The 284,748-nt window shown below is 46.8% G+C and overlaps 7 protein-coding genes, 3 long non-coding RNA genes and 1 other non-coding gene across 23 annotated transcripts; 4 read left to right on the top strand and 7 right to left on the bottom strand.

The window, feature by feature from the left end:
- Window positions 1–6,694: 6,694 nt before the first annotated feature.
- Window positions 6,695–20,023, bottom strand: RGS14 (regulator of G protein signaling 14). The gene is made up of 15 exons (XM_037126432.2): window positions 19,821–20,023; window positions 13,332–13,353; window positions 12,991–13,163; window positions 12,555–12,647; window positions 12,326–12,469; window positions 11,818–11,961; window positions 11,591–11,702; window positions 11,161–11,273; window positions 10,564–10,767; window positions 8,573–8,649; window positions 8,203–8,329; window positions 8,038–8,119; window positions 7,886–7,932; window positions 7,692–7,806; window positions 6,695–7,430 (listed from the first exon to the last, which is right to left on the bottom strand). The coding sequence occupies exons 1-15, from the start codon at window positions 19,863–19,865 to the stop codon at window positions 7,228–7,230; spliced, it is 1,701 nt and encodes a 566-aa protein (XP_036982327.2). The 5' UTR covers window positions 19,866–20,023; the 3' UTR covers window positions 6,695–7,227.
- A 4,071-nt stretch (window positions 20,024–24,094) lies between these two features.
- Window positions 24,095–40,918, top strand: LMAN2 (lectin, mannose binding 2). Of its 2 annotated transcripts, none has more exons than XM_037126418.2 (8): window positions 24,095–24,481; window positions 24,652–24,770; window positions 32,958–33,075; window positions 33,614–33,693; window positions 33,811–33,972; window positions 34,083–34,197; window positions 35,659–35,778; window positions 40,425–40,918. In XM_037126418.2, exons 1-8 carry the CDS (start codon window positions 24,286–24,288, stop codon window positions 40,499–40,501), a joined length of 987 nt encoding a protein of 328 aa, XP_036982313.2. In that variant the 5' UTR covers window positions 24,095–24,285; the 3' UTR covers window positions 40,502–40,918. The 2 variants fall into 2 exon arrangements, with proteins under 2 accessions (XP_036982313.2, XP_036982312.1); XM_037126417.2 differs by lacking the exon at window positions 40,425–40,918 and adding an exon at window positions 37,148–37,454 and having other exon boundaries at window positions 24,099–24,481.
- A 2,117-nt stretch (window positions 40,919–43,035) lies between these two features.
- LOC128627128 (uncharacterized) lies at window positions 43,036–45,882 on the bottom strand. The gene is made up of 2 exons (XR_008391240.1): window positions 45,554–45,882; window positions 43,036–44,472 (listed from the first exon to the last, which is right to left on the bottom strand). It is a non-coding gene; the product is annotated as an uncharacterized LOC128627128 (long non-coding RNA).
- Window positions 45,883–60,908: 15,026 nt separating this feature from the next.
- On the top strand, window positions 60,909–66,046 carry MXD3 (MAX dimerization protein 3). Of its 2 annotated transcripts, none has more exons than XM_037126414.2 (7): window positions 60,909–61,095; window positions 61,298–61,412; window positions 61,683–61,788; window positions 62,437–62,466; window positions 62,593–62,707; window positions 65,269–65,452; window positions 65,527–66,046. In XM_037126414.2, the coding sequence occupies exons 2-7, from the start codon at window positions 61,343–61,345 to the stop codon at window positions 65,637–65,639; spliced, it is 618 nt and encodes a 205-aa protein (XP_036982309.2). In that variant the 5' UTR covers window positions 60,909–61,095; window positions 61,298–61,342; the 3' UTR covers window positions 65,640–66,046. The 2 variants fall into 2 exon arrangements, with proteins under 2 accessions (XP_036982309.2, XP_036982310.2); XM_037126415.2 differs by having other exon boundaries at window positions 60,909–61,099.
- Window positions 66,047–66,312: 266 nt separating this feature from the next.
- On the bottom strand, window positions 66,313–70,221 carry PRELID1 (PRELI domain containing 1). The gene is made up of 5 exons (XM_037126413.2): window positions 69,938–70,221; window positions 69,110–69,335; window positions 67,247–67,360; window positions 67,057–67,135; window positions 66,313–66,854 (listed from the first exon to the last, which is right to left on the bottom strand). The coding sequence occupies exons 1-5, from the start codon at window positions 70,027–70,029 to the stop codon at window positions 66,703–66,705; spliced, it is 663 nt and encodes a 220-aa protein (XP_036982308.1). The 5' UTR covers window positions 70,030–70,221; the 3' UTR covers window positions 66,313–66,702.
- Window positions 70,222–70,272: 51 nt separating this feature from the next.
- Window positions 70,273–72,474, top strand: RAB24 (RAB24, member RAS oncogene family). The gene is made up of 8 exons (XM_037126416.2): window positions 70,273–70,768; window positions 70,848–70,916; window positions 71,128–71,206; window positions 71,310–71,377; window positions 71,463–71,562; window positions 71,753–71,803; window positions 71,943–72,005; window positions 72,126–72,474. The coding sequence occupies exons 1-8, from the start codon at window positions 70,652–70,654 to the stop codon at window positions 72,188–72,190; spliced, it is 612 nt and encodes a 203-aa protein (XP_036982311.1). The 5' UTR covers window positions 70,273–70,651; the 3' UTR covers window positions 72,191–72,474.
- A 1,130-nt stretch (window positions 72,475–73,604) lies between these two features.
- On the bottom strand, window positions 73,605–232,125 carry NSD1 (nuclear receptor binding SET domain protein 1). 6 transcript variants are annotated; one of them, XM_037126410.2, is made up of 23 exons: window positions 232,024–232,125; window positions 229,166–230,103; window positions 156,997–157,132; window positions 142,104–142,276; window positions 137,504–140,066; window positions 132,308–132,432; window positions 128,713–128,983; window positions 127,385–127,494; window positions 122,962–123,037; window positions 120,632–120,750; window positions 119,527–119,670; window positions 115,846–115,969; window positions 110,709–110,909; window positions 108,591–108,770; window positions 99,848–100,004; window positions 98,417–98,622; window positions 95,276–95,388; window positions 89,989–90,258; window positions 88,625–88,741; window positions 87,286–87,427; window positions 83,628–83,734; window positions 81,920–82,124; window positions 73,605–79,898 (listed from the first exon to the last, which is right to left on the bottom strand). In XM_037126410.2, the coding sequence occupies exons 2-23, from the start codon at window positions 230,084–230,086 to the stop codon at window positions 78,271–78,273; spliced, it is 8,088 nt and encodes a 2,695-aa protein (XP_036982305.2). In that variant the 5' UTR covers window positions 230,087–230,103; window positions 232,024–232,125; the 3' UTR covers window positions 73,605–78,270. The 6 variants fall into 6 exon arrangements, with proteins under 6 accessions (XP_036982305.2, XP_036982303.2, XP_036982302.2 ...); XM_037126408.2 differs by lacking the exon at window positions 232,024–232,125 and adding an exon at window positions 231,201–231,417; XM_037126407.2 differs by lacking the exon at window positions 232,024–232,125 and adding an exon at window positions 231,218–231,417.
- Window positions 232,126–237,048: 4,923 nt separating this feature from the next.
- LOC119035162 (uncharacterized) lies at window positions 237,049–242,809 on the top strand. The gene is made up of 3 exons (XR_005079728.2): window positions 237,049–237,411; window positions 238,601–238,672; window positions 242,402–242,809. It is a non-coding gene; the product is annotated as an uncharacterized LOC119035162 (long non-coding RNA).
- LOC119035164 (U6 spliceosomal RNA) lies at window positions 240,014–240,117 on the bottom strand. The gene has a single exon (XR_005079730.2). It is a non-coding gene; the product is annotated as a U6 spliceosomal RNA (small nuclear RNA).
- Window positions 242,810–246,507: 3,698 nt separating the features above from the next.
- LOC119035150 (uncharacterized) lies at window positions 246,508–248,930 on the bottom strand. Its single transcript, XR_008391194.1, has 3 exons — window positions 248,695–248,930; window positions 247,978–248,153; window positions 246,508–246,689 (listed from the first exon to the last, which is right to left on the bottom strand). It is a non-coding gene; the product is annotated as an uncharacterized LOC119035150 (long non-coding RNA).
- Window positions 248,931–261,328: 12,398 nt separating this feature from the next.
- On the bottom strand, window positions 261,329–271,511 carry FGFR4 (fibroblast growth factor receptor 4). Of its 6 annotated transcripts, none has more exons than XM_037126424.2 (18): window positions 271,328–271,510; window positions 268,521–268,663; window positions 267,716–267,979; window positions 267,548–267,628; window positions 267,266–267,432; window positions 266,626–266,749; window positions 265,922–266,112; window positions 265,695–265,833; window positions 265,158–265,351; window positions 264,910–265,055; window positions 264,701–264,822; window positions 263,472–263,582; window positions 263,187–263,377; window positions 262,779–262,937; window positions 262,623–262,693; window positions 262,268–262,405; window positions 262,031–262,136; window positions 261,329–261,936 (listed from the first exon to the last, which is right to left on the bottom strand). In XM_037126424.2, the coding sequence occupies exons 2-18, from the start codon at window positions 268,609–268,611 to the stop codon at window positions 261,790–261,792; spliced, it is 2,442 nt and encodes an 813-aa protein (XP_036982319.1). In that variant the 5' UTR covers window positions 268,612–268,663; window positions 271,328–271,510; the 3' UTR covers window positions 261,329–261,789. The 6 variants fall into 6 exon arrangements, with proteins under 6 accessions (XP_036982319.1, XP_036982322.1, XP_036982320.1 ...); XM_037126427.2 differs by having other exon boundaries at window positions 262,779–262,901; XM_037126425.2 differs by having other exon boundaries at window positions 271,401–271,498.
- Window positions 271,512–284,748: the final 13,237 nt, after the last annotated feature.

Raw genomic sequence — 284,748 nt, 5'->3', positions numbered from 1 at the left:
CCCGGCCTCCACCCGCTAGAAGCCAATAGGGCGGCATAGCTGACATACGGAAAATACCCAAATCAATAAAGTTATTGGTGAAAATGAAAAAAATGTGTCTTATTTGACAGAAAGAACTGAACAGAATTTTGGCCAACCTAATATTCCAAAGCACATTCTTTGAGTTCCTACTCTGTGCTGAGCCAGGATGGGCAGGGTCGGCTTCCCTCCTGGTCCAAAGGACGGCCCAGTCCCTGCATCAGCCTGGGATTCCTCCCTGATAAAACGGCACTGAGCCCCGCCTTTTCCAGGGAGCCGCAGAGGAGGTGAGATAAGACCCGAGTCTGCACTCAGCACGGAGTCCCTCAGCGTGCTGGCTCTCTTCCTGCTCTTCTTCATGCTCTGTGTCCTTCTGCTGACTTCAGGGTGGCTGAGGAATAATGGCCAAGGGCAGGGCCCCGCCCGCCTTCTCTGGAATCTCAGTCCTGCGTCCGCCGGCCCAGGGTCCCCTGAGCCGCACCCTTGTTCGACCCCGAACGTGGCTGAGAGTGACAGAGGCCCAGCCTGTTCCATCATGGAAGACAGAAATCTGCACAGTTCCCCCTGAGTGTGACACAGATTACCCAGCTAGAGGTTAATTCACAGAGCATTGCGGGGACTGGGCAGAGTAAACTCTCCGTCAGGGTGGCTATGAGCAGAGCACACAGCTCCACCTCCCTGTGGCTGTGTCCGTTTAGGCCACAGAACCCACGAGGGACAGAAGCGGTGGGGTGGGCGTGCAGCTGGGGTCTGTTCGGTAGAGTGACTGCAGGTTCTGGTCTGCCTGGCCAGGGCCCGGTTTGGCTGCTGGCCCAGCGGCCCCTTTCACTTTGAAAGTCCCCCTGTTTAGGACAACGGGCTATAGGGCCCCAGGCCTTGTTCTGGGGGTGGGGGTGGGGGGCGCTGCTGGGAGACTGAGAGGCAGGAAATCAGCTGGAAAGTCTCCATTCATAGCAAAAAGAAATTAAAAATAACCCTGCTTCTCAGAAACATCGCTGTAATGTTCAGAACACTGCCTCTCATCCTTTCCCCTCTGTCTTCTCTTTTAAACTTCCTGTGAGTTTATTTCAGCCGAACTCACTACACGCTGGGAAGCAGGATCTCAGATGCTCTGGTGAGCGACCGTGTTGCAGCTTCTTTTACGCTCTTAGGTTTGGAAGGAAGAAGGGAACCTCTGCCTTTGCACCCACTGAGGGTTTCCTCGTGTACGAAAGACGTGTCTTGCCCTTTTTCATCCACCGTTAGTTATATCAGAAGCCTTTTCCTGTGTCTTTACGCTCAGCACAGATGTGGTTTTTCTTTTAAAGATTTTATTTATTTATTTTTAGACAAAGGGGAAGGAAGGGAGAGAGGGAGAGAAACCTCAGCGTGTGGTTGCCTCTCACACACCGCCCACTGGGGACCTGGCCCGTAACTCAGGCATGTGCCCTGAATGGGAATGGAACCAGCAACCTTCTGGCTCACAGGCTGGCACTCAATCCACTGAGCCACACCAGCCAGGGTGCTTCTCCTTTTTCAATAACGCTATGATCTTTGGTGCTTTTGACATCTCCCTTCCTTGCTCTCATGGGGTTAGTGGGGGAAGCAGTGATTGATCACATCCAAATTACTCCCCCAAATTTGGGGTGGGGGATGGGCTGCTACAGCCCCAGCAAAAGTTCTGACATGTGCAGCTGACCAGAGCCGCTCTCGGACCCCGGAGAGCAGCGGGGAAGGTGGCTGCATTCCAGCCCTAACCTCTCGGCCCCTCTGCTCATTTCAACCCCCCACCCTGCCCACGGCCCAGCTTTTCCCTGTCTGTGACAGACTCTGTGTGTCCCCCTGAATGGTGACCCTGTCTGTTCACATGCACTATGGCCACAGCCTCCCCCGACCTCTGGACCTGTGGCCTGGGCGGTTGGTGGTATCTCACACGGAGAAAAGGCTTCCAGGAGGAGGAGTGGTCGTGGAGGGGACACCCAGATCGGCCTGTGCCGACTGTGTCTGGGGGGCGCTGCACCAGCAGCTGGGTCCTCACGGGGGTCTGCGGCGGAGGCAGTACTCGGGAACCTAGCAGGGGCCTCAGGGGGCAGCGTGGGTCGGCCCTTTGGCAGGAAGTGGGGCAGGCCTCTTCGAGAGGTCCTTCTCCTCCTCCTCCTCGTCTCCAATCCATCCCCCAGTTCTCCTGGTTCTGCCTTCCCACCCGGCCACCACCCCTCGCCTGCATCAGTGCAATGCCTCTGCCCCCCCCCAATCCAGTCTCCAAACACATGGTCAGCCAGCCCTTCCAAGTGCACTCATCACCCGGCCCCTCTCCCTTTCCACACCTGCCCAAGCTAGCCTCTCAGCATCTCCACGGGGGGGGGGGGGGCTCAACATGACTTGGTCTTCCCCAGGAAGGCACCCAGGGAGAGTGTGGTGAGGAGAGCTGTGGTGGGCTGAGCCCAGAGGAGCCCCCACAGTCCTGGGAGGGCCGAGGAAGATGGGGCTCCAGCCTGCAGCTGGGCTGGGGTTCCGGAGCAACAGCGGAGAAGCAAGAGCCCGAGAAACCAAAGTGTCCACGTTTTGAGAGACATCCTTCTGGTCTCTGGGCCTGCTGAGATGGCAGGTGCCGAGAGAACAGAGCGATTCAGTGACGCAGGAGAGCTGTCCTGGGCCAGCACTGAGGACAGGGGCAGCCTGCAAGGAGTGGGAAGTGCGAAAGCACGGCCAGTGTGAACGTGACAAGCTGACAGATAATGAATTCTGTCACACCGACGGAAATGATTCCCCAGCAGCGGCATGGCTGCTGAACAGAGAGCAGGATGCCAAGAACAAGTGTGTGCGTCTGGAACAAAGGGAGCTGTGGGGGTGGGCGGGCGCGCCGGCTGTCTGCACGATTCTCCATTAAGATCCACTGCTCCTTAAATATGTGATCCCTGGCCGGGTGGTTCAGTGGGTTGGAGCGTCATCCTGTACAACAAAAGGTTGTGGGTTCCATCCCCAGTCAAGGCAGCCATTCTTCCCCATGAAGTGGGTGACAGAGGCCACCTGCCACTGCCCTTTGGGGAGCAGAGCAATCCCTCTTGACTTTGTCCCCTCTTGAAGAGCCTGCACTTCAATCCCAGCTCGGAGCAGGCAGGGCCCTGGGACGTGTCCCATCCAGGCCCCATTTTCTGAAGCGTGGGCAGCTGACCTGACAATGCCCTGTCCCTGTTTGGAGGATAAGAGCCCTGGGCAATGATTAATCCTAGTGGCTCATGTGCCGGTCACTCATTGACTGACGGGGCCAAAGTCTGTGGCTGAAAGAGCTGAGGCTGCTACAGGCTTCCTCAGAAATCAGCTCCTGGTCTCTCCATGTCTCTCCAGGCCTGTGTCCCAGGGCTTCATGGTGGCCCCGGGGACCAGGCCTGAGCATGAGGCTGGGACACCACACTCCCAGGTGGCAGTGTGTGCTCTGTCTTCTCGGCTTCACATTGAAACTCGGAGGACTGGCTTTAGGCTTTGGGTCCTGCACGCACGTGTCTGGGGTCCTCACTCCGGTCGTGGCCTGCACCCTAACTTCTCAGGTCCAAGCTCTGCATTCTGGGCCTGGGTTCTGTCTTCCTTCAGCCTCTCAACACGGGGGCAGGAAGACAGTGGCCATCCCTCCCCACCCGTCTCAGCTGGCCAGCACTTCACCCGGGAAGCCAGCACCCTGGGCTGCTCTGGAGGTGGGACCTGGGCTCTACGGCACTTCTTCTTGGCTCCGCCCCCCAGCCAGTGCTGGGGGAGAGGCGTTGACAGTGCCACAGGGCACCCTGGCTGAGACCTTGCAGGAGTCACAGGACACATACAAGTGTCACATCGCCAGCACTTTTGGACCCCCAGGGCCAACATGGATGGGAGTGGCACCCCCGGCAGCTGTGCAGTGACATGGGCCTGTGCCCGGCCAGCCCAGGCCGCCTCTGACTGAATGTAATCAACCACGAGTGTTCCTCCCTGTGTGGGCCTTTGCTTCCTTGTGGGAGCTGAATTCCAGCCTCTAACCCCCAGAAGTCAGAGTCACTTGACCACCAGGCCAGGCCCCCTGCGGGCTGCACCTTGTGCTCACCCTTGGAGCAGGGGGTTGGGGGGTGCAGCATGAGGCTGCAGCTGCATCAGCACTTTGGGCCGGGCTCCAGATGAGCAGCCCTCTCCTCCCCCCGCCCCCCAGCCTGGCCCAGAGCCTAGGTCCCGAGTGCCCTGTGCACGCCCTGCACCCCTCTCGTACCCTCGCCTTCCCCAGGGTTAGGTGGGATCAGGGGATAAGAGACAGGGAACAAAATTCTCTCCTGGAGGCTTGGAGCCCTATGGGCCTAGGTCCCTTGGGGTCCTTGAGGAAGTCACACCTGCTGGCTCAGCCTGTGTCCTCTACAAGATGGGGTGTTGGAGGCCTGCTGGGTGCTAGGTGGACAGGCCCCCTCCTCTCTGGGCTGCCCACATGGTGGGGTGAAGGGAAGCAGCTCTGTGACCTCCCCCAACCACCCAGGGGTCTAGCTCCACACAGCGGCTTTGGAACATGGCCTGTGGGTTGACCAGCTGAAGCCCCGCCCCTGGGCCTGGCTCAGGGCCTGGAGGGGTTCTGGGGAGGCAGGATCTAGGAGGAGGGAACTGGGTTTCCCTGGCCCAGGGCTGCTGCAGAGCATGGGTTGGCGCTGCAGATCACAGAGAGGACTGCGGCGGAGAAACACGCCCAGCCAGCCAGCGCGTGCCTGCGGAGGTGCCTTTGGCCTGCGGGGCCGAAGCCCCCGAAAGGAAGAGCTGGGTTCTGCTTCTCTGTCCTGGGGCATGGAAGGTGTCTCCTGCCACGGGGAGAAGCCCTGGGCCCAGGAAGTGAGAGGGGCTCTGCTGCTGACCAGGGAAGGGACATGGGCTGTCTCCCTGGCCCCCATCTCCAGCCACAGACTGTGACCCTGGTGCTATGCAGTCCCCTGCCCAGGATCCCCACTGCCCTGTGGTCCCTGTGTCCTTTGTGGGGACTATCTGAGGCTGTGGCATCCTTTGTCAGCCCACTAGGCCAAGGGGATACAGAGGTGACCAAGATGAGTGCGGTCCCTGCCGTCGAGGCCCCTGCATGGGACTGTCAGCAAACAGTGAAGAAGCAGATGAGACTGTTGCAGTGGGCTGAGAGCCATTGGGGTGGGGGCTGAGTGGGATGGCAGAGCTCAAAGTGGGGAGCACTGGTACTCAATGCCTCACCTCATTCCGTTTGGGCTGTTAGAGCAGAGACACCAGAGACTGGCTGGCTCGTGAGCAGCAGAAACAGATTTCTCCCAGTCCCCAGGCTGGAAGTCCGAGGGCAGAGTGCCAGCCTGCCTGGGGCCTGGCGAGGGCTCTGCTCCAGGCTGCAGACGCCGTCTTCTCCCTGTGTCCTCACGGTGGCAGGGGTGAAGGAGCCCCCTGGGGTCTCCTCTAAGGGCCTGGTCCCAATCATAAGGGCTCCACCCTCACGTCCAATTCATCTCCCAAAGACCCCGCCTGCAAGCACCCTCACACGGGCTGGGGTCTGAACACAGGAGTGTGGGGGATGCACCTGTTTAGACCACAGCACAAGGTGACCAGGGAAGGCTCCTCTGAGGTGTCTGAGACGAGGTGTGCAGTGAAGCAGGGCTTCGTGTCGCAGACCTTAGCAACCCTACACAAATGGCGAGCACACACGTGGAGAGAAAACGTGCGCCTGCCCCCCCAGCAGGTCTGGAAGAAGCAGCCTTTAGGCGCCTCCGCCGTCCCCCAGTTCTGCTCTCCTGTGTCGCCCTCACCCGAATGCAGGTCCCCTCCCTGCAGTTCCTTCTACAAAGCCCCAGGAGATGGTAGAAAATGACCGGGACTGGGATTCTGACTGGGGGAGAGGACTGTCCCTGGACTAAACTGACTGGGTCATGAGCTCGTGCCAGCGGCTGGGCGTCACCGCAGCCAAATGAATGAGGTGGCAGAGTGTTGACACCCCTCTCCCAGGAAGGCCCAGCTGTGAGTTCTGGAGAAAGGCACAGCGGGCCAGCAACATGCCGGCATCTGCTCCAGTTACAGGACGGGCTGGTGGTGGAGTTCCGGGCAGAGCAAAGGGTCAGTGCAAAGAGCTGGGATGAGGATGAAAGTTCAACCTGTCGAGGTGGTCGGGAGGACCCCTCACCCCCTGGATACCTCCTGGAGGCTCCTGTGTCTGTCCCCTTTGCTGCCCCTGTCACAGGATAGGGACTGAGTCTGGTTTCTCTGCCTGCAGGCTGGGGCCCTCCTCCGGGGAGGTCATCCCTGCTCCCCCTTCCCTGTGTGGGGTTTTCCTGCTGCCTGGGGGCAGGGAGGACCACCTGGCCAAGGCAGCAAGGGGCAGAACTCTCTTTTACAACAACGCCTGGTGTCCCCACACAGCCTTCAGTGCACCCAAAGAAACGGCAGCCCTGTCTGCAGGGACACACTCGGTCCCCTAGAGAAGAGAAAACCGCCGCCAGACACTGAACAGGGTCACAAGGGGCAGAGGCGCCGCTCTGCAGGGGGTCTTCCCCTTCCCCCCTCCCTCCAGTGTCCCCCACCCCACCCCCACACTCTGTGCAGCCAGGAAGAGGAGCTCTGGTAACAGGAAGTCAGGGGGCACGTCCTGAGGTCCCCAAGAGCTTCCGGGCACCGTGCCCTTGGTGACAGATGCAGTGTGGTTTTCGGGGGTGGGGGTGGGGGGTACATGGTACACAAGGAACACACCTCATGACAGAACAATAATAATAATTATAATAACAATATTATACATTCAGGACAAACCCAGCTACCCCAAGCCAACTGGAAAATCCGTCTGTCCAGTAGAGTCCAGTGGGTAGAGGGAGGGGCTGCCTGGCCGCACCCCCAGGCCTTGCTCATACCAACTCCCTGAGGAGGGGCCTGCCCCTCCTCCTGCTCGCTGATGAGGCTTGGCACAGGGTGGGGAGGCTGGCACTGCCAACACCACCCCTCTGTGCTGGGCAAGCCCGACGGGGGTGTGGGAAGGGAGGAGAGGGGCCGCACCCACCCCCAGTGGCCTGCTTCAAGGGGTGGGTGGGTGAGCCTCTGAGGGACCGAGTGGTGGCATCTGTGGGGATGGATACTCTGAGCCCCTCTCCACCGCCTTCTGGCTCTTCCTTCGGGCCAGCCCGTGGCAGGAAGGGGCCAGGGACACTGATGGCACAGACAGGGCATGCGGGGCAGGGCCATGGCGTGCTCGGCCTGCCCGGGGCCATGCAGCCAGCCTGGACTGTCGGGCAGCTGTCAGAGGGCTGAGCGGGCCGCGCAGTCTGAGAAGTCCCCCTCGGGTGGGGCTGACGATTCAGTCTGTGGTGGGGCCTCCTGGGAGCTGGGCCCTTGGGCAGGCAGCTGCAGAAATTCTGGGAGCACCAGGTCCTCTTTGCGCAGAAGGCCCCTTTGGTCATGGGCCCCGCTGCTTTGTACCCGGTTCAGCAGCTCCACTAGGCCTGTGGGTGGCCACAGAATCGGGGGACCCACCTGCAGAGAGCTGCCCACCCTCTCCCACCGCAGTCCACTGCCCATACCATGGCCACGGCCTTTCCCACCCCAGCACCGGCGCTCCCTCCCACCCGACCACAGCCTGGCCGGTCCCCCAACTCCAGTGGCCCTCAGCTCTCTTGTCCCAGCTCCAACGGCATCCAGTCCCTTGATGCCACCTCAGTGCTGCCAAGCCCCCTGGTCTCTAGCCCCCACCACCCCCAAAGTACCTTCGATGTCACAGGTCTGCCGCCTTCCAGTGACACTGCTGGGCTCCCGGGCGGGGGAGCTGAGTGGCAGCGGAGAAGGGTGGGCAGCCTTGTCTTGGGTTCTAGGCAGGGCGCGCTGTGAGAACGTGGGGTCAGAGCCACAACCAGGCGGTGAGGCGTGGCCAGCAAAAGAGGGTTTCCCACCTCTCACTCACCTGGCTGTGGCAGGGGGGTGCATCTCCAGCTTCGTAAATCGTCACACCTGCGCAGAGAGTGCCACTTTTTATGTTTGCGTCCCACCTGGACCCCCTGACTCCCTGATCCGCGCGGGCCCTGGGGGACCACGCCCTGGGCTAACATCCCCTACCTGGGAGTGTGTCCAAAACCAGTCTCCGGGCCGCCACGGAGCTCACTAGCTTCCCCAGATCCAGAGGCTGCTTCTCGCCTGGCTGTGGGGACAGGTCAGCAGCCTGCAGGACAGGGAGCCCAATCCCCGCCGCCCTGCCCCAGCCCCACGGCCACGCCCACTCACCAGGTGCAGCTCCACCTGTTGCGGGCTCAGGCCGTGCTTCGCCAGGGTGGGCTGCAGCGCCTCCTGCAGCCGCTTGGTGGGCTTGGCCGATATCAGCACCACGCGCTGTAGCGCCGCCAACTCGAGGCTGCATACGACCCTCGGGCTGCGAAAGGGCCGAGGGCGGACCCGCTTCTCCTCCCAACCCACCCGCTCCAGCCCCGGGAGGGGGCGGCACCTGAACTGGGGGGAGGGCCCGCCGGGTGGTGGTGGGTGGAGTGGGTAAAGGCCTAGCCCAAGGGGAGGGGTTAGCCCAAGAGGCGGGACCTGCAGGGAAGACCAGTAGCTGGAACGGCGACCCCGACCCGAGCCTGGAGGAAGGGGCACTCACTGGAAGGTTACCCAGTTCTCCAGTCTCACTTCCTGGTCCGCCAGCACCGTGCAGTCCTGATCCAGAACCAGGGGCTTCTGCAGACGCCAGGCAGGGTCTGAGTCCCTCCCCCACCCCGAGTTAATCCCGCGGTCCCAGGGGACCTCCTCCACCTCTTCAGTGGCTGCCCTAACGTTTGGAGGGAAAAGTGGATGGGCAGGTGAGACATAGAGATGTGCATGCGGTAGAGACCAGGCTGGAGGCAGAGCCTGGCACAGCCAAGGCCAGGGAGAAGGCTGGCAGGAATGCTGGGTACACTCGCAAAAGAAAGGGACTTAAGGGGAATGCGGGGGTGGGGCGGGCACGGGCCAGTGAAGGGGCTGCTTGGGTCAGGGGCAGCCTTAAGTCCTGGACCTGGCCTGGGCTCCGAGAAGGTTTTAACTCCTGGGAAGCTGTGCCTCATCCCTCAGGCATGCGAAGCCCACCCGGACCAGCAGGACATATTTCCTCCCTCTTTGGTCAGCCACCCGGGGCTTGCGGCTTTTGGACATTTGTCCACTTCCCTCCATCCCCACCTATTAAGGACACTTCTTGTCTCCTCACTGCAAAAAGGGCGCCCCCGCCCGGAGTCTGCCGTGAGGACTAGAGGATTCAGAGCTTCTGGCACAGCAGGCCCAGAAACAGAGGTACCCAGAGGCTCTGTGATCTGTGCCGGCTTGGAGCAGGGAGGCAGCCTCTACCCTGCCCTGGGCCTGTGCCCCGCTGCAGGGACAGGGGGCGTGCTGGTGGTGAAGTTGTATTTAGCATCGAGAAAAACCATTTGGGCTGCAGAGGCTTCTCTGGAGGCACAAGAGAGTGGGCAGAGCTCTCCCCACACTTGCCCTCACACTCCCAAGCTCCCGGCCCCTGAGTGGGCCCTGAACCTCCCCTCCTGCCACCTCCAGGTCATCAATTAAGCTCTTCCTTCTGCCTGGAATGTCCTCCCCCCACAGGTCTGAGAGGCAAACTCCTCTTCCTCATCAACTGTTGCCTCTTCCAGGAAGCCTTCCTGGGACCAGCCAGAAATGCCCACCTCACCCCAGAAACCCTCTGGAGGTTTGACTCCTCCTCCCTGATCATACCCTGCCTGGCTCCCCTCCAGCCAGTAGACCTGGAAGGCAGAGCTTAGTCCCAGGCCCCTCTGTACACCACCCCCCCCACCCCCCGCCGCCTGGGGCAGGGTGTTAGGGCTTGTCTTCTGGGATACAGCACTCTTCCTTTAGGCCCCACACTGGACGGCTTGGTTTAAAGTGAGTTTCTCCCTAGACTTCCCTTTAAAGCTAGGCTACTCTATACCTAGAGGAAAGTTTTCACAGGTTGGGTATGCTTGGGTGCTCTTGATGGCAGAGGAGGGGAGGGCTCCCCCAAATTGTGATTTCAGGGGTGGGTAGACTGAGGTAGGGGTGCTGGAGAAAAACCCACCTCCAGCAGAGGTCCCTCCTACTCTCCCACCCAAAACCGTCAGAGTGAGATGCTGGGTGAAGCTGGATATCAGGATGGGTGGGGTGGGGTAGGATTTGTGGAAGTTGCAAGTGGATGTCTGAGTTTGAGTGAGGAGTTGGCGCTGGGTTGATTTGGACTTGGGCATGGGGGGACGGGTATGGTGGGAAGAGGCTGGAGTTGAGAAAAAGGGGTGAGCTGGCCTGCAAACCAGAGGGTCACTGGTTCAATTCCCATTCAGGTCACATGCCTGGGTTACGGGCCAGGTCCCCAGTATGGGGTGAGTGAGAGGAAACCACACATTAGTGTCTTTCTCCCTCTTTTTCTCCCTTCCTTCCCCTCTCTCTAAAAATAAATTAATTAAATCTTAAAAAACAAAAAAGGAAGGGGGTGAGAATAGAGGATAGGAATTAGGGTTGGTCGGGGGGTCAGGACTGGAATTGGGGTTGGCGTCACAGCTGAGCAGAGGCAGGAATGGGGTTGGGGTGTGGACCAGAGGGGGAGTCAGACTGGCCAGTAGGCCAGGTTCGCACCTGCTCGTTGCCCACCAGGTAGACCTTGATGTCGGGTAGAGAGAGGCCTCGTTTCTCACAGATGCCGGACAGCATGGCACGGATGGTGAGGCCGGGCCGGGCCAGAGCCAAGGAGGCTGTGCCATCGGGCAGGTACACGCAGCAGTACTTCCCTTGCCGGCTTTCACTCTCGCCTTCTGAGCTCCCGAGGCTCTTCCGATGGCTCTAATTCAGAGCAGGAGCGGTGGGGAGGTCATGGGTGCACATTTAAGGACATGCAGACGGGTGACTGGTGGGGTGCACACGTGCACTCGGGCACACACGCAGCGGAGTACCCCTGTGGTCCTACAGGCACGAGGATGCTCACCTGGGCATAGGGTAACCAGAGGGGTGTCCGCCCACTGACACCCTCCCCACAGTGTACACCTGGGCACCCACACGTGCACACACTTTGCCTGCATGGGACCCCTGTGGTGAGGGCAGGTAGGAAGCAAAGAGGCGAAGGAACTGGCTGCGAGAAGCGAGCGAGGGAAGGGAAGTGGGGATGGTCACTGGGAAGGGTACCGGCCACACAAAGGGACCCTAGCCCGCACTTCATCTCCCCCAGCAGTCGCTCACCTCAGATTTGCTGCTGGTGAAGGCAAGGAAGCCGAGGTCCAGACTGGCCGAGGAGTTAAGGGAGCCCTGGGACTCTCGTCTCAAGGCCGAGTTTGCCCCAGTGCCCGCCAGTTCTAGGAGAGAGGGAGCGGTGAGCAGGGCGGCCCCGTGATCCCCGTCCCCTGCGGAGGCCTCTCCTCAGCAGGGGCCCGGGTGGACCTCTCCTGCACGGGTCTAAGGTGGTTTGGGGTCCTGCCAGCCTCGCTGTCGAGGGAGCTTCCCAGACTTCTGGGGTGTAGCCTGGGAACCAGGCCATTGGGGGAACGCGGCGGCCGCAGGGCCCTGCGCTCCTGTCGGTTGTCACAAACTGTGGGACAAGTAGGAGGAAGGGGTTACCAAGGTTTGCCCGCACTCCCGCCCCCCTCTTCTCGGGGCCTGCTCCAGCCCTCACCCCTGCGGAAGGACTTGCGGAGCGGGCGGCCCCCGGGGCCCTCGGCCGTCGGCAGCTGCCCCAGCTCCTCCACACCGAGCGGCAGCGACTTCCCGGGCTTCAGCTTCGGCTTCTGCTGGCACACAGACGGCGCTGGTACCGGGCCGGGCCCCAACCCGCACGCAGACCCCGGGCAAGCCCGCGGATCCGCACCGGGCAGCCCGCGCCCCACAGCCCTTCGTCCACACCTTCCTGGCGGCGTCCGGGCTGCCGAGGCGCGAGGAGCCGGGGTCCGGGAGGGGGCGCCCCTCCGCCTCCGCCAGGAGGCATTCGCGGTACAGCGGGGACTTGACGAAGCGCGCGTAGCTGTCGAATTTCATCAAGTTGAAGATCTACGGGGCAGGCGCCGCGGCGGTGAGCCGGGGTTCCAGGCCCGGCCGCGGAGTTGGCTTGGTCTCTCACCTAGGAAGCAAGCCCCACCCCCCGCCCCTCCCGCCCACCTCCCGGGCCCAGGCCCAGGCCCCGCCCCTACGTTTGGCCCCACCCACTGCGCGATTAGGTCACGCTCCTGGCCCACTGCCTCACAGCAGCCTCGGAACAGCGCGCTGCCCCGCATTTACTTGTTTCTAAACTCTCAACTAAATTTGCTCCTTCCCCACCCCACCCTTCGTTCCCGGCCACACGCGGCTCAGGCTCCGCCCCTGGATCTGGCCCCGCCTCTGCGCCTGTGCTCCCTCCCAAAGCCACGCCCCTCACCTGAAGTTGCTGCGCCCGGAACATATCTGGTCGGGGATCGGCCAGCACCTCTTCGCCGAGCCAGGCCTGCCGGTCGATGTTCACGGGGCTCAGTGCCTGGCTGGACAGGAACTCCTGGTAGATGCTGCGGGCCTCCTGAGCCAGCTGGGGAAGGACGGACAGGTGAAGGTCAGGGGCACAGCCCGGACCCAGGTCCCACCACTCTACCTCACTTCCCTCTTCCCCCCACCTTCTGGGTGTCGCTGGCGGGGATCTGCTGGAAGCGCTCGCAGGCCTTCCAGAAAGTCAGGTTCTCGGCACTGTACTCCTTATTCAGGAACTCCTGGGGGAGAGGAGTTGGGGGGGGGTGGATGGCGGTGGCGGGTCGGGTGGGCGTGTAAGAAGGGGAAGGCGGTCAGGAGTGAGAGACCCAGTCAGGGGATGTGGGCAAAGGGGTTGGGATAGAGAATCGAGGCCAAGAGGCCAAGCCAGACAGATGGATGGGGCCAATGCAGACGCACAGAGAGAAGGATACAAAGTTCCCAGCCGGCAGCAGAGGAACAGAGTGCTGAAAAAAAGCTGTGGGAAGGCAGCTGATAGAGAAGTCCCACTGCTGCCTGAAGTGCCATGCGTGCCCCGCCACCCCCTGCCATCCGTCATGCCCCCCATCCCGCCCCAGGGCTCACAGTGAAGTAGGCCTGGCCCAGTGGGTCCTGCAGCAGCCGTTCGAAGGACAGGCCCCAGCTGGCCGCAGGCTGGTCCTCGGTGGGGAAGGAGCTGCTGGGGAGGCTGCGGATGCTGAGAGAGCTGCCTCTGTCATTGCTGCCCTGGCCCTGGGGCCCCGCCGTGCTGCTCAGCTCTGCAGGGGGACAGACAAGTGGCCATGGCCTCCCCAGCCCTGGGCCCAACCCCACCTGCAGATACTGTCCCTGAAAAGATAGCCAGTGGCAGGGGTATCTCCTCCCCATTTTCACAGACACTGCACCGCAGCCCCAAGCAGGCTCCCTCCACATGCCTGGTCACTCACCTCCATCTGAGACAGCCAAAACCTACGAGAGACCAGAGGTGGAAAGTGAGGGCACAGGGCAGGATGGGTTCTCAAAGGACAGTTCTGGGCCAGCCCCCGGGACTGGAGCTGTGTCCTCTGCCTGGAGGGCCATGCTGGGCATTTCCGGCCCGATCACTGCTTGTTCAAGGTTTTGTTGAGGTTGTCCCCAGCTCCTTTTCCATTACAGCTCAAGTCCTGTGTGATGCAACTTCTGCCTGTATCCCCACCCCCGCCATTGCCCCTGCCTCCCTCCTCCAGCACCTGTGCCATAAGCCCAGGGATGTAGCTTGGGGTGGGTCAGCACACAGGCAGGCTCCGAGTGCCATCTCTGCCCCTAGCTGCATGACTTTGGGCAAGTTACTCGCTTGTCTTCATTCGAAGCAGAGGATGATGGTAATCATAGTAACCTACTGCCTGGGGCTGTTGTGAGGACCAAATCAAATTAAACTGATGGCAGCGTTGGGAACGGCGGCTGCAGTGTGTGCTGTTGTCTTTGGGAAGGAAGGAAGGAAGCCTCCGTGGCTGACAATCTCCTTATTGCAACTGCTTCCCCTCGGGGACCAGGGTCTCCCTTGGGTCCCAACCCCCTTGGGCAAAGGATGCTGTTTTACAGTACAGAGCAGTGGTTCTCCAACTTCAGTGTGCATTAGAAACACTGGGAGGGCCCCCAAAAAACGATTCAGGTTTGCTAGGTCCAGGATGGGGCCTGAGACTCTCCATTGCTAACCGGCTCCTAGGTGATGCCGGCGTTGCTGGCCCCACGGACCACACTGTGAGTGATGTTGCTGCAGCAGCCAACTCCCTCCTCCCTCCTCCCCTCTATGGAGAATTCCTCCAACTTCTCTGGGAATCCCAAGCATTAGTGAAACCAAAACACCTTCCTTTCAGAATGACTCTTGCTTGGTCTTCCTACCTTCCCAGTAGCTCCTCCAGCTTCCTCATCATCTCCTACCTACTGCAAGGTGGCTCCTGCCCCTCCCCGACTCTGCCCTGGGCCCTTCCACCCACACCTCCTCTGCTCCAAAAACACAGCCAACTTCCTGCTAACATCTCTGCCCCAATGTCCCACTAGCCCTTCAAGTTCATCCAGTCCCAAATGGAAGCTACCTCCGCCACCACCATCGCAGAGCTCCCAATCCGCTTCCCTCCATCTCGTCTTTCTTCCCATCACCTGAGCTCCCAACACGAGGGCCTGAGTCATCCCAGTGCCGCCCTCCCTCTCCCCTCCTACATTTTCACCAGGCCCTGTCATGGGAGCTTCCACCAGCTGCCCCGCTGGAGGCAGGTCTGCAAACACCCCAGAAAGTCTCTTCCTGCCCCCCCATGCTGCAGCCTCCTTCTCTGCTCCCCACTTGTACCTAGGGCCACGTGCAGGTGGGCTGCAGCTGGCCTGCAGATATGTGAGACGTCACTAATATCTTGGCCCTCCGAATGTTTTTTTTTTTCTTTTTAAATTTAAAGAGGTTTCCCACATTTAAAAATTAGGAGTTTTACAGAAAACTCCAGCTTCATGCTCCAGCCAGCCGCCCTGAGCTTCTTCCAGCATGGTGACCTTGGTGGCACTGAGCAGTGAGCAGTGCCAGAAGGGGCTCAGCTCTCCTTGGAGGCCCCTGGGACCAGTCCGATGCATTTGTGGTACTCATGGCAGCAGGTGCCACCCAGACTGTGTGGGTTTAAATCTGCGCTGTGTGACCTCGGACAGAGTACGTCACCTCTCTGGGCCTCAGTTTCTTCTTCTCTACAAATGGAGCAAACACTGCAATCGTCCTGACTTTAAAGCGTTGCTGTGAGTAAACAAATTAGCTATACATGTAAAGAACTCGGGACCCTCCCTGCGATGTGTAAGTGTTCAGGGAACATTATGATTACAGTTGGTGTGTTAGTACTGGTGGCAGCCCCTGCTCCCACTTTCTTGTTGGGGGGCCTGCCACGGAGGAAAAGCACAGGTGTGAGAGCCTGTCAGACCCATATTCAGTCCCAGCCCTGCCCTTTTCTAGTTTCAGGACCGTGGTCTCCTCCCTGAGCCTCCTCTCCCGCCAGGAGCACTGCCACGATGAGATTTGCTGAGGAGCAGGGACGTTTCTGAAGGGCAAAGGCAGCGCCCCTGGCCCCGCCCACCCAGCCCTCCCCTCCCCACCTTTGCTCTCCCCCATTGGACGGCCCCGTCCGTCACAGCTCCAGGAAAAAGCCCCAACTGTGGGGGGGGGGGGCCTACGGCCGCCCCTTCCATCTTGCTCTTTCCCTTCTGGCCACCTGCCTGCCCGGGCTGCTCTCTCTGCTGCTCTCGCCCCCGTGGCTGCTGGGGCAGGCTGGGACCCCAGAGAAGGCAAGGCTGCCACCGAAGCCAGCCCTACTCCTATTTTGTTTTATCCTCTGCATGAGGTCAAATCGACTTTCTGTGCCTTTAGGTGGGGCCAGCTTCCAGGTCCTCCCCAGGCCCCGCTCCCAGCCCTGGGAGGCCAGCAGATGCTGGGTCATAGCCGCAGCTCTGCCTGACCTGACTGACCAACCCCTTCGGCCTCCCTCTTTCCCCCTCCTCCTCCCACCCTACGCCTTATTAAACTTTTCTGGTTTCCCCTCACCCCTGCACACTCCTGCTCCCTGCTTCACTGTCTCCTCTGCCTGGTGTCTGCTTCTGCTCCCCTGCCCAGTGGCTCTCCAATCTCTGTCCATTGGCATCCTTCTTCCCTAAATACCAGCCACCTGAATCCCCCTGCCTTTATCTGGGCCTCTCTCCCCTATTTGTCTGGCAGCTCCTGGAGGGAAGGCTTGGGTCGTAGGAGGGAACCAACCTGCACTCCCTCCCACGAAGCACCCTCCTTGCCCAGGGCTTCTGAGCAGCCATCAGGGCCCTGAGCAGCTCTGCTCTGCCCCCCAGACTGCCCCAGCAACCCCCCACTCCCACCAGGGAGGCTCCTCCTCTGAACACCCCCACCTCTGAGCCTGCAGTGCACCTCCCTGAGCCCCTCCTGCCCCACTGGTTGTTGATCTGTGCAGCCGAGGCCGGGATAGGAGAGGCACCGACATCCCCAGGTGGGAAGGTTGGAGTGGAGGCCAGTTCCAGCTCCACTATGCCAGCGGAAGTGAACTACCTTCTTTGGGCCTCAGTTTCCCCCTTGACAGCAGGGGGCTCAGCTCTCCTAGCCTGCTGAGGCTGCTGGGAGGCCTGCACATGAAAGCAGCAGGCGTGAGGTGGTCAGGGGCTCCGCCGACCTCATGCTGAGCTGCTGCTGGCCAGGTTCCCACCTGCCCAGGCTCCCAGACCAGGGGAAGTTGTGCTGAACAGGGCTGGCCTTGCCCCACCCCGGCCTGCCCGAGGAGAAGTGGTGTGAGAAGGGTGAGAAAAGGGGAAGAGAGGATGAGGAAGGGAGTGGTGTCCAGTGGCATCCCTAATCCATGGCCGGGCGTCATCGGTTTGCCATACTTTTTCTTAGGAACTGGGGCCTGTGGGAACCACTGGGGTCTAGATAATAAGGTGAGGGCGGCCCAGCGTTTCCTGAGCTCTGATAGGGTGACAGGCACTCTCTGACAGCACACGGCTCGTTCTCACTCGGTCCTCACACCGTGATCCTGTGTGGCAGCTGTTATTCCCCCTGTCTCTCGGGTGAGGACACCTGGGCCTGAAGTCACGCAGCTGTGAAGTGGCCCCAATGACACTGGAGCCCAAGAGTGCTGACTCCATAGTCTGAGGTCTTCCCTCCACTGACCTGCCTCCGGGGGTAGACACGAGGCCTCCCAGGGCAGCTGGGAGGCCCAGGGCCTCAGCCATTGGGCCATAGGTGGGCAAAGCCAATCGGGGGCGGGGGGTAAAGGGCCCAGGGGCTCCTCATGAACCCTGACCCCTGGAGGGGTCAGACCTCAAAGGGGGGGCTGATTTACTGTGTAGCTTCTGTACCGTCATCATGGTCATCCCATCCCAGCCTGGGGAAGCCACGGCCCGGAGACAGCCGCAGAGAACATGGCGAGCCGGCCCCTCCAGTCTGCGCCGGCCCTGAGGAGCTGACCCCAGACTCGGTCCCTCTGTGAGGCCGCCTGTCTCTCAGATGGCCCAGAGGTGCGAGGGCTCTGCCTTGAACATCTCCTTGTCCGGTGGGGAAGATTAATCTGGCCTCCCGAGAGTGAGAGCATGTGAGCGCCCCTCTCAGTGTCCCCACGTCTGGACCTCTCCCCACGTCACACCTGCCTCCAGCGGGCGCGTCCTTCCAGCACTTCTTCCAGGCCCCAGTGCGCCAAGCGTGAGGAGGGGCTGCCTACCCCGCCCAGGCCCCTGAATTTTCTGGATCCCTGAGCAGCAGCTCTTTCCCAAACCAGAATTTTACTCTGATATTTGTGCCTGTGTCTTTCCTGCCTTGCCGAACTGGCAGCTGCCTGAGGGCAGGGGACAGGATGACAGGTCTAGGTTTTGAGGGCAGGCCCTGCTGAGGGGTCCTCGGGTGAACGAGTGAGCGAATGAGGTGGCGGCTGGGGCTGTGCGGAGGCATCTCTGGGAGGGGGGCTGGGAGTCATCTCTAAGTGACAGGTTTCACTGCAACTGCCTGACACGCTGAGTGGCAGAAAGACAAGGCTGACAAATGAAACCGCCTCTGCAGGGAATGACGAGGGTGGGGTGGCAGCCAGGGGAGGTGGGGGAGGACAGAGCCAGGCAGTTTGGGGGGCGCAGAGGAGCCCTCGCATTGAGTCAGACGAGCTGGGTTCGCATGCGGGCCCCTCCATCCCGCCGGCTGCCCTCTGCGAGGCATTCACTCCTCTGAGCCTCCATCGGGAGGTGACTCATGGAAGGAGCCGGATGCCTGGCCCACCGGGGCCTGTCCCTGCTCATCCCTGCCACAGCCGCCCATGTCCACCCGTCTTTCCCTGTCTTAGCTGAGCTCGGCCTCGGAAAGCTGCCAAAGACCAGCAAGAGGCCAATCTGTGGCCCTTGAGATTCCCAGAGGTGGCACAGAACATCCAGAAGAGGCCCAGGAAGGGACAGGAAGGGCAAAGATAAACCCGTGTGAGCAGGTTGCCAAGAGGAAAGCCCGAGCGGGCTTGCGGAGGCCAGGGCCAGAGCTCAGGGGCCCTCCTTGCTCTGTGTGACTTTGAGCAGAGAAGACACAGCTGACAGGGGAAGGGCAGAGGCAGAGTGTGCCTCTGGGCCCTGCAGCTGCCACCTGGGGTGGGTGCGGGAGTGGGCATGGTGCCCCAAGTGTCATGCCTGTAGGCTAGGTGTGTGAGGCACACAGGTTCCTGAACTTTCAGTTAGGCTGATGGTAGAGAGTGAGGTGGGTGCCTGGGCCAGCTCAGAGGGGTCTGCCTCTCTCCCACCCTGCTGGCCTGGGGCTGGGCAATAAAGCGATGCTGGGAGGAGAGAGGCAAACAGATCTTGAGACCGAGGAGGCGGGAGTGGGGTTGGGGATGGCTCAGCTTCTTGGTGGGGCAGGGGATCCTTGAAGGGGGGCTGATGATGAAGGGGCACTGGGCTGACATTGATGGAGCCCTCATACTCATCATTCGTCTTCCTCATTCCACTTAAGCATCTCAACAAGACTTGGAGATCAGTTTTATTCTCCTCATTTTCAGATGAAGAAACCGAGTATCAGAGAGGACCCCCTAGTAAGGAAGAGCAGAGCCAGGACTGGGGCCCAGGCCTCCCTAGATCCATGGGCTTTGTTCCACAATAGGCTGGGGCCTGGTGGGAGGCTAGGACAGCCTGGCCTTTCCGGGCTTGTTAGGAGGGACTAGGGACCTGCGAAATGGGCCGGTATTCTAGGGAGAGAAGGGAGGGCCGGCACAGCCTGCCCCATCTGTTGAATGAATAAAGAAGCTGGTCCTTCCTTACAAGGGCAGCTTGACCCGGGGTCCAAGCAGCCAAGGAGAGTGTTTAGGGGGTGGGGCAACAGCCTCCAGGACATCCTAGAGGCCAGCTACCCCTCTGCACCCCGGTAGCTCAAGAATAGAATGGACGAGCTTCACCAACCTGGCCTGACACTTCTGAACCGCCCCAGGCTGCCCAACGCCTGCTGGTTCTGGCAGGGAGCCTCCGGAGCAGGTCCAGCTGCAGGGCTGCAACCTAGTAAGGGCTGTCCCTTACCTGACCTTGGGCATCAGAACTTGGGGTGAGGAGGGGAGGGCTGAAGCTAAATGAGGTGTGAGGGCTTGGGCCCACGGGGGTGTGCAGGGGGCATGGGGCATGTCAAGCAGCCTCGGATGGTGCTCAAGGAGCAGGAGAGGCAGCAGCAGGGCCTGGACCAGAAGCCTGTGCCTGCTGTGCTCTGGTCTGACCCCCAGGGTTGCCCTAGGTCTCCAGCAGGCCAATCTGGATGGTCCAGGGGTGAGGGCACCAGGTCCCACGGCCTGCTGTCTGAACCCAGGTTCTTCCGCCCGCTAGCAGCATGCAGGCTCTTGCCCAACCCTGCTGGGTGTGCTCCTGGGCTCCACCCTGGGTGTGCCCATCCCTCCCCAGGGGCCTGGCCTGCAGCCTACACTCACCATGCGCCCGTTGGGGACGGCCAGGTGCTTGGGCTTCCCTGGCATGCCTCCGCTGTTCACTGGTCCCGGCCACGGGGGGCGCCCACCATGGAGACTGTGGGCAGAGTGCCGAGGCCAGAGCTTGCAGGGCGGCAGGCAAGCGCGGATAGAGCCCAGCTCTGCTCCTGTGGGCCCTCACATCCTGAAACACCAGCTCACTACCTCTTTTCTCTGCCACAGGAAGTGTCTCTATAGAAACGGAACCACAGAAAAAAGCAAGGTCTAAGAAAGTGAACGCCTCTTCCTACACACACGTTCACACACACAGGCTGCCAGTGCAGCCTTGCAGTGCCCCACGCAGGCGCCGACACCCAGCAGGGGCCCCTGAGTACTCGGAGAGGAGCCCAGCCTGGTCTGGCCCAGCCGGGAGCTCTAGGGTCGCAGCCGGGCACACAGAAAGGCACGCCCACACACCTAGAAAACTTTGGGCAAAGCAGGGTCTCCGTGGACACGTGTGTATGTATGAATAAAGGTGCACCAAGCATCCACATGTGGACTTTACTCAGCACACGCTTATCTCACACCTGCTGCGTGTTGGGCATGCACACACTCGGCACCCCTCCCCCAGGCAGTCATGCCCGTGTGCAGTCACTCCCTCCGTCCTCAGACACTTCCCAGGCACGTGCTCAGGTGTGTACACAGGTGGGCACGCATGGTTATGCGCTTACGGGCCGTTCAGGTGAGTCTGTCATAAACACACGGGCTCTCCTTCATAACGACCATCTATCTGATCTTTGGTCATCTTTCTGCACAATCCTGGGGACAGGCACATGTGACAGGCACACCTGCGCACAGCAGAGGTGTGCGCCTTGCTTGCCCATGTGGGCAGAGGCGTCTGTGCCTACACAGTCCCCTCACTCACATACACACCCATCTCAGTAGAGCCCTGTCAGCTGAAGAGTGGCACCCTGGGCTCAGCGCGGCCAGTCCCAGGGGAACCCGGGCCCCTCAGCCAGAGCCCTCAGTTCTCCTCTTCCTTACACATGCGTGTTCCCTCTACTGTGTGTATGGACTCAGGGCCCTCAACTCCAGTTTGGGCCCCTCTCTCCACAGGGGAAAGGTGACACCCCCTTTTCCACATTCTACCCTCTATACCCTGCCCCCTTTTAGGGCTGTGATCTAAAAATTTTGGTGGCAGAGACTTATTCTTCATCACAAATTCATGTTCTTTTCTTCCTGGGCACATGGCTAAACTTTAATGTCCCAGGGTCCCTGCAGTCATGTGTGGCCACGTGGCTAGCTCCCACCAATCGAACGTGAATGGAATGGTGCTGTTTCTGGACCAACACCTGGAAGTAGTACATGCTCTGGGCGTTCTCTTTCCCCTTCAGCTGGCTGGCTGCAGAAGATAATGAGGCTGTAGGGAGACTGTGGAGCCACGACAGGGAAGACACCTGGGTCTCTGCATTTAGTGCTTGAAGACAAGCCACCCATCAACCAGAAACAGCAGCCTTGGGCTGTTGTATATGAGCAAGAAAGAAACTTGAAGCCATTACACACATTAGGGTTTATTTGTTATAGCAACTAGCATTGCCCTAGTTAAATCACCTCTTCCTCCAGCCCTGACTCACTTCCGTCCAGACACCTTGCTCCGGGCCACCCAGACAGAGAGATTCATTCAGACTTGAATGTGTATGAGGGGTTGCTTTGGGGCCTGGAGCATTGCCCATGGTGGTTTTAATACCTGACAGTGTGACTGCACCTGTGAGGGGCTGGAGCGTATGTGACACGAGTGGAGACTGCCTGCCTGTCTCCTATGCCATGGCTCTGGGCCTGGGCTTCGGAGGGGGCTTTCAGTTTACAGGGTTTTCTCCTGAACTGACCTCATTTGATCCTTACAATCTCCTTGTGATTGGTTCTCATTATTCCCATTTTACAACTTAGGAGACTGAGACTCAGAGAGATGTGAGTTGCCCAAGGTTACACAGCAAGTTAGAAATCTGCTAAGCTGTGAACACGTGTGCTTGGGGTGCCAGGAGTTGGGCCTGGGCCGCCACCAGCCCAGGTGCTAGCAGTTCACCTTCATTCCTGAAAAGACCCAATCACATGCTCTGCCTGGGACCCCCTCCCAAGGTCATCCTCTGGCTACTAAGGAGATGCCTCTCCCTATCTGTCTGCGTGGATGCTAGTTTCACCTCTGACCACATCTTCACCCCAGGGGCCCCAGGAGACCCTGGAACTTCCCACCTCTTAGCCCTTATCTACTTTTCTCCACTCCATGGGCATGGTGGGGCACCCCCACTCTGCAGAACACTGTTCTCAACTTCTTTGTCTCTGGCTTTCCACAGGGGATCACTTACTGATGTCTAGTCTTCCTGTGGGACTTCCAATTCCCATTCCCCGTGGAGACCACACTGGCCCGGGCCTTGCCCTCTCTCATCTGGTCCTAATGCCCTCCCATTCAGGCAACCCACCTGTCACCTGGCTCCAGGCTCTTCTCTCCATAGCAAGAGAAATCCACATTGGCCAGTCCCACACTTAAAACCATTCCATTGCCTTCTGGAAAAAAGTCATGTTCCTCAGCTGGGAATTGAAGGCCCTCTGAGGCCTGGCCTCAGCCACACTCTTGCCCATCACCGTTTAGCCATTCCAAGCTGCCTGGCCTCCTTATACTTTCAGGCACCCCGCCTTCGCATTTCCTGTTCTCCTTTTTGGTAAATTACTCATTCTTTATGACTTGATTCCAGGTTCTAGAACAAATAGTCATTCTTTCACCAATTACTTATTAATCACCTCCTATGTGTCAAGTACTGTTCTAGATGCTTGGGATTCAGTAGTGAGCACAGCTGACAATAAATCCCAGCCCTCATGGAGATCTATCTAGTCCAATGTTCATGTCCTCGCTTGTTCAGCTATAAATAAAAAAGCTCATTAAAAATATACCACCCAGCCCTGGCTGGTGTGACTCAGTGGTTGAGTGCCAGCCTGCATATCAAAGGGTTGCCGGTTCCATTTCCAGTCAGGACACATGCCTGGGTTGCAGGCCAGATAGATTCCCAGTAGGGGGCCCAGAGAGGCAACCACACAGTGATGTTTCCCTCCCTCTCTCCTTCCCTGCCCCTTTCTAAAAAAGAAATAAAATCTTAAAAAAAAAAATGACCCAGAAAAGACCTCTCATCACTTAATCCTGAATAAGTTGATTAATTAAAAAGGGAAGCTTCTTAAAATTTAATAAAGGAGCAACCAATGAAGATCCTGCCCTGTGATCTATAACAGGGGTCATTAATTCAAATGTCTAGAGGGGCCAGACAGGAGGGTTAAATTAGTGGTCAGCATGTAGAGTGTTTACTAGCTTAGAAGAGGAAGGCGTTTGTAGGGGGCGGCCAGTGGGTTTAGTTTGGTTGGATCTTCCAATTTTTTCCAGAGAAACTAAAAATTTTCTTTCTAATATGAACTTAAAGAGTCCTGATTTAAATATATCGCTAGTTAAATCACTTATTAAAAGAGCATTAAAAATCACTTATTAAAAAGAGCAGGTAAAAACAAAGCTGGATTTGGCTGTATTAGTCAGTCATATGGACTGGTGGGCAGATTTAGTTGCTGCGACCTCTGCTCCAGAGGTCAGGGAGCCTCTGGTGTCACTTGGAGCTGTATTTGGCTGCGAATAACACCAATTTTCTACTTTTGGTTCACGGCCAGTAAACCAAAATGTACTCTGCACCTTTAATGTACTCTTCTCGCTGAGCCAGGCAGGCACTACGACTAGTTTGGTTCTGCATGGGTTCCAAACATCACTGGGGTCTCGAGTCGGGGTCCAGGCCTGCTGTCCGCTTAACCGAGACTGGGCCTAAGGAGCTGGGAGAAGTGGACACCCTAAAGTCACTGGTAAATTCTAAGTCTACAAGGGCGTGAAGCTGCAGGGAGTTAAGCCAGAACCAGCTAAAGCACACTAGAGGCCACCCAGGGAGTCCGAGGTGGCGCGGCAGTTGGAATTCAGGTCTTCGCCTTCGAATTAAAGATCATTTGCTCTCGGACTGGGAAAATTACTTCAAGGAAGTGATCAGTAGTCAGAGGCCCAGGGCAGTGTAATCTTCGCCCGTCCGGCCTGCGCGGGCACCCCACCAAAACTACAAGTTCCAGCACGCCTCGCTTCGCTGACTGCATTCATTCAACCACCGACTAAAACCATCCCTCTGTTCCCTATTGGCTTGCAGTCCTAACGTGCTGTTCCGTGATTGGTTGTGGCTCATAAGAACCCGTTGCTTAGGCAGGCTGACAGGTGCGTCGGGGGAGCCAAGAAAGTGTGGAACTACATTTGATCAGGATGGGGGCCGCTCAGCAAATAAAACCGCCGTCTCCTGCTGTGAAGCTTTGCTTTAACACCAAGTGATCTAGGTTGGGGCGGGGGTGTTTCCGGCCGGAGGCCATTATATGGGACACCGGAAGGCGGAAGTGCTAGAACGGAAGTGGCGGAGAGGAACGGGGAATGGCGGCTGAAGACTGGATTTGGCGTTGGGGCTGGGGCCGGCGGTGCCCGGGGAGTCCTGGGCTTCCCGGCCCCGGCCCTGGCCCCACGACACCTCTACTTCTTATCCTGTTGCTGGGGTCGGTGGCTGCGGATATAACTGACGGCAATAGTGAACACCTCAAGCGAGAGCATTCGCTTATTAAGCCCTACCAAGGTGAGGCCTGGGGCGGGATCAGTGCGGGGCGCAGGAGAGGTTGCACCGGGTTAGGAAAGGCAGTGCCTTTTCTCCCGAGCGGGGCAGCTCTCTGGGTTTCCTGCCTCTGGCAAGGCCAGTCCTGTCAAGGCCTGTTACCCACCTGTCTGTGCCCGTCACTCTGCCCACAGGGGTCGGTTCCAGCTCCATGCCCCTCTGGGACTTCCAAGGCAGCACTATACTCACAAGCCAGTACGTGCGTCTGACCCCTGATGAGCGCAGCAAAGAAGGCTCTATCTGGAATCACCAGGTGAGTGGTTCCCCGGACGCCAGGCGTACCCTTAAGAAAGCCACTACTCCCGGCTGCAGCCCAGACCGGAGTTTGGTTTGAAGGCTTGCCCCTCCCTCCCCTGCCCCTTCCCCGTCTTGGTCCCATCCAGTGGTAATAACAGGCAATGGCTGTTGAAGTTATTTTGTGTCGGGAGTTGTGCTTGACACTTTACCCCCTTTTCAAAACCCATGTGAAGGAAGGGATGTTATTTCCATTTTGCTGACTAAGGAGCTAAGGCTCAGAGTTTAGTGGGGCTGTCAGGCTGTCTGGATTGAACCCTCTCAAATGTGCGATAAATGGAAACAGGGCCTTTATCGGGTGTTTTGCCGTGTGTTATGCCCTGACTTGAACACGCCTTACTGCGTTATGTTCTCGAAGGGGTTGTTCCAGATGGGTGGCAGCTGTGGCTTTGTGTAGAGTTAATACAGACAGGGAATAATTCAGCATAAACAGAATCTGAACTCTCAGCTCTCTGGTCTCCAAGCCCAGCAGTTCACTTGCTACGCTTGACCTCCCCCTGGACGGTGAAGGTGCCCCTTAGAAGTACTTGCAGACTCAGTTCCCTCCCCTAGTGCCTGAGGGTCTTGTCGTTAGTTGTATAGACTTGTGGACAGATTTAGTTTCTGTGACCTCTGCTCCAGAGGTCTGGGAGCCCCAGATATCACTGGAATGTCACACATGAGCAGTGGCCAAAGTCACTTGCTACATATACTTCACACTAGGGAAATCTAGGCCAGGACAAGGTGTAAGGGGGGTAATTTGGGGCTGGGTCGCCACTTGGGGTGGGGCCCGCTCCTGCTTCATCCAGCCTGGCCCCAGCTTTTCCCGTGCCTGCGGTGTCGGTCGTTGTCCTGGTTTTCTCCTTCACCCTCCTCTTGGTCCCTTCTGGTTGACATCCCCATTCACTTCTGGGGGCCCACACGTCTCATGTTGCCTCATGTGCTTGTCCCCTTGGCTTCTCCTCTCGTTATTGCTAGGGGTGCCCCGGGTTCCTCTGCTAAGCTTTCACTATGCTTCTTCGAGTCTGGGGTCTCCTGTGAAGAGATAAATGTGACTTGCACACACATTCTGTCCCCTGGTGCTGGGGACTGCCAGGCATCTGCCCTGTTGACTTTGTTCAGGATACTTTGTCTCAGGATCTTTGCCCATGCGGTTGCCCCACTCTGGGACTCTGCCTCTTGGCCCGTCCTGCCTGCTTGGTTCCTTCTCATCTGTTAAGTCTCAGCTCAGTGCCACCCACTGAGAGGCCTTCAATAAAAGAACTCCCTTGAGTCACATTCTGTCACATTATTCTGCCTTAGCACTTTCAGATAATTTTAAAAAATGAACCCTGGTCAGCGTGACTCGGTTGGTTGGGTGTCATCCCACAAAGCAAAAGGTCACTGGTTTGATTCCCAGTCAGGGCACGTGCCTGGGTTGTGGGTTCAATCCTGGTCGGAGTGTGTGCGAGAGGCAAGTGTTTCTCACAATGATGCTTCTCTTCCTTTCTTTCTCCCTCTCTTCCTCTTCTCTAAAAATAAATAGTCTTTTACAAAATGACAGTGTAGCCTTACATTTCCTATGGAAATGAGTTTAGTTTAGCATTAAGGCTTTTTTTTAAAGTACGGTACCAATAGTGCTGGGACTGTTGGAAATTGGGTCCAGTCACAAGTAATGATTGTGGTTGTAGGTCGTGGGTGGTTGGTGTTGTCAGTGGTGTGACACTGTCACAGGGCTGGCAGGGTTCTGCACTTGATTTATTGAATTGCTTCCTCCCACCTACCCATTCAGCTCCAGGGACCTTTGCTGTTTGGCTCTACAGATGTTCCCAAAGGGTTGGAGTGTTTCCTGCAGTTTCCGAAAGACATTGCTTAGAACTCTTAGAATTTTCTGCCCAGTGTTTCCCAAGAGCCACCTCTTCCTGCACTGGGCTTGAGAGATGTTTTCTGGACTTTTTCTTGTCGCCACTACACACTCTCTCTGGGAGAGGCAGCCAATGAGCAAACACTACTGAGGATCTGCCGTGTTGAGCAGAGATGGGGCTCAGGCCTGCTGCGGCGCAGGGCGGGCAGTCTGGCGAAGGGCTGGAGCTCCAAGTGTCCGGCGGCCGGGGCACGGGGCGGCCCACGGGACTGGTGTGGTGGCTGCAGCCGGTCTCCGGGCCGTCTGCACTGGTGTTGGTCTGCGCGTAGCTGCCCTTCCCTTCGTGAACAGGTGGCCTAAGTTTAAATATTTGTAAGAGACCTGGTTTCTGACATATTTTAAATATTGCCATTTTAAAGTAACACTTTAAAGTGTAGTCATTGTAGTCGGTGGAATCCAAATATTTGAGATTTGATGTCCACTCTTTCTTTTAAACACTGTGAGTCAACCCAGATCGTATGACAGTTCTTTACTGAACTCGTTTCATTTCCCAATGCGAAGTGCTGCCCTGATGTGGTGTGTTTGCCGACGGAGGACCTCTGCCTTGTGGCTAACGTGTGCGCACTGATTTACACGGTGTAACCTTGTGGGGTTCCTTGGGATTAGTGTCAGTGTACTACAGGTCAAAGTGAGCGCGCTACACGTTACGCAGTGCTCGAATAATTATTATAGAAAAGTGAAAGTTTATTGAAATGCATCTCAGGAAGCTGCCCCCCCCCATCTGGATGGATATTACTGTTAGAATGAAACAGTCTTCAGCTCTCTCCTGCATCTTGTTTTTCTCAATGTCAGTGCTGAGTCACGGGGTCGCACTCTCGCGGGGTCACTCAATACTTTCACAAAAGAAGGAAGGTAGTCTTTTTTCTTCTGGTCGCTTTCTTTGTTTTCTTCCTCCTTTTTTGTCCTTCCTAAAGTATAGGTTTTTTTTTTCCTTGTTTTCTTTTTGTTTCTTTTGCTTTGTAAAACTTAAGATTTGTGTAATACTGTCTTTGAATCCATTTTAGTAAGTGTTAGACATCCCTTCGCTTTTTTCTTTGCCCTATTCTTTTGCTCTTCATTCTGAAACTCCAATTACACACGTCTCCAGGGGTGTCCATCCGCGGCCCAGGATGGCTGTGAATGCCGCCCAACGCAAAACCGTACATTTACTTAAAACTTTTTTTTGTTCGTCAGTTTTTGTTAGTGTTTGTGTGTTTAATGTGTGGCCCAAGATGACAGCTCTTCCTGTGCTGCCCGGAGACCGGGAAGGCTGGGCACCTGTCAGACTGTCTCGCTCCTTCCTCTGCCTCTTAACTCAGTGTTTTGCATCGGCCAGACTTCTGCTCTTTCTGCTAAATCTGGGTATTTTTACTGGACTGGACTGGAGTTTACTAATTCTCTCCTCATCTGTTTTTAAATCTAATGTAAAACCTACCCGTTACATTGTCAATTTCAGTTATTATATTTTTGTTCTGGAATTTTTATAGTTCTAAAAAACTTTAGTTATTTGCCAAAATTCTCAGTCTTGTCTCTTACATCCTCGAGCATGGCAAACCAGTTGTGTGCACGGCTGATATCTCGGGTTCCCATGAGCCTCCTCCCTCCCTCCCTCCCTCCCTCTGATTTTTGTTCATGTCTTGTCTTTTCACGTGCCTGGTATTTTCATTGTGTGCCGGACATTGTCTTTGTAATATGAGGCCTGGAGGAGTCTCTAGTCAGATTTCAGGGATCGAGAGGACTCAGCTGGGATGCAGTCCTTGGGAGGGCCCTTCTCCTTCACCCTTATTTTTGGCTTTACTGTCTTCACGGTCCCAACATGAAGCAGGGTGCTACACCCGCTAAGCAGGCTCTGGACTCGGATTTCTTGTCTGTCTGTCCTTGAGAGCTGGTGCTCATCCCTGTCACTCACCCCCTGGAATCGGCACATTTCCCAGGGCCAGTGAACTGTCGAGAACCGGGAAGGCCGATTTCACAAGAATGGCGAGCTGCCTCGCAGGTGCCTGCTGGCGCTGTGTGCTCTGGGCCAGGCTGGGTCCCATCTGCTGGGCGTGCTGAACTCACAAGTGCACAAGGCCATTTTTCTATGACGGGATGGAAAGGTCTTTGTTTTTGAGTATTTTTTGGTTATAGAGGCAGCACACTCACTACACAAAAGTCAAAATAGAAAGTAGACATTCCGTGGCCAAGATGGAGGTGTAGATAGAAACACTGTGCCTCCTTGCACAACCAAGTTTAAAGACAACAAAGTTTTAGTAACAAAAATGCAAACAAAGCACAGAAAATTTTACCGTACGGAAGTCCGACAACAATGAACCCTTCGGCCAGACCGGAAAGAGGGGCGGGGCCAGTGGCTGGCAGAGCGGGGTCGGGCAGGAAAAATCGGCCAGATGGACCCAGTTGTACAGGCAGCAGTGGGCAGATCCCAGGCAAGGGGTGGCAATGGGCAGACCCAGTGAGGGCGTAAGACGGCTGGCTGACTGCAGTCACACATTCGCCTGCAGATAAACCAGGTGAAGGAGCGAGCAGTGAGACAGACTGCACAGGCCCCAGTGGCAGGAAGCAGCAGAGGAAACCGCTATTGCCCCTCTCTGACCCCTCCCCCACATACAGCATCACAACCCAGCAACTGGGTTGCCCCGCCTTGGTGAACACCTAGGGCTCTGCCCCTCATATGAAACAGGTGTGAACAGACCAAAACATTATGGCTCAAGGACAGCTCAAAGCCCCAGAACCAATAATTCTAAGCGACCAACAAATAGCCAACCTATCAGATGCACAGTTCAAAACACTGGTGATCAGGATGCTCACAGAACTGGTTGGTTTTAGTCACAAATTAGAGGAGCAAATGAAGGCTAAACTAATCGAAATGAAGGGAAATGCACAGGAAACCAATAGTGATGGAAAGGAAACTGGGACTCAAATCAAGGGAATGGACCAGGAGGAAGAAAAAAATGACCAAACAGAAAAGTATGAAGCAACTAAAATTCAAAAAAATGAGGAGAGGCTTAGGAACCTCCAGGACATCTTTAAAGTTCCAACATCCAAAATATAGGGGTACCAGAAGGGGAAGAGGAACAGCCACCAGTGGAAAACTTATTTGAACAAATAATAAAGGAGAACTTTCCCAATCTGGCAAAGGCAATAGACTTCCAGGAAATCCAGGAAGCTCAGAGAGTCCCAAAGAAGTTGGACCCAAGAAGGAACACACCAAGGCACACCATCATTACATTAGCCAAGATGAAAATGAGGGAGAGAATCCTAGAAGCAGCAAGAGATAAGGGGACAGTCACCTACAAAGGAGTTCCCATCAGACTGTCAGCTGATTTCTCAAAAGAGACCTTACAGGCAAGAAGGGGCTGGAAAGAGGTATTCCAAGTCATGAAATCCAAAGATCTACAACCAAGATTGCTCTACCCAGCAAAACTTTCATTTAGAATGGAAGGGCAGATAAAGTGCTTCTCGGATAAGGTCAAATTCAAGGAGTTCATCATCACCAAGCCCATATTATATGAAATGTTAAAGGGACTTATCTAAGAAAAAGAAGATAAAAAAGATGAACAGTGAAAGGACAGCAAACTCACAGTTACTAACCACCACACCTAAAACAAAAGCAATCTAGAGGACAGCTAGATCAGGAGTGGAACCATAGAAATGAAGATCACATGGAGGGTTAGCAACAGGGGAGTAGGGGGAGAAGGGGGGAGAAGGTACAGAGAATAAGCATAGACGGTAGGTAGAAAATAGACAGGGGGGAGGGCAAGAATAGTATGGGAAATATGGAATCTAAAGAACTTGTGACACGTGGACATAAACTAAAGGGGGGATGGTGGGGGAGGGTGTGCAGGGTGGAGGGGAATGAAGGGAAATAGGACAACTGAAATGGCATAATCAATAAAATATATATTTAAAAAACAAACAGCCCTGGCTGGTGTAGCTCAGTGGTTTGAGCGTGGGCTTGCGAACCACACGATCGCAGTTCGATTCCCAGTCAGGGCACATGCCTGGGTTGCAGGCCGGTTCCCTGCAGGTCAGTTCCCAGCAGGGGACGCACAAAAGGCAACCATACATTGATGTTTCTCTCCCTCTCTCCTTCCCCCCTTCCCCTCTAAAGATAAATAAATAAAATCTTAAAAAAAAAAAAAAACAAAACAGAATTCAGCAATATATCAATAAAAAGGATTATACACTCTGAAAAAAAAAAGAAAGTAAGTAGACATTCCCGCCCAGAGGCACGTGTGCTCAGGCTGGCTCCTTGTAGTCCTCTCGTTTTTCCTTTCCCTGCGTGTGTCAGTCCTATTCTTTTTCAAATGGGAGCATGGCTCGGGTGCTGTTTTGCAGTAAGTGTAAGTGTGTGTGGCTCTGCCGCTCCTATTAAAAGGCTGCAACAGCCAAACTGCCCCAGGGAGGAGGGAGGGAGCGCTCACAGTCCCGCTGGCTGAGAGCGTTGCTTCCATCCTTCTCCATGGGGTGTTAGTGATCTCTTTAATAGTTGCCAGTCAGACAGGTCAACAGTATCTGTTTTCCTTCGCCTGTCTGATGGGCCTGTGTTTAATCGCTGGCCCACATACCCATCTGCAGACTTCTGCTCCTGGGTTCTTTTCAAAGGATGTGTCAGCTGTAGTTTTCTTGAGCAGCTTCCTGGTGGGTGAGGCCAGGCCCCCTCCCTGGCCGCAGTAGTGCTCAGCCCCGCCCCTGGTGTTCCTGATGCCAGGGAGCATCTGCCTTCCCTCAGGTCACTGTAGCCCGGAGGCTCCGGGGGTGTGGCCCTCCTGCCCCTGCCCTGCTGCTGTCACCCTGCTGGGGCAGGTTGGGGCTGCAGGAGTCAGGGTGTACACTGCTTGCCGAGAGGGTTTGCAGTCAGCCAGACCCAGGTTTGAGTCCCTCAGTTTGGGACATCGGTTAGAAGGGAAGATAGTGGAGGTGGGAGGCTGGAGAGGAGCTGACGCAGTTCGCAGGCTGTGGGAGGGATGGAAGACAGCACAGGTTTCTGCCTCAGACAGGCCTGGGTGTGATACAAGGCTGCCCCGCCTGCTGTGGGCTCTAGTTGTGTCTCTGAATGTGTTTTTTCTTCTGTAAATATGTGGCTCAAGAGGGGATAGCGATCCTTCCACAAGAACCCAGGGCAGGGGCACTGGGATGGATAGAAAACCCCACCCTGGGTGGGGTTGGCTGGTTTTGAGGAACGTGAATCAAAGTCAGGAAGGCGGGTGCCGGGCCAGATGGGTTCTGGGCTTCAGGCAGCCTTGGGATCCTGTGCGGCCTTCCCTCCTTCCCCGGGAGGCCCAGCAGCCCCTGCTCTCTCCTGCTGAGGAAGCTGGAGGGTCTGCTGGCCCGTGGTGCTCGTGCCCGGATGCCTGGCCCCCTCTGGGGAGGGCCTGGTCTCTGTGCAGCAGTGTGGGAGCGACTTCTTCGCGAGTCCCTCTGAGGACACGAGAATGAATAATGACCGAGACATGCTGGATCTGTTTGGGGAGGAGGAGTGGGCTGTGGCCAGTTTCTCAGGGGAGGCAAAGGCCAGCAGCGGCCATTTTCTCCAAGGAGAAAAAGGCCTTGAGAGCCCTCATCCATAGCCTTTTATTGGGTCGTAATACACAGGAATACAGGGCGGCGGCAAGGATCAAACAGTAGATAACACTTCAAAGCAATCTGAGGGCTTAGTGTCTGACAGTGTGTCAGGAAGAGAGTTGCAGAAACTTTGGGAGACATACTCATTTCCTCTTGGACCCTTATCACATGAATGAAAGCACTCCGAGCAGAGCAGATTTCACAGGTTTATCAGCATTTTGTAATGCCAGATTTTTCCCCAGGACATGCTCTAGCAAGGCAAGGAGCTGCACCTCTCCCCAACAGGTATTCAGGCTTAAGGGGATTAGAGCCAGGAAGTGCTTCTCCCAGAGAACATGGGGACTTGGGCTTTGGCAAAGCCAGGGGACGAGAGTCCATTGCTCTTTGTTGCAGCCCCCGGAGTCCTTCCATGAAGGCCTTCCAAGTGATCGAGTCTGGCTTAGGTTGCCCCCCGCTGTGAGGGGTCTTACCTGTCATTGACGTCCGACCAAATTTTGGGGGCAGGGAGAGGAACTGAGGCAGCATTTGCTGCTAGAGACATGCTTTGTTTCCTGCTGCTGGCTTTCCAAAGGTCGTCTCTTGCCCTTAGCCACAAGGGGTCGAGGTACAATTCCTAAAACTAGGCAGAGTGGTCTACAACAGCAGGGTCTGGGCCGGCTCGCCCCTAGCTGGCAGGAAGGCCCAGAGCTCAGAGCAGCCCTCTGCCCCCCACCTCTGCAGCCTTGCTTCCTCAAGGACTGGGAGATGCACGTCCACTTCAAAGTGCACGGCACCGGGAAGAAGAACCTCCACGGAGACGGCATCGCCCTGTGGTACACACGGGACCGCCTTGTGCATGGTAGGGCCACGCCCCGCGTGCGCTCCGCTCTCCACGCCCCCGTTAGGCTGCTGCTGCTCTTCTTTGGGGGGCCCTGGGGCCTCGGGTTGGCTGGGGGTGGTGGTCCCCTGGAGAAGAGGAGGGGCCCCATGGTGGTCTGCTGTTGTGCACCAGTGAAGAATGGCCTTCCCCACTTCAGAGTGTTATTTTTAAAAAGTAGAAGCAAGGAGGATTGTACGTGGCCCTTACAGTTGAAAGTGCCTCCTCTCTGGACCTCCCTCAGGTAGGAGGACAGGGCTTCCCAGTCTTTACAGGCTGGGCTCCCTCTCATCTGCACACTCAGAGCACAGGGCCGGCTCTGTCCCTGGCGTCCCAGAGCTTCAGGCTCTGTCCTCACCCGAGCCCACCTGTAGGCTTTTCCTTTAGAGACCGGGTGCTCAACAGCAGGCTGCCGTATCTCGTCCCCCACTCCCACCCCCACTGGCACTACTTTGGCCTTCGGGTTAGCCAGGGCACGCCCCCAATTCCCCATGACTGCAGTGGCTCTTTCTCAACCCAGGGCCTGTTTTTGGAAGCAAAGACAACTTCCACGGCTTAGCCATTTTCCTGGACACATACCCCAATGATGAGACCACGGAGGTAGGGCCCTGCTCCCTCCTGTGCCTCAGGGCAGGAGGGCCTGGGAGGCTGGTTGGGGTGGGGCCTGCCACTCCGCAGGCTGGGACGGCTTCGGAGTAACTGGTGTCTCGGTCTCAGCGCGTGTTCCCGTACATCTCGGTGATGGTGAACAATGGCTCCCTGTCCTACGACCACAGCAAGGATGGCCGATGGACTGAGCTGGCAGGCTGCACAGCCGACTTCCGCAACCGTGACCATGACACCTTTCTAGCCGTGCGCTACTCCCGGGGCCGCCTGACGGTGAGTGGGCGGCAGTGGGGAGGGTGGGGCGGGGTGTCCCTGGCCGGACAGGCTCTGTGGGAAGATGGGCAGGCTGGGCCTGTGGCGCATCACCTGCTGGTCGGCTGCAGGTGATGACTGACCTGGAGGACAAGAACGAGTGGAAGAACTGCATCGACATCACGGGAGTGCGCCTTCCTACCGGCTACTACTTTGGGGCCTCAGCTGGCACCGGTGACCTGTCTGGTGAGTGGCCTGCACAGGGTATTGAGTCTTAGCCATGACCTTCCCTGGTCTGCCAGGCTTGTGGCACAGCTGGTCACTTTCCTTCTCAGACTTCCTACATCGGCTCCACGCTCGCCTGCTCGCTTTCTCTTCATGTCAGCTCTGCTGTGGCTCGCCCAGGGCTCAGCCCATGAGCAGCTCGGCCGTCTGGCCCTCACTGTAGGCGGCTTTGAACTGGACCCTCAGACCCCAGATCTCTGCCTGCAGTCCCATGTCATCACCGACCCACTCAGCATCTCCACTTGGCCGCCCTGCAGGTGTCTCAGCCTTTGCATGCCCACAGCTGACGACCACATCTTGCTAAGACATAAATGAAACCTCTGTTTTTCAAGTTGCTCATTCTAAAAACCTTACTATCATTCTGGACTTCCCTTCTGTCTCACATGCCCCTCCAGCTTCATCTCCACAGTGGAGCAGACCCCTCTCTCACTCTCGCCCCTCCCTCAATCCCTGGGGGGTCCGGCCACCACCTTCCCTCACTTGGACAGCTGCAGGAGCCCCCACGTGACCCCCTCTCTGGGGCTCTCCAGCCCCTGGCAGTCTCTCTCTGCTCAGAGCACTGCAGTGGCTCCCTGCTTGTTCAGAGTCAAGGCCACCACCAACCTAGCCATGGCCTGTGGGGCCCTTGTGCTGGCCCCTTGCCACCCCGCTGCCTCTGGAGCTCTGCTCCCTGCCCCTTGGTTGTGCTGGCTCAAGCTGCTCGGGCACCGAGGCCTCTTGCTTGGGCCTCTGTGCCCATGTCTCACTCTCATCCTCATGTCTTGCCCAGATGTCAGTTCCTCAGTGGGGTCTTCCCCGATTCCCTTGTTTAAAATTGTACACACCACCCCAGGTGCCTGCATGCTGTCTGGGAAGTCACGTGATGTGTGCTTGGGTGGCTAGTGGCCTGTCTCCCTTCCCACCTAATGGGGACCATTGGGAGTGTGAGCGGTGAAGGGGTTTCTCCATGTTCATGCCCAGCAGCGGCAGAGCGCAGATGGGCGCCGCAGTTTGACTGCGGGCTGGGTGCGTCCTGGGCCTCTGGGGGCTGTGCGCACCGGCTGTCAGGTGCCGCTGGGCTCTTGCTCTTTGGCTCCCCCTTTCCAGGCCATTCCCAGAGTCCGGTCAGTCAGCAGGGCTGATGGTCGGGACCTGCCTCTTGGCCGGGAGCCTCGGCTTATCGGTTGGGAGCCTTGGCCTCCCGGTCTCAGAAATGCGTGGTTGGTGGCTGTTGAGCAGAGGGTCTTTCCTGTTTGATCTGTTCACACTGGGCCTTCCCCGCGCCTCAGGGGCAGTTGCTGACTGTGCATCAGGGCTGAGCCCGCAGCTGGGTGGGAGTGGGCTGTCCCTGGGGACCTGGCCACTGTACATGGCAGAGCGAGGCATGGGCCATGTGCCCGAGGCAGGCTCAGGGCCCTCACCTGCTGGCGCTCGGTCCTGCAGACAATCACGACATCATCTCCATGAAGCTGTTCCAGCTGATGGTAGAGCACACCCCTGACGAGGACAACATCGACTGGACCAAGATCGAGCCCAGTGTCAATTTCCTCAAGTCACCCAAAGGTTTGTGTTTGGGGGTCCCCCACTTGGCCTACATGGGGCTGGGGCCGGGCCAAGGCTGGTGTGGTGTGTGCCTGCGGCGCCCCTGCCATTGCGGGTCCGGCTGTGCTTGCGGCCTGGGCTCTGGGACCAGCAGGCCATGCCGACGAGCAGTGTGGCAGCACCGCATCCTGCTCCCTCCCACGGTCGGTGCCGGGCCGAGGGCAGGGGCTGGTTTGTCGGTGGGGGTGTTGTGCAGGGCACTGGCAGTGCACGTGTGTGACCTCAGCGAATGGCTGGGAGGTAGGTCCTACCACTGACCAAAGGAACCGATCCTCTAGTTTTCTCAGCTACAAGGGGATAGAGCAGGATTTGCAGTTGAGTTTTTTGCAAAACTCCAACGTCTGGGCTCTTCTCAGAGCACTCAGTAGCCACGGCTTTGCCCTCACAGAGGGCGGCCCCTGTGCTTGGAGCAGCCCTCGGCCCAGCCTGTGGTCAGCTGTGAGCCGAATGGTGTGACCTGAAACAGACCCCGTGTTTTCTGTGACAGCTCACTTTAAGGTTCCAGTTACTTTTAAATGTTTCGTGAGTCAAACATTTGCCTTAGGCCACGAGCTTACCACTTTGGACTAGGGGTTTCTAGCTGCTGAGGGCTCAGAGCCCTTGTCGCTCAGACCAACCCAGCAACCCCACCTGCTCGGCCAAGCAGGGACTGACCCATTTTCAGACCGACTGCCCCATTCGCCCCTCCAGCAGTGAGGGCCAGAGTCCCCGTTCGGTGTTAGCTGTGTGCTGGGCGCTGCCCCAGGGCTCACTGTAGTGACTGAAGTGGGGAAGGGGACGCAGGGGCCTTGGGAACCCTGGGCGCCTCTGGCTCTGTCAGCGGCCACAACCGTCACTGTACAGGGTGGCACCGCAGGCCTGCGGGGAGGGAGGGTGTTGGTGGGCTCGTGGCTGGCGTTCTAGGCCTGGCATTCGTCAGGGCCACTGACAGGGCTAGCAGGCAGCTGCGTGGTGAGGCCAGAGTAGGACAGGGTAGGGACCTGGGACCTGTTGGAGCCGCCAGGTGCTTCCAGGTGTGAGTCAGGGCAGTGTTCGCTGGGGCTGCCTTTCTGCAGATGCAGCGCTCAGCCCTCTGCACCGGTGTAGGGCGGGCCTGTGAAAGCAGGTCCTGGGCTTCTCAGGCAGAGTGTGCTCTCATGGAGCCCAGGAATCCAGTGTCCACTGGCTCCCTGCCGCAGCGAGGCACCCAGGCCTCAATCTCTGGGATCGCTGGGGTCACCCCCTGCCCACCCCTCGCTGGTGCAGTGTGGGCAGCCACAGCTCCCATAGGGGGTGGGGCTTTGCCAGGACCACCGCCTCAGGGCCCCCCCCCCCCCATCTTCTCCCACAGACAACGTGGACGACCCGACGGGGAACTTCCGCAGCGGGCCCCTAACGGGGTGGCGGGTGTTCCTGCTGCTGCTGTGTGCGCTCCTGGGCATCGTCGTGTGCGCCGTGGTGGGGGCCGTGGTGTTCCAGAGGCGGCAGGAGCGCAACAAGCGTTTCTACTGAGTGGCCGGTGCCTGGCTCGGGGCCCGGCTTTGGCCTCCAGCACTAATGTGAACTTTTTTTTTTTTTTTTACTGAGATTGTAAAAGAAAAACAAGATGATCTTATTTCTTAACGGTTTCAAAGAAATAATTAAAGTATTTTCGTACATTTTGCTTCTTGCCCAGCAGGGACAGGCTGCAGGGCCGGGGAGCAGGGTTTGGCGCCCCCCTCTGGAGACAGAGGCCCCTGCTGTGCCTAGCGCCTTGGGAGCTGCCTGGGTCTGCCCTGGAGCTGGGCTGAGGCCCTGGTGGGGGGGGTTGCAGCTGAACACCAGAGGCTCCCCAGCCGCATGGGTGGGTGCTAAGGACACACGCGGTGCTTCCGTTTTGTGCTGAGTGTGGCAGAAGAGGTCAAGTGGGGGGCCGGGGCCGAGTCTGCCTCTGATCTCCCCAAGGCAGACCCTGGAGTGAGGCTGGGGGAGCAGTTTGCTGAGGCCCAGGGGAGGTTGTTTCTTCACACACCTGCCCCAGAGCTGGGCTTCCCACGTCCAGCCTCATGCCCTGGGGCAGGTGCCATGCCCCCAGTTCCTGGGGGGACACAGCTCTCCTGTCAGCAAAGCTTGCCCAGTGTCTTGTAGCACGGGGTCATGGGGATAGGTGCTCTGTTCCCATGCCCGCCACCACACCATGTGCTCTGGGTCTCTAGGTGAAAGGGTCTGGTGGGGGGAGGGATTAGGGGTAGGGGGCAGGCTAGGGTCAGTAGTGGTATTCCCTTTGGGGTGCGTTGAAGGGTTGGAGGTATCACAAGAGGTGGAAGAAAGCCAGCAGCTGACAGGAAGTGCCACCATGTGGCATCTTCGTGACTCTCGGCACCCAGACCACAGCCTGCCCCTGCCGCCAGTCCTCCCGTCCTGACCAGCAGGCCCACCTTGGAATGCCGCCTGGTCCAGAGCCGCCTTCGGTGTCTTCACACCCGCAGCTCCAGAACATCTGAGTCTCCAAGTTAAAAGCAAAAGCAACCCTGTCTTCCTGTCGCCGCAGCCAGGCCTTCTGTGGTGTGTGCTGCCAGTCGGGCTCCCGTCGTCGACAGTGGGCAGTGGAGGAGGAGAGGGTGGGCGTCAGCCTCACTCTGCCTCAGCCTCGCTCTGGAGCCCTTTGCTGGCCTGCTGGGAACCATGCCATCCACTGTGTGTCACGGGTCCCATGTTGCAGATTGCCCACAGGCTCACGGTGACTGGGAAGCCGGACTGGCATCTTGGTCACGGGCCTGGGAGCCTGCTCACGGAGCCGTGAGAGTGAACAGGGTCCTTGTGACTGAGACACTTGGGGCCCTGTCCCCGAAAAGTTTCTTTACCTGAAAAGCAGCGAACCCTGAGTGCTTTCGTGCACTGGCCGTGGCTCTGAGCGGCTGACACGTGGTAGCTCATTTCGCTCCACGGCACTACTCGGCCACACAGGCGCCGGAGACCCACTAGGGCAGGCCGCCCCACCCTCTACCTCCTATTGGGGGTGCCGTGTCCAAACCGACTCGCAGCAGCTCCGCACAGCTGCCACGGCGCGTCATCGTCAGCACCACGCTGGCTGTGCTTCAGCTTTCATTTTTGTCTCTGATTTGGCTGTCCCAAATCCCCAAATCATGAGGCAGTTGGGCATCTTTGCAGCTCTCACCTTCACCATGCAGTGGAGTCATCTGGAGAACCAAGGCGAGCTGCCTGCTTCTGTTCTGGTGTGAGAAGCCGGTGGGACCTGGGCACAGTGGCTTTGAAAGGACCCCCAGGTGGTGCTGACCAGGGTACCAGCTCGAGAGCTGGAAGCTGTCAGACCTGCGGCCAGGCAGGGGGTCAGTGCCCACGGGTGCTCGGCTGCCAGGGTCTCTCTCATGGCGCGTGGCTCGAGGACCAGTGTTCCGGCCCGCCTGCCTGTCCTCACAGGGATTGCGATGCTGTCACCAAAGGTAGGAGTTCTTTCTGCTGCGCAGTATTCCATTGTGTAAATGCACCCCAGTTTTTTGATCCACTCGTCTACTGGTGGGCATGTGGTATGTTTCTTAAAAATGTTAGCATGGCCCTGGCTGTTGTGGCTCAGTGGATTGAGCGCGGGCCTGCGAACCAGACAATCACGGTTCGATTCCCAGTCAGGGCACATGCCTGGGTTGCAGGCCAGTTCCCTGCAGGCCAGTTCCCAGCAGGGGACAAACAAAAGGCAACCATACATTGATGTTTCTCTCCCTCTCTCCTTCCCTTCCCCTCTAAAGATAAATAAATCTTATTTTAAAATGTTAGCATGGAGGTGTGTGTCCCTTAGTACATGGAATTTTGTTGCATCCTAAAAAATTACAAATAACGGTATGTACACAGAGTATTCCTCAGCTTTTAAAACAGCACTGAGGCCTGTGTGACATGCTCAAGTTGTAATGTGAGCAGACTCCCGTGGCCAGTCTGCACGGCTGACATCCAGATGGTTTCCAGGCTCTGTCCTCAGACCCAGCGCTGCTCTGCACACCAGGGCCCATCCTCGCGCGCAGAGTGCAGGGATGGCGCTGTTGCAGCCATGTGCCTTTGGCTTAATTGGGTGTCTGAAGGTTCTCAAGGTGGGTGTTACCCAGTCTGCCTGCGCCTTGGCTACTGAGACCCGCTCCGCCCACTGCTTAGCACATACTGTCAGAGTGCTTGTTTTTGACAGTCTGATGAGTGCCAAAGTTGTGTGTTTTTTTTTTTTTTTTAATTTAGAGAGGCAGAGGGAGAAAGAGAGAGAGAAACATCAATACGTGGTTGCCTCACACGTCCCCTACTGAGGACCTGGCATGCAACACAGGCAGGCACCTTGACTGGGAATTGAACCCGCAACCCTTTGGTTCGCAGGCCTGCACTCAGTCCACTGAGCTACACCAGCCAGGGCCTAAGTTTTAATTTGCATTTCTCTACTAGTCAGGTTGAGGACCCGGGTATCCCCAAAGATGGCATTTGTCTTTCCTGTGAGGGACGCTGGTTCTGCCCCTCGTTCCTGTGTCAGGTGCTTTGCAGACGTCTCCCAGCGTGCTTGTCTCTGCTGTTCTAACAATGTGCGGTACGTTTTAGTGCCACTCACTCATCTTTTCCAAAGATTTCGCCCCCCCAAGTGCTTACATTTTGCTTTTCAGATTCAGCATTTAGCGTATTGGGAGTTCATTTCCGTGTGGGGAGTGATGTCGAGGTCTGGTTGTCCCCTCCATGCTGATGTCCAGCCCATTGTGCCAGCAGCACCTTCAGTGACGCATTTTTTCTCTGCGTGAGCCACAGCGCCACTAAGGCAGAGCTTGGCCAGTGGTGGCCCGTCTTGACACTGCTCCCTCGCCTTCCTCCTCTTCCATGGCCTTGGCTTTAAGGCTGAAAACTCAGCTGAACCTCCCCGCTCCTTCTGGGTGGGGGAGGAGATGCCTGCGGCATCAGCTGCGGAGGTTTTCGGTAACCACATCAGGCGGTGGCAGATGCTTAGCCACCGCCCCCTCCTCTGTGGGAGGGTGGTGTCTCTGAAACTGGGGAGGCCCCCTGGGACCTCAGAGGCCAGCTGGGTACAGCCCTTCTCACAGGGCTGGGGTGCTGCTCCAGCCTGAACTGCCAACCGCAGGGCTTCCATGTGAAAAAGTAAATCTGCATTTGTTCACAGCTGCTGTGAGTCATGTTTTCTGTTGGTGGCCAACACCAGCCAGCTCTGCGCCTGGCCCCAGGCTCGCTAACATGGGCGTGTCTGCTCTGCACTGCAGAGCAGTGCACATCCACTCGGTTCGGGCCACTAGGACAGTACAGACCAAAGGGACAGAAGGCTGGGGGATCAGGTCGGACAAGTAAGTAAAATGCATGCCCTGCAGCGCTTGTATACATTTCGTGGGGCTGCCATGGCAAACGCCCACGGACTGGGCGGCTCTAAACAGACGGATTGTCCCCGGCTGTGAACTGCAGTCTGAAGCACAGTGGGAGGGCCACTCTCCCTCCGACCACTCTGGAGTCCTTCCTCCCCTCTTCCTAAGTGCTTGCCATTCTTGGCTTGTAGACACACCACTCCAATCTCCGGCTCCATCATCGCACAGCTGTGTTTACCGGGCCTTCCGTCTGTCTCCAGGTCTCCCCTCGGTAACAGCACCAGTCTGACTGGACTAGCCACCCCCACTGCCTCGCTGTATCTTGGTTACAGACACACATATCTGTTTCCAAACAGTCATATCCTGAGGGGCTGAGGGCTAGGACTTCAACAAAGCCTTTTTCTGGGGACACAGTTGCATCCCCGTGACAGTAGCTGAGGATATTAGGGTTAAAGGGGTAAGAAGAGTGGGACAGAGCTGAAGGAAATGGGTGGAAATTCATGGCGCCAGTCACCCAAGCTTTATGCATTTCCCATGTATATTTCAGTATATGTTCATATGCATTTCAAAACAGCAGCTTTCTTGAAAGAATCTCATGATCAATAATTGGCATTTCTTGATTTCTAGCAACAATACTGACAGTGCGTTTGTGTACTGAAATAATCTTTTCCATCGAAGATTCATTAAATCTTCAATTTTAACTCTGTCATGGACTCGAGGCTAGTTAATTAATTGAGCAAATCTTTAGCAATGAACTAGTATGAACTAGGTAGGGGGCAAGGCCTGCAGAGGTACAGCACAGTCCTGCCTTCATGGCTGAGAAGACGGACTGTGTGATGCAGCATCCAGTCTGGGAACCACAGCCCACCAAGTATTCCAAGCAGAACATAGGGCATTGATTGCGATGGACAGCGGCTGGGTGGGGGTTGGAGAGTTTGGGGGGGGCCGAGTGAGCAAGAAGGGGCCCCCAAGGTGTCCCTGAAGTTCAGTGTGGGAAGCAGAGGCTTCCCAGGGGGAATGATAGGAGCAGGTGATATTACCAGAACCCGAGAGCTCTGAGTGCCCTGTGGTGGGTGCTCAGATCTCAGAAAAGGTACAACCTGGAGGGAACTCGGACTTCCAAGGGAGGCGCAGCCCAATGGGGAAGGAGCCAGGCACAGCTGGTGCTTATGCGGACACAGCACAGGGCCTGTGCCTCAGCCAGTGCCGCTGCTGCTGGCCTTGGACTTTTCCCAAGTCAGTATCTTCTGCCTTCCCCTTCCAGTCTCCCCCTCGTCCCCTCCATCGGCCAGACCTGGCTGAGGCTGGAGGGCAAGGAGCCTGGGGAGCAATTTCCTAACAGCAGCATAGAAAGGTGGGCTTGCAGCTCATTGGTGGGAAATGGGCATTTCCCACTTCAGATGGGAGCCTGTCACCAGCATCTTGTTGACTATGCAGTCCCCATTGGGGACATTAGGACTAGGGGCACCCTCCCCCCATTAACTACCCTTGGGAACGTGCACCCACTCGCCTCCTCCCACTCTTTACAGCGGAAGGGCACTTCCTGCACGCACAAGGCTCACAAGGTCAGACACGTGGTGGCTGGCCTAGTTCACTTACTTGAACAGCCCACGCTTGGCCACTTCTTTTCAGTTTTTCCCTCCTCGGGAAATACCGGTACTATTTCCATTCACAGATGGGAGTTCCGTGGATGTGGTGGGCCAAATGTATGCATTGTTTTACACCATTTTATACAGGGGACTTGGGCATCCACAGATTTTGGTATCCACAGGGGGGCCTCAAACAAATCCCCAGCAGATACTGACAGAGTTAAGTTTGGGGGCTTAAAAGTTACCGTGTTTTTTCAGACCTAAGACACACCTAAGTTTTAGAGGAGGAAAATGGGGGGAAAAATTTGAAGCAAAAAATGTGGTAAAATATTTAACAACATATTATTTCACCAATGTAAATGTAAACAGAACTCAATAGCAGCATTAACAACCATTACACTGACTTTAAGCTTTAAGTACCGAAGCTCCTCTAATCATCAGGGAACCCCGAGAAACCCTCGTCACCACTGTCTACATTTATGAAGCTCAGTTCCTCAGAATCACTAGTCTCACTGTCTTCACTCTGTTCATAGAGGATGCCACCTTCAGAGCCATGTAAGGCATTGCTGATGCCACATTTTTGAAGGACCTCACACCAGTTTCATCCTTAACTGACTGCATGAGGTTTTCACCCACTCACAAACTCGGGTAATCGTGGGCCTCTTCATTCGTCCAGTTGGTGTCAGGTCACGGTCTCCACCAGCCATCCATTCATTCCACTCTTCTCCCATGAAAACTTTAAATGGCTTGTTGATGGAAATGCCCAAAGGTACAGACTGGCTGGTAAGCCCCCCAGGAATTACGGCCAGATGGGTTTTCTCTTGTTTAAATCTCTTTTGTGACTTCAGTGATATGTGCTCTAAACTGGTCAAGCACTGAGAGAGCAGGTATTTTCAGAAGCCCTCCAGGACGTTTGGACCACACCTTTTCTATCCATATCTTCATGCCATTTTTGTCCATCCATCCTTCGTTGTCAACATGAAGAATAACTCCTCTTGGGATGGCCTCTTTTGGCAGGTTTTTTCTCTTGGAAACCAGCATCAGTGGCAGTTTGGTGCCATCTACACGGCAGGACAACACAACTGTGTAATGGGTTTTATCATGCCCTGAGGTTTTCACAGTTATGGTTTTGGCACCTTTCCCATCAACAGTCTTGTTTGATAGAACATCAGAGGTTAATGGGGCTTCATCCACGTTCCCAATCTGGCTTATTTAAAATCCATTTTTCTTTCTTGCATCCAGTACAAATTTGTGAAAAGACACAATCTTGGATTCATATTCCATAGGCATCGTCTGTGCAATCCTAGTTTTGGTGTGCACAGGGAGGCCACATCTCTTCATAAACCTGTGGCACCATGATGGTGACCCAGTGAAGTCCTCAATGCCTTTCTCTGCAGCAAGACGTTTGGCTTCACATATGATCATTTTCGTAGATACTGAAAAGCCATTGTTCCTGTGACGTGTGATCCACTCTTTCACATCCGCTTCCAACTGTGGCCATTTCGCAGCATGCCCACGAAAACACTGTTTCGTTTTGTCTGTTTTTTGCAGTTGATCCTCCTGTTTCCTCCATTCCCGAATCATTTTTTCGGTTGGAGGTGGCCCAAAGTGCCTCTCTGCTGCTCTGTTCCCATGTTCTTTGGCGTACTTCACTACCTCCAGTTTAAAAGGGATTTTATAGGAAATCCTTTTCTGCTTTGACATCTTTCCACAATTACGGTAGATTCAACAGGAGACTACGGGAACGCTATGTTATCTTTCTAAAACAAAATACAGTAATGGCAGAACTGTCAGCCCTGTGTCCTTCATAGTTCCTGGGGCACTGCAGCTGAGACCATCAGCGGATGGCGCACTGTGATGGGGGATCTGCTGCTGGAGGGCCACAGGTTGCGCAACACTCCTGTGTGGGGACAGCGGTGTTGCACAACCTGTGTGGCTCTGCAGCTGTTGCCAGATCATCCCGTCACAGCTCCCATCATCCCAACCTGTCCCAGCATGCTGGGAGTTGTGGTTTAGCAACAGCTGCAGGGCCACGTTGACAGGGGACCCTGCGGTGGAATTTGCCGGTGTTGATGTTAATGGAGGACCCGCCAGTCACGTGATGGAGGCACGTACAAGCGCTGCGGGCTTTCTTCTCCTAACGTGCCCGCACGGCCTGTACTCTCCTCCCTAGCACTCTAGTATGCCACAGCGGGGACTCCGCACCTGCCTCCCTTGCTTCACGCACGGCCCGGACACCCCCACCTCCCAGCCCAGGGCCCGCAGCATCATCCCAGTCCTGCCATCGCCGCCGGCTTCCTGCAGTGGCGACCCCGCCGGCACACAGCAAGCCAGGAACGCTACATTCGGACTATGAGACGCACCCCCCATTTCCTCCCAAATTTGGGGGGGGTGCATCTTATAGTCCAAAAAACACAGTATATGCGATGTTTGACTGGGGGGACGGGCCGGCATCCCCCAACCCGTGTTCAAGAGTCGACAAACATGTCGTGCAGCTGAGGAGCCCAAGTCTGAGAAATCTGAGTGCGCCTTCCCAGCCTCGGAAAAGTCGGCCGCAGACGTCCAGGGGGCGGGTGGAGGTTGGCCCTGGCGCTCAGGCCTGGTGCCCACATGCCGGGGGCGGGGCCCAGGAGTCCGCACTGCCCAGTGAGCGCCGGAGGGCTGGGCCGTGCGCACCGTGGTCGGGCCGCTGGCTCTGGGCCTCGCCTTCCCTCCACATTCTCCCGCGGCTCAGCCAAACCACCACCGAGAACGGTGGGACGGCATGACAGTAATAGAAAGTCCGATAAAAGCGTTTTATATGTGCTGGCATGAAAGTGGGGAGATTTCAGTATTCCTCACCTTGGACACAAAATCCAGCGGGTACCCGGACTCCCGACTCTCTCCCAGAAAGCGGCGCTGAAACTCCACAGCTCTGAGCGCTCACCTCGGCTTCCGCTGTCGCTTCCGCTTCCGGGCGGCGGGTGGAGACCGGGGGAAGCACCGCCCCGAAGCTCGGTTCTGAGTCCTTTCGTAAGGAAGTTCCCACACTGGGGACGCAGCCTGGTTCCACTTTCGCTCCCGCTCTCCATCTCGGGCGCACAGCCTCCGCGTCTCCTGTTTTCTAGGAACCAGCCACTCACGGGCGCATCGCCTGAGGGGCGACGGCTGGTTCTTCCTTGGCTGTGTTTGAAACCCCTAAGTTGGGGGTTGGAGCTAAATTTTAAACCCAGGCTTAGGTTATTCCCCCTCCATACTACCCCCGACCCCCGCAGCCCTGAGCTATCTGATTCAGGGTTTTGATAAGGAGCCTCTCCCTTAAATCTGCTTGTAGAAATTTAAATCTGGAATGCAAATTGAATGTGTTTAGGGTGCAGTCTAATTCTTACGTCGACACTTGAATTGGTTTGGCGTCTGGGCATCCCTGCACAGCGCGGCAACACGCGGCAACACACGTTCCCTTCAACAAGCCAGCTCGCCAAGGTGTTAACTCCAGCGGACACAGGCGACGTGTACCCTGGAAGGGATCAGATTTTCAAAGGGGAAACCAGTCACCATGTAGGAACGGAGTTTTCCACCAAGAAAAGAAAAGGCCTTGCTAAAAACAAATAATTGTATGGGTTAATTGAAATAATTTAGAGGTAGTATCAATTTTGTTTTTCTTTTAAGAACACATCAAATAAGATGTGAACTAATTTAAAAGTAAAATACACCAAAAATCCATAGCAATAAAAAAAATGACCATTCTTCCTTGGTCAAGGATCAATAATTTTCAACTTAAAAAAATCATTTACTTTTCGAGAGGGGAAGAATAGGGAGAAAGACAGGGAAACATCAAGAGTGGCTGCCTCACACACAGCCCAACACTGGGGACCTGGCCCCCAACCCAGGCATGTGCCCTGACTGGGAATTGAACTGGCCGGCGCTTTGGTTCACAGCCTGAGCTCAATCCACTGAGCTACACCGGCCAGGGCTCATTTTTTTTAAGAGATACTTTTTAATTTTTTTATCTTCATCCAATAACATGCTTATTGATTTTAGAGAGGGGAAGGGAGGGAGAGAGAGAAGGAGAGAAACATCCCTCCAACCCTCCAACCAACCAAGCCATGCCAGCCAGGGCCTTGTTCCTTCTAACCCTCCAAAGCCATGGAGTCTCCACCTCCTTCCTTGGCCACGTCCCCTCCCCTCCGGTATGGCCATTTGCCCTTTGTCTTCCTTTCTTTGTTGTACGTTGGAGCCACTTCTTCTGGGCCTCACATCTGTTGGTCCAGGCAGGCCCTGCTGTCTTGCTTTGCTAGAATCTACACTGAACCCTGGCATGGCCTTGACTTCTCTTTTTCCTCCCAGCTCTGAAATAACCACAGACAACTTTCATCCAGCATCTGCTGGAACCTGTTGCACCCAGTTGAGTAACTTCCCGAACTTATTCCCAAACTTCTAAAGGAAAACAGCTTCATCTGCACAATTTCATACATCAATCATATGTCAGTAAAGCTGGGGTAGGGACATTCCACTGTCATCTGAAATCGGGGACCACGATCCTGTTTACCTCTGGACTGAGAAGGAGACATGCAGAAACCTATTAGGTGAAGTTTGATTTCTGCCCCAGACAGAGGACTCACTGTTAGCTGTTAGTGTCACTACAATTATTGTTGTGATAATTTTTTCCAAGGAGTAACTTAGACTTTCCATATGTGCAAATTGTTTTCAGTCCCTCAGTAAAATTTTGCAGTTTTCTATCTAAAAATTTCTGAGCACTTCTTATGACTTAATTCTAGTTTTATTGTATGGTTAACTAATCTAGTTTATTAAAAATAAAAATAAAGAAAGAAAAAGAAAATACAAGTCTCGTATGTTCCCAACAGGGGAGCCACCATTTATCTTCCTCATATGTAATTATTACCTCCACCCTGCTACCAAAACACAGATTTCATCTGGGGTAGCTTTCTCCAGCTCTCAGTGGTTAGGGAGAAGTTAGTGGGAGGCATCAGTGGCAGTTCCGGAATATCCTTGAAGGGGATAGCTCAGCCAAATCACCCTTCTGCCCAGCCTTCCTCTTTCCTAGGCTGTCCACCTGATGCATGGTGATGCAGTGGCCACCTCTGACCAAGCAGTGAACTTGGGGACGAACACCCCATGCTAAGGATGGCCTAGCAGAAAGGCAGACGGAGCTGCCAGCCCGTGCCACTCCACCAGCCCCAAAAACCTGATGCTGAGCATTTCCTCTCCGGGGAGAAAAAGAACCCCCTGCTTGGTGCAGGCACTGGGCGTCTTATCTAACTGACTCATGAGAGACTTAATTATTTAATGAAAAGACCTCCTTCCCTGAAGGCTGATTCTAGAGTCCAAATTAATTATCAGGTGTGGACCCTGAGCAAAAAGATACCTAAGGAGGGCTCCTGGTGGTCAACTGGGCTCAAAATTAAAAAAAAAACAAAACAAAACAAAAACAGAGCCAGCAACCATGTCTGCGCACAGGTCTCTCACTCACGCAAACTGCATTTCTGGGAGAAGCCTGAGCCGAACCGCCTGCCTGTGCTCTGTTCACCCGCCCCCACTCCCCAGCCAGCTTTTCCAGAGCAGTTCCTGCAGTCCTGCTCCAGCCACAGGGCTGGTCCTGCCCCATCCCATGGCAGCTGTGAAGCTATATATCATCAGCCCCTTCACAGCTCAGTCAGGACCATTGGTGCCTTTTGCACCAATCGAACTGCAAAGATCTGGAGTCCTCATTTGCATTAGGATGGGCCAGCCAAGAGCCAGGGGTGGGAACTGTCTTATATATGTAAGTCAGCTTTGCGATGGCTCTAGGGGCACATTTTCCTTCACACCAAAGACTGAAGGTTGCCTATCCTGGGCTGAGGCTGAAACACTGAAGATGTCTCACGGGAGCCCCATGGAGCAGACCAGTACAGGGCAGGGCAGAGCTGCCTCGCTGGAGAGAGCCTGGCCCAGGGACCCCTCACAGCTGTGTGGTTTTCCCAACTGAGCTGTTTTGCACTGAATACAGTTTACTTCTTCGCTGTACTGTTGGCATTGAATTAGCACCAAGGACCAGCAACTGACAGAAGTAATTGACACTCACCCAAGAATGTGCGTGGAACAGAATTCCTCACTCAGAAAGGCTCGAGTCCTCTTTGAAAGTAGAAGAGGAATGCTGGTTTTCATGGAAAGTAGAATTCTGCTGTTCTCTCTAAGGACCCTTGATTCACCCCTAAACCCCAGAGCAGGTTACTTGGCTGCCTGCACGCATCCTGGCTTCAAGGCCCCCAGGGAGGCAGGACCCATCCTGCTGGTCAAGCTGGCATTTCCCTGAAGGGTTTCGATGTTCTGCCCTTGACTCCCTGCCGCTGCCCTGACCCTAAGTATTTGGGACTCAGCTGACTCTGGTCTGTCCCAGGATCCACTCGCTATTGTAGAGAACACTCCATGATCCCTCCCCAGACCACAGAGATGAAAAATGGTGTCTGGCCATAGCTGGTGTGGCTCAGTGGACTGAGCGCCGGCCAGTGAACAGAAGGGTCATGGGTTCCATTCCTGGTCAGGGCACATGCTGGGGTTGTGGGCCAGGTCCCTGGTTGGGGTCGTGCAGGACACGATCAGTCAATCTCTCCCTCTTGTCCTATCCCTCTCTCTAAAAGTAAATAAAATGTAAAAAAAAAAAAAGAGAAACAATGTCTTGTTTTAGTTCTCCTTTTCTTGAGTGCTATCCAGTGGAGTCACTTCCCATTTATTCTCCTGGGCTTTGTGCTTAACCTCTGAACAGGCTCATCCTGTGGGTTTTGGGGTTTTGTTTGGTTTCTTTTTTTTTTTCTGCTTTTTAAAAAAAATATGTGCACAAGTTTTAGAAATTTCTCTCATAATTGTGAGGGCCGGCCACTGATTTCTAGGACCCTCTGTCCATGTTGTGGGGCGGACACCTCGCTGTGTGGGGTGTGTAATGCGCCCCCTTGGGAGTCTGCAGAGAGCAGAGCCTCCACCGCCTCTGGTCCCTGCTGCTCTCCGGCCGTCGGAGAAGCTTTCCTTCTCGGCCTCGGATTTCCATAGCTCGGCTCGGGCACTGGGATTGTACCCGGCTGGTTACACACAGTTTGTTCTTGTACTATTATTTGTTAATTACTGTGTTATTTAGTAATCACAAACAACTGTAAACCCACTCTTGCCCCACCCTATAATTAGTCTTCAGAGGTGGAGCTTGACATGTCTGCATTAGATCAGCCTTATGTTTTAAATATATATATTTTATGGATCGTGCTATTACACTGTTTCCATTTTTTTCTCCCCTTTATTCCACTCCTTCCTGTACTGCGCCCCCCGCCCCCCAGCACAGACGTCAGGGCCTCACCCGCTCAGGCATCTCTGTTTGTATGAGATGAAGCTGCAGGTGCACAAGAGCCACGCAGGATGCAGAGCCGCGTGCTGGGGTGGCTCTGGGCTGGGAGCTCCTGGGGGAGGCTAGCGGGGGCTGGGAGGCGGCTGCGTAATCTGGGCTAAAGGATCAAAAGGCGTCTACTGAGCAGCAAGCCCTAAACATCACTGTCCTCCACAGAGGTGACAATGGTCAGCACGTGGACACCAGGAGGGGCTGCATCCAGATGATATCCCCTGTGGAGGATGGACCCGGCAATCTCAGCCTAGAAGAAAGGAGCCAGAGAGCCTTTCTCCTGGTGGCTTTGGGGACTGGCTTAGGGTTCCAACACTGGTGTCTGACATTCTAGCTGCTGCCACCATGGGGGTGTGAGGCCACCCAAGGGCTTCCGGGGCTTGGTGCTCCCCGTGCGGCCCAGAAGAAGAAGAGAGAGGGCAGCCCCTCTGATGCCTCCCTCAGCAGAATGAATGCTCTCTCACAGGAAGCATGGACTACTGGGGGAGGCATGGATTCGGGAGCAGACGTGGGGTCTGGTTGCCAAGAGGGAAGGGGAGAAGCGTGCATGGCTCTGAGTGGCCGGATCCACTCAGTGCAGCTATCCCTGCCCCCCGCTGGAGGTCCTTACTGTCTCCCCTAAACAAATTCACCCGAAGGGCAACTCAAAGACTCACCCAGATACTGCAGTAGCCATAGGTGTAAGGGTTAGGGGGCATCTGGGGAACACACAGCCCTCCCCACTGGCTCCAAGTGTCCTTGATCCTGGCCAGATACCTGTCACACCCATTCCCAGCGGTGGAGTAACTGTGGGAACAAACTGGGAATGAAGGGAGCGGCCTCCCCTGATAAAGGGCACCACTCCAAACCCCGGAACTTCAAATCGTGCTTAACAGTGAAAGGCTGAATGCCTTCCCTAAGGTCAGGGACAGGCCAGGTCGTCTGCTCGCACCACTCCCGTCCATAATGCACCTGAAGCCTTTCCAGTGGAACAAGGAAGAGAAGGAAAGGAAAAAGTGAAAGACACACACATCGGAAAGGAAGAAGTACATCAAACGTATGCCTCTGTGTGACCCAGTATCTGCAACCCTATATATTTACCCAGAGAAATGAAAACCAGAGTCAACAGCCTGGGCGAGAAGCCTGCCCATCAACAGGTGATCGCATAAACACATCATGGTAAATCCACACGCGAGATCACAGCAATAGGAAGGAACGAAGCGCTAATACACACAACCGCATAGATGAATCTCAAAAATGGTATTCTGAATGACAATGGCCTTACACAAGAAAGTTAGGCTGCATTATTTCATTTATAGAACATTCTAAAGCAGGCAAGACTAGTCCGTGGTGGAAAAACCCCAACAGCGGTGAGGAGTGGGCGGTGGGGATTCAGAGGGAATCCCATGTTAACTGCAATGGTTTCTATAGGGTGAGGGTTTGGCTGACACAGGGTCCGCATTTGTCAGAGCTCGTTGAATGCATAGCTGGGTAAATGCATTTAGTTGCATGTAAATTTTAACTTAAAAGGATGAAAAGAACTATTGACATATGTTGAACCTTTGTTCTAAATGCGAAAGAATTTAGAAGTATAGTTTCTGCTACAGTTTATTTTGAAATGCATTTAAAAATCAAGAACGTGACGATGTCAGTGCACACTGACGCGCTAGAGGGAAGGAATGTGGCAGGCGGAAAACTGGGAAAGAAAAGAGCTGTGGTCCCTTCCACTGAGAACGTGCTTTCTTTTAAGGTACCATAGTTGTGTGGATGGGGATAGACTGTTACACTGGGATGAGTCATTCCAGATTTTTACCGCATGTTCAGAGTCAGTTGGGTGCATCAGTCCCTTCAGCAGGACCTACCTTAGGAACTTAACCTTTCATGGCTCAGGTGCAACAAGACAAAAAAAAAAAATGGCCCAAATGAAAGAACAGATCAAAGCTCCAGAAAAAAATACAACTAAGCATCGAAGAGATAGCCAACCTATCAGATGCACAGTTCAAAACACTGGTGATCAGGATGCTCACAGAACTGGTTGAATATGGTCGCAAATTAGGTGAAAAAATAAAGGCTATGCTGAGTGAAATAAAGAAAAACATATTTAAAAATATTTTTAAAATTTATTTTTAGAGAGCGGGGAAGTGAAGCAGAAAGAGAGGGAGAGAAGCATCAATGTGTGGTTGCCTCTCCCGCACCTCCCCACCAGGGGCCTGACCCAGGCATGTGCCCTGACTGGGAATTGAATCGGTGACCCTGTGGTTTGCAGTCCACTCAGTCCACTGAGCCACAGCAGCCAGTGCCAATTGTGTTTCTATACATCAGTAACAAATAATTGGAAGATGAAAATTAACAAATATCATTTTTAATAATACCCATCAAACATGATATGTTTAAATATAAATCTAACAAAATATGTGCAGGATCTCTACGCTAAAAATTGGACACACTAATGAAAGAAATATAAGAAGACCTAAATAAATGGAGACACACTGTGTTCAGGAACTGAAAAATTAATATTGTTAAGATTTCAAGGACTTCCGGCCAAGATGGAGGCATAGGTAGACACACTGTGCCTCCTTGCACAACGAAAACAAGGACAACAACAGATTTAAAAACAGAAGACAATCAGAACTGAGAGAAAATTGAACTGTATGGAAGTCTGACAACCACGGAGTTAAAGAAGACACACTCATCCAGACCGGTAGGAAGGGCAGAGACGGCAGAGAGGACTGGAGGCAAGGCGGTAGCTGGAAGACTGGATGGTCCCACATTCATGTGCAGATAAACCAGGTGAAAGTGGGGAGCGAGACAGACCATGCAACCCAGGGCCCAGCATGGGGAAATAAAGCCTCAAAACACTGATTGAAAACACCTGTGGGGGTTGAGGTGCCAGGAGAGACTCCCAGCCTCAAAGGAGAGTTCGTGGGCGATACCCACAGGGTCCTAGAACATACATAAACCTTTCCACCTGGGAATCAGCAGCAGAAGGGCCCACTTTGCTTGTGGGAAGTAGGGGAAGTGACTGAAATCCGGCAGAGAGCTGAGCAAACGCCATTGTTCCCTCTTGTACCCTGCCCCCCACATACAGTGTCACAACCCAGTGACTGGGTTGCCCCACCCTGGTGAACAACTAAGGCTCTGCCCCTCATTACATAACAGGTGTGTCAAGACAAAAAAATTTACCTAAATGAAAGAGAAAATCAAAGCTCCCAAAAAATACAACTAAGCGATGAAGAAATAGCCAACCTATCAGATGCACAGTTCAAAGCACTGGTGATCAGGATGTTCACAGAAGTGGTTGAATTTGGTCACAAATTAGATAAACAAATGAAGGCTACGCTAAGTGAAATGAAGGGAAATGCACAGGGAACCAATAGTGGTGGGAAGGGAACTGGGACTCAGATCAGTGGTTTGGAGCAGGACTAAAAAAAACATTTAACCAGAACAGAATGAAGAAACAAGAATTCAAAAAAATGAGGAGAGGCTTAGGACCGTCCAGGACATCTTTAAAGTTCCAACATCCGAATTATAGGGGTACCAGAAGGGGAAGAGGAACAGCCACCAGTGGAAAACTTATTTGAACTAATAATAAAGGAGAACTTCCCCAATCTGGCAAAGGCAATAAACTTCCAGAAAATCCAGGAAGCTCAGAGAGTCCCAAAGAAGTTGGACCCAAGAAGGAACACACCAAGGCACATCATAATTACATTAGCCAAGATTAAAATGAAGGAGAGAATCCTAGAAGCAGCAAGAGCTAAGGGGACAGTCACCTACAAAGGAGTCCCCATCAGACTGTCAGCTGATTTCTCAAAAGAGACCTTACAGGCAAGAAGGAGCTGGAAAGAAGTATTCCAAGTCATGAAATCCAAAGACCTACATCCAAGATTGCTCTATCCACCAAAGCTTTAGTTTAGAATGGAAGGGCAGATATAAAGTGCTTCTCGGATAAGGTCAAATTCAAGGAGTTCATCATCACCAAGCCCTTATTATATGAAATGTTAAAGGGACTTATCTAAGAAAAAGAAGATAAAAATATGAACAGTGAAAGAACAGCAAACTCACAGTTATTAACAACCACACCTAAAACAAAAGCAATCTAGAGGACAGCTAGATCGGGAGCGGAACCATAGAAATGAAGATCACATGGAGGGTTAGCAACAGGGGAGTGGGAGGAGGAGAAGGGGGGAGAAGGTACAGAAAATAAGTAGCCTAGACTGTAGGTAGAAAATAGATAGGGGGAGGGCAAGAATAGCAGGGGAAATATAGAATATAAAGAACTTGAGACACATGGTCATAAACTAAAGGGGGAATGGTGGGGGAGGGGTGTGCAGGGTGGAGGGAAATGAAGGGGGGAATAGAAGAACTGTAATGGCATAATCAATAAAATATATTTTAAAAATATGAACCACAAATGACAGCAAACTCACAGTTATTAATAACCACACCTAAAACAAACTAAGCAAACAAGAAGAACAGGAACAGAATCACAGAAATGGAGATTATGTGAGGGTTGTCATGGGGGAGTGGGAGGTGGAAGGAGGGTGAAAAGGTACAGAGAATAAGAATAAATGGTAGGTAGAAAATAGACAGAGGGAGGTTAAGAATAGTACAGGAAATGGAGAAGCCAAAGAACTTATATGGCCCTGGCTGGTGTAGCTCAGGTGCCGGCCTGTGAACCAAACAATTGCGGTTTGACTCCCAGTCAGGGCACATGCCTGGGATGCAGGCCAGTTCCCAGCAGGGGACGCACGAGAGGCAACCATACACTGATGTTTCTCTCCCTCTCTCCTTCCCTTCCCCTCTAAAGATAAATAAAATCTTAAAAAAGAAAAGAACTTATATGTATAACCCATGGACATGAACTAAAGGAGGGGAATATGGGTGGGAGGGGGTGTGCAGGGCAGAGGGGAATAAAGAGGGGGGAACGACAACTGTAATAGCATATTCAATAAAATACATTAAAAAAGATTTCATTCATTCCTAATTTATCTATAGATTCAAAGCAATCCTAATCGTTATCCCATCAGGCTTTCTGCTTGTTTCTACATCCTAAAATTTACATGAAAAGCCAAAATAATTTTGAAGAGAGGGATCAAATTTGGGGACATACAGGGCCTGATTTGAAGACTTACTAAAAAAATACAGTATTCAAGCCCTGGCTGGTGTGGCTCAGTGGACTGAGCCCTGGCCTACAAATTAAAGGGTTGCTGGTTCAATTCCCAATCAAGGCACATGCCGGGGTTATGGGCAGGTCCCCAGTAGAGGCTATGCGAGAGGCAACCGCACATTGATGTTTCTCTCCCCTTTTTCTTCCTCCCTTCCCCTCTCTCTAAAAATAAATAAATAAAATCTAAAAAGAAACAACACTACAGTATTCAAGAAAATATAGTCCTGAGCAGTGTGACTCAGTTGTTTGGGCATCATCCCACAAAGCAAAAGGTGGAGGGTTCGATTCCCTCATCTCCTCCGGAGAGGCGAGTGCGGTGATACAACCCCATGGGCGGGGCGGGGTTGGAACTTCTGGCAACTGCCTGCGAGTGTCACCTAGTGGCAACTGCCGGAATTCAGGGCCAGAGAATTTCCCCAGGAGAGACAATTACCAACTAGCTTGCATTGGACTTCCACTGAGATTTCCCCTACGACTTAATGACAGAAAAAAACCACGAAACCAGGGGAGGGCTGGAGTGGTGGGAATGGGTGGGTGGTGGGGAGGCAGAAAACTGTACTTGAAGAACAATAAAAAAATTTTAAAACAAAACAAACCCTTGAAGCCTGAAATACCCACAATGCCTTGGGTGATAGAGAAATGCTGTCTGGGAGGACTGTGTCCAGAGTGTCCATCACAAAGTGGAAATGGTTTCTGCAGGAACGGGCCACCGGTACAACACCAGGAGGACCTGAGGGGCAGGGGGCTTCCTTCCCCGCTGAGGGCTGAGCCCGTCTCCACCGGGGGCGCTGCTGGGCCTCTCCGGCAGCAGGCCACGCGAGTAGTCCCGGTGAACAGCCCCCAGTGATCTCCACAAAGCCACTGGGTGTGCGGCAAGTGGTCCCACGGCGTCCATGGAGCTCCTGGTTGGAAGGCCACCGCTTCGATGGAAGAGGTCAAAACCAATCAACTCTTGGGAGGCGGCCGCTGGCCTGGCCACACGGTCCGGCAGGGCGCTGCGGAAAACCTGCTGAGATGCCCGGTGGGGACCAGCGTGGGAACTCCAGGGGTGCTTCAAGCAGCCTCATGGCCAAATGCTGGGCCTCTCTGACATCATGATGTCATGTCCTTCTCCCGGCTCTGTCCAGGTGCACCACCCCCCCACCCCTTCCCGCTGCCGCAGCCCCTGCTTTGTCTTGCATAAGTGTTACTGAACAAGAGGTCTGAGGTGGGGGCAATATTTGGCCCACCAAGGGACGCCAAAAACTGCTACCGAACAACAGGGGCCACTCCCAGCGACGGAATACTAATATCTACTGGGCTCTTCTGTCCACCGCCAATTGGAAAGACATTTCTCAATGCCAGAGATTTGTGAAAAGGAAATAAAATGTTTATTTAATGCTATTTAGGCCTAACGCCTCCACTAAAATATCACAGTCCTTTAGGGTATACACCTACACCCACACAGCGCTCCCTTCTCCCACTGTCTCAACTCCGGGTACTGTAAATCAGGAAAAGAGCACATGTCTGTGCTGCAGGCTGCTGGTATCGTCAGCTCTGTCACTGTGCAGGCTCTCGAGTTGACCCAAAGTACTGTGGTACCCTCTCACGGTCCACTGGCAAGAGTTCTTTGTACCCAGTTCCAGTCAAAGTCTCTCCTGCTTTCCAGGTCACGCAAAGGGGGCACCCCAAAGCTGCATGGGCCTCTTTTACCAAAGCTGCAGGGGTCAGCACTCCATCAAAAGCATGTGGCTTTGTTCTTCACCTGGCTGCAGGGATCTCCATTCTGGCATAGCTGTGTGGTTTTCCCTTTCACCTGGGAAAGAGGGGGTCTGCACCTTGCCAAAACCACGTGGCTCTCCCCTCCACCTGGCCAAGAGGGGACTCTTACTTTGCTGAAACCGCTGGCTCTCTCTCATTGGCTGCTGCGTCTTGGTTTAAATGTCTGCATCCATCCTCCTTTGCAGCCCCATTTCCAACTCCTCGTACAATGAGTTACACCTGCCAGGATTCTCATACCCTTCCAGCTTTACTGGGCTGCCATCATTAGTCTGGGCAGGTATCACCCCATGGCGTGGAGCCAGTCTTCTCCAAGCTCCCACGCAGGCGCTGTAACTTGGGGGACCTGCCCCCAGTTACATCTTGGGGGAAGTGACTTCATCCCCCTAGCTCCAAGCCTGACCACAGCTATTTAACATAGCTATGAAACCAGTTAAAGGCCACAGATATGTTAAATGACGATGCCATGGATTAGCTGCAAGGCTGTTGCTGTACAAAACAGCCCTGCATGTTCCTGCTCCATGTGTCCCTTCCCCCAACTCACACCTGTGGGGGAAGGGGTGAGGACATCTTATATGTCTTTCCAATATTCCTATACACTTTGAGTTTTTGGACACCATTCCAAATCTTTTTCTTTTTTGGGGGGGGGGGCCTCCTTGCCTGCACCCTGCATCATAAGGACACACTAATCGCTACAGGAACTCCTCCTCTTGTGGCTTGAGTTTTCCAAAAACAGCCCCTTACCAGAAAGCGCCTCTCCTGAGGAGATAAGGGACGTGTGTATGAAAACGATGGTTGTCTGCCCTGGCTGGTGTGGCTCAGTGGGTGGAGTGCGGGCCTGCAAACCGTGGGGGGTCACTGGTTCCATTCCCGGTCAGGGCACATGCCTGGGTTGTGGGCCAGGTCCCCAGTAGGGGGCGTATGAGAGGCAAGCACACGCTGATGTTCCTCTCCCTTTCTTTCTCCCTTCCCGTATTTAAAATCTTTTTTTTTTTGAAGAAATTGATTGTTTATCAAAGATTGCAGGCCCTGGGTGACTGGACTCATAACGACTAGAGTAGACAGGTTAAGAACAAGGAAGCTGAACAATCTCGTCCCTCCGTCACCTGTGCTCCCCTAGTTCTCCTTCCCCTGACGTGAAACAGGACTGATACAGGCTTCTTGTCTGGTTTTGTTTGTTTAAAGATTTATTTACTTATTTTTATTTAAAAGAGAGGGGGAGGGAGAAACATTTATTTATTTATTTTTAAAGATTTTAACTTTCTTATTTTTTTTTAAGATTTTATTTATTTCTTTAGAGGGGAAGGGAAGGAGAGAGGGAGAGAAACATCAATGTATGGTTGCCTTTTGTGCATCCCCTGCTGGGAACCGGCCTGCAGGGAACCAGCCTGCAACCCAGACATGTGCCCTGTCTAGGAATCAAGCTGCGATCGTGTGGTTCGCAGGCCCGAATATTTATTTATTTTTAAAGAGAGGGGGAGGGAGAAAGATTGTTTTTCAAAGATTTTTTAATAAAGATTTTAGTCATTTGTTTTTAGAGAAAGGGGAAGGGAAAGAGAGGGAGAGAAACATCAGTGTGTGGTTGCCTCTCACATATCCCCCACTGGGGACCTGACCCACAGGAATATGCTGGACTGGGAATTGAACTGGCAACTCCTTTGTCCACAGGTTGGCGTCCAAGCCACTGAGCCACATCAGCCAGGGCAGGTGACGCTGATTCCAATGAATGCCTTTTACTTTCAGTCTGGTAGTTGTAATGGCTGTTTCCCCTTATCTTTGTAAACAGTTTGGAATGCAGCGCTGCTTTGGGCCCTGTGCAAAGGTTGTTTTGCCCAGTTTTAACATTCCAAAGGATGGAGAAGTCAGACCTGCAAGACAGTCCCTTTGGGATGGCACTCCCTTTTGACATGACTCTTTATTTTTTATAAGGGGTAGAATAGTGAGTTGAATAGTATCCATCCTCAAAATTTCACATGCATCCAGCACCTCAGAATGTGACCACACTGGGAAACAGGGTCTTTACAAGTGTAATTAGTTTGCTTAAAATGAGCTCAGACTGGTTAGGGTGGCGAATGGCTCGTTTCTTGGCTGAGCCTGTCTACGGTTTCTCCGGGAATGACTCTTCAAGAAACTGAGGACTGACTTCCATGTGTCCTGTGCTCACTCAGCACTATGTCTTTATAAAGAATCTGGTCCCTCCTCATTCACTGCCCCCACTGCTGGGTCTCACAGTCAGCCCCCCACTCTTGTAACACCTGCTTTCATCTTCCTGCTTCCGCCCTTAGACAGTCACTCTGAGGCAGGAGAGTAAGAGGCTAAGAAAATTTCTTGGCAAGTGGAATAAGGAAACTGAGCCAGGCAGCTGAACAAACTGGCCAAGCAATTAAGAGACAGAGGCAGGTCACCAGGGTGGAAAGCCCCGGGCGCCTAGCAATGGGCAAACTGGCTTGGGACCTCGCCCCCAGTGGGGTTTTTCTTCCCTCCTGGCATGTGGTTTAGACCCCCTGACCTTTCTTCCCCAGAGATAACACCTCAGTTGTGTTTCAGCTCCAGGCCCAGAAAAGCAGCAACACTAGGTGGGCGATGCCAGGACCAGATCAATGAACAGAGACCCCTGCCCTGGTGCCAACCAGTAGGTGGAGACCACCACTCCAAAAGGACACACCTGAAAGAACTGATGGCTATTCTATTGAGATCCTTCCCTGAGACCTTCCCGAACTCCCTGCCATTGAAACCCTCAGGATGAAGAACCCAGCGTGAGAGCATTCTTGGGCTCTCCCTTTCCCCTACTTCCCCAACAGGTGCGCATCTCCTAAATTCTAAGGAACTCCACGAGACTTGCAACCAGGGGAGCAATGGGCAGCGACAGCTTGTTTTGGGCTGACCCCCTGAACATGTCTCCAGGGCCCCTTTCCTCTGACGTCCCAGTGAGCTGACAGCAGCCCCACCAGGCTCACTTCTTTCCTATGTAACGTTTCTGGAGAGCCAGGCAGCCCCGCCTAAGCTCTTCCCTGTTGCTGCTTCTGTCTCGGGTTCTTCCTTGTTCCACCGTCCCGTGCTTTAATAAACATATTCTCAAAATCACCTAGACCAAGCTGTGAAGTCTTTCCTATACAAAGTGAAGAACCCACACACAGTCAGCTGCCCTAGGCAGACCCACTCACGAGACAGGTCTTCTTTCCAGTAAAATTGTGCCCACAGGTGTGGCCACACCTGCTGCTGCTGCCCCTCAACGTCATTGTAGCTACTCCTTGGGGGAAGCTAGGATGTAACCAGGGGCTCTGGGGGAGAAAGACGCCGGCCTCTGGTGGCTCCTGAGGGCAAGGAAATCAGCAGCTCCTACCTCCTGGGCACGGCACAGGCGTGGGCTCTGGTCCTGCAACAACGCTGTTGTTGCGGGGCTTCCCGAGCTTACAGGAGGGAGGTCAGTTCCACAGTCACAGAGCTGAGAAGCACTGGTGACAGGACAGGAACCCAACTCCAAAGGCTTCAGGACCCAGGGCTCTCCAGCAGGCCAGTTTGCCTACTTTCCACTGTACCCTGCTGACGTTTCCTAGCGACAGTAGCTTCCGGGAAGGTGAAGAAGAGAAGCCTTCGCCACAGTAGGGAAGCTCAGCCCGGCCCACCAGGCCTTACGGCCGGTAGGCCAGGGGACAGACTCCGGGGCGCAGAAAAGGACCCCGGGCGCCTGCGCACTACGGCCCCGTTCCCCGCTTAACCCCGCCCCCACCTCCCGGGTTTTCAAATTTGAAACCTGCTTCTTTTCCCGCCCGAAAGTGTAGACCAGCAGCGAGAGAGGGCGGAGCCGCGCGCAGCCAATAGCGCCTCAGAGGCTTTCAAGCCCCGCCCCTAAGATGACGACAGTGAGCCGCAGGAGGCGACCCGCCAATGGGCGACGGCGCTCACCCTCCCAGCCCCCGCGGCGCCCACGTGCAGCTGCGAGTACACGGGCCTCCGGAGACTACACGTCCCTAGAACTCGCGTCCCCTCGCCGTCTGCACGGGCTGGAAACGGAGTCCCAGAGACTCCTCGCTGCCAGCACGGGGTCGCTGACCAAAGCGAACAGGATTCACCAACCCCCAGCCTGGGGTTTGCCCGAGGGCCGGACTTAGAGCTGATGTAGGTACGGGCACCGCAGGGTCCGAAGGGGCGGGCGGCTTGGGGGACCCGGCTGAGTTTTGGGAAGGGTTTCAGGGGGCGGGGCCAAGAGCCGGGCCACCCTGCGGGCGGGGCGTCCAGGGGGCGGGGCCGGGCGCCTGTGTGTGGCACCATGTCAGTTACATTGTAACAAAAGTGGTGCTGCTGCTTCTCCGGCCCTCAGCTCCGGCTCTCAACTCCGGCTCTCCCGCCGTCAGCTGTCGCCGACATGGAACCAGTGGCTAGCAACATCCAGGTCTTGCTGCAGGCAGCCGAGTTCCTGGAACGCCGCGAGAGAGGTGAGGCAAAACTTTTGGCCGGACTCCAGGCAACGACCTTGCTGACACCGGCCTCGGTTGGACTTGGCTCCCAACCTGCAGGATACATACTTGGCTTTAAGGCGGTAGCCCCGGGGCACTCCCGTCTTCGACTGGAGAGGAGTCTGTAGTCGGGCTGGGAGGTGGTGGGAAAATGGCCCTGGCGCCAAAAGCCCCTCCCTGACCGTGCCTGCCAGGAGCGCCCGCGGGGACCATCTCCATCCTGACGCGGATGGGGGCTCTCTCTGGCAGAGGCTGAGCACGGGTACGCGTCCCTGTGCCCGCACAGAAGTCCGGGCCCGATCCACAGGAAGAGGAAGCCGTCCCCCCAAGCTCTTGGCGCGCTGGACGGTGGGCGGTGAGGAGGGCCAAGGGCAACGGGGAGTGGGGGATGGGCGCTGTCCCTTTCAGACCCCTCCCCAGCCCACTTCCTCCTTGTTGCTTGCATCTTCTGGGCCAGGTACCCTACTGTGGAGACATTCAGACCCCACTTGCCGTCTTGCCCCATCCCCAAACACAACCTCTATTCCATCAAGCACTAGTTCTTGAGCACCCGTCATAGTGCCTGTTCTGTGTCCCACTTCTGCTCCACATATCACACCACTCCCTTTCCTCTTCTCACCTCATCTCCACCCTTTCTTTACACATGCTGTTCCCTCCAACTGGAGCATCTCTCCCTCCACCACCCACTTTGGGTAACTTGCGTTTCTGGCTCAGCTCAGCTGGCACCTCTGTTTAGGAAGCCTTTCCTGACTGCTGGTAGGGGGCTTCAGACTCCAGGGCTCCCTGAGCAGGCCTCTCACAGCATTTGCACCTCCCCCCAACCCCCAACCTGCCCACGGGTCTCTGCCTCCCCCTGGCAATGCAGGGGCCTGAGGCACACTGCTGTCATACTGAGCTGGTTTGGAACAAATATCTGTAGTGCCCTTTGAGCCCCCGGAAGCCTGGGACTGAGGGTGTGGGCAGCAGCTGACGCCCACTCACCCCATCCTCCTGGCATTGGCAGGTCTGTGCACAACGAGCTGGAGAAGCGCAGGTGAGTCCCAGACACGCCGGGACAGCACGGGTCCTGTAACTGCCTCCCTCTGGCCTTTCCTACCCTGTCAGCCCTCTGGCTAGCAAGGCTGGGCTGGCACTGCCCTCCTGACCCCTTCCCCTGTAGGAGGGCCCAGCTGAAGCGGTGCCTGGAGCAGCTGAAGCAGCAGATGCCCCTGGGGGCTGACTGTGCCCGCTACACCACGCTGAGCCTTCTGCGCAGGGCCAGGATGCACATCCAGGTGAGGGGCTACCCCTGCACCCTGGAGCCAGCTCACCAGACACGTGAGAGGTGTAGGAGGGAGTTGCTGGGGGAAACTGGAGAGAGGCCCACTGTGCTTTTAGTTTCCAAATTTATTAAATGGGAAGAGAAGCAAAAAATAACTCAGAATTGTTCTGACGCTTAAGCTTCAGCATTTGCCCAGTAAGTATTCACTGTTGTTATTACAGCTATTACGTCTATTCCAGCTGTGAGGCCCTGGGCCAGGCAGTTAGCTTCTCTGGACTTCCTTTCCTTCTCTGTATGGGGGGCATGCCTGTTGAAATAATGTATGGATCATGTGTAAGGGCCCCTAAGACTGTGGAGGGCTGGTCCTCGATCTTCCTCTCTCCCATTCTTTAAGACCTCCTGTTCTGAGCAGTCTGTCCTGAAGCCGATTTGGGAGGCAGCTCCAGAGGCCAGGCCAGGGAAAGGACCGAGAGGATGGCCATCACCTTATTCTCAGAGCCCTTGTTGCTGCCCCCTGGTGGACATGAGTGGGGGGTGCTAACTCAAAGCCCCAAGCATCCCCAAAGAGACTTTTCCTGCCCTCCTGGTTCTTTTGACGAAGAAATGGAGGCACAGCAGTGCTTCTGAGAGGCAGATTCAGAATCCAGGCCCAGGTGCCCTGAGTTGCATGCTTTCCTTTAACAAGTATATTGGGTTGGCCAAAAAGTCTGTTTAGTTTTTTTTTTTTCCTGTAAAAGACACACTTTTCATCTTCACCAATAACTTGATTGATTTGGATCTTTTGAGTTAGTTGGCTGTCTCCTGTGTCATATAATGTTGATTGTTCTCAGTTAGTGTCTCAATTTGACCACTGTCACCTTCAACTGCAGTACCCTCCCTGACTGTGGAGCATCATCCAGCGTGAAATCTGCAGCGTGAAACTTCACAAACCATTTCTGACATGTTTGATCAGATACAGCACCTTCTCCATACACTGCACAAATATTTTTTTGCATTTCAGTTGCATTTTTACCTTTCTAGAAATAGTAAAACATAATATGCCAAAAACATGGCATATTTTCTTTCATCTTCAATATTAAAATGGCTACACAAAAAGCCACCAATTTGGTAAGTTTTTTTTGTAATGCATGCTGATATGACAGCTGTCACAATACAATCTAACAAAATTGTTTCGAATGGAGCTAAGGAAAACTAAGTGCTACTAGGGCCACCGTATGGATAAAAAGCAAACAGACCATTAGGCCAACCCGGTGTTTGGTTTGTTGAGCCCCCGCTGTGCCAGGCTGCTGTAGAAACAGGGGTTGTGTCAGAGACACATGGACGTGCGTGTGGCAAATGAATCACAGTGTGGGCACTGTCCACGCTGTGCCACAGGTGCCTGCATTTCCCTCGTGGTGGCTCAGTAATACCCTAGCTAGACAGCAGGCCCTGGTTTCTTGCCCGGATCCTACCTACCCTGGTTCTTAGAGGGACAGAGGGCAGGCCCCAGGATCGCTCCTTCCTTAAAGCCCCACCAACCCCCTCCTGGACTCCCTGCTTCCTGTTTTGCATCGGCCAGACTGTCCTCACCTTGCCTGAGGAGGATGTTCTTTGTAGCAGGTGGTTGATCTCTTTAGGTCTCTCTCTTCGGCTGAAAACCTCCCATGGGTCCTGAGAAGAGCCTTCTCAGCCCTTCTGTGAAGTCAAGGCCTTCCACATCCCAGGCCTTGCCACTGGCCTGCTTTTTTAGTCTTATCTCTTCCCTGTTCATCACCCAAAAGCCAAATCTGAATTCTCAGTGCTCTTCCTGATCTCCCTCTGCTTGGGTGCTTCTCCCCATCTTTGCCTAGGCAGCTGTCACTCATCCCTCTATACCCCGTCCCATGCCCCCCCCCCCCTTGCTTGTGGACTGCAGGCTCCTGCCCACCCAGGGCTCTGATGGGAGAGCCCTGGGCCTTCCAGTCCACTGCACGCTGGGCTGGCAGAGCTCTGGTGGAGATGGGGGGAGCAGATTAATGCTGAAGAAGCCCTGGGGTTCCTAGGAGGGTCTTGAACAAGAGTTCCAAACTGGTAGCCTTGGTTTCGTCTGTAGTTTTCTAAAATTTAAGTTAGTTGGCAGCACTTAAGAGGCCACTTAACACGAAGAATGTGACTTGCCAGCTCTCTTAAAGACACTGAGCGGTCTGGCCACACTTGGTTGGGCCTCTTCCCACATGGTAGCCATCGGCTGGGCCCCCGAGGTGGCTGCCTCTGTCACCTAGAGTCCACACTCCCCCCCCCCCCGCCCCTCTCTATTGCTTGGTACCACCCTGGGCACTCTTTCTCATCACCTGACTAAACGCTGAAGATCTTTGACGTTGTGCTGCCCGCCCTGCCCACCCAGCTAAACAGAATGCTCAGGCCATTTACATGGCATCGCAGGGCCTGTGTTCCCCGGAGGATGTGGAGGAAGCCTGTGGAGCCCAGGCTTTCTGAGCCCTGTCAGGAGCAGGCAGCAGTCACCGAGGGGTCGCGGCTGCCGCGGAGCTGTGCCCGGTGGTGCGCGGGGGGGACCCCGGGCAGCTGACCCCATCCTTTGCTTCCTCGGGCCCGCAGAAGCTGGAGGAGCAGGAGCAGCGGGCCCGGCGGCTCAAGGAGAAGCTGCGCAGCGAGCAGCAGAGCCTGCAGCGGCAGCTGGCATGGCTCCGGGGGCCGGCGGGGGCGGGCGAGCGGGAGCGGCTGCGCGCGGACAGCCTGGACTCCTCGGGCCTCGCCTCTGAGCGCTCAGACTCGGACCAAGGTGAGTGTCCCGAAGCAGAAGCGGGCTGGGCGGGCCGGTGGGCCAGGTCTCCTGACGGACCCGTCCCTGTGCAGAGGAGCTGGAGGTGGACGTGGAGAGCCTGGTGTTCGGGGGTGAGGCCGAGCTGCTTCGGGGCTTCAGTGCTGGCCGGGAGCACAGCTACTCACACAGTGGCGCCTGGCTATGACCCTCGCCGCTCCAAAGCACGTCCTCCCCTCAGACCCCCTGCCACTCAGCTCTGCGGGGCAGGAGCCCTTCTCGAGCCTCCCGGGCTGTCCAGACTCACCTCCTGTTGCAATGAACTGAAAGGACCTTGGTGTGGGAAGAGGTGCTTCCCCTGCCTGGCCCCTGGTTGCGGGAGCCCCTTCTAGGGGCGTGGCCCGGCCCCCCAGGGGCCGCAGTGCGGGCAGCTTACGCCTGGACTACCCTTCCAGGCATTTTTTTTGTTTGTTTTGGTAGCATTTGGCTCTGCTGTCCCCATGGGGACAGGAAGCCTCTTGGGTCCCCCCCCCATTCCTTCCTAGACAAGGCCGCCTGGGCTTTATCCCACAGATACTGTACAGTATTTTCATTAAAAGGTTCTTTCTTAATTTCCTGCCCATGGTCTTGTCTGATGAAATTGGGGAAACTCCCAGCCATAAGATGGGAAAGAGGAAATGAGATCAGCAGCCACCACCCACATTGCTGGCGACACTATTGGTGGGTCTGCACTGCCCCTTCAACCGGAAGCCCAGAGGCTGGCCAGCCCAATTTTGCAGGTTTGGTCGAGGCTGTGACAGGACTCGCCTTGGGCCCAAAGTCAGGGTGCACTGGAGTCAAAATTCAAACCGAAGCTTTCTGACTCCACAGCTGGGGCTGGCTGAATTCAACAAATATTTATTGAGTGCCTATTATGTACTAGATATTGTTCCAGGTACTTGGGACACAGCAGAGAAAAAACCGAAGGTTCCTGCCCCCAAGGAGCTTACAGTCTAGCATTTATGACCCCTTCACCTGCACGCTCGCTGTGACCCTGGGCAAGTCACAGCCCCTCTCTCCATGGCCAGCCGATGCGTGAAGCAGCAGGCCTGGCCCAGATGTGGATAATGTGTCTGGTGCCCTGCAGATGCCAGACAGACACCACCACCAACCCACCACCCAGACAGGAGATCAGGCCGGAAGTTGAGTTTTAATAATAAGCACAAGGGGGGAGGGCAGAGGGGGAGTGTAGTGGGTGGCCTGGCCTGCTGCAGCTCAAGGGCCCGGGCTGGCTACACAAACTGCTGCTGCTGCTGCTGCTGCTTCTTTGTGGCTGCCTTGCTGGCAAGGTCCTTGGCCTTCTCTGTAGCTGCCAGTGCCGTCTCCTTTGCCTTCTCCTTGGCTTCCTTGGCTGTCTCAACCAGGGTTTTGGAAGGGGCCTCACCTGCAGCAAAGGGCAGGAGGCCGGCTTTAGAGGATGCGGAGAAGACCCACCCAATTGCTCCCCACAACCGTCACCACCTGCAAGTCAGGCCCCATTGGAAAGGCGGCGTTTGCCCAGCGTACAGACGAGGAGTCCCAGGCTCCGCTCATACCAGTCAGGGCTGCTAGGATTTGAACCCAGCCTGTGCCCGGGAGGTTCTCACCTTGCAGCTTGGCCAAGATGTACTCAAAACCCTTCATTGTCTTGGTCACGTTGCTTTTGAACCGGGCGAGACCAAATTCCTGGCAAAAGATGAGAAGGGGAAGGGTTCTGAGCTTCCCACTGACCTCTAACCCAGTCTATGCCCAGTGGCCTGCGCCTCAGAACACCAGCACCCCCAAGCCACTGCTCACCTGGACAGCTCTGGAGACACCAAACAAGCTAGAGGAGACCCAAGCTTCCCGGTGGATTTCGGTCCAGCCGCTATTGTCGGGGTTCACACAGTAAACACATCGCTCCTCCACCACCTGTGTAGGGAGTCCGGCCAAACAACTCTGTGGGAGTCTTTCAATTTGCCAGCTTCACATAAACATGATTCACTGCCTCGTTTTATGAGGGAAAGCAATAAAATGAAAATCCATTCCTTATCACATCCCACGCTGTGTTTACAAAGAGCAAGAACATAAAGGTCATTTTGGTCTCTACGGTCTCTTCTGACCCTTTAAACTAGACAGCAAATGGCCTCTTGAGATCAGTAGGGAGGCCTTCCAGCTCTGCCCTGGCCCCTCCTAGATTTGGTTTGGCACCTTTATGTCTACACAGGGGCAATGTTCTTACCAGCCTACTACCTGTCACAGCTCTCATTATCAGAGGAAAAAGTGCGCTAGCACTCCCCACAGAGCACTTCAAAGGCCTGTCCTGCAGCTGGCCACTGGCTGGGAGGCCACCTCATGATAGGGTCACTACCTGGGTGACTAAAAAACAGGCAGTGCCCTCCAGGCAGGGTGCAGTGAAGGCTCCAGTGGCTGCAGCAGTGGACTGAGCTGCCAGCTTACTCCGTGAGCTTGTAGGATGCTTCCCCTCTTCGTACCTCACTTTTCCCTTTGCACAAGGGGGTAACTCCCACCTCCGAGGGTCACTGTGAAGACCGAGTGAGAAAAAGCCAGTTCTCTGAAAGCTTCAGGGTATTCATACATGAAAGAACATGACAGAATGTTTTTTAATTTAAAAAAAATTACTTGCTGATTCTAAAATCAGTAGAGAGACAAAGGGAGAGAACCTTAGACTACGGCCTCAGGGAGACCACCACCCAGGCCCAGCCTCCTTCCAGCACTCTGTGCAGGCAGAGACACATCCATTTTTTATTCCACTTACTTATGCATTCACTGGTGTTTTTTGTTGTTTTTTTTTTAAATCCTGGCCCTGGCTGGTGTAGCTCAGTGGATTGAGCGCGGGCCTGCGAACCAGACAATCGCAGTTTGATTCCCGGTTCAGGGCACACACCGGGGTTGCAGGCTGGTTCCCAGCAGGCCGGTTCCCAGCAGGCCGGTTCCCAGCAGGCCGGTTCCCAGCAGGCCGGTTCCCAGCAGGGGACGCACGAAAGGCAACCATACATTGATGTTTCGCTCCCTCTCTCCTTCCCTTCCCCTCTAAAGATAAATAAATAAAATCTTAAAAAAAAAAAAATCCTCACCAGAGGATATTTTTTCACTGCTTTCAGAAAAAGAGAAGGGGAGAGAAACATCAATGTGAGAGAGACGCATCAACTGGTTGCCCCTGTACATGCCCGGACCAGGGATCATGGATGCCCAGACTGGGGTTCAAACCCATAACCTAGGCATGTACCCTGATGGGGAATTGAACCCACAACCTTTTGGTTATGGGATAATGCTCCAACCGAGCCACACTGGCCAGGGCTCACTGATTGATTCTTGTATGTACTCTGACTGGGAACTGAACCCTCAACCTTTGTGTATTGGGACGATGCTCATTATAACCATCTGAGCTACCTGGCCAGGTCAGGGTTCTCAAGATTTACAGACAAAAGGAACACCTCCCCCCCTGCCCAAACCTTAGGCTGAACTCTATTGTGTAAGACACTGAGGGGTGTAACTCCTCTGGTCCGTGGGGGCCCAGATCCTCTCCCTTACGAGGCACACCCTAGGCACCCTTATGGCCAGATGGATTCTGGTTTGAAAACCACTCAGCATTACTCGCTCCTGAGTCACACGTATCAGGAGCTCTATCCACTTTGCCGGGGACCAAGAGAGTCTCACCATCAGCCGGGCATGGTTGATGTTCCAGGTGAAGGTGGTCATGGTCTGGTTCCGCGGGTCCACAATAGAATCCTCCAGGATGTACACCGAGTGAGCGACATTGGCAGGAAACAGTCGCTCGGCCCAGCGGGGCATCCTGTTGGTCTTGGTCAGGAGTCTCCGGGACAGGAGCTTCTGGTCAGGGGTCACCTCCCGGTGCACTATGTCTTCGGTCAAGACATGTTTGCTGCAGGTGTCAGAGTGACGGTGACCGTGGGGAGCCTAACCCCGAGAGACTGCCCGTTGGGGTTCCCATCTGGAGCCTCCCGGACCAGAATGGCCAGGCCTTCCGCTAAACTTGCAGTGATCTGTGCTGTAGCTCAGACCTGAAGATGGAGTCCATTGAATCTATCCCAGGGCAAATTCCAACTCCTGCCCCCTCGCTGACCTGGATTCCTGGGCCTTCCAGCATGGCAGGCCTTGTTGGTTTACTGCACCACTGGAGAGCACCACAGGCAGAGGAGTAGCTCAGAGAACAAGCTCAGAGAACATCTGGGAATTCCAACCCCAGGAACCCTCCCAATTCCTATGCCGCCGTCTCTTCCTGTCTCGCCAGCCACCTGGAGTTGACAGAGCCTTAGAATACGGCCTCAAGTAAACCACTGCCCAGGCCCGGCCTCCTTCCAGCACTCTGCAGGCCTGGCCACTTCCCCAATAGGGTCCTCTAACCCTAAAGACGGCCACGGCTCCGGCGATCCCCTACCTCGGACTCGATGTGGAGTCCTTCCCGGCCCCATACTTCGATTCCAAACAGCGAGGGGAAAGGCTGCTATATCCCGGGTTACGTACCTATAGGGATTCGGGTACCGCTGCCAGAAGGCAGCAAACACTTGGTCCCAGGAACTCCGGAGCACGCTCTGGCCCAGGAAATACTTCACCATCGTCCCGGCCGGAGCGGGATCAACACCCGCGCAGCATCAGGGGTGCAGAGCCCGCGGGGCACGTGCAGACCAGGCCGAGCCTCGGCGCACGCCCGCCAGGCACGTAGCTCAGTCGCCACCGCCCTGCGCTCCACCAGCAGCCACCGCCATGAGGAGTTGCCCAGCCGCCCGCCACTTCCGGCGCAGAAGCACAGTACCGAACACTTCCGGCGCCTGTGCACGTGACTCCTGGTCCCGCCCCCTCGCCCTCCACCCCCTCCCGCTGCGGGAGTCGCGGAGCTGGTGGCCTGAGCCGGGTTAGCTGGGACCCTAAGCTCCGTGGGGAGCCCGAGCTGTGGCGGCGCCTGAGCCCCGCGGCGAGCGAGCTGGGCGGCGGCGTGCGGCGCCGTTGAGGGCGCTGCCCCGCGCGCTCCCGGGCTGCCCCAGGCCCTGGGCTCTCGGGAGGAGGATCAGCGCCCGGGGCCAAGAAGTGGGGGCAGCGGGGCGCTGCTGTAGCTGGAGCCCACCGTGGTGTCTCGAGTCGTAGGGACAGAGGCCTGGGCGCTCCCTGCCCGACTGGAGATCCGCGTTAACCCGGCGCGGGGGCGCAGGGCCCTGACGCGGATAAGGCAGCCGCGAGAGCATGAGCGGGCAGCGGGTGGACGTCAAGGTGGTGATGCTTGGCAAGGAATACGTGGGCAAGACGAGCCTGGTGGAGCGCTACGTGCACGACCGCTTCTTGGTGGGGCCCTACCAGAACGTGAGTGTGCCTCGCGGGGCCGGCGCGGGTGGGAGGCCAGCACTCGTCCGCCGTTCTGATCGCTTTCCCCTGGTTGCAGACCATCGGGGCCGCCTTCGTGGCCAAGGTGATGTCTGTCGGAGACCGGACGGTGACTTTGGGTATTTGGGTAAGTGCCCTGGGCAGGTACCAGTTCTGGGAAAACCCATTCCTGAGGAGGCTTGATCCCCTCTATTCTTGACTGATCTATGGCCTTACAGAGGCCATTTCTCTTCCCTAGTCTCAGTTTAGAAGTGGGGGTCTGGAGGATGTGTGTATTTGCAGTCTTGGGGAGTAGCTCAGTAACTCAGGCCACGGCTGAGCTTCCCCCTGCCCTTCAGGACACAGCAGGCTCTGAGCGCTACGAGGCTATGAGTCGAATCTACTATCGGGGCGCCAAGGCTGCCATCGTCTGTTACGGTAAAGGAGAGGTTCTGGCCTGTATCTCAAGCAAGAAGGGGTGGGTGCTAGGCTGGCCGTAGAGAACAGCCCCTGACCCTGTTTCCTGCTGCCCCCTACCAAGACCTCACGGACAGCAGCAGCTTTGAGCGCGCGAAATTCTGGGTGAAGGAACTGCGCAACATGGAGGAGGTAGGTGGTCAGACTTCACCAGAGGACTCAGGGCTGGGGCAATGGTGGTCTCTGTGGGTGACTCTGATCTCGTCTTCTGCCCCAGGGCTGTCAGATCTACCTGTGTGGCACCAAGAGTGACCTGCTGGAGGAGGACAGGCGGCGTCGACGCGTGGACTTCCACGATGTCCAGGACTATGCAGACAGTAGCTTCTCAGCTCCCCTGGGGAAGGGGAGGGAAATGCTGCTGGGGCGGGTCACGCAAAATAGGGAAAGCTTCCTGGCCTCCCTGAACTGGGGGGGGGGGGTCCAATAGCGCCCCCGCACTGCTCGACTTCCCCTTTGTCTGTGCCACCTTGTTCTCAGATATGAGGCTTTAGTCATTTTTCTTTACAGATATCAAAGCTCAGCTCTTTGAAACATCCAGCAAGACAGGCCAGAGTGTGGGTGAGTGCTCTCCCGGGCCTCGCAGCAGGAACCGGCAGGGGCACCAGAGGAAGCAGAGCAGAGCCAAGAGGGCTGTGTCACTGGGTGATCCCAGGGCTCCTGGCATTGGGCCCTCACTGATGGTCCTTTTTCCTGCCAGACGAGCTCTTCCAGAAAGTGGCAGAGGATTACGTCAGTGTGGCGGCCTTCCAGGTGATGACAGGTGTGTACTTCCCTGGCCTCTCCGGAGACTTCCTCTAGGCCCTTGGCATCTAGCCCCCTTCACGGAAGTTACTGGAGCCCCAACAGAATGATGCTTACCTGCCACCTCTCTCTCTGACAGAGGACAAGGGTGTGGATCTGAGCCAGAAGGCAAACCCCTACTTCTACAGCTGTTGCCATCACTGAATCACCACTCACTTAGCCTGGGGGAATTAAAGGAATTCCCTGAGGGGCTGGACCTAGTTCTTGTCTGGGCTTGGGTGGGCACATGTGACTACCCCAAGTCCCACGGCAGCAGGGTGGCACCTGCCTGTGCTGGCCCATGGAACAGATGCAGCGTTGGGTGGACTCATGGGCATCAGGAGGGGAAGGGCTGATTTGGACTCCAGGCCTCTGTCCTCAACAGCACTTGTGTCTGCAGATTAAGTAGTGTCTGACTTGTAAATAAAATCAATGCACTGTGAACCACAGCCCCTTTCCCTGCTGTGTAGTTGGGTATCAAGGCTCCAAGTTCTTTCTTAGGCTGGCTGGCCAGCCTCACTTCCTGTATGAGGGCTCCTCCCAGCCTTAAAAGTTACTTTACCCCAGGGTTGCAGCTGAGGTAATGGAGAAAGGAGAGCCCTTTCCTGTACTTTGTTAGGGCCAAAGGCTGGGTTAGGGCAGTGCAGACCTCACAGTTCCTTCCTGACGCTGAGAAGAGCTAGGCAGGCACTTAAGTCGTGTCCAGAGATCAAAGATCAAGCACTCCTACCGCAGACCGGCTAGTCCGACCACGTCCGTCACACCTAGGCCCAAGTCACACCTGTGGCTCAGATCCTAAGCTTCCCATCAGTATCTGGCAATGTGGTGTAATGAGAAAACCCATAGGTTATGTAAGACAGAAAGGTCTTTGGACTCAGATTTGAAAAAGGGACCTAAACTTGGCCCCAGTTTCTTATCTCTAAAAGTAACCACCGCCCAGTTGAGGACTGGGAAGACCATCAGTAAAAGTAAAGTCTAGGACTAAACGTGTATCTTCCCCAGAGGACTGCTGAAAAAGCAGGAAGTTCAGGACTAGGTCTTAAGGGGAGGCAGGCTCTCAAGGTTGCATAAAGTAGTATAGTTTTTAGGCCTTGGAAGTCTAAATATTTCCAAAGGATCAAGTGTTAACTGTAAACCAGGCTGACTTGATGTTTCCTGTCCAAAAAGGACGTTTATGGAGGCTTGGCTTTCCCACCTTAGGCTGGGTCCTCTGCAGGGCTTAGCACCTGCTCTGAAGAACCAGAAAGTTGGCCAAGACGGTCAGACTCACTCAGGAAGTCCTTTGGTTCTACTTCCTCCTTAAAAACCAATTCCTCAAAATATCCTTACTTCATGGGTGATGAAGGCTTCCTGTGTAGGGACTGAAACTAACCAGCCACTCCTGAAATACATTCTGGCACCTGATGACTACTGGGAGGAAACCCACACCACTCCCATGAGGTTTGGAGGAGGGGCTCCGCTCCGTGTCCACTGGGAACTCGAGTGGAACTCGCTCGGGGGCTGGCTCCTGTTCTCACCACAAACCCGTCCGCCCTCCTGCCGGGCTACATCTCCCCAGACAACAAAACACAACACAGGGTAAGGGCCATAAGAGTAAAGTTAAACTTTACTTTACAGTAATTTTTTTTCTATATACAAAGAATTACAGTACATGTTTATGGGGATTCCTAGCACAGGGCTCCCCTCTTTTCCACTAAGAGTTTCACTTATAGCTGACAATCTATGGGGGTGAGGAGGAGCAAAAAAAAAAAAAAAGTGATGGACCTCAGCTGATTCCCCCCACGTCCCTTTCTTAAAAATATAAAGAGATCTCTACTGTCAGCTTGTTTCTTCACCAAGACTTAGAAGTCTGCTCTTCCACGAGCTCCGGTGTGCTGCACTCACCCATCTACACACACCTACATGCGCACAGGCAGCACCCACCTCAGGCCTGGAGCCCACCTGTTCTCTGCCCCTACCCGGGAAGTCTAAAGCACCAGAACTATTTCTGCTCCTACTCCCGGGGCTCACACCTCCTGTCCACAAAGCTCTGCTCAGCTTCCAGAATGTTACATGTGAAACCCCTCCACAGCCTGACTTTTGCAAAGTCATGGGAAAGCAGCTCTAGAAAAGGGACCACTGAAGAATTTCATGTGTGCTGTTTTTTGCTTATGTTCGGTAGGAAACACTTCCCAGGCTGTGGACTTCTAAATAGGATAAACCTACCACTTCCTTAAGAAACATTACCCTTAATTTTCATAAGCAACAGAGGTGTTGCCACGAGAGCGGAAGTAGAGAGGCAGAATGTAACCAAGGGAGAGCCTGCACCTGGAGCTCTCTGCCAACCTGTTCCAGGCAGTGTGGCCGTAGGCTGTAGACAGGGTAACGCCAGCCCTGAGACACTCAATGGCCACACTCATCTGGACAGTGTCTCTGCCCCTCTCCTCTTGAATGGAGCCTCGAAGAAACTGTTCTATGTAAAATTTCTTCCTCCCAAACAGGAAGCTGGGTTTCTCAAGTTGCCAGTCCCTCAACCCTTGGCAGTGCTTATTTATACCGGGAAATTAGCACCATCATTACTTTTTTTTTTGAGTGTACAAAGCAATTATCTGTTCTTAGTTCAATTTATACTATAGCAAACTCTGGCCCTAGAAAGCTCAGCTGAGAGCTAACTGGCCACAGCTGACCTCGTGCACCGGCTACCTAACTCTGAATGATCTGGAATGTCTTAACCAGTGGGGCAGCCCGAATGGGGCTCGTGGTAGTGCCTTTCCTGCCTCCACCTCAGAGAGGTCGCAACACTGGGCCATTCTGACTTCCTGGTTGACAAATCCCAAGAAGATGGCAATATCCCCCCCAAAAGCCTTAGAAGACCCGCTTCACAGAAACCGCTGCCAAAACTCGCCCATGTTCCCCTCTGCAGGGGAAGCTGCCAGGACCAGACTTCTGCCTTCCACTGTGTTCTCACAAGGCGACCTGGGAGTCCAGCTCCAGCGGGTAGACACTGCCGAACCTACAAAAGAGCTGCTGTGCGCTTCATGCCCTGACCGTGGGGTGGGGTAGAGGATATGAATACACTTAATTTTCATCAATGCTGAAGATGTAGATTTGGTAGTTGTTCATAAGAGGATCGACAGTGATTTAAATCACCTTAACCTCAGTAACTGCAGGGAAAGCAGACATTTAAAAACTTGTATGCTTTTGTAGCAGTGACAGCTATCTTGTTATTAGAATGAGTTAGCTTCAGTATGAGAAGTAGATGAGGCTTTGAATTTAACAGTTTCCATAAGTTTTTTTCCCTGACTTAACAGGGCTTGGAGAGGTATTTGTTCTCCGTCTATGGAAGAAGCTATGGCATCCCCCTGGGAAAGGCTTCTGGGGAACTGGCTTAGAGGGAAACTCTCTTGAGGTTCGGATTTCCAAGCTCTTGGCTAAATACCCAAAATACTATCCTGCACAAAGATCAGGAACTTCTAAGAAATGACTTCCTTTTAACTGCCAATTCACACTCCTAGATAAATGGCCTCAGTGCAGGCTCCAGGGGACCCTGGAGGGCTGGCTAGGTCACTCCCTCCTACCATTGGGCAAGAGTCTCGTTTCTCAACAGTCCTGAATCTATTCTTAATTGTACACTGACTGCTTTCATGGTGTTAAGATGTTAATGACCTAGAATCAGATGCTGCTGTGATCAGGAGGCCTGGCCGCTGTCAACCCCAGAGAATCTTTCTGGCCCTCAGGAAAGCCTGGCACTCCATCCATCTAAATAACTGCCTCCTACCCCTAAACCAAACATAGCTCCTAAGTTGTTTTCCCAGGCAGGTCTGGATGGAAGTTACCAGTGAATGGTGGGAAACAGAAAGGACCAAAACAAAACCACAAAGTGGCCAATCATGGCTCACCTTTCCCTAACTCCTTCCTGAACTGTGAGAGTTCTCTTGAGCAGCTGTTAAGTCAATTACCTACCAAAGCCTACTTCAGAGAAGCTACTTCAGAATCAAACTTCTCCACTTACAAATTTTTACATAGCCTGCACAACCCCCACCACACACACAAAAAAATTCACAGTTTATTTCATGAAACAAAGAACTACGGTAATTTAACACACAACATAGTGAAGGAGATTCTAACAGTGCAGTGAGGATACTTTTTCTGATCACGACTACAGATGACAGGAAAGAAAGGGCACAGGACTGGCACCAAGCAAACCCTATCATACAACCTAAGAGATTAGGGAAAAGATCTACTAGCTGCAGTTATATACTTATTATTCTCACACATGATAAATACTTAATATAATGAACTTTAATGTTCTGGGTGGATTTCTTTAAAAATATCTTTTCCATGGTTTAAAATTTTTTTAAAAGAAAATAAGATGCTTTGTTTTCTCTTCCTTTCGAACAAAGAGCTTTTCCTCTCTGATGATGTGGGAAGAGATTTTAGGATGAAAGGGGAGAACTAGGCAGGTGGAATTTACAGAGGAGGTTCCGAGGTCTAAGTGAGATGCAAGGACAGGCCCCTGAACTTGGGGCAGCCCTGCCCAGCCTTGTGCCTCTGCCTGAGTTCAAGTGTCTCAACCCCAGAGACCGACTTTGGGAAATAAAAGCGAAGTCTCTTTTTAATCTTTATATAAAGCGCAAATGCTTCTATAATAACTATTGTTCCCTCCTTAAGAGTAATCGGAGCAACCTCATTAGGGAACTTAGAAGGAAACTGGGATGAAATACAGAATCCTGTTGAGGGGTTAGAAGCCGTAACTGAGACTGAATGGTCAGGAGACGTCTGGGCCAGGTGGCCTGGTTGGCTAAAGCTGCTGGCTAAGTTGGCAAAGCAGAGAGGTAAACACATTTGGTCTAAGGACAAAGGAGGCATGAGTGAATGGGAAGGAACTGGCCAAACAGCACTTCCTGTTGGCAGTCAATGAGCTGGGTGAACGGTAGGGCAGGGTAGCACCAACAGATTTCCCAGCCCTTGAGCCCCAGCTCAGGGCAGCAGTAACAGATAATCAGCAGTTATGAGGAGTCAACTCTTAGACTGGACATTTCTCTAAATGCCACATCCTGCCAGTCATAAAGGAAGGGTTATGGCTGCCTTTGAACGGAGTCAGCAGGCAGGCAAGTGCTCTCAACATAGAGCATAATTCTCAGGAAGAAGGTGGCAGAATCCACTAGTAAAGAAGAGGACTCACTCCTTCCATTTAGGTAGAAGAGCAAATAATCAGAAGATAAGTAATTTTCCATCAGGGTCTGGCAACTTCCCTGAGCTGATGCTGGATCTAGCCCAGAGCTTGCCAGAGATTCCTTAGGTCCACTGCCCGAGACTCTGAAATCTGAAAGCACCTGAGTGTCTGGGGAACAGGCATGGGGTGCATTGACGTTAAAGGAGGAAAACTGGTAAAAAAGGTACACTTGCCAGTTGCCTTCGTATTACACAGTGGGAAAGCTATGCCTCTGCAGAGCCCAGCCCCCCCAACCAGCTGTTCTGCCAAGTACAGATCTTCAGACTCTGCAAACCCAGACGGAAGCAGCAATGGCTGCCCAGCCAACAGCCCCCCTGGCCTCTGTGCAGCCCCTCCTGCCTACAGACATCTGCACGTGCACACATGCACACCTGGCCAGAAGAACCACATTCAACACCACCATTTCTGGGGCCACTATGAACATTACAAAATGAGCCTGGAGCCTCAGATCCCCTCAACTCTTCATACTGTTTCCTGGCCAAAGGTTCTTGAAAACAGCCTGGAAGCCCAGGCAGGCATGTTAGGCTCACAGGGATCAGGTCTGGTTTATTTCTGTATCTCCTATCAGTGACTAGCACCTGGCCTAGCACACGAGAATGCTCAAGAAATGACCACTGATTTGAACGGATTATCAGTTCCTCCCAGGGGTTCATTAGGTGCCCTCGGTGGAGGTCTGCAGGGCTAGAGAAATAGAGAGCCCCTGTACCTTCCAACCTGACCAGTGGAATTGAATCCCATGCTTGACTCCAGAGTGGACTTTTTATTTCAAGTTGACCATGTGTAAAGGTTGAGGGAAAGAGACCCCAGTCTGTCTGTCTCCTTGGCCGAGGCCCACTTGGATTTCCGTATGTGGTTCACATAGCCATAAGCCCACTGGCTAAAATCACCAGAAATCTGAATGCTGGGATATAAAGAAAGAATTAACAGCGGAAAAGTGTTGGGGGTCTGTTTTTTGAGGGGGGGAAATATTTCCCTCCTCCAAGAACCCTGGGGGTATATAGCTGGTCTGGTCACGTGACATTCACTGGCATTATTTCTGTTCTGACTCTGCATACTTGTGACTGGAAGGAGCCTGGTTAAGAGCTGGAAAGGGGCTTTGCTCTGGCTTAGGATCTTGCCCTCTTCCAAGAGACCAGCAAGCCTGCGCCATCGTCTGTGTGTTCCCAGAGGACCAGCAGGACTGGGCCAGTGTCTGTCCGGCCACCATGGGCCAGAGCCCTGGCCCAGGTGAGACCTTTCCCAGGGACCAGGAACCCTGCTCTGTGGTTGCCAACTTCTTCTCTTCAGCGGATAGGGAGGATGGGGCCTTCCCAAGAGGCCTGAAGGACGGTCCACTCTTGGCAGCAAGTCCAGGTAGTTGGTGGCCTCCGGCCATCTGCTTTACCTGCTTCACCAGGCCCAGTGCTTGGCTGGGAGGCCCCAGGATCTGCTCAGCCCCTGCAGGTACTCTTCCTGAGGCCTGAGTTGCTGGCTCATACAAAAAAGCCTTGGCAGGGGACTGAGAAAGAAGTCTGGCTTGGGTGAATGACTTAACAGCTTGCCAGGGGTGCTCCAAGGGGGCCACGGCTTTTCCAGGAGGCTGAAGGACAGGATCTGACACACTGCCTCTCTCAATAGCTCGGGGCACCTGCCCCAGACCCTTGCTGGCAGGCCACGAGCTGGACTCCAACGCTGGCATCTTCTCATCGGCCTGTGGTGAGACTTCATGAGGAGAAGCTGCCCGTTCCTTCTGGCGAGACGTGAGGTCTATGAGGTCCATCACCAAAGCAGCTCTATTTTTTGACTGAGTGTTCTGGTCCACAGGCCTCAGTGCTTTTTCTTTAGCCACCAAGGTCTGGACCACAGCTGACAGCACTTTGTCAGCAGGTGGGAATCTCTGGGACACAGGAGCATGGGGTTTATCTGGAGACCTGTCTGAAGTCTGGGGTTTGGGGCTGTTGGTGACTCGCAGTCTGTCTGTTGGTGGAAGTCGCAAGCCAGTAGGAACTGGGGTTTTCTCCAGGGACTGGGGCCTCGGGCTGGCAGCACCTATGGATTTTTCTAGCCTTGGGTCAGCTGTCCCAAGTGGTCTTTCCAGTGGTTGGGACCTGATGGAGGGCGGGGAGCTTGGGCTGGTCACTGGAGAGGGTTTGTCAGATAGTTGGGGTCTTGGTCCTGCTACTGCAGGTGGCCTGTCCAGTGGCTTCTGGCTGCACACCAAGGACTGAGGTTTGGTCCCTGACCCCGTAAGGGCCCGGACCCTATCTACAGGCTGGGGCCTGGAGTCGGTTCTGTCAGGTCTTTCAGGCAGCGACTGCCTCTGACAAGTCCCTACCGGAGCTTTTTTGGACAACGACAATGTCTGGTTGGCTTCAGCAGGTGGCTTGTCTGACATCTTGGGCCCCGGAGCAGTTCCTCCTGATGACTGCTCTGCCAGGCGAGTGCCTGGGCCTGGAGGCAGTGGCACTGGGGGAGGCACATACTCACGGATCTCCCCAGGTTCCAGAGGGTTGGGCCCACAGGGGTCGTGCTCTGTACAAGACAGACGCCCATCCAGTTTGGAGATGAAGAGCATCCCTTCCCGGTGCTGCTTGCAAAAGGAGCTGGGACACATCTCACAAAAGGAGGCTGCTTCCTTCCCACAGATGTCGCACTGATGCCAAGGGCACTCCCATTTCCCTGAAAACACAGATGTGCAACAAAAGCTTAGGAAAACAAGAGATACATACGAGGTGGGTCAGGGCTCTGGAACCAGGTCCAGGAAGTGATTTCAAGCTGGCGTGTCCCACAGAGAGCTCATGCTCCCCTGGCCCCAGGACCTCAGCCTCCTCTTCTGTACAACCACTCGTAAAAATAACAGCCAAGGCTCTGGCTGGGTAGATTAGTTGGTTAGAGGTTGTCCCAATATGCCAAGGTTGCAGGGTTGATCCCCGGTCAGGGTGCATACAGGAATCAACAAATGAATATCTAAATAAGTAGAACAACAACTCCACATTTCTCTCTGCCCTTCCACCCACAAAATCATTAAAAAAAAATAACAGCCAAGTATCAAGTAGCAACTAAATATACAGGCAACAGTAAGTCCTTTTTTCTATTTCTAGAAAGGAAAAACCACCCAAAGCTTCCTTTAGATAGGATGTGAGATTACTTGCATATTTTTGCAAACTCTTTTTGTCCTATACAGCCTCTAAATATTAATTCCAAGAGGAAAAATCTCAGCTATTTAAACTCCTACTTATTTGCTTATAAGTAGGAAGAGGAAGCAGATAAAATGAAGTCTTGAAACTAGCAGACTGGGGGAAGGTGGGTATAAGGGGACTACATGGTAATGGAAAAAAAAAAATTACAATAAATTGAGTCCTGGCTGGTGTGGCTCCGAGGATAGAGTGCTGGCCTGCAAAATGAAAGGTTGCAGGTTCAATTCTTGGTCAGGGTACCTGCCTGGGTTGCAGGACCAGGTCCCCAATTGAGGACATGCTAGAGGCAACAGATTGATGTTTCTCTCTTTCTCTTTGCCCCTCTCTCCCCTTCAAAAGTGAAAAACAAACAAACAAAAAACCTAGCACAAAAATTACTTGTGGTGCCCACACAGAATCAATGAAAAAAAAAGACCCAAAGCCAACTTCACGTGCTATCTCTTTGCCTCTATTTCATGATAGCTGAGAGTCTCTGCCATGGACAGTGTTTTCACCTCTGCTTTCTCCAAAAAACAAACAAACAAACAAACAAACAAACAAACAAACAAACAAACAAACCTATGCTACACCTCATTCCTGGCTCACAGGCAAGCTCAATTCTGTCACAGCCTATGCCAATGATGGTCCTGAGTAACCGATTCTGAAACAATCACCCATCTCCACTTCCTGGCACAGTCAGGTCAATGTTATGGCCTTGCCCTTGCACTACTCAGTTTCCATCATTTCATGAGCCTGGTCACCACACACTGCAGGAAGGCCAATTCAGAGACAAATTCCCCTCACTCCTACCCCAAAGTTGTTTTTTTCTGCAATTCCAGGAAGCAGGCCACTAGTGATCAATAGTCTCCTCACCCAGAATGGCTTCCTACTGGTTTCTTACTGTAAAACAGATGGCAGGTCTGAATCCCTGAAACCCTCTCCCTCCAAATCACCACCCAAAAGTAAGTGACTTCTCCAAACGCAAATTCCTGGGTACCACATCTGCCTAAGCAGCTTTCTCACGTGTTACCTGCCACAAAGCTGCACCTCCTTCACACAGGTGTGCACTGAAGGGGGTCTAACTGATGTCAGTCCACACCTCACTGACTAGAATGATCCAAAGCTCCACTGTCTCAACCTCTCTTCCTCCAGAAAGGAAACCTGGCCTAGTGCCCTTGAGGTCAGAAAACCTGGCTTTCAGTCCAGCTCCTCCAACTATATGCTCTAATGAGACAAGTCATCTCACCAAACTTGATTCTGTTTCCTTATCTGCGTCATGGAAAGGTGAAAAGGTCTCCTATTTATAGGTTGCTAGAAGGATAAAGTAACATAACAGAAATGTAATAAAGTACCTGACACTTAGCAAGTGAGTTTCCGTTCCCCTCTCTATAACCTAAGTTTCTAAGCCCTTGTTATTTATTTCCAGAATGAGAACATGGACCCACCTCCCGTCGACACTATGCAAAGGGCTCTGAGAATTCTGGCAGAGAACCAAGAGCACTCAGAACTGATGTTGGCACCAACCTGCTGGTCGCTTGGTTAAATTGAGACAGTCTGCGTGGTAAACTTTTGGGCAGCCTGGCTTCTTACAGGAGACGAGCTGGCCAGCATCCCCACAGCTGAAACACTCATCCTCTCGCTCCTTTGTGATTTCGCCCTGGCTCCTGCGCTTCCCTTGTTGCTTCTTCTTGAATTTCTTTGACTTTTCTTCCGTGGCAATGGGTTGATTCTAGAGGTCAGATATTGAGCAGTCAGCATTCTGTTGACACATTAGTTGTATGATCTTGACCAGGTTAACTATCCTCTCTGAGCCTCAGTCTCTCCTCTGGGAAAAGACAGTCCTCAGAGACTGTTGTAAAGATGAGAGAAAAATGCAGAAAAGGCACCTAGCACATTACAGTTACCCAATAAATGTTGTATTAATTGTTAACTTTTGTATCAACTACTCCTGCCACCTAAATAAAAATAAATTGCTCTTCTTTTTGTTGACACACAAGGCAGGTATTAAAAGGTCATCCTTAAAGTTTTATTTTTGCCTTAATTTCATAACTAAGGAAGACTTCTCCATGTGTTTGTGTGTGCACACACATTTCTTAGCTTATTCAACTAACCTCCACTGAGCACGCAGTCCAAGTCACGTATGTGCCAGGAAGACACAAAACACCAGGCATGGTCCTTGTCCTCAACCAGCTGTGCACCTCTACCCAAGACAGACCCTGGTGCAGCAAGCAGGTCTCCCTGCATGCCAAGGCCCAGTGGTTTTCAGAGCTTCTGCTCTTGAATTTCTGTAACACTGATTCATGTGTTGAAATGCTACACAGACCTCAAGGATGCAGGAGCTGATATCCCCAGTGTACAGAACACCATTAAACACCATTAAGCTCAGGTTAGCCTCAATTACTATTTTATAATTTAAGATAAAGTAATTAGTTGGAACTCTTCATGTGTTACTGCTCAAAATGATTACCCTCTTTACTTACAGATTTCTGTACTAATTTGCATTTTTCAGTTCTTAATGTTGACTTCATAGTAAAAAAACCATAATGGAAATACCCAACCAAAGTCACTGCATCATCTACTATCCATCAAAATTAAACTTTAATTTTCAGTGTGCTGTTACTTATGACAGAAAAATCTGGAAGTTCATCTATTATACTCCATCCATTATATAACAAACTTAATAGTCACTAAAAATGATGATTAAGAAGACTATGTAACAGCAAGGGAAGTTTTTAATAGTATTTAAAAAGGGAGGGATATAGATTTGGAAACAATTCTTAACAGTTACAGAATTATAATTCAGTTAAAGAGCACATAAAATACCAGGAAGACACAACAATGTTTATACTTTATTACAATGGTAAGACTAAAGGTTTTGTGTTTATTGACAGTGTTACACTATGCGGCATATTAGGAAATATGAGCAAGATCAGCTGAAACAAATAAAAATGTGGGAAGTAACCCACTTTACAGATTCCTATTTTACAGGGTTTTTATTTTTAGCTAGAACAGTACCAATTAGAAGTCAGAACGCTCAACACATTCCAACAATACTCATACTCCCTTATGTCACCAAACTGATCATTAGAATGCTTAGTTAGAAAATTACCAGTGGCCCTGACAATTCTTCGTTATTTCAAAGAGACATCCTCTTAAAATAAAGACTCAGCCCTGCATAGGTTAGGGTGGGAGAACCACACCATTATTCCCGATGCAAATGTTTGGAAGGTACCTTTGGCCTTACACCCAAAAAGCCGCTGCAGTTCGGGGCTCCACATTTGCAAACAGTCTTTCCATTCCCAAGACATTCTAGGTTGTAGTTGAAGGTAAGTTCAGTGCCTGTGTAAGAGATTGTAAAAATGTTAATATCTGTGGTTTTAATTACATTATTTCAGTATTAATTACAAAGTTTATTGACTTCTAAGAGAAAAGATTAATTTTTAAAATAACATTATTCCAAATCCCACTATATTACTAAAACATTAATCAGTTATAACCCTGTAACATTATTAATGGATTAATACAACTTATTAAAAGAAAAATATAAATGGCTTAACAAATAATACTTAAACTAATTTTAACCGTAGAGGTATTACTATAAAGCCAAGCTGTCTTTTGTTTTCTAACCATTCAGATTCAAAATATATCAATCCATTACCAAAGAACGAAGCACGACTTACACTGACATGCCGGGCACTGGGAGTGCAGGTGTGAAGAACACCTGGCAGCCTGTGCTGCGGTGAGCACCTGGCAGCGCTCCAGGGAGCGACGCCTCCACACAGAGTCAACTAGAGAACTCCAGAGCACAGACCTAAAACCCTGGCTTTACATTCACATTTTCCCACAATCTGAGTAATGTGGGCCCTGGGTCCATCTGTTAAATGGAGAAATAACAATCTAACAAGCTTATTAAGAGTATATGACATAACATACATAACAGTAATTTGTAAATGTAAAAAATAGAGATGTACACATTTAAGGCAGAAAATACCCCCTTTCTGCCCTGGTGTGGCTCAGTGGACTGAGTGCTGGCCTGTGAACCGCAAGGTCACTGGTTCAATTCCCAGTCAGGGTACATGCTGGGTTAAGAGCCAGGTTCCAAGTCGGGGGCGCGTGAGAGGCACTGATGGCTGTTTCTCTTGCACATCAATGTTTCTCACCCCCCTTTCTCCTTCCTTTCCCCTCTCTCCAAAAATAAATAAATAAAATCCTTGAAAAAGTCCCCTTTTTATATGCATGTTATCAAAACTGAGAGATGAATAAAACACATTCGAACTCAAAATACATTAGCAAAGACCAAAGGAACACAAGAATTTTATATACATATACAATGAGGTCATCTCTGGGCAGGGGTAATGGCTTAAGTGATTTGGGCTGAGTCGAAATGTTCAAATCTTAGATTTACCTACAGACTGACCCACCTTCGACAAGTGAGACTAATGATACAATTATATATTAAAAATATGTACGCATATGATTTTTCATCTTATATTAGAAGTAGATTATTTATCTCGTTGAGCAGATTGTAAAGCAGCTGGCTTTTACAAGGGGTACGAATGGCATGGACACTGAAACCAATCACGGTCCCGCTGCAAAATCCACAGGGACTGAGACTGACCAAGTAACGCAGGGTGCTGTTTCCCTCCTGACACCTGCCGTGACCTTACTAGACTAACACCGGGTAAGTCTATCACACTATTTTTATTAAACATTTTGGAAGTATACAGCTCAATTTTCATAAATTTATTGTACTCATAAGACTCATACCATTCTAGAAAGTCCTACCTACAATAGGCCGTGGGAGGTCTGAACTCATTAGGGGTGGTGAAGGGACTGAGACACATGTGGGAGACAGAAAACAGCAGGTATGTGAAGAGCCCAAGAGACAAGCAGAGCGAGGAGGAGAGCAAGCTGACAGTTCTGGTTCTACACCAAGGCCGCAGCTCCCACAGGGACCCAACACGGCATGCTGTCTCGTCTCCCCATCCCACCCACGCAGACCGGAAATCAAGGGAAGACAACGAGAAGTCCCGCAAATTCCCACACCATGCTACTGCAGCTGACATGGCAGGAGAAAGGGGAGAAATCTGTGCCTGACACGGCAGAGGAGGCTGTCCTGTGGAGAGACAACCAAACAAACGTTGAGCACAGGGCGGTGCTGAGAGCAGTCAGGGCAGCAGACGGAACTAGAGTCACAGGGCTGAGCAGCCTCCCAGAGGGTCCTGAGCACACAGACTGCACCCCACCCCCACCCTGGGGTGGTTACAAAGAAAATGGAGGTAAGAGCAAAAGGGGAGTTAAACCCAAGATTCCAAATAACATAGGTATAATTCCACATACTTTATAGCATTTTTGCAGGGTTTAAACTAGATAATATGCTTGGAACAGTGCCTGGCATATGCTAAATGGTAGTTGTTACAGAGCTGACTTGGTAATCCCTGTTACAAAGTAGAAATTTACCCAATTTACTCTGATACCATCCATTAAAAAAAAACCTAATATAAGTCAGCATTTAAAAAATCAGTACTACCTGAAAATAATATAATATTGTATGGCAACTAAAATTGAAAAATACATTTAAAATAGTTTTTTTAAATGATTATTATTTAGTTCAGTGAGTGCAGTGCACAGTCACGCTCAAGCATTGTTACTGTAATGACTTAAAGGTGTAAGTGCAACACATGAGAAAAGAACTAGTGGGTGAATTTTTAGAATATAAAAATTGTCAGAACCTTTAAAATGCTGGGCACTACATTTAAATTCTAAAGAAAAAAAATAGTTTTGGGAGGGAGCGGTGCAGAGGAAGATGCCCACTGACATTTTTTTAAAAGCCGACAGACCAAAAGCTGACCCAACTGCTCTTTATTATTTGATCCTGACTAATGTTCCTGAGTAAAGCCACACTGGGCAGAAGCGGAGCTGGTCCTCCTGCAGAGCACGGGGACTGGGTACCCTTTTGCCAATCACACACACCCAGGCGGGTCAATCCCAGCCTGAACACAGGAGAGTGATTTTTAAATTTAAATGTTTTACCAATGTCCCTGCGAAAGTCATTTTGAAAATTATGTACTCACACATTTGAAATTCACTTTATGCAAATCTGAATATTTTTTAATCATGCAATTTATAGGGTGTCATATGTGCATGGACATAGATACTTAAACTAAATTCATCAAAACCTTGATGCTATAGACTAAACTCCTTCAATTTATGGAAATCATCTGTCCTATGACTTAGGTCCAGCTCTTTGGCATCTTAGAGATGAGAAGTATTTTTTATTTAGGCTCATAAACCATAAAATTCAGATGAGTAAGACATGAGGCCTTGGTCACAAAGTGGGCACCTGTTGGAGGGACGGCAGGAAAGGAGCTGTAGACTGCAGAGGATCTCGAAGGCAGACCAAAGTTCACGTCAAAGGTCTGGAAATCTGAAAGCACCCACAGCCAAGGTGGAAGACACTACGTTAAGTGAAATGAGTCAGTCACCAAAGAACAGACTCTGTGTGACTTCCTCCATGTGAGGTTCCCAGAGCTGTCAAATTCGGAGACAGAAAGTCAAGTGGTGGCTGCCAGGACTGGGGGAGGGGTGAATGGGAAGGTGGTTCCATGGGCACAGAGTGTCATCTGGAGAAAGTGAAGAGTGATGAACATGAACAATGATGGTGGTTGCACAAGTGTCAGTGGACTCAATGCCACAGAACTACACACTGAAAAATGGTTAAAATGGTAAATTTTATGTTATGTTTTACCAACAACAAAAAAATTCCAGGCCAGGTAACACCCAAAAAGTTTTTTATATATCCTCAGGAGTCTGCAAACCTGATTTTAGATTACAGCGCATATGGGATTTTAATTGTGTTCTCAGGTCCAGAATCCTTAAGTGAGTCTTACCTGCTTTAATGTCACTAAGGGCAAAAAGGCCGACACGGGTATCTCCATTCACAGACCACTTCTGTGTCTCGCAGTTGGGCTGGCAGCAGTGATTCATGAACCGAGCGTAGTTTCCTTTGGGACCAGCATCAATGATCCGGTCCTAGAATTAGAATTCCAACAGATGCTGCTCATCAGACACTTTCTGAGAATTCTAACACAGTGGAGATTCTCATTCACATTGAGTCTTTCGGAGGAGAGGTTCTCAAGTGTACTCATTGGGGAACTAGAAATGCAAATTCTTGGGTTGCGCTTCTGATATGAGAGCAGAAAACTCTGAGGTGGGGCATAGTAATATGTGCTATAACAAACCCACTACGTGATTCTGAAAGAAGAAGTTTGTCCTATCCACCAAATTACGTGGTCCTGAGCCCTGACTACACATTAGAAATCACTCACAGAAATGTTACTGATGCTGAGACCCATTCCAAAGGAAGATCAGAACACCAGGGGGTGAGGATTTCACAGATCATAAGGGTACAAAACTTGATAAATGTTCAGTTTCATATCAGGAAAGAGTTCTATGACAAAAGCTAGTGGAAGAAAGGAAAAAACAAAGGCAAGCAAAACCTAATAATCAGGTACAAAGAGGAAGCTCAGATACACATAAAATAAACATTAGCACGCTAGCATTAGACTAGGTTTCAAATATAATTCTAGGCACCAATAAAATGGAATTCATCAGAAAATTCCTGTAACTGACAAGATGGTGACTTGGGCCCATAAGCTGAGTTCTACAGTCACTTTACTCGACCTCAACGCATTAATTAAGTAGCAACAAATCAGGCTCTAATGAGGTGGCTCAGTGGACTGGGTGTCAAACTGCAAACCGAAAGGTCGCCAAGGTTACTTCTGGTTAGGGCACGTGCCTGGGTTGAGGGCCAGGTCCCTGGTAGTGGTTAAGAGGCAATCAAATCAATGTTTCTCTCTCTCTCTCTCCAATCCTCCCTTCCCTTCTCTCTAAAAATAAACAAGATTAAAAAAGAAAAGCAATGAATCTGTTTCTTAATTTGTAAAATAAAAGAGTAAAAGAATGATTACTTGACTTTTCTGGCTTCAAATTTTTAATCCTACAAGAAAAATGTTAAAAGACAGAGCCTCCAACTTGCACAGGATAGTGCAAAAAGAATGCTAAAAGCAGCACTGCCTTTGCCCATGTGGCCAGAAACGAGCAACTTACCTCCTCCAGAATCCTGATCAACCCTGAACACTGGGGCAGAAAGACACTATTTGGGCAATGCATGACACACCTGTTACCACTCTGGCAGGGACAGTACTGATTTCCTAATACGGTACTTACTTTGTCTAAGGTGAGCATATAGAAATTAGTGATGTCGTGCTCCTGGGCGTAACGGATGCGAGCCCTGCACTCCTCTTCATCTATCAGCTCTCCCACATACTCATTCACAAATTCGCCCTGGAATAAGAAATAGCTGTTGACTTAATGGCAAAAAGCACATTATTTACAGGTATGCCTTACTGAAAAAAGAAAATAAGAAAATAACAGATTCACGATTTTCCAAATTCTCCAAAGCAGTTCATGTTTATGTAATGAGTCACTTAACAGAGGTTTATTAAAGAAACATAACAAATATGCTGCTTCAACTATTTGACAATGAAAGCCACCTCCACATTCCTCCCAGGACACTAAAGATCAACCCAAATGAAAAGTAAATGAAGGTTCCATTTACCTGCCCAAATACTTCAGTTCAGTCAGGTTCCCTAATCTAGGTAGGTTTTTCCCTTGGAACATGCCCTGCTGCCCCTTACCCAATTCACACCACTGCACCCGACTCTCTGCAGAAGTCACACTGGCTTTCGTGCATGCTGTCCTCTCTACATATAATGCTTTAACACTCAACTGACTTAAGCTAATAACTACTTGTTTTTCCACTTTCAACTAAAAAATATTTTCAGAGACAAGCACAAGCAAGTACCAGGCCCTTGGCCGTGTGCCTCCAGAACCCATTCTGCATCCATAGGGGGGAATTCCTTGTTCAATGTCCCCCCCTCCACAATGTGAACTTGATGAAAGCATGGAACAGGTCTCCTTTGGTGATCACTGCATCCTCAGCACACTGTCTTAGCCAATGACTAAACAGGTCAACCCAGATTCAAGCCCTGTCCTGGAAACAGAATCAGTGAAATTCCCCAGAAAGTATAATCGGAGTAAGGTTTATTTTATTAAAATGTCAAATAAGACTGATTCTTTACAAAAACTATACAATAGTATCTATTTATTGGAAACTTCAAGGTCATTCCAAATTTGAAGTTGAAGATGCTACTTCATTTTCCCTCAGTAAAAATATGGTTAATTTTATTAGTAGGTGACTAACACCTCTGAATGATGTGCTCATTATTCTCTCTTAACTACAGACAGGGGGTTTTCAAAAGAAGAAAGTAAGGCCATGGTATCTATGGACTTCCCCTATGGTTTCATGCTCACATACAGTGAACACGTGCACAACACTGAACACTCACAGATACAGCAGAACGCCTGCTCTCAAGCCAACTCTAGAAGGGTATGGCAAGACACAACAGTGGGATCAATCCCTGCACTATTATTTTCCTCTATGATGCATTTTCTCATATTCATCAAGAATTATTCAAGCCATTGTGAAGAAGAAAAAAAAACCTAAAAAAACCAAGGAAAGTTTTCTTTACCTTTTTAATATCTGTTTTTGTTCGGAGACCCCAGCCCCTCTGTAATGTGCGAAAAATTTCCACCTCTGGATACTGGCGCTTAGTAAAACACTGGTTTTGGCAGCGCCCTCCGGCAGGACATACTGTGGGGTGGCACTCATAGAGCAGCATGCGGTTGATGCACTCGGAGTCTATCCCACAGGGGTTCTCGTCAGTAGCTTTACAGTTGCAACGTGGAATCTCAGACAAGTCTGCAGTGAAGATCTGTACCCTGCCGATAGGACGGTTCACCTGGAGAAGACACACGTACTGTAGTACACCAGTCAGGCAAGTCAGCACAAGACAACTCAGGACCAAGAAAAGGGACTTTTCTTTCATTAAAGTTGCATGCCACATTTTATGATTTGAACCATCAAGATTTAGCCCCATTATTCACAACAGCTAAAATGTGGGGAGCAAACCAAGTATCTATTGACATATGAATGGATAAGCAAAATGTAATACAGATAATGGAATATTACTCAGCCTAAAAGGGAAGGCCTGAAACATGCTACAACATGAATGAACCTGGAGGACATTATGTTACATGAACCAAGCCAGTCACAAAAAGTCAAATATTGTATAATCCCACTTATATAATGTAGTTAGAGTAGTTAGAGACAAAAAGAAGTGGTTATCAGGAGCCAAGAGGACAGAATGAGAGTTGTTATTTCATGGGTATTTACAAGATAAAAGAGGTCTAAAAATGAATGGTGGCATAAATATAAACATTATAAATGCATTTAATAGCACTAAACTTTTTTTTAAAAAATAGATTTTATTGATTATGCCATTAGTTGTCCCATTCCCCCACTCTGCACCCCCTTCCCACCATCCCCCGTCTTTAGTTTATGTCCATGTGTCACAAGTTCTTTAGATTCTGTATTTCCCACACTATTCTTGCCTTCCGGACTCTCTATTTCTACCTACCGTCTATGCAACTTATTCTCTGTACCTTCTCCCCCCTTCTCCTCCTCCCACTCCCCTGTTGCTAACCCTCCATGTGATCTCCATTTCTATGGTTCCACTCCTGATCTAGCTGTCCTCTTAGTTTGCTTTTGTTTTAGGTGGGGTTGTTAATAACTGTGAGTTTGCTGTCCTTTCACTGTTCATCTTTCTTATCTTCTTTTTCTTAGATAAGTCCCTTTAACATTTCATATAATAAGGGCTTGGTGATGATGAACTCCTTGAACTTGATCTTATCTGAGAAACACTTTATCTGCCCTTCCATTCTAAATGAAAGCTTTACTGGATAGAGCAATCTTGGATGTAGGTCTTTGGATTTCATGACTTGGAATACTTCTTTCCAGCCCCTTCTTGCCTGTAAGGTCTCTTCTGAGAAATCTGCTGACAGTCTGATGGGAACTCTTTTGTAGGTGACTGTCCCCTTATCTCTTGCTGCTTCTAGGATTCTCTCCTTCATTTTCCTCTTGGCTAATGTAATGATGATGTGCCTTGGTGTGTTCCTTCTTGGGTCCAACTTCTTTGGGACTCTCTGAGCTTCCTGGATTTCCTAGAAGTCTATTTCCTTTGCTAGATTGAGGAAGTTCTCCTTTATTATTTGTTCAAATAAGTTTTCTACTCATGGCTGTTCCTCTTCCCCTTCTGGTACCCCTATAATTCGGATGTTGGAGCGTTTAAAGATGTCCTGGAGGTTCCTAAGCCTCTCCTCATTTTTTGAATTCTTGTTTCTTCATATTTTTCTGGTCATTTTTTTCTTCCTTATGGTCCACTCCCTTGATTTGAGTCCCAGTTTCCTTTCCATCACTATTGGTTTCCTGTGCATTTCCCTTCGTTTCACTTAGTGTAGCCTTCATTTGTTCCTCTAATTTGTGACTAAAATCAACCAGTTCTGTGAGCATCCTGATCACCAGTGTTTTGAACTGTGCATTTGATAGGTTGGCTATCTGTTGGTCGCTTAGATTTATTCGCTCTGGGGCTTTGAGATGTTTTTGAGCCATAATGTTTTGGTTTGGTTGTGCCTGTTACGTATGAGGGGCAGAGCATTAGGTGTTCACCAGGGCAGGGCGACCCAGGTAGCTGGGTTGTGATGCTGTGCATGGGGGCTGGGCCAGAGAGGAGCAATGGCGCTTCTTCTGCTCTCTTGGAATTTGGTCCTCTCTGCTGCTTCCCGCAAGCAAATTAGGCCCTTCTGGTTTTGGTTCCCAGGTGTGTGGACTTGTGCACCCCCCAGGACGCTGTGGGTGTCTCCAACAAACTCTGTGAGGCTGGGAGCCTCTCCCAACACCTGAACCCCCGAAAGTTTTTCCAGTCGTTGCTTTTAGGCTTTAATTTCTGTCACTGGGGCCCTGGTTTGAGCAGCCTATCTTACTGCTCACTCCTTTGCCTGGTTTATCTGCGGGTAAATGTGTGACGGCGGTCAGCCAGCCACCTTGAACCCACATTGGGTTTGCCCATGCCACCCTGCGCCTGGGATCTGCCAATCGCCGCGTGAACACCTGGGTCAGTTCCACCGCTTTTTCCTGCCTGGACCTCTCTCTGCCAGCCGCTGATTCCGCCCTTTACTGGTCTGGCTGAATGGTTCATTGTTGTTGGACTTCCATACAGTTCAATTTTGTCTGTTTTACTTGTGTTTTTGTTACTAAAACTTTGTTGTCTTTAAACTTGGTTGTGCGAGGAGGCACACTGTTTCCACCTATGCCTCCATCTTGGCTGGGATTTATTTATTTTTTTCAAGTAGATTCCCAATTTCTTGCTCTTCCTCTTCTCCTTTTGGCACCCCTTTGATGTGAATATTGGAATGCTTGAAGCTGTCCTGGAGGATTCTTACACTATCGTTTTTTTGCTTTTTTGTGATTCTTTTACCTTCTTGTTGTTTTGTTTTTTTGTGTCCAAATCATTGATCTGATTCTCAGCTTCATCCACTCTGCTGTTGTTTCCCTGTATACTGTTATTTCTATTAGAACAATGTAGCTGTTGGATCAATGGGAGGGATGTACCCAAGCCAGTCAGCTGTGAGGACTGGCTGTGACCACTGACCACCAACCTTGGTCCTCTGTGGAGGATCAGCTGTGCAGGGGCAGGTGGTGGTGCTCCGATGTGGGCTGTAGCTGTCCACTGGGTATGGAGGCTCTGGTGTTGCCTGGGTGCTGCAGGCCAAGGTCAGTCCCCACCTGTGTTCTGCCCTGGGCCATCCTCTATGAGCTATAAAATAATCCGAGATGGTTGCTACTTGTTGTGCTGGACTTGGGAGATACCCTGGTGAAGCCAAGCTGTGAATCTAGGCTGGCTGCTGCTAGTGCCAGGCTCGGGGCCACTTAGCAAGAGGTACAGGGGGCTGGGGGCTTACTGTGGCCAGCTGTTCCTTGTTTGACAGGATTTAGGAATTTTTGTAGCACCAGCCAAGACCATGTGGAAAAGTCACAGTTAATGGTTTGGGTGGCCCCATAAGTTGTATGGAACAGTCTCAGGGGATTTCCAAGGCAGGGCAAACAGTGTCAGCCAGGTTGATGGAGTCACAGATATGGTGCCCACCTGCCAGCTCTGTGGTGCTATTTGGGGAGGGCTCAGAAAAGGGAGAATGGTCTCTGCCCACCTTTCTGTCTGGGAGAAAGCTGTCCGCCAGCTCTCACCTTGAGGTCAGATGCTTCAGGTCCTTCCCCACTGGTGCCTTTCAAGCTGCTGCCCTGGAGCTGGAGCTCAGAGGGAGTGAGTCTGAGCAGGTCTGCATGTGGGTTCTTTAAAGGGAACTGCTTGGGCCTCCAGCAGTTTCTTCCAACTATTGAATCCCTGCTGGTTTTGCAGCCTGAAATTATGTGGACTTACCTTCCTTGCACTGAACCTTGGGTTGGGGGGCCTGGTGTGGGTCTGGGATTCCTCGCTCTTGAGATATCCCTCCTGAATTCCTGTCTACCACACATAGATGTGGGACCAGTCCATTCAGTGTCTCTGCCACTCCTACCAGTCTGGATGGGTATGGTTTCTTAAATTCCATAGCTGTCAGACTTCCATTGAACTGGATTTCTGATGTTTGTGAGTGATGGTTGTTCTGTATTTTAGTTGTAATTTTATGTCTAGACCTATCATCTTCGTAGCCTGCTTTTAGTAGGGTTGCTAGGCTTAGCAAATAAAAATTCAGGACACCCAATTAAATCTGAATTTCAGAGAAACAACAAATAGTTTTTAGTTCAGCGATGTCCTAAGGAATACTTGGGAAATAGTTAAACACACTACACAATAAGTATGGTAGTGAAACAGATTTCTAAGAGAAATCTTAGATGATAATATGTATGTCAGAAACTCAAAACTAATGAAAAAATTATGCATTTCTAATGACAAAAATATGGTATCCAGGAATGCCATCACGATATTTTGCTAGAAAAGCCCAGTCAATCTCCTTTTGTTCATAAGTATTTCTTTATGTTTTCTGATATTTGAGCACAAACACTAACTTGATTAAAAGGTTGTTAAAAAGGGCCCTGACTGGTGTGGCTCAGGGGGTTGAAAGTCATCTCGCAAACTGAAAGGTCACGTGGTTTGATTCCAGGTCAGGGCCCAAACCTGCATTGCTGGCCAGGTCTCCAGTAGGGGGCATGTGAGAAGCAGGCAACTGGTTTTCTCTCCCTCCCTCCCTTCCTTCCCCTCTCTCTAAAAATAAGTAAAATCTTAAAAAAAAAAAGGGGGGGGAGGTTTAAAGTTTTAATGTAAATACTTATTACAATGTCTAATAAATGTGTTATATTTACATTCCTTTATCTTTAATTCTATAAATTATTCATGAAAATGACTTTAAAATATAAAAAAAATACAAAGGGTTCACTGGACCCAGATAATAAGTGGTGACAACACTTTACCAGGTACACTAAGGGTTGGCTGCACCTAACATGCAATCTCCCGACCATGGGAATCCTAGTCTACCAGTCACCTAAATACTGAGTAGCAAATGTTACCAAGAAGACTTAACCACGTGTATTACCCACACCATCGGAGGGCAATGAAGATTTTTACCATACATTTTTGGTCCCTTTCAAACAGAAAGGTACTGAGTATGAACAGAATCTAATCTCATCTACTTCCATCATAAGACTTTCCGAAGCAGCAAAGACTATATCAATGCACATTTGGTATTACAAAGTGCACACAATTGCTAGGAATGGTGCTCTGGAGCTTTTTGTCATCTTCTTCAAGCTCTTATCTTTCCCTGAAACTAGCTGTGCTTATGTTTCCAGTTCCTGTCACGAGTAGACGGGAAGAGGGCAAACGGTAAGTGTCTCTCCTCAAGATGGAATCTCCTGAAGTCTTTTCTTACCTTTATATGTTTATAAGGTGGAGGCTTCTTATCATTCTTTCGGTCCTCCTGAAGCTGTCTGAGCTCCTTCTGGGCTTTTAACTCCTCAAACCTTGCTGCAGCTTCCTGAAGAGCTAAGAAAACACAACAGCATAGGTGACTTAATCTCTGGGTGGAGTTGTTTATTTCGCCTCCCCCCCCCCCCTTTTAAGTGGGAGGAAATTCATGTTTTAAGCAAATATCACTGACATTATATGGAGAACTAAGTGTTATATATGACTTCTTTCAAGTAAGTTATAGTCCCCAGGGTCCTCAGATAATAAAAGACAAAAGAACCCATCGCTAAATGGCACAATACAGACTCCCAGCTTCAGAGGAAAATTTAAAATGAAAACAGCTAAATGAGTTGAAAATGCCCACAGGTAGCACTGCCTAACGATAACTAGACTGTGTCTGCTCAGCCCAGTCACTGCCTCTAAACCTGTTTGTCTTGAGTCCTCAACTTCCTGCTTCCAGAAACATGTGGCCTATTAGGTGTCAGAGGTACATGTCGTGTTCCTCTGGAAGAAATCCAGAGTTGAAGTTTTCCTTTCCTTCTTACTTCTTCTCTAGAGCACCTGTCATGCTCTAGACCTGTCAAGCACCTGTCTTAAGACTCACCCTGCAACTATTAGCTCTGATGATATAAAAACAGACCTTCACATCTAATCAGCATTCGAGGCCTATACTTTCAAATGCTTGCAAGATTGTAATGTCTAAAAATCCAACAAAATATTAAGATTCTACCCTGGCTGGTTTGGCTCAGTGGATTGAGTGCTGGCTTGCGAACTGAAAGGTCGCTTGGTTCGATTCTCAGTCAGGTCATGGGTTGTGAGCCAGGTCCCCAGATGGGGATATGTGTGAGGCACCACTTAATGTTTCTCTCTCTCTTTTTCTCCCTCCCTTTCCCCTCTTCAAAAATAAATAAAATATTTTTTAAAAATCTTAAGATTCTCATTCTTCTCCACTTAAAATTTTAATTCATTATTCTTGACCCAGGTTAAAAAGTCTGAAAAGAATCCAATTCTTTCCTCTTTCCTCTGTCTCTCTATGCTGTCAGTTCTTAAAAGAAAACCCCACCCTTAATCCATCCCTTTTTCTCCATTTTCCTGTCACTATCCAGCATAATCTGTTTTGCCTGGAGTCCTGCAAATTTTTCTTAAGTCCCTCCCTCCTTCATCCTATTTATTACTTAGCATGTCCTGCCTGGTCTATCTACTTAATGTCTATCCAAAATATCTCTCCACCCATGGACGCCTCCCTGTGCCAGTCATGTCATGTCCGCCCAGAAGTCCCGGAAACAGCTACCTCCCTGATAGTCCTGGTGGCAGCCTCTCAGTGTTCGTGGCCTTGCACTCTACTCACTGAGATTTCTAAAACTCTGCTCTGACCATACAAATCATTTACCTTTTCAGGCCAACAAGCCCCCTGCTCTCTTAACCCCATGCTTAAACTACATTAAATACTTGGAGGTCACTAACTCAGCACATCAGATTCAATGTGCATTTTCACATGTGCTTTCTTCTCATTACAACATGTTAAGTTCTTCACAGTTGGTGCAAAAGTTAAGAAATTTTATTCTGGAGACCAGAGCAATGAAAACTTTGACACCTCCCTCTATCACATATCAACACTGGGAGACCTTGGGCAATCTACTTAACTTTTATGTGTCTTACTTTCCTCATCTGACCATAAGGATAATGGCACCTAACTTACAGAGTTACCACAAGGATTTAAAGACGAGAAATTCTGAACTGGGGCTGCCAAACAACAATGGTAACTATTATTATTATGGTTAATTCTTCAAAGCATCAGTTAGGAAAGAAGCCACACAATTTGCAACTTCAACCCCCAGTGTATTTCTGTTTCCTCTCAGTCTGGTCCCACGGCATACAATGCACACTTCTGCCACAACACTCAGTGAATGAGATTTTGATTGCTGGTATCTGTGTCCAATTCCCACATAAAAATGTGTGCCTTTTGTAGGCAGAGGCACCTTGCAAGCTAAGGTCAAGGCATAAAATGAACAGAATCCCAGAGCTTCATCATGCTCAGCTTTACCAGCAAAGATGTCACTTGGTCACCATCTGAGCCTACAAGGCTCAAGCTCCTATATTATTAGTACTGATCGCCCATTTCTACACTAAAACTACATGGCCAACAGTTAAGTTAGAATACACGGAAATTAAAACGAGGCAAACAGATCCTTTGTTATTAAATTTCTTCCCCATACAGGAAGTTTCATCTCTTTACTACCTTCTTGCACCTCACCAGGGAGTTTCACTTGCTTCAAGTCCTCCTTCATCATGTGAACCCTTATACTTAAATGTCCACACATATTCAAATAATAAGAGATACCTGGGCTGCCTTTCTAAGGACAGCTAATGGAAGAAGGAAATTATCATTGATGGGACACCAACTATGTGCCTTGCCAGCTGACTTTTCTACTACTGCACTGAATTCTCAGAGTGACCTTTACTCACTATACTTAAGAGAAAACTGAGGCTCATACTTGAGTCAACCCCTCCCAGCCCCAAATATCCTCACTCCTTCATTGCAGGCCAGCTTATAAAATGTCTTTTTAAAAAAGATTTATTTACTTATTTATTTTTTAGAGGGGAAGGAGAGAAACATCAATGTATGGTTGCCCTTCATGCGTCCCCTGCTAGGAACTGGCCTGCAGGGAACCTGCCTGCAACCCAGACATATGCCCTGAATGGGAATCAAACTGCGATCCTCTGGTTCGCAGGCCTGTGCCCAATCCACTGAGCTACACCAGCCAGGGCAAATGTCTTTTGACTCAGAATATGCTTTGGCTTTCACTATCTGATTTTTGCTCCATGATTTTTGGTGAATTTTATTTCTAGCCAGGAAACTAAAACAGAACAAGACAAAAACCTCCCCTAAGGAAATTCCAGTTAGGTCAAAATTAAATTAAAAAACAAATGAATTATGAGGGTCAACTTCCCTGCAAATCCTGTAGCTGCAGCCACATACACCCCCAGAAGGCAGCACACAGCTGCTAATAGAATGCATACAAATTCTAACACATAGTTGTGACACAAAACAGGCTCTGGCAACAGAGGACTGTATAGGTCTGAGAAACAAAAAGGACACGGTTACCTTTCTTGTATGTCCCATCTACTCCTTTGCCCATCTTATCCTTGCTGCTCACATCCCCCTCCATGTAGGGGAAGACTCGGGCCTGGTGAGTCCACAGATAGTCATTGGACCCAAAGAAGAGTACGGGGAACTCGCCTACGTCATGTCTCATCTTATCAATGTTGGAAGGAATAGCTCGAGGATGGCAGATCTCAGCGGGCCACCACCTAGGAAAGGTTAAAACAAAGAAGAAAAATTCTGAAAGACTGCAAGGTGCTAGGAAAGTAACTTCTTTAGAACAGGAATAAAGAATAGCAATGTCTTTTTATCCACATTAAAGTCTCACCTTGAGCATCTTAGCAATCCAACTAGTGAAAAAAAAAACTGGTATGTACCAAAAGCCAGAAAAACCCATCCTCACACATATGTCTGTGTACGCAGACACACTCCCTAAGACTCTGTAGTTTTGCTTCAAGGGATCTATAAGAGGAAATAGGTATCTATATAATAGGAAGTATTATTCAGAAGAATGAAAACCAGGAAACAATCTAAATGCTCAACATAAAGGGAATGATGGCTCTAACTATCATGTACTTTGCAATAAAATACAACTTGGCCTTTAAAGAGAAAGCTTTCAATATTAGGGGACAGAAAAATGACTCCAAGTAATGCCTCCCTGCCAAGCACATACATTAATACAAGCCCTTTAGAAAGGCAGTTTGGCATTAGCTATTACGCTACACGCCCTACCCTGCTACTCTACCCTGAGCAGACCCCAGAGAAGCTCTTATGCATGTGAACTACCACACTGATGAAATGCTTGCAGTGTGCACAGGAGAGTGGATGACTGAACTATACAAGCTACACCTCACGGCTGTACTATATAAATGAACTGGGGCTCTGTGCTACCCAGAATAAATCTCATGAGAATAAGAGTGAATGAAAAAAGCAAGCTGCAGGAAAATATAACAATCCCTTTATTTAAAGGTCTAAAACATGCAAAACAAAATATTATACATATGGTAAAAAAAAAACAAAATGCAGTAAGGTGGTTCTCTCTGTGGGTGGGGAAAGGATGAATTCAGACAGGGGGCTGGAGGGAGACTTAAAGAGAAAAAGCAAGCCACAAAAATTAAGTATAAATAACAAGGCCAATTATTTTAAGGGTGTGTGTTGGTGTTATCTGCAAAAAATACGCCAAAACGCTATCAAGCAATGTATCTTCCCTGTTTCTGAGATTTATAGGTTTGTTTCATGAATGAATTTTCTACATGTTCCTACGATCAAAAGAAAAATATCAAGGTTTTTTTCTTTCATAATGAAAAACTAATGGGGAGGGGGGAGACCTTGCTTAACCAGGAAGAGTGTTAGAAAAGGTTAAGTACTCTAAGAGATGGGAAGAAACAGAGAATGGTACAAAAATGGTTGCCTGTCTCCTGCATGCTCACTCACCTGTATCTTCCGACTTTCACCCAGACAATTTCTCGGTAATGTGGCTTTTTGCCTGCTTTGCAGTCATTGCAATACCAGTTTCCTTCAGGGATATCAATGTTCAGGCATTCCCGATGAAAAGCAGCAGGGCAGGAATCACAGCAAAGAAGGCTGCCTCCTGTAGAAATCAAAACGTCTGGCACTTAGAAACACAAGGTTACATATGAGGACCCAGCTGAAACAGCCTGCGCTCAGCACCTAACCAGTTATTTGTCTCCCAGCCAAGGACCTAGTCATTTAGTTAGTTATTCAGAAAGACTTTCTTGTAAGAGTGTTTCTTTTACAATATTCCTGAACGACACCCTTGAAGGATTGCTAGACTCACAGCCCATAAACATGAGATGTTATTGGCAAAATTAGGTCAGGGCAAACCTCTAAAAGTCACGTGTGCATACATATTCATACGAGGTCTGTCCAGAAATAGCCCAGACATTATTACTATAAAGAGAATAGTTTGCATGGAATGGATGTAACATGGCAGCCAAGGAGAGTGGACTGGGATGTACATGCATGAACAGTGATGGCTTCACTGTACTAGTCCATGGGGGTGGTAGATGCCATTGAGTGAGCATGTGTACTGCGTGGCTACTGCATTAGAAATGACTGAGCAAGTAGAGCAATGAATCTGCACCAAAATTTGCGTTAAGCTTGAACATTCCTCCATGGAAACCATTCATGATTCAGAAGGCTTTCAGGGACAATGCAATGAGTGCAGCACAGATAAAAGTGTGGCACAAAAGCTTCAAAGATGGTTGAAAATCCGATGAAAGAGATCCACATTCCAGAACGCCTGTGATAAACAGAACACCTGAGAATGCTGAAAGTGTTTGGGCTGCAAGCAACAAACATCGGTGACCGACTGTGAGGACCAGAAGCCAATCTAGGGATTCCAAAAGCTACTACTTCTGAAATTTTGATGCATGAGATTTTGATCTTGGCATGAAACATGTCATAGCAAAATTCATTTCACAACTTCTGCTACCAGAGCAGAAGGAACACTATGCTGCAGTTGCTAATGACTTAATCCAAACGGTTACCAATGAACTGGATTTTCTCAAGGTCATAACCGGAAATGAACTGTGGGTCTATGGCTGCAGCCAGAAATGAAGGCCTAGTCATCCCAATGGAAGTCACGTGGTTCACCACGCCCGAAGAAGGCGTTCAAAATCATAGTGAGATCAAGACCAGGTTGAGGACTTCCGCCAAGATGGAGGCATAGGTGCATGTGCCGTGCCTTCTCACTCAACGAAGCTTAGAGACAACTAAATATTAGCAACAGAAAACACAGCCAGAACACGGAAAATTGAAGTTTTCGCAAGTCCGTTAACAACAAATTCTTCAGCCTGACCGGTAAGGGACAAAACCAGCGGCTGGTGAGGGGTTGCACAAGAGGACTCAGTCAGACAGACTCAGGCATGGAATCCAGACGCGAGGAATCCAGGAGCAGGGTTGAACCTAGTGAGCGACCGAGCGAGCAACCAGGAGAGCGACCGCGGAGGAGACAGCGGGGAAGCAGTGCTGCGTGTTGACTGTGGTCGCCCATTTGTGCGCGAGCGCACAGGCGAGGGAGTGGGCGGTTGGACCTGGCCCGGCGGGTCCCCAGGCAAGCGGCTGTGGAGGGCGCCAACATTTCCCCGCTCTGACCACGCCCCCACATACAGCGTCACAACCCAGCAACCTGGGAGTCCAAGGCACCGCTTCTCACACTTAAAGGGGCAGAACAGACCAAAAATGTCGCAAGATCTCAAAGCCCCAGAGCCCATAGATCTAAGCGATGAAGAAATAGCAAAACTCTCAGACGCACAGTTTAAAACACTGGTCATCAGGATCCTCACAGAACTGGTTGATTATAGCCACAAATTAGACAAATATATGAAGGCGAAACTAATTGAAATGAATGGAATTGCACAGGACACCAATAGCAATAAAAAGGAAACTGGGACTCAAATCAATGGAGTGGACCAGAAGAAAGCAAATAATGGCCAAACAGAAAAGAGTCAGGAAGCAAGAATTCAAAGAAATGAGGAGAGTCTTAGGAACCTCCAGGACATCTTTAAACGCTCCAACATCCGAATTATAGGGGTAGAAGGGGGAAAGGCACAGCCACCAGTGGAAAACTGATTTGAACAAATAATAAAGGAAAATTTCCCCAATCTGGCAAAGGAAATAGACTTCCAGGAAATCCAGGAAGCTCAGAGAGTCCCAAAGAAGTTGGACCCAAGAAGGAACACACCAAGGCACATCATCATTACATTAGCCAAGATTAAAATGAAGGAGAGAATCCTAGAAGCAGCAAGAGATAAGGGGACAGTCACCTACAAAGGAGTTCCCATCAGACTGTCAGCAGATTTCTCAAGAGACCTTACAGGCAAGAAGGGGCTAGAATGAAGTATTCCAAGTCATGAAATCCAAAGACCTACAAGCAAGATTGATCTATCCAGCAAAACTTTCATTTAGAATGGAAGGGCAGATAAAGTGTTTCTCAGATAAGATCAAATTCAAGGAGTTCATCATCACCAAGCCCTTATTATATGAAATGTTAAAGGGACTTATCTAAGAAAAAGAAGTTAAAGAAACATGAACAGTGAAAGGACAACAAACTCACAGTTATTAACAACTACACCTAAAACAAAAGCAAACTAAAAGGACAGCTAGATCAGGAGTGGAAACATAGAAATGAAGATCTCAAGGAGGGTTAGCAACAAGGGAGTGGGAGGAGGAGATGGGGGGAGAAGGTACAGAAAATAAGTAGCATAGACAGTAGATAGAAAATAGATGGGGGGGCAAGAATAGCATGGGAAATATAGAATCTAAAGGACTTGAGACACATGGTCATAAACTAAAGGGGGGGTAGGGTGGAGGGGAATGAAGGGAGGAATAGAACTGTAACAGCATAATCAATAATAAAAAAAAAAAGACCATGTTAACTGTGTTTTTTGATTGGCAAGGTGTTGCCCATCACAAGTACACTGCTTTAGGCAAATTAATAAGGAGTATTACCTCAATGTTCTTTGGAGGCTGAGAGATGCAATAAGACAAAAACAGCTACAGCTATGGGCAACTGGTGATTTATTGGCAGCTTCATCACAACAATGCATCTGCTCATGTACCACAACTCCTACAGAGGTTTTTGGTGAAACATCACCCAGGTGACTCAGTCCCCCTACAGCTCAGATTTTGCACTCCACCAACTTCTGGCTTTTACTAACACTAAAATCACCTTTGAAAGGGTAGAGATTTCAGACTATCGATGAGATTCAGGAAAATGCAATGGGGCAGCAGATGGCAATTCAAACAAAAGATATGCAGTGTTCTGAACAATAGAAGAGATGCTGGGAAAACTGTGTGAGGTTTCAAGGGGATTGAGGTTTCACTGATCTATGTACACTGTTTCATGTGTCTTCTTCAATAAATGTTTGTTTTTCATATTACATAGTTGGATACCTTCTGGACAGGCCTCACATATACATTCCTTCCTCGTCACTAAAAGGCAACACAGCAGAGTATCAATGACACACAAAGACTACTGTATAAGGAGCACAAGCATCAGCTAATGTCTGATTTAAACTCTTAAAATCACATGACCTTGGGGAACTCACTTCTCTTGCTGAACTGTAATTCCCTCAATGGTAAGGTTTTTCTTACAATGAACAATAAATAGCCAGACCTGTTTGAGGAGAAGTGAGTGATCAAATTGCCTAGTAGTGACTGACATATAAAAGCAGTCATCACCTTTTTATATTGCTAACCTTTTAATCTATGATTAGCACTCTCATGACACCTATGGCCCTTTTCAGAACAGCATTTATATATGTATAAATGCCATATAAAAGCTAAAAATGACATAGATTAAAATATAATGACCACAGGAGCACTTCTACTCAGAAACCATTTCACGTTATCCTGGAATTAAAGACAGTCTCATGCTGAAACTATTTCCTCTTCCTTTGTTTAAGAAACACAAAAAATTGGAGCCTATACTTCACCATCCCAGACGTTAAGAGAATTATAGAATGTTATTTTTAAATGCTATTAAATGTCAAAATTCTATCTTTAACTTTATTCTAAAGGTGATAAATAACAAGCAACAGTTTTCACCAAAAGACAGTTTTATTTTGTAAAAATTTTATTCATCTATTTTTAAATTAAAAAAAAATTTTTTAAAGATTTTATTTATTTATCTTTAGAGGGGAAGGGAAAGAGAGAGAGGGAGAGAAACATCAATGTATGGCTGCCTTTTGTGCATCCCCTGCTGGGAATTGGCCTGCAGGGAACCCACTGGCTTGCAACCCAGGTATGTGCCCTGACTGGGAACCAAACTGCGATTGTCTGGCTTGCAAGCCCGCTAAATATATTTTATTGATTATGCTATTACAGTTGTCCTATTCCCCCCTTCATTCCCCTCCACCCTGCACACCCTTCCCCCACCATTCCCCCATTTAGTTTATAACCACGTGTCTGAAGTTCTTTAGATTCTATATTTCCCATGCTATTCTTGTCCTTCCCTCCATCTATTTTCTACCTACCATCTATGCTACTTATTTTCTATACCTTCTCACCCCTTCTCCTCCTCCCACTCCCCTCTTGTTAACCCTCCATGTGATCTCCATTTCTATGGTTCCACTCCTGATCTAGCTGTCTTCTTAGATTGCTTTTGTTTTAGGTGGGGTTGTTAATAACTGTGAGTTTGCTGTCCTTTCACTGTTCATCTTTTTTATCTTCTTTTTCTTAGATAAGTCCCTTTAACATTTCATATAATAAGGGCTTGGTGATGATGAACTCCTTGAACTTGACCTTACCTGAGAAGCACTTTATCTGCCCTTCCATTCTAAATGAAAGCTTTGCTGGATAGATCAATCTTGCTTGTAGGTCTTTGGATTTCATGACTTGGAATACTTCATTCTAGCCCCTTCTTGCCTGTAAGGTCTCTTTTGAGAAATCTGCTGACAGTCTGATGGGAACTCCTTTGTAGGTGACTGTCCCGTTATCTTTGCTGCTTCTAGGATTCTCTCCATTTTAATCTTGGCTAATGTAATATTATGATGTGCCTTGGTGTGTTCCTTCTTGGGTCCAACTTCTTTGGAACTCTCTGAGCTTCCTGGATTTCCTGGAAGCCTATTTCCTTTGCCAGATTGGGGGAGTTCTCCTTTATTACTTGTTCAAATAAGTTTTCCACTTGTTGCTCTTCCTCTTCCCCTTCTGGTACCCTTATAATTCAGATGTTGGAATGTTTAAAGATGTCCTGGAGGTTCCGAAACCTCTCATTGTTTTGAATTCTTGTCTCTTCATTCTTTTCTGTTTGGTCATTTATTTCTTCCTTCTGGTCCACTCCCTTGATTTGAGTCCCAGTTTCCTTTCCATAGCTATTGGTTTCCTGTGCATTTCCCTTCATTTCACTTAGTGTAGCCTTCATATGTTCATCTAATTTGTGACTAAAATCAACCAATTCTGTGAGCACCCTGATCACCAGTGTTTTTGAATTGTGCATCTGAAAGGTTAGCTATCTCTTGGTCGCTTAGATTTATAGGCTCTGGGGCTTTGAGATGTTTTTGAGCCATAATGTTTTGGTCTGTTCACACCTGCTATGTATGAGGAGCGCAGCCTTAGGTGTTCGTTCACCAGGGCGGAGCAACCCAGGTAGCTAGGTTGTGATGCTGTATATGGAGGGCGAAGTCAGAGAGGGGCAACGGCGTTTGTTCTGCTCTCTCTCAGATTTCTGTCCCCTCTGCCACTTCCCACAAGCAAACTGAGCCCTTCTGGTGCTGGTTCCCAGGTGTGTGGGCTTGTGCACCTTCCAGGACCCTGTGGGTCTCTCCAACGAACTCTCTGTGAGCCTGGGAGCTTCTTCCGGCACCTCGACCCGGAAAGTCTTTCCAATTGGTGCTTTCAGGCTCTAATTCCCATCGCTGGGGCCCTGGATTGAGTGGTCTGTCTCACTGCTCACTCCTTCGCTTGGTTTATCTGTGCGTGAATGTGTGACCGCAGTCAGCCAGCTGCCTTGCGCCCTCACTGGGTCTGCCTGTTGCCACCCCATGGCTGGGATCCACCAACTGCAGCCTGCGCTCCTCAGCTCCTGGGTCCATGAGGCTGATCTTTCCTGCCCTACCCTGCTCCACTGCTGGCTCCAAACCTCTTACCCATCTGGATGAATGGTTCATTGTTGTAGGACTTCTGTACAGTTCAATTTCCTGTGTTTTGGCTGTTTTTATTATTAAAACTTAAACTTCGTTGTGTGAGGGGGCACAGTATTTTCTACCTACGCCATGGCGTAGAAATAATTTCTTCCATCTTGGCCAGAAATTATTATTCATTTATTTTTAAAGAAAGGGGAGGGAGTGAGAGGGGAGAGAAAAATCACTTGGTTGCCTCTTACAAGCTCCCAACTGAGGACCTGGCTGGCAACTCAATCTACTGAGATATACCAGCCAGGGCAGAGAAAGACAGTTCGTTTTTGTGTTTGTTTTTTTTTAAGATTTTATTTATTTATTTTTAGAGAGAGAAGAAGGGAGGGAGAAAGAGTGGGAGAGAAACATCAGTGTATGGTTGCCTCTCATGTGCCCCCTCTTGAGGACCTGGCCTGCAACCTAGGCATGTGCCCTGACTGGGAATCAAACCAGTGACCCTTTGGGTTTGCAGATTGGTGCTCAATCCATTGAGCCATACCCTCCAGTGCTGTAAAAGACAGTTTTATAAGTAGCAGGTATCATAATAACAAACACAATGTATGATGTCGTAAAGTTTTGTACAGGACAATTAACAAAGCTAACATAGTCCTCTCTGTGCATTAAAACATCCCTAACTACACCAAAGTTTCAGTTTCTACTCATGTAAAGTATATTTAATATCCTTCTTTGTTTTAAATTAACACCATAATTTGAGGATACCAATCACATCCTGATGCAGACCCTAATCAGTAAGTTTTCCTTAAATTACCAGGTTACATAAATCTTGAGAACAAAAGCAAAGTCTACTTCTTTGTTAACTTCTAAAGATATATTTTATTTATTTATTTTTAGAGAGAGGGGAAGGGAAGGAGAAAGAGTGGGAGAGAAACATCAGTGGGTGGTTGCCTCTCACGTGCCCCCTATTGGGGACCTGGCCTGCAACCCAGGCATGTGTCCTGACTAGGAATCGGACCAGCGACTCTTTGCTTTATAGGCCCATGCTCAATCCACTGAGCTACACCAGCCAGGGCTCCTTGTTACCTTTAACACCATTTATTAGACTCAAATTTCTTAAAGGGGATGCTCATCAAATTATACATGTTCACTCTTTACCAATTATTCCTTCAAAATACTCATAACCACACAAGTTTTTGTAAAACTGCATGACCAATAAGTAGATATTAAAAAAAACCCCACACAACTCATGAAAATTGTTTCCCAAAATTTACTGATCAATAAAATGCAGTCATTCTTAAAAGGAATGAAAAAAATGAGTAGGAGAGCTGGTGTCACCCTCACACCAGAAGACGGTGGAGCAGTGGCAACACCAGTCTTAGAAAAAGAGTGTGTGGCCTAAACACTCACCATGACCCAGCATGTGCTCCTCGTGCAGAGGCACATGACAAACAGTCTCACACTGAGAACTACAGCCCTACAGGTGCTTCCTAGGAAGCACCTGTAGGGTGCTATACCTGTAGGGTATAGGAAGCTCAGTTAACCACGAAAACAATTCAGAACTCTAACTGCACCACAGTAAACAGCCTGGCAATAAGTACTGAAATTTCCACCGAACTAACTGAAATCAGGCTGTGAGAAATGAACAGGTATTATATAAAATGGATAATACTGACTCTGTTCTGCAGGGGAAATACTTTAAAAATGAATATATGAAAGACATAAAATTACCTTTCCCTCCACTTTATAAGACTTTTAGAAACATTAATATCCCTTATAGTAAGGAAATTCATAAATTTCTTCACTTTCCCTTCTTCCATTTAAATTCGTGTAAAATTAATAAAACAAACAAACATAGCATGATACCATCTTCTAGAATTGCTTCTATCCAGTTATATGTGCAGATGTCTGGAGTGATAGCACTTAACATTAATCAATATTTTTTTCTGATATTGAGACTTAGATTTGTACCATCATTGGGGCGATTTGGAGTTTGTTCGTTCTTTCTGTTCCTTTCTTTTTTTGTCTTTGTCTTTCAGACTTACTGATATATAGTTTACATATGACCTTGTGTAAGTTTAAGGTACACAACATAACGACCTGATATATGTGCGTATTGTGAAATGATTAACACAGTTAGATTAGGTAACACATGTATCATATCCCAGTTACATATTTGTTTTTGGTGGTGAAAACCTTTAAGATGTGCTCTCTTTGTGACTTTCAAATATTTAACACAGTCACTATGCTGCATATCACATCCCCCAAACTTACTCATCTTATAACTAGAACTTTGTACTGTTTGACCACATCCCCTCATTTTTCCAACAGTGGTTTTGTCTATTTCTTTATTGCATCATCTATTTAACGTTTTGATAAAAATCAAGTCACTATTCAAAATAAAAATATAACCTGTTCCTATTGGGGAACAAATCCAAATTTGGAAGTTCTGTTGTTATATTAATTCAGTATATCACTTCCTCGTACTTCTTACATTAGCAATGTGAAGAAAACCTTTTGTTGCAATTAAGGTATTGTATTAATCTCTTTTTAAACTATTCATTTATCAGTAAGTCACAACTTACCTTCTGAGCACACAAAACACCAGCTCACATTAACATGCTCATGATTTCGGCAGCCCCGCCTGGGTGTAAAATGATTAGGGCAGATGATACTATTAGATGCAAGGATCTTTGACCCAGCAGCCAGGCAAAAGTCATTGGCATGATATGCCACAGGACAGCGGACACAGCGCATGAGGCGACCTAAGAATACAAGACACAGGAAAATTGGGGAGGAACAAAAGAAAAAACAAACATAGTAAGTATTAAAAAGTGTGAGTTATTCAAGTTTATTTGCTAGTACTGAGAAAACGTCGCAAATAGAACAAAGCACTACTAGGGCAGGGGACCCTGAGAGCTTGTCCGGAGGTTCTAGCAGGGGAGTGCAGCTGCTCAGTACCCCTGACCGAAGACTGGTCCTCTCCTCTAGTTGAGAAGGCTGTCCTCTTCGACCAAGCCCACCTTCGGGAGGGATGCACATGGATCGGTGAGGGAGGAAGGGGACATCCACTTAGCTGGCCGGATCAGCCAAATCAACCCTGGCGTCAGTGGGGTGACAGATGTCGCAGCCTGATCACCCTCACATCCAGGGCAGGAGATCTTAAACACCCAATTCACTATAAGAAGCTCAGGTGGGAAGTATGTAACTTCAACACAAGGAGTCAGATCCCACAAAGGTAAACAAACCTGCCTCACCAAAAAGCCCCAGTGAAACCACTGCCCCAACTCCTAGGAAAGCTGGAGTGTCCTGCAAACTGGTGTGTGGAAATGTGCACTGCTGGGATAAGAGGCCAGATGGCAGGAACACTGCTACTGCTTGGTTTTGTTGCCTGATGCTGTGATTCTTAAAGCCTTTCAGGTAAACAAGCCCCTCTACCCCTTACTGATGAAATTATGTCCTCTAACATCCTTCGACTGAAAGCTTACCAAACCATCTAAATGTAACCTATAATAACAATCGAAAACAGGAAGGTACCTGATGGTTAAACGCGATTTTTATCAAAATTGCTTAATCAGGCAAGTTAAATTACTGTGATTAAGACTGATGAGCCCTGGCTGGTGTGGCTCAGTGGACTGAGTGCAGGCCTGTGAACCAAAAAGTCGCTGGTTTGATTCCCAGTCAGAGCACATGCCTGGGTTACTGGCCAGGTCCCCGGTAGGGGGCGTGTGAAAAGCAACCACACACTGATGTTCTCTCCTTCTCTTTCTCTGTCTAAAAATAAATACAATCTTAAAAAAAAAAAAAAAATCGATGAGATCTAGAGGGCCTGGAAATCAACTTACAAAAGATAGTGCCAATCTGGTTAAAAGACTGAATAATGAAAAAAGTCAAGACTACTATATTTTCCTGCTTAAACCTCAATGGGTCAAGTGGGGGCTCTTTGGGCACACAAGCTTTTAACAGTGGAGGCAAAATATTTGGCTTTTAGGAAAATCAGTAAGAGATTCCTATTACTGAACAGAAAAAGTTATTTTCCCAGTAGGAACAGATTTGAAAACTTGAGTTTATCTACATCCACCAGTAGTTTTGGAAACTTCAGCTCTTCCACTATGAAACAAAAAAAGCTTTGAAGATAGTAGTTTCCATTTAAAAAAACAAACTAACAAAAACAAATCAACACAAAACAAAAGCCTCACTTTTGACCTACATGCATGTCTGAAGGACATCACATGTGACAACCACAGATGTAAAAGGGCCCACAGGAGAAGAATACAGTATGGTCCAATGCAGTGGTCCCCATAGTTTTTGGCACCAGGTACCAGTTCGCTGGCTTGCCTGCTGCTCACTTCCCGCTGTGCGGCCTGGTTCCTATAACAGGCCACAGACCAGTACTGGGCTTTGGGACTCCTGGTCTAATGGAGTAGGTAGCAGGATGAAGACATGCAACAAAACACTTTTTCAAACTAAATCTCAAATAAAATTCAAATATTTGTAACAACCACGTAACATTAAGGCTCCATAGAAAACAATGTGGTGACTATTTAACTAGTCCATCATTACTCTCTTCTCTTGCACAAAATACCAGTACTGACAAAAGCTAGAGAGATCATGAAGAGACATGCCAGATAGCATCTGGAAACATGCACTGCCAATGGCACTGCTATTTTACAATTAGATTGGTTCACGAGAGAAACCTGTACCTTTAGATGCAGAAACACTGGCTGGATTAGCAGCATGGCAGGTTATACAGATGTGGAGGGAGCACCGAAAGCCCTTATTCTGCATAACAGTGGGTGGGTACTTCTGGACACACTCTTCATGGTAAAACTTTCCACACAAGGGCAGAAGGCACCTTTTAACATCTTCCCCACTCTGTTTACATACAAAACAGGTATGGATTCCTGGGAAAGATAAGGTAACATATTAACAATTCAAGAACTCACCTGATATGAAACCATTAGATGAAAAGTTAGTGAGCACTGAATTCCACACCAAATTCCACCAGGAGGGAAGGGGCAGGGGGCTGGGTGTAGGGTGTGTTCCCTCCATACCAGGCAATTCTGTAACACCAGTTGGCTGTCCTAGCTCAATTCTGACACTACCTACCTAGAGATAACAGCAGATCCCACAGATTCAGGACTCAGCCCTAGAGAAGGTCATGTCCATGCACGCCTTCAGACACCAATCTTCAAAACCAGGTTGTGGACTGTACTTCTGAACAACTATATTCCCCTTCTTGGGTTCAATTAATTGTAAGAGCAGCTCACGGGACTCAGAGAAACATGTTACTTACTAGATGGCCAGTTCTTATAAAAGGGCGTAACTCAGGAACAGCTAGATGGAAGAGATGTACACAATAAGGATAGGGAAATGGCTCAAACTTTCCACATCCTCTCCAAGCACGACACTCTCCCAGAACCTCCGCATGTTCACCAACCCAGAAGCTCTCTGAACCCCTCCCTTTGGGATTTTGATGTATTAAATCACACATGCGTGACTGGGGACTGTTTCAACCTCCAGCCCTTCTCCTCTCCTCTCCCCTGAGGCCAGAAAGGTGGGACTACAACCTTCTAGTCACATGGATGATTCTATAGGCAACCAGCCTCCATCTTTAGCTGGGTCCAAGAGTCACCTGATTAACACAAAAAAGACATTCAAAGACAGCTTTATGGCTCCCATCACGTAGGAAATTCCAAGGGTTTCAGGAGCTCTCCGCCAAAAACTAGACAACAACCCAATGTGTATTTACTGAAAATCACAGTAGCACAGTAAGTAACTTTATGATAAACTGATCAGACTGACAACATAACTAATTCAACCTTAGATCACTACTCAGTGGGAAACCGACAATGCATGCTTGCTGACATGAACAGGAAGTAAGAGGAAGTACCCATCACCTTGCCAAGAGAAAACCAACCAGAAACTAACCCAATCTCTACAAGTTTTCAAGAAATTTGCAGAAAAGAGAAACAAGTTAAATTAAACAGACATACAGACATCTGAAGGGTACAATCAACCACATTTAGAATGCAAAAAATTTTGTTGGGACAAATGGCCACTGTCTTGACAGACAGATATCAATTTAAAAATAGGATAAGAGGGACAGGAATGTCGTCCTTTATGAGAAATTTAAGAGACATATCAAAAATACAACACAGATTTTACTTGGATCCTGATTCAAAACTCTGTAAAAAGACACCTTTGAGATAAGTAGGAAAATTTGAAAATGGCACTCGGCAGCAGATGACACAGAAGGGTTAGTTTATAATTTTGCCACACACAGGATATATGTATTTTTAAATGTTCTAAGTGTCAGACCTTTTGGAATATATAGGTAAAATGACCCAGAAAGATAGTTCATATACAAAAATTACATCATATCACATCACATCATATACAAAAGTTAATTCAAAAAAGATCACAGGCCTAAATGTAAAACCTAAAACTCTAAAATTTTTAGAAGAAAATCTTTGTGACCCTTGGGTTAAGAAAGATGACTTAGGGCATGACACCAAAGAAAAGTCCACAAAAGGAACAAGTTGATAAGCTAAACTTTGTCAATATTCAAAGGACACCATTTAAAAAATGAAACACTGCACTGTCTGGTGTGGCTCAGTGGACTGAGCACCAGCCTGTGAATCAAAGGGATGCCAGTTTGATTCCCAGTCAGGGCACATGCGTGGGTTGTAGGCCAGGTCCCCAGCAGGGGGTGTGTGAGAAGCAACCACACACTGATATTTCTCTCCCTGTTTTTCTTTCCCTTCCCCTCTGTCTATAAATAAATAAATAAATAAATAAATAAATAAATAAGTAAGTAAGTAAGTAAATAAATAAATAAATAAATAAATAAATACACAAATAAGCTACAGATTAGGAGACTAACCTGAAAAGTATATATCTGACAAGGGACTAGTATCCAGAATATAAAGAACTCTTAAAACTTAACAGATAAGATAATAAGCAACCTAATTAGACACACACACACACACACACACACACACACACACACACTCTCTCTCTCTCTCTCTCTCTTCATCAAAGAGGATAACAAATAAGCACATAAGATGCACAATATCATTTGCCATGAGGGAGATGCACATTAAAACCATAATGAGGTATCACCACACATCTGTCAGAATGGCACATTAAATAGACTGAGAATCCAAGTGTCATTGAAGATGGGGAAGACCAGAAACTCTCATCCACTGCTGATGGGAATGTAAAATGACACAAATATTTTGGAAACACTTTGAATGATTCTTTAAAAGTGAAACATATACCATACCTACCACATGATGCAGCCATCTACTCTTAGGTATTTACACTAGAGAATAGACAATGTTTCTATACAAAGAACTGAATGTTCACAGCAGCTTTATTTATAACAGCTCAATCTGAGAACAATCCAAATGTACATCAATAGATGAACAGATAAACAAACTGTGGGACATCCATACAATGAAATGCTACTCAACTATTAACAGGGATGAACTCTCAATACCTGCAATGACATTGTTGAATCTCAAATTAACTATGCTAAGAGGTAGTTTCACCGGTGTATGTACACACTCCCACCAAAACTTATCAAACTGTGCACTTTGTGCAGTTTCTTGTGCTACAAGTACACTTTTGATAAAGCTGTTTTAAAAAAGAAAAGTACTAATATACACAACATAGATGAGTCTCAAAAAACATGCTTAGCCAGAGACAAAAAACTACAAATACTTTGATTCCCTTTAATATGAAACACTAAAAAAAAAAACCACATCTAATGTGAAAGCAAATCATTACCTGCCTGAACTGAAGAAGGGGGTGGGAGGTAAGGATGGGTGATTTTCATAAGGGTTGACTGAGAACTTTTTGGAATGAGAGAAACGTTCTAGTATTATCCCTGTGGTTGTGGTTACACAGGTGTATAAATTTTATGAAAACCTGTAAGAGCCCTGACTGGTGTGGCTCAGTGGATTAGGTATCATCCCACAGACCCAAAGGTTGTCAGTTCAATTTTTGGTCAGGGAACACGTCTGAGTTGCAGGCCTGGTCCCCTGATGGGTGCATATAAGAGGCAACCCAATTGCTGTTTCTCCACACATCAATGTTTCTCTCCCTCTCTCCCTCCCTTTTACCCTCTCTAAAAAGATACAAATAAAATCTAAAAATAAACCACTTATCAAAACATACATTAAAATGGGTGCATTTTATAGTAGGCAAATTATACTTGGATACAGCTGATTTTTTAAAAATAGCTTTGCCTTACATAAACTGCTCAGAGAACATCACATCATAATAAAGACAAGGCTAGCAAAACCGGATCACTGGCACAAAAGGCAAGATGATCTTTCTCAGATTAGGCAAAATAACCCCACAACTATCTTGTCTTCCTCCAGCTTTTGTCCCCACAGTGTTAAAGGTGGCAGTGGAAAGGTGAAATAATAGGACGTGGCCACCTATTTACAGACACCAGTATACCTGGTCTCATTTTCCACAGGACCCACCCTAAACCTACACTCTTCCCTTCATTAGAAACACCTCTTCCCAGCATTCTCACCAAGCCAAGAAAAAACTAATTCTGCTTCCTTCTCCTGTCTCACAACTCCATGGGACATTCCCACTTTACCTTTTCATCTCTTATCCTCTTTTGCCTGTGACTATACTCTTCCAATTACTCTCCTGGGAAAGATATTCATTTCCCCACACATTTCTTAAACTTCACCCTATAAAAACTCAAGATGCTCTTCTTGACGCTATTAATATCCTCCCTTCAGCTATTGCTCCTATTTTTGTTAAAATCAAGCTTCTCTAAGAAACAGTGTCTACTGCTACCCATTTGCCCTCATGCTGATTTCATGTGGCATCCTATGGTGAAGTCAACCATTTCTCACTGTCAAATACAACAGCCTGTATTTACTCCAAAAGCTCCTTAATCTTGTCTCCTTGCTATATCTGCCCCTGGTTAGGATGCCCCACTCCTGCAGCTTCACATTCTTTGACTTGACCCTCCTCATCCTCCAGTGGCACCCTTTAAGGAGATATCCTCAGGTACTGTCACTGACCACCTTCTTGCTCTACAGATGCTTTCTCTTTGGGCAGCACCATCCATGCTTACACTTTTAATTACTTATAAGCTCAAGACTCGGTCCTCCTTTCTTCACCACTAAAATGCTGCACCATCCACATATAATGCTGAAAGCAGAGCAATCTCCTTGGCACAATTTGGGAAGTGCTTTACAGGTTAATCTCACCTGACCATTCCTAGTTTCTGTCTCAATTTCCATATTATAACTCCCAAAATGTCACTTTTGGGAGGTAAAGTTTTATTGACATATGAAGAAAAGTACACATATCCTAAGTGTATTATTTACCAACACTCATGAAATAAACACACTTATGTAATCACCACTCACAGCAAGAAATAGAAATTATCACCAGTAACCCAGCAGCCTTTCCCGCCACTCACCAGTGCCTCTTCCCTAGAACGTCCTACACTCTAAAAGCACTGATCTGTGCTTTATCCTCCATTTTCATCACTGGACCTTCTGTCCTTCCCGTCCCCACTTCTCTCTTCAGGTCAAACTCAGGTATCTTCCTTTGTGGCGGTGGCTCGTCTTTGTGCACAGAGCACTTTAAATGCACCTTCACTGCAACACTGTTTGAACTACATACTGCTGTACTGTACATTCATTATTCATTCGGAAGCTCTTCAGAGGGCAAAGATCGCACAGCACCTATGCCTATAGCAACTAGCCCAATATTGCAACAAAACGGTGTCTCCTACAAATGAGAAACTTTAAAACTCAGACCTTCTTTAGAGTAAGACCCCTCTATATCTAACTTTACCTGTGCGACATTCATTGCAGATAAATTTTCCTCTGGGCATCTCAGTTAATCCAAGGCACTCCAGGTGGAAAGCCCCACAGCACTGAGCCTCACATAACAGCAGCTCACCCAGTTTTTCACAGCTCTGTTAAGAAAAAGAAAACAGATCTGTCTATAGAAAAGGTCTTTAAAATCCCAAGCAGGAGGCCGTCATGAAGAAGATTAACAAGTAGCTTTGCCAGAAACAAGAAAGCCCACTAATCATTTAGCCAATATTTAATGATTACCTCCTCTATGCCAGGTAGCACAAGGCCCTGGGTCTTGTGGTTCTTACATTCTAAAGACAGAAAATACAAGTAAAAACTTAAAACAGAAAAGGTATCAGACAATGATAAGCAATAGGTAGAACATTCAAACAGATCTTTGGATCAGGTGATTAGAAATGGCCTCTCAGACTGGCTCTGAGTGACAAGTTGGCCATATAATGTGATGGAGATGCAGGAAGGTAGCGTGTATAGAAAGTTCACAGGCAGGAACAACCACGGCATGTCTGAGAATCACAAGGAAAGCCTGTGTCACTGGACGAAAGTGGACAAAAGTTATAAGAGGTAGAAGATGAGGTATGAAAGAGACAAAGGCCTGGTTAGGTAACCTTACAGATTATAATACAGCGTTTCAGATGTTCCATTAGAGAGCTTTACCAAGGGAAGTCTAAAATTAGACATTCATTCAAACACAGATCCCTGTGACTGCTACATGGAAAATGAGTTTAATGAGAGTAGAAAGGTGAGACCAGAAGCAAAGAGAATCAAGAAGCCTACTGCAATGGTTTGAGCAAGAGCTACTAGCTAGCTGGATTTTGGGTCATAACTGTTCTAAAAGGGCTCCAGTCAATGTCTGAACAATCCTCGAGATATGAACCATTTCAAAGAGACCATCCTCCTCAGATGATCTCACCTAAGACAGGGTGTCACTTAAGAGAGCCTTCAGAAATAAGGATCCAGATCTATCATTTTGAAAACCTTCTAGAATTTATTAAAATCCTGCAAATTCCCAACATTTGTTACTTTTAACCCCTCTAACATCCTGACTTGTTTCCCCATAGTGAACAGCGCGCATATGCGCATGCACACACACAGTCATAGACTCAGGTGGCTAGGTGAATCTAGTAGCTTCAGGAAAGCAAACAACTAGAACAGCTCCTGGCCACTTAACATCAAATAAATGAGTAGGCCTTTGAGGGAAAAAGGCCAGAGGCAGCCAGAGATTAAGAGGAAACACCAAGATCCTAATCAATTTGTAGTCTGAACTAGTCCCACATGTTTTGCTATCCCACATTCACACATAAAAACTGACAAGTGCCATAAATATTATATTTTGTTTTGTATATTCAGAGTGCCAGTGACATTAGGTTCAATGTACAATGAACAAACTGACCTTTATCACTGAAACAGAAAAACTTCAATGATAGTATATATATCAAAGAATATCTTTTTCATATTAACCAAATGTATAGAATAACCCTTTAACTATAATTCACCTTTCAAAGTGGGACACTTGAGAGTAAAAAGAGGCACCATTAATAAATTATACAAGGAAAACATCTGAACAAAAATTGATCTAATAAACAAGCCAGAACTGCTGAGCCACCACAGTTTTAATCATTTAACCTCACCTGAAGGTATGTTTATGAGAGAGGGAGAAAGAAACAGCAACCTGCTGCCTCCTGCACATGCCCCAACCAGGGACTGAACCTGCAACCTTCTGGTGCATGGGAAATGCTCTAACTGAGCCACCCAGCCAGGGCATAATCATTTTTTTGTTTATAAATGTAGTGGGCCAAACAGACTGTGACGTTTAACCCTGTGTCTGGGAACTGGTCCAAACAATCAACCTTCTTTAATCAAAATGTGTGTGTGTGTGTGTGTGTGTGTGTGTGTGTATTACATACACAATGTATGTAATAGTTAAAATGAATAGACAAAGAAATTGAGTTAAAATTATATTTGCCATAATAACAGTCTAAGTCCAGGTTAATATTACTTTTTAGCTGTTTCAATTAGGAAAAAACAAGCTATATCTTCAACTTTTTATATGCCAGGTATTAAGAATTTATTGGGGTGGCCAAAAAGTTCATTTAGTTTTTTCCGAATGATGGCTCTAGTTGTGCTTAGTTGTCTTTAACTTCATATAAAACAATTTTGTTGAATTGTATTGTGACAGCTGTTACGTCAGCATGTGTTTAAAAAAAACTTATCTAAATTAGTGAATTTTTGTGTAGCCATTTTAATATTGAAGATGAAAGAAAATATGCAACATTTTCGATGTATTATGCTTTACAATTTTAAGAAAGGTGAAAATGCAACTGAAATGCAAAAAAAGATCTGTGCAGTGTATGGAGAAGGTGCTATGACTGATCAAACATGTCAAAAGTGGTGTGCGAAGTTCCTCGGTACTACTGACATCCTGGTCAAATGACTTCTTGCTGTGGGGCTGTCTGATGCATTGGAAGAATGTTTAGCAGCAGCCCTGGCCTCTATACATTAGAAGCCAATACTGGGAGACAGCTGACATACTGAGAATATCCAAATCAATAAAGTTGTTGGTGAAAACAAAAAATGTGTCTGTTATTTTACAGAAAAAAATCTAAACAGACTTTTTGGCCAATCCAATACAAAGATAAATCAAGACCATAAAAAGAGAATATAACCAAAGAGAACATCCATTTAACTGGCTCTACTCCAAGCAGAATAAAGGCTCTTTAACAATAAAATGGAGCCACATCTCACATGTTTAGACGGTTTGGTTAAGACTCTAAACCTAGATTGTCAGGGTTATATCCTGTCTTCACTATTTAATTTTTCTGTGCCCATTTCCTTATTTATAAAATGAGGATAATAATGATAATCTACTTTATAAGATTGTTATGATGAATATGACATATAATATTTCTAGTGATTTGAACAGTGCTTAATATATAATAAATACTACATAAATGTTTGTTAATTAAATAGAAAAATATAGGTAGTAGGTCCTCTAAAGCTGTTACATAGATGGTAGGTCCTGATCCTGTAAAGTTACTACTTGAAGCATTATTATTTTATTTTTTTAAGACTTTATTTATCTATCTTTAGAGGGGAAGGGAAGGAGAGAGAGAGAGAGAGAGAAATACCAATGTATGGTTGCCTCTCACATGTCCCCCACTGGGAACTGGCCTGCAATCCAGACATGTGCCCTGACCGGGAATAGAACTGCAATCGTCTGGTTCGCAGGCCCGCACTCAATCCAATGAGCTACAACAGCCAGGGCTAAAGTTACTACTTTAAAGCAGTGAATAAATAAAATAAATCTCAAAGCAAAATTACTATTGAAAAGTTCCTTACAAACTGAAAGTCTCACCCTGAGAGGTACAGGAAGAAAGCGGTATTTGAGTGAGCAACCACAGACTCACCTCTTCCATCTCAGACCTGTTTTACGATAGCTACTCATGGGCAACAAGGGCAAGTGATTCATCAACAATAGATACTTCTCTTTTCTCCTTTAGTGGGGAGTCCAAAGAGGTAATCTTCAAAGGGAAATGACCCCACTGGAATAATCCAATAAAATTACTATTCTAATCAAGATTGGACCATTAAGAGATGGAGAGGGCTTCTCTTAGTAGAAAAGCATACAATTGAAAGGCAAGTGGGCCTCGTGTTCTACCTGACAAACATTCTCCTTGAGTGCAGCTCCTCCACCTCGTTCACCCTGCAGTTTTTTAGACGCGGGCATCCCGTGGTCATTGTCTATGCCCTCTTCCACAGCCTCCTTGGGGCTTGCAGCCGTCCTGTGAGTCATCAGGTCTCCCTTGCAGAGAAAAAATAAAGTCCCACATTTGCATTATTGATTTCTCCTCCATGTGACCCCCTCCCTCTGGGCTGCTATTTGTCTAGCCATCAGCACTTACAGATGTTCAGCCAATCACGCGGGCGGACTGCATGCAATGTTAGTTCTAACCCTGCTGTGATTGGGCGGGTAGTGGGCGCCTCATGCCCTGCCACTAACTGCTCTGAGGCTGTTCCACTGGAACTTTTTGAGCTGTTCCATTTTAAGGTTTCACTAAGGGAGAGAAAACATTCTTAAGTTTATTTGATTACTTATTTGTCCTTCCAAGATCAGTGTTTCCTAAATAATGCCCCTCTTGGGCACTCTATTCAAATTGTCCTGGAAAGAAACACTTCTCCTTACATATAATGTGTAATGCTGGCCTAACTTGTTTCTAATGCTCTTTTCACCTGAGTTGTAAAAGCCAGACATAGCATCAATGACTACACTGATGCTCTACAAGGAAAGAGTTTTAAATTTATGTCTACTTCCTAAAAACCGAGGTTTACAAACAGTAGTCTAAAATCAAACCGTTGATGATTTGGAGAAATAAGCAAATGAGTGTTGCCCTTAACTACAGGAGTCTCAACTCTTTTAAAGGGCAATATCCAAGTTCATTTGAATTGCATGGTTACTGGATATTGTGCTCCTTAGTTTTTAGAAAAAGTTTACTTTTCTGATGAAACAGTTATATAATTTCATCTAACACCTATAGCATAGGATGTGATCTTATAAAAAGGCCGTACGCACAGACGCCACACGTGCCATGACTGATTTTTACTAAGGTCAGGCTATATACTCTGTTTCTCCAGGATTCCTCATAGTCATTAACTATTTCAGTAGAATACTGTTCTTAAGAGAACTCAAGGGAAAGAGGGATATGGCCTCTATTGTGAAAAGTAGCTTCATTTTGAAGGTCAAAAGATTAGGAACTGAGTAATACCTCTGAGCCTGGGGTATCTCTTGATGAGTTTTCATTTTTCACTTTTTTATAATGCATCCTAGCTGTAGCATGCTTTTGTCGCTTCCGCCTCCTTGGTTTATCAAACATTCTGGCGGTGCCTATAACAAGAAAACATGTGTTACCTACTAGCAAATGATATACAGTCCAAGAACTCCTACCCTCAACTAAAGGAACCTCATAGAATTGTAGAATGTTAGAGTAGAAACTAACCTTAAACCTATTTAATCCTCCAACTCTGTAGATGAGAAAAACCGGGACAGAAGATAAAGAAACTTAACCATGACTATATAAGTACTTTGGAAATTAGCTACATATCTATAAATCCTGCCTTATATATATTAAATAATAAATGTATAGATAGGTTATTAAAGTGATTTCACTCCACATCAGTGATTTTATTTTTATTTTTTAAAAGATTTTATTTATTTATGTTTAGAGGGGAAGGGAAGGAGACAGGGAGAAAAATATCAATGTATGGTTGCCTCTCATGTGTCCCCTGCTGGGAACTGGCCTGCAACCTGGGCATGTGCCCTCAGACTGGGAATCAAACCACGATACTCTGGTTCACAGGCCCGCGCTCAATCCACTGAGCTACACCAGCCAGGGCCACATCAGTGATTTTAAATCTTTTTCATCTCGTGGCACACATAAACTACTAAAATTCCATGGTACATGCCCTGACTGGTACGGCTCAGTCAGGGTATGTGCCACATTGGCTGTACATATTCCACAAAAAAGAAAGGTCGCTGGTTCAATTCCTAGTCAGGGCACATGCCTGGGTTGCGGGTTCAGTCCCAATTAGGGCCTACACAAGAGGCAACCAACTAATGTTTTTTTCACACGTTGATGTTTCTCTCCCTCTTTCTCCCTCCTTTCCCTTCTCTCTAAAAGTAAATAATGTTTTAAAAAAATTCTGGGGCACACCAAAAAAAAATTTTTTTTGTTGATCTGACAAAAAAAGGTATGATTTTGATTCATTCACATGGACAAGTACTGTTAAACAGCAAATCACTGTCCTACATGGTTGAAATTAAAAGACTTTCTAGCTCCTCAAGGGACTTTAATATCCTACAGATGGGGAGAAAATGTATTTACCAATCAACTAGGTACCAATGTAAAGGTTGAACTTTGGAAAACTACCTTTGCTCTCCTGGATTTCCTAATGGAGATGAAGATGCTCTGCTATCAAATCTACTGATAGCTGCATCTGATGCAGTGGGCTCAAATCTGGCTAATGTCTCAGGAATGATAGTAATCAATAAATGTCATTGGCAGACAAAGGATCAAAGTGGATCCAAAACCTGGCATGGCCCTGGTATGGTAGCTAAGTTGGCTGGAGCATTGTCCTATACACCAAAAGTGGGTTTGACCTGTAGTTGGGGTGTGTAGGAGAGGCAACCAACAGATTCCTTTTCCCTCTCTCCCCTCCCTTTAAAATCAATAAGCATATCCTTTGGTGAGCATTTTTAAAAATTGGCATGGAATAAAACCTGGGGTGGATAATAAGATAGTAGGTGTGGCAATTAATTTGGTCAAGTCTGGGTTTAGTTCCCCAACACCTGCCACCTCTTTCGTGTTCAGGTTTCTTCTATAAAATAGAGATCATATGGATAATATCCTAACTCTTTATAATGCTTTAGATTGTTTAGCAGTAATAGTCCTATGCAAAGGACTTGGTAAAATAAATGCTCCAACTATGATTACTATATGCATTATTGAATGAAGGGCTGCTGCCCATTCTGCCTGTAAGTGAAGAGAAATCATTATGTAGAAGTTCCAGGAGTCAGATTTCAATTAGTCTAAAGATTACCAAGCCCTTAAAAAGCAACCATAATCAGGCTCAAATATAAGCTCTCTTTTCAAGCATATGCTCACAAACTAAAGGTCACAAATGTGATAAAAGATACTATTTGTCAAAGACTGGCTTAGGTGAGCTGTAATCTCCCTCTCAACTGCAACTCCCTACTTTCTGTCCTACAGATTCAAAAACTGAATCAAAACCAAGAAAGTAATGATGTAGTCTGGACAATTTTCTAAAAAGAAAATTAAAAAGCTGATTCTTCTCTACTGTTCCTAAAATTTCCCTGTGCTAATTCTAATTTCATTTAACTGATTTCATTATAAAAATGAAAATAATGATATAATTTTTTAGTGTCATGCACAATTTTAGTACACAAATTTTGGGTGAACATGTCTTAGAACTCACAGCCTCACTGGTCTTGCTTACTTATGTAACAACTTTTCTGGTTAACTGACAAGCTGCTTCACACTTTTTTGCTTTACACTTTTTAAATCTCAAAAATACTCACCTCCACAAAACTCTTTAGAACGAGATCCAGCACTTGATTCAGTAATGTTATTCTCCAAGTGACCAGCTTCATAACACTACAAATAAGTAAAATGTAACATAAAAATAAACCCTACAGTATATGACAAAAACTGAATGGTTTATGGCCATCAATATAGATGGCAATAATCCTGGTTATTTTTTAAACAATTGAAAGAATGATAACAATGAAGGGCTCAACAAAAACTTCATAGGGAAAGGTATCAGATTTTTAAAAAAGCTTTAAAAGACTAATGACCACATGCTCCTTAACAGAGAGAGTGTGAGTGAGTGAGAAAGAGAGACTTCCAATATATAAAGTAGGTACAGAATACAGCTTTGACTGACATGGGAAAAGGAAGAGAAGGGGTATATACCCAGAGACTCACCATCTCAGTTCTATTTCATACTACCCTGTATTTAAAAATCTACCTTCTTAAAATTGTATTTATAGTTATTAGGTTTTATACGGATGTTTGTTTGATGAATTCTGAATATTAAATAACTAAATCACTGAATGTCTAATGAATATACATTAAAGCAAAAATAAAACTCAAAACAAAACATTTAGATGTGAAGAGTAATTCTTAACACATTGTATTCCTACACTACTAATGCTTGTATGAATTAGTTCCATCCCAAGAAAATGCCTTCTCCCACAAGAATACTTTTCATCATGACTGTAAAACAGAACTGAGTGGCCACAGAAAGTCAATATACTGGATGCTACTCTTGCTATAGTCTCCAGAGTTTGAGGTCAAAACAAGATAAAATACAATTGTGAATTTCTGAATGTTCACCATATAGATTAATAAATCATAAGAATACTACTACTCTCTTCATGTTCAATGTACATCAGAATCTTATAAAGCCGAATAAACTAAAGGAACAAATGTTAGGTACCCAGTTAAATGGAACAAAAAACTAGAAGACAAACAATATGAATATTTCAAAAAAAGACCATATTCAGATAACCAATTTATAGTTCTTTGTTTAACCCTTACCCCAAAGCGGCAGAACAAAAATAATGAGAATGTTCCCAAAGCTACAGTCAGAGAACAATGCAGAAAATATTCTCATTTCCAACCTCATCGACTTATTTTGTAAGTTAAAATAGATATACCAGAACCAAAGAAAAAAATAAAAGAAAATCGCACTACATTAATAAAAACCCATCAGCTCGTCTCAGAATGACAATGACCACAGACTGCAGCATGCAGGCTGGAGGACATAACTGCGATGCCAGTAACTTCCTCTGCTCACACTCTGGTGTGAACAGGCATCAGGCCTGTGCATCTGTAAGTTACCATTACCTTAAGAGACATTCCTCCTTCCCTAATCCATGACTGATTCATCTACAGACGGGGTGGCCCATGTTGCAGTACCAAGATGGAACTGAACCATGGCTTCAACCCGATGACATAACATCCTACAGAGTAACCAGGGCCTCACTGTGAAGTTGCCCAGGTCAGATGACAGGACTACTCTCGAAACAGAAACAGAGGTTACTCTCCCCAGAGTCTTTGGTTCTAATCATCACTAATAATTGTGGTTTCCTACTGTTTTAGTGCCAAATATAATGACCATCTCCTTACCAAAATAAGCTGAAATTCAACAATGAGTTATTAATTACATCTAATGCTTAAAAAGAGAAAAAAACTTTACAGAGAATTAGAGAAATCAAAGATTTTTAACAAATGCTCCTAGAACAACTGGACATCCATATGGGGGCAACAAAAAAAAAAAAAATCTCTTCAAAATACGAAGATGAAACAAAGATCCGTACATAAATTCCAGAATGAAACTCCTAAAAGAAAACACAGAAGAGCACTTTTCTGTCTATGAAATAAACACAAAGTGTTACTCATAAAAGAAAAAAATACATCAAAAATATTCTCATGAAAGACAACTAAGAAAATAAATGGGCAAGCCTTATCCTGGGAATATTTATAGTACAAATATCTAACAAAGAACTTATATCCCAAATATAATAAGCACCACTAAACAGCAACCATAAAAAAGATAAATAGCCCAACCTAAAATGTATGTATGCTTGAATGGTCACTTTACAAAGATAAAGGAATAACACATACTAAGAAGTTCAACATCATTAATTAGAATAATATAAAAAGAACCATAGTTAGACATCATTTCACATCCACCAGAATGGCTAAATCCAAAATGACTGACAAACCAAAAGGTAGTAAAGATGTAGAGCATATGACCTCTCACACACTGCTTGCGGAGTGTGAAGCTGTACATCCATTCTGGAGAGTATGGCAGGTTATGTATAAGAAAAACATGCATGAACCAGCATCCCACACCAAAAGAAATGAAAATATTTGTCCACCAGAGAAATTAAAATATTTGTGCACCAACAGTATAAATACTTCTTGAGGAGAAGTATTTGTACCTGCCTTAAGATTAATAGCTACAAAAGGAAAACCTCAAATGTCCATCAACAAGAGAAAGAATAAGCAAATTGTACTTGGGATACTACTCAGCAATAAGAGGGAATGAACTACAAATTATCATCCTATGAATGTACTTCAAAAATAAATGTTGAATAAAAGAAGCCAGAATAAAAAAAAAACCATATAACATTCAGGAACAAGCGAAAGTAACCTACAATGACAGAAGTAAGAAAGCAAGCCTTGCCTCTGGAAAACATGAGAATGAGGAACTGAATGAAAAAGGTACACGAGAAATTTCTGAGGTGATAGGTAGTACCTACATGGTAGATATAAGTATCTACCACACAAAACAAAGGTCTATGCATTTTATCCGTGTCAGTTATCTTGCAATTTAAAAAAGAATGGCTCAGTTGACTGAGCGCTGACTTGGGAACTGAAAAATCGCTGGTTCAGTTCTCAGTCAGGGCACGTGGCTGGGTTGTGGGCCAGGTCTGCAGATGGAGCCATGTGAGAGGCAACTATTCAGTGTGCTTCTCCCCCTTTCTCCCTCCCTTACACTCTCTCTAAAAATAAATAGAATCTTTAAAAAAAAGGAAAGAAAAGACTTTTCGGATACACTTGCCTATGTAAATTTAAATTAAATATATAAACTAAATAATGCTTTTTATCTCCTTAGGGGAAAAAATAATCCTCAAACATGGCAAGTCACATTTTAGATTAGAAAACTACATTTGACAGAGCAAGATTATAGACATTAATACTATATTGCAAACAATCAAGTCTCAAAACCATTGAGGATTCATCTTATTCCTTCAAAGTATTCACTTATATATACCAATTATATATAAAACTGGGGGGAATTCATTTTCTTAACTGGCCAGAATTCTTACTTTCTTTGAAATTTGCATCTCCTAACCTCTAGCAGTAATATAACAATTTTCCATGACTTACCTGGTATGACACTACTGCTAAATTTACCATCTGATTGCAAATGTTACTTCCACACACAAAATAGCTGACTAAATTCCAGCTTCCCTGGCCCTTCTTCTCTACCTCTTCCAAGAAGCTTGCAAAATAGCTAGGATTTGAATAACACAAAGCCAGGAGAGGAAGTACTGCAGAAAGCGATTATCACAGCTTGACTACTGAAAAGCACAAAGCCGGGCGGTGAGCTGCTGAGGCAGAGGCTAGAGGGAAGAGGCAAAGCCCCTCTGGAGAGCGGGATGAGCCTCAGAGTAACGGACAAGTCCATGTCTTCAGACTACTTTGAGAAGAAGAATTAAAAGATACAGTGTAGTTTTTAAAATAAGGAATAAAAACACAAAGTAAATTTTACATTTATACGCTAATACAGATGCATATCTAACAAAAAAAACCTTAATGTAGGATTAAAAAATGAGTGTTTGCTATAGTTAAAGAAAGAAGTCCAAAAGCTCAAATTATTTGATAAATTGCACTTTTTCTTTAAAAAACATTTTAATAGGAAGTCTACACACCACACAACTGAAATTCTAACATTTACTACGTGTTGCTCCTCACAGTAAGGGGTGTGAGATATTTCCTAAGGAATCAATATCCAACTGTTATCCATTATAAAATTTGAAAATCAATTTTCTATTTCCATCTACTATTTAACGATGCCTTCTTGGCTAATAAAACAGTTAGCAAACTCAAAAACTTAATTCAAATGTTTCTCTGCCTGAATTACATAAAGCTCAACTGAATTTTCTGAGATTTTATGCAGACAGGGCAATGGAATGTGAACAGGTTAATGCCTTGTAGAGATAGAAGTAGAAACCTGGTAAAAGCTTTTGAGGCCACAAAAGAAATTCTAACAAACACAAACATCTTCCTCTGTAAAGATACCTTAAAACCAAATGATGCATATGTCCACACAAATGCAAAACAGCCTCTCCATATAGGATCTCTCAGACTGACATTCTGTGATTTCTATGTATATGAACATTATTTGAATTGACTGCAATAACATACCTTTTTAGAAAGGCCAAGTTCTCCTTTCTTGGGCATAAATCCAGGGTCTAAATCATTTGATTCAAGAAGTTTCTTAGTTGGTTTTCTCTGACGCTTACTTTCATAATTTCCTGAAATACATGTACCTTTTAATTAGATGATATAGAAATTGGGCACAAACCGATTTTTAAAAATCTATACATCACACAAAAATGAGTCACCATATTCTTTTGTTTCTCTCATCATCCTGTGGGGAGCGACAGGGTAGAAATTTATTTACTCTCAAATATTAGTTAACATAAGAAAACAGTCTCAAATATAGACAAACTAGTGGAAGGACATTCGTGTGTGTGTGTGTGTGTGTGTGTGTGTGTGTGTGTGTGTGTGTCACACAGAACACACAGGGAGAAACAAAAAACACAGAGCTGCCTTTACAGCAATTCATTGGTGGTAAGGAGAAAAGAAGTGGGGTGAAGTAGAGCCTGAATTCTGGGCATAAATGAATCAGAATGAGAATTTCTGTTCTGCTCCTAAATAAAAGATATTAATTTACTTTGTAAGATTGTTCTTAAAAAAGTATGTTAAAAAATATGTTAAAAAGCCTAATAATAAAGTTTGGTACATAACAGGTAATGAAATAGTAATGATCTTTATTATTCTATTTAAAGTCTTTTTGATTCTGCATCACTTGATTAAACACAATTGGGACACTTTTTAAAAGATATTCTTGGGAATGTAAAAGGTTATAACCAAAATTCCCGTGGCTGACTGCAATATTCAATGGTCAGAAGATGAACTGGGCACAGGTGTCTAGATCCAACTCTCATCAGGTAACACAGAGAGAATAACAAAGTGAAAAGCAACCGGTCATTCACTTCAAGAGAATATTTACCCTTAACTGCTTATTCTGTGTCAGATGAATTACATCATACACTACGTTATGGGCTCCACTTTATACATGTAGAAACAAGGTCTGAGGTTAAACAACTTCCCAAGTTACATAAGGATTGGTGAGCCAGTATCTTAGCAGTAAGTTCACATGCTCACTTCGCGGTGTGCAGTGGCTCTCCCCCAAACCCCTGCTGTCCTGGGTGCTGACTCACATGGTGGCTTATCAGCCGTAAAGAGCAACATGGAGTAAGAAAAGTAGTTTCTTTGTTAACAGTGCACCACCAATTTACAATCATTATAACCATTTATTTAGCCAATACTTTAGGGATTTCTCAGGACAAAAGTGGGTACTTTTATTGTACAGAGATATACCACTGGCTTTCCATCAGAACATACTAAAATCTCCTGCTTCTTCTAATCATATCTACTTACATACTTAGCCCCCATTCCCACCTTACCTGGCGCTTTAACTAGCAATTCCTCAGATAGAAGAGCAGGCCGTGGAGAGACTTCCAGAGCCACAGGCACAGACAAGGTCAGCTGTGGCAACTCAGCATGTCCGCCTCCAAGATCTGACTGAGCCAAAGGCCCTTCCAAAAATGGGGCCTCCCTTTCAAGAACTGGAGGTTCTTCTTTGGTTGAAATCAAAGAATTCTCATCTCCCTGCTTGTGCTGAGCATTAGATCGATTTCGCACTAAAAGGTTTTCCTCTTCACAGCGGGAACTTACCTAAGAGGAAAATATAAAAATAGAATCCATAGGCCAAACTTATAATTTGAGCGTTAAAAAAAATGTACTTAAAGAGGAACAGAATTCGGACACATGCTACAATATGAATGAACCTTGAAAGCATCACACTAAGTGAAATAAGCTAGTCAAAGTCAAGTAAATAGTGTATGATTCCACTTACTTGAAGTACCTAAAATAGTAATATTCAGAAAGAAAAAGAAAGAATGGTGTTGCCAGGGGTTGGGAGAGGGAAGTACAGAGTTTCAGTTTGGGAACATGAAAAAGTTGTAGAGATGATGAACAGTGGTAATAGTTGCAAAACAATATGAATGTACTTAATGCCACAGAAATGTCCACCTAAAAATGGTTACAAAAATTGGTTACAAAACAGTTACATAAATTTTATGTTATACAGCGGTATCCACGGGGCATATGTTCTAAGACCCCCAGTGGATGCTGGTAACAATGGGCAGTACTGAACCCTATATATACTGTGTTTTTTCCTACACGTAACATACCAATGATAAAGTTTAATTTTTAAATTAGGCACAGTATGAGATTCACAACAATAAAAGAACAATTATAACAATGTACTGTAGTAAAAGTTATGTGAATGTAGTCTCTCTCTCTAAATATCTTACTATACTGTACTTACCCTTCTTCTTCTTGTAATATGAGGTGATAAAGTGACAAACATATTCCTGGATCTGTGTCATTATCCCTTACCTGCCGTGAACAGCCTGGTGCCACTCACTTCAGCAGATCCCTTGCTGAAGTCTTCACAGAGGCTCAGTGCTTTCTGGCACAACATGTTGCCATCACTTGGAACACATTTTCTGTTCCTATCTTCCACCCACAAATTCAATGCCTTTTCCATCTTAAATAAGTACTTATCTTATTTAAGTACTTAAGCTACAGCACCATGGCTGTAGCTTTTGCATGAGGTGCAACAGCAAAACTAGCATGCATTTCTATTTTTCCTTCTTCACAATTTCACAGATAGAGAAGATTCATTCTCATTGTAGATGTTAGTAACCTTGGTGTAAATTGTTTTGTTTCTTATTAACTCAGAACTTTCACTTAAAGGAAGCACTTTATGGCTTCTTTTGGCATATCAGAATTGTCAGCCTCACTACTCTTACACTTTAGAGACATTATTTAATAAAATACAAGTGACTTAAACACAAGCACTGCGATGCCACAGTGACTGATCTGATAACCAAGAGGTACTGAGTGAGTACGGGCAAGCAGCATACACAGCACGGATATGCTGAGCACAGAGAGGACTCACATTCTGGGAGGAGCAGTAACAGGACAGCCAAAGTTTTTATCACACTACTCATAATGGTGCCCAATTTAAAACTTATGAATTGGTTATCTTTGAAATCTTCCATTTAATACTTTTTGACTATGGTAATTAAAATTGCAGAAATGGAGAGACTACTGTATATATTTTACCGTAATTTTTAAAAAGTGGGTAAAAATGTAGTTAAGATACACTGAGCTTATAAATTGAAAAGAAGTAAGGACTTATTCTGTCTTTCATATATTTCAAGACAATACAATGGTTCAGTTTATAAGAGATATTGAAATTGCCAGCTAATAAAAATAGAAGAAATAATGAGATATATGTCTTTATGTTGTTAATTCCCAATAAAATTGATACAGGCAAAGATTTTCAATTGACATTTATTTATTTTGAGAGAGAAGGGTAGGGAGGGAGAAAAACAGCAATCAGACACCTCTTGCATGCCCCCAGCAGAGCACGTACCCTGACCAGAAACTGAACCAGGGACCCTTCACCTTGCAGGATTACACTCAACCCACTGAGCCACTGCAGTCAGGGGTTCAAAAAGTCATCAGGGAAATGGACAATGGGGAACAGACAATCTTCTGGAGCCAAAGTAATTACGCATGTACTGCTTCTTGATCAAAAGTGGTACAGCCTAACTTAAAAGGGAGGAATCAGTCATCACTGTGAACAACTAACTGGATGTTAAATTAAATGCCTTCTGATGCCATGCAATATGTAACAGTATCACCTATGATGTAATCTAGCTAAAAATGTTTAATGCCAATCTATCAGAGTGTTAGTTATAACTTCCACTTAACAGGAAACACAGAAGGTAGAGAATTAAGCTTAACACCTATTACGAAGCAATCACACACAACTGGATTAACCAAATGTGGTATTTGCACTGCTTAGATAGAGAGGGCCCAGGAAGGTGTGGCTCAGTGCATTGAGTGCTGGCCTGCTAACTGAAAGACTGATGATTCAATAGGCAGTCGGGGCTCGCTCGCAGTCAGGGTTAGTACCTGGGTTGTGGACCAGGTCCCCAATGGGGAGTGGGCAAGAGGCAACCAATTGATGTTTCTCTCACACATCAATGCTTCTCTCCCTCTCTTTTACCCTCCCTTCCCCTTACCCACTCTCTAAATAAATAAGTAAGTAAGTAAGTAAAATCTGAAAGGAAAAGAAAAGAAAACCACCACCAGATATGTGTGATCACACACTGGATCCTGATTTGGATAAAACAAATGTAAAGCTCAGGGGACAATGGTGGAAATCTCAATATGGACTGTTATTAGATTAACTGATCTTATTAGATGTAATAATATTGTATCAATTATGAAGGGAAAAATTCTATTTTTTAGAGGTGCATATTATTTAGGGACAGAAAGTCAAAATGTTTCTAATTTACTTTAAAATACTTGTTTAGCTTGGGCTAGTTATAGCTCATTGGATTGAGCACAGGCCTGTAAACCAAAGGGTCGCTAATTCAATTCCCAGTCAGGGCACACACCTGGGTTGCAGGCCAGGTCCCCAATGTGGGCCAAGTGAGAGGCAACCACGCATTGATGTTTCTCTCCCTCTTTCTTCCTCCCTTCCCCTCTCTCTAAAAATAAATAAAATCCTTAAAAAAATAAAATAAAATACTATACTTCAATTTAAAGAAACTGAATTTAAAAATACATCAAATAAGGTATAATAATATTTGTTTAAAAAATTAGAATCATACTACTGTATTTTTAAACCATTTTTTACTAAACATTTTTTCCTAAATCACTAAATACACTTTTAAAACAAAGGAGGAAACACACACACACACACACACACACACACAGTACAAAGACTCATTTATACATTTCCTGTATAACTAGTACATGCTAATAAGTATTGTGCCAGAAGCTGGAGGTAAAAAACAGAAAAAGTAAGATCCCAGTTAAGGAAATTATTGTCCCATGAAGACAAAATATGATATCGAAGGCAAACTGCAGCATCCTAAAAGACTAATGAAAGATTGTAGAAATGTTGGAACATACCTTGTGCACCTGTTCCTGTACCTTCTTTTGTTTTTTCTTAGGAGCAAATATCTGATCGTATTCCTCTGTATATTCCAGAAGCCATTTGCTTGGCTTTCTAAGGCGTTTCTTCTCTGACCGCACAACTAAAAGAGAAGCAAGTTCAGAATTAACTAAAAAGAAAGAAGAAAACCCAATGTTTTCATGCATCCATCTCTGTACTCCAAAAGGTACACAGATGGAAAACTCTCAAAAACACTGTGGCTTAAGCTTCAAGAGACTAAAATAATTTGCTATGGTTTATCACATGCAAAAGTTGGGAGGGAAAGAATTTAAGTGTTCTGTAGACACAGCACACAGACTATCCAATCTTGCACAAAAGATTAAGTGGAAACTAGTGTCCTATAGTCATTGACACAATTAACATTAAAATACAGATACTATGTCAGATAAAATCATAACATACATCAGGAATTATTTGAAGTAACACCTCTCTGGATTATGAAGAACACTGAACAGATATTCAGACAGAATATTAACTAACTGGCACTGCCACATGAATTTCACTCTAGATATACTTCATTATCAGGGTTGCAGTGATTTTCACACTAGAAAACAAATATTTCTAAACAGAATCATCAAAATACAGATTTAATTATTTGTATACCATTACCTCAATGACATTAAAAATGTATAGTCAAAGTCAGAAAATAAGATGAAAATACAGAATTTTGGGTACTTGCTTTTAAAAAACCTTTTGTGTTTTGTGGTCAGAATACAAAGTATCATACCATTTTTCTTTGAATTAATGAAACAAATATCTATAATTTCCCTATAAAACTCACATGTTCGTACACTTAACATGTTACAGTCATTATAGTGTACTGTAAGCTCTTCAAGAGCATAAGGTAATGCTTACAGAATTCAGGATACAGTCTACTTAAGAAGCAATAGGGATTTCAGGCTACGATGATCTTAAAGGAAGCTCTTTCTGCCTCTGCTGGATGTGGCAATGCTGATGTTCTTTCAATAAAAGGAACACAAAAGTTGAAACCAAAGACAAAAACTCACAGGCAAGCTTGGCAAAGGCTGTTACACTCCTCAGACAGCACATACAGAAACAAGCCATAAAACCTTCATTAGGACAAAATGTGAGAAACAATTTCTTTACGCTAACTCAAACTCCTATCTCGTTTAGTTTATTTAAAGATAATGTAAAGGAGCTGAAAGCTTACATGGCTCTTTCTAGCAACTTTATTCCTAATAGTGAAAACTTGGCAACAATCAAGATGTAAGGGAATGAATAAACCAACTGCAGTATATCCAGACGATGGATTACTCAGCACTAAAAAGAAAGAGCTACTGAGCCATGAAAATGCATGGAAGAAACTTAAATGCACTTTATCAAGTGGGGAAAAAAATCCAGGCTAAAAAGACTATATGCTATATGATTTCAACTATATGACATTCTAAAAAATGCAAAACTATAGAGACTATAAAAATTATAGAAGAAATTCCATAAAAAATAAGAAAATATATTGAGACAAATGAAAACATAATATGCCAAAACTTCCAAAGGTAGTACTAAGAAGAAAGTTTACAAAAGAAACTACCTACATTAAAAATAAAGAAAGATTCCCAAATCAACACCCTAATTTTATACCTCTAGGAATGAGGGGGAAAAAAAGTAAACTCAATGTTAGCAGAAGGAAGTAATATATATTAGCAGAAATAAGCAAAAGAGAACTTAAAAGTATCAACAAAACTAAGAGTTGTTTTTCTGTAAACAAAACTGACAATCCCTTAGCTAGATCAACAACAACAACAACAACAAAAAAGAGCAGAGAGCCCTGGCTGGTGTGGTTCAGTGGTTTGAGGGTCAGTTCCCAGTTTGATTCCCAGTCAGGGCACATGCCTTAGTTGTGGGCCGGTTCTCCAGTAGGGGGCACTCAAGAGGCACCCACACATTGATGGGTGGCACTCCTTCTTTTTCCCTCCCTTCCCCTATCTCTAAAAATAAATATCTTAAAAAAAAATCCTCAGCAAGTATTAGCAAAGTGAATCCAACAGCAGCGCATTAAAAGTATTACATACCATGACCAAGCAAGATTCATTCCTTGGGTGGAAGGACAGTTCAATACACAAAAATCAATAAATGTAATACAACACATTAACAGAATGAAGAAAGAAAATCACATGATTATCTCAACTGATGCAGAGAAGGCTTTACAAAATTCAACACTTTTCCTGATAAAAACACTTAACAAACTAGGAAGAGAAGGAAATTATCTAAATATAATAAAGGTCACATAGGAAAATTCCATAGCTAAGAGGATATGCTATGGTAAAAAACAAAAACTAAACAAAACTGAAAGCTTTTTCTCTAAGCTCAGGAACAAGGCTAGGATGACCACTCTTTCCGTTTCTATTTAACACACTACTAGAACTCCAAGCCAGAGTAATCAAGCAGGAATCAGAAATAAAAGACATCCAAACTGGAACGGAAAAAGTAAAATGAACTGTTCATAGAGGACATGATATTGTATGTAAAAAACTATAAAGATTCCACAAAACAAAGAAACAAAATCCTGTAAAAACTAATGAATTCAGTACAGCTGCAGGATACAAAAATCGACATTAAAAAATCAATTGTTTCTATACACTAATACTGAGCAATTCAAAAAGGAAATTAAGTAGATAACCCTATTTACAGTCGCACAAAAAATAAAATAACTCAGGAGTAAACTTAACCAAGGATGTGGAAAAATTGGGCACTGAGAATGATACAACACCGCTGAAAAGAACTTAGAGACAAGCAAACGGGAAATTATCTGTGTTCATGGACTAGAAGACTTCATACTGTCAGATGTCCACATAACCCAAAGCAATCTTCAGATTCACTGCTGCCCTACCAAAATCCCAAGGGCACTTTTTGCAGAAATAGAAAAACCCACCCTAAAATTAACATGGAATTTCTAAGGACCCTCAAAATAACCAAAATAATCTTTTCTATTTGTATTTTCAAAATAACCTTGACAATAAAGAAAAACACAAGGGCCTCTAGCATTCTGTTTTCAAAACATATCACAAAGCTACAGTAATAAAAACAATATGAGCTTACCATTAAGATAGACATACACATCAATGGAACAGAATAAAGAAACCAGAAATAAACTCTTACATGTGTGATCCAATTTGGTGCTCAGACTACACTATGGAGACAGTTTCTTCAATAAGCGGTGTTGGGAACAGTGGATATCCACAAGCGAAAGAATGAACATGAACCCTTACCTTACACCATATACAAAAATTAATTAAAAATGGATAAAACACCTAAGTTTAAGGCCTGAAACTATAAAACTCCTAAAAGAAAAATTAAGATTCTTGACATTTGGAATAAGCAAGGATTTCTTTGATACAACACCAAAAGCACAGATAACAAAAGCAAAAATAGGCAGATTGTATACGATATCAAATGTAGAAATTTCTGCACAAACAATTTAAGAGTGAAAAAATCTGAATATAAGAAAAATATTTGCAAACCATACACTCAGTGAGGTTACTATGCAAGATAAAGCATTCCCTACAACTCAATGACAAAAAAAAAATAACCCAACTTAAAAAGGGGCAAAGAACTTAAATAGACGTTTCTTCAAAGAAGATATACAAATGACCCATGAGCATATGAAAAAATGCTCAACATCACTAATCAACAGGAACTGCAAAAGAAAACCACAATGTGGTATCACCTTACACCTGTTAGGATGATCAGTATCTAAAAAATAAATGAAAATAACAGGTATTGGCAAGGATATGGAGATTGAAACCCTAGAGCACTATTGAAGCTGCTATGGAAAAACAGTATGAAGATTCCTCAAAAAACTATAAATAGTATTTATCATATGACCCAATAATCCCACTTCTGAGTATATAGCTAAAAGAACTAAAAATACTATCTTATGTTCACTGCAGCATTATTCACAATAGCCAAGATATGGAAGCATCCTAAAGTCCAATAACAGATGAGTTGATCAAGAAAATGTGGTATCTACATACAGCGGACTTTTTATTCAGCCTCAAAAAAGGAAGAAAATGCTGTCACACACCAGAACATTGATGAACCTTGAGGACACTATGCTAAATGAAATAATCCAATCACAAAAGGACAAATACTACAACTTCACTTTAGAGGTATCTAAAGAAATCAAATTCACAGAAACAGAAAGAGAATGGTGGTTGCTAGGGATGGGCAAAGAAGGAAATGAAAAGTTATTGTTCAACAGGTACAGAGTTCAGACATACAAGATGAAAAAGTTCTACATACCTATTGTACAACAATGTGCCTGTATGTAATACTGTGATGTACACTTTAAACTTGTTCAGAGGGCAAATATGTTTTTTTTACCACAATAAAGCATTGTTACATGCTAAATAAAAGACCCAAACACAAAAGTATCACATATTGTATGGTTCCATTTATATGAAATATACAAAATAGGCAAAGCTATAGATGGGGAAGAAATTAAGGAGACTAATAAAGGGTATAACGTTTCTTTTTCTGGGGTATTCAAATGTTCCAAAATTGATCATATGGGTGGTCACACTGGTCTACGAATATACTAAAAAACACAAGTACAGTCCTGGCCAAGTGGCTCAGTTGGTTGGAGCATCATCCTGTGCACCAAAATGGTGCAGGTTGGATCCCTGGTCAGGGCACACACAGGAGACAACCTATCAATGTTTCTCTCTTGCATCATTGTTTCTCTCCCTCCCTTCCCCTCTCTCTAAAATCAATAAGCATGTTCCCAGGTGAGGATTAAAAAATAAATAAAAAGGAAGCTTAACATTCAATTAAATCTACTTGATTTGTATAAACGAACACTAGATTTAATTCTTAGGTTCAGAACCTCTCAATTACCTACAATACCCAATGGAGTCCCAAAAAGTTCATATATTAAAAGAGTAAGGAACACAATAAAATGTTCTTGAAACTTACCAGAAGCAAAAGGAGGGAAAAAAAGTGCTTCCAATAAAGCATAATTTCTGGAAGTACATGGAAAGTTGAGCCTCTAAACTCAGGCCTTTCTGCATAAAATCCTTTCTTCAAGTAATGATCCTTCCCTTCCAAACTGCACTAGGCCCTTCTATAAGAACTTCAGAGGGGATCACTGTCATCACTTCCTCTAATCCCTTTCTATGAAAGTCTGGAATCCTTACCTGGTTCAGGAAGCTCAGGCTGGGGGATCAAACTGGGAATTCCTGGCTCCTTTTCCATCTCCTCAATGTTGGCACTGGATTTATCACAAACATTCAGCCGTGGCCCAACTGAATCTAAGTGGCCCGTGTGATTTGGATCTGTCACCACATCCTCCAACACGTTCGTCGAAGGAGGAGGTCTATGCTCTGGAAACTCATCCCCCTTCTTTACAGGGTTAGCAGGAAGCGAAACCCCAAAGGCACCCTCCGAGTTTTCTTTCTCCCTAAATCTGTTAATGCGCTTACGAGGCTTAGTGCGCCTTTGGTTTAAACGCTGCCACCGCTTTTTAGGTACCACTTGATTAACACCATTGGGTTCATCATTCTCACTGTTCATTTCGGAGTCCAGCTCTGGACCTTTTCTGTTTTCAAAAGTGGGGCTTTTCTCAGGAATTTTATCAGGGTCAGACTGGTTGATTTTGGTATCAAAATGAACACTGGAAAAATGAGCACTGTCTTCATTTGTTAACCGGCCCATTAATTGAAGGGGTCCTTCTTTACCAGGGTCTTCGGGTCCACCTCTCATGGAGCCATTCTCTGAACACCCACTCTCTCTGCTTCCTGGCAGTGCAGCTTCCGGAGTCACAGCTGGAAGCCGGTTCAGTTTTCTTTTGCGCTCTGTCTTTAAGGCTTTACGGTTCACTGTGTTCTTCCCCATTTGGCCTGAACCGTCTCGCAATTTGGATGATAGCCTTGGTTGCCCACAGCTGCGTCTAGTAACACAGTTCGAACGACTTGTGCCAGAAGCAGGGAGGTCTCTTCTGTCGGACATCAAGCCAGGCAGGGAGGCAGGCAATTCCCCAGTTAGTGCAGAGTCGCCCCCACTAGGGCTAGGACGGACTGGATCCTGAGTGCTATCTCCGTTTTTCTCTGAACTGTGATTGGAGGCTCCTGAAACCAACACCTTAGAAGTCCCGAGAGGACTACTGGTAGAACAGTCCCCAAGGCTAGGGCTCCGATAGGAAACCAAGTTTTGAGCAGTCATTAACCGTTGCTCTTTGGTCTTACTATCGTGCATATCTTTCAACATCATTAGCAATGTACTGAATTTGTAGTCTGGTTCAATAGGTATATGATTCTGACTAGAGGCAGAAGGAAAAAGTAATGGTTTTGATGGCTTTGATGTTCCAGAGTCACTGACATCTTCACTTAAGGATCTGTAAGAAAGTTCCTTCAACTCTGACAGAACGTGTTTCACTACTGCTGTTTCTATGTCGTTCGAATCCCTGGTTTTCTCATGCATGTTGCTCAGTAGTTTTAGCCCGTCCCCTTTCCCACTTTTGGAAATGCTGGCCAAAGGAGAGCCTTTGGTATCAGAAGAACAGCATTTCAAACTGCAGTCCTCATTTGTAGCTGGTTCTACAACTGGATTTTCTTTATGTTTGCACTTTATACTTCGAATCTTGGGCTGTTTGCTTTTTGAATATAATAGAGCTTGATTTGTAGCCCCATCCTTTATTACTGAGTTTTCACTGGAAATGCTTGATGGGGTGTTTAATTTTGGAGAGAAACCATCATTTCGAAAATCCGATTGGGGTTTGCGGACAAGAGTGGACAACTTAAAATCAGACAGATTAACCTGAGATGTCTCAGTTCCAGACTCTGCTGTCTTAGTACAATCTTTTAAGTGGTCTGAAAGTGAGTTAGTAATGAGGGACTTCTGCTTTGCTTTTACCTTAGTGTTTGTGGCAGGATACCTAGAATACTTTACCTTTTCATTTTTCTGCACGGACAGTATGTTCTCTGTTCTATCAAAAGCATCTGTAATTTCAAGGACACTGTTATCAGACTCTGAACTGGGATCTATGGGATCCAGATCACTGCTTCCATCATCAGAAGTGGTACAGATACTAATGGAATCACTTCGTTTTTCTTCATCACCTGCTCCAATATAGCACAGCTGTACTTTTGAACTGCACATCAGACCTCGCTGAATTTTCTTCTTTTCCCCAGAACGTTTAGAAATCAAGGCACCCTCAGACAAGCCCAGTAAAGAGTCACAATTTGAAGTCTCAAATTCTTTCTTTGCAGTATTTTTTGCACAAGAAGAAAAGAGAAAACTTCCCGGGGCAGCGCTGGCCCCTGAGAGGCTGTTAGCTATCCTGGAAAGTTCATTAGAGGCCTGCTTATCAGACACATCCCCGGAAATAAAGTTTAGACCAAGGCTGTCTGGAATCTTTCCCCTCCGTTCTTCCTTACGTGCTTCAAATTGCATGTGACTCTTTTTCACACAAGTCCTTTTTGGATTATCGGTGGTCTTTCTGGCTCGAGACTTCGCACAAGGCTTTTCCTTCTCATCTGCAGAATGTTCAGAGTCAAAAGCCATAGATTTCAAGCAGCCATTAAGCAACAAGTCATGTTCTGATTCAGGATCATTTGTACAGTCCTCAAATGGCATATCCTCCTCACTGTCCAATTTGATCGCACTGGAGACACATTTTCGGTTCTTTGACCCTTTCGGAACATCGTACTGTTCAGCAAGACCAACACTGGCTTCCCACTTACTCAAAATTTTCTGAGGAACCTTAAATTTAAAGGAGAAAAATGTTATCACTTATCAAAGAAATGGGAGAGGCAACAGGGAGATAGATGATCAGTGAACACCTCACGATTGAGCTTTTCAAAGTCTCACTGCACTTCTTCCTGGCCCTTTTATGGGATTACCCAGGTGGCTGGTACCCACAGCTCAGCCAGAGCTTAGCTGATGGGGATTTCTTGGCACTATATTACTACTAAGATCTATCATTAGAGAAAGGACTGATCTCATAAACTCTACATCTTCCCTGCCTTTGTAAGGACAAAAGAGTGGACCATAAAGTAGACTACAACATTACATTACTAATCAACATCACATTACTAAATCAAGAAATAACCAGACCCTTCCTCCTTATGCCTCCATATCTTAAATAAGATAAATATGAAAAAAATAAGAACAGAGAAAACAAGTGGGTCAGGCCTGCCACAGGAGATCTGAAATTTGAACCTCTGGTTATCAGTAGGCCCTCTGCTAATCAAGATACTTCTACACAGGTTACACACAATCTGTATTACAACAAACAGTCTCCTGAGCTCAATCTTTAGTCCAGAGACACCAAAACACTCTGGCTACAACAAGTTACACAATCTCTTTTCTTCATTCCTCACAGTATGAGGTCATTTGAGGCTCTGTGAAATATACCCAAGTTTCCATATTTTCATTTACCTCCTTGGCTTCATACAATAGGTGTTAGTCAAGGTTCTAACCCTCATTTAGTGCTCACAAATTAATCCCCGTGAAAGGGGTGTTCTGCCAAGCACATGAAACTTCAAGTCCCTACAAGGGAGGCCTCCTCTTACAAAGGCAATAAACATCATCTGGTTTACTTTACAGACAAACAACATATGCGTTAATTCTCAGGACTATGGCCAGAGTAAATCAATTTCCCAGAACCTTAAAGCTCTAATGAAGTCCTCAAAAAGAAAAGTTGTTTGCCCTGCCTGGTGTAGCTCAGTGGATTGAGTGTGGGCCTGTGAACCTAAAGGATCACGGTTCGATTCCCGGTCAGGGCACATGCCTAGGCTGCGGGCTGGTTCCCAGCAGGCGATGCATGAGAGGCAACCATGCATTGATGTTTTTCTCCCTCTCTTCTCTCCTTTCCTTACCTTCCCTTCTAAAGATAAATAAAATCTTTGTTTTTAAAAAGGGGGTTGTTTAATCTACATACATAGCTAAAGGTCTGACACAAAAACTCTGATACCTCCCTCCGCCCTCACAAAGTATTAAAAAGAACTCAGTTATTAGCCTCCTTTATCCTGACAGTAGAACATGCTAGTTGTTTTAGAGCATCAACCTGATGACATATTTAATATTTATAATTACTTCGAATACACAATGGTTGTACAAAAACTTAAGATTACAGTAGTTTTTAAGTTGAAGACAATAGTTAGTCCTCAAAGAACTGAAATTAAAATAACGGAGACTGCATACTGATTCTAAATTATCCTAATTATGATTTTTATAAAGTAGTGTAAAGTATTTATACACAGAAGTATGACACACCAATCTAAGAATTATTTCGCCTTATAGAACTGACTATAAAGAATTTTACTCAGCCAACTTTAACAAAACATCACATTCTTTATTAAAACATAACCAGGTATGAAACTGCAAACTTAGGCAGTAACAACTGCACACAAAACCCAAAACAAAAATGTTTAAAGCTTTACCTTCCTCCTTTTTTAAGAGAAATCATTAATCCAGGAAATAAGTACAATATTTCATTTTGACGATCAGTTTCTTTTTACATAAGATATAACCACAGAAGATTGCCTTTGCCATTTTGTATTGTCTAAGTGACAGGGCAAAAACTAGCTGGAATCATTTCTCAAAATACTGAGTACAAATATTTGGAAGGCCAGCCCCATCTCATCCATGCAAAAAACCTTGCATTCTACCCTACTGTCTCATAAATATGCTCCTACAAAAGGAAACAGCTTATATTTTAAAAATATTATACTTCTTCCTTGCCTCTTCCCCTGCCCACCCCCAAAAAGATAGGAAGAGACTTTTTTTTTTTTTTACCTTATGCCTATATCCTTTTTCTTTCTGCTTTCCTCTTCTCCTAAGGACAGGTAGCTCTTCAAATTGATGTCTGCCTTCGAACATGACAATTGCTTTTCCAGCCACCCAGGCTCTCTCAGAAGGGTCTCCAAAAGCTTCCACGTAGTACTGTCGGTAGGGCCTCCGGTTGGAAACTAGATAAGGATAAGAATCAGTGTCATTACTTTAAAAGATGACTGTTCATCATCAAGATAAAATTTAAAATAGTATTGCCAAAGAAGCCTCTGTTCCCTGCCCCACCTGGAAAAAAACCCAACAAGCTAAATACCCTACATAACAAGAAACTCTGACATAAGTCTATAGAAGGAAAATTTTAAATGTTCAATTAATGTGTCAAGAAAATGCTTGAGAGTTTACAAAAGCACTCAATGGCTTAGTCTGCTGATAAGCCATATATTCCAAACCACTTAGAGACCGATTAGCTAATCACAGCACAAATTAATGCAGTAACAAACTAAGCTTTTACCATCAGTCTATACAGTCTCTCATTACTGGAAAACACAAAGGACATATAAGAAGTTACAGCACCACAAATATGATAATCAACAAGAACTAACCACCACATAAACTCTAAAACCACTATGATAAAATATGAGGAGGAAGAAATGCTTCGACACCACGCCATGTGTATGTAATATACTAACATATATGGAGTATCAACTATGGGCCAGGCACTCATCACACCAGATGAATTGAATGGGTTAGGACAGAAGTAGTATGCCTGGCTGGTGTAGCTCAGTGGATTGAGCATGGGCCTGCGAACCAGAGGATCTTGGTTTGATTCCCAGTCAGGGCACATGCCTTGGTTGCAGGCCAGGTCCCTGGTAGGGGGTGCATGAGAGGCAACCACACATTGATGTTTCTATTCCTCTTTTTCCTCCCTCTCCCTCTTTAAAACTAAATAAATAAAAAAAATTTAAAGAAAACAAGTGCATTCTTAAGAACACCTGCACAAGCTGAAGGCAGACAAAGCTTACAGAAATTTATGGCTGACTAGACTGAGACCTGCAGGTCTAACACTAGGAGGCACGCAAGCATGGTGAAGAGAGGCTCCAGGCTGAGAAAGAAGATCAAGACTTTGCCCAAGGAGGAAGAGACCAAGAAGTAAAGCCTCCCCTCTCTTACCTATACATAGTGGCCTTGGCAGTTAATATTACATACATCATTCAAAATAGCCCTTATCTACCTTAATTTTCTAAAAATATCCTTAAAAAATAAGAGAATAACACTAAAGGGGGGGGGGGATATTAACTAGAGGACAAATGGGACACCTAAGCAGAATTTTTTAAGGTAAACTGCTTATTAAGAAGAAAATTCCAGTATGAGGGCCCAGAACCCTCAAAAGCATATGTGAATGAAAAAAAGAAAAAGAGAGAAAAAAACCCCAGCTGGAACTAAAAGTACTTCAAAATAGCCCTGGCCGGTGTGGCTCATTTGATTGGAGTAATGTACCATAGACTGAAAGGCCACAGGTTCAATTCCCACTCAGTTGGATGAGACAGGAACGAATTGATGTTTTTCTCTCTCCCCCTTCCACCCTCTCTTCAATGCAATAGAACTGTCCTTGGATGAGGACCTAAACAACAACAACAACAACAACAAATACGTATTTTGGAACACTGAATCATAAAGTGAGAAGAAAGGGAAACGAGGTAGGCAGTGTCCAGGCCTGAAACAGCTTGGATACCATGTTAATCTTGATATTTGTAATATTGGCAATGAGGGGCCTCATTTAAACTGCGTAACCACAGGATCAGTTTTGCATCTTAGGAAGATAAACCTTCTTAACCTCTAAATAAAAAATTTAAGAGGAACAGAGGACACTCAGTACACCAGAGATTACCAAAACAGTGTACACACATAATAGATAACTAGAACCTAACCTCTAAACTAAAGCAAAAAGAATTAATAAAATTTGAATTTTTTTTAAAAGACTATCAGCGGTGATTGGGGTAGCTCAGTTGGCTAAGGGCTGCCCTGCACTTATAATCCAATATACCTAATATATATATCTGGTTCAATTCTGGGTCAGGGCATATGCCTAGACTGTGGGTTCAATCCCTGGTAGAGGTGCAAATGGAAGCAACCAATCAATGTTTCTCTACCTCTTTCTCCTTCCCCTCCCCTCTCTAAAATCAAAAATAAATTTTTAAAGACAAATCAAAAGGACTTGACATACAGTAAAAAGTCAGAACAGATATTTCAATATCAATGTTCATAGCAGCATTATTCACCACAGCAAAACATGAAAACAACTGTCCACTGAAAGATGGATAGATGGAACAAAATGCAATATACATAAGTCCTCCTTTATCCTCAGGGATATGTTCAAAGACCCTCTGTGGATACGTGAACAACACGGAACTCTGTATATACTATGTTGTTTCCTATAAGTACATTCCTATGATAAAGTTAAATTTATAAATTAGGTACAGTGAGTGATTAATAACAGCAACTAATGATAAAATATTATTATATTGTACTATAATAAAAGTTAGGTGACTGTGGTTTTTCTCTCCCAAAATATTTTATTGAACTACACTCATCCTTCTTCTTGTGATGACAAAATGCCCACTGTGCTAAGATAAACTAAGGAGAACAGCATAGGCACTGTGACACGGCAGTAGGCTATTACTGACCTTCTCTTTCAGTGGTCCTCCATCACTGACCCATGATGAACTCAACAGATGGATGTCGGGAACGTATGATGTCAATAGCAGGGTGAATTTATTGTTTCTAGACTAGCTGACCATGGGTACCTGAACCTCAGAAAAGGGGTAAGGGACTACATACATACAGTGGAATATTACTCAGCCTTAAAAATGAACCAAATGCTGATACATAATACAACATGGATAAACCTTAAAGACATTATGCTAGGTTGTAAGCCAAAGCCAAATGGACAAAGATGGTAAGAAACTTTTTAAAAACTATGAAATAATGTTAAAGTGTAAATGTTGAAAGGTAAAGAATACAGAATGAATACTCAAATTTAGTTTTGGTCTGGAGTCAAAGCACCACCACATAATATACAGAAACAAACACAGGGAGGCTGCCAAAATAAGGAGACAAAGAAACATGGCTCAAATGAAAGAACAGATTAAAACTCCAGAAGAAGAACTAAACAAAATGGGAATACACAATCTATCAGACATAAAGTTCAAAACACTAGTTATATGGGGGCAGGGGGAAAACACTGATTATAAGGATGCTCAAGGAACTTAGTGAGAAGCTCAACAGCATAAAAAACATGAAGTCAGAAACAAAGGATACACTAATTGAAATAAAGAACAATTTATAGGGAAACAACAGTAGAGTGGATATAGCCAAGAACCATACAAATTATTAAAAAGTAAGGAATCAAAAACCAACCAATGAAAACTTCAAGAAGAAAAAAAGAATCCAAAAAATTTGAGGATAGTATTAAGCAGCCTCTGGGACAACTTTAAATGTTCCAGCATTTGCACCCTAGGGGTGCCAGAAGGAAAAGAGAAAGCAAGAAATGGGAAATCTATTTGAAAAAATAAAGAAAGAAAACTTCTCTAATTTGGTGAAGGAAATAGACATGGAAAGTCCAGGAAGCACAGAGTCCCAAATAAGATGGATGCAAAGAGGCCCACTCCAAGATACACCATAATTAAAATGCCAAAGATTAAAGAAAAAGACAACCATAAATGCAGCCAGAGAAAAGAAGTTACCTACAGGGGAATTCCCATAAGACTGTCAGCTGATTTCTCTCAAGAAACTTTGTAGGCAAGAAGGAGCTGGAAAGAAATATTCAAAGCTGTGAAAGGCAAGGACCTATGTAAGATTATTCTACCCGGCAAAGCTGTCATTTAGAATCAAAGGGCAGATACGGTGCTTCCCTGACAAGAATAAACTAAAGGAGTTTGTCATCACCAAACTATTATTATATAAAATGTTAAATGCATTTTCCTTTTAACGTTGTTGGTTTTTTTTAAGTTTTATGTATATGTGTGTGTTTTAGTGAGGGAGAGGGTTATTAGTAGTTTATATATTTATTGATAATTTATAGTGAAAGTCTCCTAGTTTTTCTTTCCACATGATCTAATAGGACAGTAATGTGTTATTCTCATCATCTTAAAAAAGTCTCATCTGGACCCTTGGACCCTTATATATCCCTTCAATCTACAGTAGTCTGGTGAATAGATGTGGTCTTGGGGACTCCCTTCAACGGCCTCTTTTGTGTTGGACCCCATGTTTTAACTGTTTGGTTTACTTACTCATTTTCAGTAGTTTCCTGAGAAAGGGAGTGTGGGATGTAAATTTATTTGTGACCCTGCATTATCTGAACGAATGAATATATATATATATATATATATATATATATATATATATATATATATATATATATATTTTTTTTTTTTTTAAGTTTTTAAATTTTTAAAATTTATTTATCTTTAGAGGGGAATGGAAAGAGAGAGGGAGAGAAACATCAATGTATGGTTGCCTCTTGTGTGTCCCCTGCTGGGAACTGGCCTGCAACCCATACATGTGTCCTGACTGTGAATCAAACCTCGATACTCTGGTTCATAGGCCTGTACTCAATCCACTGAGCTACACCAGCCACAGGTTATCTGAATATATTTTTGTTCTTTTCTTAACACTTGTTTGCAGTTTAGCTGATATAAAATATTAGGCTGGAAATCATTTGTGCTTAGACTTTTTAAGGCATTGTCTCTTAGCTTCTAGAGTGCCTATTAAATCTGAGGTTATTTTGATATTTGATCTTTTGTATGGGATTTTTGTCCCTCTTGTTTAGAAAACTTTTATACTCTTCATTTTGTCCATAAAGTTCACAAGGTTATGTCTTGATGCTGTGAATCTGTTTTCATCTGTTGTGTGTATTTACTTAGTGAGGCCCTTTTGATCTTCCAATTTAGTTTCTTTAGTTCTGAGTCATTTTCTTTATTTATTTTTAGAGAGAGGGGAAGGGAAGGAGAAAGAGAGGGAAAGAAACATCAATGAGTGGTTGCCTCCTGCATGCCTTCCACTGGAGACCTCGCCTGCAACCCAGCCATGTGCCCTTATTGGGAATCGAACTGGCAACCGTTTGGTTCAATACCTGTGCTCCATCTACTGAGCTACACCATCCAGGCCTGGGGCATTTTCTTGAACTATTTCATTGATTATTTCCTCCCCTTTGTTTATTCTTTTTCTATAACTTCTTTTTTCTCATCCTCACCTCAGGACATTTTTTTTTATTGGTTTTAGAGAGAGAGATAGGGAGAGAAACATTGACGCAAGAGAGAAGCATGAATTGACTGTCTTATGTGATGCGAACTCTGGCCAACGGTGTCCACGGTGTTGTGGATGAGAAGAACAAATTCACATGGACTGCAAAAGTCTTGTGGAGAAAAAGGGACGGCACGGCTACTCTGAGAGAGAGCACCCCAACACTTGCCTGGACAGGCTTTTACTGCTTTCTGATAGCGTACATCAAAGGTTTTCATTTAATCTGCTCAGGTTTGCTTTAAATGATTACTTTTCACAGATAACAAAGTAAAGGGTGTTAACGATTACTTCCTGCAGATTAGCAAGGGAAAAATGTTGCAAATGCCAGGGAACATGAGACTAAAAAGTCTGGTTACACTTTGTCTTTGGTAGAATTAGCACAGACTTCAGGAAGTTACTTGAAAGATATGCAGTAAGCATTTTCTGTTTCAACTCAGGGTGGGAGAGTTTTAGCAAGAGCAAGCTCAAAGCAGCCTAGGTACAATGCAGGCCTGGTTCCCACGGGAGAGCCGATCAGTGGGTTTGGCATCCTGTGTGCCAACATGTGACATGCGCTTATAGGCTTTCCAATAGGGCTGGGCTACATTTGCCATTGCCAGGCGGATCGGTTCCCTACACTCAGGTATGCATTCAGACCTTGGGAAACAATGCCTTAAATGGAGATTGTATGCACCCAGACAGGGGGTCACCTGTGCCCACACCCGGGATCAAACCTGCAACCTTTTGGTTATGGGATGACACTCCAACCAGCTGAGCCACACTGGCCCCAGCTCTTTTTAGAACTTTTTTTTAAATATATTTTTTTATTTTATTGATTGTGCCATTACATTTGTCTATTCCCCCCCTTCATTTCCCTCCACCCTGCACACTCCTCCCCCACCGTTACCCCCCTTTAGTTCATGAACACGTGTCTCAAGTTCTTTAGATTCTATATTTCCCCTATTATTCTTACCTTCCCCCTATTTTCTATCTACTGTCTATGCTACTTATTTTCTGTACCTTCTCACCCCTTCTCCTTCTCCCACTCCCCTGTTGCTAACCCTCCATGTAATCTTCATTTCTATGATTTTGCTCCTGATTCAGTTGTCCTCTTGGTGTGCTTTTGTTTTAGGTGGGGTTGTTAATAACTGTGAGTTTGCTGTCCTTTCACAGTTCATATTTTCTATCTTCTTTTTCTTAGGTAAGTCCCTTTAACATTTCATATAATAAGGGCTTGGTGATGATGAACTCCTTGAATTTGATTTTATCTGTGAAGCACTGTATCTGTCTGTCCTTCCATTCTAAATGAAAACTTTGCTGGATAGAGCAATCTTGCTTGTAGGTCTTTGGATTTCATGACTTGGAATACTTCTTTCCAGCTCCTTCTTGCCTGTAAGGTCTCTTTTGAGTAATCCGCTGACAGTCTGATGGGAACTCCTTTGTAGGTGACTGTCCCCTTATCTCTTGCTGCTTCTAGGATTCTCTCCTTCATTTTCATCTTGGCTAATGTAATGATGATGTTCCTTGGTGTCTTCCTTCTTGGGTCCAACTTCTTTGGTACTCTCTGAGCTTCCTGGATTTCCTGGAAGTCTATTTCCTTTGCCAGAATAGGGAAGTTCTCTTTCATTATTTGTTAAAATAAGTTTTCCACTTGTTGCTCTTCTTCTTCCCCTTCTGGTACCCTTATAATTCGGATGTTGGAATGTTTAAAGATGTCCTGGAGGTTCCTAAGCCTCTCCTCATTTTTTAAATTCTTGTTTCTTCATTCTTTTCTGTTTGGTCATTTTTTCCTTCCTTCTGATTTGAGTCCCAGTTTCCTTTCCATTACTATTGGTTTCCTGTGCATTTCCATTCATTTCAATTAGTTTAGCCTTCATATATTCCTCTAATTTGTGACTAAAATCAACCAGTTCTGTGAGCATCCTGATCACCAGTGTTTCGAACTGTGCATCTGAAAGTTTGGCTATCTCTTGGTCACTTAGATTTATCGGCTCTGGGGCTCTGAGTTGTTCTTGAGCCATGTTTTGATCTGTCTGTGCCTGTTACGTATGAGGAGAGGTGCCTTAGATGGTCACAAGGGCAAGGCCACCCAGGTCTATAGTTTGTGACGCTGCATGTGGGGGCAGGGTCAGAGAGGGAGCAATGGTGGTCCTCTGTGCTTGCCCAGTCTGCCTCACCACTCTCCCCTGCCTGTTTATCTGAGCGCAAATGTGCTAGCCCACCGCCCTGTGCCGGGGCCCACGCAATCTGTCTCAATGCTTGTCTCTCCACTGGTTTATCTGCCCGCAATGCTCGACCACAGCCAGCCAGCCAGCCAGCCATGCCACCCATAGCTACCCCGCACCTGGGATCCGCGCCATTGGCTGCCTGTGCACTGCCCAGGTCGGAGGATCTTTTTTGCCTGACCCGCTCTGCTGCTGGCTTCGCCCCTCTCACTGGTTTAGCTGAGCGGTTCGTTATTTCCGGACTCCGTATTGTTCAATTTTCTGTGGATCGGTTGCATTTATTGTTGTTAAAACTTTATTGTTTTTAGATTTGGTTGTGCGAGGAAGCAAAGTGTTTCCACCTATGCCTCCGTCTTGGCAGAAGTCCTCTTTCTAGAACTCTTAATCAGATGTTTACTGTCCTGCATTGAACCTTATAAGTTTCGTTTTAGTTTTTTTTATTTTTTGTATATTTGTTTTGCTCTACCTACTTTATAGGAAGTTTCTTCAACTTTGTCTTTAAACCTTTTTTCAGTTTAAAATTTTTGATGTTCTGTTTTTAATTTTCAAGAATTCCTGTTTTGTTCCCTGCATCTTATTTCATTAATGCAGTATCTTTTTTGAGGATGTTAATGACAGCTTTTGTGAAATTTTCTCCTGTATTTGGTCTGTTTGTTTCAGGTTCCTTTTTCCTTTCACTGTTTGTTCCTTTATTCTCCCTTTTTTATGTTTGAGGCATTTCTTAGATCTCTGTTCAACGGTTAAGAGTAGCCCCAGTCAGTGTGGCTCAGTTGGTTGGGTGTCGTTCTGCAAACCGAAACGCCACCATTTCCATTCCTGATTGAGACACGTGCCTGGGTTGACAGTTCAGTCCCAGGACATGGTGTGTACAGAAGGCAACCTTTCAATATGTTTCTCTTGATGTTTTTTTCCCTCTCCTTCTCCCTCTCTCTAAAATGAAAAAAAAATTTTTTTTAAGCCAGTAAAGAGTAAAGCCCCTTGACTTCTCTTTGGTTTAACACCTCTCACCATCTTCCAGTTTTCCCAAATTTTTATTACTGTTTCTCTTTCTATACTTTGTCTTTTGTGTTACTTCTTTTAAAAACTACTTTCCCTGTTTTTTGTTTGTTTGTTTGTTTGCCTCAAAGGACACTACATGACTAAGTTGAGTACAATGTTAACATAATAATGTACACACTGAATTTCTAACCAAAATTTTAACATATTAGGAAAAATATAAAAGAAGATGCCAGAGATGCAGTGGGAGGTGAGACCCAATGCATGGAAGGATGAAAAATAACTAATCCACAACTTCTATAAACAGAAGCAAAAAATAATTCAAATAATAACATTTTGACATTCAAAAGTAAGTATCAAATGATCCAGCCCTGGCTGGTGTGGCTCTGTGGATTGGGTTCACAGACCTGTGAACCCAAAATTCGCCCCGGTCTGATTCCCAGTCAGGGCACAAGGCTGGGTTGAGGGCCAAGTCCCCAGCTGGAAGTGTTTGAGAGGCAACTAATCGATGCATCTCACACATCGATGTTTCTCTTTTTTCCTCTCATCCCCTCTTTCTAAAAATACACAATTAAATTTTATGTACTATTTATTATAAAAGTAATGACCTAAATAATAATAATAATAATAATAATAATAATATTGTGAAATAATAATATATGAAACCGAGTTTTCTAACACCATTTGGAATACTTAGCTTCCCAAAGAAAACAATGAACATGAATGATGACAGTAACATGAACAGCCTAGTATAATTTTTAATTTTTACACTGATAACTGATACTGCTACAAAACATTAATAATGGTCACAGCTCCAGTTGCTGGGGTGCAGGAGTACTTTGAGAGCAGTCTGTCCAAAATTCTGGGTAAGATCAATAGCAAGACTGATGATTCTACCAGCTATATGCTATGAGGGAGATGAATAGAAAAAGGAGCACATTCAAAGAAAAATGGAGACTTAACTATTAAGAATGTTAATTAAGCTTTCCAGAACTTGGCTGATTATAGCTTGCTATAAACTATAGGAAAAAGGAAACCAAAACCAAAAAATGCAAAGAAAAAAGAAAAAGTGAGTAATATGAAATAAGTTGTTGTATGGTTAAATAGATCCACTTTAAACATATTCTAGCATTTCTCCAATAGAAAGCTATATGAATTCAGCCCTTCTGGGAAGCTCTCTGGAATTCAAGAGTTTTAACCTTTTAGAGCATCCCCTCCCAAACTGCATGCTATCTTTCTGACAGTAAGGGCAGTTGCTCTCTGGTGTGACCACATTCTTGACTCAGAAACTGGCCGGACAGGAATCCTCAAGCATACCTTACCACTCACGGCACCCTCATCCACCCTTGATGTTAACACTAAAAAGGTACTATTCCTCTCCCCATTAAACCCAATTCCTCACTGTGACATGAGTCCCATCTACCTCTTCCCTTTTCGGAAATCCTACGTTGTGACCCTCTCTCTGATCCTGTACTACTCCTGTCTTCAGCCTCTTCCTACCTGCCGAGCTCTTTTCATCAGCACTACCTCCACAATCAGCCCCATTTTAAAAAATCTTTCTGGACCCCATATATGTCTCTTGCAATAGTATCCCCACTTCTCTATTTTTGTATCCATTTCCTCAAATCAGCCTAATCCAAAAAAGAGGTTACCAATGATCTCTACCTTCTTACAACTAAGACATTTTATATCTCTACACAATGTTCAACCAAATCAACCACACCTTACTTCTTAAAACACCCTAGTCACCAATACCACATTCTCCTGCTTTTCCTCTTGCATCTACGATTTAATCATCTCTTTTGCCAGCTCCGTCTCTTCCATACAGACTACAAATATTAGGTTCCTCAAAGCCACCTTTTTCTCAATGTATATTCTGTCCCAAGGCCATTTCATCCATGCCCCTGCACATGGCTTCAATTACTATCCACGAGCAGACAATACTGCCAAGTTACAGTTGTGCCGGCACTCTCAGTAAACAGCAACACTATTTATGGCCCAATGAAGCTAAACTCTTGTGAGCTGAGATACAAAAACCTGGGAGCTAGAAACCTCAGCACTTCAGTCTCCTTCACTCCCCATTATCCATCCATTACCAAATCATACACATCTTATCTCCCATGTTTGCCAATTTTCAGGCGGGTTAGTAAGAAACTAGGAAAATTCTGCACCAAGTAGAACAAGGAAACTGAGAAAAATCACAAAGATCCAATCCTCCCTAACCAAAGATACCTAAGAGCAGGTGGTTTAAACCTATACTCCTTAACCAAATATATCTAAGGGCAGGTACCTTATATCACCTTAGTCAGGGAGAGATAAGAAAAAGGAAAAAAACAAAACAAAACACCAAAAACAAAACCCCAAAACCCAGCCTTGGCTGGTATGACTCAGTTGGGTGGTATAGTCCTAAAGACCAAAAGGTCCCATGTTCAATTCCCACTGAGGGCACATGACCAAGTTGCAGGTTCAATCCCTGATGAGGGATGTACAAGAAGGCAAGTTCTCAATGTTTCTCTCACCATCTCTCTCAGCAATAAAAAAATGTCCTTGGGTGAGTATAAAAAGGAAAAAACAAGCCAGACTAATCCAAGATATAGCTAAAACTAACCGAAAAATAACCCCAGTTGCCATTGTATGCTCATTTCAATACATCAGCATACTAAACACTACCCTGGAAATCTAATGAATATTCTGTCAAGAACTTCCCCTGGGACCTCCCCTAAAATTCCCGCATACAGAAAATAGGTAACACCCTTCTCTTCTTTGAGCAGGCCTGAGTCCCCTTTTCCTCAGGTGTGTACTTTGCTCTTTCTTTCTTAAGCTCTAAGGGTCCAGAGGACATCTGCATCCAGGGAGCAGTGGGCAGCAGCAGCTCATCTGGGTTCACCCCCAACCCTGTCTCCAGGGGCTCTTCCTTTGCCTCACTGTCCCAAGCTTTAATAAACTTACTCTCACTTTCACCTGGACTTTAGTCTTGAATTTTTTTCCTGCACAAGTAAAAAACCTGAACCTTGCCAGAAACATGAAAGGGTCGGAGTGTGCGGGGCAGCGCCAGCCTCTGGTGCACAAGTGTTTGGTAACACTTTTATCTCCCCGTCATCTCCACACTGACCCTCTGACGCTCCCCTCTGACTTACTTGTGACCCTATCACGTTCCATGTTATAGTCAGAGTAAACTTTGAAAAACACAGATCAGACCACGGCACCCTCTGCTGATCGCCCAGCAGTGGTACCCCACTGTTCTGTTCTTAAGAAAAAGTACAGACTTTTAAAGGAAGTCTAAATGATGCTAAATGATTCGACTCGTATCTGCTGCTCCAGCCTCATACTGTGCAGCCTTCCATTACTCCAGGCTGCAGCATTCTCAGGGGCCAAGCACATAACTATTTTCTATTCCTAGACCCATCTTCTTTTTTCTAGTTAATTCCTAGTTATCCTCTCAGGTCTCAGATCAAAGATAATTTTTCTAGCAAAACTGGCCCCGAGTACCCCCGCACCAAAAGTCCAGGGTTAAGTAACCCTAGTACATAACAAACAGTAAACCATTATCTTTCCTTGGACACATGTCTGAATTAAGTGATTATCTTTTTCTCTGACTATTTGCTTGTGTCAGGTCTCTTTAACTGAACTCTAATTATACAGGAGGACAAGAAAGGCTGGTGTTTACCCAGTGCCAGATCCCAATACCTAGTACAGTGCCTACACAATGTACTTGGTATTTGTCAAATAAGCACCATGGACACACTAGTGTGCATAAAGAACACTGCAGTAATTAAGAAACCACAAGTCCACAGGAACTGGCAGGGTGGAAGAGGAGGACTAAAGGGATTTGCTAAATTTAAATGTCCAAAAAGACCACAAATAAGATACCATTAAAAAACAAACAAACAAACAAACAAATAGTAAACTATACAGGTCTCTGGGCAATGCTATATTCAAAATACGAAACTGTATCTGACAACCCCACTTTTAGTAAATCATCCCACAGATAAATGGACATGCACCATATTTTGCTATGTATAACATGCCCCTGTGTATAACATGCACCCAGGTTTTTGGCTGAAACTTAAAAAAAAATTTAAGTTTTAATTTTTAATTCAATTCAATTCAATTAACTATATTTAGAAACAAAACCAATTATTGTATTTCAGGGTATTATTTTGCATACAGATATTGTTATTGCTTTCTAGAGTTACTCTTTTAATGCATAAGCATAAATAAAAGAATTAAAAGTATTTATATAGATATGGATTTGGTACTGCCCATGTATAATGAGCACCCATATTCTTCCCTCAAAAATTTGGGCAAAAAAGTACACACTGCACACTAACACATATATTGGGTTGGTCAACAAGTTCATCCTCCCTGCCCCATAAGATGGCTCTAGGAGTACTCAGTTATCTTTAACTTCACTCAGAACAATTTTGTTAAAATGTATTGTGACAGCTGTCATATCGGCATGCATTAAGAAAACTGATCACCCCTGGCTGTGTGGTTCAGTGGATTAAGCACAGGCCTGTGAACCAAACAACTGCGGTTCGATTCCCAGTCGGGGCACATGCCTGGGTTGCAGGCCGGTTCCTGGCAGGGGATGCACAAGAGGCAACCATACATTGATATTTCTCTCCCTCTTTCCTCCCCTTGCCCCCTAAAAATAAATAAATACAATCTTAAAAAAAAAACTTTATCAAAATTGATGAATTTTTGTGCAGCTATTTCTATACTGAAGATGCAAGAAAATTTGCAACATTTTCAGCACATGATGCTTCATTATTTTGAGAAAGGTGAAAACAATTAAAATGCAAAAAAAAAAAAAAAAAAAAAGAATTGTGCGGTGTATGGAAAAAGTGCTGTGACCAACTAAACACGTCAGAAGTGGTTTGCGAAGTTTCATTTGGGAGATGTCTCAATGGATGATGTGCCACAGCCAAAGTTGATAGACATCAAATCGAGATACTAATTGAGAACAATCAATGTTATATACCACATGGGACATAGCTGATATGCTCAAGATATCCAAATTAATAGTTATAGGTGAAAATGAAAAATGTCTTTTATTTTACAGGAAAAAAAAAAACTAAATGACTTTTGGCCAACCTAATATGTGTCTATTTATGTTACACATGTGTGTATATACACATACATGTGTGTATCATCTTTACAGCACAAGATTAGAAATAAGCTAACATCCATCAATAGAATGATTACATAAAGCATAGCATATTCAAAAAATGAAAAACTACACAACTGTAAAAAGATAAGAAGAGGAAGTTTTCAATGCATTAATATGGAAAAATCTTCAAGTAAAAAAAGCAACTGTAGAAAGAAAATATATTATGCTAATTTTGTGTTAAAATTAAACATTTAGGGATATGAGACTACATATATGGATTTACAGAAAGAAATTTTTGTAACAACTGGTTTGAAAGGAGGGGTAAAGAATGGGGCAGATCAGACAAAATGAATTAAGTTGGTTATTTAAAATCTTATTTTGTTGTCACCTATTCAAAAACTAAAATACATATATTAAAACTACAATAAGCCCAGGCTGGTGTAGCTCAGTTGGCTGGGTATCATACTTCAAGGTGAAAAGTCACCAGTTTCATTCCTGGTCAGGGCGCAGGTCTAGTTTTGAGCCTAGTCCCAAGACAGCGATGCAGGAGAAACAGCTGACTGATGTTTCTCTCCCTCTTTTTCTCCCTCCCTGTCCTCTCTCTAAAAAATAAATAAAATCTTTTAAAAAAACCTACAATAAAATTACAAACCATCTTAATGGAAAAAAAAGAGCTCAAGATCCAGTTTCAGCCCCTGTCTGACAGCATTTGAGAGATAAACCACCTGGGATTCAAACAAAGTATCAATGGTAATACTCTAAAAATTAAGATTCAAAATTCACCCTGGCAGGGTGGCTCTGTTGGTTGAAGCATCATCCCCTACACCAAAAGGGTGTGGGTTCGATCCCGTTTCAGGGCACATACAGGAGGCAATCAATCATGTTTCCCTCACTTTCTCTCTCTCTAAAACCAATACATATATCCTCAGGTGAGGATTTAAAAACAAATTAAAAATAACTCATAAGTATTTTAAATAATGGTTTCAGCTTTAACTTAAGAAGGTAATACAAACCTGACAACTAAAGTAGGGTAACAATTATACTGGAAAGTGATTCTGGACGATGTAAACTTTAGGGAATAAGCCTAACACTCTCCTGGCATCTACAGATAGAATAAAACAGTCATTTAAAAAATCCCAAAAAGTAGAATAAATTAATAAGTATTCACAAAATACTCAAAGGTAAAAATAATTACTAAAGACAATAAAAATTGAGTTATACTAAAGGCAAATGCAGTTTATAATTCCAAACTATTTTATTATGTGAAATCAATCGCAAATATTACCTTTCATTTTTGAGTGTGTGTTAATCAATGGGTCAGAACAAATCCTGCAGGGCCACCACGGGCGCCTCTTGAATTTTGCCCAGATGAGATCTCCAACTTCATACTTCAATGGCGCAGACTTTTTCTTGGGCTGACACTTTAGACAGACAAAACATGGGGCATCAATAAGAATCGAAAGTTTTGAAACAATGTATCATCTTCCCATAACCTTCTAAGACAGCAATAGCTAAAAAAACTCTAGATGAAAATACTACAGCTTAACAACAATTACAATTAAAATACTCTCTTAATGGGTCATAACATAGCCCTTTACACAGTAGTACCTCTCAGTTTATATTTGTTTTATGTAAGTAATCTACCCACATTCTGGAGAAATCATTTATTTTGATTTATAAAGACCTAAAAACTGAAATAAACAGAATCATCCCAAGGAAAAGATTATCTTTTCCTTAGTCTTTGGATAATACATCAGGGGGTGTGGGGTGGGGGGAGAAAAAATTATTAAAAAAAAAAAAGTTAACAATGTCAAGAGACTGTGACTCCAGAACAGTGTTGTCCATTTTATCTCCATAAAACTGATGAGAAGTGGGGCTGAAAGGAGACTGTGGTCCCTCCTACACGTGATATTCTACATACTTCAGACATCCTATTCATTAATTAACAATTAATTAACAAAGCAAACACAGACATCCTATTTACTAACTAACAATAATGGCTCTAACAAAATAATCCTGGAAACTACAGGGCAGATTCTAGCAAAGTCAGTGCAACTGACTTGGTTATTTCCCAGGACACACAGGGGGCTGTATCTAAGACCAGAGCAGTGCACGACCCCAAAGGACCACAGTCATGCAGAACACGATGTGCATCAAGCCCTTTGGACTTCTCCAATGCAGAGACCCTGGCTAAACCTTTTTTCCAAAAATAGTATGTCTAACTGATCTGTAATTCGAATGCCTCCATTTCAGCCCTAAACCCATGTCCATTCCTTTATCACCTCATAAACAGTACAAATCTCCTGTGCTGAGAGGAAGACAACTTTGTATTTAGTAAAACACCTTCCCACCTGATAACCAGAAAAAGGAGTGGCAAGTATACTGGGATATTTCTGGGCAAAAGAAGCACTAGGGTTCTTCAACAAAGAATAATCTCCTCCATTTACTCCAAGGGGATGTACAAATACTATTTTGGTTTTCTGTAAGTGCCATGTCTTTTCTGTTTAATTAATTCATTTTTAAAAGATTTTACTTATTTATTTTTAGAGAGGGGAAGGGAGGGAGAAAGAAAGGGAAAGAAACATCAATGTATGGTTGCCTCTTGTGTGCCCCCCTACCAGGGACCTGGCCTGTAACCCAGGCATGTGCCCTGACTGGGAATCAAACCGACGACCCTTTGGTTTGCAGGCCAATGTAAGTGCCAGGTCTTTTAAAAAGACTTGGTAAGCTCCTCCCTCAGGTTCTAAGCTTCCTGTTAAGGCTTGAAACAGTGTGTGCCTGGCAGATTAAGTATTCAAAAAGGGTATACTGAATGAATTGACCAGAGTCATTCAATTAAAAATAATGAATAAAAAAAAAGAATAAAAAAAATAAAAATAAAAAATAATGAATAATGCCCGAGGCTCAAGGATATAAAAAAATTGGCCTCAATTCAATGATTTAGAAATTACCATTCAAGTTTTAAAACTCTATATTCATACAGAACTAAGTTGAAGCTCATAGAATGCCCTTATTCTATGACAATTCTGTGATTAGTATAGTTAATTAGGAAATGAGACAAACTACATCTCACTACATAAACAATTTTTTTAAAAGCCCAAGAGGCCACTTTTGCCTCTTACCAGTTTGTTAGTTATCAGAAAAAACAACAAAACAAAACAAAAAAACCAACAACCATGACTTCAAGGTTAGTTGGCGTGGGAACTTTAAAACCAAGCTACCAAGACAGATGGAAAAACAAATTTTTCACTTGCCTCTACTGAAAACTGTAATTTAAGTAGATTTCCCATAAATTTCTGATATAACTTCACTTATGATCAATTAATATATTTGGCAATCACGGCTAAATATGAAATCCGCTTGCTATTAAAGTCCTAAGTGACTTTAAATAAACTCACATTTGGTGTTTACTATGTGCCAGACTCTGCTCCTGCTTTAACCCTCTCCAGGTAGACACTGTATTATCACTGCACTACTATACGCCCATGGGCGTGCACTTAATCATACAGTTAAGTGGCAGAGCCAGGACTCAAACCTGGGGAGTCCAATGCTGGATCCCAAACTCTCCACCACTACCTATGATCCAGTAACAAAAAAAACGTTACTACATACTTCATGACAAATTCAGCCATAATCAATCTATGACGTGAGTTTTTTTCTGTCTGGCCCTCTTGTTATTAGTACAAAATAATTATACTGATTAAGCAGTGTAACCACAAAACAGATGCCTTCAATAGATAGCTGAGAGATAATGGGTGTTCTTTCTCACACAACCAGAACCATATAACCAGACAGAACAGTAATGAGTTCTGACTTCCGCCAAGATGGACGTTTAAGGTGGATGTGCCTTGCCTCCTCTCACAACCAAGTTTAAGGACAACTAAATATTAGCATCAGAAAACACAACCAGAACACGGAAAACTGAACTTTTCGGAAGTCCGCAAACAACAAATTCTTCGGCCCGACCGGTAAGGGGCGAAACCGGCGGCGGGTGAGGAGTTACAAAGGAGAACTCGATCGACCCGGGCGCGGAATCCAGACGCGCGAATCCAGTCACACAGGTTCCAAACCCAGGATTGGACCTAGTGAGCAGCCCACCGGGTGAGCGACTACGGAGGAGTCAGCGGGGAGGCGGTGGTAGCGAGTTGACTGTGGGTGCCCGGATACGCGCGGGTGAGGGAGTGAGCGGTGGGACCGGCTGCGGCAGCGGCGGCGGCGGCGCCATTTTCCCCGCTCTGACCACGCCCCCACATACAGCGTCACAACCCAGCGACCTGGGACTCCAAGGCACCGCTTCTCTCACTTAAAGGGCCAGAACAGACCAAAAATGTCGCAGGGGGACCTCAAAGTCCCGGAGATAAATCTAAGTGACGAAGAAATAGCAAATCTCTCAGACGCACAGTTTAAAACACTGGTCGTCAGCTTCCTCACAGATCTGGTGGACTATAGCCACAAATTAGAGAAACATATGAAGGCTAAATTAAGGGAAATGAATGGAATTCCACAGGAAACCCATAGAGATGAAAAAAAAACTGGGACTCAACTCAATGGAGTGAACCAGAAGGAAGAAAAAAATGATCAATCAGAAAGGAATGAAGAAATAAGAATTCAGAAAAATGAGGAGAAGCTTAGGAACTTCCAGGACATCTATAAACGCTCCAATATCCGAATTATAGGGGTACCAGAAGGGGGAAAGACACAACCACCAGTGGAAAAACTATTTGAACAAATAATAAAAGAAAATTTCCCCAATCTGGCAAAGGAAACAGACTTCCAAGAAATCCAAGAAGCCCAGAGAGTACCAAAAAAGTTGGACTCAAGAAGAAACACACCAAGGCATATCATAATTACATTAGCCAAAATTAAAACGAAGGAGAGAATCCTGGAAGCAGCAAGAGCTAAGGGGACAATCACCTACAAAGGAGTCCCCATCAGGCTGTCAGCAGATTTCTCAAAAGAGACCTTACAGGCAAGAAGGGGCTGGAAAGAAATATTCCAAGTCATGAAAACTAAAGACCTACAACCAAGATTGCTCTACCCAGCAAAACTTTCATTTAGAATGGAAGGACAGATAAGGTGCTTCTCAGATAAGACCAAATTCAAGGAGTTCATCACCACCAAGCCCTTATTATATGAAATGTTAAAGGGACTTATCTAAGAAAAAGAAGTTAAAGAAACATGAACAGTGAAAGGACAACAAGCTCACAGTTATTAACAACCACACCTAAAACGAAAGCAAACTAAAAGGACAGCTAGATCAGGAGTGGAAACATAGAAATGAAGATCTCAAGGAGGGTTAGCAACAGGGGTGTAGGAGGAGGAGAAGGGGGGAGAAGGTACAGAAAATAAGTAGCATAGACAGTAGATAGAAAATAGACGGGGGGGGGGGGCAAGAATAGTATGGGAAATACAGAACCTAAAGGACTTGAGACACATGGACATAAGCTAAGGGGGGGTAATGGGGGGGTTGGGGGGGCAGGGTGGAGGGGAATGAAGGGGGGAATAGAACAACTGTAACAGCATAAACAATTCAAAAAAATAAATAAATTTATTTAATTAAAAAAAAAAAAGAACAGTAATGAGTTCTGTCTTCTGACTCCATCACAAATTATGTCACCGTAAACAAGACAATTAATTCAGTCTCAGTTTCCGAAGTCAAAAAATCAGAAAGGAAATATCTGCTCTACCACAAAGCATAAAAATTTAGTAACTACTAATTTCCCTCCTAATATTTTCACCCAAAGAAAATAATACAAACAAGCAAAAGACTGTAGAAAGATAGTTAAAGCAATTACTTATAACAAAAAGTTAACATTCAACAAAAGACCTGTTAAACAAATTATGCTGACAACTCAATGAACTATGCAAAGTATAGATAAAGTTATGGGATACCCACATCCAATTTATCAACCATCAGAAACTAGGCTGGAAACTGTAATGATTTAAAAAAATAAAGTCATTGAGAAACACAAATAAAAATGTTTATTTAAATGAATGGTATCATGGGTGAAGATATCCACAAACCTGAAACATTCTCTCCTTACTACCTTGATTGACTTACCATGACAACATAAAACAATGTATGTGAATCCAATAAGAAAATACATATACAAGTACACAGTTAATTTATGAACAACATCATCCAAATCCAACTGACCTTCGTACATAAAAAGTTAGAGACAGGCAAGAATTCCAAACCAAAGAAACACCTCCAAACATAAAAACAGAAAATAAGAACAAGAAGGGAAAAAGAAACATGACTCTTTTCTTCAGAAGAGCTTGAAAATTTCATATTGGAAAGAAAGACTCCCTAATAGCTCTCTGTTAAAGTCCTAATGCAAATGTACACAGATGTACTAAACACCCACCTACAAAGCTCAACAAAAGACACAAGGATGAATCCTGATCCCAAGACACCTGGGGAGTAGCAGGGAAGACAGTGAAGAAATGTCATTTGAGCGCAAAGGAGTAACAGCAGAAATTCACCATAATTAATCAGTCATAATCTACTGAATCAATCAAGGAGGTGAACAAATCCTGAGAATAAACAGAGATCCATACCTAGACACATCAAAATATTAAAAACAAAACCAACCTCTTCACCCAAAAAAAGAAATAAAATATTTAAATACAACCAGAGAAAAAGACACATTACCTTTAAAAAGCAGGAGATTTCTAATCACCAACTATTGACCTCACCAGCAACAATAGAATTCAGAAAGACAGGGGAATGACAGTTTCAATATGCCATTAGAAAACACCTGCTAATGCGGAAATCTGTCCAGCAAACCTACCTCTCAAGAAGGAGAGCTAAATACAATTTCAGACAAACCAATAGTCTGACAGTTAGTCACCAGTGGATCCTCAAGAAGAAAAATTCTAAAATAATTCAGACAAAAGGAAATTACCCTGGTCTGAGACATAAAAAGCAAAACAGTAGCACAAGTAAATAGCACAAGTAAAACTGTGCAAAATGAAAAATGACTGTTTAAAACAATAATGTCTAAGAGGTTTAAAAGAACAAGGACAAAATTTACAACAATACTCCAAGTTGAAAAGGGATAATGAGGTTAAAGTGTGCTTAAGGTTGGCCTATTATTAGGGAGAAATAGTGTTTTAAAACTCTATATATTGTCAGGAAAGAAGGTAATGGAAATTTTAATACTGAAAAAGTCAGGGAGGCCTCTTACAATTTCTGGGTAACGTCTAAATAAAGAGAAACCAAATTATGTAATTTCTAAACGTGAATGCAAGGGGCGGGGGCATAAATGGAACAATAAAAAAACTTAAAGTCCAAAAGAAGGCAGGGAAGGAGAAAAATAAACAAGACAAATAGCACAAAATAACATGGTAAATTTAAACTCAAATTTATTGCTAATTAAAGTGGACTGATTTTTAAAACTTTATACCTCTAGAGCCCTGGTCGGGTAGCTCAGTTGGTTGGAGCATCTTCCTGATACACTAAGGTTGTGGGTTCAATCCCCATCAGGGCATATACAAGAATCAGCCGATGAATGCATAAATAAGCAGAACAACAAACCGATGTTTCTTTCTCTCTCTCTCTGTCTCCCACCCTCCCTCCTTCTAAAATCAATTTTTAAAATATTTATGCTGGCCCTGGCTGGTGTGGCTCAGTTGTTTGGAGGGTCTTCCCGCAAACAGAAAGGTCATGGGTTCAATTCCTGGTCAGGACACATAGCCAGGTTGCAGGTTACAAGAAAGCAACCAATCAATGTTTCTCTCTCACATCGATGTTTCTCTTTCCCTTCCTCTCTCTCTCAAAGCAATGAAAGTATGTCCTTGGGTAAGAACAAGAAATAAATAAAAAATTTATGCCTCTAATAACAATAGCCTCAAAATACAGAAAACATAAAAGGAAAAATATACAGAAAACAAATATTGGCAGAATGATACAAAAAATATATTATAATCATAGTGAAGATAAACCTCTCGGATATTAACAGAATAAGCGAAAAACAAATTGCTGAGAGTTTGAAAATTTCAGCATCATGAAAAACAAATGACCTAATGAATACAAATAAATTACTACACTCTGAGTGTTGAATATATAGTTTTTCTGAGCACAGGGAATATTTATAAATATTAACCATGTAGTAAGTACTGGGTCACTGAGTATTCTCAACCAACTGAAAGGTCTGGAATCATGTGGAATGTATTCTTTCTCCATCGTGTAATTAAATTGGTAATTAATTATAAAAACATGACCAAAGTATGTCTCTTTTAGGAAACTAATAAGTATACTTTTAAATAAATGTTACATCAAAAAATAAATCATAATAAAAATTAGAATATATTTTGAACTGAATAAAATACCACACCAAAGATCATAAAGAAGAGCCCTGGCTGGCGTAGCTCAGTGGCTGAGCACCAGCCTGTGAACCAAAAGGTCGCCAGTTTGATTCCCAGTCAGGGCACATGCCTGGGTTGCAAGCTAGTTCCTTGTGGGGGAGCGTGAGAGGCAACCACACATTGATGTTTCTCTCCCTCTCTAAAAAATAAAATCTTTATAAAGTCAATGTGGCTACAACAGAGTGCCCAAGTAAGAATAAGGAAGAAATGAAGTCAGAGAAATAATTCAGGGAAAGGAAGAAATATGCCTTATTTTATGCTAAGTAAGGCAGATATCTTTGAAGGGCTAATGTTTTAAAAGGACCACTCTTGAGTGTCAAATTGAAAACAGCTTTAGGCGGTTTCAGGGCAAGCACAGAGTCCTACTCAGAAGGTCAGTGCACTAATAATTCCAGGTGAGATATAACAATTATGTGAACCAATCTGGGATTGGTGGAGGGTACAAGAAGTGGAAAGAGCCAACGAAATTTACTAATGGAATGGATATGGGTGCTACAGAAAGAACTCAAGGATCACTCCAAGGGTTTATGCCTCAAGTACAAGAAAGATGGAACTGCCATTAACTAAAAATGGAGAAGACTACAGTACAGTGGTCCACCATTATCTGCAGTTTCCCTTTCCACAGTTTCAGTTCCTCTCTGTCAACCAAGGTCCAAAATATTAAATGGAAAACTCCAGAAAGAAACGATTCATAAATTTTAAAGTGCATGCTGTTCTAAGCAGTATAATAAAATCTCCAGCAGTCCCACTCAATCCCAAACCACCCAGCACGTGACTCATCCCGTTGTCCACCACAGCCACACGGTACATGCTACCTGCCCATTAGTCACTTAGTAGCCTTCCTGGTTATCAGATCAAGGGTTGAGGTATTGCAGTGCTGTGTTCAAGTCAGCCTTATTTTACTTAATAATGGACCCAAAACACTAGAGTAGTGATGTTTGTAATTCAAATCTAACAAAGAAAAGTTGGAAAGTGCTTGTGACATATCATCAGGTCAGCAGCAGTCAGTAGGGGGCACATGAGATGCAATCATGCATTGATAGATATTTCCCTTCCTCTTTTTCCCTCCCCTCCCGTCTCTAAAATAAATAAAGTCTTTTTTTAAAAAAAAGAAGGAAAATAATCCAAAAGAAGGAGAAAGGCTAAAGGCTGTAACATTTTCTCTGTTACCTTAAACTGCAAACACTGTAAGTGTAGAAAAAAACAACTTAAACTACAAGAACATAGTTAAACAAATTTGGAATCATAAAGTCAGTCATTAAAAATTACTATGGGAAGCCAGAAAAATATTAAGAAGAAAAAATATAAAACCTTTAAAGATGTCATTACCACTATAAAAAATTAAATGTGCATAATAAAGGACTACACAAATTTTAATTGTTTTGTACAAACTCTGGCAGAGTTTACTTTTCCTTCTTTAATTATGTAATTGTTTCAAGCAATTTATATTAAAAAGATATAAGTAAAACTTGCCAAACAGGCTCTTTAATTTCTCCCATTGCTGCTTTAGTCATTTAAGGATATACTGTCTTAATAACACTTTAAAAACTTAGGTCACTTGATAATAAAGATGACTGTCTCATCTATGCATCTCTAGTTGTTGCAGAGTAGTGGATGCTGCAGATGCTCAGATGATGTTCGCTGAGTTGATTAAATGTAGTTTAAGTAATTCATGTCAAATCACTCATCACATATTTACTAAATATGGAAACTAGTAAACAAAGTATTTCTACAGGTTGAAAATTATGTAAGACTTTTTTTACAGTAAACACTTATTTTCAAAGAAATTATTTCTTCATATTTAAGCATTTTATAAATATTCTGAGTAGCTTATAACTCAGGCATAGAACAAACAAGTCCTTTATGAGCTGTCTCTTTGGAAGACAGAAATTAGCAAAGTAATGGGGTGAAAGGGTCTTACAGAAAGAACCAGCTTTGTTATTAGTAACAAATTAAACAATTTCAAGAAATAAAGACAGTCAAAGTACATGGACTGGCTACCTGTGAAATAAGGATAGGACCTAGATTCTTCTTGTTTTCAATCTCCTGTTTCACTATGTCCCACCTCAAAAGCTTACACACCAAACTATCCACAGTTCCCCTTTTAGATCATACTCTCTAGATCCTTCTAGCTCCTCTCAGCTGGGAATTCCTGTCTTTCCCCTAGGTCCCTTCAGGAAGCCTTCCCTCCATCATCCCCTTTTCCTTGGCTATGCCAAGTGCCTCTCCACTATATCCTATGGGTCTCTTAGCTCATCATTACATTGTTTTCAGTTTATGTTTATGTATTCCATCAGTCTCAAAGTGAATGAGGACAAGGTGTCATTCATGTTTCTATCCCCATATCGGGGAAAAAATACATGTTCAATAAAATATTAATATCTTAACTAAACCAAAATAGACTACAGTGAGCCACTGCCTAAGCAACAAAATAAGGTGCCTGATTCTGTCAGCTTCAGCACCTGTCAAAACTTGAGTCCTGACTTCCAGTCAAGATGGCAGTGTAGGCAGACCTGGCTTGTCTCTTTGCAAAACCACATCAAAATTACAACCAAAATATAGAACAACCATCACTCTGACTTAGAACTGTCAGAAATCAAGTTGAATGGTAGTCTGACAACTGCGGAATGAAAGAAATCACATCCATCCAGATTGGTAGGAGGGGTGCAGATGCAGAACAGGCTGGTCCCTCAGCCATGTTTGGGAGATAAAAATTTGATAGGGATATCTCAGGAACGAGGAGGCCCAATCCCACACCAGGCCCCCCAGCCCAGGGTTCCAGTGCCAGGAAGTTAAGTCCACACACCTTCTAGTTACAACAACCAGCAGGGACTGAGTCAGTGATCCCAAGCAGTTCGTCCTAAAGAACCCACACACAGACTCAGCTACTCAGACTCATTCCCTCTGAACTCCAGTACTGGGATAGCAGCTTGAAAGACACCAATGGTATACAGGAGAGTTCTGCTTGCCTTGATACTAGACACTTCACTGTCCCATTTCTAAACCCTCCACCCGCAAATCCAGCAAGCTGGCTTGCTCCATCAATTGGCTAACAGGACAGGCCTTGGAAATCCTGAGACTCTGCCCCACCCAACTTTGCAGCCCACCCAAGCTGCTTCTCCATATGAATGGCTCTTATTGACTCTGCTTCACAACTTCCTAAATCCTCTCAAACAAGCAACGCTGAGCCCCAGGCCCAGCACTAGCAGCAGCCAGACGACTTTCACAGCTTGGATTTGCTTGAGCATCTCCAAGGCCAGCACAAGTAGCAGCTGTCTCAGACTGCTTTATAGCTCAGGCAAGGTGGCCCTGGGCAAAACACAGGTGGGGGCTAACCACAGGGCCAGTGCACCCAGTGGACATCTATAGACCACATCAGAGCACTGCCACGCTGCCTCTTCACAGCTCATCCTCCACGGAGCGTGGGGATGATCACAGCCAGTCCTTGCAGCTGACTGGCCTGGGTAGATAAATCCCTCCCACTGACCTGCCAACAGCAACCAAGGCTCAACTACAAGAGGAGGGTGTACTCAGCCCAAATGAAGGGCACACCTCAAGTATCCAGCTTAGGTGATGGGGAGGCTGTGCCACTGGACCCTATAGGATACCTACATTAGGCCACAGTACCAAGACATAGAGTTGACACAGCACTACCTGTACATAGAAACACACAAGGAGGCTACAAAAACGAAGAGACAAAGAAACATGGCCCAAATGAAAGAACAGATCAAAACTCAAGAAAAAGAACAAAATCAAGGGTGTCAAACTCATTTTCACTGGGGGCCACATCAGCCTCGTGGTTGCCATCAAAAGGCCAAATGTAATTTTAGGACTGTATAAATGTAACTACTTCCTAATAGTTAAGCCAGAGCTCGGCTCTGTTGCTGGGTAGAAACCAGGTGCCAGGCTAGATAAAACAAGGTAGAGGGCTAGATATGGCCCCTGGGCCTTCTGTTTGCCACCTGTAAACTAAATGAAATGGACATAAGCAATCTATCAGATGCAGAGTTCGGAACACTAGATATAAGGATGCTCAAGGAACTTTGTGAGAACGTTGACAGCATAAAAAGATCCAATCAGAAACAAAGAGTACACTAATTGAAATAGAGAACAATTTACAGGAAAACAACAGTAGAGTGAATATAGCCAATAATCTATAGCCAATAAATTATATTTGGAACATAAGAAAAAACCACCAATTAGAACAACAAAAAGAAAAAAAGACTTAAAAAAAAAAACACGATAGTATTAAGCAGCCTCTGAGACAACTTTAAGAGGTCCAACATTCACATCATAAGGGTGCCAGAAGGAAAAGAGAAAGAGCAAGAAATTAGAAATCTATCTGAAATAATAATGAAAGAAAAATTCCCTAATTTGGTGAAAAAATAAACATGCAAGACCAGGAAGCACAGTGAGTCTCAAACAAGATGAATGCAAAGAGACCCATTCCAAGACATATAATAATTAAAATGCCAAAGATTAGAAAGAAAGAGAGAATCTCAAAAGCAGCAAGAGAAAAGACATTATTTACCTACAGAGGAGTTCCCATAAGGCTATCAGTTGATTTCTCTAAAGAAACTTTGCAGTCTTAAAGGGATTAGCAAGAAAAAGTCAAAGCCATGAAAAGCAGGAACCTACTACAGCTAAGATTGCTCTACCAAGCAAAGATATCATTTAGAATCCAAGGGCAGATAATGTGCTTTCACAGATAGGAAAAAACTAAAGAAGTTCATCATCACCAAACCATTATTATATGAAATGTTAAAGGGCCTTGAACAATAAAATGGTAGTATATACATATCTATGAACAACTGAATAAAAAACAAAGCAAACAAGAACAGAGAGAGAATCATGGATGTGGAAAGCATTTTGATGGTTGCCAGATGGGAGGCACCTGTGGGGGAATGGGTGACGAGGTGAGAGGATTAAGAAGTACAAACAGGTAGTTACAGGATAGCCATGGGGATACAAAATATGAGAAATGGAGTAGCCAAAGAACTTACATGCATGACCCATAGACATGAACGATGGTGGAGGGATTGCCTCAGGAAGTTAGGGTGCTCATTGGGAACTGGGGGGCAGCCAAGGGAGGAAAATCAGGACAACTGTAATAGCACAATCAATAAAATATAATTTAAAAAACTTGAGTCCTTTCAGCACATTATACTCATTTTCAAGATAAGTCAGACAAAGAAAGACAAGTACTCTATGGTATCATATGTGATAGCCAAAAAGATTTAAATCTGTAAAAAACAGAGTAAAGGGGTGGTTACTTGGTAATGAGGCAGAGTGGGCATAAGAGTGATGGTGCTTAATGGTACAAACTTGTAGCAAGTAGTAAATTTGTCACAGAGATCTGGTGCACAGTATAATAAAGAGGAAATAACACTGTGCTATAATTATGTAATGTGGTAAATTACTACATTAGTAATCTTATTACAATATATAAACATATCAAAGTTAACATGCTGAACACCTTAATCTTCATGTCAGATTTATTCAATTAAAAAAAAAAAACTTGTGCCCTGGTTGGTGTACCTCAGTGGACTGAGCACAGGCCTGTGAAGCAAAGGGTGGCCAGTTCGATTCCTAGTCAGGTCACATGCCTGGGTTGCAGGCCAGGTCCCCAGTAGGGGACAAATGAGAGGCAACCACACATTAATGTTTCTTTCCCACTCTTTCTCCTTCCTTTCCCCTCTCTCTAAAAATAAATAAATAAAATATATTTTTTAAAAAAACCTTGTAATTTACATAGCCTCACTTGTCTTAAAAAGATAAATGACAGCCCTGGCTGGTGTGGCTCAGTGGACTGAATGCTGGGCTGTGACGCAAAGAGTCACTGGTTCAATTCCCAGTCAGGGCACATGCCTGGGTTGGAGGCCAGGTCCTCAGTAGAGGGTGCATGAGAGACAACCACACATTGACATTTCCCTCTCTCCCTCCCTCCCACTGCCTATAAACAAACAAACAAACAAACAAATGCTTAAATAATCTTTTTTTAAAATTATTTATATTTGAAACGAGGGGAAGGGAGGAATAGACGGAGAGAAACAATGTGTGGTTGCCTCTCATGCGCCCCCCACTGGGAACCTGGCCCACACTCCAGACATGTGTCCTGACTGGGAATCAAACCCAGGACCCTTTGGTTCGCAGGCTTGTGCTCAATCCACTGAGCCACACCAGCCAGGGCAAAAAAAAAAAAAAAAAAGATAAATGACATATTTTTTTTTTTTAAATGCATTTTCTTTTTTTTTTAATTAATTAATTAATTTATCTTTAGAGGGGAAGGGAAGGAGAGAGGGAGAGAAACATCAATGTATGGTTGCCTTTCGTGCGTCCCCTGCTGGAAACTGGCCTGCAGGGAACCAGCCTGCAACCCAGGCATGTGCCCTGACTGGGAATCGAACCACGATTGTCTGCTTCATAGGCCCGCGCTCAATCCACTGAGCTACACCAGCCAGGGCCGATAAATGACATATTTAAACACATAAACATTAAAGGTTTTACTTTAAGGATGGCCAACAATCAGTCCCTATCCCCAAAATTCCCTGGTTTGAAAATGGGCAATACTACTAAATTTGAGACCATTTAATCAGACTACTAAATTTTGAAATCATAGTTCTCTAAGCAAACTTTAGATTACCAATTAGTCTCCCACATATCTGGATTCTGGATACTGGAGGGGGCATATGGCTATTCAAAACCATTATTCCAGTAAAATATCTTTTCCAAACATTCCTTCATCACGGGGGTTAAACTGCAGACAGTCTCAGATGCTGGGTACACTAACAAATTTGGTTTTCTGCAAAGCTATGGAGTAACCTTAGATTCTGGGAGGGGTCATAAATCAACCTTCCTCACTGAAGCCTCTCTTAGCTCTAACTTCAACCTTTCTAAGCGCAAGTGAAAAGAGAGACCCACTTCTAACATTCTGCTAGAAACAGCCCCAGATATTTTTAATCTAAGCATTTATGAATCATGTGTGAGTATTCAAAATCTTTGAAGGTCCCCAGCCCAATTCAAAATTAGACCAACCCATTCCCCCCAAAAAAGCCAATGCTCTTCCCAGTTGGTGGTGGTCTGGTTAAAGATGTACAACAAGCCCTGGCTGGTATAGCTCAGTAGACTGAGCATGGGACTATGAACCAGAGGACCGTGGTTCGATTCCCAGTCAGGGCGCATGTCTGGGTTGCAGGCCAGTTCCCAGCAGGGGACGCACTAGAAGCAACCGTACATTGATATTTCTCTCCCTTTCCCCTTCCCTTTCCCTCTAAAGATAAATAAAAAATCTTTTTAAAAAATCCTATATAAAAAAAAAGATGACAACATTTTTCTTTTATATATGAAGTTGTAGATAATTCTTCAAATTAAAGATGGAAGCTGACTTTTCTTACCAGAAATGGTTTATGGAATCAATTTGCAAAAATATGAGACAGCAAACAAAGAAAAGAGTAAAATTATTTTCTTTTATCGCCCTTAGATTCTTTGCTAGAGTGTAAACTCTATGAAAGCAGGATAACTTCCTTATCCTTAACACTTCGCCTAGAATACTGAAAAAAATATATGAAATGAAAAAAAAAAAAAGAGAAAGAAAACTCTAGCCTCATCTCACAACTATATTTCATTAAAATCAGACTGAAGGGGGGGTTAAAATGCATCTCAATTGAATCACACATGGAGCATTTACCTGCAAAGTAAAGTAACTCAATATTAAGTGTAGTGATCAAGCCAGTTATATTTGGACAGGCTAAGAATCAGGCCCTGGCTGGGTGGCTCTGTAGGTTGGAGTGTCGTCCCACACACCAAAAGGTTGTGGGCTCAATTCCGTGTCAGGCTGCATGCCTAGGCTGTGGGTTTGAGTCCCCGGTGGGGTGCTTACAAGAAGCAACTGCTTGGTGTTTCTCCCTCCACCCTCCTTCCCTCACTTTCTCTCTAAATTCAATAAAAACATATCCTCAGATGAGGATTAAACAAAAAAAAATTTTTTCAGAGGCATTTTACTGAACACTTAATACTTAATTATCTCACGCCCTCACAGTAATGTCTCAGGATAGGCTAGGAGGGTATTTTTCTCCAAATAATGGATAAGAAACTAGAGGCAGGAATTATGACATTTGCCCAGGCTCACAAAACTGGCACCAAAATACCAACACAGAAAGTCAACCTTAACTCCAATAAAAAACTTCCATTTTACCAGTCTAATTCCCAGAATATAAACTAGAATTTTCTTTACACAGGATTCCACACTTTACAAATGAATTTTCCACAATATTTAAATGAAACTCAAATTCCTCAAAACTTTTTGGATATCCAAATATTCCCCAATCAAAAACAACTAACTTTGAAAAGAATATTCACACAAGCAAAGCCACTGAAGCTGTTCTAAAGCTATCAACACATTTTCTGACTTGCAAACAGCCTTTTCTTTTTTAAGATTTTATTTACTTATCTTTAGAGGGTACGGGAAAGAGAGAGGGAAAAAAATATCAATGTATGGTTGCCTCTCATGGGCCCCCTGCTGAGAACTGGCCTGGAACCCAGGCATGTGCCCTGACTGGGAATTGAACCAGGATCCTCTGGTTCGCAGGCCCGCACTCAATCCACTGAGCTACACCAGCCAGGGCTGCAAACAGCCTTTTCTTGAGCCAAGGAAGGCACTAAAATCTCAAAAACAATTTGGGAGAATGACACATAGTTTTTATTTATTTTTTATATTTAGCTTTTAATTTACTATTATTTTTAAAGATTTTATTTATTTATGTTTAGAGGGGAAGGGAAGGAGAGAGGGAGAGAAACATCAATGTATGGTTGCCTCTCATGCGTCCCCTGCTGGGAACTGGCCTGCAACCCAGGCATGTGCCCTGACTGGGAATCAAACCAATCCACTGAGCTATACCAGCCAGGGCAGAATGACGCATAGTTTTTAAAAAACAGTATTTAAAATGTGCTTTAATTTAATCACTTTTTAAATGGCCAAGAAATGGTCCTGACCCATGTAGCTAAGTGGGTTGGGCATCATCCCACACAAGGCCAATTCCAGGTCAGGGCACATGCCTGGGTTGAGGGTTCGCTCCTGAGTTGGGACATGTATCAGAGAGAGACACGATCAACGTTTCTCTCTTCTATCAATGTTTCTCTCCCTTTCTCCCTCCCCTCCCCTTGATCTAAAAATAAATAAATAAAATCTTTTAAATGGCCAAGAAATGGAAATAATCTAGACCTCAGACAGGGACTTGACTAAATAAATTACAGAACATCTATACATTGGAATGGAATATAGAAATTTCATATACACATATACATTAAGTAGAGGAATAAAGGTTACAAAAGGCATGTATAAAATCTCCAATTTTATAAAAACATACATTTTTATACATATTTCAGGACAGAATTTCCTAGCAATAGTGATAAAAATGCACCAAAGAAACCAGCATTATGATAATCTGAATTATTTTGGAAGAATCTGTAACTGCTTGTCTCTGTGCCTCATTTGAATCATCTGTAAAACGGTACCTACTTCCTAGGGCCACTCACTGGAAGCTAATGTATAAACACTTTAATATAAAAAAACACCAACGCTGTTAGTGTGTAGCACAGTAGGTGTTAGCTTATATTATTTCAAAACCTTGAAATTAGAAGCCTGTTCTTCCTCCTCTACTCAGAGCTGATTCCCCGAGTAACAATATTCAAGGGTTCCACTTATTTTTTTATCTTATTTAGTACTATGAAACCATTTTCAGAGCATAGTATAATGATTAAAAGCATGGGGTCTCTGGAGTCATATTTCATAAAGTTGTTTTAAAGTGACTGGCACATAGTAACAACTCAAAAGACAGTTGTCATAATATTATTTACTGTATTTCTTTGTACACATACATTATTTCAGTTACTTTAAGAATATGACAGCCCTGGCTGGTTTGGCTCAGTGGATTGATTTGATTCCCAGTCAGGGCACATGCCTGGGTTGTGGGGCTGGGTTCCCAGTGGGGGCCATGTGAGAGGCAACCATACATTGATGTTTCTCTTCCTCTCTCTCTAAAAATAAATAAATAAAATCTTTTTTTAATGTCATTAAAAAAACCTTTGTCAATAAAATCAAGTACTTATCACTTACCCAAACAGTATTCAGGATCCTCCATAAACTGACCCCAATCTGCCCAACCCAATTTATTTCTTACATGATCTCTTACCTATACTTAAAAAATGCTGGAGTGTAACCTGCACTACTATTTCCTCATACTGCATTCCTCCCACCTCGGTATCCCCTACTTCATGCTGCTATGTCTAAAACTGTCCCGTGCCTCCTTAAAGATCCAAGTCGAACAAACCTTTCCCCATTCAACCTACTTCCACAGGAACTTGTCATTCTGACAGTGCTGATTTGCTGTCTTGCAGGCCAAACACTTTTAGAGATGTAGCTATTCCCTGTTACTAAAGACTTACCTTGGATCCTTTTTTTTTTTTAAGATTTTATTTATTTATTTGTTTGTTTGTTTATTTATTTATTCCTAGAGAGAGGGGAAGGAAAGAAGAGGGGGGGAAACATTGATATAAGAGAGAAATATCACTTGGTTGCTTCTTGTAAGTGCCCCGACCAGGAACTGAATTCACAACCAGGCATGTGTCCTGGTTGCAGCTCAGCCTGATACTTTTGCTGAGAAGAACATGGGACCTGGGACCCAGATAAACAAATCTAGCAAGGAGTACCGTATTTTGCCTTGTGTAATAGGCTCCTGTGTCCAGTGCACACCCACATTTGTATACGCTTTATACACAGGATTATTATCCCCATGGTATGTATCATATTTTGCCATGCATATTGTGCTCCTGTATATACTGTGTACCCAAATTTTGGGCTCAAACTTTCAGGAGAGAAATCCATTTTAATTTTTTAGTTCATTTTTTAATTTATATATAAAACCAATTATTGTATTCCAAAGTATTATTTTTATATGGATTATCTTCACTGCTTTCTAGAGTTATACTTTTTTAAAGATTTAATTTATTTATTTTTAGAGAGAGGGGAAGGGAAGCAGAAAGACAGAAACATCAATGTGTGCTTGCCTCTCACACGCCTCCTACTGGGAACCTGGCCTATATCCCAGGCATGTACCCTAACTGGGAATCAAACCAGTGACCCTTTGATTCACAGGCCTGCACTCAATCCACTGAGCTATACCAGCCAGGCAGAATTATATTTTTAATTCATAAGCATAAATAAAATATTTTAGAACACATATAGATATGGAATTAGTACTACCCACGTATATAACATACATCCTTATTTTTCTCTAAAAAATCTGGGCAAAAAATCATATACTATACCTATCAGACAAGGTGGTTAGGTGATCTCTGGCAGCATTAGAATTTTAGCCTGAAGCAATCTAAGGCTAAAGACTTACATAATAGCTTAAAAGTTAATTGTTAGTGAGAAAGAAAAGACTCTTGCTTACTGGAGAGACCCCACAAACAACAGATGAAGAAAAAAGCCTGGACAATAGATCAAAGGAAATCACCAAAGTGTTGGAAAAGGACAGAGGAAAAGCAGGGAATAGGTCCAATGAAAGCTCAAAAGTGAGGTAAGTTGTTCATGGAAACTGATATACTTAGGACCTCGTGGTAAGCCCTGCCTAGAGTATGAAGCTGCTAAGAGAGAGCAGTCTGCTCAAAGAGGCAGAACAGAAACCTGCAGACCAAAATGTCCTGTTAGCCCAGGCCTTTGGCTTAAGCCTTAATAATCCTCAGATCCACAGTAAGGGGTTCAATGAAAGGGCAGAAAACCAGCTTGAAAAGGGGATAACCCTCTACAAGCCCAGGAGGTTTAAAAGAGGAAGGAGATCTACACTCTACGGTATAAAGCCACAACAAAAACAGTAAAAAACTGCTGTAGCAGTTGTTCCTATGTTATAACTGAATAATTCTAATATTAGTTCAGGGTCTTCCATGGTTTCTTAATCTAGGGAATTTCATAACACTGACCACAGGCATTTCCCTACAATAGAAATCTAGTGACAAACCATTCTGACATAAATCAGTTTTATTCTGTGTAGTCTTTCTGTCTGTAATTTTCTCTTTCAATGTCTGAGAACCTACTACACAGCTAACAATTCCCGTTTATCATTACATCTTCAGGGATCTGTTGGGTATGACCTCGGCTTATTTTTCCTTTTACTTCTGCTTTAGTCTCTGTCTTTCAGGGATCTGCTGCTGAATGCTAGAGGAAGAATGTCACTGGTTCTCAGCCCTGGCTGTACATCAGACTCACCTGAGAAGTTTTATAAAATAACAAAGCCCCACCCCACTGGCCTGGTGATTCTCCTGACTCCAAACATCTTGGGTGAGGCTCTTGGCACCTAGTAATTTTTTTTTTAAACTCCACAGGTAATTCTGATAAACAGTCATGGTTGGAAGTAATGTATCATAAAGCTAGTAAGTACTCGATTATACTTACAGACCTAAGTGAGTTTGTTTTACAAGAGAGAGAAAGAATAAAACAGGATAATCTCAAGAGTTATGAACATGACATAGGTAACTGACCATTACAATGCCAATGTCAAGTTCACATGAGAAAAAGCACTTACAGTAAATCTTCATTTAATGTTGTCAATAGGTTCTGCAACTTTAAACAAAACAAACATGTTAAACCAATTTTACCATAGGCTAATTGATAAAACAAGAGTTAAGTCCCGAAATGAGGAACTTCCGTCAAGATGGAGGCATAGGTGGAAGCACTGTGCCTCTTCACACAACCAAGTTTAAAAACAACAAAGTTTTAGTAACAAAAATGCAGCCAAAACCACAGAAAATTGAACTATACGGAAGTCTGACAACAACGAATCCTTCAGCCAAACCGGTAAGAGGGACAGAGCCAGCAGCAGAGCGGGGTCTGGCAGGAAAGATCCACCGGACCCACCCGGGCGCTCGACCCAGGCGCGCCGGCAGCCGTAGGTGGATCCCAGGTGTGGAGAAATGGGTGGACCCACTGAGGACGCAAGGTGGTGGACTCACTGAGGGCTGACCACGGTCACACATTCTCACTCAGATAAACCAGTGAAGGAGCAAGCAGTGAGACAGACTGTGCAGGCCCCAGTGGTGGGAAGCAGCAGAGGGGACCGCCATTGTCCCTCTCTGACCCTGCCCTCACATACAGCATCACAAATCATTGACCTAGGTGGCCCCGCCCTGGTGAACACCTAAGGCTCTGCTTCTCGTATGTAACAGGAACGAACAGATCAAAACATGGCTCAAGAACAACTCAGAACCCCAGGGCCAATAAATCTAAGCAATGAAGAAATAGCCAAGCCTGGCTGGTGTAGCTCAGTGGATTGAGCACGGGCCTGCGAACCACACGATCGCGGTTCGATTCCCAGTCAGGGCACATGCCGGGGTTGCAGGCCGGTTCCCTGCAGGCCAGTTCCCAGCAGGGGATGCACAAAAGGCAACCATACATTGATGTTTCTCTCCCTCTCTCCTTCCCCCCCAAAGATAAATAATAAAATATTAAAAAAAAAAAAAAAAAAGAAATAGCCCAACTTTCAGATGCACAGTTCAAAACACTGGTGATCAGGATGCGCATAGAACTGGTTGATTTTAGTCACAAATTAGAGGAACATAAGAAGGCTAAACTAACTGAAATGAATGGAAACGCACAGGAAACCAATAGTAATGGAAAGGAAACTGGGACTCAAATCAATCGAGTGGACCAGTAAGAGGAAAAAAATGACCAAACAGAAAAATATGAAGAAACAAGAATTCAAAAAAATGAGGAGAGGCTTAGGAACCTCCAGGACATCTTTAAACATTCCAACATCCAAATTATAAGGGTACCAGAAGGGGAAGAGGAAGAGCAACAAGTGGAAAACTTATTTGAATAAATAATAAAGGAGAACTTCCCCAATCTGGCAAAGGAAATAGACTTCCAGGAAATCCAGGAAGCTCAGAGAGTCCCAAAGAAGTTGGAACCAAGAAGGAACACACCAAGGCACATCATAATTACATTAACCAAGATGAAAATGAAGGAGAGAATCCTAGAAGCAGCAAGAGATAAGGGGACAGTCACCTACAAAGGAGTTCCCATCAGACTGTCAGCGGATTTCTCAAAAGAGACCTTACAGGGAAGAAGGGGCTGGAAAGAAGTATACCAAGTCATGACCTACATCCAAGATTTCTCTATCCAGCAAAGCTTTCATTTAGAATGGAAGGACAGATAAAGTGCTTCTCAGATAAGATCAAATTCAAGGAGTTCATCATCATCAAGCCCTTATTATATGAAATGTTAAAGGGACTTACCTAAGAAAAAGAAGATAAGAAAGATGAACAGTGAAAGGACAGCAAACTCAACAGTTATTAACAACCACACCTAAAACAAAAGCAAACTAAAAGGACAGCTAGATCAGGAGTGGAACCATAGAAATGAAGATTACATGGAGGGGTAGCAACAGGGGAGTGGGAGAAGGGGAAGAGGGGAGAAGGTACAGAAAATAAGTAGCATAGATGGTAGGTAGAAAATAGATAGGGGAGGGCAAGAATAGTAGGGGAAATATAGAATCTAAAGAGCTTGAGACACGTGGTCATATACTAAAGGGGGGAACGGTGGGGTAGGGGGTGTGCAAGGTGGAGGGGAATGAAGGGGGGGAATAGAACAACTGTAATGGCATAATCAAAATATATTTAAAAAAAGTGTTAAGTCCCTAGGCATCTCATCAACATTTTAACAAAATGTTAATCATGTTAATAGAGAACCTGCTGTATTAAAGATATGCAATACTAGAAACTACTAAAGACATTCATGTACATTGTTTCTCTTTTAAACCCCCAAATGACAATGAAGCAGGCATTCATTATTATCTCCTTATTATACAGCAGGCTCAGAAATGGGAAGTGAGTTGGCCAAATGCCAGAGCCTTCTCTGTGCTCCATTTAATTACGTATGTTCTTTCCACTAGGTCAAAATACAGAAAGACAAAGCCCTGGCTGGGGTGGCTCAGCGGATTGAGCGCCAGCCTGTGAACCAAAGGGCTGCTGGTTCAATTCCCAGTCAGGACACATGCCTGGGTTGCATGCCAGACCCACAGTAGAGGGCCCACAAGAGGCAACCACACATTGATGTTTCTCTCCCTCTCTTTCTCCTTCCCTTCCCCTGTGTCTAATTTCCACAGAACGTGTGTGTGTGTGTAAAATGTCAAATATAGCCCTGACTGGTGTGGCTCAGTGAGTTGGGCATCATTCCTCAAAGTGAAAAGTCGTTGGTTCAATTACCAATCAGGGCATGTGCCTGGGTTTCAGGGCCAGGTCGCTAGCTGCAGGCATGCAAGAGGCAACCTATCCATGTTTCTCTCCCTCTCTAAAAAAAGTTAATAAAATCTTTTTTAAAAAATGTCAAATATAGCTCTGGCTGGTATAGCTCAGTTGGTTGGAGCGTCATTCTGTAAACCAAAAGGTTCTCGGATTTCATCCCTGGTCAGGGCACATGCCTAGATTGCATGTTTGATACCCCGTTGGGGCCTGTATGGGAGCAACCAATTGATGTTTCTCTCTTATATCTATGTTTTCTCTTTCTCCCTCTCCCTCCCTTCCCGTCTCTCTAAATTAATCAATGGAAAAAACATGTCCTTGGGTAAGGACAAAAATAATTAAAAAAAAACTCAAATATATACAAAAGCAAAGATTGTACAATGACTTCCTTGGCAACTACTACTCAGTTTCAACATACATACATTCAATGTCTACTGCGTTCATTTATAACCCCCACCTGAATTATCTTGAAACAAATCCACACATATATCATTTCATCCATATTATTTTAGTATCTATCTCTAAAAGGATTCTTTTTAAAATTAATGTTAATCATCTTTTTAATTCTTACCCAAGGACATGTTTATTGATTTCACATGGAGGGAGAAAAACAAGCACCGTGACCAGATTTATCCCCAACCTGGGTATGTGCCCTGACCAGGAATCAAACCAGTGACCTTTCAGTTTACAAGAGGGAGCTCCAACCTACTGAGCCAAACAGGCTCAGTTAATCATCTCTTAATAGAATAAAGATGTCAAGAACATCTTAATATTGTAAAGAAGAGAAGTGAGAATTTTAGAACTCAAGCACATGCAATTAGCTTTCTTTACCTTGCTGTCCTCCATAACTCACACCAAGTTATTTCTACCTCTAACAACACAGGGTAAGTCAATAGGTTCTGCAACATTAAGTGAAAAAACGGCCCTGGCCAAATAGTTCACTTGGTTAGAGTTATCATCCTAATACCCCAGGGTTGCAGGATCAATCCCCAGTCAGGGCACATATCTGGGATGCAAAACAGATCCCTGGTTGTGGGTGTGCAGTATATGTATCTCCCACACACTGATATTTCTTTCACTCTCTCCCTCCCTTCCAATCTAAAAATAAAATCTTTTAAAAAATTGTTTTAAAAAAAAGAATCAACCAATGAGTACACAAATAAGTGGAACAAGAAACCGATGTGTCTCTCTCCCTTCCTATCTCTAAAATTAATTTTAAAATTTCCTAGGCAGTGAAACAATGTATAGTGATTTTAGTACAAGGAAACCAATTTTACCAGAGGCTAATTGATATAAACAAAAATTAAGTTCCTTCATCATCCTTATAATAAAGTGAGGTTGAGGAGAAAATCTGCTGTGTTTTACATTTATGGGTATAGGTGATCTCTCCCTCTGGGCTTCTCAAAATCCTGTTAAAACTTCATTTCAGGGGAGGTTCAATTGACAGTGTTCTGAAGAAGGCAACTCTTCAGGAGCTGCCCAAGACACAGAAGAAAACCTGCCTGCTCTCTGCTCCAAATCAAACCAGCTCCATCCTTTTCTGTTTTATACAGTGTTCTATATGAGATTCTCTGTAGAGCTGAAATGTAAAATACACAAACTAAGTTCTAGTTTTTAGACTGACAAACAACCCTTACGGACCTGACCCCCATTCACCCACCCAAACTCAGGACCCACCACTACCTGCATCACAAGATTTACACTTTGCATTTTCACCAAGATCTCATGCAGTTACACGCCCAAGCCCTAGATCTGCTTTTCCACTTATCAAGGGTCTGCTTCTTTCCCCTTCTGGCTAATATTTACTCACACTTCAAGATCTGGCTCTAAGAACCTTCTCCTTGGGCCCACTTTACCCCTACTTAAGGCTCTGCATTCCCCTGTGTGTACCTCTTATTATTGCACTTAACACATTACATTGATACTAATTCTAGATTCTAACAGTCTCAAGTACCAAGGACAATGTCTACTTATTTATTCATTTTTGGTCTTATTTTTAAACTCAACACTTACAAGTACTCAAAAAAGACTGCTCAATCAATCACTATCATCAACAAAACTTAAAAAATGCAGGTGCTCAATAAGTACTTGTTAAAACAAATAATTTATCCTGTAGATATGCACACGTTCAATTAGGAAATGAGATATATACAAAGTCAATGGCTAAGGCATTATTTACATTGGGTTGAACAGAAAGTCTATTTAGTTTTTTTTCCCGTAAAATAAAAGAGACATTTTCATCTTCACCAATTAACTTTATTGATTTGGGTATTTTGAGTATGTTGGCTATCTCCCACTATTGGCTTCTGGTGGGTAGAGGCCAGGGGTGCTGCTAAACATCTTCCAATTCGTGGGACAACCCCACAGCAAAGAGTATCTGGCCATAATGTCAACAGTATCAAGAAACTCTGCAAACCACTTTTGACTCCTTCTCCATACATTGCACAAATCTTTTTATTGCATTCCAGTTGCATTTTTACCTTTCTTGAAATAATCATTATACACTGAAAACCTTGCATATTGTCTCTCATCTTCAATATTAAAATAGCTGCACAAAAATTCACCAATTTTGATAAATCTTTTAAATGCATAGTGATATGACAGCTGTCATAATACGGATCTAAAAGAATTGTTTTGAATGAAGTTAAAGACAACTAAACACTACTAGAGCCATCGTACAGAAAAAAACTAAACCAACCAGTTTTTTTTTTGGCGAACTCAGTAATAGCAAAAGATCAGGAAACTAATCCCTGTTCGGGTAGCTCGGTTGGTTACAGCATCATCCTGACACAGCGAGGTTGTGGGTGGGATCCCTGGTCAGGGCAGACATGAGAATCAATCAACGAGTACATCAATAAATGGAACAACAAATCAGTGTTTCTTTCTATCTCGCTCATCAATAAATAAAAAGCTTTTAAAAAAAAATCAGGAAACTAAATATCAGTAAAGAACAAAATTATGGCACATCACACAATCATTCTCCAGCCATAAAAATGAAGTGGTTCTTTGTGTATATCTAGATATAAAATGATCTATCAGATTTAATAGGTAAAAAAAAGCAAAGGTGCAAAAGGTGGTATAGTGAGGCTACCACTGTTTAAAAAAAAAATGCCTAGGCCCTGGCTGGTGTAGCTCAGTGGATTGGGTGCGGGCTGTGAACCAGGGGGCTGCAGACTGGGTCTCCAACAGGGGCCGCACGAAAGGCAGCCACACATGGATGTTTCTCTCCTTTCTCCCTCCCTTTCACCTCTCTAAAAATAAAAATTTAAAAATAAATAAATAAATAATAAAGCATGTGTTATAAATTTAATAAACATGCCATTTTCAAGCAGAAAATAAAAAATAGTTCTAAAATCTTAACTGAAATAAGAATTTCTTTAAAAGGCACTATTTAAAACAGAAAGAAATATGGGCACCAGTTCATACGGACAGTTTTTCTCCCTCATACTGGTGTGAACACACAATCTAATAGTGAATTAAACTCAACCCCAGGATTCAACCATAAACTCACACAGCCTTTGCAAAATTACTAAAAATACTTGAGCTCACTTTCACCTTCACTCAAGCTTGTCCTTCTGCCTAAAATGTTCTTTTAATTCCTCTCTCCTACGCTCACTCTCACCCTTCTAACCCCTTTTATGTCCAAGTTAACTCATACTCAATCCTTGGACCCCTGTCTCCATGTCACTTTCCTTGGAAAGCCTCCCAGAGCCCCAAACTAGACCAAGTCTCCCTAAGATGCATGCTCAAAATTCCTTACACTTTTCTTCCTAGTCCTTAATTTATCTGCAATTATGCATCTATTGTGGGATTACTTGTTTAATGCTTGCCTTCCCCCACTGCAACCCCTAACTAAAAGATCCATAAGGGCAGACCCAAGTGTTTTGTTCACTGCTGTAATCCCAGTGCCTAAAACACATTGTCAATCCTCAATATTTGTTGAATGATGAAAAAAAATAAAGAAAAAAATAACTCAATGAAATACTGTAAATGTGAAAGTATTTATCTTCCATTTCAGTCTTTAGAACATAAGGCTATTTTAAACACAGGCAGGGGGGGAAACTGAGCATGCAACACAAAGGGAAAGCTTGAATGCACAAACCTGCAAAGCATGTGGGAATCACACATTTAAAACCATAGCTAAGAGGCATTTTGTCTTCCAGCTGCCAATACTTTACTAGAAATACTCTAGAAACCAGCCCTGTCCGGCGTGGCTCAGTGGATTGAGCCCCTAGGCCTGCGAACTCAAAGGTTGTTGGCTTGATTCCCAGCCAGGGGGCACATGCCTGGATTGCAAGTCAGGTCCCCGGTTGGGGGAGTGTGAGGCAACCAATCTATATTTCTCTCATGCATCAATGTTTCTCTCCCTCTTTTTCTCTCTTCCTTCCCTTCTCTCTAAAAATAAATCGATAAATAAAATTTAAAAAAAAATATTTCCAGAAACTGAACTAGTCTCCCTCAGTAATATGAAGTTCGATTCCCACAAAGAGGTAGGGGTTACAAAAGTACAAAGAGCAGCTGAGAAAAGAAAGCTCTGCATGGTGCTGAGAGGCTCAGGATACAAATGTGAAGAAACTAGGAAAAAACAACAACAGTGTAATCCAACGTTTATCCACATTTCTTAAGATTCTCAAAACTCAACCCACTGGGGTTATAGAAATTCTGTATGAGAAGTTTCTGGTGAAAAAACAGGATCAAATACCAACTATGACTATTAAGAGCCAACTGGTCCCTGCCCTGGCTGGTGTAGCTCGGTGGATTGAGCGCAGGCCTATGAACCAAACAACCATGGTTCGGTTCCCATTCAGGGCACATACCTGGGTTGCAGGCCAGTTCCCAACAGGGGATGCACAAGAGGCAACCATACATTGATATTTTTCTCCCTCTCTCCTTCCCTTCCCCCCTCTAGATATAAATGAATAACATCTTTAAAAAAAAAAAAAAAAAGAGCCAACCGGTCTTAAGTCTACTCAGTCAATAAGTATGTTGAGCTGATCAGAAACATGTATAATTTGAAAACCCAATTTTGGGGGCTAATGCTTAATTTTTTTTTTTATTCTTGACCGGAAACAAGTCAAATCTCAAGGTAAAAGAAAAAAAAAAAAAAAACATTTCTGAGAATCTTCTTTATGTGCCAAGCCCTTTCAAATGTAATGTAAAAAACTTCTACTAGGTGAATAAAACCTCCATTTACTTATTAAGAAACCCAAAACACAAAGCTTCCAAGGAGACACCGGTAAATGCTGAGACCAATTCCGACTTATCCCCAAAGTCTGGGTGTCTGCCATCTTGCTCTCTCCAAAAAGTTGGACCTGAGCTCTGGATAAAGTTCTGGAGTTAAAGCATACTGATGTTACCACTAGAGAGTCCCCCCCCACCCCACCTCAAAATACAAAAATTAGGTTGTTAAAAGCTCTTCCAACATGATGTGTACCTTGCAAAAATGAATCCTTCTAGATTTTTAATGTACTAATCAGGACAAAAGCCAATTCAAAACATTTCAGGTAAATGCGGACAGTATACTGGATATACAATCATAAAAACAAACAGAATAATCTAATATTTAGTATTTAACCACTCCATTTCAAAACAATGAGTTTGAAGTCAATGGAATGAAGACAGGTAGCATTTTTCATCAGAATGTTCACATCACAAATAATCTTTACTGTAAATACAGATAGATTATCACTTGCCATTCTGAAGTTTTTTTAAAAAACTTTACCCTGCTATTACTTTAAATGATATAAAAAGGATCCTTTTCCATGTAGTTTAAATGATACATCACATATTACAGTCAAAGCCTTAACATTATTTGCCCTTCTAGAAATAACCTCTAAATAAGACATCCAAAACACTATTACTTTCTGTAACTTATGTATGCATTCAAATTATTTTACTCACCACAGAGATTAATTACAGAAAATTAACCCTAATCTATGGTGACCACATTTATGATAATACAGTCCAAAAACAAAATCCATTAAATAAAATATATGTACAAGCTATATTTTGATGCATTAAAAGGCAGATAACTATTGTGGGCAATGATACCTTGAATTTATAATAATTCCCTCCACCTAATTCATTCTCTGTCAAGTCCCTACTTATTTTTTTTACATCTCGAAAATACAAATCTAGCTTTCCTTTCTGCAGGAAGACCAAGATGAGAAGTAACTTAGATACTTTTCTCTCGGAATATTCACTCACACATTCCTCCTGCAAATATTTATTGCTTACCTATTTATCAGAAACTGTGACAGCCCTCAAGGATGCAAAATAAAGACAACAATATCCCAAGTTTGCAGTTGTAAGTTTAGTGAGGTATACAAAACACAAAAGTAATGAAAACATATTATGAAAAACACTGAAACAGTATTGGGAACACAGAAAAACGTTTCACCGTCTTTTTAAAAAACAAAAAAAAATCTCTGACCAAAATGAAAATATAAGACTACCTATAAATATCTTTTCCATTAACCAGCAAAGTTGTATATGTAGTTAATTTAACTACAAAATTACTGTTTTCATTCATTACTATTTAAAATAGTAAATAATGTGATAATGAACAAAGTAATATTTTGACACACACAACAGTACTTGTATAAATCAGTTTTGTCCTTATAAAACCACGTAGTAACTCTTGGGATAACAAACAAAGGAGGTTGATAAACGCTTCTGTTCAGAGCAAGATAGTAAATATTTTAGACCCTGTAAGACAGTCTTTTTTCCAATTACTCAACTCTCCCATAATAACACAAAAGTAGTTATAGACAACATGTGAAAGAGCCATATTCAAAAAGAACTTTATGGTTACTGAAATTTGAATTTCATCATCACTTTAACATATTGATTTTGATTTTCTCCCACCCATTAAAAAATGTAAAACTAGCCCTGGCTGGTGTGGCTCAGTGGGTTGAGTGCCAGCCTTCAAACCAAAGGGTTGCCTGGTTCAATTCCCAGTCAGGGCACATGCCCTGGCTGCAGGCCAATTACCCAATAGGGGAAGCTCAAGAGGCAACCACACATGGATGTTTCTCTCCCTCTCTTTCCCCCTCCCTTCCCCTCTCTAAAAGTAAATTAATAAAATCTTCATAATAAAAAAATAAAACACATTCCTTAAAATTAAAACGAAATAAAACAAAAAAACAGTCCCAGCTGGTATAGCTACCAGCTCAGTGGATTGAGCACACAGGCTGCAAACCAAAGGGTCGCTGGTTCAATTCCCAGTCAGGGCACATGCCTGGGTTGAGGATCCCTGTGCCGGGCATGTGAGAGGCAAACACATTGATGTTTCTCTCCTTCTCTTTCTCCCTCCCTCCCCTTCTCTCTAAAAAATAAATAAGTAAAATAAAATAAAATAAAAATATGAAACTATTCTTGACTCTGGTGGTGACCAGTTAGTGTTTGCCAAACACCACCACTAAGAAGTAGATTCTGCTATCACATTAAAAAATGATTCATTGAGGAACAAGTATGAATGACAGAGATGAGGACTGGGGGGGGGGGGGGGGGGGGGGGGGAGAGGAAAAAGGGGTTCATTTCAAGTCACTTAGAACCTAAACAGTTATCTTCAGATTCAACCATTACCTGACTTCACCTGATAAAAGCAGCAAGGTCTGAAGACAATTACGAAGTATTTTGAACAAATGCTGCCACAGTCTAAAGTGTCTCAAGCTGTATCACAGGAAATGATGAAATAAAGAACTTCAAGACCAGTTCCACCATAAAAATAGTAACTAGGTAAAGACTATCATAAGCAACTATAAGAAATCAAGAAATGAGTAGGGTTCCTCAAAAAAGATATACAATTAGCATATGATCCAACAATTCTACTAAGTACACACTCAAAGAATTGAAAGTAGGGACAGATATTTGTACACCCATGTTCATAGCAGCTTTATTCACAATTATCAAAAAAAGTGAAAATAAACGAAATATCCATCACAGAGGAATGGATATAGTACATCCACAAAATGGAAGATTATTCAACTATAAAAAGGAATAAAGTTCTGATACTCACTACACTATAGATAAAACTTAAAAAGTATTATGCTAAGCGAAATATGCCATACACAAAGAGATAAAGTTGTATGACTCTCCACTTACATGAGCAACTGAGAAGAGGCAAATTAACAGAGAGATCTCTATAATAGAATAGAGGTTACCAGGGGCTGGAGGGAGGGAGCAACAGAAAATTATTATTTAATGGGTACGGATTAGGTTGGGATGATGAAAAAGTTTCAGTATAAATAGTGGTAATGGTTGTACCTAGGTGAAACAACAAACCAGTGTCTGTCTTCTCTTCTTTCCTCTTTCTCTATAAAAAAAAAACAAACCTACATGTGGATAAATGATAAATGTAAGGTATATTTCACAGCAACAAAACAGGATATTCATCAAAAAACACAAAATCAAGCTTCCAGTAAAGAAGGAGGTATAAGTAAACACACAAGGTCTTGTTGCACAACTACAGCAAAAATTACAACTAGACTACAAAACACACATCACCCAGACTTGTCAGAAAATTGAGCTGTATGGAAGTTCAAATTTAATGAAGTCACATTTACCCAGACAGATGAGCGGGGCGCAGACGCAGAGTGACACAGAAATATCAAACAGGCAGTCCCACATCAATGCGTGGTGGATAAAAATCAGGAGGAATACCTGGAAGCAAGGGACCTTAGCCTCACACCAGAATACACAGTCCATGGATTCAGCACCAGGATGGTAAGTCCCCATAACTTCCAGATGTGAAAAACCAGTGGGGGTTGAGGCAGCAGAATAAACTATATGATACTCAGGAGACTCCTCTTAAAGGGAGCACAATGGACTTAGGACTTAAGTAGACCCACCCTCTCTGGGATCTGGCACCAGGCCAACAGATGGAACAGCACCAGTGGCATACAGGAAGAGGTCGAAGTGACTGGCATCAGGGCGAGTGCCTGGAGACAGCTTCCTATTGGCAAAACTACAAAGGCCAGGAGCAGAATTGTCCCCTCTCCAAGCCCTCCCCCACAAAGAACCACAGAACAGTGACATATGGGTCAATTACCTAAAGGCTCCACCGCATACAACTTACTGGTGCACTTTTCTACAACAGACCACACTACTAAGAGGGAAGTCAAGTCAACTCTATCTAATGAAATGAACACAGGGAGACTGACAAATTGATAAGAAAAAGAAATATGACCCAAATGAAAGAACAGAAAAAAAGAAACAGAAAAAGAACAAAACAAAATGGAGATAAGCAATTTATCAGATGCAGAGTTCAAAACACTGGTAATCAGGATACTCAAAGTACTTCAACAGTATAAAAAAGACCCAAACAGAAATGAAAGTTAAGTGAAATAAAGAAAAGTTTACAAGGAACCAACAGTGGATGGGACAAAGCCAAGCACCAAATCAACTATTTGGAACATAGGAACAAAAAAGCATTCAATCAATCAGAACAACAAGAAGAAACAAAGAAATTTAAAAAAAAAAAAAAAAAAAAAACAACAAGGACAGACTAAGGAGTTTCTAGGGCAGTTCCAAACATACCAGCATCCAAATCACAGGGGTGCCAGAAGGACAGAAGGAAGACCAAGAAACTGAAAACTTTTTTGAAAAAAGAATGAAAGAAAATTTCGTTCCGTAATTTGGTGAAAGAAATAGACGTACAAGTCCAGGAAGCAGAGTCCCAAATGAGGTAGACCCAAAGAGGACACCAACACATATAATGAAAATGCCAAAGGTTAAAGATAAAGAATCTTTTTAAAAAGATTTTATTTATGTATTTTTAGAGGAGAAGAGAAGAGAGAGGGAGGGAAACATCAATGTGTGGTTGCCTCTCACACGCAAGCCTCCTGGGGACCTGGCCTGCAACCCAGAAATGTGCCCTGGTATGGGAATCAAAGCGGCAACCCTTTGGTACGCAGGCCAGCACTCAAACCACTGAGCACAGACCTGCAGGCCAGTTCCCAGCAGGGGATGCATGAAAGGCAACCATACATTGATGTTTCTCTCCCTCTCTCCTTCCCCTCTAAAGATAAAGAAATAAAATCTTAAAAAAAAAAAAGCAACAAGAGAAAGCAGTTACCTACAAAGGACTTCCCATAAAACTGTCAGCTGATTTCTCAAAAGATACTTTGCAGGCTAGAAGGGACTGATAAAAAGTATTCAATGTGATGAAAAGCAAGGATCTACAAACTAGATTACTATATCAAAAAAAGCTAATTGAAGGCCAGATAAGGCACTTCCCAGACATAGTAAAACTAAAGGAGTTCATCATCACCAAGCCCTTATTATATTAAATGTTAAAGGAAATTATATAATAAAAGGAAGATCAAAATGAAGAACATTAAAATGGCAATAAATTCACAATTATCAATAATCAAACTCAAATAACAAACTAAGCAAACAACCCAAACAGAAACAAAATCATCAATATGGAGATCATTTAGAGGGTTATCAGCTGGGAGGGGAAAGGGGAACAATGGAGAAAAAGGTGCAGGGATTAAGAAATACAAATGGGCCCTGGCTAGTGTGGCTCATGGCTAGAGCACCAGCCTGCAAATCAAGGGGTCACCAGTTTGATTCCCAATCAGGGCACACGCCTGGGTTGTGGGCTAGGTTCCCAGTAGGGTCGCACGTGAGAGGCAACCACACATTGATGTTTCTCTCCCTTTCTCCTACCATTCTACTCCCTCTAAAAATAAATAAAGTCTCTTTTTTTTTTTTTTTTTTTTTTTTTTTTAGTACAAACGGGCCCTGGCTGGTGTAGCTCAGTGGATTGAGAGTGGGCCTGCAAACCAGACAATCGCAGTTCGATTCCCAGTCAAGGCATATACTGGGGTTGCAGGCCGGTTCCCTGCAGGCCAGTTCCCAGCAGGGGACGCAAGAAAGGCAACCATACATTGATGTTTCTCTCCCTCTCTCCTTCCCTTCCCCTCCAAAGATAAATAAATAAAATCTTAAAAAAAAAAAAAAGTACAAACGGGTAGGTACAAAACAGACAGAGGAATGTTAAGAAGAGTATAGGAAATGGAGAAGCCAAAGAACTTATATGCATGACCTATGGACATGAAAACTAAGAGGGGGGAATGCAGGAGGGAAAAGGTGAAAAAATTGAGACAACTGTAATCAATGAAATATATTATTAAAAAATCAATGTAGCCCTGGCTGGTGTAGCTCAGTGGACTGAGCGTGGGCCTGTGAACCAGAGTATCGCGGTTCGATTCCCAGTCAGGGCACATGCCTGGGTTGCAGGCCAGTTCCCGGCAGGGGACACACAAGAGGCAACCATACATTGATATTTCTCTCTCTCTCTCCTTCCCTTCCCCTCTAAAGATAAATAAAGAAAATCTATATTTAAAAAATCAATGTAATACATTACAATAGAACACAGGATTGTAAAAAAAAAGATTTGCCCTGGCTGCTGTGACTCAGTGGATTGAGCACCGGCCTGTGAACTGAAAGGTTGCCAGTTCCATTCCCTGTCCCCGCACATGCTTATTAAGTTGTGGGCCAGGCCCTCAGTGCGAGAGGCAACCAATTTGATAGCTCTCCCTCTCTTTCTACCTCCCTTTCCCACTCTCTGAATATAAATAAATAAAATATTTTTAAAAAATAATTAAAATAAATAAAAAGATTTTATTCTTTACAACGGACTGGGTAAACCTGATGAACATTATGCTAAGAGAATTAAGCCAGTCAGAGATTTCACTCACATGTGGAATCTAATGAACAAACTGAACTAACAAGCGAAACAGAGACAGACTCATGGATAAAGAGCAGACTGACAGCTCTAGGGAAGTGGTAAGGAGGAGGAAGGATCAAGCAAAAATGAAAAAGAACTCATGGACAGGGACAACTGTGTGGTGATTGCAGGGGAGAGTGGGTGGAGGTGGAAAGGGTATAAGGGAGACAAATGATACTGGAATAAAATAGAATTACATTTTTTTTCTTAAAAAATACAGGAAAAAATCACAATTACCCAGGAAAAATATTTATCCAACACCCTCTATGATAAAAACACTCGACAAATTAGAAACAGAAGGGAACTTCCTTAACATAATAAAAGGTATGTTTTTAAGATTTTAAAGTATTTTTTTAGAGAGGGGAAAGGAGGGAGAAAGAGAGGGAGAGAAAGAAACATCAATATGTGAGAGATATATCAACTGGTTGCCTGCCACATGCGCCCAACTAAGGACATGGACCACAACCTAGGCATGTGCCCTGACTGGCAATCAAACAGGTGACCTTTCAGTTTGCAGGCCAGAGCTCAACCTACTAAGCCACACCAGTCAGGGCTAAAGAGTATTTATTAAAAACCATAGCTAACATCATAGTCAATGATGAAAGCTCTCAAGACTGAAAGCTTTCCCCTTAAGATCGGGAACAAGACCAAAATATTTTAACAACTGCTATTCAACACTGTGCTGTAAGTGCTAGACAGACCAATAAAGCAAAAGGAAAAAAAAAAAGGCACTCAAACTGGAAAAGCAGAAGTAAAGCAAACTTTATTTGCAGATGACATATTCTATATACAGAAAATCATTTAGAATTTTCTCACACATACACACACAACTATGGGGAACCGCTCTGCTTGGTTTCAGGAGTTCTAACTGCTCCCCATGGCTAAGGCTGAGTGAGCGACCTCCAGAATGTGAGCAACTAAGGACACAAAGCTTGTCTCTGGTAGCAAGCACTGCTTCTGCTTCCTCTCCTGCCCTCAATGCATGGTCAGAAGTTAGAGATGGGTAAGACCCCTCAGAGGGGGGGGCAACCTAAGCCAGATACGATCACTTGGGAGGCCATCATGAAGGACTCGGGGGGCTGCAACAAAGAGGGAGTGATGGACACTCGCCCCCTCAGCTATTTGACATACCCTGAGTCCCCATGTCCTCTGGTGGGAGAAGTACTTCCTGCCTCTAATCCACTTAAGCCTGAAAACCTATGATGGGGGAGGTAGTGCAGCCCCTTGCCAGCTAGAGCAGGATCCAGGGTGATCAAAGCATAAGAATTCCTAAAAGTCCTGTGAAGCCTGCTTTGCTAAGAGTGCTTTCATTCATATGATAAGGGTTCAAGCAGGAAATGTCTCCCAAAGTTTCTACAACCCCCTTACCTGACAGACACTGACTCAGACTAAGCCCTCATATTTCTTTGAAATGTTATCTATTGTTTGATCCTTGCCACCTGCACTCCTGTGTGTTACTCAAAAAAAGCCAATAAAGAGCCATTGAGGAAGGGGCTCTTGGCCTTTCTCCTCTGAAGATTGGCCACCTCTCCTCCCCAAGCAGATCATGTTTTGGTAGATTACTTTTATCCGTTGCAGATGGGGGGACTTGCAGGAAAAGTTGCCCCCACACACTACTACAGGTAATAAACAAATTCAGCCAAGTACAAGATCAACACTCAAATATCACTTCTGTATCTATACAAGAGAAACTAAAAATCCAAAAAATAAATCCACTTTTCAGTATCATCCAAAGAAATAACATTGAAAGACTTGTACACTGGAAACCACAAAAGATTACTGAAAGAAAACCATATATCCACACAAAAACCTGTACACAAATCTTGCCCTGGCTGGTATAGCTCAGTGGATTGAATACGAGCCTGTGAAGCAAAGGGTCGCCAGCTCAATTCCCAGTCAGGGCACATGCCCGGGTTGCAGGCCAGGTCCCAGCAGGAGACGCATGAGAGGCAACCTCGCATCAATGTTGCTCTCCTACTTTCTCCTTTTGTTCCCCTCTCTCAAAAAATAAATAAATAAAATATTTAAAACAAAACCAAACCATACATTCACACAAAAACCTGTACACAAATTGTCATAGCAGCTTTAGTGACAGGCAAAATGTGAAAATAAACCAAAGATCCATCAACTGATAAACGGATAAACATAATATAGTACATCCATGCAGTGTAATACTGTTCAATCACAAGAAGGAATGGAGTACTGATATAACCTGAATGAACCTTGAAAGCATTACGCTGACTTAAAAACTCAGTCATAGAAGACCATATTTTGTATGATTTGATTTACGTGAAATGTCCACAGTGGAAGTCCACAAAGAAAGAACAATGATGGTGGGTGTCTTGGGCTGAAGGGAATGACTACTAATGGGGTGATTAAATTATTACAAGTTAGATTGTTGTGCTGGAACTGTAACTAAATAAATACACTAAAATTTACTGAATTATATACTTTAAATGAGTATTCTGTATGGTACGTGAATTATACCACAATGAAGCTGCTAAAAATTTAAAACATGAAGTTGGACCCTTACCTCCTACCATACACGAAACTAAACCAACTATATCAAAGGTACAATGTAAGAGCTAAAACTATAAAACTCTTTTTTTTTTTATTTTATTTATCTTTAGAAGGGAAGGGAAGGATAGAGAGAAATATCAATGTATGGTTGCTTCTGGTGCATCCCCTGCTGGGAACTGGCCTGCAACCGAGGCATGTGACCTGACAGGGAATCGAACCGTGATCTTTTGGTTCGCAGGCCCATGCTCAGTCCACTGAGCTACACCAGCCAGGGCTAAAACTATAAAACTCTTAGAAAGAAATACAGCAATAAATTTTCATGACTTAGGATTTGCGACATACGTATAGAAAGAACACCAAAAGCACAAGCAACAAAAAGAAGTAAATAAAAAGGACTTCGTCAAAACTAAAAGTCTGTGGAGAAGATGCCGTCAAGAGTGATTAGAGCCCCTGGCAGGTGTGGGTCAGCGGGCTGGGCACTGTCCCACACAGAGAAAGGTTGCCAGTTCAACCCCAGTCAGGGCTCATGCCTGGGCACAGAAGGCAGGCAATTGATGTTTCTCTCCCTTTCTTTCTCTCTCCTTGCCCCTCTCTCTAAAATAAAATAAAAAAAATTTTTTTAAGTGATTTAAGATGCCCACAGAATGGCAGAAAATACTTGCAAATCACATACCTGATAAAAGTCTAGTATCCAGAATATACACATAGCTTCTACAATGAAACAACAAAAAGACAAACTACCCAAGTAAAAAATGAATAAAGGAAAAAAGTCTGGAGATGGATGGTGGTGACAGCTACCACCATATAAACGCAGTTAGTACCATTGAAACACACATCTCAAATATTTAAATGATAAGTTTTTTCTTATGTATATTTTACACTCATTTTTTTAAATGGGCAAAGGACTTAGATATTAGTTGAAAGATAAATGGCCATGAAAAGGTGCTCATTAGTCATTAAGGAAATGCAAATCAAAACCATGAGACACCAATTCACTCACTAAGATAACTGCTATATTCCCCCCATTATCCCTCAAAAACACAACCAAAAACCAAGTACTGGCCAGAACAGAAAGAAGTTAGAATCCTCATACACTGCTGCAGGGAATATAAAATGGTGCTGTGAAAAACAGTTTGGCAGTTCCTCAAAAAGTTAAAACAAAGTCTAATATCATAAAAAAGACAAATCCAGTCACCAAAAACCTGCCAACAAAGAATAGACCAGTACCAGATGGTTTCATAGGGGAATTCTAACAAACACTTAAAGAAAAATGCTAACCCTTTCTAAATTCTTCCAAAAAATAAAGAAAGCTTCCAAACTCATTTCATGAGGCCATCACTCTAATACCAGACTAAGATACCACAAAAAAAGAAAACTACAAGTCACTATCTGATAAACAAAACATGAAATCTTTAATGAAATGTTAGCAAGCTAAATTCAATAGCATATTAAATAAATCACATATTCCTGACTCAATCAGATTTACCACTGGGACGCAAGAATGATTCAATTTGTGCAAGCCAACACTACACACTACACTAACATAATGACAGATAAAAATCACATAACCATGCTCTGGAATCCACTGGCAGCTTCTTGCATCTCCTCTCCCACTCCAAGGACAGGGGACTAGACCATGTTCCCAGGAAAGCCTATGGCCCTTTGCCCTCAACTGCCACAACCTTCCTGACTTCAATGGAAAAGATGAAACAGGAATTTAGAAACTTTAATTGTCTGGCTTTAAGATCAGAAAATGAGATACTACAAGATTGAAGACAGAGATAATTTAAAAAACATCGACAGCAGTGACTGGCCCAAATTCTTTGAAAACTATATCCCCCAGATGTTAACTGTCCTTTCAAGACTCAAGATCAACAAGAAACAATTGATTGGCTTCTTCGTTTAGCTGTTATAGGCAGATAATGCTGAAAAGTACAAGGGCTCAATACTTGATGATACAAAAATGCTGACAATGGAGCTAAAAATGCAGAGCTACTGATCAATTTGGATGTAAACAATCCTGATTTTAAGGCTGGTATGATGGCTCTGGCTAACCTTCTTCAGAGTCAGCATCTTGATGATTACCTGGTAATGTTTAAGGCAATTCACATTTAGTAGAGGATCTGACACAGGATATACTTGCTAAAGCAAATCAAAAGAGAGAATTGCCTGTTGCTTTAGACAGTCTTGGTTTAGACATAGATTTGGGCCTTTTTTTTTTTTAATCCTCACCTGAGGATATGTTGATTTTAGAAAGAAAGGGACAGAGAGAAAGGAAGAAAGAGAGAAACACTGATTGTTGGCTGCCTCCCAAATGTGCCCCAATGCAGAATGAACCCAGAATTAAATCTGCAAACTTTTAGTGTATGGGACAAAGCTCTAATTGATTTAACCACTAGGGCAGAAGATGCAGTTTTTAATGAAGCTGCTAAATTCTGTGGTTGCTGCATATAGAAGAGAGCTACAGACGGAAATTAATGAAGCCACGGTAGCTATTCAGGCAATTATTGCACATCAAAAGACAGACCAAAAACTGGGGAAAGTTAAAAAAGATGAACGCTTTTAGGACTTCAGTCTCTCACCTACTTCGTACAATTGGGAACCATGCACACTCTGCCATGGGTTTTGAACCCAAATGTCACGTTTTCTTTTTTTTTTAAAGATTTTATTTATTCATTTTTAGAGAGGGGAAAGGGAGAAAGAGAGAGAAACAGCAGTGTGTGAGAGATACATCGATCAGTGACCTCTCACACACCCCCAGCTAGGAACCTGGCTGGCAACCCAGGCATGTGCCCTGACTAGGAATCAAAGGGGCAACTTTTGGTTCACAAGCTGGTATTCAATCCACTAAGCCATACCTACCAAGGCCAAATGTCACATTTTCAAGGGTAGAATACAAGAAAATTGACTGTTCTAGAGATTACTTTATTACTGCTTTTTTAAAAAATAAAGTTCAGCCCTGGCTGGTGTGCCTCAGTGGATTGAGTGCCAGCCTGTGAACTAAAGGGTCGCCAGTTCGATTCTGAGTCAGGGCACGTGCCTGGGTTGTAGACCTGGTCCCCAATGGGGAGCGTGTGACAAGCAACCACACAGTGATGTTTCTCTACCTCTCTTTCTCCCTCCCTACCCCTCTCTAAAAATGAATAAAATCTTAAAAAAAAAATTAAAAAATAAAGTTCATGGAGGCATAGGTAGACAGACTCCCTTCCCTCCTCGCACAACCACAGGAAGGATAACAACTGATCTACAAACAAAACCAACCAGAACTGCCAGAAAATCAAACTGAATGGAAGTCCAACAACCAAGGATTAAAAAAACAAACAAACAAAACAACATTCATCCAGACAGGCAGAGACACAGTGTGGCACAGCAAGCAGCACAGTGAGGCAGTTGTGGGGAGGCTGCATACTCAGTCCCACATTCCTGAGGAAGATGAAAACCAGAAGGGAGGACTGAGGAGTGAGCGATCCCAGCCCCAGGCCAAAACGTGCAACCCAGGGTTCCAGTGCTGGAAAAATAAAGCCTCCTAACCTCTGGCTATAAAATCCAGTGAGGGTTGGGATGGCAGAAGAATCTCTCAGGAGAGCCTGTTTAAAGGGTCTACTGGGTACTAGAACGTATGCAAACCCACCCACTCTGGGATTCAGCACCAGGGCAGCAGCTAGGAGACCGATCACTTAGGGGGAAGTGGGTGAAGTGACTGAAAACCAAACGAGAGCCAAGCAAGCAGCACTGTTCCCTCTCTGACTCCTCCCCCACATATAGCACCACCAAAGCAGCCAAGTGGGTTGCACTGCCCTGGCGAATACCTAAGGCTCTGCCCCTTACAACCTAACAGGTGCATGAACACAAGCAGCTCTACCTAATGCACAGAAACACAGGGAGGCTGTCAAACTGAGGAGACAAATATGGCCCAAATGAAAGAACAGATCAAAACTCCAGAAAAAGAACTAAGTGAAATGGAGACTTCCGCCAAGATGGAGGCATAGGTGGAGACTCCTTGTTTTCTCACACAACCAAGTTTAGAGTCAACTAAATATTAGCAACAGAAAACACAGCCAGAACACAGAAAATTGAACTTTTCAGAAGTCTGATAACAACAAATTCTTCAGCCTGACTGGTAAGAGGGGCGAAACCAGCAGCTGGCAGAGTGGCGTTGCACAGGAAAACTTGGTCAGACGGACTCAGGCTCTCGGAACCCAGGCGCAGGGTTGCAACGGGTGGACCTAGGGAGCGACCCAGCGAACGACCTCGGGGAACCAGCAAGGGAGCAGGGCCAGGATTTGACTGTGGTCAAGCATTTGTGTGCAGATAGACCAGCGAGGGAGTGGGCGGTTAGACGGGACCCAGCAGGCCCCTGCAGCCAGCGTCAGCAGAGGGCACCACCATTTCCCCGCGCTGACCCCGCCTCCAAATACAGTGTCATAATCCAGCGACCTAAGTGGCCCTGCCCCGGTGAACGACCTAAGGCTCTGCTCTGAACCCAGCTGCAAGAAACAGCAGAGGGAGTTGCCATTTCCCCGCTCTGACCCCGCCCCCACATACAGCGTCACAACCCAGCGACCTGGGACTCCAAGGCTCCGCTCAGCGAACTTAACGGGCGCAAACAGACCAAAAATGGCTCAAGAAGATCTCAAAGCCCCAGAGCCTATAAATCTAAGCGATGAAGAAATAGCAAAACTCTCAGATGCACAGTTTAAAACACTGGTCATCAGGATCCTCACAGAACTGGTTGATTATACGGACAAATTAGACAAATATATGAAGGCAAAACTAATTGAAATGAATGGAATTGCACAGGACACCAATAGCAATGAAAAGGAAACTGGGACTCAAATCAATGGAGTGGACCAGAAGAAAGCAAATAATGGCCAAACAGAAAAGAGTCAAGAAGCAAGAATTCAAAGAAATCAGGAGAGTCTTAGGAACCTCCAGGACATCTTTAAACGCTCCAACATCCGAATTATAGGGGTACCAGAAGGGGGAAAGGCACAGCCACCAGTGGAAACCTTATTTGAACAAATAATAAAGGAGAATTTCCCCAATCTGGCAAAGGAAATAGACTTCCAGGAAATCCAGGAAGCTCAGAGAGTCCCAAAGAAGTTGGACCCAAGAAGGAACACACCAAGGCACATCATCATTACATTAGCCAAGATTAAAATGAAGGAGAGAATCCTAGAAGCAGCAAGAGATAAGGGGACTGTCACCTACAAATGAGTTCCCATCAGACTGTCAGTGGATTTCTCAAAAGAGACCTAGAGACCTTACAGGCAAGAAGGGGCTGGAAAGAAGTATTCCAAGTCATGAAATCTAAAGACCTACAACCAAGATTACTCTATCCAGCAAAACTTTCATTTAGAATGGAAGGACAGATAAAATGCTTCTCAGATAAGATCAAATTCAAGGAGTTCATCATCACCAAGCCCTTATTATATGAAATATAATAAGGGACTTATCTAAGAAAAAGTTAAAAAAACATGAACAGTGAAAGGACAGCAAACTCAGTTATTAACAACCACACCTAAAACAAAAGCAAACTAAAAGGACAGCTAGATCAGAAGTGGAAACATAGAAAGGAAGATCTCAAGGAGGGTTAGCAACAGGGGAGTGGGAGGAGGAGAAGGGGGAGAAGGTAAAGAAAATAAGTAGCATAGATGGTAAGTAGAAAATAGATAGGGGGGAGGGCAAGAATAGTAGGAGAAATATAGAATCTAAAGAACTTGAGACACATGGTCATAAACTAAAGGGGGTAATGGTGGGGACGGGGGGGTAGGGTGGAGGGGAATGAAGGGGGGAATAGAACAACTGTAATGGCATAATCAATTAAAAAGAAAAGGGTGAAAAAAATATTATTACTAAGTCAAAAAAAAAAAAAAGAACTAAGTGTAATGGAGAAAGCCAACCTATCAGATGCAGAGTTCAAACACTAGTGATCAGGATGCTCAGAGAAATGATTGAGTATAGCTACAAAATAAAAGTGAAGGCTATACAACGTGAAATAAAGAAAAACACACAGGGAACAAAGGGTGAAGGGAAGGAATCCAGGATTCAAATCAACGATTTGAAACAAAAGTAAGAAATAAATATTCAACCAGAAAGAAAGAAGAAATAAGAATTCAAAAAAAATGAGGAGAAGTTTAGGAACCTCTGAGACAACTTTAAACATACCAACATCTGAATCATAGGGGAGCCAGAAGGAGAGTAGGAACAGCAAGAAATTAAAAACTTATTTTAAAAAATAATGAAAGAAAACTTCTCTAATTTGGTGAAAAAAATAGACTTGCAAGTCCAGGAAGCCCAGAGGGTCACAAACAAGTTGGACCGGAACAGGGTCACACCAAGACACATCGTAATTAAAATACAAAAGGTTAAATTAGAGAGAGAATCTTAGTCCTGGCTGGTGTGGCTCAGTGGATTAAGTGCTGGCCTATAAACCCAAAGATCACCAGTTCCATTTCCTGTCAGGGCACATGACTGGGTTCTGGGCCAGGTCTCCAGTTGGGGTCATGCAAGAGACAACCAATTGATGCTTCTCTCACACATCAATGTTTCCCTCCCTCTCTTTCTCCCTCCCTAACACTTGCTCTAAAAATAAAAATAAAATCTTTAAAAAAAAAGCTAGAACCTTAAAAGCAGCAAGAGAGAAGAGAGATACCCACAAAGGAGTTCCCATAGAACTATCAGCTTGTTTCTCAAAAGAAACCTTACAGGCAAGAAGGGGCTGGAAAGAAGTACTCAAAGTCATGAAAGGCAAAGACCTGTATCCACTCCATCCAACAAAGCTATCATTTAGAGCTGAAGGGTAGATGAAGTTCTTTCCAGACAAGGTAAAGCTAAAGGACTTCATCATCACCAAGCCCTTATTATGTGAAATGTTAAGGAGACTTATCTAACAAAAACTACGAGATCAAAATTATGAATAGTAAAATGGTAATAAACTCACTAAAATAAAAAATGGAATCTAAAACACCCCAAAACTAAACAACTAAAACAGGAACAGAACCGTAGAAATGGCGAGCTATCAGCTGGGAGGGGGAAGGAAAGAATGAGGAGAAAGGTACAAGGATTAAGTATAATTGGGCCCTGGCTGGTGTAGCTCAGTGGATTGAGTGCCAGCCTAAGAACCAAAGTGCTAGCGGTTCATCAGGGCACATGCCTGGGTTGTGGGCCGGGTCTCCAGTAGAGGGCACACAAGAGGCAACCACACATTGATGTTTCCCTTCCCCTCTCTCTAAAAATAAATAAAATCTTAAAAAAAAGGACATATAATTGGTAAATACAAAATAGACAGGGGATGTTAAGAATAGTAAAGAAAATGAAGAAGCCAAAGAACGTGTATGTACAAATTCTGGTGGTACTGGGCAGAGGAGGGCAAAAGGAAAAAAAATGAAACAATTGTAATAACACAATGAATAAAAAATACTTAATTTTAAAAAATAATAAAAATATATATAAAAATAAAGTTCAGCCCTAGCTGGTGTAGCTCAATGGATTGGTCTCCAGTGTGTGAACCGAAAGGTCACCAGATGGATTCCTAATCAGGGCATGTGCCTGGGTTGCAAGCCAGGTTTCCTGTTGGGAGTGTATGATTATGATATTTCTCTTACACAATATTTCTTTCCCTCTCTATCTCCCTCCCTTCTCCTTTCTCTAAAAATAAATAAATAAAATATTTTACAATAAAATAAAATAAAATTCAGTAAAGTGGGGAAATCACATGATCACCCCGATAGATGCAGAAAAAGCATTATAAAAAATCCAACACTCTCTCATGATAAAAACACTCAACAAATTAGGTAGTGAAGGAACTTGGCTCAATACAATAAAGACATATTAAAAACACTTAACTTGGTACTCAGTGGTAGAAAAACTGAAAGTTTTTCCTCTAAACCCAGAAAAAGACAAGGATGCCCACTTTCACCACTTCTATTCTATATAATGCTGGAATTTCAATTAGGTAAGAAAAAAATTCAACGACATCCAAACTGGAAAGAAATCAATAAATTGACCTGTTTTCAAGTAACATGATGCATATGCAGAAAACCCTAAGGATTCCACCAAATAACTGTAAGAAAAAATAACAAACTCCATTAATTTGCCATCTATATAATTAGTAGCATTTATTTATACTAACAACAAACTACTTGGGGTAAAAAAAACAGCCTACAGAACAACCCCATTTATAATAGCATCAAAAAGAATAAAATACTTAGGAACAAACCTAACAAAGGAGCTAAAAGACTTGTACACTGAAAACTATAAAACACTGATGAAAGAAACAGAAAAAGACACTAATAATGAAAAAGATTATCATGTTCATGAATTAAGAAGACTTAATATTGTCAAAATGTCCACACTACTCAAAGCAATCTACAGATTCAATGTAATCCCTATAAAAATCCCAATGGCATCTTTTACAAAAATAGGAGGGAAAAAACTAAAATTTATTTGGAACCACAGAGAATAATTGAACAGCCAAAGTAATATCAAGAAAGAAGATAGCAGCCCTGGCTGGTATAGCTCAGTGGATTGAGCCGCGGGCCTGTGAAGCAAAGGGTAGCTAGTTGGATTCCCAGTCAGGGCACATGCCTGGGTTACAGGCCAGGTCCCCAGTGGGGGACACATGAGACGCACGTACACATTTATGTTTCTCTCCCACTCTTTCTCCTTCCCTTTCCCCCCTAAAAATAAATAAATAAAACCTTAAAAAAAAAAGAAAGAAGATAGCAGAAGGCCTCATATTTCCTGATTTCAAAATATATTACAAAGCAACAGTAATCTAAAGAGACATAAAAAGACATAATGACCAATGGAACAGAGCAGACAGCCCATAAATAAACTAAGACATTTACAGTACACTGATCTTTAACAAAGGGTACAAGAATACACAATGGGGAAAGGATTGTCTATTCTATAAACAATGATGGGAAAATGAATATCCACATGAAAAAAAAACTGGCCCTAAACTTACAGCATACACAAAAATCAACGCAAAACCAATTAAATATTTAAACATAAGATCTAAAACTGAGAAACTCCTGGAAGAAAATACACAGGAAAAGCTTCTTGACATTGGCCTTGGCAATGATTTCTTGGCTATGACACCAAAGCACCGGAAACAAAAAGGAAAGGGATTACACCAAACTGAACAGCTCTGAACAGCAAAGGAAATATCATCAAAGTGAAAAGACAACTTACTTAATGGGAGAAAATATGTGTAAATCATGTATCTAATAAAAGGGTAACATCTGAAATACGTAAGGTGCCCTCAAAACTCCAAAGCAACAAACAAATAACCCAATTAAAAATAAGCAAAAGATTTAAGTAGACATTTCTTTGAAGACATAGAAATGGTCAAAGGCATATGGAAAGGTGCTCAATACCACTGATCACCAGGAAAATGAAAATCAAAACCACAGTGTTACACAAAAAACCAAAGAAGAAATGCCCTTGAAAGACGAAAAATAGCAAGATCTAAACACCCCAGATACTCACCCAGCTGGTCTAGAGAAGCCCAATCAGCAGTCACTGCCTCAAGAACAAGGAATTAACTTGGACAACACAGGCCCTAAACTGCCAAAATTTTCAAACTGCTTGTCATCATTTATACATCATTACGAATCTTCTCTTCAAAGAAACAACAGTATATTATTTTTGTCTCCTACACTGCTTTAGTGATTTAATGTATCTAGTGTTTGGACACTGGCTTGACAGTAAGTAAAAATACAAATATAATTTCTGAAGGCATATAAATTCTGTTCAAATTAGTCTTTAACTCATAAAACCAGACTGGAATGTCAAGTGCTTCTTTATTGTTGTCAATATCAAGATTCTAGTTGGCATCAAAATTAAATGAAAAGATGTTTTGCACTCTAAAAAAAACCCCACTGCCCTGGCTGGTGTGACAGTGGCCTGAACATCGGCCTGCAGTTCAATTCAGCCTTCGATTAAGGTCAGGGCAAATGTCTGGGTTGCAGGCCAGGTCCCCAGGTGGGGGCATGCAAGAGGCAACCAAATGATTTATCTTTCACACATCAATGTTTCTCCCCCTCTCCTCCCTTCTCTCTAAAAATAGATAAATAAATTTTTTAAATTTTTATTTACTTATCTTTAGAGGGGAAGGGAAGGAGAGAGGGAGATAAATATCAACGTATGGTTGCCTCTTGTGAGTCCCCTGCTGGGAACTGGCCTGCAACCCAGGCATGTGCCCTGACTGGAAATCGAACCGTGATGCTCACAGGCCGGCGTTCAATAGATAAATAAAATCTTAGGAAAAAACCCCCTGAAAACCCATGATCCAGAAATTCCAGTTCTTAAAAACAACTGAAACACCCCCAAAAATTGAAATCAGGATCTCAAAGAGGTAGCTCTCATATTCTCTGTAGCATTGTTTACAGTAACAAGGACTTGGAAGCAACCTAAATGTCCACCAACAGATACATGAAAAAGAAAATATGGTATTACACATACATCCAGCCTCGTTTTTAAGAAATCCTGCTACCTGCTACAAAATGAACAGGAGAACATATGCTAAGGGAAATAAGCCAGACACAGAAGAACAAATTCTACATAACTGCACTTGTATCAGGAATCCAAAATAGTCAAATTCACAGAAGAAAGTAGAATGGTGGTTATCAGGGGTTGTGGGAAGGAGGGATTAAGGATGTGTTAATCAAAGGGTACAGTTTCACTTACACAGGATTAACATACATGAGATGTACAGTACAGCATAGCACTTACAGTTCACAACACTGTATAATATACTTAAAAGTTTGTTAAGAAGATAAATCTCAAGCCCTGGGTGGTGTAGCTCAGTGGATTGAGCACAGGTCTGCGAACCAGAGGTCACGGTTCGAGTCCCAGTCAGTACATATGCCTGGGTTACAGGCCAGTCCCCTATAAGCCAGTTCCCAGCAGGGGATATACTAGAAGCAACCATACATTGATGTTTTTCTCCCTCCTTCCTCTCTAAAGATAAATAAATAAAATCTTAAAAAAAGAAGATAAATCTTTAAAGCTCTTAAAAAGAGGGAGAGTGAAAAATTTTAGAGGTTATGATTAAATATACGACATTATATATGGTGACAGTTTCGCAGGTGTGTATACTTACCTTCAAATTCATTAAGATGTATACATTGAATATGTATGGCTCTGTATATGTCAATCATGCCCCAATAAAAATAAGGGGGAGGGAAATTGTTCAACAAAATTACTATACGGCCCAGCAATTAAATCTCCTGGGTATATACCCAGGAAATTTAAAAACAAGTGTTTTTAGCCCTGGCTGGTGTAGCCCAGTGGATTGAGCGCGGGCTGTGAACCAAAGGGTCACCTGTTCTACTTGCAGGCAGGGCACATGCCTGGGTTATGGGCCAGGTCCCCAGCATGGGCCACATGAGAGGCAACCACACACTGATGTTTCTCTCCCTCTCTTTCTCCCTCCCTTCCCCTCTCTCTAAAACCTTAAAAAAGTGTCTTTAAATAAAAATCAAAACTTGTACACAACTACCACAGCGACATCACTTATGATAGCCAAAAAGTAGTAACAAATCAAATGTCCATCAACTTCTAGATGGATAAACAAGACATGCTCTATCCACACTGTGGAATACTATTCAACCACAAAAAGGAAGTACTGATACATGCTGCAATAAGGATGGACCCTGAGAACATGATACTAAGTAAAAAGAAACCAGACAGGAAAGGCCATGTACTTCGGTTTCATTAAATGAAATGTCTAGTGTGTGCATATCCATAAAGACAAAAAGATCTAGTGGCTGCCAGGGTCAGAAAGAAAGGGGGAATGGGGAGTGAGTATTTAATGGATGAGTTTCCTTTGGGAGTGATAAAAATATTGCAGAATTAAATTGTGGTAATGACTGCACAACACTGTAAGTATAAGAAATGTGACTCCCGGCCAAGACAGAGGCGTGGGTAGTCACACTGTGCCTCCTCACACAACCAAAAGGACAATAAAAATTTAAAAACAAAAAACAACCAGAAGTGACAGAAAACGGAACTGTATGGAAGTCCAACAACCAAGGAGTTAAAGAAGACACACTGATCCAGACCCGTAGAAGGGGTGGAGACAGGCAGCCAGGCAGAGAGGACTCTAGGTAAGGCAGTGACTGGTGGAGCCAGCGAAGTGGTGGATTGTAGAGCAGCGCAAGGAAGGCTGCAAGTGGCCAGCAAGGCAGCAGTGAGAGAACCCAACAAGGCACAGCGCGGATTACAGACTGGGCAGTACCACGTTCACGGGCTGATAAATGGGGAGGAACAACAGTGGAGCAGGAGGGACTGTGCAACCCAGGGCCCCAGAGTGGGGAAATAAAGCCTCGAACCTCTGAATGAAAACACCTGTGGGGGCTAAGGTGCCAGGAGAGACTCCCAGCCTCACAGGAAAGTTCGCTGGACAGACCCACAGGGTCCTAGAACGCACACAAGTGGGGGAAGTGACTGAAATCCAGCAGAGAGCTGAGCAAGCCACATTGTTCCCTTTCCAACACAAGCCCCACCTACAGCTTCAGAACGCAGCACTGCCCTGGGGAACACCTAAGGCTCTGGCCCTCACTATGTAACAGGCACATCAAGACAAAAAAAATAATGGTCCAAATGAAAGCACCAGATCAAATACAACTAAGCGACCAAGAGATAGCCAACCTATCAGATGCACAGTTCAAAACACTGGTGATCAGGATGCTCACAGAATTGGTTGAATTTGGTAGCAAATTAAATGAAAAAAACACGGCTACACTAAGTGAAATAAAGGAAAACGTACAGGGAACCAATAGTGATGGGAAGGAAACTGGGACTCAAACCAATGGAGTGGACCAGAAGGAAGAAAGAAATATCCAACCAGAATATAACGAAGAAACAAGAATTCAAAAAAAAAGAGAAGAAGCTTAGGAACCTCCAGGACATCTTTAAACATTCCAACATCTGAATTACAGGTGCACCGGAAGGAAAAGAGGAAGAACAAGTGGAAAACTTACTTGAACAAATACTAAAGGAGAACTTCCCCAATCTGGCAAAGAATAGACTTCTAGGAAGTCCAGGAAGTTCAGAGAGTCCCAAAGAAGTTGAACCAAGGAGGAACACACCAAGGCACATCATAATTACATTAGCCAAGATTAAAGATAAAGAGAGTATCTTAAAAGCAAGAGAAAAAAAGGCAGTTACCTACAAAGGAGTTCCCATCACACTGTCAGCTGATTTTTCAAAAGACACCTTACAGACAAGAAGGGGCTGGAAAGAAGTATTCCAGGCCATGAAAGGCAAGGACCTACAACCAATATTGCTCTATCCAGCAAAGCTTTCATTTAAAATGGAAGGGCAGATAAAGTGCTTCTCAGGTAAGGTCAAGTTAAAGGAGTTCATCATCACCAAGCCCTTATTATATGAAATGTTAAAGAGATTTATCTAAGAAAAAGAAGTTAAAAAATATAAACAGTAAAATGACAGCAAACTCACAATTTAACAACCACACATAAAACAAAAACACCTAGCTGGTGTAGCTCAGTGGATTGATCGCAGGCCTATGAACCAAACAACCTCAATTCGATTCCCAGTCAGAGCACATGCCTGGCACAGGCCAGTTCCCAGCGGGGGACACACAAGAGGCAACCATACATTGATGTTTCTCTCCCTCTCTCCTTCCCTTCCCCTCTAAAGATAAATAAATAAATATTTTTTAAAAAGCAAAGTAAGCAAACAACTAGAACAGGAACAGAAACACAAAAGAAGGGATCACATGGAGGGTTATCAATAGGGGAGGAAGAGAGAGGGAGAAAAGGTACAGAGAAAAAGTAGCACAGATGGTAGATAGAAAATAGACAGGGGGAGGTTAAGAATAGTATGGGAAATGTAGAAGCCAAAGAACTTATATGTACAACCCATGGACATGAACTAAAAGGGTGTAATGTGGGTGGGAGGGGGTGTGCAGGGTGGAGGGGAGAGAAGGGGGGAAATGGGACAACTGTAACAGCATAATCAATAAAATATATTTACAAGAAAAGAAATGCGCCCTGCCTGGTGTAGCTCAGTGGATTGAGTGCAGGCCTGTGAAGCAAAGGATCGTGGTTCGATTCCCAGTCAGGGCACATGCCTGGGTTGCAGGCCAGTTCCCAGTGGGGGACACATGAGAGGCAACCACACATTGATGTCTCTCTCCCTCTCTCCTTCCCTTCCCCTCTCTCTGAAAATAAATAAATAAAATATTTTTTAAAAAAGAAAGAAATGCCACTAACCTGTATAGTTTAAAATTATTAAAATGCTATTTTTCCAAGTTACACAAATTTTACCTCAATTTTAAAAACATGTAATAAGTGTCTAGCTTCCTAAGTACTATTTTCAAATAAAACATTCCTATCTGGTATGAGAAATATTTCATTACTTCATAGTCGTACTTACATTGTGGTTTAACTGATATAACTCAAAAGTAAGACAAAAACTAAATTCTCATACTAGATAAAAGTTAACACCTGGCTTTGAAGTACAAGACAGATTTGCAGATGACAATTGTCTTGTTCTTCATGTTTTTAGGCCAAATTAACATGCAGACTTGAAAAAGACTATTAATCAGATTTCTACCTCTCATTTTAATCTTCCATGTACAAGACAAGAGTCCACTAAAAGTACATTATATAATAAACAGTGCCCAGTGCCCTTAGTTTTGCAACAGAGGAGGCAGCATGGCGGAGAGGAGTCAGAAGGTCCTGACTGGACACCAGCACTCAGGAAACTACTTAATGTCTCTCAGCTTCCATGTCCTAATGTGTAAACCTAAATAAGTGGCTGTACCTAGCAACTTGTGAGGTTGTTCTAAGGATTAATGAGATAATATTTTTTAAAGTATTCAGAGCATATGGTATACATTAATATATGTTAAGTATAGTAATTAACAAGAGCATCAAATATATACCATGCACTATGCTAGGAATTCATTTTCAAAGCATTTTACAGATTAAGAAACTAAGGTTGAGAGATCACTTATCTAACCAAGGCAAACACAGGCATCAGTCTGGTCTCCAGTGGAGACCTACCCGACTACAAAGTCCACATCCTCTCTGCAACCCCGCACTACCTTTCCATGTAAGGCTCTACTCATCTTTATCACTTTGCCATTATTTGTCAACTGAAGGGAAAGTTAACTAAGTAACTTCACATTTACTATAAAACACAAACTTAATAAAGTTAAATACAATACTAATAAATGCTATTTTTTTAAAAACTCTAACAATAATTTTAACAAATCCCCAGTAACAGTTTGGAAAGAGTCTTACGATATTATCTATGCTTTTTCCTAGTGAGCAGCAGCCAAAATTAAGAAACAGAAACGGGTTAATACTAGATAGAAAACTCAGAGTGCACAATCGAATAAAAATAGAAGAAATATGATTTTAATCATTTAAACAAAGAATAGGAGAACTCAGGGAACTATCACCCCATCCTGCCCCACCTCCCCAGCCTAATCAGGCCACACTGAACTCCCTGTTCTCCCAAAGCAGCAGACGTTTCAGTCTGTGGAATCCTAAACCACACTCCTCTCAACCTAGCACATGGTGCCTTGCTCCAAATGTCCACCATGTTCCCATTTAAAGAACGCCTGACACAGAAAAATAACTGCTATAAATGAAGGATTGTACTGTCTTAGTTAATGTTAGCAATTTTCAAAGTGTAAAACTGTAATAAAATGTACTTGATAAAGTCATTTTTAATTAAAAACTTGAAGTCAACTCTTATTAAAAAACTAATTACATAAAAATGAAGTGAAGCTAATTTTATCAGGACAATATTACCCTACACAAGGACAAAGATATCACAAGAAAACTACCAACTAGTATCCCTTATGCATGAAGAAACAAAAATTCTCAGGAAAGTAACAGCAACCCAAACACAGTGACATATAAATAATATATACCACGAGCAAGTGAAATTCTACAAATGCAAGACTGGTTTAATATACAAAAAAAAAAAATCTATGTAATGTACCATATTAAATGTAATATACTGCATTAAAAGAATTGAAAAGGGAGCCCTGGCTACTGTGGCTCAGTAGATTGTCAGCCTGCAATCCAAAGGGTTGCTGGTTCGACTCCCAGTCAGGGCACATGCCTGGCTTGCAGGCCTGGGTCCCCCATTGGGGGCACACGACAGGCAATAACACATTGATGTTTTTCTCCCTTTCTCCCTCCCTTTCCCTCTCTCTAAAAATAAATATTTTTTAATAAAGAAAAGAATGAGTCCTGGCTGATCAGTGGAGTGTGGGCCTGAGAACCAAAGGTCACTGGTTCAGTTCCCAGTCAGAGAACATACCTGGGATGCAGGCCAGGTCTGTCTATAAATCTTTTTAAAATAAAACTTAAGCCCTGGCTTGTGTAGCTAAGTGGATTGAGCACCAGACTGTGAAGCTAAAAGGTACCAGTTGGATTTCCAGTCAGGGCACATGCTTGTGTTATAGGCCAGGTCCCCAGTAGGGGGCACATAAGAGGCAACCACACATTCCTGTTTCTCTTCCTGTCTTTCTCCCTTCCTTCCCCTCTCTAAAAAATAAATAAAAATAAAACTTAAAAATAAAAAATAAAAACCAACAACATTGCATCATACATACTAACAATGAACCATCCAAAATCAAAATTAACTATGTATCATATAATCAAAAAATAAAGCCCTGGCTGGTGTAGCTCAATGGACTGAGCATGGGCTTGTGAAGCAAAGGATCGCCAGTTCGATTCCCAGTCAGGGCACATGCCTGGGTTGCAGTCCAGTTCCCAGCAGGAGACACACGAGAGGCAACCATACATTGATATTTCTCTCCCTCTCTCCTTCCCTTCCCCTCTAAAGATAAATAAATTTAAAAAATTTTTAAATCTTACTACAAATCTCAAAAATGTGTGGCACTAGCATAAGGATAGAATCAATGGAAGAACATTAACTGAGAGTCCAGAAAGAAATCTGAACACACAGCAGTGCCTCTTTATCCACGGTTTCACTTTCCTTGGTTTCAGTTACCTGCCATCAACCACTGTCCCAAAATACTATAGTAAAAATCCCAAAATAGCCCTAGCTGGTGTGGCTCAGTGGATTGAGTGCTGACCTGTGAACCAAGGGGTCACCAGTTTGATTCCCAGTCGGGGCACATGCCTGGGTTGTGGGCATGCGAGATCCAACCAATTAATGTTTCTCCCACACACTGATGTTTCTCTCCCTCTCTTTCTCTTCCCTTCTCTCTAAAAATAAATGAAATATTTTTTTAATCCCAAAATAAATAATATTTAAGTTTTAATAAATAGCACACCGTTCCTAGTGATGAAATCTTGAGCCACGATGTTCCAGCCCTCCCAGGACATGACTCGTCCCTTTGCCCCGGACATCCACACTGTATACACTGCCCACTCAGCAGTGACTTAGGAGCCATCTAGGTTATCAGATCAGTTATGAGAAAGACCGGGAATAGAGATAGAGATGGACGGAGACAGGCAGAGCGGGAGGCAGGCCACGATCACACAACCTTTATTAGAGTACATGATTGTAACTATTCTATGTTATCATTACTGTTGTTAATTTACAAGCTAAAACTTTATCATATGTATATATGGATAGGAAAAAACAGTATATACAGCGTTTGGTGTTATCTGTAGTTTCAGGCATCCATGAGGTCTTGCAATGTATCCCCTGAGGATAAGGGTGCCCAGACCATTCAACAAGGAAAGAATAATCTTTTGAACAAATGGTGTTAGAACAACTGAATACCCACATGCATAAGTTGGGCCCCTACCTCATACCATGTATAAAATTTCAAAATGGATAAAAGACCAAAATGTAAGAGCTAAAAATATAACTTTAAGGGAAAGCATAGGAGTAAACCTTCCTGATCTTGAATTAGACAATGGTTTCTTGGAGAAAGCAAGGCAAGGGGGGGGGGGGGGGGAGAACAAAACAGATTAACTGATTTTACCAAAATTAAAAACCTTTATGCTTCAAGAGAATGAAAAAAAATCCCCAAGATAGGAGAAAATATTTGCAAATCATAGCTAATAAAGGACTTATATTCAGAATATGTATGGGACTACTATAATTTGATTAATAAAAAGTCAAGAAACCCAAGTTTTTAAAAATAGAGGATTGCCCTGGCTGGTGTGGCTCAATAGAGTGAATGACGACCTACGAACCCAAAATATCACCAGTGATCCCCAGTCGGGGCACATGCCTGAGATTAGGCCAGGTCCCCACTTAGGGGTGTGTGAGAGGCAACCGATCAATGTATCTCTCACACACTGATGTTTCTCTCCCCCTCTTTCTTCCTTCCTTCCCGTCTCTAAAAATAAATAAAAATAAAAAAATCAGGCAAAGGATTTACAGACTCTCCAGAGAGGTTGTACAAAATGGTCAATAAGCGCATAAAAGGATGGATACGTGACATCATTAGTCATCAGGGAAATGTAAATCTTAAAACCACAATGAGATACAATAATATTTAACATTCAATAGGATGGCTAAAATAAAAAATAAAAAAAAGCCCTGGCTGGTGTAGCTCAGTGGACTGAGCGTGGGCCTGTGAACCAGAGTATCGCGGTTCGATTCCCAGTCAGGGCACATGCCTGGGTTGCAGGCCAGTTCCCATCAGGGGACTCACAAGAGGCAACCATACATTGATATCTCTCTCCCTCTCTCCTTCCCTTCCCCTCTAAAGATAAATAAATAAAATCTTTAAAAATAAATAAATAAATAAATAAATAAATAAATAAATAAAAGTGTTGGCAAGAAATCAGAACCCTCACATGACAGTGGGATGGTAAAATGGTGCAAAACGGTCTGGCAGTTTTTCAAAACATTCGACAGAGTCACCATATGACCCAGCAACACCACACCTAGGAATACACCCCAGGGAACGGAAAACATATCTTCACATAAAAAACCTGTTCACAAATATTCATTACTCATAACAGCCAAAAGAGTCGAAACAACAAAATGTCCATTAACTCACTGACAAACAAAATGTGGTGGGTCAATAAAATGAAGTATTATTTGTCAATAAAATGAAATTAAGCACTTATACATTCAACATCACAAATAAACCTGAAAATATTATGCTAAAAAAAGAAATCAGACACAAAACAAAGATTTTACTTATATGAACCACCCAGAATAGGTAACACCCAAAGAGACAGAAAACACAGTAGTGGCTGCTAGGGGCTCAGGGTGAGGGAGAACGAGGCATAACTGCAGCTACAGGGTCTCTTTCCGGGTGAGGAAATGTGCTGGAATTAGACTGTGGTTTTGGTTGACGACTCCATAAATACACTAAACCCACTAAGCTGCACCCTTAAAAGGGTGAACTTTTCCTCTCCATATGTCAGTTATCCCTTGATTTTTACTAGGCCTTTTAAATTTGTTATTATATATAAGTAATATATATTCAAACTTGAAATACTGAAAAAGTTCTCATGTAAAATGATACAAATGTAGGATGTTGGTTTGATTCTTTAAAGTCCATGCTTTAAAACAAACAAAAAGTACCTCAGAAAACTTTTAAAAAGGGGTGAGGGGAAGTACAGAATATCCAAATTCTAGGTTATTTAGACCAAATAAATGCTTATTAAAAATGGCCACGCTGAACTCCCCTTCAGTACTTTTCCCCCTCAGATTTAAGTAACTTCATTAAGAATCCTCACTGCATTTCGAAGAGATATTGGTACACCAATGTTCATATTAGCATCATTCAGAAGAGCCAATAGGTGTCCATTGACTGATGAATAAAATAAAATGTGGTATTACATAGTACAATGAATTATCTTTAAAAAAGAAAATTCTGACACACGTAACAACACAGGTGAACTCTGAGGTTATTACACTGAGATAAACCAGTCACAAAAAGATAAATACTGTATGATTTCGCTTACGCGAGTTATCTAGAGCACTGAAATTCAGAGGCAGAAAGTAGAGTGGTGGTTGCCAGGGGTCATGGGGAAGTTATTTAATGGGTAATCTCAGTTTTGCAAGATGGAAAGCGTTCTAGAGAATGGTTGCACAAAAATGCGAACATACTTAACATTACTGAACTGCACAGTTAAAAGTGGATAGGGTAGTAAATTATATGCTATGCGTATTTTACCACAACTAAAAATAAAAAATAACTACATAAAGATTACCCACCCAAATAGGCCATACATTGCTGACTGGGGAATTTGGCAGTATCTTTCAAAGTTATAAACATTCTTCACTTTGACCCACAATTCCAGTTCTAGAGATTTACCCTACAGTTGTATTTGCATAGACTCAAAACTATATATATAGTTGTCACTTTGAGCAAAAGAGTACTTAAATTAGTCCCAGCTGGAGTGGCTCAGTGGACTGAAACTGGCCTGCAAACCAAAAGATCGCTAGTTTCATTCCCAGTCAGGGCACACGCCTGGGTTGTGGGCTGGGTCCCCAGCAGGAAGCACACCAGAGGCAACCACACACTGATGTGTCCTCCCTCTTTTTCTCCCTCCCTTCTCCTTTCTCTATAAATATAAATAAATAAAAATATTTCTAAATAAAATGTTTCTAAAATATATATTTTTTAAAGATTTTATTCATTCATTCATTCATTCATTCATTCATTCATAGAGGGGAAGGAGAGAGGGAGAGGAACATCAATGTATGGTTGCCTTTCGTGCATCCCCTGCTGGAAACTGGCCTGCAGGGAAGCAGTCTGCAACCTAGGCATGTGCCCTGACTGGGAATTGAACCACAATCCTTTGATTCGCAGGCCCACGCTCTATCCACTGAGCTACACCAGCCAGGGCTAATATTTCTAAAACATTTATTTCTAAAATAAATAAAATAATTTCTAAAATAAAAAAAGAATAATTAGTGGGCTGGGATGGAAGTAAAAAACAGAAAACTGTACTTGAACAATAATTAAATAAAAAAATTTTTAAAAGAATAATTAGGACTTCCGCCAAGATGGAGGCATAGGTGGATGTGCCGTGCCTTCTCCCACAACCAAGATTAGAGAAAACTAAATATTAGCAACAGAAAACACAGCCAGAATACGGAAAACTGAACTTTTCGGAAGTCCGTTAACAACAAATTCTTCAGCCTGGCCGGTAAGGGGCGAAACCAGCGGCTGGCGGAGCAGGGTTGCACAGGAGGACTCGGCCAGACACACTCAGGCCCGCGGAATCCAGGCGCAGGGTCAGACCTAGTGAGCGACCCAGCGAGCAACCAGGCGAGCGACCTCGGGGGAGACAGCCGGGCCAGGGGCTGCGTGTTGACTGAGGTCGCGCATTTGTGCGAGGGTGGACAGGCGAGAGAGTGGGCGGTTGGACCAGGCCGGCAGGTCCCCACGGCAAGCGGCAGTGGAGGGCGATGCCATTTCCCTGCTCTGACCCCACCTCCACATACAGCGTCATAACCCAGCGACTCTGAGTGGCCCGGCCCAGGTGAACCACCTAAGGCACTGCTCCTCCGCACCCAGCTGTGAGAAGCGGCAGAGGGGGTCGCCATTTCCCAGCTCTGGCCATGCCCCCACATACAGCGTCACAACCCAGTGACCTGGGACTCCAAGCCGCCGCTTCGCACACTTAAAGGGCCCGAACAGACCAAGAATGGCGCAGGAGGATCTCAGAGCCCCAGAAATAAATCTAAGCGATGAAGAAATAGCAAAACTCACAGACGCACAGTTTAAAAAATTGGTGATCAGGATCCTCACAGAACTGGTTGATTATACGGACAAATTAGACAAATATATGAAGGCAAAACTAATTGAAATGAATGGAATTGCACAGGACACCAATAGCAATGAAAAGGAAACTGGGACTCAAATCAATGGAGTGGACCAGAAGAAAGCAAATAATGGCCAAACAGAAGAGTCAAGAAGCAAGAATTCAAAGAACTGAGGAGAGTCTTAGGAACCTCCAGGACATCTTTAAACGCTCCAACATCCGAATTATAGGGGTACCAGAAGGGGGAAAGGCACAGCCACCAGTGGAAACCTTATTTGAACAAATAATAAAGGAGAATTTCCCCAATCTGGCAAAGGAAATAGACTTCCAGGAAATCCAGGAAGCTCAGAGAGTCCCGAAGAAGTTGGACCCAAGAAGGAACACACCAAGGCACATCGTAATTACATTAGCCAAGATTAAAATGAAGGAGAGAATCCTAGAAGCAGCAAGAGCTAAGGGGACAGTCACCTACAAAGGAGTCCCCATCAGACTGTCAGCGGATTTCTCAAAAGAGACCTTACAGGCAAGAAGGGGCTGGAAAGAGGTATTCCAAGTCATGAAATCCAAAGACCTACAACCAAGATTGCTCTATCCAGCAAAACTTTCATTTAAAATGGAAGGACAGATAAGGTGCTTCTCAGATAAGATCAAATTCAAGGAGTTCATCATCACCAAGCCCTTATTATATGAAACGTTAAAGGGACTTATCTAATAAAAAGAAGTTAAAGAAACATGAACAGTGAAAGGACAACAAACTCAGTTATTAACAACCACACCTAAAACGAAAGCAAACTAAAAGGACAGCTAGATCAGGAGTGGAAACATAGAAATGAAGATCTCAAGGAGGGTTAGCAACAGGGGAGTGGGAGGAGGAGAAGGGGGGAGAAGGTACAGAAAATAAGTAGCATAGACAGTAGATAGAAAATAGATGGGGGGCAAGAATAGCATGGGAAATATAGAATCTAAAGGACTTGAGACGCATGGTCATAAACTAAAGGGGGGGTGATGGTGGGGATGGGGGGTAGGGTGGAGGGGAATAAAGGGGGAATAGAACAACTGTAACAGCATAATCAATAAAAAAATTAAAAAAAATAAAATAAAATAAAAATGAACAATCTGAAAATAAAATTAAAAAAAAAAAAAAAAAGAATAATTAAATTAAAAATGCCCATACAGCCCTGGCTCATGTGGCTCAGTGAACTGAGCACCAGCCTGTGGACCAAAAGGTTGGCGGTTCAATTCCCGTCAGGACGCAGGCCAGGTGCAAAAGGCAGCCCAACTGATGTGTCTCTCACACATCAATGTTTCTCTCTCCTGTCCTCTCTCTAAAAATAAATTCTTTTTTAAAAAGGCCATGCATTTATACAACAGAATAGTATGCAGAGGTAACAAAGAATGAGAAAACTATGTTCTAAATGGAAAAATGTTGATATTAAGTGGAAAAATCAAGAATTGATTAAGCGTGCGAAACAATCTGCTACCTTTGTCATAAGAAATGTGGGAGGAGGCCACTGAAACTGAAGGTGTTTGGACAGACATGGTCAAGGGGACTTTACTGGTTACTTTTTTTGTGTGTGTGAAAAGGAAACAAAATGTTTATTTAATGCTATTCAGGCCTAACGCCTCCACTAAAATATCAAAGTCCTTTAGGTTGTACACCTACACCCACACAGCGCTCCCTTCTCCCACTGTCCCAACTCCGGGTACCGTAAATCAGGAAAAGAGCACATGTCTGTGTTGCAGGCCGCTGGCACCGTCAGCTGTGTCAGGCAGGCAGGATCTCTCTCTAGTTAATCCAAAGTACTGTGGTACCCTCTCATGGTCCACTGGCACGAGTTCTTTGTTCCAGTCAAAGTCTCTCTTGCTTTCCAGGCCACGCGGCCAAAGGGGGCACCCCAAAGCCGCGTGGACCTCTTCTACCAAAGCTGCAGGGGTTCTCACTCCACCAAAAGCATGTGGCTTTCTTCTTCACCTGGCTGCAGGGATCTCCATTCTGCCCTAAACGGCGTGGCCCTCTCCTCACCTGGGCAGTTCTCGCCTCATGCCCTGGAGCCCATCTTTTCCAAGCTCTCACACAGGCCTTCTCTCTCAGGGGCGCAGCCCCTAGTTACAGCCTCACTTTTTTTTTTTTGAGATTTTATTTATTTAGAGATAAATACCAGTAAATTGATTTACCTGGGGGCCTGGCTTGCAACCCAGGCATGTGCCCTGACTGGGGACCGAAGGGGTGAGTTTTTGGTTCACAGGCAGACACTCAATCCACTGAGCCACACCAGCCAGGGCCTGATTATTTTTTTATATTATATTTTTTAATCATATACCTATTCCAAAATTCAATCTGAAGAAAACATCAGTTAGTTTAGCTTAAAAGTGAAAAGGAGAAGTTGTTCATTACTGTCTATTTTCTATCCTTAAGCTTTGTCCTCTAATTGAACTATTCATTTCTTATTGGGTCTCTGTGGGGGCCCCCAATAATCCCCATCTTGTGGTGTATGTACCTCTGTGTATTGCTCGCCTACACTGTGCCCCCTTGGATCTTCCTGCTTGGTCTCTCCTCCTCTCTGAATCACTCACTCTGGGGGAAGCTAGCAACGATTGTGAGCAGCACTATGGAGAGGCGTAGGTGGCCAAGCACAGGGCCTCCTGCAAAGAGTGAGCAGCCACATGAGCGAGCATCTTGGGCAGGGATCCTACATCGTTCAGAAAACCGCACCTCTGGCAACATCTTGCTTGCAAACTCATGGGAGACTCTGGGCCAAACCACTCCCTCATTCCTTATCCTCTGTGACACAAAAGTTTATTGTTTTAGGCTGCTAAATTTGAGATTAATTTGTTAAGCAGAATAGATAATTAATACAGAAGAAAATATTCCTTCTACAGCTCTAAAAATCATGTTTTCAACAAGGATATTAAGGACATTATAAAAACTATCGGCAGCATGGTGCTGGATATTAAATTAAATCCCAGCCTTAGCTGGTGTAGTTCAGTGGATTGAGCGCAGGCCTGTGAACCAAACAACCTCAGTTCACTTCTCAGTCAGGGCAAATGCCTGGGTTGCAGGCCAGTTCCCAGCAAGGGATGCACGAGAGGCAACCATACATTGATATTTTTCTCCCTCTCTTCTTCCCTTCCCCTCTAAAGATAAATAAAATCTTTAAAAAATAAATTAAATCCCTATTAAATCAATAAGATAATAGATATGATTTCTTCTAATTCTTAGAAGTCCATAAAATTCTACATAAAGTAGAGGCACAATAAACTATGAATCAATAAAAGAAATCAGTCCAAAACACAGCAGACCTACCTACATGAAAAATGAAATGCCAGCTACACAACTACAGAATATAATCAAAATGAAAAGCAGACTCAGCCCTGGCTGGGATAGTGTGGTTGATTACAATGTTGTCCTGAAATGCCAAGGTTGTACGTTCAATCTCCAGTCAGGGCACACTCAAGAAGCAACCAATGACTGCACAGATAACAAACAACAAATCAATGCTTCTCTCTCTCTCCCCTTTCCTCTCTCCCTTTAAAGTCAATCAATAGATTAAAAAGGAAGAAACAGATTGAGAATATTTATATCAAGTGAGGTAAAAGGGTATTAACTATAAAACATTAAAATCCAAACAGATAAGTCAGCAAAGGACACAAACACAAAGGTCCTAAGCAAAATATAAACAGTTAACTGAAATCACTGTATTAACTAAATTAAGTCTGTTGTAGCCATTATACACCCATTTTATAAAGAAAAACCTTAAAACATCAATGTTATTAAAACTGGCTTTACTTTTACCAAAGTGTAGCAAATGTTACTAGACTCAAACACTATTTAGACCTGTACAAAATAGTACAATCCTTTTGGAAAGTGACACGGAAGTGGGTACACGTCAAGAGACACAAAAATTAAGAGACCGTGATGATTCCACTAACAGCAGTTTCATCCTTATGAAATAATTCCACAGACATTACTATGAAACTAGTAAGGTGCCCATTAAGACTTTACTTGTAACTCTAACATCTACTCTACCAAAAAACTTCAGTGACTGACTGCATTATCTGCACTACTGTAGCACTTCTACCCCAAAGCTCTATTTGTTAAAAGACCACTTTAAATGTAAAACTTTACTACTTTTCAACAATTGCTCTGCAATTCTTTACATCATGGCATAATGAAAGTGCTGTTCTTTAGTATACTAATAATTATAAAAACAGATTCAATACACTGTCAAGTGAATCAACTGTGATCTTAAAGATATGCCTTATAATGTAAAAATCCAATGACAATTAGGATGGCATTAATAATGTTATTTTTTACTGGGTATAAATATAACCTGAACATCACCTACTTTCATCAGGGATCACCAAAGGCTCCAATTATAGCATCAAGAAAAATTAGAAATAACAAGGGGAATGATTTACAAAGAAAGACTATCTTCAGGCTCTTCCTGGTAGATAAGATATCAAAGAAATGAAAACTCATTCACACACCCGTACATGGATGTTCATAGCACTTTTACTTCTAAATAATAACCAAAAGCTAGAATAAGCCCAGATGCCCTTCAACAAGTGAATAAACAAACTAATCCACCACGGAATACTACTTAGTAATAAAAAGGAATAAAATATTGGTAATCTTGAGAAAATTATCTCAAGTGAAAAACACCAATCACAAAAGGCTATACACTGTGTGATTCCATTTACATAACATTTCAGAAATGATCTCGGTCCAGAAACAAAGGACGGATTAGCAGTTTGCGAAGGCTGGCGGAGGGCAGTGGACATCTACTGCGACGGGGCCACAAGGGAGACAGCTGTGTTGGAGCTGCTCAGTACCCTAACGGTGGTGGTACATGCAAGAACACACGCAGGTGATGAAAATGTAGAAAACTTAGTACACACACACAAATGAAGACATGTAAAACTGGGGACATCTGGAATCTGTCCTTACAGAAATACAGATTTTTCTTTTGAAAACAAAAAATACGAAAAGCAAACACTGGGGAAACCTGAATAAGATTGGCAGATTATATCAACATCAAATCTTCATCCTGACTGTAATATTACATGTTTTTGCAAAATATCACCATTGCAAAAGTAGGCAAAGTATACAAGGGATCTCTCCATATTCTTAATCTCTTTTAACCTCAAAGATTTCAGTAACAGCCCTAGCTGGTGTGGCTCAGTGGGTTGAGGTTGGCCTGGGAACCAAAATGTCACAGGTTTGTTTCGCAGTCAGGGCACATGCATGGGTCTCAGGCCAAGTTCTCAAATGGGGCCCCGCAAGAGGCAGCCAATTAATGTTTCTCTCACACATCGATGCTTCTCTCCTTCTCCTTCACTCTCCCTTCCCCCATAAATAAATAAATAAATAAATAAATAGCCTTTAAAAAGTTTTCAGTAACAAAAAGAATGGAGATATATCTGCACGCTCATATAACAAGATGTCCTTAACATATTAACCAAAATATTAAATAACATATCTATCTTCCACTTGTGTTATCAAAAGATTAAGAAGTACCTTGAGATACACACACATACACATACACAAAACTCTCACAGAATGTTGAGAGTGGAAATGAGGAAGATGAGAGAAATAGACTTTTACATTCTATTTTTAAGTTTTACTTTTTTTTTACCATGAATATTACTTTTCTAACTAAAAAGACTCAATGATTTCTTCAAAAGGCTACATTTGAGATCACTGGAAAAGTTTCAGAAACGATTGTACGATGAAGATCAAACCCACCACCAGAAAAGAGGTAGGATCTCCCATGAATGGGCTTCCCTGAAAACCAGAAGGTGGAAAGGAAACATTTATATCCATGACAAAAGACAAGCAGCAAAAAGCAACAAAGTAATAAGGTTATACCACTTAATTAGTGAAAGATACTATCCTCCTGCATAAATTAAATTGATAACCAAACAAAAATGGATCAAATCCCCATACGAATTGTCAACAGTAGTTACTGTCCTTACCAATTAAGCAATAAAAGGGTTTTGAAAGAATAGAGACAAAAGCAAAAATGCAAGCCCTGGCTGGTGTAGCTCAGTGGATTGAGCACGGGCTTGCAAACTAGACAATCGCGGTTCGATTCCAGGTCAGGGTACATTCATGGGTTACAGGCCAGTTCCCTGCAGGCCAATTCCCAGCAGGGGACGCATGAAAGGCAACCATACATTGATGTTTCTCTCCCTCTCTCCTCCCCTTTCCCTCTAAAGATAAATAAATAAAATCTTAAAAAAAAAAAAAGAGCCCTGGCTGGTGTAGCTCAGTGGGTTGAGTGCGGGCCTGCGAACCAGACAATCGCGGTTTGAGTCCCAGTCAGGGCACATACTGGAGTTGCAGGCCAGTTCCCAGCGGGGGACGCGCGAAAGGCAACCATACATTGATGTTTCTCTCCCTCTCTCCTTCCCCCTTCCCCTCTAAAGATAAATAAATAAAATCTTAAAAAATAAAAAATAAAAAAAAAGAAAAAGAAAAAATGCAAAGATGTTTCCTAAAATTCACAGCTCTTTCAAATTGCATTTGGCTCTTGGCACATAATGGACTTTGCTTTCTGAGCACCTACTCCAGAACTTGCTTTTTTGAATAAATTTTCTTTTGCGCCCTCCCAAACAACCCAAGGTACTAGCCCTAATTTAGAGATGAGGAACTGGGCCCCAGAGAAATTAAAGGGGCTTCTCCGACTACATAGGTAGTGCAGTAAATACTGTACTTTGCCATGTATAATGCACACCTTTGTTTAATGCATACCCACGTATTTGGCCCAAACTTTTCAGGAGGAAAAATCTTTCATTTTAATTTTTTTAAAGATTTTATTTATTCATTTTTAGAAAAAAAGGGAGGGAAACATCAATGTGTGGTTGCCTCTTGCACGCTCTACACTGGGGACCTGGCCCGCAACCCAGGCAACTGGTGACCCTTTGGTTCACAGGCCAGCACTCAATCCACTGAGCCACACCAGCCAGGGTTCTTTTTAATTTTTTAATTCAATTATTTATTTATATTTAGATACTTGTTTTTTGTATTATAAAGGAACTCTAGCATTTATTAACATATAATAGTACAATACATTTTATGTAACAAATAATTACAAAACACAAGAATAGATACCAGGTACAAGAAATTGTATGTACTGGTAACAAACATGGTATTTACACATCATAGAAGTAGATACAGAATTAGTGTTACTCATGTATAATGCACATTCTTATTCTTCCATCAAAAATTTGGGCAAAAAAGTGCTCATTATCCATAGCAAAATACAGTATTCAGAGATTGGTCCAATGTAAAGCCATGATTTAAGTTCCATAATTAGGAGACTGAAAGTGAGACTAAGAGAAAAATGAATGCTTGAGAGATGTCAGGAAGCTCTAATTCAAAGGCCTTAGAAATTGAGTATACAAGGCAATGAAGATATAAAAACACCTCTTCGATTTTGAAATTCAGTACACTGAGGATGAGCGCTGAGATTCCACTCATAACTTTTCTAACCTAAAATTTACTCCCCTCTCCAACCTGTATTTCTGTAATAGCACCATTCATTCTTTTTTCAAGAGAAAGGAAGGGAATGGGAGAGGAAAGGAGAGGGAGGGAAGAATGGAAGGCAGGGGGAGAGAGGAATATACATTAATTTCTGTTGTTCCATTCACTGTATAAATTGATTCTTACATGTGCCTTGACCAGGGATTGAACCCACAACCTTGACATATCTGGACGACATTCTAATCAACTGAGCTACCTGGCCAGGGCAGCACCATTTATTCTCTTAATAAATATGAGTGTCTAATACAAAGACTGCACCAGGCTATATACTGTTAATATGCAAAGGTAAATAAAACCAGGAAGATAAAGAAATGAATAAGGGGACAGCGTGGAGCAAGGCAATTCTGGCTGGCTTAACTCAGGATGGCCTGGACATAGCATGAGGTTTGGAATGGTCAGGACAGGGGCCCTATCAAAGAGGACACTGACTTTGACTACATCTTTCTTTTACATTAGCAATGCCTAGCACAGAAGAGGCACTCAAATATGTTTTGATCATATACATAAATAACTCCCTCCAATGTTTCCAGCCTTAAAATGAACAGGAGGTTGATGCCATCAACACAGAAATAAACACGTTTGTCAATAAAAAAGAAGCTTGTTTGGCAATTACAGTTCTTGGTCTGAAGCTCAAAAGTCTAGAGTTTTCACAGCAGAGTAGCAGTACAGTGAATCAATGAAAGTGCAAGAGATTACAGAGAATTAAGAAATGAGGAGAGCAAGCAGTTAAAAAAACAACTATTTAAAGGAGTGGTGGTGAAATGCTGCAAATCTAATAGGATAAATATGGAAGTACAGTATCATTTGTGACATCTGAGAGAACAGCTTCAGTAGAGTGGAAGATAAAAGAAGCCAATCCAGAGAGCTTTAAGGAGAGGTAAATAAAGTAGACAACTCTGTTAAGAAATTCAACAGTAGAGGGGAGAGGGGAGAGGGTTGGGTGGAGGTGGAAGAGGGTATGGGGGGATAAATACTAGTGGGGAAAAATCCAGTAAAAAATGAACTATTAAAAAAAAGAAAAATTCGCCAGTAAAGGGGAAAGATAATTGGAGGGTTACAGGACAGAGGAAGGATATCATTCTGTTTTTAGGCAGAAAAAGTGATGAGGTGGAGAGGCAGAGAATGAAGACCCCAGAGGGAGAAAGGAAAGGGTAATGATTAAAACAAGGTCCTCCAACCAAGGAGGAGAGCTAGATGGAGAACAGAACCCGAGAGGTGTGGAGACCAGGTCAATGTTCTTCTCAGAGACAATGGGAGGGAGTGAAGAACTGCTGGGATAAGAGAGAGCCCCCAAGGAACAGGTTTTCAGTGCAAGCAGCAACAGGGAGAGCCTTAGCAATCATCAGCACCCATCCCTCATTTTATTTATTTATTTATTTTTTAGAGAAGGGGAAGGGAGGGAGAAAGAGAGGGAAAGAAATATCAACATGTGGTTGCCTCTCACGTGCCCCTTACTGGGGACCTGGCCTGCAACCCAGGCATGTATGTGCCCTGACTGGGAACCAAACTAGCAACCATTTGGTTTGCAGGCTGGGGCTCCACCCACTGAGTTACACCAGCCTGGGCAGCACCCATCCCTTTTTCATTCTTCAAATCCAGGCTCCACTCTTCCTCCAATCCAGGCAACCCCCAGAAAGTGCTGTCAAGCCCTGACTGGTATTGCTCAGTGGACTGAGTGGCAGTCTACAGACCAAAAGGTTGTCAGTTGATTCCAGGTCAGGGCACATGCCTGAGTTGCGTTCTAGGCTCATCTCCCTACCTACCCCACTGGGGACAGGCAAGAGGCAGCTGATGATGTTTCTCTCTCTCCCTCCTTCCCTCTCTCTTTAAAAATAAATAAAATCTTTTTTAAAATCTTTTTTCCCCACTTTTTTTAAGTGGGGGAAAAAAAGCTATGATCTTCCCCCTTTAAAATAATCTTAATGGATTTATCTCTTCTTTCTACTGCTGACTCTGCTCAAGTCTGAATTTTAATTACAATTGCAACAGACTCCTGCATCCTAATCCTAGCCTTGCCTCTTCTCTCCCCCAGCCAAAGTTTTCCAAACACAGATTTCATATCACTTCCCAGCGAAAACCCCTCACTGGCTCCCAGTTCCTATCACATCAATATCAAATGCCAGTCTGGATCTCTATGCCCTATTATCTGCCTACCTCCAATCTATACAACCTTCTAAAAATATCATGTTCATTTAAATCCCCACACCCAAAGCACCCTTCTAAACCACACCCAGACAAAGGTAATTCGAGTTCTTTCTTAAAGCCTTGACTTGCTCTAAGTTTCATCTCTATACTCACATCCTTAACCCCTTAGACATCAATAAGCACAGAACTTAGTACAGGAGTAAAAGTCTGTGATTGCTTTCTGAATCCCCAAGATTTTACAGCGCAAACATGTTAAAAAACCAAAATATTTATTTTTCAAAGCCAAAAAGGCAGTCTGTTCAAACATCCAACCCAAAGACAATACAGTATCCATCTCTACCTAAGGAACCACTAACTGGTAATACCACGCAAATCAACTACAAGGTGACACTACCAACAAATCTAGCAAAAAGGGGCTGTTTCTTAAAGTCAATGCCAATGATAAAGAACTACTCTACTTACAGGAAAGGAAAAGATGACCTAGGATCAGGGGTTGTCTCACCCACAGCCCACAGGCAGCACGCGGCCCAGGATAGCTATGAATGCAACCCAATACGAATCATCAATTTACTTAAAGGCTTTTTTTCACTCATCAGTTTTTGTTATCTATTCGGCGTGTATTTAATGTTTCGCTGTGTATCTAATGTGGGGCCCAAGACAACTCTTCTCCTTCCAGTGTGGCCCAGAGATGCCAAAAGGCTGGACACCCCTGAATTCTAGGCCAGCCAGTAAACAAGTGAAAAGGATAATAACAGGACAGGAGGTTCTGAAGTTCAGTGAGTATCTGAGGATTAAGAAGTGCTGGTGAACGATAAAATGGAGGCTGAAACAAGACTGGCAGGTCAGTAATTCTTGAAGCCGAATGGGGAGTGCATAGGCATTTCTACCATTCGCTCTACTTTTAGTACCTGCTTGAAGTTTCCCATAGTAAACCTTTTAAAAAGAGAACTCACTAAAGCTGATTAAACCCTTAAGTATTTTATAAGAATGTATCTTCCTTATGATCATGATGAGAAAATAAAGAAAAATAAGTCTGTCATCTCTTTATTGTACAATTTCACTGAATAATTTTCAAGATTTTATTTGTTTTTAGAGAGAAGGGAAGGAAGAGAGAAAGAGAGAGAGAGAAAAACAGATGCACAAGAGATACATAGATAAGTTGCCTCCAGTACGCCCCCAACTGGGGACCTGGCCAGCATCCCAGTCATGTGCCCTGACTAGGAAAGGAACCGGCAACCTTTCAGGTCGCAGGCCAGCACTCAATCCACTGATCCACACCAGCCAGAGCCGGATTAAACTTTTTAAATCTATTTGATTCTTCCCTCATAACAAATATACGCCATCATAACTAAAATTTTTATAAACATTAAAAAATATTTTCATAATTCTGAGTTCTACTTTCAATATAAAATCCCAAATAATCCTTTCTCTCCCTTTTTACTTGTAAATTGTTAGTCCACACTTTAAGCAGGTTCATTTTAAGTGGTTCTCTTCTTCAGACAGAGGATCACCAGTGTAATAGGTACGTAAGACCACCCCAGGGCTGGCTATATCCTAAGAGCTACGAGGATGCCCAGATTCATGAATACCACCATAGTATATACATTCTCCATAAATTCACTAAGTGAGGAAGAGTAGAAAACAACTACTGCAAATTAGCCTAGTGAAAAAACCAGGAGTTACTTCAGGCCCAAGCAAGTGTCAGAAACCTTCAAAAGTCACTGAAGAAAGCCAAGAGAACTGAGATAATCCCATGATTTCAAGGGTTTCAGTATTGTCTCCAGTAATCTCAAATGCCTTGAAGTTAATCTACATCTTCTTCGACATCCCATTTTTACTAAAAATGAAGTATAATGAAACCCAATGAGACAATACGGACCAAAGCACTTAATAAACGGAGGTATTGCCTGCTTAAACTTGGAGCTCTGGAAGCAACCTTCTTCAAGATTTCATCCAGCACCTACAATGTACAAGCTATAAACACACATGATGTTATGCACACTGGCAGGAAGCAGACGGTATCAACCCAGCTAAATATAAAAGCACCAGGTCAGGACTATCAATCATTTCCCATCACTGTATGAGAAGAAAATAACTGAAGAGGCTGCTCATTTACTACAGAAGGCAAACAGTCTGCTTACCACTAAATACACAAAACAACAGCTAATATGATCTCAAATTATGTATCTTTTATCTAATTCCAGCCATGGGGTTTACTATCCTAATAGCTACTCTTACTTTCGCCAAGAGAATCTTATTCTATCACAATATTACAGAGAGAACGTAATAAACATTCTCTGTCTACAGACAAACAGCATTTGCTAATAAGTTTCTAAAATTTCCAGCCCTGAGCACAGGACCTAATCCAGAGAAAGTGCCCTACACGGGCTGCTGCATCAATGAAACTGAGAATAGTCTGAATACATCGATAGCACGTGGTCTGAATGCATCAACAGTGTGTAGCTCACACACAGTTTTTCACTATACCTTTCCCAAGCTATACTATTCAGCTAAATTTGCATTTTGAGATTAACTTCACTTTTCTAAATCCTCAGTTAAAAAATATCAAAGGCAAAAATCAAAGCAATAGATTTCATCCACAACCTTGAATCAAAGGCCTAAAAGAATAAGTTAAAGATACTTGCTTCTTCAAGCCCATAAAGCCTTTGAACATTTTAGATTTTTCTGCCTAAAAAAAAAAGTTCTACATTCGCCTTGGCTGCTGTGGCTCAGTGGACTGAGCACCGGCCTATGAAACAGCAGGTCACCCATTCAATTCCAGTCAGGGCACATGCCTGGGTTTCAGGCCAGACCCCCAGTGGGGGGGCGCTCGAGATGCAGCCACACGTTAATGTTTCTCTCCCTTTTTTCCCCCCTTTCCCTCTCATAAATAAATAAAATCTTTTTTTAAAGCTCTACATTAAAAACATCTACATTTATACAATTTGGCTAACTCCCATTTTAGATGGGTAACATATTGTCTATAAGCGCCAATATTTTCCATTATTTTTAATAGAATCAATACACCACTGATACCTCTTTGATGAGAACCAGATGAGATTACTACTCCTATTTGCATCCTTCTAGTAGAGGAACATCTATCTCCACCATTAGACCTAGGTTTTTACATAAATACAAAAGCAAAACTATATTGTGGGGGGTGTGGGGAAGCAGGTTTACAGTTGTTTGTACGGAAAATAGTATAATTTATAAATGACAATGCAAGAATAAGCTGTTTCACACAACTGCACACCTAGTGTGTGTGTGTGTGTGTGTGTGTGAGATAAATTCCCATGTAAATCCAGGGAGGGTGTGTCTGAGCTGCCAACAGGTTGCCCTCACAGCCTATCCTCTCTAAGCCTATCCAGGACAATACAGACTCGAGATCACTACCAAAACATTATCTTTAAATCCATAACTGCCAAGAGAAACCAAGAAGTACTGACGTATTTTTAAGATATTCATCGACAGAAACAAAAGTGACACACCCACATTCACCTGCTGTAACTTTAAAGAACACCAGAGCTACATGGTAAAGTGACTATTCAATACACTCAAAACAATCACCACACCATAAAATTCCATTTAAATCCTGACACAGTATTTCAGAGACATTTGTTAGAGGGACATCTGACTGATGTCCAAGAAATCCAACTCATCTTAGCTACTTTCAATTTGTGCGCAAAATGTACTTCAACCTGAAGCAAGAGTCACCCCATCGACTGAGAAAATAAGCCATGCCCTATGTGGAAACAGGACTCCAATTAATTAAGTCACCTGTAACTTGCAATACCAGCAAGCCAAAGCCCACTTAGAAAAACAAAACCAAAAAAACTCAACAAATGTATGCCTCCGCCTTGCAAAATTAAATCTGAATTAAATAAAATGCCCGTAAAAATTTAACTCAGCCCTCAAAGGAGAGTTCATTGGGAAAATCTAAAAAGAACCAAACTCATACGACAGAGGTAAATCTAAAAATCAAAATAAAACTTCCCCAAAGAGCTTATTATTAGCAACAGGCTTTCGGCTGTGAACTGATAAGCAACCAAAAACCAATTAGTTATGTTTTCCTTTAAGTTGCCTGTATATATACATTTATGTATATATTTAAGGTGTACCAAAAACTGCTTACAAATGGCAATTCCTGTGAAGTAGATGATGATGAAGTTCCAGGTAATTCTAGCATGTTTCCTAATGTACTGGTACTGGAGTCTGGATCATCCTGAAAAGATAAATTTATTGAGTTTAATTGCTCTTCTATGGTAACGTTTGCATCTCCTAGCGAAAAGGGGGCTGGGAGAAGGGCTGCTTTTTCATTGCTGCCGTCCACTTCATTTCTTTGCTTATTTTTCTGTGTTTCAGTTTGAGGAGCTAATGGCAAGAATGGCGATTTGACTGCACCATCTCTACTCTCTGGTGTGCTGTCTTGTTCAATTCCCATGGCCACGTCTACACCATTCTCTGATTTAGGCTCATGATTGCGGGTGGCATTGGTCTGAGTTTCCTCAAAGATCTCTATCCTCTCATCCTCTGTGACTGGCTGTTCTGGGTCCATCTCAGAATCTACATCTGCATCGTCCACACAAGTAAAATTTTCAAAGTGCAGAAAGCCATTCTTGACGGTCTCTGTTACTTCTACCTGGAGTTCAGGGGAGTTATTACGAGAGAGTTCCTGTTTCACAGCAAGTGCTGGTGGGCCGCCAGGACTCACAGAAGTGCAAACTGGCGACTGAGCTCTTGAATCACTGTTTTCAGGGCCTCGAAAGGATTCTGATCCATCGGCAGACCCATTTAAATACTCTACATTGATCATGGAGGCCAGATCCTGTAGTCTCCGCAGTGGAATGTAACAAGATGGAGAATCCTGTCCATAAGCATTTTGGGATGTTCCACTGGCAGTCGATAACTGCATAGTACACCCATTAAGTGGCTCAGAAAAATTGGATTGACCATTACCGAAAGGGCTGTCCTTGTCTTCAGGGGCATCTACATTCACTGGATTGGAAAAGGGCAGCAGACAGTTTCTTCTAGGTAGTTCACAAGTCTGATCCATCCTGCGCCAGCATCAACCTGGAAGCCAAAACACAGCAATTAATCTGAGTTAACAGGCCTTTGGACTCTTCTCTTCAAAATGGCAGCCACTTCTCAAGGCCTAGTGGCCTCGATGCCTCCTACTGCACTTCCAGGGGCAGAAAAGTTCCCCAGCTGACGATGGGAAAATGGCCTCGGTAAGCCTCCACAAGTTCCAAGATCCTGGAGCTGGGAAGACCTTGCCACATAGAAACATCCCGTCCCTTTTTCCTGCACTGCAGCCTGGTGGACAGTTGGGCTGAACTAAAATTAAAATCCCTTTGGCAGGAAAAATTCCAACATCTCAAACAGGAGTCGCCTTGCTTCTCCCTCGCTGAGGATCCAGCGGCTGGATCTCCCAAAGGGAGGAAGTGGGGTTAGAAAGGGGGTCCCAGACGCTGCACAAAAAGGTTACCCCCCTTCCCAGCTCGATCGGGCGCAGCGGTCACAATAGCGCTGCAGCCTGCGCCCGGCCGGCGCCGGAGCCCTTGCAGCGGCCGTACCCAGGCCGCAGGCCAGTCGGCCGAAACGGGCGCACCCCGAGGCTCGCCTTCCTGACTGCAAGCCGCCTCGGTCCACGGCCGCAGGGCCCAGAGGCTGGGACGCCGCAGGGGGAGAAACGGAGGCAGCCGGTGAAGCCAAGTCAGGACAGCAGCAGCAGCTGCTGCTGCTACTACAGCTTGACAAACATGGCTGCTGCCGACGCCGCCGCCGCCTGCCCGGGCCGCGCTCCTTCCCGCAGCCGCGGCAGCACCGCCCGGCCGCGCCGATCGCACTCATCAATATTCAGCAGCGAGCAAAGTTTACTGCGGGAGGGCCGCCGGCCCCGCGCCCCCCCAGCCGGCTACCTGAGGGGAGGCGCGGGTGGCCGGCAGGGCACGGGCCGTGCCGGGAGGAAGTTCGCGGTAGCCCGGCCGGGTAGGCCTGAGCCCGGCTGGTAGTGACGAAGGGGGAGAGGGCCCGCGGCCGCGACGCCGCCGGCCACCGACCCCGCGCCGCGCCCGGCCCTCCCCCGCACCCCTCACCTCACGGCCACCACCATCTTCCCCGCCCGGCCGCCGCCTCCCTCCTTCTCCTCGTGCCCGCCCGCCGCCCACCTCGATGCACTAGTTACCGTGCCCCGCGCCCCCTCCCGGGCCGGCTGGGGGGAGGGGGTGACCCTCATTACACTGGGGCGCGAGCGGAGCGGTGAGGAGAGAGCGGAGCCGCTCGCCGCACCCCCCTCCCCCAGCGTCTCTTCAGGGGAGAAGGCTGGGAGCGCGACCTGCCCTGGCCTAGTCCGCCGCCACCTCCTCCTCCTCCTCACACCCCCACCGCGCGCGCCCCCGCGGCGGCGGCGCGTGCGAACGAGCGCCTCGCGCCCGCCCGCGTGCGACTGGGGCCCCGAGCGCGCGCGCGCGCCCCTGCCCCCACTGCGCGCGCGCGCCCCCTCGCCTACTCTTCGGGGTTCAGGGCGGGTGAAGTCTCGCCCGCGAGCGCGCCGCCCAATCAGCGGAGCCGCAGCCGCCGCCCCCCTCTCCCCTCCCCAGCGCGCCCGCTCGCGGCCGGGGCCTACGGGCGGCCAGACCGCCCGGGCGGGGCCTCAGGCGGTCTCCCCAGGGGCCTCGCGCTGCTCCCTGGAGAGTCCGGGCCTGCGGGCGTCGTGGGTGGCATCCCGGTCCCCTCGCCTACTTAGGGGCGCTGCGCTGGCCCGGGGCTGCCCACGGCACCAACACCCCACCCGTCTCGAGCCCCAGCGCCGGCGGCACCTGGCCCGGCTGAGGCCTGTTCAACCGCCCCGCCAGCTCTACTCTGGCCCGCGTCAGTCGCGGCCTCCATCTTAGGTTACAGCCCGGGCTCCCCATCCACTGGGCACCTGCCCTCAACCCGCTAGGCTCGGCCCGAGGCCAAGGCAACCCCCCCTCCTACCGCGGGGCTCACCTGGGGGCTCGGGCTGGGGTCTTCGAGGCCTCAGACCCCGAGCAGGCACGGCCGCAGGTGAACCCCCTTGCCCGGCCGCACCCCAAACCCACACCACCAGCACAGACCAAGCTGAGCAGGAAACAAAATGGAGGCAGCAGCTCGGGTCTGCCTTCCCCGAGCCAAGCCCGTGCAGCCCCAGGGCTCCCTCCTGCCGCAGGCCCGACGCCCGCAAGGCAGGGGGCTGGCTAGTCCTGGGCGCCGCGAGCAGCCGCGGTAGAGCTACGCAGACAGGCCGCGGACTCGGCCCTGCGGGCCCCACAGCCCCTCACCCACCACCCCTTCCCTTCCCCCTCCCCCCATTCCTCTCCCTCCCCCCTGCCCAGCCTTGAGGGGTGAGCGGCGACCGGGAGCCGGGTCGGGTCGGGTTACCCGCCTGGGCACTGCTCGCCCAGCCGTGGCCTCGGCTGGGAGTTGCGGCCGGGAGACCCCCGCGCTGAGCCCACCCCCCGCACCCAGCTCGGACTGCAGCCTGACAGCGCGCCCGCACCTCGAGGTGCGGCCCCCGCCCAGTGAGGTCGAGTCCCCAGCTCGAGCCCCGTCTGGACGAAGCTTCTCCCGCCACCCCCGGGCCCAGGGGTCCTCGCTGCCCCGGGCGGGGCAGGGGGAGCGCTGGGGGAGGGGTCCACTAATCCCTGCACCGCCTCCTGCGCCTAGCCTGGGTCTGGGCCTGGCACCGGGACTCGGGCCGCGGGCGCGGCCGGGCATGGTCGGTGCGTGCGCGCGGGACAGGGAATGCGGACCCGGGCCCCGGAGGGGCCGCACCTCACACCGCAGACGCTGCAGTTCTCAGCACCCAGGCAGATGGCCCTCTCGTGCCACCAGAGCCCGGCGCAGGCCGTCTGCTCCGCAGCCCGGCTCCCCGAGGAGAGCGCGCCTCGCCCTTGAAGGCCGGGCACCGGGACCCCGGTGGAACTGCGCTGGGAGGGCGGATCGCCGGGCTGGCTCGGCCAAGTCCGCTGGCCTAATCCCCGGCCCCGGGGCGCTCTGCTCTCCCGCGCCCGGGACCTCAAGGCCTGCACCCAGCGCCCGCGGCCCCGCAGCACCAGCCTAGCGGGGCCAAGGTGCGTTCAGTCCTCCAAGAAAGCCCAAGGGCAGGTCAGGGAACCCAAGCCTAGGTTGACCTCGCAACTCCAGCTCCCCAGGCCCTTCCACCAACCCGGTCAAACCCCCTGGGCTTGCTCCTCAGCGAAAACCTCACCTCGGGAGCTAACTGGTACCTGGAGTGTGCTAAGTGCATCCTCACTGTTCGGAGAGAGCCAAAATCAACAGCCATTAAATAGATAGATGATAGATAGATGATAGATAGATAGATAGATGATAGATAGATAAAGAGAGAGAGAGAGAGAGATGATAGAATAAGAAAAGAAATCCCACCTCCTCCAGAAAGCCTTCAGTGATTAGAGTGAACTCCATCTAAAAAACTAAGAGCACCGCCCTCGAGATCCACGTGACTACCATTCCTCCCAGGGCTTAGTAAATGTACATAATCATTTTCTGTGGAGCTGTTACCCACATCCCTTCTATCTGTTAACCGTGAGACCACCTGGGAGAAAGGCCACTTCTGACGTGGTCCCACACGCGCCATCCGCGTAGAGCTCCCTTCATCTTTCCCCGCCTTCACCGGGACCGGGCTTGGTGCTCAGGGCGCCCCAGCCTCCTGCTCCCCAAAGCCCTCCATACAGCGGTAAAAGCACTCACTAAGTGCTGGGGCCGGGTCCCTGCAGAGACAACAAGCAGGCTTTCTCAGAAGGAAGGGGCCCCCTGGAACCAGAATGAGGAGAGCCCTCCTTCTATGGAAAAGAATGATGTCCCCTGAAGGTTCTTAGGTACAAAGTCAGGCTGGCAGTGTCCCTAGTGCTGGGACCAGCCAGAAGAGGGCTGGGTCTGCACTCTGGGTCCCAGCCCTCAGGGACCATCAGCCCTTTGTTCTGCTAAGGAATTACCCCAGCTAGCCCCTTCTGGACAGTCCCATGGGGACGCTCTGACTGGTTTCCTTCTTCACACCTAATAATTCTAGTCAATCATTTCTGACTGACAATGACCCCCTGCTAATTGCCCCAGTCTCCAGAGTCCTCCCAACCCTGTCCTTTCTCGTGTATCGTCCTGAGGACCTGGGAGCTGCCACGGTGCGGCCTTGAGCCAGTCTTGTTTTTTAGACCCAAACCTCAGTTTCCTCCCCTGTGCTCCGTTGAGCAACCATTTCCTGCATCCCAGGCAGCATGCTAGGTGCTGGGGAAATAAAGGATGAGATGCCTGCCCCAGGAAGGCCCAGGCCTCAGAAAAAGTCAAATAAAGGTGTGAGGGGGGGCTGGGCAGTGGTCCCAGAGCTAACCTCCGGACACCACTGACCTATGGAAATTCGTCATTCCAACCTTCCAGGCCCCGTGGTGGGAGGCTGGGGCTACAAAAAGACAGGGAGCTGGGCATGGACCGGTCACTGATGGATCTAGGGCAGAAGACTGGAACCCAGAGAAAAACTCTTAAACTTCTTTGGGTGGCCTCAGCAGGCCCTTCCTGCCTCTCAAAGCAGAACCCGGCTGCCTGCCTAGGTCTCAGCCACAGCAGACCCCGCTGGGCCTCCCCGTCCAGCAGGCCCTGGCCAGCCACCTCCCATGTGCCAGGACTGGGTCGAGGGGACCCACAGGGCCACAGGCTCTTGAGAGAACACTGGCTCCCAGAGCAGTTGAAGAAGGGACAGGGCTCTCTGTCTTGCCACCTTCATCTCACCTCCGGAAATTTTTCTGGGACTCCTCTGTCTAGAGACAGATTAGAATCAGTAAATACCTCAGAGGGTGAGTCTGGGCTGTGTACTGGACACCACACTGGGCACTGGACTTGCGTTACTTCCTTTAACCCCTGAGTGACTGTGCGAAGAACTGAGGTCCAAAAGAGCAAGCTCTTGTGCGAGATCTCAGAGTGCTAATCATCCTCTGGCATTCCTGGCCTAACATTTTTTGCTCTTCACCAGCATACCTTCTGACACAGGGTCTTACCCGCAGGTGCTGAGGAGTTGGGGTGTCAGGCAAAGTGAGATTACCTTAGCTCAATCACCTCATCTTTAAATTGTGGTTACTGGGAATTCCTACCCTGCTGACAGACACCTCTCCACACATTTGGTCAGTCACTGCAACCTCTGTTTTCTTAGAACTGCCCCCCTTTCATTAATTAATTCACTAGATACTTACCGGGCTCCCCCTTACAGCCTCGTGGGGAAGACAGATAAGGAATAACCAGGTAGAAAGCTGAGCAATGAGAGAGAAGCCAGCAGTGCTAGGGACCCCAGGAGGCTTCCAAGAAGTGGCATCGGGGCAAGGGGCCCTGAATCGTATACACAAATAGCCTGAAAAGGAGAGGACAACGTAGTTTCCAGCAGGAGAGTCCAGAGAATGACCAGGCTTTGGAGGAACTGACCACCATTCAGTGTGGCCAGGAGTCGGGGGTGGGGTGGGCATGAGGGCCAGTAAGAGGCCTGAGGAAGGACAGGAAAGGCCACAGGAGCCCAGCCTGTCTGTGCAGGACCTCATCAGCCAAGTTACAGAATGCAGGCTTTATCTGGAGGGCAGCAGGGAGCCACAAGAAGTTAAGGAGCAAGTTCAGGCTTGCATCTGTGCAGCGGAAATCTCACTCCACTCCAGCAGGGGCCAGGAGAGGCTGTTCCCACGCCTTGGAAACAACCCTGGCCAGGCCCGGCCTCAAGATGTGACGGGGTGGTCTTGCTCCAGTAACAGCTGAGGCTGCTTGTCCTCTGTGCCGGCTACTCTGCAGGACATCTCCTGGCTGAACCCCAAGACGGGCATTGTTTCTGTCCCTATTTTCCTGCAAGGAAGCATCACTTACTCAGAGCCAAACTCCCAACCCAACACGTGCCCACTGCGAGTTCTTTGTCCCCACAGGACAGGAGCGGCATCTGCTTTCTGACTAGACAGCCAGGTTTTAGGAGAGTCGTGGAGGCCTTTCTTTGGTAATCCACCCCAAATGCTGGTGAACACCATAGCCATCTCTTCTGATGAGTCCAAGAACTGTTTCCTTCCCTCCCCCGACCCCCCCCCCCATCCCAAGGGCTTCCCCAGAACAGCATCAGGCTTCCACTTAAGATCAAGGAAGGCTTGGCCACATCTGAAGCCATAAGGCCCTCCAGCAAAGTTCATTTCCTGCCCCAGATACCTTGTTTCTGTCTGCTAACCTGACCGTGCAGCCCCAGCCCCAAGGCCTCAAGTTTCCTTTCAAGTGTTTTTTTTTTCATCTCACGCACCCTCCTTTGAAAGCCCTGAGTGTGGTGTCCACTGCCTGTCTGCCCTTGTCCCCTCCTCATCTTCTTGGCTGCCTAGCACACTCCCTGTGCCAGGCAGGCTGCCTTTCGCCCAGCCCGTGCTCATGCTGGTGGTCCCCCTGCTTCTTCCCATAACTGCCTTGCAAACTTCTACTCATCCTTCAGGGCCCAGGTGAGATGGCTTCTCCTCCTGGGAGTTTTCCCTGTCCCCAGCCCTGCAGACAGTCATTGTTGCCTGAGCAAGAACTACTGGCTTCCAAAATCTGGTCCCAGCCAGTTGGTGAGCCCCTGACAAGACTCAGGACACAGGCTTCTCTGACCTCCAGTGACGAAGCCCAGGACCTTTTAGCTCAGAGTAAGTGCCAGTGAAACATTTTCTGGTACCTGACCTATTCCCTCCCCTCTCTCCCACAGACAGAAAATTTATGGTTCAAATTAAATGAGTTATGCAGAACTGAAACCCTCCATAAAAGGATTCTGGGGTGTTTGGGAAACATACAGGCCTCTGTGCCAGGCAGCACTTTCAGAAAACTTAAGAGACCCAGCCTCTGCGATCTTGGAGTCAGATAGATGCGGTTCGAATGGCAGCCAGGCCATTTTCACCAGGCGAGTTTCTACTCCTCCCCTCAGCCTCACAAATGGGGAGATCGTGCAGATTACCATGTGAATGGGGGCGGGGCTTCGTGCCTCGCCTTTCACTGAGCGGCTGCCCACTGGGCTCCTGGGCCCGGCAGACCGCCATCTGCTCCTCCGCCCCCAACCTGGTCCTTCTCTGGTGCCTTATTTTGTCCGATGCACTCTCAGCCCCCAGCCAAGCACTCTCATCCAGAGAAATGAGCTGATTCCCAAGGGAGGGGGAGGAGGAAGTGGGAGAGCGCTGGGCTCCCGCGAGATCCCTCTGGGAGGGGGGCAGGTCTGCAGTCTGCGGCCTGGAGCCCGGCTACACCTTCCGCTTGCGCGTGGGTTATCGCTCTGCACTCATCCATTCATTGTCTCCCTGGAAGGAGGACAGTACCCGATTGTACAGGTGGAAACAGAGGCTGAGAAGAAAGAGGTTTGTGAAAGGTTCACTTCCGGTAAGTGGTGCGGGCGCACAGAGGTCGTGCCCAGCGCTCATTACGAGGAGGTCAAGTCAGATACAGGCAGTAACGAATCTCTGCAGCGAGGGCTGCATGGAGGGGACGGTCTTCCAGTTTTTTTTTATCAAGTTCCTGTTTTTGAGAATTTCTTGGTTGTATGTATATAACCCACTCCCACTTGAAAGTTGGCATCTAATTTTGTTTTTTGAAGTCCTGTATTACAAATAACAGAATTTTTTGTACACTGCATGTGCACTTTAAATAAATGTTAATCAAAACCTACAGGGCTGTAGATTCGGCTTTATGAATTTATAGGAAATGTCGCCCACGTGCCTAAAATGGCAAAGGCAGGCCCCATCATCAAATCCCTCAGCCAAATGACTGTCAGAAAAGATCTGTCTCCACTTCTCAATGACAACCAGCCTGTTCCTGTGTGTCCCCATGACAACCATCTCCCTGCTGGGTTCTAATTCTGGGACAGACTGACAAGGCCAGACCCTTGTCCTGTGGTGAGGTATGTCCTTGGGAAGTTCTCCCAGCACCCTCTCTCCTGAGAGTGAATCACCATGGAGATTCATTAGGTGACATGTGGCTTTACTCTTATAAGTGGGAAACTGCCTGAAAGGAGACCAAAAGAGAGGGGGCGCTTTCTCACTCAGACCAAGGATTTTATATGAAAGTTAAAGGTCTGCCCTGGCTGGTGTGGCTCAGTGGATCGAGTGCTGGCCTGCAAACCAAAGGGTTGCAAGTTCCATTACCAGTTGGGGAGCATGCTGGGGTTGTGGGCCAGGTCCCCAGTGGGGGGCACTCAAGAGGCAACCACACATTGATGTTTCTCTCCCTTCCCCTCTCACTAAAAATAAATAAATAAAATATTTTTTTTATTTGTTTATCTTTGGAGGGGAAGGGAAGGAGAGAGGGAGAGAAACATCAATGTATGATTGCCTTTTGTGCGTCCCCTGCTGGGAACTGGCCTGCAGGGAACCTGCCTGCAACCCAGGTATGTGCCCTGAGTGGGAATCGAACCTCGATTGTTTGGTTCAAAGGCCCGCGCTCAATCCACTGAGCTACACCAGCCAGGGCAAAATATTTTTTTTTAAGAAAGAAAGTTAAAGGTCTGTGAACTCCAAGTGTGTCCTCAGATTATTCTCTCAGAATAATCTGAGAAAATCTTTATGCCCTCCAGGTGAAGACTTTAGGCGGAAAACCACGATTGGACTGGAAAGCATGTGGCTGTGTAGAACAGGAGGCAACACTGGTCAGTGAGGGTCGAGGGAGGGAGGGCTTCCTCTGAGGCTGGAGAGACTCTGTCTCCAGTAAACTTCAGGGCCTGGGTTCGCTATTCCCTCTGCCTGGCAAGCTCCCTTCCCGGCTCTCCCTGGGACTCTCTGTCAGCCTGCTGGAATGCAAGCAGAGGCAAGCCCACGGGCTCCTCCCTCACCTCTGGGAGCCCCCTGGGACCTCAGTTCCGACTCTTACATCTTCCTGTTGAGTGGCTTACACACTTACCATTCTCTGAAGTTCCTTGATACTTTTCTACTTATTCTTTATTTTCTTTTTATTTAGACGGAACCCACATACCATAAAAATCAAACAACCTTTTATTTTTTAAATATTTTACTATTTTCTTTTTTATTTTATTTTATTTATTTATCTTTAGAGGGGAAGGGAAGGAGAGAGGAGAGAAACATCAATGTATGGTTGCCTTTTGTGCGTCTCCTGCTGGGAACTGGCCTGCAGGGAACCGGCCTGCAACCGAGGCATGTGCCCTGACTGGGAATCCAACTGCTATTGTCTGGTTCACAGGCCCATGCTCAATCCACTGAGCTACACCAGCCAGGGGCAGGTGTAGAGACAGGGGCAGGGAGGAAAAAAGAGAGGGAGAGAAACATATGAGAGAGAAACATCGATCGGTTGCATCTTGTACGTGCCCCACCTGGGGACTGGGCCAGCAACCCAGGTATGTGCTCTGACTGGAGAATGGAACCGGTGAGCTTCCGCTTTGCGGGATGATGCCCAACCCATTGAGCCACACTGGCCAGGGCTCCAGTGATTTCAAATATACTCACAAGGTTGTGTGGCCATCATCCCTGTCTAGTTCCAGAGCACTTCCATCACCCCAACTCTGTGCCCATCTGTAGTCAGTCCCCATTCTCCCCCTCCCCACAGGCCCTGCAAACCACGAAGCTGCTCTGTTTCTACGAGGGTGCCTATTTTGGACGTGTCACATAAATGGCATCATATATCATGTGGTCTTTTATGTCTGGCTTCTTTTTTAAAAAATATATTTTATTGATTATGCCATTACAGTTGTTCTATTTCCCCCCCTTCATTCCCCTCCACCCTGCACACCCCTCCCCCACCATTTCCCCCTTTAGTTTATGACCACGTGTTTCAAGTTCTTTAGATTCTATATTTCCCCTACTATTCTTGCCCTCCCCCCTATCTATTTTCTACCTACCGTCTATGCTACTTATTTCCTTCTTTCCCTTTCTCCTTCTCCCACTCCCCTGTTGCTAACCCTCTATGTGATCATTTCTATGGTTCTGCTCCTGATCTAGCTGTCCTCTTAGTTTGCTTTTGTTTTAGGTGTGGTTCTAAAAATATGGAACACTTCACAAATTTGCTTGTCATCCTTGCGCAGGGGCCATGCTAATCTCTGTATCGTTCCAATTTTAGTATATGTGCTGCCGAAGCGAGCACTATGTCTGGCTTTTTTCACCAAGCATAACGTTTTTCAGGTTAGCTCATGTTGTAACATATATTACTACTGCATTCCTTTACATGGCTGAATAGCGTTCCATTCTGTGGACTGGCCACACTGTGTATCAGTTGATGTCCATCAGTTCATAGACATTTGCACTGCTTCCATTTTGGCGCTATTGTGGGTGAGGCTATGAACAGACATTCGTGTACAAACTTTCATGAGGAAACATTTCATTTCTCTTGGACATATTAGAGTGGAATTGCTGGGTTATGTGTGAACTTTTAAAAATTTATTGATTTTTTAAGATTATATTTACTTATTTTTAGGAAAGGAGAAAGACTGGGAAAGAAACATCAATGTGTGGTTGCCCTTGAGTGCCCCCTACTGGGGACCTGGCCTGAAACCCAGGTATATGCTCTGACTGGGAATTGAACCAGCGACCCCTCTGGTTCCCAGGTGGTCACTCAATTCCCTGAGCTACACCAGCCAGGGCTATTTATTGATTTTAGAGAGAGAGAGGAAGGATTGATTTGTTTTTCCACTTATTCATGCATTCATTGGTTGCTTCTTGTATGTAGCCTGACTGGGGATTGAACGTGCAACCCTCGTGCATCTGGGACGATGGTCCAGCCAACTGAGCAACCTGGCCAGGGCATATGTGAACTTTTTGAGGAGTGTTACCAAAGTGACTGCAGCATTTTATATTCCTACCAGCAATGTCTGAGGGTTTTAATGTCTTCACATTTTCACCAACACATTATTTGACTTTTTGAGTATAGTCATCCTAGTGGGTGTGAAACAGTATTTTGTTATGGGTTTAATTTGCATTTCCCTAGTAATAATGATGTTGAACACATTTTCTTATATTTATTGGACATTTGTATATCTTCTTTGGAGAAATGTCAATTCAGATTTGTTGCCCATTTTACAAATTGAACAATTTGTCTTTTGTTGTTGAGTTATAAGTGTTCTTTATGTATTCTGGATATAAGTCCTTTAACAGATATAAGATTTACAAATATTTGCCCTGGCCAGTGTGGCTCAGTGGATTGAGTGCCAGCCTATGAACCAAAAGGTCACCAGTTTGAATCCCAGTCAGGGCACATACCTGGGATGTGGGGCTGGGTTCCCAGTTGGGGGCGTGTGAGAAGTAATCAATGGATATATCTCTCACACCTTGATGTTTCTTTCCCTCTCCTTCTCCCTCCCTTTCCCTCTCTCTAAAAGTAAATAAATAAAATATATTTAAAAAATTATTTACGCCCTGGCTGGTGTAGCTCAGTGGATTGAGCTCGGGCCTGCGAATAAGAGTATCGCGGTTCTATTCCCAGTCAGGGCACATGCCTGGGTTGCAGGCCAGTTCCCAGCAGGGGACTCACGAGAGGCAACCATACATTGATGTTTCTCTCCCACTCTTTCTCCTTCCCTTCCCTTCTCCCTAAAATAAATAAATAAAATATTTAAAAAAATAAAAATAAAAAAAATTATTTACAAATATTTTCTCTCATTTTGTGGGTTGGGTTGTCTTCTCACTTTTTTCTTAAAGATTTTATTTGTTTATTTATTTATTTATTTATTTATTTATTTATTTATTTATTTATTTATTTATTTATAGGGGAAGGGAAGGACAAAGAGAGGGAGAGAAACATTGATGCGTGAGAATTACATTGACTGGTTGCCTCTTGTGCACCCCCAACTGCAGACCTGTCTGGAAACCCAGGCATGTGCCCTGACCAGGAGTCAAACTGATAACCTTTCAGTTCACAAGCGTGTGCTCAGTCCAGTTAGCCACACCAGCCAAGGCCACTTTCTTCATGGTATTCCTTGAAATTCAAAAGTCTTAATTTTGATCAAGTCCAATTTATCTGTTTTTTCTTTTGTTGTTGTGCTTTTGGTAATATCTAAGAAACCATTGCTTAATCCCAGGTCATGAAAATTCACCGCTATATTTTTTCCTAAGAGTTTCCATAGTTTAAGCTCTTACATTTAGGACTTTGATTCATTTCGACTTAATTTACAGTGCGAGTTAGGGGTCCAACTTCATTCTTTTGCATGTGGATACCCAGTAGTCCCAGGACCATTGGTTTGAAAAGGTTGTCTTTCCCCGTTGAATGGTCTTGACATTCTTGTCAAAAAATCAGTTAACCATAGAGTTACGCTTTATTTTTAATTTTTATTTATTGATATTAGAGAGAAAGAGGAAAGGAGGGGAGAGAGAGAGACAGAGAATGATCAGTTTATTGATTTATGTATTCATTGGTTGATTCTTTTTTTTTTAAGGTTTTATTTATTTATCTCCAGACAGAGGAGAGGGAAAGAAGAAAGAGAGGGAGAGAAACATCAACGTGTGGTTGTCTCTCGCACGCCCTCCACTGGGGACCTGGCCTGTGACTTAGGCATGTGCCCTGGCTGGGAACTGAATTGGTAACCATTCGGTTTGCAGACCTGTGCTCAATCCACTGAGCCACACCAGCCAGGGCTCATTAGTTGATTCTTGTATGTGTCCTGACCGGGGATTGAACTCACAACCTTGGCATATATCGGGAGGACACCCTAACCAACTGAGTTGCCTAGCCAGGGCTGGATTTGTTTTATAATTTTTAATTTATTCCAGCGATTGTCAATCCTTTTCATCTCAAGGCACAGATAAACTAATTACTAGAATTCCGTGGCACACCCAAAAATATATTTTTGCCAATATGACAAAAATAGGTATCACTTTGTCTTTTTTATTGTATTTGTTTCATTACCATATAGTGCTCTTATGCCTCCGTCGCCCCAACAATCAGCACACTGCTGTCTATGTCCGTGAGTCCTTTTCTCTTTCTGCTCCATCCCTCCCCCCTCCCCCGCTCCCACTAGCCGTCATCCTGCTCTCCATCTATGAGTCTGTCCCCATTTCCATCATTAGTTCAGTTGTTTATTAGGTTCCACGTAGGAGTGAAATCATGGGGAACTTGTCTTTTTCTGACTTAGCACAATGTTCTCTAGGTTCATTTATACAGTGGCAAAGAGTAACATTTTCTTCTTTTTTACAAAGAAGTGGTATTCCATTGTGTTTAGGTATAAGTTTGGTTCATTCACACTGGACACTATTGCTGTGTCATTTTTCCACTGGACGATCCGAGGGAAAAGGGGTCAGTGCCCCTGACCGCACAGGCAGGTGCTGTGTGTGTTAAGAGTTCCCGCTGCGCGCTGGCTGGAAATCACTGCTTTAGTCCTTTGGTCAGCAGGCCTGTCTTTGGGCCTGATTTTGTGTGTCTCCACCCCCACCTTTCTCACTATCTAGACTGGAAGCTCACTGCTGTGTTTCCAATGCCTGGAACAAGGCCTGGTGCTGAGTAGATGCTCGATAAATACTTGTGGATTGAGTGAATAAATTCTTGAATGAGTACAGTGCTGTTGGGGAGGAAGCCAGTTGAAAGGGGAGGGTTGAAGGTACAGAACCTAGAGGTTACTGAGGTCAAGTATGTGTGACTGGGGTCATGGGGCCATGGGCCAGAGGAGAGGAGCAAAGGAGAAATCCTTCATCCTCTGAGACAGTGTAGGCCTCAGCTCTGTTTTAGGCAGGAAGGGAAGGAAATTGACAGAGGTCCCACCCAGGGCCTCTGTTTCCTTACAGAGGTAGGAACTGAAAGAGAAGGGAGGGGCAGCAGGCTCAAGGAAGCCAAGGACAACTGAGTGACCACAGGGCACCAGTCCAGGGTTCAGCCTAACTGGTGGGCACCTTCCGCTCATGACTGGATCCCCTCTAGGGTTCTGTGGGGCCAAGGCTAGCCAATGAAGGGTCAAGGGGTCAAGTGCTAGAGAAGGTACATGTACACGATGGCCAGGGAGCCCGGGCTGTCAGCGCAGGGCCCCGGACCACAGGCAACACTCCCGAGCCCTCAGTGCCAGCCACCCTGGACACAAAAAGTGTAATGTGTAGTGCCGAGGAGAGGTCAGTCAGGGCCACCTCCCACGGGTGACTTCTCAGTGCTGGAATGACCCTGTGGCAGCTCACCTGGCCAACACAGCTGGCCTGGGGGAGTAAGGGTAAGCTATGAGGCCAGTTTGGGGGCAGAAACAAAGCCCAGCTAAATAAACACACAGACCCGCCCCCCTCAGTGAGCTTGGCTAGTATCTGAACTTGATGTTTACACATTTTTGTCTGCAGATTGGTAATATTCTTAAGCCTTCAGAAGGTCCTGAAGGATACCCCTAAAAGACATAAAGGAGATATAAAAAAGGGGAAGAGTAGTTGAAGTAGTTGAATGCAGCTAAAAGAGGGAGAGGAAGATGTTGCGAAGTGGTTCGAGTTGGAAGCAGACTATCAGGGGCTCGAGGCACAGGGCTCAGTCCTGCTGGCAGGGCAGATGCACGGACGCGGCCCTGCAACTATGTGGGGGCTGAGATGGAAGCACAGAGAACCGGTAGGGCCCTGCGCCCATGAGGGAAGACGAAGCTATGACTTGGACCACCAGGGAAGTGCCAGAGAAATAGGGATAAAGAGTGGGCTACGAAGGGTTTCAGAAGGTAGAATGGACAGGCCCTGGAGACTGGGTGGGAGCATGAGTGAGTACAAGGGGTCAAGGTGGGCTCCAGATTTCCAACTCAGGTGAGGGAGCCAGTGGGAGGGAGGCTTCAGCCAATGGGATGGGGAGACCTCGGAGTGGGAGTGGGGACTTATTTTTGTAAGATTTTATCATGACACGTTTTAAACATACAGAAAAAGAAAAAAGAAAAATGTAACCAATACCACTGAGATTCAATATATGTTAACACTTTGGCATATTTGTTTAAGAGACTTTTTTTTTCTAAACCATTTCAAAGTGAATTATGGACACTGTGATACTTCCCATCTAAACACTTAGCAAACTTCCCCCAAACACGAGGGCAATCTCTTACATAATCACAATACCACCCAGTAATACTACTACTCTAGTATTTAATGCTCATTCCATATTCCAATTTCCCCAAAATGTCTTCAGTATTTCTTTCCTCTGAATGATGATCTCGTCAAGGGTCATACATGGCATTGGTCTTTGTAGCTCTTCGATGTCATTAGAAGGTTCCCACCTCATGTCTTCAATGGCTTTTGACTTTCAAAGTGACCGAGCCAGGAAGAAGCCCCCATGTTCTGCCATTGGCTGATGGCTTCCTCATGGTGATGTTTAACCTGTTCTTCTGCCCCCGCCCACATTTCCTGTAAACTGGACATGAAGTCAGAGTCTTTTGGGTTAACACTTTTGGCAAGAATGCTCTGAAGTAAGGCAAATGCTGGTGTGCTGGCATGTTGGGTTTGGAGAATCTGAAGGCCATCAGGGCCAATGTCATGTTAGCCGTTGAACTTACGTGGAGGAAGAATCAGGTGAGAATGCCTCCAGAGTCATTACAGAGATGGGCCTCCAGCCAGGAATCTGTGGAGGAGAACCCCCAGGGCATTTCCAGAGGAGTCCCTGGTAAGACGGGACCAGTAAGATCACCACTTGAGGCCCTGCCACGCCCCACCCCCCAAAATCCTGGGTCTTTGCTCAGAGTCAGTTGATGTGTCCAGAGTTGATAATAAGCCCCCCAGTGAGACTTGTGGTGACCTTGAATGATAGGGAATCCCCCAAATTGAAACTGGAAGTGCAGGGCTAGGATAGCCAATGGGAGGATGGAAGTGATTTCAGAAAACCTAATGAGGCCTATTAATGAGCCTAAGGAAAGGGTGAAACCAGAAAGGAAGAGGTGGAGGTAGGGTGGGGCTCGAAGAGGTGGCACCTCCAGCTCTACCCAGGGAGCCCTGGTGCAGTCGGGAGACCTAGGGCTATGTTGGGCCCTGGATCTCTAGGCTGGGCCGGGACTGAAGCTAAACCATAGAAGAAGAGAGTGGCCCCTGTTGCCTTCAGCATCCTGAGCTCGTGGCAAGGAGGGGTCAGAAACACCCTCAGAACATCCAGTCACACGCTTCCCTTGTGCTGACACCAGCTCCTCACTGTGGATTAGGACACCTTGCAAGACGAGGTCCTGTCTGCAAGTCCAGGCTCATCATCTACCCTGTGCCCCTCCCTCTCTGCCCTTCAGCCTCACCAGCTGCTTTAGGTTTCTAGAAGCAGAAGCACTTGCCCTGTTATTGTTCCTCCTTTTCAGAGTTCTGTGTAACAACTGCCTCTGCTGCCGAGAGGCAAGCACACTGTGAAACACTTGTGAAGCGATCTGCGCAGACTCTCACCGAGACCAAGAGGCCTGGTTTGAACCCCCAGCCCTGACACTGACAGCTGTGTGACCTTAGGCAAGTCACAAAAACTCTCTGTGCTTATGTGTCCTCTCTATAAAGTAGGGTTGTTCAGAGTTAGTGTTACCAAACTCCAGGGATTCACCGCTTAGGGCATTCTATTCAAGAATGAGACATGGTTGTTTGTTAGGCAGTTTCATTTACTTGAAGAGAGTAAAGGACATGGGATTTGCATTCAAAGCTCTGTCTCCCAGAAGGGTGGCTTAGCCATCGCTTCAATACACTGGTTAATGACATGTTGATTTCTTCTTTGCAGCTGGCTGCACTTATCAGATTGGTTCCCTCAAGCTCCTCTGGTTACAGCTGTTTCTGTAAAATACATTTTAACATTCAGCAAGGACAGTGTTTAGTAAGAACCACCCAGACCTCGAGACCCCTGTCCTACCTAATGTTAATAGGAGCTTTAGCCCCGGCCAGGTGGCTAGATTGGTTGGAGCATTGTCCTGATACGCCAAGGTTGCAGGTTCAGTCCCAATTAGGGCACATATAAGAATCAACCACCCTGGCTGGTGTAGCTCAGTGGATTGAGCGCGGGCCTGCAAACCAGGCAATTGCGGTTCGATTCCCAGTCAGGGCACATGCCTGGGTTGCAGGCTGATTCCCTGCAGGCCAGTTCCCAGCAGGGGATGCACGAAAGGCAACCACACATTGATGTTTCTCTCCCTCTCTCCGTCCCTTCCCCTCTAAAGATAAATAAATAAAATCTTAAAAAAAAAAAGAATCAACCAATCAATGCACAAATAAGTGGAACGACAAATTGATGTTTCTCTCTCACTCCCTAAAAACAATAAATTAAAATTACACTTATGAGCATTAAAAAGTGCCTGGCACCTGGTAAATCCTGTCATCTTTCTGGTCATGATCATTGTTCTTGCAAGTCTTCAGGGAGTTCAAGACCTGTCCGAGTTCACAGACTGGGTACATGACAGCCTTCTAAGGTGTTTCTCCAGTACACCCCTGCAGCATCACACTTGTGGATCATAGCACAGAAATTCACCTAACTGCAGAGGTTTTCTGTGCTGTAAATCCCATGATTTTTTAATATACTCTGTCCTACTACTGTTTCTGTAGGGTAATATGACCCTTATCAGACCAAGTAAAGTGACTGTGTCTTTGGAAGACTAAAAAGGCACACGGGCAGATCCCTGTTGACAAGCAGTTTACAACCTAGTAAGAGAACAGGAAGGAAAAGTAGCATTAATACCAGGCCCTGCGTGATGGTTGTGGGCTCCTAAAGGGTAGGAAATTCAACCACCATAAAAAAATACAACCCGTTTTTTTTTTGGGGGGGGGGGGGGGGGGGAACTCGACCATGTACAAAAGCACCTGGTAGGTACTTAGCAGTCTCATTTTACAGAGCAGGAACCTAAGTCTCAACGATATTAAACACCTGTCGTTGGTCACTTGATGAGTGAGTGACTTGAACTTGGTTCTGCCTTCCGCCAAATCACCATTTTGAGCCCGATGTAACAAAAGGGACTGGGATGGTCACACCAGAGATGAACTGCACTAACTGGCTGGGAGAAGAGGGGGATTTGGCAAAAGGGTACAGGGTGGTGGCCAGTAGGGTCTGTGGAACCAGGCAGGGTCCCAGGACCAGGGCCCAGTTGTCCGCACGTGGCCCCGCGGCCGCCCCTAAGCAGCTCCGGCTTCCGCTGCCGAGCTCTCCCTGCGTTCCTGGGAGAGCGCCTCTGATTGGCCGGCTCCGTCAGGTGGCCCCTGCAGGCCAATCAGCAGCGGTCAGGCCTTGGGCTGCGGGCGCGGAGCTGCGGGCTTGGGGCGGGAGGGAAAAGATGATTTGTGTGCGTTGAGCCCAGCGGAGGAAAGGCAGCCAATACCTAGTGATGTCCGGCGGGCCCCAGATCCAGCTAGCGACCCCACTGACCCTTAAGGTCTATTTATCGGATTTCGCCTCCAGCCCTGCCCCACGGCTCAGAGAGAAGAGAGGGAAAAGGCCTGGGCTGGACACCCTTGTGGACTTTGGGTCTCGCCCTAATGCCACCGCGCCTTTTGTGCATCTTTTCCCTCTCGCTCGGCTGGAGCTCCAATCCTTCTGTCTTCTTGCTCCAGGCCAGCAGTCCACAAACGATGTGGCCGCTCTCTCCTTTTAAGAGAAAACTCTCAGGCTAGACCAGTGTGACCCAGTCGGTTGGGCGTCGCCCACGGTCAGGGCACAGGCCTGGGGTTTTGGGTTCTGTCCCCAGGGGGGCCTGGTGGAGAAACCGATGGATGTTTCTCTTCCTTTCTTCCTCCCTTCCCCGCTTTCTAAAAGTAAATAAATACAATTTAGAAAGAGAAAAGAAAGGAAATTTACCTGAAAAAGAGAAATCTCAATGCCCCTCCTCCAGCCAGGCTCTGCCCTTCTCTCTCCTTTACATCCTTTGGGCGTCCTTCCTCGCCCTACCCATTCGGCTTCACTCACAGTGCAAAAGCTGCATAAATGAGCTAAACTTAAGAGGGGAAAAAAGCCAAAGTGAAAGTCTTCTTGTCCTGTCTAATATTCCACACGCAGGGCAGACTATTTGCCAGCTCGGCACAGGCAGCACTGCCGACTGCTGGAGGCAGGAGAGAGAACTGTGAACTGCAGTCCCAGGGCAGGCAGCCAAACTGGGAGATAGCACAGGTCAAGGTTCGAGTCTCGGTTGGGTGATCTTCAGGGCAGTATTGGACTTCTCTGAGTCCTCGTTTCCACCTGGAAGTTGGAAATATAAACAGACTCTATCTCCAGGAGTTGATGCAAGGATTCTCCTCCCTACGGCTCTTGGAGGGACCGAGAAGGCTGTTTTGGCTGAAATACTTAAGAGGAGAAAGAGGACTTTTGTGGTGCACTGTCGCCACCGTGTGACTAGCTGGGGAATTACATACGGATGGTTCTCGGGCCTTGAGAGGGCTACCTGGACTCGCACTCTCTGAAGACTGGGAATGTGCAGCCCGTGCCCACTTCGCTTCTGCTCTCTAGGCTCGTTCGGGCATTCAAGACCAGTGCTGGCACGTGTGGAGGAGAAAGTATCCCATCCCTGAGTTTAGGGCAGTTGTATCTTCTCTAATTCCAGAAGTTTCGGTTTTGCTGGTCCTTCAGCGTCACCCAGTCACAGCCGGAACTTGGAGTGACTTAGCCCTGACCCGCCCCGAGAGGCAGTTTCCGGCTTCTCCTCCCTTCCCAGCCCTCCTGGATCTCCTTTTGTCCTACCCCTGACTCTGGAGCCGGAAGCACACGTCCCCAGTGAGCACGAAAGTTCCTGGGACAGTAGTCACATGAAGGGCAACCATTTATTGAGCGCCTGCTGTGTGTCTGGTACTGCACTGGGCTCCTTGTGGGCATTTATTCTGTACACTCTGCACAAACCCCAGAGAGCATATGATCGATCCCATTCTGTAGAAGAGGACACTGAGGCAGTGAAAGGTAACTCGACCCATCTGAAGTCCCATGGCCATCAAGTGACAGAACCCTGCCTGTAACCACAAGACCACCTAGTATGGTGGATAAGGCAGACAAGGGTTCACATCCCATCTCTGCCATTAACTACTGACTTCAAAGCTTTGAACCCAAGTGTTCTGCCCTCTCTAAAATGAAGTGGCAGCTCCCACTGGCCTGAGTGCTGTCTCGGAGGGGGAGGCAGCGTTTGGGGACTAACACCAGGGGATGGAGAAGCATGAAGGGTGTTGCAGCCAGAGCTGGCATAGAGCACGCTGGAGGAAGCTGGGGTCCCCACAGGGAGGCTAAAGCACTAGCTCAGGAACCAGCCAGCAAGAGTAGGGCTCGAGGGTCCAAGCCCCCATCACCTATTACCTATGTAACCCTTGCCTGTCCTTCCGAAGCCCACCCCATCCTCTTCAGTGCCTTTCTCACTTGGCAGCCCCGAACGGGCCTTTCCTAACACACATCTAATCATGTCCTTTGCTGCAGGAAACTTTGTTGCTTGCTGGGGACTCGACCCTCCTGAGAGCCGTGTGGGTCTGTTGCTGAAGTCCTGACAGTTCCCTCAACCTCTCTGGTCCCCAGTCCCCTCCCCTCTCCTTGGAGGTATCTCAGGCCTTTGCTCACATTGTTCTCGTGGCCGGAAACTCTCCTCTCTCCCTGCTTCGCCTAGTTAATGCCAAGGTGCTGGGAGGTCTCCTCGTGGAAGGTGGGCGGTTTGAGACCCATAGAGGAGTAGGAATTGGGGAAACCAGTAGGGAGTGGGAGACTGTTCCAGGAACGATCTGGGAAGAGCGAAAGGAGTGTCCCAGTGGGAAGGCGAGGGTAGGGGGTAGGGGTGAAGGGCGGGACTGAAGCTAACGAGAAGGAGGCGTGTCTAAGGCTAGGGCCAATCCTTGTGAACTGGGAGGGTCTTGAGCAGGGGTCATTACGGTAGTTTTGCCCATCATCTATTCCGCTGGGTAGGGTGCAGGAGGCCTTATCAGCATCACTGAACAGCCCTCCAGGATTGGCTCGACCACCACCAGCAGCCGAAGGCATGTCTTCACAGGATCCCCACCTAAAACCTCTACGGTACAGCCCAAGGTGCCCCACCCCCACCTCACACAGGGCTGAAGTGGGATGCTCCACTCCTTGTGGCTGCCACAAGGTGGCACCATCACCCCAGCGTGTCCTCTCCCCTTTGATCTCGGTGCTCGAGACCCAGTCCCGGGAAGAGGCGGGAGAGGAAAGAAGAGTAGGGTGTGACAGAAAGAGGAGGAGGCCAAGGGACAGGACTGGGGTGGTTTGAATGCTAGGTATGAGGATGGGGGAGTTAGGGTGTGCTGGTTCCTTGTGTTGTTTTTTGCTGCAAAAAGCTTTGCAGTTTCTGTTGGCTGCAATGCGTGGGAGAGAGCTCCAGGTGGTTAAAGGGATGCCTAATGCCTAGTGGCTTCTGGGAGAGACTCAGGCAAGAGCCAGGTACCAGGGAAATGCAGAGGGGCTCCTCAAAGGTTTCTGGGCTCCAAAGGCTCCTAGTCATGCTTGAGAGCGAGCTTTTCGAAGAGACACTCGCCCAGCCCAGCCTGGGGGCTGCCAGCCTGCTGGCGTTAGTTAGGCGGTCTCTCATCTTCTCGATGAGTTCCACCCATTCATCAAGGACGTGGTTCTCCAGGAAGTCACAGAGGAGGGCCCCTGTGGGTGGAACCCGAGGCACGCAGATCCAAAAGGTCCTGGTGCCGGTTCTTCTCCAAGGCCAGGGCGGCTTCCACGGCGTCCTGAGTTTTACCCCACTAGTCTTGGGAAGGCTTCAGCCGCATCCTGGAAGAGGGTGCAGCCACTGCGCTGGTTTTGCAGCTTTAAGAGACCTTCGGTGCCATCTCATTTCTTCTAGGCCGGCTCTCAGAAGAGGTGGCCCTTGCCCTGCAGAGCCACATTGTCATGCCCAGAGAGAGAGGTCGGTGTAGGAGGCCTGCAGATGCAGGGTGGTCAGGTGGGTGGTGGGGCCTCCACCTCAGTGAGTAATTCTGAGGAGTTTGGGAGTGCATGAGTTCGGCAATGAGGAGCTAAGGTCAAGACATGGCTGCTCTCGGAGGCTGGGGGTGGCTGAGGAGGTTCTGAAGGCGGTGACTGGAGGAGAGGTTGGTGGCGGGTCGAGGCTGGAAGAAGGGCCACTCCTGGATCTGTTCCGTCCACTGTTGAAGCAAGAGACAGACCCCTGGACTGCTGAGGGTACTCCTGGCTGTGTTTTTTCAGCGTTAAGCCGAACACATCTGTCTGACTTAAATTTTTGCCACTATCTGCCCTGCCTACCCCCACAGACCATCCCTCTCGTCCCTGAAACGCTCCTGTGGACTCCCCTGGTCACCCAAGTCTTGGCTCTCTCACTTGCAAGCTCTTGACCACTTTCCCTTCCATCTCACCACTGTCACTGCAAGTGCCACCCCAGTCTCCAGCTCTGTATCTGACCTGACACTGCAGCGGTGCCCCTGCCTGTCTCTGCTCATCTGTACCAGCAGCCTCTGCTCTCTGGTCTCACTGCTCCCCCAGGGATGAAGCTCTACAGCATGCAAGGCTCGCTGCACTGTGGTCTCATCTGGTGCCACGGTCTCTCTTATGCTGTGTGTGCGGTGTCCATAAAGCCAGGTGAGAGTCCCCAGATTCTCCCCACTCCTGCGTGCCTCCAGACACTTGCACAGTCTGTTCCCTCTGCCTGGAATGCTTTTCCTCCCACTCATCACAAGGCCAAGTGCTCCCGCCTTCAGCTCATGTATCACTGCTTCATGGAATTTTCCCCGAGCCAGAGCAGGCTCATCCCCACTGCAGGCACTCACAGCTGCAGCCACGTGAACCTTCAGGACCTGTGTTTGAGGCTAGTCAGTGCTTCCCCGGGCATTTGATGTCTCTGTGCCCCTCGAGATTCTAGACTCCTCAGGGCAGCACCTGTCTCCATCACAGGGTAGGTCAGTGACTATATGGCACTGGCCGGCAGCAGGTGCTCCATAAACGTCTGTTGACTTGCTACGCTCTGGCTCCCAACACACACACACACACACACACACACACACACACACACACACCTGGTTCTCTCTACTGAGCTCTCCATTCTTCCTTGTCATGGGTACCCCCGGCACCCTGGGCACCCTTCCCGGAAGCACTGCAGGCCCCTCCCCTGGGCTCCTGCTGCCTCTGGACCTCCTTCCTGTGTCTGCTTTTCAATTCCCTTTGGTCCTCGCTCCCCAATCCTGTCACCCTGGCCCCCAGGTGGTCTTGCAGGTGGTCTCGCACTTGTCCTATGAGCTATGTTTTCTGTCGTCTTTCCTTTTATGCAGATGTCTTTCTGCTTTGCAGCTCATTCCGTTTCTTACCTTCCCACTCAGCGCTTGCAGCCTGAGGTCCCTCGTGTAGCCATGCTGTGGGTCCATCAGGCCCACACTCGTAATCCCTCTGCCTCCCAGTAGACTCCTGATTGCTCCCAACCCGTCTCCCAGCTTTCCCTGCTGGGTCCTATGGGAGGGCATGAGGGTGGGCTCTGTATTCAATGAGCTGAAAGCTCCCAGCCAGCCCTGAGAGACAGGCCTCCATGGCCCAGTGAGTCCTGGTGTTTGTTCTCCAGCTTTCTAACCTTCTGCCAGTCTGATTAGGTGTGAAGTGAGAGCATCTCTTGCACTGTTTTGATTTACAGGATCTCCTCATATGCTTGGTAACCTCTAGGTTTTCTTGGCAGTCAGTCACTTACCGAGCTCTTTCTGTACAATCTGCAGGTGTCTGTCTTTTTCTTGTGGATTCGCTGGCCTGCCGTGGATATTGGTCCCTCATGCCCCGTACTGTCCTCCACACAGTGTGAGGAGTGCTGTTTACCAGCAGACGCCAGAGGCTGGAGGCACTTAGGGTGGTGACAGTCCTGAGCCCTCTCTGAGGTCCCAGCTCCACACCAGGGCTGGGCTGGCTCGGCAGAGGTAAGGGGCTGACTGTCACTGAGGGGTTCACTGCATGCACAGGAGTGTGTTTGGGGGTGCTGTGCCAGCTCCTAAAGGGTTTGGGGGGCTTCTCTGAGATCAGCTCGCTGGCCTGGGATTTGAATTCTGAATTTGGGAAATTCATTCCACATGCGTTCATTCCATGAACACCGAGGGAGCACCTTCAGGGTACATCTGTGGGCAGGACGACCCCTCGACCTCTAAGAGCTCCCCTTCCAGGAAGGTGGCAGCCGGTAAATGGTGAGCAAATAAGGTAATGACAGGAGAAAACAAACAAGGGGCTGAAATATGGAATAGCAGGGGGAGGACTTTACCCAGAGCGGTCAGGAGAGGCTGCCCTGAGGAGGTGACCTTTGTTCCGGCAGGTCCTAGGCATTTCTGCCATAAGCGCCTTTGCTGTAAACATCTTTGCCACACACGTTTTTGCAGCACAACTAATTGACCATAAGGCAGTCCTGCTGTAAAAGATAAAATAATGGGGAAAAAAGACATTAGAAAGGACATAATGAAATATGAAAAATTCATCACAAAATCGAAAAGACTTTATTGCAAAAAAATGAAAATGCATCGTCTTTGAAGTTGTTTGTTAATAGTATTTTATATTTTTTAAAAAATTAATGAATGAATTAATTTTTGCCTGTTGATTAGTCTCCTGGTTCAGGACGGCACTTTTTTTTTTCCGCTACAATTCCATTCTTAAGCGAGGTGTCAGCTTCCAACTAAAGAATCGATAATTAGCACTCTTTGAAGGCCGGTGTGCATCAGCCACCGCCCTTCTGTTTGCCGTGGGGGCTTGTGTGTTTAGGGCGGGAGGAATGACCTGCTTACCTAAGGATTTGCAAACTGATACGGTATCATCGGCTGGCGGAGCGTGCCTGCTGGCTGGCCCTGAGCTGTGCCGTGTCATTTGCTGTTTAAGACCTCTGAGCCTGCTCCGCCCTGTGTAGACATCATGCGGGCTGAGATCTATGTAATAAAAAAGTAGGGGTGATGGCGAGAACTCCGTGCAGGGAGAATGAAATCGAACTGACCACCAGCTTCAACACGTCGTCCTTAAGGCCGATTAGCTGCAGGCTGCAAATGCTTGTGGCGAACTGCCTGCCGCCAAGACGTTCCCAAGCAAACACACTCCCAAGGCAAATGCACAGGACCCAGGTCTGCCCCCAGGCAGGAGAACCAGGGGGCTTGCATTCCAGGCAGGCAGGGGCCTGCACGTGCTAAGGCCCCCAGGTCTGCCAGAGCTTGGGGTGGTGGAAAACCAGCAAGGTCCCTGGGCCAGAGACTCAGTGGGGGGAGGGGTGTGTGGGAAGTGTTGGCAGTGGGCAGGGGACAGCCCAGGCTGTGACTGGTGTGGCCTGGCTTCCAGTCTGGGTTGGTCTGCCTGTGAAACAGGCAGAAGGATAATGTAGCTATGGCGGTGGGGGCTGGGGGGGGATGGAGCTCTGGCCTGTGGTTTTGGGGCCAGGAAGCTTCAGGAGCTGGCGTGTATTGAGAGGGAATATATATTTTTAATTAATTTCTTAGAAATTTTATTTATTTATTTTAGAGGGGAAGGGAAGGAGAGAGGGAGGGAAACATCAATGTGTGGTTGCCTCTCGTGCATCCCCTGCCAGGAACTGGCCTGCAACCTAGGGATGTGCCCTGACTGGGAATCGATCCATGATCCTCTGGATTGCAGAACTGTGCTCAATCCACTGAGCCACAGGGGCCAGGGCTTGCTTTTTTTTTCTTTTAGTTAAAAAATGTTATAGTTTTCTCTTTTTTAATTTTAATGTTTCTTGATTCATTTTCCATTACCATTTACTTCCCTATACCCCTACCCCTGGAATATTTTCTTCTCTGGTATTTTTCCTGGAAAAAAATGCAATATTTTGTACATAAGTAAGGCACGTACAAGGTAGAAAAATGAAAAGAAACAAAAGTCCTCTCTGTTTCTGACCGCAGCCACCTGGTTCTCCCCAACAGTGACGGTCATGACCCCCTGCCCACTCTCCCCCGGGGAATGCACCCCCGCGTCCTCTGCACAAGGGTGGCATTGGCAGAGGCCCACTGTGTGCTGCTCGAACCTGGTTTTTCCTCCGGGCACGTGGGGCAGAGGGAGTTCCTGCCACTGCACTTGGCTCCAGAGCTGTCCTATCAATTCACAACTTTAAAAATTTTATTTATTTATTTATCTTTAGAGGGGAAGGGAAGGAGAGAGGGAGAGAGAGAAACATCAATGTATGGTTGCCTCTCTTTCGTCCCCTGCTGGGAACTGGCCTGCAACCCAGGCATGTGCCCTGACTGGGAATCGAACCGTGATACTCTGGTTCGCAGGCCCACGCTCAGTCCACTGAGCTACACCAGCCAGGACCAATTCATAACTTTTTTAAAAATTATTTTTATTTATTGATTTTCGACAAAAACATCCATTTGTCATTCCACACATTGATACACTCATTGGATGATTCTTGTCTGTGCCCTGACCTGATTCTTGTCTGTGCGGGGATCGAACCCGCAACTTTGGTGTATTGGGATGACGCTGTAACAAATTGACCAGAGCTATACACGCAGATCTTTTTTTGTTTAAAAATTTTTTAAAGGTTTTATTAATTTATTTTTAGAGATAGGAGAAAGCAGGGAGAAAGGGAGAGAAATTTCAATGTGTGGTTGCCTGTCATGTGGACCCCACTGGGGACCTGGCCTGCAGTTGAGGCATGTGCCCTGACTGGGAATCTAACTGATCACTTCCTGGTTTGCAGCCCACGCTCAATCCACTGAGCCACACCAGCCAGGGCTTGTTTTAATTTTTTAAATTTATTTTTTAGAGAGAGGAGAAGGGAGGGAGAAAGGAGAAGAAACATCGGTGTGAGAAACATGGATTGGTTGCCTCTTGTGTGCACTTCAACTGGGTACTGAACTCACAACCCAGGTATGTGCCCTGACTGGGAACTGAACTGGTGATTTTTCACTTTGTGGGAAGACACCCAGCCAACTGAGCCACACTGGTCAGGGTAATATACACAGCTCTTTAAATGAATATTTAGCCCTGGCTGGTGTAGCTCAGTGGACTGAGTGCTGGCCTGTGGATGAAAAGTTTGCTGGTTCAATTCCCTATCAGGGCACATGCCTGGGTTGCAGGCCAGTTCCCTAGTTGGGGGAGTGCAAGAGGCAACCTGTTGATGTTTCTCTCACACATGGATGTTTCTCTCTCTCTTTCTCCCTTCCCCCCCCTCTCTAAAAATAACTAAATAAAATCTTTTAAAAAATTAGTTAATATGTGAATTAATTACAATAATTAGTTCCTCTGTTTCATGAGGCACATTTCAAGCTCTCACTTGCCACATGTGGCTGGTGACTACTGTCTTGGACACAAGAGCTAGAGAACATTTCTGTCATCGGAGAGTTTACTGGTCACTTGCTGGACAGTGCTGCTCCAGAGAACTCCAGGCCAGCCGTTATTTAGGAAGGGGACAAAAGCTCGGCCGTGTCGGGAAAGCCCTCAGCACGTGCGGTGGGTCCCCCAGCAATAGTAACAGATCCAAGAGCTGCCCCTCTTGGAAGGGCGTCTGCATGTACTGTCCCGTGTGCGTCTGCATGTTTCATCCCTGCCAGCCATCCCTCCGGTTTCTTAGGGGCCTCCGCTGTGGAAGGAAAGAGCCTCATCGTGTTCCTCACCAGGTCATGCAGTCATTTGACTTAGGGTGGCCCGCTCTGCACTGAATGAGCCTGCACTCTTAGAGATGGCACCCAAGAGGCCCTGCCCTGGGTGGAACAGAGAGACATACGTGGTCCTTCCCGTCACGCACGGAGGTAGAACGCCGACACCAGGCCTCGGGGTCAGGCCGGCGGTCTTGGAGGGGTAAGAGGGAGCTGAGACCCGGAGGCGCAGGTGTGGCAGACGGGAGCCCCCGTCGTGCCCGGAGGGTCAGCTGGTGAGGTCAGTCAGGCCAGGTCAGCTGGGCCCAAAGGACCAGCGAAAGCCCTTGTGCCTGGCACTGGGGGTCCGGAAGGGGCTGGGGCTGTGCAGTGGGAGCAGCCACCGGGTGGGAGAGGATGTGGGGGATGGCTGGGTGAGTTCAGCTGTTGGTGATTTCACGCCTCCTCCTCAGCCACTTCTTGGGGACAGGCTCCAGTGGTGGGGCCCAGGTGCCAGGGAAGGTCAGATTTCCGCAGCAAGAGAATAAAAGGAGATTTCCTCCGGAGGGGGCCCTCTCCCCCTGAGAGAGCTGCAGCTGCCTCCCTCTGGGATTAGGCTAAATCCTACAGCAGGTGGAGGGGTGGGAGGGGCCTCCCACCTCAGTTTGGGTCGAAGCGTGGGAAGGGGCAGGCAGTGCAGCGGGTGTGTGCACCTGAGTGTGTGCACCTGAGTGTGCCTGTACTTGGGAATGGGTCTCCGTTCAGCGCTTTACTGCCCCTCGGGTCTCCAGGTGTGGCCCTGGGGGGACACTGACAGTAGCTGCTGAAGTAGGTCAAGGGCTCTGAAGCCGTGGGATGGACGTGGGCAGTTTCCCTCCCTCGGGGAGCCCAGAATTGGGGGCTGGGAGCTGCTTTTCACCGAAAATCTTTTTTGCCATTGGAGTTTTTGTTGAGCTGTTTCAGCCTCGAGCACGCAATGCCCCTCTGTAAAATCTCAGTTTCCGAAATGTGGCCCCCAGACCAGCAGCTGTGCGCCTGGGAAACCTGTTAGAAATGCACGTTTCCAGGCTGTGCCCCGAACCTACCCAGTGTGAGAGACTCTGAGGTGGGACCCGTAGCCCAGGGTCTCCAGGTGGTCCAGGAACATGCTAAGGGTTCAGGATTCATTGGAAACCCACCCAAGCAGAGCAGGCTTTCTGAGCCCCTCCCACAGGGTCTCCGTATGCCGGCAGGGGGCGGGCACCTGGGGAGCCAGGGGAGGCTGCCTGAGAAATAAGGTTTGAGTGACACGTAAAAGGTGAGGAGAGCTTAGCCAGGTGATGCGGAGGGGTGCTCTCCAGGAAAGAGAAGCCCTTGTAAGGGTCCTGAGGTGCCAGGGAGTGAAAGCCAGGGGCTGGGGCCCCAAAGGCTGGGCCGGCTCCCCAGTGCTGGGGACTCCGGAATGTCAGTCCATTCACCCCTGTGCGTGGTCTCCACGGACAGAGGTCCCTGCTTCTGTGAACCCAGAGCCTCCCCTGCCCTTGGAAAGGCCAGGACACTCTTGCTCTGCGTGGGACAGGCGCCTGGCGACCGGTACTCTTCCTACCAGTACTCTTTCCGAGTCCCTGTTGTCCTTAACCGGGCCCCAGGACAAGAGGGCCTTCCTGTGAGGCCTTCCTGAGGAGGGAGCAAGATCCTGGCAGCCTGGCCCTGGGTCCTCACCTCCGGGGCCCAGTTGTTGGCCGAGCACTTAAAACCCGTCCAGGTGTGGCAGCGTGTCAGGTTCGAGGGTGACTGCGGTCATAGCGGCCTCCCCCACACTGGGGACCACCCGACCCTCCTCGAAGCTCCTCCTGTGCCTGGGCTCTGGCTGTCTGTTGATGGCTCCTGCCCAGAGCCCTGGCTGATACACTCAGCCACCAAGTGGCAGTGTCCAGAGGTGACCAATGCTTTTCCTACAGCTTCCCGAGCCCCGTGTCACAGGCCAGGAAGCCACTCAGAACCTAGGCTCTCCAGGGGTCTGGACTCTGCCGTATGCCCAGAGCAGGCTGAGGGCAGGGGAGGTGGGGCAGCCCAGCTTACATGGGAATTAGCAGCATCTGTCTCACTCTTACATGCGACATCAGGAATGTGGAAGGGCCCCAGCTAGCGTGTGCCTGCCAGGGAGGCTGGCAGGGAGGGACACAGGGTGGGCAGCTGAGCCCCCTCCTGGCTCCTGGGACCTGCGAGGTAGCAGCTGCCCCTGTCACTCTCTGAGTGGCCTGGCTCTGGTGTCCCACATGTGCAGCACCCTGGGCCCGTGACATCCCCGTGTCTCCACCATTAATTGGGAAGAGCAGTCTTCATCTGGTGAGGCTGTGGTGGGGGTGGGTTCCCCGTGGGGAAGTGGAAATGGGGCTCTCATCCCTCACCCCCTGTCCTCACACGCTACCCCAGACAGTCCTGTCCCTCCAGGGTGGGTTCACAGGGACTTGTGCCGGCTCCGATTGGCTGGGGTGACGAAGGATGTGGTCAAGGGGGTGACCCCCCTAGTTTGGGGGTGGAGCTCAGTCCGAAAGTTTAGGGGCTCCAGGGAAGCAGTGTGGGTCCTTGAGTGCAGGAGGTGCGGAAAAGCCAAGGGTCACTTTAGGCAGCTGCCTCTGGAGCCAGCTGCAGGGAAATGAGTGAAGGGGACCTTGGGCTGGAGGGGGCGCTCTGGCCACTGCCACCGGCTCTCAGCGAGACACTCATTGTGACCCACCTGAACTCTGCATGGTGTCCGTCCCCAAGTATGTGCTTGTGCACGTCTCTTCTCACCCTCGGCTCGGCCCAGGGATGCGGGCCGAGCCGGGGCTCCCACGCAGGCTGGTGAAGGTAGTGACCGGCAGAGAAGTGACAGCGCTGGCCACAGGGCCCTGGGAGTGTCAGGCTTCTAACGCCCTGGCTCCAAGTCTGCTGTTCTTTCCACCTCCTTCAAGAAGGGGGTTCCTGGGGGGAAGGAGATGGTTGGGGGATGACTCCCTGGTTTGGGGCCTGTGCCCTCTCTGAGACAGGGAGCTCTGGGGGAGGTGGTTTTCGGGGGAAAACGAGTGGTTCAGTTTGGCGCACACTGAGTCAGAGGTGTGGCTGGGGCATGAGGAGACCGGGAGGAGGCACGAAGCAGGGCCAGCAGGTGCTGCTGTCTTCCAGGGAGGCCCGGCTCTGATTCTTAGGTCCCCTCGCTCTGGCCCTGTGTGTGTTTTCAGCCCTATGGGAGGCCATGGAGGCGACCGTGTGGTGTTCACAGAGGGTCTGTCCCGGTTGGGAAGTCCCATGCCGGGGGAGCAGGGCAGGGGAGAGCAAGCACTCTCCGTGTGGGGGTCAGGGGCTGGAGAGCAGCAGTAACCCCTGGGATGGAGCCCACAAAGGTTCTGGGCTCAGAGCCCAAAGAAGCTGATCCTTTTTACCCCCCTTCCCCAGAGGGTGTCTGAGAACAGGGCCATAAGGGCTCCTTAGAGGAGGACCAGGCGGCAGGGACAGCTGCGGCGCAGCCGGGAGGGTGGCAACCAGCTGCTGCTGGGGAGACTGGCCAGGGCAGGCGGGGTGGCGTGGCCCCTGCAGGCCCCCCAGCCCTAGCGGCAGGGCGTGGGAGCAGGCGCAGACTTGAAGCCGGGTTTCAGGCTTTCATGCTGCGTTAACTGTCAGCTTGGTTAATGCTAAGCAGGTGGGGGAGGGGCACTGCCAACTCCCTCTGTGACAGGCCCAGGTCACACATGTGCACAGGGGACAGACAGTCCTGCCTGGTGGACAGTGTGTGTGGACTCTGCCCACCAGTGCTCATCCCCACCATCGAGTACACAGGATGGTGCCGGCAAGAGGCAGAGGCGCCGCCGGGCCCCTTGGTCCACCCTGAGGCAGCCGGAAGTGGGTTGGTCTGTGGCCTAGGCAGAACTTCCAGCTTGGGGGTTCCCCCTCCATCCTATGCAAGGAAGACACCAGGCACACGGAAGTTTATTTCAAAAAATAATTTATAAAGACCATTTGCTTCTGTGTTTGGGGCAGGCTTCCCACTTCAGCTAGAGCACAGGGGCCGATGCACCCTCCAACAAGACGCTGGGGCAAGCAGCAGAGGGGCAGGTGGTAGGGGAGGCCTGGGGGAGGGTTCAGAGGCCCAAGAGCTCTCTGGGTGTCGGGAGCAGGGAGGTCTGGGGTGGCCCTGCAGCCAGGTCCGCCGACCCCTGGAACTGGGGCCAAGCGCCAAGGCCCAGGAGGCCAAACAGCTGTGTCCAGGCCAGAGCTGGAAGCCTCCACCAGGGACCCTGGGACCAAGGACAGACCTCCCCAAAGCGGAAGCAGAGATCTGGGGAGGCACCCTGCAGTCGGAGGGGACTGTCAAGGTCAAGCACCACGGGGTTGCGACAGAGCCAGGTGGCCCAAGGCTGCTGGCTGTCCTGTCTGCTCAGACCCCTGCCCCCACTCAGGTCTGTACCCCGGGGAAGGAGCAGGCGCTGGGCTCGAGTGGCAGCGGGTCATGGCTGAAGACTGAGTCACTGGAAGAACAGATGCTGCTGGCGTCCCCACCGGTGGGCGCGTAGGGTCCAAAGGTCAGGCGGAGGTCCAGGTACTGTGGGGAACAGTGCTGGTCAACCGGGATGGCTCAGAGGAAGCCCACAGGGCAGCGGGCAGGGGAAGGTCCTAGGACAGGGGAGGAGCCGTACCTCCTCGGAGATGGCCAGCAGGACCTTGTCCAGTGCCTCCACCAGCTGCTTGAAAGTGGGCCGCTGAGAGGGCGCCGCGTGCCAGCACTCCCGCATCAGCCCGTACCTGGGGGTGGGGGGCAGAGTCGGAGGGACCCGCAGCCCCTGGGGTGGGGGCGGGGCTTCCTGAGGGGAGGGGCCGAGGCGGGTCAGAGGGTGAGGACTGGATAGTGTGGGGAGGCGGGGGCGGGGCCTCACAGCTCTGGAGGGCAGTTTGGGGGCCGGTCCATCCGGTGCCCCTCCCGCAGCAGGGAGAACAGCTCCTCCACAGGGATGCCAGGGTACGGGGACCCCCCGAGGGTGAAGATCTCCCACAGCAGTATTCCAAATGACCACCTGGAGGCAGGACCAGGGCTCAGCAGGGTTCAGCTTCGCTGCCTGCTCCTAGAGCTGGGATGAGGGTCCCTGTGGGCATGACCCACCAAGAGGGGTGGGGATCGGTACTGTTGGAAAAGGGTCTGGTCCCAGTCAGGTCCCAGGGCTACGTGACCTTTTCTGTGGGATAGCACCATGATCCTGGCCCGCATTGCCCCCCCCCCCCGCCAGGACTCACACATCGCTCTGGTGTGTGTAGACCCGGTCAAATAGGGCCTCCGGTGCCATCCACTTGACAGGCAGACGGCCCTGGGGGCGGGCGGGCGGAGTGTCAGTGGCAGTCCCACAGATCCCGCCTGCCCGCTCCCACTGAGCCCCGCCCCGCCCCCCTCACGTTGCTGGTTTTCTTGTAGTAGTCAATGTGGTGGACGCCACGGGCCAGGCCAAAGTCAGCGATCTTCATCACGTTGTCCTCTGTCACCAGCACGTTTCGGGCAGCCAGGTCCCGGTGGATACACTGGGGACAACACAGGGTGGGGACCTGTGACAGGTCCTACCATGTGACAGGCGGGGACATCAGGGTTCAGAGAGGGGACCCAGACAGTCCAACCTCAGGGCCCTCCCCTGCCCCACCCGTGGGCTTGGGACCATGTGAGGGCCCAGGGGGGTGTGTGTTGTCAGCACCGTCTGGAAGGACTCCAGGCAATGAAACACGGGAGGGAGCGAGGGAGGAGGGGACACTCCGAAAGGCGTGGAGATGGAGCACTCTCGAGTGGCCCGGAGAGCCACCTACTGCCCACACCTTCCGAGACTCCAGGTACTGCATGCCTCGAGCCACCTGGTAGGCGCAGGAGACCAGGGCGGGGAAGGACAGCGGCCCCTCGCTGCTCCTTGGCCCGTCGGGGCTGAGGTCGGGGCCAGGGGGGCGCCGAGCCCGCAGAAACTCCCTCAGGTTGCCCTTTGCGGCGCACTCCACAATCACGTACAGGGGCCCTGTGAAGGGGAAGGAGACAGGGGGCGGGGTGGGTGCTGCCAAGGCTGTACTTCCCACTCCAATTCGAGCCCACCCTGGCCGACCTCGCCCCACCTTCTTGGGTGCAAACACCCAGCAGGTTGATAATATTTTTGTGTCGACCAATCAGCTTCATCACTTCCATCTCAGAGACCAGGTCTGCCAAGTCCTTGTCAGAGGCGTTGTCTGAAAGGGGGATAGCCAGGGTGACCACCAAGGCAGGCTGTGTGGCAGGGGGTAGTCAGGGAGGTCTGGGCCTGAGTCCCCACTGGGCTGTGCGGTCTGGAAAGAGTTGCCTAGCCTCTCTGAACCTCAGGGTGCTCGTGTATGAACTGGAACAATGGTTCATGCCCCACCTCTGACAGTGCTTGCAAAGATTCAACGAAGATCAAGGACCTGGAAGCGCTAGCCTGCCAGTGAGGGGCCCGGAAACAGGAGAAGGGAAGAGCTCTGAGTGGGAAGGAGGCGAGTCTGCAGTGCTTGGCGTCAGTCCCTGAATGGGGTGAGAGCTCCTGGGGGCGGAAGGCAGGCTGGCGCCCCGAGGTCTGTCTGACCAGGGCCCGGCGTCCATCTGGCCTGGGAATGCAGGGAGCTGCCAGTGGGGCACAGCTAGGGGAGGCCTGGAGGAAGGCTGTGGAGCAGCGGCGGGGCCCCCAGAGCTGACCTGTGGCCCCGGGCCAATGACATGCCCTCCCCACCAGACCTCACAGCGCACATTTCTCAATCCCTGCCTCCGGGAAAGTGCCAGGTGGCCCCAGCTGTGCAGAGAGGAGGGCTGGGGTGGGGGCGGGGAGCAGAAGAGTACTCTGGGCCACTCTGGTAGGGAGGCCGGGGGGACAGCGGTGAGAGGCCCCCGTGGTAGGCCCAGCTGGGTGCTGAGCACCCTGATGCTCCTGTTTGGGGGCTGGGACTGAATTTAAAGTCGGAAAGGCTGTTCCAGAGCGGTAGGCCCGGGGCAGGGGAGGCGGAGGGTGTGATTCCAGGGCAGTGAGGTGGAGGACCGCAAGGCTGACAACATTGCTGGAGGCCAAGGTTTATTCAGGGCCAGGGCTGACAGGGGGTATCAAACCCCGGTCACCCCAGATCTTTACAGTCACCACCATCCCTGTGGGTGAGATGGTGTACACCGGCACTTCCTGTGGACCTCAGGCTCGGAGGACATAGGCTCCAGTGACTCGCCAGGGTCAGCAGCTGCGGTGGGTAAGCAGCCCAAGGGCGGGTTTGCACAGCCTCTCCTGGCTTCTGGGAGGAGCTCCGTCGGTCTGTCCCAAGGCCCAGCACCTTCCCCAGGCTGCCGCACTCACCCTTGAGCATCTTGACAGCCACCGTGCTGGCGCGGTCAGGCTGGGCCGGGTCCATGCCGAAGGCCTCTGCTCGCACCACCTGCCCGAAGCAGCCCTCGCCCAGTGGCTTCCCCAGCACCAGCCTAGAAATTGAAAAAGCCGAGGCCTCGTCCACCCCTGGGGCCTTCCTGCCTGGAGCCCATGCCGCACCCTCATTCCGTACCACATACCTGTCCCGGGGGAACTCCCACAGTGGGTCCAGAGGGAGATCAAGGCTCACAAGGCCGGCGAGCAAGGGGGGGCCGCTGGAGGAGAGACGGACGCCCCGCACCAGGGAGGAGCTTGACTTGGCTGAGGAGCCCGACTCCAGGGAGAACTGCAAAGCGGGAAGCTCGGTCGGCCTGCTGGCACTGGGCTGTGGCAGGACCGCAGGCCGTGAGCCTCACGACAGGACATGGGGGCAGGCATGGCATGCTACCTGTCGGGCCAGAGGGAAACGGGACAGCTTCTGAACCGCAGCAGGCTGCCGGGCGCGCCGGCCATGGAGCACCTGCCCGCGGTACAAGCCGGCCAACAGCAGGAGGACTGCTAAAGCCAGGGAGCCGGCCACGTACAGGATGATGTCTGTGTATCTGACGTCAGGCGCTGCTGCCGTCCAGGCGAGGTCCTCCTCTGTCCACAGGCAAAAACACAGAAACCCGTAACTGACCAGCCAGTGGTCAGATGGGGCGGGCCCCGCACTCTGGACCCCAGGCCCTGACAGCCCCCAGCACCCACAGGTGCCCACACCCAGAAATCTGCAGTGACGCCCAGCCCCACAGGGCCCTGGGCTGCACAGACAGTCTCATGGCAGCATGAGGGGGGTTTGCAATATACAGAATCCAACACCCAGGCCACACGCCATGCCCCAGGATTAGACTCCAGACCAAGGGACAATGTCCACTCAATAGGTCACAGCCCACTGCTGGGTCACTGTGGGAGGCTGCAGCCTCTCCTGGCCCTGTCAGGTGCTCACCTGGCAGCACAGTGAGCCAGGCCGACTGGTAGGAGAGGCCGATGGAGTTGCCTGCCAGACAGGTGTACTCGCCTGCGTCCTCGGCCGACACGTTCCGAAGGTACAGGACCTCCACCTCTGAGCTGTTGATGTCTGTTGTCTGGGGGTGGGAGACACATTCAGGGGTCACCGCAGGGCCTGGGGCCACACTGTGGCCAGGGAGGGCTCAGGAACCTCAGGGGCTGGACCTTCAAGACTTGCACGTAGGGGAAGCCGTCGGCCCCGAAGCTGCTGCCGTTGATGACGATGTGCTTCAACCACTGAATGTGGGGCTGGGCGTCACTGTACACCTTGCACAGCAGCTCCACGTCGCTGCCCGCCACAGCTGTGGTGTTGGCCGGGAGCCCCGCCTGCAGGATGGGCCGGTGCGGGGACCGCTCTGGGGGCCGGGCCGGGCCGTCAACCCTGACCAGCGGCACCCACGGAAGCACCCTGGCCACCACCTACCTTCTCCCAGCTGAAGGAAGCGACTTTCCTGCTACGCAGCTCAGACCCTGTCTGCCTCCTGTTAACCCTGCTTAAACCTTCCATGCAGTGGAACCTCGAGGCATGCAGTACCTGGAGTCCCCATTGCCTTTGGGGTCAAGTATGACTTCTCAGCCTAGACGTCAAAACCCTCCATGGCCTGGCTTCCCACACCCTAGGCATGTGCCTCCCCACCAGCGAACTCTATTCTTTACCCCTGAGGCCTTCACTCAGCCTGTGCCCTCCGCCGGGGTGCCCTCCCCATTCTTCCCCTTGGCTGACCCCTGCTCCCCCAGGCACAGACACTCTGAGCAGCTGGACTGAGCCATCCAAGACTGAGTCCGTGTTGCCGGCCAGACTGGGCCCTGCCTGAGGGTGAGGTCCGGGCTCCCACCCCCCACGCCGTCTCGCCCGCCCGTCCGCTCACCCAGCACGTCCAGCAGGTAGCTGTAGCGGATGCTGCCCACCGCATTCTCCACCAGGCAGGTGTACGTGCCACGATCTGAGGGCACCACACTTTCCATCACCAGGCTCCAGTGCTGATGGCGCAGCTGGGGGCAGGGGAGGGCTCATGAGGGGCCACCAGCCGGTGCCCGCCCAAGGAGAGGGGGTGGGGAGAGTGCAGGCTAAGACGAGGGACTTTCGGACAAAGGAGGAGATGACTCCAAGAAGTGCCTGGGCCCCGTCTTAGCTCGGCCTTCTCCTTGCTACTCGAACCCGAGCCAGGCTTTGGCCTGAGTCTCGGCTTCCTCATCGCAGCCGGGAGCTAGCCCTACAGGGTCTCACCATGAGAACGAGCTGCCCAAGCTTACTGATGCCCGTCACTGATCCTTCCCCCCTTTACAAATGGAGTCAGCTAAGCCAAGGGGCTAAGTCCCTTGCCAGAGTGGCAGAGTGGGGACTTGAATCAGAGCTCTCCAAGTCTGCAGTTCATGATCCTCCTGGGGCCACACAGTGGCCTGCCTTCCTCATTAGAGAAGAAACTGGGGGCTTGATTTACAGGTTTGAGGGACCTGACGGGAAAGTGAAAGTGGAGGAGTAGGTGGCCCGGGGACCCAGAGGCTCACCCGAACGCCTCCAATGCGGTGCTCCCCGTGGAAGTCCTGTCCGTCTTTGAGCCAGCGGATGGTGGGCATGGGGTTGCCGGCAGCGGGACAGCGGAACTTGACGGTGTTCCCAGCAGGCACTGCGTGCAGTTTCTTCTCCATGCGCTGGGGGTGTGTCCAGTAGGGTGCTGGAGGGGAAGGGAGGACTTATTGCCCCCGGGATGACCACCTGTTTCCACATAGGTATCTTCTCAGAGATCAGCTGGGAGGCAGGGCAATGAGTCCTTAAGGACCTCTACTGACCGTGCTGTGGGTAAACATGCCTATTTGAAGGGCCACTGTGGGCCTTAGGGTCCTCATCACCATTGCTGGAGGTCCAGGAGTCTGTGTCAGGGACAGAGGGAAGTACGTGAGGTCTAGGATGGGGGGAGTCTTTCCCCAGGTGCCCGCAGCCCCTGGCAGACCCCTTACCATCCACTGCCAAGGTGACGTTGTGCAGGACCAGCGTGGAGCCTCGTGCCAGGCAGAGGTAGTGGCCAGCATCCTCGGGCAGGAAGCTGGCAATCTCCAGGCGGCCTCTCCAGCCTCGCACCCGGCCAGCAGGCGCCAGGCGGCTACCCTCCTTGTACCAGTGGCCACCACGCTCAGCCTGCCCACAGCACAACTGCACGGGCTGCCCCAAGGCCACAGTGAGCTCCTGCTCTTGCTGCTCTGGGCTGGGGGCCAGGCAGGGTTCTGGGGGCCAAGGACAGGGTTCAGTGAACCCCACAGCCCCTGCCATGGCTGCATGTGCAGGGCAGGAGCACCTCAGACGCATGCTGGACACCTGCTGCCCTTCGACACACACATAGCCACATGCTGCAGACACTACACGCAGGGTGGTGGCCACGCCCTGATACACACCACACACTTGGCAAACAGCACCCCGCTGGGCTGGATGAGACACTGTCCAAGACACACACACACACACACACACACACACACGGCACATGCCACACCACTCTGGCTGCCTGGGCCTCCCCAGCCGCCAGTGCATAGGCCACACATGCACAGCCATGGGGCTCACCCTGGGCCTGCAAGGCCAGTCCTCTCTCGTAGACACAGGGGTAGGTGGGTGCTTTCTGGGAGCCAGACACCGAGTCTCAATGGTCGGGCTCTGTCCTGCCGCTACCACCACCCTGGGGCCTGGGCCAGGATCCTTTCCAGGTTTGCTCAGCCCCCTCTTGGTGCCCACCCTTCCCACCCCTGCCACCCTCTCCCACCTCAGAGCTCATACCCAGCTCCACTTCCTCAGAGGCTTCAAAGGACAACACTGGAGCCCAGGATGCCCCCAGGAGGACCCCCAACATGGCCAAGAGCTGCTGCATCTTCTTCCTGCTGCTTATGGGGCCCAGGCTGGGCTTCCCACCTGTGGCCTTCCTGAAACAGAGGCAGGAAGAGCTCCTGCTTCACATGCACCTTGGCTGGTGCGAGCCCCTAGTTTGCAGACGAGGAGACTGAGACAGGAAACGTGTGGCCACTTGCCCGCGCCCACGGCCAGGCCGCAGCAGAGCAGACTGGAAGCGGGTTAGCTGTGGCAGAGCCCAGGCCGCCCCCCAGTAGGTTGTGCAGGGGGCGGGGCAGGGCTTCCTGCTCTCCACCGTCCCACTGAGACCTTGGCACAGGTTCACAGAAAGGGCAGTTTTGGGATTCTTTCCTTGGACACAAGCAGAGAATAGAGACATATCTTCTGTTCATTCTTAGTGCACATAATTTTTTTTTTGCTGAATAAATAAATTTATCTCTGAAGAGCCAAAAAAATCTGAAATATAATACAAGGACAAACTTTAGCATCTGGATGTTATCTGATCCGTTCCCCACTGCTCATTAGCATCGCCGACACTTCCATGGCCAGCTTTGGAAACCCCGGCAGCCAGGAGCTTACTGCCGACAAAGCCAGCAGTTCTTCCTCATTCCGAACCAGACCCGCACCCTGGGGGCACCTTTGCTTTCTGTGTCCCCACACCGCCATCTGAGGCAACACAGGTTCTTGTAAAGAATGTAGACTCTGGCCCTGGCCAGTGCGGTCCAGTCGGTTGGGCGTTGTCCCACAACCAAAAGGTCCCAGTTCGATTCCCAGTCAGGGCATGTGCCTGGGTTGCAGATCAGTCCCTGGTCAGTGCATGTATGAGGCAACCGATGGATATTTCTCACGTTTCTCTCCCTGTCCTTCTCCCTCCCTTCCCGTATCTCTAAAAAATAAATAAAATCCTTAAAAAAAAAAAAAAAAGAATATAGACTCTGGTGTCTGACAGAGCCAAGTTCAAATCCCGGCTCTTACCAACCGGCATGTCCCTGGCCCTGTCTGGGCCACTGGCCCGACAGGACGGCTCTGAGGATAAAAGAGGATGTATGCAGGGGCTGAGCAGTGTCCCCTGACCCCATCTTCTCCCAGTAACAGTCGCCCGGGGTCTGCTCTCAGCCAGTCGCCTCCAGTTCCTGTCAGGGGTGAGGTACACACCCAACCTGTCTGGTTACACTCTTCCAAATGCCACCAAAGACGTCTCCTTCCCCTCAAAGCAATGCTTAAACCCGAGCATCAGCTGGGTCAGGGGAGAGGGGGCCAGTGTAGTCCCAGGGACCTACTGGCTATGACCTGGGCTTGGTAACAGTGGGGGCGAGCACCGGTATCTCTGGATCTACCTTGCCCATGAAGCCCACGGCATCCTCTTTCCTCGGCCACTGCTCTGTCCGGCTCTGGCTCTGAGGGAGGGGCGCTTAGCCTGTCCTGGGGAAAGCTGCTGTCTCCTCCTTCCCTGGGCTGCCCCTGCAGCTGGGGCACCGTCCCTGTCTCTGTCCCTCCCGCCTCCTCACCCCTGCCCCATTTCCAGTCCATCCTGCCTCCTCCGCCCGACCCAGGGCGGGGCTGAAGTTGTCTGTAGCGTGGGCCTTTGCAAACATCGTGCTGTGCTCTCCAGGCTCCATTCTCCAGCAGGTTTTTAAAAAGTTACAAGTCTGGCCTTGACCGGTGTGGCTCAGTTGGTTGGGCATCGACCCACAAGGGGAAGGGTCACTGGTTCGATTCCCAGTGAGGGCGCAGTCCAGTAGGGGTGCGTGTGGGAAGTGGTCATTCAATGTTTCTCTTACATGGATCTGTCTCTCCCTCTTCCTCCCTCCCTTCCTCTCTCTATCTAAGAATGAATAAATAAATCTCTCTAAAAAACCACAAGTTTGCCATGTCGCCCCTGCCCCACCGGCTTCCAGGAGGGAAGGTCCATGCCACACTTGTGCAGCACCCCAGGTGTCCCTGCCTGCCTGGGCCTGTCTGGGGTCTCCCCCATGTGCCCCTTCAGCACTGAAACCGCTGACTTTCAAAACTGGGCTTGTCTTCTCTCTTGCCCATACCTCTGTGCCCCGATTTCTCTTCTCTACATGGCTCACATGCCACTCTCTGCGCCCACCCCCAGTTTCTATGGCCTCTCCTCTGTAACCCTCCCTCCCACCTCCCTTCTGCAGGGAGCGCTGCTCCCTGGGTCCACAGCTGTGGTTAGGAGGGGCAGTGGGTAGGCCGGTGGATGTTATTTTCACCTCCAGGCTACCCTGACTTCAGCACCTCAGGGTCCATAGTAGGATCACAGACCAGGAGCGAGGGGCCTGACTCTGGTCCAACCTCCTGCACTCAAGCGCTGGGGGACCCTGGGCAAGTGACCGCACCCTTCGTAGTCTCAGCTTTCTCAATCCTACTCAGGGCCCGCCGATGCTCCAGCAGGTGAGGCACTGGCGCGCTCTTCCTCCTCCACCCCTATCTTGCCACCCTGGGGGGAGGTGCGAGTCGGCGGGTCCCTGGCTGGAGCTGTAGACAACATGCCCGCCCCCGCCTGGGTGGGCAATGAGTAACCAGCTCCGTGGTCAGGGTGCTCTTTGGACGGAGCGGGACAAAAGGCCCTGTGTGCGCTGCGGGTTACTGATTTACCGTCCCCTCCACCCCTTTGCCCAGCGGACGCCCGGGTCCCTAGTACTGGGAGCCGGCAGCTCCAGGAGCCCCATCGCCGCTCGCCCCCTGGCGGCTGGGGGCGCCGGGGTCCGCACTGAGTCCCGGCTCACCTGCAGCCTCTGCCGGCCAGCTCCCGGGACAGGGACCCCGGCTCGCCTGGCTCCTCCGCGGCCCGGGTCCTACCTTCCACCAGCTCGGACCCCGGAGCCCAGTTGGGACGGCGGAGTCAGCCGGGGCGGACGCAGCCAGGGCGCTCCTCCGCCCGGGGCTGCAGAGCTAGGAATGCAACCGCGAAAGCCGTGTGGCCGCGGGCGCCCCAGCGCCCCGCCCCCGGCCCCGCCCCCGCTGGACCAGATCTCTCCTGACAGCCGCGTGGCAGCGGGCCACACAGAATCCCACCCACCTGGAGACCAGTCCCCGAGCCCAATAGAGCGCAGCGACCCGCAGGATCTGTCCAGTCCCAGGGCCCCGCCCCAGCCCGCACGCACCCCCTCAGGCTCCCCTCTTTTGCCCCACCCAGGCCCGGCTTCGGAGTTCTAGTCCGGGCTCTACCTCCGGCTCGTCAGCCCAGGGGGACAGGACCCAGCAGTCCGGACTCCCAAGGTCCGCCTCCGCAGACCTTGGCCGGGCCTGGCTCCTCGGTCTTCTGCGCGATCGCCAGAGAGCGGCCAGCACAGCGCTTCTGCTCCCGTCCCCACCCAGTCTCTGCACAACCTCCCAAGTTAGATTTAAAATACAAATCTGACTACCAGCCACAGCGATCCCTTTCGCACTTTCCAACAGCTTCCTTTTTAAAGGCCCTGGCCGGATCATTCAGTTGGTGAAATGGTCCCACCGATAAGCAAGATTGCTGGTCAGGGCACAGGCAAGAATCGACCAATGAATAAGTGGAGCGACTAATCGGTTTCTTTCTCTCGATCTCTCTCTAAAATCAAAACATAAATTAAAAAAAAAAAAAAGATCCTTGGCACGACCTGCCCCGCAGTCTCGCCTCCACTTCTTCCTCGCTTCCACCTACTTCTGGGTCTTTGCACTTGTATTTTCTGCCTCCAGGAAAGATCTTTTCCCTCTAGGCCCTCTCTTTCCTAGGTCTCAGGTCGCATCCGCAGAGAAGCCCTCTGGACTTGCCAGGTTCCTCCTCAGACCTCTTCTGCGAGCCTGGAAAAAGAAGCGGAGTGTGGGGCGGGGCGCGGTGGGGCGGGGAGGTGGTCCCAGCGGTGAAGAGGTTCCCAGCGCAGACCGCCCGGCTCAGTGTCAGCACCAGCACACGAAGCGAGGCTGCGACGAGTTACCTACTCCCTCCGAAGCTTCATTTTCTCTGCAGGTGCAACGGTACCCTACCGTCCTCAAGGGGTTGCAAAAAGTGGACACGTTAGTGTGTGCGAGCCGTTAGAACACTGAGTGACATAGATACGCACTTGCTTTGTGATGCTACCTATAGTTATTCCTTTATTATTTTTTATTTTTAAAAAAATCTTTCAATTACCGCTGGCATACAATATTCTTTCAGGTGTACAACATATCAAGTAGATATTTATATAACTTAAGAAGTGACCCCACCTGACACCATACATAGTTATTGCAATATTATTGATTGTATTCCCTGTGCTGTACTTAATACTCCTATGACTATTTTGTTTTTTAAGATTTTATTTATTTATTTTTGGGGAGGAGGGAGAGAGAGGAACATCAGTGTGTGAGAGACACATGGATCTGTTGCCTCTCACAGGGCAACACCCCCCACTGGGGACCTGGCCGGAAACCCAGGCATGTGCCCGGACTGGGAATCAAATTGGCAGTTTTTTTGGTTTGTAGGCTGGCACTCAGTCCACTGAGCCACAGCAGCCGGGGCTCCCTGTGACTATTTTGCAACCGGCAATTTGTAGGTCTTTGTAATCCCCTCACCTTTTTCACCCATCTCCCCAAACCCCACTCATTCAGCAACATCAAAATGTTCTATGAGTTTTTATCTGCTTCTGTTTTGCTTGTTTGTTCTTTTTTTAATTCATGTATAAGTGAAATCATTTGGGATTTGTTTTTCTCTGTATGACTTATTTTGCTTAGCCTAACACTCTCCAGGTCCAGCCATGTTGTCGAAAATGGCAAGACTTCATTTTCTTAGTGGCCAGGTAACATTCCATTGTATGTGTGTGTCACATATTCTTTATTCATCAGTCGACTGAAGGACACGGAGGTTGCTTCCGAATCTCGGCTGTTGTACATAACGCTGCAAAGAACAGAGGGCTGCGTGTGTAGGACCTGCTGCTTCTTCATGCCATGCTCCAGAATTGTGTCTAAACAGTTCATTTTGGAAGTAGATGGCAGACTTCACCCCTACATCTCAAGGGCCCAGCATATGGCAGGTGCCCCCAAGTCACTCTGCTCCACGGGGCTCAGGTTCACCTTACCTGTGTGTAACAGCGGAACATTGTAACAGTGTGGAAATCCCAACCCACCCCACAATTCTCTGGATGTTGTTTCTGGAAGTGCCGACTCTGACTCATGTGTAGCTGGTAGATGCACAGCACGTTTGTGTAAGAATCCTGGGAACTAGTTTCAAAACATACAGACCTCGGCCTTCAGCCATCCCAGCTCCAGATTTGCTGACCTTCGTCCATGGAGCCCGATGACCTGGAGCCGGTAGGACTAAGCTGGGAAGACGCGCACCGGACCTCGGCTGTCTTATCAGTGTGGCCTGTGCTCTTCCGCATGTAGAGCACCTTTCAGCCCCCTCCCTTGATCTCCTTGTTCGGTTCCCCTCTACCTCCTTACAAACACCTCTGCCTCCACGGAGAGGGTGGGGTGGGCTTTGAGATTGAGTCCCCATCTTCCCAGGAGACGGGCTTTGTGATAGGAGTCCCCCACTTCCAGGTAGCCAGCAACTGAAAATAAACCACTTTCCTTTACATCAGCACCTGCCTCTCTTAGCAGCAGGCACTGCAAGCAGTTCTCTCCGGAGCATCTCGACAGCACCCAAATGGGAGGTCAGTCGACCTTTGACCTGTGCCTAACCCTCACCTGAGGTCCAAGCCCTCCACTCCTCTGAAGGCTCCTGGGGAAGAGAGAGAACCCTTCAGCTGGGGTCTTAGCTCCCCTCCCAGTTAGTCCTAGGCCGGTGGAGACTTTGGCCACGGGAAGCAACTTCCTTTCCCATTGTTATGCCAAGGAGCCTCGTCTCTCACCCTTAGTCCCCGGAGAGGGGGGCATGCATGGGGGGGGGGTGGAGGCTTCCTTTGCATAACTAAAAGGCTCGTTAAAGTGATTTGTTTCTTTTATCTTTCTTTTCCTTCTCAAATAAAAAAAATGGTCTCCTTCCAAAGATAAGTCAGAAGGGAATTGACTGTCTTTTCAAAATAGCTTGTCCTGATTCCCCTCCTCCAGGTCCCTCTTTGCTGGAGCACCCAGGAAGGTCGAGGCTCCTGACACTGGGGGTGACCAGCAAAGAGGAGACTCCTGCCCAGAGGGGGCCTCACCAGACCCCTGGGACTCCTGGAGAGACTCGGCCTCCACCTCTGGTCTTTTGCTGGCTCCCTGAGTGAACGCGGCTGTTGGGCGCAGAGCGAGCTGCCAGCAGGAGCTGGACCCCACATTTATTTTATCAGCTTCCAGGCACTTTACAGTTTCCCTGAACCAAAGGCAAGGGCTGCCTCTTGAGATGCCCAAGTTCCTTAGACTGGAGCCCCGCCCTCACCCCCAACCCAGACCCCACATCCGGACATCCCTTGTCTAGCACTTCTCTCTCGCACTTAAACCTCCCATGCTGACCCCCTGCGGAGTCTGACACTCTCCCAAGGTCATTCACTTACTCATTCCTTTACCAGCTGCTCATTTCGTGGCTTGTACTCTTCTAAATCCTGGGGGCAAGGCCGTGATCCGACCCAGCCTCTGCCCTGCAAACAGCTGTTGACACTGTAGCAGGGAAGGAGAGATGAGTAAACAGCACGGAAGGAGGGTTCCACCCAAGCTTACATCCCCCTCCCGGTCTTATTCCCTTGCTAACAATCTGTCACCAGTTGCATTTGCAGATTCTCTCAAAGACTTTGAATTGCTCTTTATTCTCTCCCGAGGACATGCTTATTGATTTTTTTAGAGAGAGGGGAATGGAGGGGGAGAAAGAGAGACAGACAGACAGATAAACTGAAACATCAGTGTGAGAGAGAAACATTGATCTGTTGCCTCTTGCATGTGCCCCGACCTGGAACTGAGCCCCGACACCCTTCGGTTTACGGGAGGACACTCCAACTAGCTGAGCTGCACCGGCCAAGGCTCAAAGACTGAAACACACTCGTGCACGTGTGCGCACACACACACACACACACACACACACACACCCCTCCAGCAGGGGCTCGGGAGCCTGCCACCCTAAGATCCTGACTTTAATCTGCCTCTGCATCAGTTTTCCCAACCAGAAAATGGGCATGTACTCCCCCACCCCCCCACACACACAACCGCCCCCCCAAAAAAGAAAGAAAACTGAAAATCAACAACAAAAACAGAAAATGGGCACACTCCTGCTTCCTTTTTTTCTTAAAAAAAAGATTTTATTTATTTCTAGGGGAAGGGAGGAAGAGAAACATCAATTGTGGTTGCCTCTTGAGCGCCCCCCTACCAGGGACCTGGCCCGCAACCCAGGCACGTGCCCTGACTGGGAACCAAACTGGCAATTCTCTGGTTCACAGGCTGGCACTCAATTCACTGAGCCACACCAGCCAGGGCCATCTCTGCTTCCTTTTCCTCACAGGTATTGGAGGAAATGAATGAGTTAAGGGATGGGAAAAAGTTTCCCAGAACAGAAAGCAGAGAAGTTCTCACCTTGGCTGAACTCCCATTGTATGCCAGGCACTTGCTAGGCTGGGCGTTATCCACGCAGTGTACCTTTTTACCCGTCCCCCCAGCCACATGGCGCTAGAGAGCCTTAGCTCTGTTTCACAGGTGAGGAAGTGGAAGCGCAGGCGGGTGGAACATTGTGGCTGCTGAAGTCACACAGCACGTGAACGACGGAGCTGGAACTTGAGCCCTAAGCTCAGGGTGACTCCACAGAGCTGGGATTGTCTATGTTAACACATCGGCACACTTTCTGCCCCGACCTTAACTGGGGCCAAGAAGGTGGAGATTCACCCGCCTGAGGATGAGTGGGGCATGGGAGCCGAGTCTGGGTGCTGCTCTCCCCGTCCGTTGGGCCCGGACTGATGGGGCACTTTGGAAGGGGTTGCAGACCCTGGGCTCCTGGAGTGCCAGGCTGGGCCAAGAGGGACTCCTGAGCAGGGTTGGGGGAGGCAGCTGCAGCCGTGGCCAGTGCTGACCCACCGGGCTGCTCCTGGAGGGCGGTGGGGCAGGGAACACTCGGGCTCTTGTGCAGAGGAAGGGCTGCTCTGAGCTCCTGCCCAGGCCCTTCTGCCGACCTTGTCCTGTGTTGTCTTCTTTCCTTATTAAAAAAAAAAACAAAAACAATTTTTACTTTGAGAAAGATTTAAAACATAGAAAAAGTACACAGAAGAATTGCCTATAGTTGCCCCTCAGAGCTGACAGTTGCTCTTTCTTCCGGCTTTGTCCAACCCTTTTCTGCCCTGGCTTCCCCCACGGGCTCTGGGGGCTTGGCTGGTGGGAATGGAGGGGACATTGACAGCAGCTGAGTGGGAAGGGTCGGGCGTTAGAGCCCAACAGGTGTGGGCTCTGGACCCTGAAAACTTTGTGACCTTGGACAAGGCACTTAGTGTTAAGCCTAAGTTTAGTTTTCTGTCAAGTGTGAGTAATAGTTCTGTCAAATGTGAGACTCAGTGTGATGATGATATAGAGCCTAAGGCACACAGCCCATGTTCAGTAAAGAGGGTGAACGTTTTTTAAAATATTGTATTTATGTATGTATTTATTTATTTATTTATTTTAGAGAGATGAAGGGAATGAGAAAGAGAGGGAGCGAAACATCGGATGTGGGAGAGAAATATGGATCGGTTGCCTTTCACACTCTCCTAACTGAGGACCTGGCCCGCAACCCAGGCATGGGCTTTGACTGGGACTAGAACTGGTGACCTTTCAGTTTGCAGGATGATGCTCAATCCACTGAGTCATACCAGCCAGGGCTTCAGTATTAATATTAGCAACAACAGGCCTATGTGGGACACACCCCGAGATACGAGAAACGACCAAGAGGGAAGGACTTCCAGGATCACCCCTCCTCCAGCCTCGGTATCTCTTCATTCCCATCCCATTGGGCACATCTGTGTCCAATTTCTACCCTGGAGGTAACAGCCCCAAACAGGCTGCCCTAGGCACCGTGCTGAAGTCAGGGAGCCTGGCGCTGATGTTGGCAGTCTGGGGACACTTGCAGGGAGGCCCCTTGGATGAAGCCAGACTGAGGGCAGTGGGCTAGGAAGGACCTGAGGCTCTCTCTCCGGGCTAGTCCTGCTGCTTCCCAGAGTCAGCCACACCCTGGTCCGCTTGCCCCCTCGTCCCAGGCACTGTGGGCTGTGCCCTGCTAGATGGGACAGGGGTGTCTGGGGGCTCTCGTGATTTGCTAGAGTTTGCCCACAAGCTCTAGACTTGGGCCCGAGAGCCTCACACCCCCTGGGTGTTATCTTGCACGTTTGTTTGGAGGAGTGAGGGGGGCCCCCGGGCAGCTGGGAAGTGGCAGAGGTTGGGCAGGAAGGATCGAGGATTGGTGGGCCCTTACTCTTCTCTACCTTTGCTTGATTCCCACCTGAACCACGTATGATTTTGTTTGGACACACATAACAGAAAACCTAGGTGACAAGGACTTGAACAAAACAAGGGTTTATTCACCCCTCGCTTAGCCTCAAGTCTGGAGGTGCGTGAAGGTGGGTCTGAAGTCGGGGCTGCGGTCTTTTTAATTTTCTAGAGTTTTCTGTCGTGGTTGAAAGTTAGAAGCTTCAGCTCCTGCCATCACACCTGTGCTCAGGCAGGAGGAAGGAAGAGGACACAAAGAGTTGTTACACCCAGCAACTTCAGATTTTATCTCTTGGCCCAGACTGGGACACGTGGCTAACCCTAGCTGCAAAGGAGGCTGGAAGGTGTATTTATTCTGCTGGACACATGGTGTCCCCTAACAAAACCAGGGGTTGTTATAAAGAAGTGGCAGCCGTGGCCTGGTAGCTCAGCAGGTTAGAGCTTCATCCCGATACACCAAGGTTGTAGGTTTAAATCCCTGTCAAGGCACATACAAGAATCAACCAATGAGTGAAATGACAAATCTGTTTCTCTCTCTAAAATCAATCAATTGAAACCCCCAAAAGACTAGCAAGAAGACCGGACTCTGCTGCTCTCTCCTGTCCCGTCTACTCTCTCCCCGGAGACACTACCAGCTGCACCGAGCTCCAGGCAGGCCCTCCCGGACAAGGCCCATGGTTCTCGCCCTGGTGCCTTTGCATCTTGCTGCCCTTGTGCTGGGAGGGCCCTCCTCCCCGCCCTCCAGCCGTCCCACCATGGCTGCCGTCCAGTTTTCTGGATTCCTCTTAGGTGGTTCTTATTCTCTGAGGCCCTTCCTCATCACCTCCCACTGGACAAATAACCCTTTCTCTCTCTCTGTGGAAACAGCTCCTCATTTTTCTTTGAGGTCCCGGCCCTCTCCTACTTCTTGTTCATGGTTGGGGGTGGGTGTCGATATGAGAACTGTCTAGCCCTGGCTGGTGTGGCCCCTGAGAGCTGGCCTGTGGACCTAAAGTTTCCAGGTTCAATTCCTAGTCAAGGCACATGCCTGGGTTGTGGGCCATGTTCCCAGTTGGGGGTCAGCAAGAGACAACCAACTGATGTTTCTCTCACACAGTGATATTTCTCATCTCTCTTTCCCTTCTTTCTAAAATAAATAAATAAATAAAATCTTAAAAAAAAAGAAAAATCCAAACCTGCTGAGAGTATTTGTAAGAGTTTATTTGAGCCAAACCAACGACTTATTCAGGGGAGCCCAGTCTCAGACACTCTGGACGGCAGCTCTATGGTTTCTTGTACGCCTTTGAGATTAAGGAGGGAAGTAGGGAAGGACCCACGAGGGTGGGAAAAAGCAAGGTGTGGGTTGGATTGCGAGATTTTGTGCTCTCTTAAGGGTGGTTACACCTTCTCAGGGTATCACTTCTGACCTTTCAAAGGTGCGTTAATCTAGATGCGCAAGCTAAAGAAGTTGTAAGCCCGGGGTGTGACTACGCGCCATGACCTGCCCAGTTAGGGATTTATGATTGTATTACAGCATCCCTTTTCCGTCCACAGGGGTTTGGGTGGAGGTGTTGGCAGTGGCGAGAACCGCACCTGGTGCTGGACAGACTCGACGGGGGTTCAGCAGTTCAGGTACTTGTCTTCTGGCTGGGAAAAAATTCAGAGCCACACTCAAACTATAAGGGAAAGTGTGATTAGAAGGTCACAGAGGGAGAAGAAGGGAGCAGTAGAAGAAATGGGCTCAGGAAAAGTTACAGAGGCAAAAGGAGGGCCTTTGGGGCTTCGGAGAGAGAAGGGTAACATAACAGGCCTGGGGGGGAGGTGCAGCAGTGCTCTGCAGAGAGAGCATGCGGGGCCCTCCATTATGAGGGATTTTGTTTTTTAAATATTTTTGTTTATTTTTAAAAAGAGGAGAAAGAGAGGGAGAGAAGCATTGATTGGTTGCCTGTCGTACCTGCCCCGAGCAGGGACTGAACCCGCAACCCAGGTATGTGCCCTAACCGGGATTGGAACTGGGAAACTTTTGCTTTGTGGGCTGATGCTCAAGCCACTGACCACACTGGTCAGGGCCATGATAAAGGGCTTTTAAAGGCGGGGATTTTAGGGGAGGTCCCAGGGGAAGAACTCAATAAAATATTCATCAGCTTTGCAGGTGCGGCCTTTTAGGGTCCTTGTCTCTTCTGATTGGTTGAACCCGGGCAGGAGGTCATTGGTCAGTGCAGCTGGTCCTGACATTACCCATCTGGTTTTGCTGCTTTTCTGGGCCTGGAGCTGAAACACAACTAAGGCCTAGATGTTATCTCCAGGGAGGAATGGTCAGGGGATCTAAATCCCGTGACCAGCCCTGGAGAGTGTGGCTCAGTGGATTGAGCGCCGGCCTGTGTTTGCCAAACAGGGCACATGCCTGGGTTGCGGGCTAGGTCCTCAGTAGGGGGCACTCCAGAGGCAACCACACATTGATGCCTCTCTCCCTCTCTTTCTCCCTCCCTCCCCCTCTCTCTAAAAATAAATCAATAAAATCTTTAAAAAAATAAACCCCTGTCACCAGCGATGTGAAAGATCTGGGGTTCGACACCCCTGATCAGTGATATACTAGAGGAGAAGTTAACACTAGGAGGCTTGATCCTTGCTTTCCCAGTTTTTCCTGTTGCTAAGCGCCTGGGGCTTTCTGCTCTGGTGACCGTCTGCACCTGGCTTATCCTGCTCTGCTCATGTCTGTCTAACTGCTGACAACAGAACCAACACTCCTCTCTTGCGCATGTGGTGAGCGGGTGCCCCTGAACCTGGCTGATGAGAATATTTTGCCACCCCCAGGCTACTGTGATTGGGTCAAGGATGAGCATGCGAGCCAAGCAGGGCCAGTGAGAGCCAGTCTGGGCTGTTCACTGGAACTAACAGGAAACTAACGCTCTCAGAGGTTACTGAGATATGCAGATGGAAGCCTGGAACTGCTGGAGAGAGGTTGCCTGTGAGAGAAGCCCACACAGGAAATAAGAGGGCCAAGAGATGGAGTGTGCCTGAATCCAGCCATGCCTGAAGCCAAAATTATCTCTCTGAACATTTCATTTATGTGAGCCAAATAATTTTTTCTCTTACTCTAATTTGACTTATCTTTTTAACTCTTTATAAATAAGACTCCTAATAAATGACCTCCCAGTAGAAATTACTCCTCCCTCCTTTGTGTCTCCACCATCTTCTGTCGGCTCCTAGGCCATAGTACTCATTTGTTTACATGTCTGCAAATTCATCATGGCATTGCTCCTGTTTGTTAAAAACCTTTCATGGGTTCCCATTGCTTTTATTTTAGTTTATTTTTTATTTATTGGTTTTTGGAGTGGGGGGGCACTTCGATTAGTTGTTCTACTTATTCATGCACTCATTGCTTGAGTCTGGTATGTGCCCTAACTGGGGATGGAACCTACGACCTTGGTGTGTCAGGATGATGCTCTAACCAACTGAGCTACTCAGCCAGGCCCCCCTCTTCATTGCTTTTTGGAGAAAGACCTGTATTAGATATCTATTACTACAGAACAAATTACCCCAAAGCCCTGGCTGGCGTGGCTCACTGGATTGAGTGCTGGCCTGCAAACTGAAGGGTTGGGGGTTTGATTCCGGGTCAGGGCACCTGCCTGGGTTGCAGGCCAGGTCCCTGGTTTGGGGACATGAAAGAGGCAGCCAGTCAATGTTTCTCACTCACATAGTTGTCTCTCTCCCTCTCTTCTTCCCTCCCTCTTCTCTCTCTAAAAATAGAGCAACAAAATCTTTTAAAACATTTTAAAAATTGCCCCCAAATTTAAAATAAGCATTTGTTAGGAGACCCCCATTTCTTTCCATGGGAGCCTCTCCCCAGGGCTGCTGTGTGTCCTCCTGACACGTCACCTGGTTTCCCTCCCAGCCGCTGATCCAAGAAAGACTGACGCTGCCCTGTCTTCTAGGACTTACTCTCAAAAGCCACACTTCAACAATTCTAACTTTTTAAAAAATAATTTAACTTATTTTTAGAGAGAGGGGAAGGAAGAAAGAAAGAGAAGGAGAGAAACACCAGTGAGCAGGAGAGCAACATCCATCCGCTGCCTCTCTCACACCCCCTGCTGGGGACTTGGCCTACAACCCAGGCGTCTGCCCTGACCGGGAATCAAACCAGTAACCTTTTGGTTCACTCAATCCACTGAGCCATACCAGCCAGGGCTGTAGAACCCCTTTGTTATCCAGACTAATTCTAAGCCCACATGGGAGAGGGGAGGGGAGTCGAGGGAGGAGATGGAACTTGGCCTCCTGAAGAGAACAATATGAAGAAATTTGTGGACTTATTTCAGAACCACCCCAAGATCAGATCTTCCCCTGGGTGGGCTCTTTGCTAGGTATGGGAAATACCCTCACGTTATGGGCAGAGTTCACCTCTCTTGATTAAAGCTCAAAGCCCTGGCTCTCTTCTAGCCAGGGCTCTGTTTCTGCCAGCTCACGGCACCCCTCCCAGGAACCAGGGATGCCAGGAGGGCCTCGGGAGGCCTGGGCTCGAGCAGCAGAGTCCAGTGTGACGGAGGCAACGGTGTCGTTCCTGCGTCCGCTCTGCGACGCTGCTTATGCGGCACGAGCTCTGTGCCATAGTGCTCTTGGCAGTTTTGTGAACTTGGGCTAGCTGGAGTTGGTTTCTGCGTTTAAAGATTTTCTTTATTGTTTTAGAGAGAGGGGAAGGGAGGGAGAAAAAGCGTGATGTGAGAGAGAAGCATTGATCGGTTGCCACTTGTACGCACCCCGACCTGGACCAAACCTGCAACCCAGGCATGTGCCCTGACTGGGAATCAAATTGCGATCCTTTGGTTCACAGGCCTGCGCTCAATCCACTGAGCTACACCAGCCAGGGCTTTCTCTCTCCTTTAAAAGACTTTGTATTTACTTTTAGAGGGGGAGGGAGGGAGAAAGAGAGGGAGCAAAATATCAATGTGAACATCAGTGTATGGTTGCCTCTCAAGCGCCCCCCACCTGGGAGCTGGCCTGCAACGCAGGCATGGGCCCTGACTGAGAACTGAACAGTCAGGTATTCGAGCCACATCAGCCAGGGAAAGAGCAGAGAATCTTATTAATTATCCTGTAAACCTGTCCCCATTATTCTTTCTTCCACTGTCAGGTAACCTTCCTTATATCCTGTCCTTAGTCTTAAATGCATAACAGTCATGTTCAGGAGCATGCGAGTTCTTGCTCCTCTGGCCATTGTTGTCAGTGTTAGCGTAAAGAAACCTATGTAGACAAACACTTTCTTATTCCTCGTGATTCTGTAGATTTAGTGGAACTCGGCTGGGTAGTTCTTCTGCTAGTATGTCCTCAGGTCACTTGCGCTGACGGCTCTGCTGTGCTGGAGGGTCTACGACAGCCTCCTCCACAAGCAGGGCGCTGGCTGCTGGCCACTCTCCTCACGTCCAGCCTGGATTTCCTTTCCCAGAGTCAGGACTGTAAACTGCAAGGCCCAGGTCCTAGCCTTGAAAGTTGCACAATGTCACACCACTGCATTCTCTGGTCAAAACAAGTCCCCAACTGGGGACTGGGCCTACAACCCACACATGTGCTCACCAGAAATTGAACTGGTGACTTTTTGCTTTGTGGGACCAGTGCTCAACAAATTCAGCCACGCCAGTCAGGGCAAACTTTTTTTTTTTAATTGGCTTTTAGGGATAGTGAGGAAAGGGCCGGGGAGAGAGAGAGAGAAACATCAATTTGTTGTTCTACTTATTGATGAATTCATTGGCTGCTTCTTGTATGTGCCCCGGCTGAGGATCAAACCTGCAACCTTGGTGTATCAGGATGATGCTCTAATCAACTGAGCTACCCAGCCAGGGCAGTGAGTCTTGAGGTCAGCCCAGATTCAAGGGGTGGGGGAACGGACTCCCCATCTCAATGGCTGGATTGACAGTCACATTGCGAAAGGGCAGAGACACAGGGAGGCAAAGATTCATAAGAGGCCATTTTTGATATGACGGACTGTATCTCTTCTAGGTCCCTTCACTGAACTTCCCACCCCAGCCACCCAGTTCCTTTGACCTTTGACCATGAGAGGCTCAGCTTTCAGTTCCTTTGACCACAGAAAGACTTCTTAAAGTCTTTCTGTGGCCCTGGCTGGTGTGGCTCAGTGGGTTGAGTGCCAGCCTATGAACCAAAGGGTTGCTGGTTTGATACCCAGTCAGGACACATGCCTGGGTTGCCAAGCCAGGTCCCCAGTAGGGGGTGTATAAGAAGCATCCACACATTAATATTTCTCTCCCTCACTTTCTCCCTCCCTTCTCCCCTTTCTAAAAATAAATAAATTAATTAAAAAAATGTTTAAAAAGAAGAAGTCTTTCTGTGAAATCCTTACCAGCCCATACCCATTTTTATTCATTTATCCACTAATTTACTCAACCGCCATGCAGTTATTAAAACTATCACAGTCCTATGCTGGACACTAGGGACACAATGTGATGTGTAAGACCCAGTTCCTGCCCTCTGAGAATTTCTAGTCTAAACGAGGAGACAGGGACTAAAACGGATGCTAACGCAGTACATTAGGGGCAGTGCCAGAGTGGGTACAGAGCGTCTGGGAGCATATGGAAGGGCAGTCAGCCCAGCCTCGGGGTCAGTGATCTCCGGATGAGTAGGTGTCTCCAGCTTGATTGATAAGGGGAGCTGGGGCAAGCGTTAAGTAAAGCTCTTGGCTGTAAGTGATAGAGACCCAAGTTAAACTGACTTAAGGAAAAATGGAACTTACTGATTCATAGCTAAAAAGCCCTGACAATATTACCTTCAGGCAAGGTTAGATCCAGGTGCTTATCAGAAATTAGTCTCTTCTCATCTTTCATCTCTGTTTTCCTCTGTGTGCATTAAATTCTCAGGCAAC

This window comes from Artibeus jamaicensis, unplaced genomic scaffold, assembly GCF_021234435.1.
Source record: "Artibeus jamaicensis isolate MK-2021 breed Jamaican fruit bat unplaced genomic scaffold, CSHL_Jam_final contig_1085, whole genome shotgun sequence".
Taxonomy (NCBI): domain Eukaryota; kingdom Metazoa; phylum Chordata; class Mammalia; order Chiroptera; family Phyllostomidae; genus Artibeus; species Artibeus jamaicensis.
The sequence above is the reverse complement of the archived record's forward strand: the minus strand, read 5'-3'. Positions and strand labels throughout refer to the sequence as shown.

What these genes read in the sequence shown, in the direction of transcription:
- RGS14 (XM_037126432.2), bottom strand. Translation starts at nt 19,865, where the DNA reads ATGCCAGGGAAGCCCAAGCACCTGGCCGTCCCCAACGGGCGCATG. An exon ending in GAGAACTGGGTAACCTTCCA is followed by an intron (nt 8,330 to 8,572) that starts GTGAGTGCCCCT and finishes GGTCGTATGCAG; the next exon opens with CCTCGAGTTGGCGGCGCTAC. An exon ending in AACAGGTGGAGCTGCACCTG is followed by an intron (nt 8,120 to 8,202) that starts GTGAGTGGGCGT and finishes CTGTCCCCACAG; the next exon opens with CCAGGCGAGAAGCAGCCTCT.
- LMAN2 (XM_037126417.2), top strand. Translation starts at nt 24,286, where the DNA reads ATGGCGGCTGAAGACTGGATTTGGCGTTGGGGCTGGGGCCGGCGGTGC. An exon ending in GCTCTATCTGGAATCACCAG is followed by an intron (nt 24,771 to 32,957) that starts GTGAGTGGTTCC and finishes CCACCTCTGCAG; the next exon opens with CCTTGCTTCCTCAAGGACTG. An exon ending in ACTCCCGGGGCCGCCTGACG is followed by an intron (nt 33,973 to 34,082) that starts GTGAGTGGGCGG and finishes GGTCGGCTGCAG; the next exon opens with GTGATGACTGACCTGGAGGA.
- MXD3 (XM_037126414.2), top strand. Translation starts at nt 61,343, where the DNA reads ATGGAACCAGTGGCTAGCAACATCCAGGTCTTGCTGCAGGCAGCCGAG. An exon ending in CCTGGAACGCCGCGAGAGAG is followed by an intron (nt 61,413 to 61,682) that starts GTGAGGCAAAAC and finishes TCTCTCTGGCAG; the next exon opens with AGGCTGAGCACGGGTACGCG. An exon ending in GCGCTCAGACTCGGACCAAG is followed by an intron (nt 65,453 to 65,526) that starts GTGAGTGTCCCG and finishes GTCCCTGTGCAG; the next exon opens with AGGAGCTGGAGGTGGACGTG.
- PRELID1 (XM_037126413.2), bottom strand. Translation starts at nt 70,029, where the DNA reads ATGGTGAAGTATTTCCTGGGCCAGAGCGTGCTCCGGAGTTCCTGGGAC. An exon ending in GTGTCTCCAGAGCTGTCCAG is followed by an intron (nt 67,136 to 67,246) that starts GTGAGCAGTGGC and finishes ATCTTTTGCCAG; the next exon opens with GAATTTGGTCTCGCCCGGTT. An exon ending in CATCTTGGCCAAGCTGCAAG is followed by an intron (nt 66,855 to 67,056) that starts GTGAGAACCTCC and finishes CCTTTGCTGCAG; the next exon opens with GTGAGGCCCCTTCCAAAACC.
- RAB24 (XM_037126416.2), top strand. Translation starts at nt 70,652, where the DNA reads ATGAGCGGGCAGCGGGTGGACGTCAAGGTGGTGATGCTTGGCAAGGAA. An exon ending in CGGTGACTTTGGGTATTTGG is followed by an intron (nt 70,917 to 71,127) that starts GTAAGTGCCCTG and finishes CCTGCCCTTCAG; the next exon opens with GACACAGCAGGCTCTGAGCG. An exon ending in TGTCCAGGACTATGCAGACA is followed by an intron (nt 71,563 to 71,752) that starts GTAGCTTCTCAG and finishes TTTTCTTTACAG; the next exon opens with ATATCAAAGCTCAGCTCTTT.
- NSD1 (XM_037126410.2), bottom strand. Translation starts at nt 230,086, where the DNA reads ATGGATCAGACTTGTGAACTACCTAGAAGAAACTGTCTGCTGCCCTTT. An exon ending in TACAGGAACAGGTGCACAAG is followed by an intron (nt 128,984 to 132,307) that starts GTATGTTCCAAC and finishes TTTTCCTCTTAG; the next exon opens with GTAAGTTCCCGCTGTGAAGA. An exon ending in AGATGGGACATACAAGAAAG is followed by an intron (nt 95,389 to 98,416) that starts GTAACCGTGTCC and finishes GTGTTTTCTTAG; the next exon opens with CTCTTCAGGAAGCTGCAGCA.
- FGFR4 (XM_037126424.2), bottom strand. Translation starts at nt 268,611, where the DNA reads ATGCAGCAGCTCTTGGCCATGTTGGGGGTCCTCCTGGGGGCATCCTGG. An exon ending in GCATGTTTACCCACAGCACG is followed by an intron (nt 267,433 to 267,547) that starts GTCAGTAGAGGT and finishes CTTCCCCTCCAG; the next exon opens with CACCCTACTGGACACACCCC. An exon ending in GGCTGTCAAGATGCTCAAGG is followed by an intron (nt 263,583 to 264,700) that starts GTGAGTGCGGCA and finishes TCCCCCTTTCAG; the next exon opens with ACAACGCCTCTGACAAGGAC.